This window comes from Leucoraja erinacea, chromosome 5 (genome assembly GCF_028641065.1).
Source record: "Leucoraja erinacea ecotype New England chromosome 5, Leri_hhj_1, whole genome shotgun sequence".
Lineage (NCBI taxonomy): Eukaryota > Metazoa > Chordata > Chondrichthyes > Rajiformes > Rajidae > Leucoraja > Leucoraja erinaceus.
In genome coordinates, this window is record NC_073381.1 from 71,113,816 (window position 1) to 71,401,993 (window position 288,178).

Below are 288,178 nucleotides of genomic sequence, written 5' to 3' on the forward strand. Positions count from 1 at the left end.
ATAACTAGACCATTTGTTGAACATTTACATTCTTTATTTACATTAGAAATTCCAAAAATAGGTAATGTAGCCTTTTAATTCTGCTCTACTATTTTCTGAGATCTTAACACAAACACTGAGCAAACCATCTTGACCTTTGTAAACTTTTCATCGAGATCATGGCTGATCTTATACCCCACCTCCATGGTGCAAAAGTATTTTCCTGGGCTGATGAATCCGGAACAAGGATAAAATTCAGAATAAGACATTGGCCATTAATGACTGAGATGAGGAGAAAGTTCTTCATGCATCGTATGATGATTTTTTTCAGAATTCTCTACCTAGGAAGTCTGTGAAGATTCCATCACTGAATTAATTCAAAGCCGAGATCAATCACTTTTTTTTTGTTAATGGAATCAAGGGATATAAGGAAAGAGCAGTAAAATGGTTTTGAGGTGAAAACCAGACATGATGTTTCTGAATGGTGGAGAAGGACCAGAATGACAAATGGTCTACTCCTACACCTATATCCTATGTTCTTAGGTTTTTGTGTAAATCTACATATACGGATTCTGATTAAGTATGCAGACATCTCAGAGAGTCCACTCGACTGAGATTGTGATAGTTTGCCAAGTTCCTTATAATTAAGAATTATAGAATTGATCTATTATAACATTTTAGACACAGATTGAAGAACGTGAAAGTGAAATGCAGCTGCCTATTTGCAGATATTTATGATGTTGATGTACTGAAGCATCTAAGTTTATTTCTTGCTATTTATATTTATTTAATGTGAATACATGGTTTTACTTTTGATAAACGTACCTTGTCAATCATATCTCTGGCAGAGTGATGTTTTGTTTTGAGTCTCTTTGGAACAGGAATTTTAAAATTTGCAATATTGTACATGGTTTGGATGTCGTTTCCAGAACGATAGTAAAGGATGCATTAATAAATAACCTAATCGCTTTATATAAATTGCCAGATGCTTGGATATACCAGTTTATCCAATTTATGCAAGTACCCGGCATACCTAAAGTCCAATTTTTCTTTTGGCTTCCTGGCAGCTCCAACTCTAAAGCAAAGTTGTCTCTTTTGCAACCATGACAACTGCTGTCATTTGGCAAAGGTTTTTTATACGGGCAGCTTGTGAAGTTTTTATAATGAATGAATTTGCATTAATAGACCAGTAAAGGAGATATACTGCCTTGAATTATTTGAGTTCAGATCTCTCACAGTGTCTTTGTACTTGGCACGTAATTACAACAATGTACGCAGAAACCTCCACATCTATAGAGCTGTTTACTGATCATAAATAATGTTATGTTTATAGTATTCTAATATGGCACATACATAAATTAACAGATGAAGCATTATACTTGACTGGCACTCTGCTCATGGCATAGCTGATGCTTAGCTCATTGTAGAAAACTCATATTTCTTCCAATATGAATAGCCATGTGTCCAAAATAAAAAAATATATACATTACTGTTAAGGTCAGCAGAATAATGTTTGCACATTGAACTGATACTTGCTAATTAAATACACAATGAAGTTGTTCTAAATCATAGTTGAGGCAATTACGATTTGAAAAAAATATCGTAAATCAAAATCCAAAAATTATTTTTTGCTAACTGTAGCAGGTCAGGCAGCATCTGGTGAGGAAAATATTCAGTCAACATTTTAGGTCAAGGCGTTTCATTGAGAAGAATAGAGAGGAAGTAACCAGTGTAAAGTGGTGGGGATGGGAGTGGGGGGGGGGGGGGGGGGGGGGGGGGGATGAGGATGAGGTGGGGCAAGAGCTAGCGAGTGATAGGTGGATACAGGTGAAAAAGGGTTCATTGGGTGGGGAGGGTGGTTATAGCAGCAGAGGCTGGGGGATGATAAGTGTCGACCAGATGCAGACATGAGCAAGCTGATTTCTTTAAACAATGATATTTTAAATTAAATCAATGAGATGTGAGCTATGAATAGAGTTAATTGAGCTCAAAATGATATTCCAATCTGATGAATGAGATTAGGGAATACTAAATAATAATTCAGTTGCCAACGTGTGCTGGTCAGGTAGCAGATGAAATGCTGCAACAGTTCAATGGTGCTTTCTTGTCACATGTACAAAACACAGACAAATTATTTTTCGGAGTCGCCAGATTTTGTGCCAATTCTAAAGTGTAGTCGGAATTGGTAGTTTGATTTGTGTAAGAAGGAACTGCAGATGCAGGTTTAAACCAAAGATAGACACAAAAAGCTGGAGTAACTCATCGGGACAGGCAGCATCTCTGGAGAGAAGGAATGGGTGACGTTTTGGGTCGAGACCCTTCCTCAGTCTGAAGAATGGTCTTGACCAGAAACATCACCCATTCCTTCTCTCCAGAGATGCTGCCTGTGCCGCTGAGTTACGCCAGCTTTTTGTGTCTATCACTGGTAGTTTGATTCGATGAATTAAGAATTAATTCAATAAAGTCCAAGAACCATAATATTCAAGATTGTGATGTAATCCCCTGAGCAAGGTTTAGCACTGGTAATTTAAGCATCAGTATTAATCTAGTCTTTGGACTTTACTTTAGGCTTTAGAGATGCAGCGTGGATACATGCCCTTCAGCCCATTGAGTCAGCGGCGGCCATCGATCACTGACACTGACACAATCCTAAACACTAGGGACAATTTATAATTTTCACAGAAGCCAATTAACCTACAAAGCTGCATGTCTTTGGAGTGTGGGACGAAACTGGAGCACCCAGAAGAAATCCCAGGCGGTCACAGGGAGAACGTACAAACTCTGCACAGATGCTATCCGTAGTTAGGATTGAACCCATGTCTCTGGTGCTGTAAGGCAGCAACTCTACCATTGTGCCTCCATACCACCTTATGCCTACGAGCGCAAGTCTGTGGAAACCATTGGTGTTTCCAGTCAATAATTTTAACATGAACTGAAAACTCTCCACCATTAATGCAGGCATCAGACTGCGATAAGGATTCCTCACCCTCTGTTCAGTCAAGTTGATCTGCATTCAAATATCGCTCTCCAAGGTGTCACGAACAATGGGATGATCCAGTTCATGATAACAAAGCTGTTCAGAAGCACTTTGCCTTGTTCACACAAAAATGTTGTTCACAGGGGCATTTAACTTCTGCATGGTAGCAACTAATATTGTTGCATGGTAGAAAAATGATCTAGGAAAATCTGTCAGACATAATCTCACCAGCTCTATAAGCACAGCATCAAGCACCCACTCTGCCACATACATCCTTCTGGATTAATGAGATAACAAATAATATGAGGCATGTGTTGGAAGGAACTGCAGATGCTGGTTTGCACCAAAGATAGACACAAAATACTGGAGTAACTCAGTAGGACAGGCAGCATCTCTGGAGTGAAGGAATGGGTGCCGTTTCGGGTTGAGAGTGGAGATATGGAGCAGTTGTCATCTGCTACTCCAGGCCCAGCTTATTTTGCTGCTGTCAGCAAATATGATGATTTCCCCAGTTAAGCCATATGACACCTTTCCTCAATCTCCTCCACCTCATGCCCTTCTCACTGTACTACCCATTGTTTTTAATCTCAGGGTGGTAAAGAAGGTGTATGGAGCCACAAGGACCTGCAGATGGTGGAATCTGGTGTTGAAACCCAGAGTACTAGAGTGATTCAGTGGGTGAGGCAACATCTCTGGAAGTCATGGATAGGTGAAATTTCTGGTCAGGACCATTCTTCAGTGATGGAAGGGTTGATCAGTCCATGTACTCCCAGGAAGGTGTATGGTATGTTTGCTTGCCTTCATTGGTTGAGGCATTGAGCACAAGAGTCAGGAAGTTATGTTTCAGCTTTATAAGAGTTTGGTTAGGCTGCATTTAAAATATTGCAGTCTGTTCTGGTCGCCCCATTACAGGGAGGAAGGGAAGCTTTGGAGATTGTGCAGTAGAGGTTTACCAGAATGCTTCCTCGATGAGTGGGTACTGGCTAGAAGGAGAGGTTGGACAAATTTAGTTGAGTCTGGTTTAGAGACACAGTGCAGAAACGGGTCCTTCCGCTTACCGTCTCCATGCCAACCAGCGATCCCCGCACACTAGCACTATCCTACACACCAGGGACAATTTACAATTATACAAACCCAATTAACCTACAGAACTGTACATCCTTGGAGTGTGGGAGGAAACTGGAGGCCCTTGCAAAAACCCAAGCAGTTCACGGGGAGAACATACAAACTCCATACGGGTGGTCAGGATCAAACCTTGGTCTCTGGCGCTGTAAGCAGCAACTCTACCGCTGCTCCAACGTGCCACCAATGTAGATTTTTTCCCCTGAAACATCGGAGGCTGAAATATACAAAATTATGCAAGTCATAGACAGATAGAGTAAATGGAGTAACGGGAGACGGGAATAAATTAAACACATTTCAAAATTCATTTTTAAATTATGGGTTAATAATACAGTAGCAATAAGACTCCAGGGTGAAAATGTCAAAGACTGGAGGACATTGTTTTAATTTAGTTTAGAGATACAATGTAGAAACAGGCCCTTTGGCCTAAGCAGTCTGCACTGACCAGCGATCCCTGTACACCAGCACTATCCTACACAATAGAGACATTTTACCATTTTTACTGAAACCAATCAACCTACAAACCTCTATGTCTTTGGAGTGTAGGAGGAATCTGGAGCACTTGGAGAAAACCCATGCGGTCACAGGGAGTACCTCCAAACTCCGTACAGACAGCACCAGTAGTCAGGATTGAACCCAGGTCTCTGTAACACAGCAACTCTACCGCTGCGCCACCGTGCTGTGCTGTGCTTTAAGGAAAGAAGACAAAAGTGTAAAGGAAATGTGCATAACAAGTTGTTTTACACAGAGAGTGGTGGGTGCCTAGACAATTTTGCCAGGGTGCAGTGGTGGTGGGGGCAGATATGATAGTTGCATTTTGTTTTTTCATTTTTTTAAAATTTATTAGAAGTAAGTACAATACCGTAGTACCTTTTTTTTAGGTGCCAAATATATGTTGGCAAGTTACATTCTATGTACAACCATTTTTTTTAATAGAAATGAGAGAGAGAAAAAGAGACTAGATAATAGTAGAAAAATGCATAGTGTGTGTAAAGCAAGACAAAAAAAACGAAGAGAAAGAGAGTGAGGGAGAAAAGTAAAAAAGAAAAAAGAAAGAAAGAAAAAGTAGAAATTAGAAAATAGTAGAAAATAGGAGATAGGAAATGAGTATATGTATTCTTGACCATCTTTCACCCAGACCTGAAACAGTTGGTTTTCACGACTTTGTTGCACCACATGCATCCAAGAAGTCAATAAATGGGGACCAACTCATTAAGAATTAGTCTGGTTTATCTATTAGGAGGAATCGCATTTCTTCAAGATGTGCTGTGTCCAACATATTTATAATCCACATTTTAAGCGTTGGTATGTGTCTATTTTTCCAAAATTTGAGTATGTTTTTTTGCTACTGTATTATTAACCCATAATTTTAAAATGAATTTTGAAATGTGTTTAATTTATTCCCGTCTCCCGTTACTCCAAGTATAATCATTTCAGTGTTAGGCTCCATTTTTATCTTGAATAATTTTGTAAATATATCAAAAATATCACACCAGAATTTATGCAGTTTTAAGCAGGAAACAAAATAATGTGTTATATTACCATTTTGAGATAGACATTTGTCGCAAATGGGAGAAATATTTGGATAGCATTTATTCAGTCTAGTTTTTGAATAATATAATCTATGTAGAATTTTGAATTGAATTAAGTTGCGTCTTACATTAATCGAACATATATGTATATATATCAAATACTTTTCCCATGTTTCTTTTGTGATTTTTATCATTAGTTCTCGTTCCCAATCTTCGCTAAGTGCCTCTGTTGATGGTAGTTCTCTATTTAAGATACTATTATATAGATATGATATTAATTTCTGTGTCAGCCTTAATATTCATTGCTTCTTCCAGTGGGTCTAAAATTATAGTTTGATGTCTTTGTATATATTTCTTCATAAAATCGCAGATCTGGAGATATTTAAAGTATTGGTTGTCATTCAGCTTAAATTTTAATTTTAATTGTTGGAATGATAACAGATTTCCCATTTCATACATGTCGCCTATCCTTTTAATTCCCATTCTTTCCCATTGGTTGTATGTTTTATCAATAAGAGATGGTTTAAATGAAGGATTATTCACTATTGGCGTTAACACTGATAAGTTTCTTAATTTTAAAGTTAATTTTATTTCCAAATTCTTATTGTATTATGGATAATTGGGTTATTCTTGTATATTGTGTTATTCATGATAGTTGCAATTGAGAGGCATTTAGATAGGCGCATGGATATGAACGGAATGGAGGGATATTGATCACGTGCAGGCAGAGGGGACTAGTTTAATCCGGCATCGTGTTCAGCACAGACATTGAGAGCTGACGGACCTGTTCCAGTGCTGTAATATTCTATATTTGATTTTTCCATGCAGGTGCCTTGCTCTTTGATCTGGGGAGAGTGTTCACAATCAATTTCAACAATTTTGTTGTGGGGATTGACTATAATCGAAGTTTACTAATAATAGAAAGATGTATGGGAATGTGAGGTTGTGAGGCAGAGAGACTTCTAGGGGATATTAAGAGATTAAATAAATGGGAAGCAAAAGGGCCTGACAGGTGGAATATAATGTGACAAAATGTGAGGCCACCCACCTTCGTAGAGAAGAAATAAAAAATATTTTAAAATGGTGACAAGTTCAGAGGATCTTGGGAGAATTTGTACAGGTACCACGGAAAGTTCATTTGCAGCCTGAACAAGCAATTATGAAAGTAAATTGTACACTGGCCTTTATTGCAAGAGGATTTGATTGCTTCAATTAGTTACAGACTCCATGATACAGCAGCTGGAATATTGGTTTCCCTATCTATGAAGGGTATACTTGCAATGAAAGGGGTGCAGTGAGAGTTTACTAGATTATTCCTGGGACAGAATGCTTGTTGCATAAGAAGAGGTTATTATTTTGTTTGAAAGAATGAGTAAACATTGTAATCATGTGTCAGAGGAAGTACTGACACTTTTGAAAAATATAAAAGTGGATAAGTCTCCAGGTCCTGACAGGATATTTCCTAGGACATTGAGGGATGTTAGTGTAGAAATAGCAGGGGCTATGACAGAAATATTTCAAATGTCATTAGAAACGGGAATGGTGCCAGAGGATTGGTGTACTGCGCATGTTGTTCCATTGTTTAAAAAGGATTCTAAGAGTAAACCTAGCAAATATAGACCTTTTAGTTTGACGTTTGAGATGGGCAAATTAATGGAAATGATACTTAGAGATAATATATATAATCATCTGGATAAATAGGGTCTGATTAGGAACAGTGAACATGGATTTGTGCCTGGAAGGTCATGTTTGACTAATCTTCTTGAATTTTTTGAAGAGGTTACTAGGGAAATTGAAGAGGGTAAAGCAATGGATGTTGTCTATATGGACTTCAATAAGGCAAGGTTCCACATGGAAGGTTGGTTAAGAAGGTTCAATTGTTGGGTATTAATGGTGGAGTAGCAAGATGGATTCAACAGTGGCTGAATGGGAGATGCCAGAGAGTAATGGTGGATGGCTGTTTGTCAGGTTGCAGGCCGGTGACTAGTGGGGTGCCTCAGGGATCTGTGTTGGGTCCACTGTTGTTTGTCATATACATCAATGATCTGGATGATTGTGTGGTAAATTGGATTAGTAAGTATGCAGATGATACTAAGGTGGTGTTGTGGATAATGAAGTAGATTTTCAAAGTCTACAGAGAGATTTAGGCCATTTGGAAGAGTGGGCTGAAAGATGGTAGATGGAGTTTAATGCTGATAAGTGTGAGGTGCTACATCTTGGCAGGACAAATCAAAATAGGACGTACATGGTAAATGGTAGTGAATTGAGGAATGCAGTTGAACAGAGGGATCTAGGAATAACTGTGCATAGTTCCCTGAAGGTGGAATCTCATGTAGATAGGGTGGTAAAGAAAGCTTTTGGTGTGCTGGCCTTTATAAATCAGAGTATTGAATATAGAAGTTGGAATGTAATGTTAAAATTGTACAAGGCTTTGGTGAGGCCAATTCTGGAATATGGTGTACAATTCTGGTCGCCAAATTATTGGAAAGATGTCAACAAAATAGAGAGAGTACGGAGGAGATTTACTAGAATGTTAGATAGATATAGATATGCCATTTATTGTCACTATACATGTACAATGAAATTAAAAGCTGCTCGTACTCAGTGCATACATATAATTTAGTACAAAAAACAAGAAACAGAAAACAAAAACAAAAGGGAGAAGGGGAGGGATAGGTTCACAATTCTGCGGCGCTATATACATATATACAGATGTTGCCTGGGTTTCAGCACCTAAGTTACAAAGAAAGGTTGAACAAGTTCGGTCTTTATTCTTTGGAGTGCAGACGGTTAAGGGGGGACTTGATAGAGGTCTTTAAAATGATGAGAGGGATAGACAGAGTTGACGTGGATAAGCATTTTCCATTGAGAGTAGGGAAGATTCAAACACGAGGACATGATTTGAGAATTAAGGGACAAAAGTTTAGGGGCAACATGAGGGGGATCTTCTTTACTCAGAGAGTGGTAGCTGTGTGGAATGAGCTTCCAGTGAAAGTGGTGAAGGCAGGTTCATTTTTATCATTTAAAAATAAATTGGATATGTATATGGATGGGAAAGGAATGGAGGGTTATGGTCTGAGTGCAGGTAGATGGGACTAGGTGAGAGTAAGTGTTCGGCAGGGACTAGAAGGGCCGAGATGGCCTGTTTCTGTGCTGTAATTGTTATATGGTTATATGGTTATATGTTTAATCTTTGCGCTGACTAGATAGCACGCAACCAAAAATCTTTTCACTGTACCTCGGTACACTTAACAATAAACTAAACTAACAGGTGAATGGATTAAAATGGACACAATTCTTAATGTTGTTGTTACCCTTGGCTGGACTATTTAGAATCAGTCTCTAGAATAAGATGTAGGCTACTTAGAACTAGAATAAGAAGAAATGTCTTCACCCTATATGCAATAAATCTTTGAAGGTACAAGAGACTGCAGATGCAAGAATTTAGAGCAAAAAAAAACTAAGTGCTGGAAGAATCCACCAAACCAAACAAACCAATCAGAAAAATGAATGATCAATATTTCAGGTCCTGGTGCAGTAAATCTTTGAAATTCTCTACCCAAGAGGTTTAAATAAAAGTCAAGCATATTTCAGCAATAACCTTCTCTTTTATTAAATCACTTTGCTGTGAAAATAGTTGGCAGTCTCTCTGCTAACATCCTCACTAGTTTCCAGTTTTTTGTAAAAGGTTAAAGCAATAACATCATAGTGCTTAATAACATAGGAGGCTGCAGATGCTGGAATCTTGCGTAGAACTCACAGTGCTGGAGTAACTCAGCGGAAGCTGCCCGACCAGCTGAGTTACTCCCGGACTTTGTGTTCTAAACATCATAGAGCTCGAATACAAGTCAAATCTGAATTATTCAGTTATTGTCAGTACAATGCCATCGAAGGCCAGTGCTCTGCTGAGAAGATAAGGACATTATGAAATCATTGGTCAGCTGGAGGTGACCTTCAGAAGCTATCGCAGGGTGGTTGCACCATTATTTTCCAACAAAACGGCAAAGAACAGTCTATAAAGCACCTGCTTGAAAACGAATTGTGAAAAAAAAAATTGTTATTTCACCCAAGGACTGAGGGCAGCAACTCACCTTCAGCCAGAGTTTAGTTTAGTATAAGTTTAATACTGCGAGTGCTCTATCCCAGTATTATTTTTCTGTAGTAGCTGCAATTATCAGGAGACAAGTCCAATGGTGCAGCACAGTAGCAGTCATTCATAATTTACAGACAACTTTCAATTTCTGCCCATTACGGATTTGTTTATATTGACACCTCCTAAAAAAATGTTCAATTTCTGCTTTAAAGAAAAATGGTGAAGATCATTTTACAATATCTTCCACTGCAGTAGCAATGTTACAAAATTTTGAGATTTAAAAAATCAAGTCTGCTCCCCAGATAAAGCATTAGTTTAATTTTCTTTCATAGTAGCTGAAATTAGCATCTTGTTCCTATTGATTTTATCAGGAGACAAGTCCAATGGTAGATCTTGGATAATCAAACGCCCACGGTAGCAGCCCATTTAAATCGGCTTTCTAGTTCATAATTTTGACAGCGACTGGAACTTTCAATACTTATAAAAAGCCCAGCTATTCGTTATAGATAATTTGTAGGGTTATATATATGCCCCCCATACCTTTAAAAAAACCCTGGGGCTTGCGAGATGAAAATTTTAAAAACTATTAGAACTTTATAAAAAGAAAATACCTTTTGGTCTTGCAATTTTTTCGATCACTAGGCTGAACATGTATTAGTACAGCCTAGTCGTTTTTCCAAACAGCGCCAAAATCGCGGGCCTGGCTGAGGGCAGATTCCTAATGACGATTCAGGTAGGTTTTGTAACATACCTAACTGCAGTGCTTTAGTTTATGAATAAACTACTTTAAATTACTGAAGTAATTTAACTCTGTTCCATGATGTTTATTATTTATTTGGCTTTGTATTGCTATGCTGTGTTTCTTAATGAATAGTTTTTGGATGGTGTTGCCCACAATTTTTCATCAAACCACTTGAAGTTCCAGAAATATTTGTATTACCACCAGGGGGCGCTGCACAATGGTTGCCTTTAACATCGTGAAGCTCGCGACCGGTCCCTGGTTGGGGACCGATTTCGGGAACTCTAAGCCCCAGGAGTTTCGACCGCCCCGATGCGGGAGCTTAAACTGCACCAATGTGGGAGCTCGATCGCCAGCTATGGATGGTTCAACTCCCCCAACCACAGGAGAAAAGTAGGAAAGAAGATAAGACTTTATTGCCTTCCATCACAGTGGGGAATGTGGAGCAACCGCTGTGGTGGACATTTATGTCAAATGTTTATGTAGTTGTGTGTCGTGTTGCTTTTTTGGTGTGACTGTATGGCAAACCAAATTCCTCGTATGTTGCAAAACATACTTGGCTAATAAATTACGATGATGATTATGTTGATTATGATTCACCCTGGAAGTGCCAATAAGATCATTCTCAGTACTGACTTTTCAATAATCAGTCTCCAATTGAAGTTTCTTCCACTAATTCCTCCCTCTTGCTTGCAAACTTTCCTTTTCTTGTTCAGCGGCTTCTCATCAGCACTGATTATGATTCATTAATTGCCCTCATTAGTGTTCCTTCTTTGTGATGAATTCTATTGCCTCTGATGGTTTCTTACTGTCAGACCTGTAGATGAACCATACTTCATTAAACATCGAAATCACCAAGGGGACCTATAGAGGGTGGCTTCCTTGTGCTTCTGATGCAGATTCCCCACACTGGAAGTCCCCTTTGTACTTAAGTAATAGAGCTGCATTCCATCATGGTGTGGGCATAATGGACTGAACACAATGTATACATTTTGACTGATTAAAAGAAAGAAACTGCCCCAAACTCTACAGAAAAATGCTGTCCTTTTCATTTTTAAACTGCATCTGTAATGAATGTCAAACATGCAGAATTTACAGTTTTGCTTATTTTTCTTTAAGGGTTGCTGCACATAGCTTTCAAATTGTTCATGTCCATCACTAATCATTCACAATTGTGCAAGTCAGTGGCATCATGAGTGTGAGAAAGGTCTGCAAAGTGTGTGTAAAAATGGAGTGAAAGAAAAGGTGTTTCCCAAAACTTTAAAGAATTTGCCAAGTAAATAATCATGGTAAAACCTGAACCGGAATGTAATTGCTATTACCAATTCAGATTTAGTTGCACTTTATTGGGATTGAGAGATGAGGCAACCCTCAATCTAAAAATAAATTGCAATATAATTGATTTTACTGAATATTAATAAAACCATTAGAAAGCTAAAGCTGAATCAAATGCAAAACCTGTAAAGTTCAAATCCGACATACGAAATAGAAATCCCCCATCTCCAGGTTCACACGCCCATCATCACCACCACCAACCTGACTAGCGGTATGAGGAGATGGTTTCAGGAGGATACTCTACTGTTGACTCTGGGATGACCCATTAATTACCAGCTTCAAACATGGTGCTGTTAGTGTGTGGAAATGAAAGTTTAAATGCACAATCTTCCCTTTCTAGAATCAATTAAAGGCAATAAAACCAATGGACAACACACAAGTCAATGCAAAGGAGTAAAAGCACCAGTTAGGTGCCTAACAATGTAAGAAATAAAATAAATAACAAAATAGAAGCAGTTTTACCAGTCAATCCCATGAAGGCTGATATTTTACCTCAATACCACTTTCTGCGCTGACCACATATCTCTTTGTTTCCTTACTATCTAAAAAGCTACCAATCTAAACACAGGTTATTTGACAACAAGAAGATGGAATTATAAAACAAACAAACTTCATTAGAGCATTTTCTCTTAGATTAGTGGATACTAAACGGAATCCCACAAAATGCAGTTGCTTTATACTTCCTTGAAAAATTAACATTTACCCATTTCTGTCAGAGGGATCATGGCGCCCAGGCGACTATTTGTGTGCCTGTCACAGAAGCGGATCTGCACACACGTTACAATCGCTCCACCCTTTTAAAACTCTACTCCTACAGCATTATTTCTTACTTTAACTATGATTCCATTATCTTGTATCTGTACACTGCGAACGGCTTAATTGTAATCATGTATTGCCTTTCCGCTGACTGGATAGCACGCAACAAAAGCTTTTGACTGTACCTCGGTACACGTGACAATAAACTAAACTGAACTGAATTGAGTACAGCAAAGTAGTGTAAGACCTTTGCATTTCTGCAACATCATCCCTTTGGATGCAGGGATATTAAAAAGTTGATGTAGGTGAAGTGTTTCAATCAAATTCTCTGTTTCAAATTATTCTATTTCATTTTGTACTTCTCCATAAGAGAATCAGCAAAGTGTGCAGCTAGAAATCAGGTAATGAGAAACACCAGTCAATGCACTTAAACTGCGAAACAAGTGGTTCATAAAGTAATTACTTCTTCTGAAAACCATGGAAGAATCCAGGAAGAATCCAGGAAGAGTCAAGAAAGTTAAGAGTGTTTTATTGTCATATGTCCCAGATAGAACAATGAAAGTCTTACTTGCTGCAGCACAACAGAATATGTAAGCATAGTACACTGTAAACAATATGATCACAATCAAAACATTAGATTTCGTAGGAATCTTTTCGCTTTTTTATAAATATCATTCAGTCTTTTTACTTGTATCAAGTATTTTGATACATTACTTTTTTTCAAAGTGATTTTATGCCCCTGTCCCACTTAGGCGATTTTTTAGGTGACTACAGGCAACTAGGCTGTCGCCACATGGTTGCCGGGGTGTCGCCTGTATGTTGTGAGTAGTCTCCTCAGTCGCCCAAAGAATCGTAGCATTTTTCTGGTCACTGCTAGATTTTGAAATGTTCAAAACGTTTCGGGGACTGCTGGCGAAAGTTGGCTTGACGCCAATAAGTGTAGCTTGACTTGTCCTGACGTAGGTGTTGGGCAGGTTGTCACCAGGATAACGTAGGTTGTCGCCAGGATTATGTAGGTTGTCACCGGTGCTGACTTTGGTGAATTCTATTGGTGTCCACCTATGTCAACCTACGTCAACCAGCGACAGGTACCAGCGACTGAACTCTTACCTTGTTGTAGCTTGTCACGGGTGGACGTAGTAGTTGTCATAGGTGTGATCGTAGGTGAACGTCCTAATGGGTCGCCGGTTGTCGGTACATTGTCATAGCTTGATGTCGACTAGGTGGTAGGTTGTTGTAGACATTGTTGCAGATATTGTCATAGGGGGGTCCAGTTGCCGGTTTTTCAGCAACCTGCTCCCACTATGTCAGTCACCAGCAGTCGGCGAAAAAATCGCCTAAAGGGCCTGTCCCACTTTCACGACCTAATTCACGACCTCTTTTACTCGTGGACATTTTTCATCATGTTGAAAAAACGTCCCGAACTACTTGATGCCACAAGTACCTATGACTAGCATCACAACCTACCTACGACCTACTGGCAAGACAACTGAATTAATGAGCAGGAAAAAACATAACAGCATGTGGAAGGACTAAAGTAGAGCCCTATAGCAATGAAAAGAGAGCCATCAATGGAGAAGAAAGAGAAAGATCACGGTAGGCGGCGCGACTCTGGTCAGCAGCGGCCTCTGCAGCCTGTCCGCGTTTTTATTATTTTTTGTCTGTGTTTTAATGTAGTTTTTGTTACTTTATGTTGGGGTGTGCCCTGGGAAGGGGGGGGTGAAACTTTTGGCACTGGAGGCCCATTTCTCGTCGGGTCTCGGGTTTCGTTGAGGAGGAGCGGCCTCCAACAGGAAGAAGCCGGGGACTCAGGTGCCGACTGAAAGTCACCGTCGCGGGGCTGGCCGAGACCGGAGCGGGTGTATGGAGGAGCGCTTGCATGCTGCTGCTGGGGATTAGCTGCTGCTGGAGAATATTCATTGATTCGGTGCTCACGGCGACTTTATTGCGGGGTTGAAAGCTCCTGGAGCGGGGCCTAGCACCACTGCCCCGCGCGGCTGGAATGGCCGCGGGACTTTGCGAGCGCACGCCGGGGTCTCTAACACCAAGACCCGGTGTGCGACCTCGCACCACCCGCGTGGCTTCAATGGCCGCCGGACAATCGCCATCGCCAGCCGGGGGCTTTGACTTTGACTCTGACATCGGGGGGGGGGAAGAGAGTGCAGTGGAGAGATAAGAGCCTTCCATCACAGCTATGTGATGGAATGAAAATGTAATTGTGTTGTGCCATTTGTGTGTAATGTATGGCAGAACGGCATTTCAACCTCCAGGGGTCCAAATGACAAATAAATAGACTATGACATTGACTATTGACTATCACCAAACAATCTGATGGAGGGACTCAATGTCGAATAACATCTATAGAAGGGAAATAAATTGTTGTAAAGGTCCAGCAAATTCTCTTTGATTCCTTGAGCATCTGCAGCCTCTTGTGTCTCCAAGATCATGTAAGAATGGTCAAGAGACAACATTTGGGAGAGTGGGTGAAAAGAGTGCCTATGACGAGGAGAAGAGAGAGGCTGTGATATGGAAGGGGCTTTGTTACATCTGTGGCTAATACAATATTGCATTCCATCACTGCAAGTTTACCAGATGAATAAATGAAATGATTCAGGGATTTTCTTCAAGTCCTCTTAAAAAAATGTAACATCCTATTAATTCTGTGTATTCTAGACCCATGACCAAAGACAATGGAGAAGGATTATTGAGGATTGCATCAAGAACCTCAACACGATTTGTAAGAAGCACACAGAAGCCCAGCATAACAGGAAAGATGAATGCACCATCTTCCAAACTAACTAAAGTTGTCCACCTCCACAATGTGGATGAATCTCCAGGTCACTGTCCTCAGCACCTACCTCAGAATCCACAGAATTCGAGTAGAATTATTTTAATCTCTAATCATTAAACAGAAGAAATTGTAGCATGTGACCAACTATTCTTTTGTTTGCTTGCTATCTGTCAAAGAAAAGATGATACAGAAACACAATCGAGCCAACCATAGATCACAAGTAATTGATAATGGGTACAGCATTCTGTGCAAGATATAACAATGAAATCCGATAAAGCCCAATTAGAGATAGTTGGAATGAGGGAGAGGGGAGGTCAGGACCACCCTCTAGCTGATGAGGGAATTGTTCAATTGCCTGATTACAGGTGGGAAAAAACTGTTCCTGAATCTACAGTGAAAGCATTGACAGAAAGGCTAAAGATGAGTGCATGTCAAAACTTTTGATATGAACCTTTTAGAGAAATATCTCTTACTATTTGGAAGTGTTTTGGAAATGTACGACAATGAATTTTCCTTCAGTTAACTTCAAAGTTAAAAAAGTGATACCTTTTTTATCACTGCATATTCGCATGGAAATTACATAAGGCAAAATGTAAAAGTGCAAATATTGATTAATAAAATATTTAAACTGTATCATGTATCCATATATGGACATTTATTTTCCTTTGATTTAAGTTACTGTTCAAAATAGAAGAGAAAATAATAAGGTATGTGATGGCCTGTTATTAAACGTCACTTCCAGTGGAAAACAGATGCAAGGATTATTACAATTATTACCATCTAGGTCAGGCATCACTTCATAATTACAACTTGCGGCTGTGTAGGAGTAAATCCCCTCTTTGTGAAACAAATCTGATGGGACCAATGAATTTTCTGCAAGCTGAAATGTAACATTTCCCACTCTAATTTCTTGAGGCTTTGAATGGACTGATGTGCAGGTGGGTTGTTATTAAAGGATTATCTGAATTGCAGCTGGTTTGCTCTTTATTTGACTTTAGACTTTAAATATATAGCGCAGAAACAGGACCTTCGGCCCACAGCTGGCATGGTTAGCAAGAGTGGTTACAGTTTAATGTGCCTTCGTAGATGCAGATGTTTTTTTTAGTCCCATTGATGCCTCAAGCGAGAGGCAGAAAATAGCAGGTTGGCCACAAAATATTAAATTTCACACTAGTCATGAGTAGATTTGTTGATTACCACTGATGGCCATGCAAACCAACTATGAACTATGTTGTAATCTTTTTTTCATATTTTATGGTCCGCTTTAAAGTCTTGTGCCTGGATCAATGGTTCAGAACTCTGATTGCTATCCCAGTAATTTAGCCTTTATGCTACATCTTGCTAGACTAAGCAAATTCCCAATTAATCCCGTCCCTTTGAAGTTGATTGGCAAAATGGGCATAATACAATAAAATAGAATAGTGTTTGATTTGCAGGACAAAAATTATAACTAAAGCCGTAATGTACTTCAAACCAATCGAGTACAGTGAGCAAATTTGGGCCCACTATCTGAGGAAGGATGTGCTGGTTCTGCAGATTGTCCAGATACGTTTTACAAGAATGATTCCAGGATTGAGTGGATGAGCGTTTAACAGCACTGGGCTTCTACTCACTGGAGTTTAGAAGGATGAGGGGGTACCTCATTGAAATGTACAGAATAATGAAAGGCATAGATTGAGTGGATGAGGAAAGGATGTTTCCACTGGCGGGAGAGTCTAGGACCAGAGGTTATAGCCTCAGAATTAAAGGCTATAGAAAGGCTTTTAGAAAGGAGGTAAGGAAGTCAGAGGGCAGTTAAGCTGTGAAATTCTGCTACTGAGGGCTGTGGAGGCCAAGTCAGTGGATATTGTTTAGGCAGAGATAGACAAATTCTTGATCAGAATGGGTGTCAAGGGGTTATAGGGGGAATGCAGTAAAATGGGATTAGATCAGCCATGATTGAATGGCGAAGCAGACTAATTCGATTCTTATAACTTGTGAATTTTTGACACCCGTGACTCAACAGATCAGACAGCATCTCTGGAGAACACGGATAGGTAACGTTTCGGGTCAGGTCTCTTCTGCAGACTGATTGTGGTGGGGAGAGGGGGTTAAGAAAGCTGGAAGAGAGGAGCAGCAGGACAATGCCTGACAGGTAATATGTGATGTGGCATCAGGGGCAACGCTGGGTTCGACAGTCATCATACCGACACTTACAGTAGGGTGGACTCGCGTGATATATTTTATTTACAATGGTGATAAAGTATAGGACTGCCCTGGACGGGAGTGCTGTCCCTCACCGTCAAGGTACATGTGCAGTGTTGCTTTCAATCTCAGCGTTGTCCCAGCAGCTAAGTGCTGGTCTTAAAGGAGGAGGCGTGCCAATCTCAGGCATTTTTCTGCAGTTTACACTTGCCTCAAGAGGAGGTGCTGACGGTACAAGATTTCTTCCTGGCGGCTCAGCTTTTCTTTGGAGGCAACGCTGATTATCCTGGCAGCCCGTCTCTGCCTCTCTCTCTCTCTCTCTGTGGGCACAGCCCCTCTCTGTGGGGATGTTCTAGCATCTCAGGCTTGCCCCGTTCACTCAGTAGCCTAAGCAGGTAGCTAGGGTTTCTTTTCGGCAGTCCAGTCTTGACCACATAGCGACGCCGGTGGTGTCTGGTCCGTCCCAGTGGCTCAGTCTTCCTAACCCCCCCCTCCCCACCCACACCCCCACCCCAACACCCCCTTCCATCTCCGCTTTAAAAATGCCCATTGACTTGGCCCTCACAACCGTCTGCGGCAATTAATTTCACAGATTCACCACCCTGTGACTAGAGAAACGCCTCATCTCCGTTCATCCCTACTACTAACTTACAATGTGCATCATGAGCCCAAGTTTGAAACCTGAACAAATGACTGAATGTGGTTCCTTAAACAAGGCGATAGCGAAACGCTGCAATTTAAAAAAAAATCATAATTCATTTTCAATGGCTGTAAATGGCATGTACAAGGGGGTGCACAGGGAGAGCAAACTGTTTCAGATCGATCTCGCCGCTCGCTGCACTTCACTGACGTCTCCAAGCTCGTTGTGCATAAGGGGCAAGGTGTCAGTTGATCTCTCCCATTGCTGGCGCCGTGCCCTCAATCCCACCCCCAAGCGCCCCCCTCCACCCCCCAACAATAAAGTCAGGATGAAGCCCAATTCGCTCTCCTCAACCTCCCAACTCTTCAGGTGACGAGCGGGGAGGCAAGGTTGCAGAGACCTTTGTCACACTCTGGGCTCTGAAGGGCAGCAGTCGTGTGCTCTTCCTGCTGCAAACCACCTCTGCCCATCTCCACATATCAAACCGACATGAAAGCCGAGAGGGAAAAAAACAGCTGAGTGAGGGGAACGAGCTTCTTTAAATTCCCATTGGGCATCAAAAAGGTAACGAGTTAATTAAGACCATATCGTCGATTGAGTACAAAACATATGTTATTCTGTAATTACAGTCTTCGTGAGACCTTGCTATGATATATAACTACCGATAGATGCGCGAGTGTTTCTCTGAGGATGTTTTTGCTTATTTTATTTAAATGATTTTACTTGCTCTGAACACTTTACTTGTTCTGAACCTGAAATCTCTTAGCGGTCATAGAATTTAGCACCGTTTATCCTGTAGCACCAGCAATTCAACCTCGCTTACTGACCAACAGGTAGTACACGCGAGGCAGATACTCATTCAGGCATTTGATAATATGTTGTGCTTACAAGGAAACATGAGTCGTCCAGAGTATCAATAGACTGTCATAATTCTCTGTCAGTGACCGCTAGTCAACATTTGTAGGAAGGAACTGCAGATGCTGCTTTAAACCGAAGATAGACACAAAAAGCTGGAGTAACTCCGCGGGACAGGCAGCATCTGTGGAGTAAAGGAATAGGCGACTCTGTCTGAAGGAGGGTCTCGACCCGAAACGTCATCTATTCCTTTTCTCCAGAGATGCTGTCTGACCCACTGAGTTACTCCAGATTTTTGTGTCTATCTGCGGGTCAATTATTTTTTTGTTTCAAAGAATGAGCCACCGATTGATTGATTACATATTCGCGCCGCTGTTATGCCACTGAGAATCGCAAATTTCATAACATGAATTTCATAAACATCAGTCAGGAGCCGACCCAGTGGGATAATTTTCTGTATTAGACATGTCTAATTTCGGCGGTATTCATCAGAATAATATTTTCTCTTTAAAATTAAAAAAACAAAAGTGGACAGGAAGAAAATGACCGGGGAATTCAGTTGAGTAAATGAGCTAAAAACGAAATGGTGGAGCAACTCAGCGGGACAGACAGACGATGGAGTAACTTAGCAGGACTGGCAGCATCTCTGGAGAGAAGGAATGGATAGATAATCTGAAGAAGGGTTTCGGCCCGAAACGTCGCCTATTTCCTTCGCTCCATAGATGCTGCTGCAGCCGCTGAGTTTCTCCAGCATTTTTGTGTACCTTCGATCTTCCAGCATCTGCAGTTCCTTCTTGAACACATGGATAGATAGCCTTCCGGGTCGAGGCCTTTCTTCTGACTAATGGAGGATATCTGTAGAGGAAAATGATGCATAGGCGACGTTTCGGGTCGCGACCCTTCCTCCTTCAGTCTGAAGAAGGGCCCCGACTTGAAACATTGTCTGTCCATCTCCCTTCACAGGCACAGAAACATAGAACATAAGTGCAGGAGTAGGCTATTCGGCCCTTCGAGCCAGCATCGCAATTCAGTATGATCATGGCTGATCAGAATCCAAAATCAGTACTTCGTTCCTGCTTTCTCCCCATATCCCTTGATACCGTTAGCCCTAAGAGCCATATCTACCTGTAAAACTCTTGAAAACATTGAGGACGCCGCCTGACCCGTTGGGTTGGTTTCCCCCGGCACTTTGTTTTTAGCTCAATATTGTAGCATCTTCAGTTTCATGTATTCATTTATAACTCTGTTATAATGTTTTGGAGGATTTAAAAACAAACCCGACTGTAATAGAGAATTGAATAAAAAGTTGTTGTTTTTTGCAGACCCGCCGAATGTCGCCGAAGTCCAGTGTCAGCCTAGTTCCATTGTAACCCGCATCACTCCCGATTCTCCTGCTGGTTTGGGGTATTGATCGAGGGACCACACCGACCTTCGAGTACAATACGGAGCGGGTAGCCTTTCTGACTGAATGACCCCGTCTTCAATTCATGTATTTCAGTTTGGGAAAAGCACTCAGCTAGAGCAGGAACCTATTTTCACCCAACACCCACATTCGTACAGGAAAAACACAAAATGCTGGAGTAGTTTAATGGGTCGGGCAGCATCTCTGGAGATAAAGGGTGGGAGACATTTCTTGTTGAGACCAGTTGTTGCTGATATTTATATCTGGGAACTTGAAGGTCTCAGCTATCTGCACTTTGGCAGCATTGATGCTCATTCGAGAGTGCACTCCACCTCCCTTCCAGAAGTCAATAACTAGCTCCTTCAGAAAGACACAAAAAACTGGAGTAATTCAGCGGGACAGCTGCAGCATCTCTGGAGAGAAGGAATGAGTGATGTTTTTGGTCGAGACACTTCTTCAGACTTCTGTCAACTCAGCAAGCTGAAATGAACCAATGATTTTTTTTATGATCCAGTTTGCAAATCTCTCGTTTCCTTTATCTCTAACCAGTCTGAAGAAGGGTCTCGACCCGAAACGTCACCCATTCCTTCTCCCCAGAGATGGTGCCGGTCCCACTGAGTTACTACAGCTTTTTGTGTCTATCATCGGTTTAAACCAGCACCTGTAGTTCCTTCCTGCACAACCAACTCCTTCATCTGCTGACATTGAGGGATAGACTGTTGTCTTACCATCATGTTACCTAGCTCTCTATCTCCTTCCTGTACTCTGTCTTGTCATTTTTCAAGATCTGTCCCACTACAGTGTTGTTATCAGCAAACTTGTTAATGTAGTTAAAGCAAAATTTGGTTACACATTTCTGTGAGCGTAGGGAGTATAGTAAGGGGCTGAGAATGCATCCCTTTATGGCACAGTTATTGAGAATTATCAGAGAGGATATATTGTCACCTCTTCTTGCTGATGGTAGTCTATGGGTGAGGAAGTCAAGTAACCAGTGGCAGAGGGGGCTGTTGATGGGTTCAGGGGATTCGAAACTTGGTCACTGCCAAACGCGTGGCAAATCAGTCTACTGCCCAGATAAAGTCTTCTGTATTATTTCACCAAATTGTATGCAAAAACAAAGAATTTCATGGTACCTAGGTACACGAGACAATAAAGTTACATTGCATCAGTGAATTTGGTTGGAATTATAGCGTAGAAGGCGAAGCAGTTAATTAATTACTGGGGGTCAACATTGTGTGTTACATTGGGTTATTTCACATTTGCATGAAACCGAAGAAGATACAGTTGTTATGCAGGTCACGTTTTCAACATATTCATAGCTTAATCTAAATTTATTAGCTTCAATCTTTATGAGTTTCTATCTTAATCTCAAGCAAATCTATTAATTAAAGCTAATTGGAAATTGCAGGCAATCGTATTAACAAGAACTGATTGGCAAAAGTACATTTAGTATTTACCCGGGTAAAATGCATTTGGGTGTGAAACACTACAGAAGATTTTAAAGTTTTAATCTGCAATTTGAGAAGGAGAACGTTAAATCGGAAGTGTCTGTGATGCAGTTGAACAAAGGGGACTATGAAGGCATGAGAGGGGAGCTGGCCAAGGTAGACTGGAAAGGGTCCCTAGCAAGAATGACGGTGGAACAGCAATGGCAGGAATTTCTGGGCATAATCCGGGAGACGCAGGATCATTTCATTCCATAAAGGAAGAAAGATTCTAAGGGGAGTAAGAGGCAACTGTGGCTGACAAGAGAAGTTAGGGATAGAATAAAACTAAAAGAAAAGATGTATAACATAACAAAGAGTAGCCGGAAGCCAGAGAATTGGGAAACTTTCATAGGACAACAGAAGGAAACAAAACGGGCAATACAGGCTGAAAAGATGAAGTACGAGGGGAAGCTGGCCAGGAATATAAAGAAGGACAGTAAAAGCTTCTTTAGATATGTTAAGGGAAAAAGAATAGCAAAGTCAAATGGGGGTCCCTTGAAGGCAGACACGGGTGAAATTATTATGGGGAACAAGGAAATGGCAGAAGAGTTGAATAGGTACTTCGGATCTGTCTTCACTATGGAAGACACAAACAATCTTCCAGATGTGCTGGAGGAAAGAGGACCTAAGGGGTTGGAGGAACTGAAAGAAATGTTCATTAGGCACGAAATATTATTGGGTAGGCTAATGAGACTGAAGGATGATAAATCCCCTGGACCTGATGGTCTGCATCCCAGGGTCATCAGGGAGGTGACTCTAGAAATAGTGGATGTATTGGTGATAATTTTCCAATGTTCAATAGATTCAGGATCAGTTCCTGTGGATTGGAGGATAGCTAATGTTATCGCACTTTTCGAGAAAGGAGCGAGAGAGAAAACGGGGAATTACAGACCAGTTAGCCTGACCTCGGTGGTGGGAAAGATGCTGGAGTCAATTATTAAAGAGGTAATAATGGGGTATTTGGATAGCAGTAAAAGGATTAGTCCAAGTCAACATGGATTTATGAAAGGGAAATCATGCTTGACTAATCTTCTGGAATTTTTTGAGGATGTGACAAGTAAAATGGATGAAGGGGTGCCAGTGGATGTAGTGTAACTAGACTTTCAGAAAGCCTTTGATAAGGTCCCGCACAGGAGACTGGTGACTAAAATTAGAGTACATGGTATTGGGGGTAGGGTGTTGCCATGGATAGAAAATTGGTTGGCAGACTGGAGGCAAAGAGTAGGAGTGAACGGGTCCTTTTCAGAATGGCAGGCAGTGGCGAGTGGAGTGCCGCAAGGCTCGGTGTTGGGGCCACAACTGTTTACCATATATAATAATGATTTGGAAGAGGGAATTAGGAGCAACACTAACAAGTTTGCGGATGACAGAAAGCTGGGTGGCAGTGTGAACTGTGAAGAGGATGTTAGGAGGTTGCAGGGTGACCTGGGCAGGTTGAGTGAGTGGGCAGATGCATGGCAGATGCAGTATAATATAGATAAATGTGAGTTTATCCACTTTGGCGACAAAAACAAGGGGGCAGATTATTATCTCAATGGGGTTAGGTTAGGTAAGGGGGAGGTGCAGCAAGACCTGGGCGTCCTTGTACACAGGTCACTGAAAGTTGGTTTACAGGTACAGCAGGCAGTGAAGAAAGCTAATGGAATGTTGGCCTTCATAACAAGAGGATTTCAGTATAAGAGTAAAGAGGTTCTTCTGCAGTTGTATAGGGCTCTGGTAAGACCATATCAGGAGTATTGTGTACAGTTTTGGTCTCCTAATTTGAGGAAGGACATCCTTGTGATTGAGGCAGTGCAGCGTAGGTTCACAAGATTGATCCCTGGGATGGCGGGACTGTCATATGAGGAAAGATTGAAAAGACTAGGCTTGTATTCACTGGAGTTTAGAAGGATGAGGGGTTCTCTTATAGAAACATATAAAATTATAAAAGGATTGGACAAGCTAGATGCAGGAAAGATGTTCCCAATGTTAGGCGAGTCCAGAACCAGGGGCCACAGTCTTAGAATAAAGGGGAGGTCATTTAAGACTAAGGTGAGAAAAAACGTTTTCACCCAGAGAGTTGGGAATTTATGGAATTCCCTGCCACAGAGGGCAGTGGAGGCCAAGTCACTGGATGGATTTAAGAGAGAGTTAGATAGAGCTCTAGGGGCTAGTGGAGTCAAAGGATACGGGGAGAAGGCAGGCATGGGTTATTGATAGGGGACAATCAGTCATGATCACAATGAATGGCGGTGCTGGCTCGAAGAGCCGAATGGCCTCCTCCTGCACCTATTTTCCATGTTTCTATGTTTTCTATGTCCACGGGTGGTGAACTATATTGACTTTTCTTCGAATAAAATTGTAATCAACATGACCAAGCTTTGTTTTTTTTAAAAATTTTGACAAATTGTAGCCACTGGAAATCTTATTTTTTGACCACTCAAAGCTTTAGCAAGGCTTTGTATTTACTAAATCATTTTGGCTGATTACATTTTCCAGATTGGACCTTATAAGGTTTCACTGTGGATCATATTATTTGGCAACTTAATCTAATTTTGCTTTTTGAATTTGTTATGCCATTACTTTATATTTTATCTATATGATCCATACGTCACTTAAATGTATTTTGGCAACAAGTTATCTTCAATTAATTAGTAAAGCATGGTAAATTAGTTATCTCATGCTTATTCCCAGGACTCAGGTGTCATTCTGGAAACATCTCAGCAATAACAGTCCCATTGATTGATTCAACAAAATAAGAAATGCTGCAATGAGAACAAGCTCTGATGTAAATATCCATGTTTTAGTAACATAAATCTTTTTCAGTTCAGTTTAGTTTATTGTCACATGTACCGAGGTACAGTGTAAAGCTTTTGTTGTGTGCTATCCAGTCAGCAGAGAGATAATACATGATTTCAATCTAGCCATTTAACATTTTTACATGATAAAGGAATAACATTTAGTACCAGATGAAGCCAACAAAGTCAGATCAAGAATAGTCCGAGGGTCACCAAAGAGGTAGTTCAGTAGTTCAGCACTGCTCTCTGGTTGTGGTAGGATGATTCAGTGGCCTGATAACAGCTGGGAAGAAATTATCCCTGAATTTGGAGACGTGCGTTTTCACACTTCTATACCTTTTGCCTGATGGGGGAGGGGAGAGAAGAGAGTGGCCGAGTTGTGACTCGTCCTTGATTATGTTGCTGGCTTTACTGAGGCAGCGTGAAGTATAAATGGAGTCAATAGAAGGGAGGTTGATTTGTGTGATGGTCTGTGCTGAGTCCAGAATTCGCTGCAATACCTTGCGGTCTTGGATGGAGCTGTTCCAAACCAAGCTATGATGCATCCTGGGGTATGTGTACCACTTCGCTTCCTGAAGTCGATCACTATCTCCTTTGTCTTGCTGACATTGAGAGAAGGTTGTTGCCTCGACACCAGGGCACAAGGTTCTTGGTCTCCTTCCTGTACTCCGTCTCATCATTATTTGATATCCCGCCCACATTGGCGTAGTCTGCAAATTTGAAAATTGAATTAGATATGTACATAGCTGCGCATCCGTGGGTGTACAAGGAGTAAAGAACGGGGCTGGGAAGTAAACTTAATACCACCATTCATTATCAGATAGCACCTTCAATTAAGTGAAAACTTCTTAAATACAGAAGTGAAAATGGAAGATGTATTGAGCTAAACAACCCTATATGAGTGAGTGATGTTTTAAAGAAGATCCAAAATGACGTGCAAATTGAACAGTTTGGGAGTGGATTGGAGGGCGAATCTGAAAATGGGAAGAATTTGGACACCATCATCTGTTAATCAGAGTGCGAAGGTGGAAGAGAATTAAGGAAGGATTGGTAAATTTGGGAAACAAGAGGTGACAGAGGCAGGAAGCAGTGAGATAATAGAAGGATATGAATACAAAATAAAACAATTTAATTGGGAGACATTGGTTAACTGGGTCAATGTGGATGAACAAGAATACCATAATCAGTGAGCAATATTTATTGCAATATCACCTGACAATGTAGGGGTTGGCTGAACTCACTATTCCTATGTGGGATGTCTAATATCCTTCATTGGATCAAGCAGTAATACCATTTAATACTTCTTACAGAACGAAGAATTTGAGCAATGAATCGAACGCAAACATTGTGCTGGGCTTGGTATAATGGATCTGAATGGTTAAACAAGTCTACAGACATCGTTTATGATAATCAAATGATAGACATATTGGAAACCATCCTTCTTCCTTCTTGCGTTGGCATTATTTGTTCAACAGGATTGGTTGGAAATATTTTGATCTTGTTTACTATCATCAGGTAAGAAAACAAAACTGAAAGCAATTGAAGATTAATTGATGTAATTTTAAGGAAACATAAAAAATGTTAAATGGATGAAAGTTTAAGTTTAGATGTTATTTTGAGCTTGGTAGTATCTTATCTTTGCACATGCCAGGTCAACATGTGGGCAGGCATCAACAGGGTGGCACAGTGGTGCAGCAGTAGAGTTGTTGCCTTGCAGAGCCATAGACCCAGGCTCGATCCTGACTACGGGTTCTGTCTGTATGGAGTTTGTATGTTCTCCCTGTGACCACGTGGGTTTTCCGTGGGTGCTCCAGTTTCCTCCAAAGACGTGCAGGTTTGTAGGTTAATTGGCTTCTGTAAATTGTCCCTAGTGTGCAAGACAGACCTAGTCCACGGGTGATCACTGGTCAGCATGCTCTCGGTGGACTAAAGGGCCTCTTTCCACACAGTATCTCTAAACTAAACTATAATAAACACAAAAGTCTGGTGTTGATGTAATTTTTTTAATATTACTGACATGCATTATTCTGCTGTAAATTAATACAATGGAGTTAATATGGCTGTAAAACATGATTTATCGAAAAGTTTGGTGAATCAAAAACCCTTTTTCTCTCTCTTCACAGATGCTGCCTGACTGGCTTGGTATCTGCAGAATTTTCTGTGTTTTTTTTCAAAATCAGGTGTACGTTCAGCCTTTAAAAGGATAAGAAACGTAAAACCAAAGTAATCAGGCACAGGAGTAAGCCATTTGGTCCTTAGGAACCTGCCTTCATTCAGCACCATTGTAGCTATTGATCTACTTAGTAAACAATTCCCATCTTCTCCCAATCAAGAAACCTTTCTCCTTGAATATATTGAATGACTTGGCCTTCACTGCCTGGTTCCTGTATCATCATTACTTTTTTGCATATGTTTCATTCATTTGTACTATATCTCTCTACATCACCACCTGTATCTCACATTTCCCCTTCCCCTGACTCTCAGTAGCAATGTTATAAAATTTTGAGATTTAAAAAATCAAGTCTGCAATTTATCCCATCAGATAAAGCATAACAATAAGTTTAATTTGACACCTAATTCACTTTCATATCTCAAGTAATAAAACAGTTATGGCCATTTTCATACTCGGAAATTAGCATCTTGTTCCCTATTGATTTTCTATGATTTTCTATTGACATAACAAAAAAGCTGTGATCATGGACAGTCAAAAGCCCATAACCTTCTTAAAAATTAAGAGAACTGAATGAAATTTTCAGTTATCATAGATTGAACCATTCTGAAACAAATATAAAATAATCTTACTTGGATGACCTGAAATTAAAGCATATAATTAGTTAGTTACCCAATTGTAGCTAATTTCAAACTTCAATTACTAGATCTAAACTTCTATCCATTTCTTAATAAATGATTAACATTTTTAAATAGCCTAAGTGTCCAAATAATATTCACAAATAATTCACAATAAAACATGATTTTTAAATCTCATTTACATCAATTTAGAGGCCAAATGGAAGGAATTTAGTGTCCAATTGCTGTAAATTAAAGTCCATTTTAAATCGGCTTTCTAGTGGGATCCTGTGAACGCGCTGGTTTAGAACGTTCACATTGCAGTGGATTTGTGCCCTCAAATGCCCAGAAAAATACTGCGGGATATAAAGAGCCCAAAATGAGCTACTCGCTATAGTAAACTTTATATACAGGGTTCTTAAGAAGCCCCTTTTAATGTAAAAATAAGGTACATACCTTTAATTGTTTGCTTTATAAAACCCTGGGGCTGCGAGAGGTCGCGGGTTTAGAGAGTGATTTTTAAACTACTATAACTATAATATTTGGCCATAAAAACTAATATTACCTTTTGCGACGGGGTCTTTCAGCGATTTTCCGTTAATGATTTACTAGGCTGAACATTTTCGATTGCCACAGCCTAGTAAAAATCGCGTTTTAAACCCACCCCCTCTAAACAGCGCCAAAATCACACACACGGGGCTGGGACAGATTCTCAATGACGATTCAGGTAGGTTTTGTAACATACCTACTCTCAGTCTGAAGAAGGGTCTCAACCCAAAACGTCACCTATTCCTTCTCTCCAGAGATGCTGCCGGTTCCGCTGAATGACTCCAGCATTTTGTGTCATATCATTTTCCTTTCTCACTAACTATTGCTGCACCTGAGCACAATTGGTATAAAAAGACATCCTGGTCTTTATCCCTGATCTATCACCATTCAGATAATCATCCGTTTTCCTGTTTTTAGTACCTCACATCTATATATGTTAAACTGCGGTAGTTGGGCACTTGAGCAAAAAACAAAGTGCTGGAGAAACTCAGCGGCTCAGGCAGCATCTGTGGAGGGAAATGGACAGACGACATTCTGGATCGGGACCCTTCCTCAGCCTGATGACAGATTATGACCCAACTGATGAACACAAGGCCACTATCTCCCACTTCTACTGGTCTGTCATGCACTTGCTCACTATAGATGTATTACACATCTACCATTTCCGTCAGAAACAATGCCACTTGTTTGGCCTATTTTGTTTTGCACATTATGAGCAACTGCACTGAAATGTCTTGTGTCGGAAAGCCTAATATAGGTTATTAATTTCCTATCATATTTCACTATCTTTCCATTTTTAGATCCATTAATAAAATATAATGTAAATCTTGGCTAATGTAGTCTTCTGCCTATCTACAAAGTGAAAAGTAGTTTCCAAATTTCTAAAGGAAGTGAAGTTACAAGCAAATATCCTCAACCATATGAATTCTATGTTTAAAAGCTTTATTACCAATTTAATGGCAACAACGGCATGCAACTACTGCAAATTTTGCAATCTTTCAATTTTGCCCTCATGTACATCCCCATTTACTTCACCATAAACAATGACAATAACCTAAAGCTTTTTACTGTACCTCGGTACGAGTGACAAAAAAATAAAGTTTTTCATTGTACCGTGGTATACATGAGAATAAACTAAACAAGATAACATTTGGTATTCATACATACACTCATTTTAAATGAACTGTTGCGATTCCTTGCCTTGTCAGCCAGTTCTTCCCCAGATGATCTTTCTTAAAACCTAATCACTTGAGAATATTTTTAATCAAATTTTTAATATTTCCCATTGAAACCTAATCAGTTTTGTATTTAATTACACTTCTCTAAGTATGTTGGGATAATTTATTGTTTTCTGATATTAAAGTCACCCTTGCACTGCCTCAGACGCTGGGTATGGAACAGCCAACCATTGGAACATAGAACATAGAACAGTACAACACAAGAACAGGCCCTTCGGCCCACAATATCTGTGCCGAACATGATGCCAAGACCATGCACATAATCCATATCCTTCTGTATCCCTGCATATCCATTTGCCAATCTGACTCTTAAATGTCACTATCACATTTGCCTCATCCACCAACACTGGAAGCACATTCCAATCACTCCAAATAAATATGCTTTATAAATGAACAAAACTGGTGCTAGACCAATTCATCTCCTCAAAAATGTGGATGTGGAGAGGATGGTTCCAATAGTGGGAGAGTCTAGGACCATAGGTCAGAGCCTCAGAATAAGATTCTTGATTAGTACTGGTGTCAACTATGGGGAGAGGGCAGGAGAATTGGGGTTGAGAAGGAGAGATAGATCAGCCATGATTGAATGGCAGATAGGACTTGATGGGCCGAATGGCTGAATTCTGCTCCAATCACTTTTGAACTTGTGAACATAAATAGCGTTGGAAAGTTACTACCCATACTTTACAATTAACTCTAGATGTAAGGAACTGATATCCAAGTAAACATCAGACAGAGATTGTTGGTTACACAAAAAAGCTGGAGAAACTCAGCGGGTGCAGCAGCATCTATGGAGCGAAGGAAATAGGCAATGTTTCGGGCCGAAACCCTGCCTATTTCCTTCGCTCCATAGATGCTGCTGCACCCGCTGAGTTTCTCCAGCTTTTTTGTGTAACCTTCGATTCTCCAGCATCTGCAGTTCCTTCTTAAAGACAGAGATTGTTAACTGGTTAACTGAATATATACTGTAATTAAAAAAAAGGTGATATTATGGTCCAATTATTTGACCTGAACAACAATTCCTCTGCTGAGACAAAAAAGCAATGTAATAGTTATGATACAATGCAGGATAAATTTGTCGAACTTTCTTTCAGGTCTGTGAGGAGGACAATTCCCGATATTTATATTTGTAACTTGGCAATGGCAGATTTGGTTCATGTTCTTGGAATGCCATTCCTAATCCATCAGTGGGCACGAGGTGGAGAATGGGTGCTTGGCAGTACTCTCTGTACTATTACCACATCACTGGACAGTTGCAACCAGTTTGCTTGTTGTGCAATTATGGCAGCTATGAGCTTGGACAGGTAAGCATGAGCAGAATATTGTTAGTGTAACAAATGTTAAAAATGATTTAAAGGAGTACCCGGCCTGTATCTATATTTATTCCCACACAACATGTTTCCCAGTCACACACAAATGTACGCTGGGTTGGTTTGTATTCTTGGAGGCTTTTCAAAGAGGGATGTAAATAACTTCCAAGAATGAAAATGCCACTTTCTTTTATAACTGTCTTCAATTTATAACTGTCATAGAAAATTATCACTAATTTTCCCGTTATTTAAGTTAAAGGATTGAGAAAGACAGATATATTTACAGGTCCATCAGTGATTGTGAATACAGAAATAAAATGAACTTTTTGAGTTGATAACCTAAAGATTGGTGAATTGAAATGTTATAACTTTTTCTCTCTACAAATTTTGCCTAACCGACAGAGTATTTTCAGCATTTTTTTTTTAGATATCCAAATTCAGCAATATATTACATTTTATCAGTTAATATTGTAGCTCTCACAATACAAATACAATACTAATCTACCAAGACTCAAGGCCTTGAACTATTGGGAGAGAATGGGCAAACTAGGAGGTGTATAAAGTAAGGAGGGGAATTGATAGGGTGAATGCACAGTCTTTCACTCAGAGTAAATATATCAAGAACCAGAGGACATAGACTTAAGGTTAGAGGAGAAAGATTTAATAGGAACCCAAGGAACAACATTTTCACTCAGTTATATTGAATGAGCTGCCAGGGAGATAGTTCAGGCAGGTACAACAACCACATTTAAAAGACACTTGGACATGAACATGGATGGGAAAAGTTTAGAGGGATATGGCCAAATGTGGGAAATGGAACTACTTAGATGAGGCATCATGGTTTGCATGGATAAGTTATGCCAAATGACCTGTTTCCATAAAGAACATCCTAAGAAATGCAAAATTCAAGGTTTAAGAAAGATTGGTTTAATTCAGAATTCCTGCTTCAAGATACAATGGTTCAATAATCCATTTATGCCATTACTTCCTGGTTATTGCCAAATATAAATTTTACTTTATAATTTTTGTTGTTTTCTATAATTTCTTCCTATCATAACATCATAATTTTCCTAAAATTGCTTTAATGTAAGAGGCAAATAATGAGATGTTTTAAGATGCTTACAATACAGCTTGGAGGAGGCACACCTGATTTGCAGAGTGGGTAGATTACTGTCACATGCGGCATCAAACAAAATAAAATAGACCATTCAAGCATCTCATCTTTAATAGAGTGCAAAAATATTGAGTCATAATAAATCTACAAATGTATTTCCATTCTCCGTTAAAGCCAGCAGCATGTCAGTTCAACACATATAAGTTGTTATGGGGTTATGACTAATTCGTCAACCTTTTTCTCCAAATCATAAGCCCTATGTCAATAATTATTATCATGACATAAGTGTCAGTGTGAGGCAGTAAAAAATCTCCGAGGCAGATACTTAAAATGCATTTTGTATGCTGCCATATGTGTACAGACACAATATGTTGTGTCTGTCTTCCATTGAAATCACCTTCCTTCCCTCCACGTTGTATATCTCTCGTTTCCCTTCTCCCTAACCAATCTGATGAAGGGTCTCAACTCAAAACGTCACACATTCTTTCTCTCCAGAGATGCTGCCTGTTCCGCTGAGTTACTCCAGCTTTTTTGTGTCTATCTTCTCTGTACCTAATTGAAATCCCTCATCACTGGCATCGTAAATCTCCTCTGAAGTCACCATTCTGCTTTCACTCTTCCTTTACAGGCATATGCATGTCTCTGTGTTCATTTTTATAAGAAGGGAGATGGAGCCATTAATTAATGTGAGTTATGGGATCCACCAAGCATGTATGCATAGTTCCATCAACAAAACAAAAGCCTGGTCCTGATAGAAATGGCAGATTTAAAATTGTGCACTCCCTGCTGACTTCCCATTTGGTTTATTTTAGGAAGATTACCTGCATTTTCTTGTTTTATATTAGAGTCAAAGAGTCATACAGCATCATACAGGCCCTTTGGCCCAACTTATTTAATGCCAAGTCATAGACATACCCAACTTTGGCCCAACTTGCCCATATTTACAAGAATGATCTGCCAGGAATGAGCATTAGGCCCATATTCTCAACCTATCCAAGGAAAGATGCTGAGCGTTTGTTGGCAGCATTTGGGCCTGTACTTTTTGGGAGTTTAGAAGAAGGATTTGCTGGGGGGACCAGAGGAGGTTTACAAGAATGAATGTACAGTTGGCACTGGGCCTGTACTCGCTGGAGTTTAGAATAGTGATGTACAGAATAGTGAAGAGGCTTGGATGGAGTGGGTGGAGAGGATGTTTCCACTAGTAGGAGAGTCTAGGACTAGAGGTCATAGACTCAGAATTAAAGGACATTCTTTTAGGAAGGAGATGAAGAGAAATTTCTTTAGTCAGAGGGTGGTGAATCTGTGGAATTCTTTGCCACAGAAGGTTGTGGTGGCCAAGTCAGTGGGTATTTCTAAAGCAAAGATAGATAGATTATTGATGAGTACAGGTGTCAGAGGTTATGGGGAGAAGGCAGAAGAATGGGGTTAGGAGGGAGAGATAGATCAGCCATGATTGAATGGCGTAGACTTGATGGGCCGAATGGCCTAATTCTACTATCACTTATGACCTTATGACCTGCCCAAATATATTGTAAATGTTGCTATAGTACCTGCATCAACTACTTCCTCTGGCAGCACATTCCATATACTGACCACTCTCTTTACTTCTTTTAATAAAGTTAAATATCCCATACACTTAAGTTTTCTCACTAATTTAAAAGCTTAGTGATTCATGGTATTTATCTGCTCTTAAAGCCTCTCTAAAACGGTCACATTTAGTCTTCAATGTTTTTCCTCATTCTTCATAAAATGCAACAGTTTGCTCTTCACATTAAATTGAACTGCTAGATATGCCAGACCGCCCATTTCAATTTCCTTGTCTTCCTAAATCTTGCCACTATTGAAAAATCTAAATATTGGAGATTCTGGAAACTTAGACTCAGCAGATCAGACAACTACTGGTGATCTGAAAGATGACATATGAATCTATGACTCCCTATCGTTGCCCTGAAGAATTAATCTGTTTCTCTCTGCACATATGCTGCATGACCTAGTCAGTCTTTCCAGCATTTTCCATGTTTACATTTATTGTCATCCTCCCTGCATAAATACTATATCAGTCCCTGTCCAGTGATTCACCCCAACATCCTTTTTTGGATGTTGTAGAGGCTGCTACAACGACAACATTTAAAAGGCATTTAGGCAGGTACATGGATAAGAAAGGTCGAGGGGGATGTTGGTCAACATAAACAAATTATACCAGCTTACATGAAGTATCTTGGTTGGCATGGACAAGTTGGGCCGAAGGGCCTGTTCCCATGCTACATAACTATATAACTGTAAAGGCAGTGATGCTATGCTTGCTAAAGCTGATGACATAAAACAGGTAGTAAAGTAAATTGTAACAAATACATTCAATCAGCATAAAGATAAATAGATAGTTTAAGTGAGTGGGCAAATATCTGGAATGTACTATAGGAAAATGTGAAATTGGTGAGAGGCTGGGAGGAGCTGTGATATGCAAGGTGTCCTTGTGCATGGCCCGATGAAGGCAAGATACAGGTAGGACAGCAAACAGAATGTCATTTATAACTGAATGAATGGAATACAGATGTAGGGAACTTAAGCCAGTGTTACGGTTTGTTGGCAAGACCATATCTGGAGTATTGTGCCTGCTTATTTACTAGTGTGAGGGAACTTAACTGAAATATATAAGGTCTTGAGTGGTCTTGGCAGGATGGATTTGGAGAAAGTTTCCTCAGATCAGTTCAGTTTAGTTTATTGTCACTTGTGAAATGCTTTTGTTGCGTGCAAACCAATCAGCGGAAAGACAATACATGATTAAAATCAAGCTATTCACAGTGTACAGATACATGACAAGGGAATAATGTTTATTGCAAGATAAAGCCAGTAAAGTCTGATCAAAGATAGGCCGAGGGTCATTAATAAGGTAGATAGTAGTTCACGACTGCTCTCTAGTTATGGTGGGATGATTCAGTTGCCTGATAACTGCTGGGAAGAAACTGTCCCTGAATCCAGAGCTGTGCGTTTTCACACTCCTCGTGTTGGAGATTCTAGAATTAGTGTCATTGTTTAAAAATAATACTTGGTCTATTTAGGATAAAGAAGGGGCTTTAAAAATAAATCCTAGACACGGCCTTTGAGGTTTAGAATTGTCTTTATTGGAGGTTGGTGAAAGCAGAGCCTTTTAATGTTTATAAAGCACACTAGATAGAAATTTGTTAAGCCTGGGGGATCAAAGATTATCACGGTGAGCCAATAATGCAAAGTCACAATCAGATCAGCCATGTTATTACTAGAAAAGCAGAATGGACTGTGGGGCCAAATGGCCACTTTCATTCTTGATTTGCATGTTTTAAATGTTATGTTTTAATAGAACTGAGGACGAGGGAGACTAATCGAGGTGTACATTTAAAAGGCCTTTAGACAAGTACATGGATAGAAAAGATTGAGCGGGGTTTCTGCTAAACACGGGCAAATGGTACTTACTTAGATGGGGCATCTTGGTTGGCACTGAGTCTCTACATTGGCACCATCAATGTATACTGGAGTATGTGTACCACATCTCTTCCTGAAGTTGATCACAATCTCCTTTGTCTTGCTGACATTGAGGGAAATGTGGTTGTCTTGGCACCAGGTTACAAGGTTCTCAATCTCCTTCCTGTAGTGCATTACAACAAAATCACTCTCCAATGTGAAAGTTAACACCACATTTCTGATCCTGTGTAAACTGCAGCCATAAAGAATGCAGAAAACTATCTATGAAGGTGTAGAGCAGCATTGGCAGCAGCTTCTGAATTTCCACATTTTAACTACATATGTACTTACTCCAGTGTTGTCGAGCAGTGGAGGCAAACAGCTTCAACTGCAAATCCTGAACTATCATTAAAGACCACAGATGTACATACAGATTCCACTGTTCCACTTATAGACAATTTATTCATGGTCTGGTAATCTGTTTCAATGATATATTCAGTTCACAAACTATTGATTTGCTCTTCAATTGATTAAAATTTAAAATGTCAGCTTCTTGAAAATGTGGCTTTCTGGCATTGACCTAAGATGAGTGGTCTAATGAAGATAATTAATACAGGATCAGACTGCTATGTACATATTTTTTTTAAAGGTTTGTGCTTGCCAATAGCTTTGTGGTGAAAAAAGTAGAAGTGCACATACAATGGTGCTGTTTGATAAATTGGCGAAAAATCTTAACAGGTTCCATTCAATATTTACAGAGTGAAAGCAATCCTGGAGTTTGAAAATCTAATGTAAGAGCACAATGTGCTACAGTGCACCACAGTTCAATGAGCAATTGAAGGACAGAGAAAGGCTCAAAGTATACACTTACACAGGGAGCCTATTTTCAATGTTTCCACTTCCTGCAGAGGTCAATGTCATCTGATAAAATAATATCAGAAATCCAAGCAATATGCTTTGAAAAAAACCATACATAACATTTGCCAAGATTTCCCACAAATACTCTCAGAGGGATCGGTCCTATTTTATATTGTATTTAGCGAGTTAGATGATTGCTTACACTTTAACCAGTTTTCTCTTTTGGATATCAGCTATCCAATCTGAACAAACGTTCAGACCTTTTTGTGGGCAGGAGGAGTTGGGTGGGGGTAGGGGGGTTTCTCTGCTGACATGTCACTTTTCCCTGCACATCAAAAATAAAAATACCAATAGATAATAGACAATTGACAATAGACATTAGGTGCAGGAGTAGGCCACTCAGCCATTCGAGCCAGTACCGCCATTCAATGTGATCATGGTTGATCATCCCCAATCAGTACCACGTTCCTGCCTTCTCCCCATATCCCCTGACTCCGCTATTTAGCTCTCCCTTGAAAGTATCCAGAGAACTGGCCTCCACCGCCATCTGAGGCAGGGAATTCCACAGACTCACAACTCTCTGTGAGAAAATGTGTTTCCTTGTAACCGCTCTAAATGGCTTACCCCTTAATCTTAAACTGCGGCCCCTGTTTCTGGACTCCCCCAACATCAGGAACATGTTTCCTGCTTCTTGCGTGTCCAAACCCTTAATATCTTCAAGGTTTACCAGCTCAAGGGTTAACCCTTACCAGCTCCTCTTATTATTTTATTATTAACACTATGGTCACTAAGATTTTTTCATCACTGTTAATATTGATTATTATCAAGTATATGTGATGAGCTGCAAGAAACAAAAGAGAATTCCACATCTGAAGTAAGTTTAAACAACAAAATTCCAAATTTTTGATTTTGATTAAACTGGGTTTTCACTGTTCAGAATCCTACATTCTCCTTTCAGAATTCTATTCAGCTTTTTCATCAACTCGAAAACTGGCGTTGAACTCAACATCTGCACAAATTGCACATCCTTTATTTCTCTCTGGAATACTGTAACTGTTCCAGTCGACTTTACCAACACCTTCACAGTCTGTTATTAATTCTTAATTATGCTGCATTGTTTGAGCTGGCTTATTTCAGATGCAAGGTCCAGGAAAGCAGACTGTACAATATTCAGACCTATATTTAATAATGAGCCATCATAACTAAAATGCATTGCTTAATCATTATTTAATGCCTTAATTAGTACCTTGCTGTGTATGATTTGCCTGCCAATTTGTCCTCCGTGCTACACTTTACTTTGGAATATCCTGAAATTGTGAACGGTATCATATAAATCTATTTATAATATGTGTGTGATTCCGGTAATGAGTGTATGTTGTAATGTGAGATACATTACAAAGTTTCTTAGATTATTAATATCTCACAGCAATATTGAGTCCTTCCACTAATCTAACAGAGGCTGAGCCCCTCATGGTTATAATTGACAAGGTTAAGTGATTCCTGGAGATAAAATGGTGAATTTATTAAGATTGACGGTATAATGATAAACCAGGGTGAAGGTAAGGCCTCGTTTTTTATAACCGCTGAGACTATCCGAATTGCAGTGTGTGAATGAATAGTGAAACAGATTTAATGGTGACATTCAAAAGGGAACTGGTAAATATTTCATTGGGCAAGATTGCAGGACCATGGAGAAGGAGGGGGTGAATAGATCTACTTGAATAGATATTTCAAAAAACCAGTCCAGCCACTGCACAAAAAAGCATACAATTGCCCTGTGATTTTTTTATCCTAATCCCATTCCATTTAACTGTGACTTTGCTATAATCTTTATCCAGCGTTTACCAGCACCACAACTTCTATAGAGTCATGAGGAAATATCTAAACATTGAGATTGTATATGAATCACACTCAGATTCAGAGTAAATCAATAGATATTACTGTGTTAATAAATTGATTTTTGAAAGTCTACTCAAAATCTCATCCATAGGTACCTGGCTCTTGTTCATCCATTTCATCTGACAAGTTTCAGAACCAGGTCAAAAACCATTAAAATCAATCTATGCCTTTGGGCTATTTCACTTGTCTTGGTTCTGCCAGTCTGGATGCATGCAAAAGTCATTACATTTAAGGATGGCTTGGAAAGCTGTGCTTTCGATCTGACTTCACCCCGGGACATACTTTGGTAAGTGTATTTTAAAATAAGGTGCCTGAGTGGTTTGCTCAAAATGGTTGATGTGCAATTTTTTCAATCAATGTAGAAATTTCACTTGGGTCTAATAACACTCCATCCAGAAGTATCTGTTATTAATTTTGAGGGTGAGGGTGGTAGGAACCAAGTCAATCAGAGCTTTCAAAAGGGAAGTGGATAGGCATTTGAGGGGAAATAATTATAGAATAGAGGGTGACTAGGGTGAGATTTTTCCTTGATTATGCTGGTTGCATTACCGAGGCAGTGTGAAGTGTAAATAGAGTCAATGGAAGGGAGGTTGGTTTGCATGATGGTCTTGGTTACGTCCACAACATTCTGCAATCTCTTGCAGTCTTGGGTGAAGCTGTTCCCAAACCATGCCGTGATGCATCCTGATACAATGCTTTCTATGGCACATCTGTAGGTTGGTGAGGATTTGCCAAATTTCCTAAAGGGTCTGTCCCACTTCGGCGACATTTGGGCGACTGCAGATAGTCAGTGACTGACGCCCGTAATATTGTCAAGTTGCACGACATACACGCTGACGTATGCTGTCATGCGGGTGAATCCCGGTTAGGGTTGAGGCTGTAAAATATTCTTCCTTCAATGCATGGATTTTAAACATTAATATATTAAATTTAATACAATAAAATCAATTGTGCAAATGAAAAGATGCCTGAGTCGTTCAGTTTTATTTATAGATGTATTGGTCTGCTTCCAAATCCGATCACCGTCTCCATAACTTTTCACAGGGATTGATTCAGTGAGTGCAGACTGAACTCACCTCCCCCCTCTTCCCCCCTCCCACCATCCATCCCTCCCCTTCTCCCAACACCGCTCCCCTTACATCCCCTTCTCCCCTCTCCATCCCATCCCATTCTTCAGCCCCCCCCCCCACTTTCCCCGACGCCCCCCCCCCAATTTGTGGACCCAGCCTGCGACCAGCGATCCCCCCGCACACTATCCCACACAATCTAGGGACAACTTATACAAACCTGTTCACCTTTGGAGTGCGGGAGGAAACCCAAACCTTACACCTAACCCTAGCCCTAGCCCTAGCCCTAGCCCTAGCCCTAGCCCTAGCCCTAGCCCTAACCCTAGCCCTAACCCTAACCCTAACCCTAGCCCTCGCCCTAACCCTAACCCTAACCCTAACCCTAACCCTAACCCTAACTGCAACCGTAACCCAAACCCTAGGTGGGGGGGGGGGGGGGGGGGGGGGGGGGGGGGGGGTAGGTGCGGGGTGTTATTCCCAAAGTCTGCATTTATCCCATTGTCAATGCTACTAAAACAGATGATGTGGCCTTTGTACTATTAGTGGGATCTAGCTGTCACAGGCTGGGTTCACAAATGGAGGGAGAGGGGGAGAAGGGATGAGAGGGGGACGCCCCCATTTGTGGACCCAGCCTGTAACAGCTAGATCCCACTACAACTCGTGGCCAACAGTTTAGTTCCCATGAGGAGCAGGCAGAACCTAAGGTTAGGGCGAAGGTTACGGTCAGGGTTAGGGCTTGGGCTTGGGCTAAGGTTAGGTGTAGGGTTTGGGTTTCCTCCCGCACTCCAAAGGCGCACAGATTTGTATAAATTGTCCGCAGCGTGTGTGGGATAGTGTGCGGCGGATCACTGGTCACAGGCTGGGTCCACAAATGGGGGGGGGGGGCTGTGGGGAAAGTGGGGGGGGGGGGGGGGGGGAGAATGGGAGAAGAGAGGGAGAAGGACATGTGAGGGGAGGGGGTAGTGGATAATGGGGAGAAGAGTCGAGCGGGGAGAAGGGAGGAAGAGGGGGGAAAGGAAAGAAGGGGGAGAGGGGACAGGAGAAGGGTAGGTGGGAATGGAGAAGGAGGGATGAGGGTGGGAGGGGGAAGAGGGGAGTTCAGTCTACACTCACTGAATCCATCCCTGTGAAAAGTTATAGAGACGGTGATCGGATCTGGAAGTGGACCTATACATCTATATAATTAAAAGTGTCATCTTGACCAATCCTGTTTGCACTGTGCTTTGATTTTAGAAAAAGCACTATCACATATGGTTGTGATTTTTTGGCCATCTTACTCAGAGTGCTCCTCAGCTGCGCAGGCCCCGAGGATTTTTCCCATCGGTGAAAAATAAAAGACTTATTAGTGTTTAAAAAATCTTGAGATTCTCTCTCCTGTCAATCACCGCCATAAAGGCCACACCCCTTCTGGTGGGAGGGGGGAGGGACTATAAAATCCGGAAGTGTGAGGGTGGCTCAGTGTGTCTGCAAGATGGTAAGAGAGATGTCATGACTCTCTGTCTGAGCTGGGAAACTACAGAACACTGTGAGTATGCAATGTACTTGAATAAATGATTTGTTAGCCCTTAATGAAAATGAAATGAGTTGTTTTACCTGCCCTGTGCTTGAAAGTGCAATGGCATTGGAAATGAAGTGAAAATGCAATGAGCTGTTTGGCTTGGCCTGCCCTGTGCTTGAAACTGCAATAGCAATGGAAGTGAAATGAAAATGCAATGAGCTGTTTGGCTTGGCCTGCCCTGTGCTTGAAACTGCAATGCAATTGGAAATGAAATGAAATGAGTTGTTTGGCCTGCCTGAAACCACTAATTTTGGCCCGCTATGCCCCTCTTAGCCGTGAAACCAGTCCCTTTTAGCCGAAAAGGCCCGTGCAAGACCAGGAAAAGTCCAGAAAAAGTGGCTTTCATTGCAATTTCACAGATTATTTTTAAAGAGCCCCTTCGGCCCATCAGGTCTATACTAGCCCAGGTCCCAATGGCCCATCAGATCTGTACTAGCCCAGGAGACCCTATGGCCCATCAGGAAGTATTGCCCCTGCAAGTATTAAACCTCACCCATGTATTTTTCTCCCTCCCTTCATTTGCTCCCTGTGAGATCCAGGCCAGGAAATACTTTCCTCCTTCATTGCTGTGATCTGCAGAAAAATATGAAAAATGTCTAAAATTGATTCTCCACCCTCTTCCCCTTCTCTCTCACAGAGTCTCTGACCTGTTTTGGGCAGAATTTCTGGCAGTTTCTGAGCTGCCAGCCCACCAGGCCTGAATAACTGAGCTGCCAGCCCACCAGGCCTGAGTGACTGAGCTGCCAGCCCACCAGGCCTGAGTGACTGAGCTGCCAGCCACCAGGCCTGAGTGACTGACCTGCCAGCCCAAGAAGACACCCAAATGTCGCCTGGAGGATTTTGAACATTCTTGGGTGACAGGGAAGCACCGCACGTCACCACGTGTCACTGCATGCGTCACCACGCCTCACCATGAGTCACGCCCATGGCACAACAACCACAATGGCCATACTAACCCTCTGGAAACCAGTCCCTTCGGCCCACATACTAGCCATACTAGCGCTCCAGAAACCGCCCCCTCCCCCCCCCACTGGCCAGCCAACTTGGAATTGGTGTAGAGGTGGAATATTGCATTGGGGAACCAGCCCTCCCATGTGAACATGGGACCCAACGTGTCACACTTAATCTAGTCTATAAATAAAACTGAACAACTCAGACATCTTTTCATTTGCACAATTGATTTTATTGTATTTATTTTAATACATTAATGTTTAAAATCCGTGCATTGAAGCAAGAATATTTTACAGCCCGTCTGTGGTCCCTAACCCCAACCCTACCCCTAACCCTAACTGGGCGTCACCCACAGGACAGCATACGTCAGCATGTCACAGGGCGCACGACATGATGAGAAACCCAAATGTCGCCTGGAGGATTTTGAACATTCCAAAACCTGTTTTGGGCAGAATTTCTGGCAGTTTCTGAGCTGCCAGCCCACCAGGCCTGAATGACTGAGCTGCCAGCCGACCAGGCCTGAGTGACTGAGCTGCCAGCCCAAGAAGACACCCAAATGTCGCCTGGAGGATTTTGAACATTCTTGGGTGACAGGGAAGCACCGCACGTCACCACGTGTCACTGCATGCGTCACCACGCCTCACCATGAGTCACGCCCATGGCACGACAACCACTTTTTAAGCTATCGCCTAAATGTCGCCCAAATGTCACCCAAGTGGGACAGGCCCTTAAGCCTTCTAAGGAAGTAGAGATGATGTTCTTTCACCAATGAAGGAAGGAAGGAAGGAATGAAGAGAAGGGGGTTGGTGGAAGGGATCAGGGTTTGGGATGGAAGGAAAGTGGGTGACCTGGAAAGTAGGGAGGGGTGTGAGAAAATCAGATGGAGAAAAGGAAAATAACTGAGTGACAATGGGAATGGAAAGAAAGGTGTGTACAGGGGAGCGTGAGGGGGAATTGGGTGGACTGAGAAGATGAAATGGGGAGTAGTTACCTGAACTGCACTTTATTTAAGAAATCTCACCCTCTAGTCTCTCTGAGCAAAGAAGGTAATGCATATTCTTAATTTATTCAGTAAGAAATATTTGCAGGGTTTCAATGTGAATATATTAATTGAAGAAATAACTTGATCTCTATCAAAAAGTCTTGTCCTTAAAGTATTAAGTAATCTTTGAACTGAGCGCTCACTATTTCAGTTTGATAATCTTCAGAAGTCATATTTGCAGCCTGCTATTAATTTATATTTTATGTTCAATCAAATTTGTCCAATGCATTCTGTTAAAGTGTAAATTCATTTTTAAATGTGATCAGTGTGTTCCTGGTTTACCAACATCTTTGCAGCCAGAACAACATGCCAAATAGTGATGAAGTTGGGTTAACACTAGATCCTATTTAAACCCAGAGAATTTTATTTTATTTTCGAAGAGGGGAGTTAGAATTTGTTGAAAAAAATATAAATAAATGACTGCAAATTTTAGTTAGAGATTGTTTACTTTAGTTTAGAGATACAGCACGGAAACAGGCCCTTCGGCCCACTGAGTCCACGCTGACCAGCGATCCCCGCACACTAACCCTATCCTACACACACATGGGACAGTATACAATTTCACTGAACTCAATTAACCTACACATCTGTATATCTTTGGAGTATGTGTGGAAGCCAGAGCACCCGGAGAGAATGCACGCAGGTCACAGGTGAATGTATAAACTATGTACGGACGGTACCTGTGGTCAGGATCGAACCCGGGTCTCTAGCTCTGTAAGGCAGCAACTTTACTGCTGCGCCACCGTGCCATCCTTACTCCAGGTGCTCTCCCTAATGGGTGTGATGAGTCGGGCATGAAAATAAATTTCAGTGCCTTCCTGGCAGTGGAATGGGCACACTGCACCCAACACATACCAGTTCTCCCTGTTGGAGGAGGTTTTTAATAGCATTCCCAGCCTTGCTCACTCCAATTACACTCCATTTTGAACATCTCAGCATTGTTGTTTCCACTTCCTGGCAAACCAAATGTTGAATGCAATCTCACAAAAACGATCAAATTCCCCCCACAGAAATTAGATAGTTTACAACTTAATATCATTAGCACAATCTTCAAGTTCCAATACCAATTCTTTCTAAGTCAGTGAGCCAATTTTGGTAAAACTGTACCAAGAGACTGTACATTAGTAAACGTTATTTCTTGTGTTCTTAAACATGCAGCGCCATTCTATGTAAATATATAGGTACAGACACTTATCTTGGGGCAGTTTTTGATAGTTTTTCTGCCAAAGCTAGATGTTGGATCAAAGAGTAAAATAAAATTAATGTTTGGTTAATTCATTAACATGCCACTGATTTGACTCGTCACCAAATATATAAAGCCATTTTGGTCATTGGTTAAAAAATGGATGTTAAAAATATGGGTTGACTATTTAAGAGAGAAGTGATTTATTTTTTTTCTCTCTGGTTCATAAATCTTTTAGCATAAGCAACAAAAGCTTTTCACTGTACCTCGGTACACCTGACAATAAACTAAACTGAACTGAACTTAATTTTTTTGAATTTGATGGAAGTAGAGTTTTGCAATATTTTAAAGACAGAGGTAGATAGATTGTATAAGAGGACATGAAAGGTTAAGTTAGTCAGGAATGTGGAGTTGAGATTCCAATCGAATCATCCATGATCTTGCTCAATGACAGGATAGGCCTGTTGGCAGATGGACCTGTTCCTGTTACTAAATCCTATCTTCATATATCATCTTTCATTAGACACAGTTGCCAACAAACGAAGCAACTTCAAAGTAAAACAATGATATTAGCAACCTCTGAAAACTTTATATAGGCACTAATTAATAACTAAGCAAAACTAATATGTTATCTCTCTGGTTTTATCACAGGTATACATTGTACCACACCATAACTTCTTTCTTTGTTCCTTTACCGCTGATACTGATTTTCTACATACTGATTCTATGTTACACATGGGGCATCCACCAGGAAAACAAGAAAAATGGAAGGTAAGAGACAGAACAAGTAAAATGATCAACGGGGATTACTTTCTTTAACATCTTTTGTATCTTTGTTGATGCGCTAAGTTTTTATTTTGCTCAAAGAATTATGGTATTGTTGGCATCTAATGCCAGTTGTTCTTGGACTATGTGGCCTGTTATGCCACTTCAGAGGCCAGTTATGAGTGAACCAGTTTTCTGCTCGACTGCAGTCATATGTAGGCGGAACTGAGAAGAGACAGATTTCCATGGTTATTATTTTTATGACAGTCCAGTAATTTTCATGATCACTATTAAATATACTAATTTTGTTTAAATTGTAGATTCATGTAACTAATTTAAAGCTCTGTGGTTGCAGCAGAGTGATTTGAATCTACAAACCAATGGACCAGACCTCTTGGTCATCTTGGCATCTTGTTTGGCATGCATGAGTTGGGCCGAAGGGCTCCTTTAAATGCAGTATGACTTTATGACTAATAGCTAAGGAGGAGCAGAAGTTTCTGTGAATAGAGGGCACAGATTTAAGATGGTCAATAAAAGTGTCAGGGACTACATAAGGATTTATTAGTTCAGTTTAGTTTATTGTCACGTGTACCGAGGTGCAGTGAAAAGCTTTTTCTTGTGTGCTAACCAGTCAGCAGAAAGCCAATACATGATTACAATCAATCCATTTACAGTGTATAGATACATGATAAGGGAATAACGTTTAGTGCAAGGTAAAGCCAGCAAAGTCCACTCAAGGATAGTCTGAGGGTCATCAAAGAGGTAGATAGTAGTTCAGTAGTTTAGGAAAAAACACTGAAGATACTGGAAATTGGAAATTAAAATAGAAATACTGGAAGCACCCAGCTAGCCTGACGGGAATCTGTGGAAAGTAAAATAGAATTAGGGTTTCAAGTCAGAAATGGGAAAGAGAGAAAAGAAGTTAATACTGAGTTGGGGATGGGATAACATTAGGAGAATATTGGTGACAGGGAGAAGCCAGGATTGCTGTGGGGATAAGTTGTGGACGATCTCTGGTAAAGTTGGTTAATGCAGTGAATTGTTCTATCAGCTGAGAAGGTTGTTGGCTGTAACCTTCCCCCCCATTGACGAACTGTACACTGCAAGGGCCAGGAAGCGAGCAGGTAAGATAATCTCTGACCCCTCTCACCCTGGCCACAAATGCTTTGAAGCCTTCCCTCTGGAAGGCAACTCCAGACTGTCAAAGCTGCCACTGCCAGACAAAAAAACAGCTTTTTTCCATGAGCAGCAGCTCTACTCAATAACCAAAAGTCTGTAGCCTCCTTTTGCTCTGACATTTTATTTCATTTACATGTTTAAACTATAATGTTTTATTCTTAATGTTTTAATGTTTTATGTTTTATTCTTGTTTAAGAAGGAACTGCAGATGCTGGAAAATCAAACGTAATGTCTTATGTTTTATTCTTAATTGTTTATTGTATGTCGTGTTATTACTTGAGAGTGGAGCACCAAGGCAAATACCTTGTATGTGTACATACTTGGCCAATAAACTTATTCATTCATTAATCAATTAATTAATTAATTAATTCATTCATTCATTCATGCATTCAAACATACATTAATTCATTCAGTTAGACAATGACAATACAGAATAAGACATGTAATGTACCACAAATGGCAGGGTAGTAGGAGCATGCCCAGCAGGATAAAATTTGTTCATGGAGAAAAAAGAACAGAGCCAATATTACAGATGGATAGTTTACAGCAGAAATATTATGTGCTGATACAGACAGAGAAAGTGAATTGCTTGCAGTTAGAAAATTTAGTGCTGAGACTAAATGTGCCCAGACGTTGGTCCTCAATCAAGCATGTTGTCTCCTTGTTACAGTTCAGGAAACCAAAGGAAAATTGGTCTGAGTTTTAGAATGGGTGAGAGAAGTGGAAAAGTGGAACAAGGATTTATTATTAAACCACAGTGGTTTATTGTGATCAAGAAGGAACTGCAGATGTTGGAAGATCGAAGGTACACAAAATTGCTGGAGAAACTCAGCGGGTGCAGCAGCATCTAAGGAGCGAAGAAAATAGGCAATGTTTCGGGCCAAAACCCTTCTTCAGACTGATGGGGGGGTGGGAGGGGAGAAGGAAGGAAAAGGGGAGGAGGAGGAGCCCGAGGGCGGGGGGATGGGAGGAGACAGCTCGAGGGTTTAAGGAAGGGGAGGAGACAACAAGGGCTAGCAAAATTGGGAGAATTCAACATTCATGCCATCAGGATGCAAGCTGCTCAGGCGGAATATGAGGTGCTATTCCTCCAATTTCCGGTGTTGCTCACTCTGGCAATGGAGGAGACCCAGGACAGAGAGGTTGGATTGGGAATGGGAGGGGGAGTTGAAGTGCTGAGCCACCGGGAGTTCTGGTAGGTTATTGCGGACTGAGCGGAGGTGTTCGGCGAAACGATCTCCCAACCGTCGCTTAGTCTCCCCGATGTAAATCAGCTGACATCTAGAGCAGCGGATGCTGCTTTATTGTGATCTTGCATGAACCATCTGAAAAGGAAAAAAAAAAATTAGCAATAATATACTGTATCTTTTTCACAACATCATTAGCTGCTGACGTGTTTTATAGCCAACTTCAGTATGAACAAGAGGATATAGGGTGTCAGCAACAGTACTGCCAAACAGACCTATTCACTAATAACCTGATCACTGATACGGCAACAGGATACAGTGATACCAATGCTCACATTTCACAGGGAAAAGCGTATCTCTGAAATGTAGCAACTAGTGCATAGATTGGAATAGTATCTGTGCCAGAGAAACCAGTGTTGATTGGATAGAAATGGCATGAGTAGAATATTAACCAAATTGCACATAGATCCCAGAGAAACAGTTTATAAAATATTGGTCTTTTTTGGCTTGATTTGTGTGGACTGTGATATAGTTATTTCTGTCTTCCAGCTACCCTAAATTGGTGTAAGTATTCATGTGACACCCACATTTTGTTATTGCATTTTAATCTGAATAATTTCCAGTGCTGTTCACTCTTGGAGGGACCCACTTTTTAACAAAGCTGAAGCCCCAGCTGAATATTATTTAAATGACTTAACACATTTCTCTTAAAGCCACAAATACAAGGCCACACAACCCTCTAATACACAAGCCTCCGGTAGATTGACCCCACATCTAGAACTATTTTGACCTGACCCCCTCCCCCTCAGATTCTTCCATAAACTCTACAGCTTTAAATAAAAACATTGTTGAAAAGAGGTATCATGCATTGGAGTGCTCTCTGTGCGATGACTGTTTACCTTGTTATTGAGTATAGTTTGGCAAAGGCCAGGTGCCTTATTATGCTGCGATTGGCACTGGGAGATGAGGGGAGTGTGGGTCAGACAGTAGAGAATTACATTTGATGCCCAAGAATTATTAATCTTGCAAGACTTCTTCCCTTCTTTTCTTTCCCCGTCTCGTACCCCAACCATTTCTAGTTAAATAACAATAATTTAATGAATTTTGTACAAGGAAATGAACAGATCAAGAACAGATTGGTAGATTAAATTGAAAGAAAGCACAAGGGAAAATGCATCCAACTAAACATTTACAGGAAAGCATAATACTACTGAAGTAGCAAATAAATTCAACAGACTGATGAACCCTCCTGATATAGGAGTAATGCTCTATCGAACTGTAACCTAACCCTGAATTAGCCGGCAATGTAACACAGCCTTGATCGATCATGATCACACAATATTGAATTATTCAGTCATGGTGCTGGCTCTGGAATTGATTGAACTTCTTCAAGAGGATCATGTCCAGATGGGGTGACTGAGACAGCACGATATGACCAATCTCACCATTAGAAATAACCTTAATAACCTTGGGTAAACAAAAGTGCTGGAGAAACTCAGCAAGTGCGGCAGCATCTATGGAGCGAAGGAAATAGGCAACGTTTCAGTCTGAAGAAGGGTTTCGGCCCAAAACGTTGCCTATTTCCTTCGCTCCATAGGTGCTGCCGCACCCGCTGAGTTTCTTCAGTACTTTTGTCTACCTTCGATTTTCCAGCATCTGCAGTTCCTTCTTGAACAACAATAACCTTGCCCTGACACAGGTATAGGAAGTAAAATTGGTGCACGTCAATACATTTATTTTATCTCTTTACCATTTAGATATGATGTAACCATCCCCAGCGCACGGCTCAAACGACTAACCAAAATGGTCCTGGTTTTGGTGGGTGTTTTTGTGGTTAGTTCAACGCCGTACCAGGTGATTCAACTGGTGAATCTCAATGTCACTCAGCCGACCACAACATATTTCATTGTCTATTATATCTCCATCTGCCTCAGCTATGCCAGCAGCAGCATTAATCCATTTCTCTACATGTTACTGAGTGGCAACTTCCGGAGGAGGCTGACTCACTGCGCAAAGATTCAAATGAAAGTAACTGAACGAAAAATGATTAACATAGAAAGCACAGTAAAGTCAAGTGATTAAGTATACATGTTATTAACTTGAGTCATTAAATATATTCAAGGCTGGCACAAATCATGTTTGGCTTGTAAATTAATTGAGGATTATGGGGATCAGACAGGAGGGGAAAAGTCCAAGCCAGGATCAGATCAGATTGGGTTATTTTAATGGTGCAGGCTGCTGAAGCCAAAAGCTCAATTCCTGCTCCTGTTTCTTATGTTCTTACTGGGACATATTGTCTCTATGTAAGCAAAATAAGACTGTTATGAAGTATTACCATTGAGTACTACCAAGTATCCTATCGTTATTTTCTGATTATAAATATACAATTCTGCATTGAATTTTAACGTTGACTGTACCACCTACTTCCGATAAGCAGGGCAAAAGCAGTCAGGTGTAAAGTGTGTTCTGAATCAATGGAATTGAACTGAGTAGTTGTGTATTGTCATCTCTGCACCATTAGTCTCAAGTCAACTAAGAGAGAATCATCTCTCTCTCAAAATATAGCAAGAGCTACTATTTCAAGGAAATTTGAATCTAAAATTATAAATCGGATCTCGTCCCAAAAAGCAATAAAGATTGTATCCCTACAATTGATACTTCTGTGGTGCAGGTCAATATCCACTGCCTGAACAATAACAGTCAGAGCCCTGTAGTGCAACTCTTCCACGGCATCAGAAGGAAAATGTTTTTGATCTTCATCATCCTTGTCATCCTTGTGTCTAAAAATATAGCATTGTTAAAATAACATTTGTTCTTGTTGTTTCAAAATAGATATAACTCTAAACTCTTGCTGCATATTTCACCATATATCTATCCATTCATTTTAGCCCTTTCTAATGTAAATTGCAACAAATTCTTCTACAAGTTCTGGATGAGAAGGGAATGGAGGGTTATGGTATGAGTGCAGGCAGGTGGGACTAAGGGAAAAAAGTTGTTCGGCACAGGCTTGTAGGGCCGAGATGGCCTGTTTCCGTGCTGTAATTGTTATATGGTTATATGGTTATATGGTTATATGGTTAAGTATTACTGTACCTGTGATAAACGGCTTCAAATAGTTGATATTATGTGCAGTTAAAGGCATATTGTTTAAATGCATAGTTTCAAGAGTCAAGAGTGGTTTATTGTCATATGTCCAGATAGAGCAATGAAATTCTTACTTTCAGCAGCACAACAATTTCAAATTTATCACTGGTTTTGAAAAAAGTGACACCATTTCTACAGTCTTTGTACAATATGCTTCCCAATGGGCCTGTTCCTTAGCCGATTTTTCAGGCGACTGCCGGCGACTATCAAGTTGCCGGCAGTCGCCTGAAAAACTGGCAACTGGAACGGCCACTGTCAGAGTGGAACACACACACAAACACATCGCAAAGGCAGGGGCCAGGGCAAACGGTGGGAGCGCTGTCTGAAATTCACACGGTGCAAAGTTAAGGTGATACAGACACACACTGCGATGAACAGGAAGGTTGGCGCTGTAATTAAGATGGCTAGCACAGTGTACGGTAAGTCCTTTAAAAGAGGGGGTGATGCGGGGTGAGGGGGGGAGAAGAGGGGAGAGAAGAGGGGAGAGAAGAGGGGAGAGAAGAGGGGAGAGAAGAGGGGGGAAGAGAAGAGGGGGGAGGAGAGGGGGAAGGGGGGGGAGGAGTGGAGACAACTTTTAAGAAGCCAGACAACTTTTAATAAGCCAGAGATACACAGCTGAGAAGTTCGGCGAACATTTAACATTACCGGTCGGTTATCCTTGGTTCTGAAAACTATTGCTTATGTTTTTTTTCCCCAATGAGCCAATGAAATTCACCGGTCAGCACCGGCTACAATCCACAACACCGTAAGAAAACCTTTGACCTCCTGGCAACCCATTAGGACCTTCTTGCGACCCACATGTGGCTTGAGAATTTTCGCTACTCTCTATGGCGGCTTCATTCTAGTCACCGCAAATTTTTTAACATGGTGAAAAATTCTTGGTGACCATAATGAGGTCGCGACTAGTTCCCAGAATGTGGGAACTCCTCACGACCATGAAGACAACTCCCCGGCAACTACCCGCGAACATGTGGCGAGCACGTGGCGACTCTCTTGACTTGACTGCATAGTCTCCTGCAGTCGCCTAAAAAGTCACCTAAGTGGGACAGGCCCATTAACAAGTACTTCACTTTTCTCTTTTACCATTTTTGCAACTAATTGAATCGAAGTATTAGATAAATAATTTAATGGAAGTATATGAGATAATTAGGGTGCAATAGTTTGGCAAAAATCTGATGTGAATTATTATAATAACTTGTATATTGTCTGGTGTTCTAAAATGTTATAAATTGCACCTATTAATTGTATGTATAAAAAAATGTTCATAAATACGCTGTTTGTCGTTCCTGCCTTTAGTTCAAAGTGAACATTATGTTAATCATTTAACATTATTTTATCCTGTTAATTGAAGTCCTATAACGTTTGCATATGAGCAAAACAAAAATTAATATTTTGGATGTTTGTTTTTTTAACCTGCTTCATGAATGTGTTGCTTTTGCCACACTTCCTCATTCTAATTAAATTGTGTTTATGTTTTGCCATTCGGTTTGGCCCATTATTTCCACCCCTGTCATTCTCTAATCACATGATTCTCAGACTGCTTATTCTGCAATTATGGTGGTGTTTTTCCAGCTACGAGGTGTTTTCACTGATAATCCTTGTTTTCAGTCTCTCATCATTTCCTCCCATATGATTTTCATTCCTTTCATATGGCAGACTTCATAACTGCCACCACTTCTTTCAAACAGAGTCCTTATTTTGTGGGACTTTAAACTCAGGCATGCATTGGTACATATGGTGAAAGGCATTGCATTCATTGGGCACCGATTATGTCAATTTCTTCCAAGGCCGCAGAAGAGAGATTGTCTTATTCACATGGTCTACAGTATATGCTTCTGATTAATATTGTATCATGATGGTACAACATCTATTTCAGACAGCCATGCAATCACTGTAGTGCACAAGGAGGCCATTTGGCTATTCAAGTTGTGTTGGTTCTTCATAGAACAATCCAATCAGTACGGTTGTCAAACCTTTCCCCATATTGCTGCAATTTCTTTTAATTCATTTTTTAAAGTTACAGTTGAATCTGCATCCACGATACATTCAGGCAGTGTACTTAGGTTACGACTATTTCCTCATGGAAATATATTTCCATTTGTTATCCTTTCACCTTTCACTAATCACTTTAAATCTGTACCCTTGGATCTTTGCCCTCTCTGCTAATGGAACTGAACACAATACTCTAAATGCGGCCTTGGTGACATCTTATACAACTGCAACATGATCTCCCAACTGTGTGTAAGAAAGAATTGCAGATGCTGGTTCACCCGCTGAATTACTCCAACATTTTGTGTCTACCTTTGATGACCTCCCAACTTCTATGCTCCATGCTCTGACTGATGAAGGCCAATGTGGCCAAAAGCCTTTTTGACCACCCAATCTACCTGCAACTCCACCTTCAGGAGACCCTGCACCTGCACTCCTAGATCCGTCTGCTGTACAAAACTCTCCAGAGCCCTACCATTCACTGCCTAGGTCCTGTCCATGTTAGACTTCCCAAAATGCAGCACATCACATTTTTCTGCATTAAATTCCATCAACCATTCCTCAGCCCACCTGACCAATCGATCAAGATCCTGCTGCAATTTGTCACACCCATCTTCACCATCTGCAAAACCACCCACCTTTGTATCATCTGCAAACCTGCGAATCTTGCCTTGTATGTTCTCATCCAAATCATTGATATCATAATTATAATTACTTTATTAGCCAAGTGTGTTTTGCAACATATGAGGAATTTGATTTGCCGTAGTCATACCAATAAAAAGCAACAAAACACACAAAATACATTTTGACATAAACATGTGACACCGCAGTGACTACTCCACATTCCTCACTGTGATGGAAGGTGAAAAAAAGTAAAATCTCGTCCCTTCTTTGTTCTCTCGCAGTCAGGGGCCTCGAGCCTTCCGTTGACGGGATGATCTTGATTCCCATAGCCGCCGGCAAGCCCTCCGTGTCGGGGCGATCAAGCTCCTGCATTTGGGGCGGGGGGTGGAATCTCAGCTTCCCCGCACCGGGCGATCTACCCCGGGACGAGGCTGATCAAAACCTTATGCGACTGGAGCTTCCCGACATCAGTCTCTACCCAAGACTGCGAGCTCCTTGATGTTGGAATCCGCAGGCCGCGGTTGGAGCGTGGATCCCAGGAAAGGGATCGCAGGCTCCAATGGCAAGTCCCCGTGGAGATGCTCAAAGTCAGTCTCAAGCAAGGCCTCCAGCTCCATGATGTTTGGCCACAGAGTGACCGGAGATACGATCCGGAAAATAAATGTATCTTCGTCAAGGTAAGAGATTGATAAAAAGTTTCCCCCGACCCCCTCCCCCACCTTCCCCATAAAACAAACCAGAGAACATTAACACATACTTTTAAAACACACAAAAAATAATTTAAAATAGTCAAAAAAACAGTAACAGTAAGTTGCCATAGATGACAAACAGTAACGGGCCCAGCACTGAGTCACACCACTAGTCACAGGCCTACAGTCCGAGAAGCAACTTTCCACCATCACCCTTTGCTTCCTTCCATGAAGCCAATTTTCTATCCATTCAGCTTTCTCTCCTTTGATCCCATGCGATCTAACCTTCCAGAGTAGCCTACCATGTCAAATGTTTTGCTGAAGTCCATATATACAAATCTGCAGCTCTGCTCTCATCGACCTTTTTGGTCATGTCTTCAACAAACTATAATGTGCTCACCTCATGTGTTGTGATTTTGTAGCATTATCTGCAACATCCAAGCTAAATATTCAAGAGGAAAGCTATCAGCTGATGGCATTCTGCCACAGAATCAATTGTTCATCTCATGGAGATGCAATAGTGCAAATGGTGGTGACGACAATATGTTTGTTGAAGTAACAATTCTAGTTGTCAGTGGTCAGTGAAATGTTTGCAATACTTGCCTGCAAGTGTTTCAATGACCATTGTTGAATGCTAAAGATAACGCCACTTTGCACCTGAACTTGGCTTTGACACCAGCTATGATCAGGATGAATATGGTGAATGCAGTTGACTTAGGTGAGGATAAACTGCTGAGTTGCCACACGACACTGGATGACAAGGAAGTAGCAATGAACAGGGTGGCAAGGAAGTAATTAGTGGGAGATGCCTTTGGCTGCTAATGAGCCACAAGAACAGGGTGCACAATAGTTGCAGATATATAACTTGTGGCTGCCAGAAGATAAAATTAATATGTTTTTCTCATAATGAAAATCAGAATTTTTACTAACTAAGGAAATGTTTAATGTTTCATACATCAAATCCTTGAACTGTTGTTTAGCTATTTTTTTAGAACATTTATAACAAACTGATCGTCTTAAAAATGTAAACAATCATTAGTAAATGGGGCTGAATAGAGTGGGAGGCAGTCACATTCCTAAACAAACATCTCTACATCCACTTACAGTGATGGCTTTGGTCTGTGGTGCTTACTCTGTTTCTGTGTGGTTAGTAAGCTTGGCCGGCACATCTATCACAACTGGAGTGTGTGTATTGACCTTGGGCAGCAGGGAGTTGAAGATCTTTGCAATTTCACACTCACTGGAGGCACAAACCATTTCAATAAGGCCAAACGCACTTTGGTACAGTTGTCCATCAAGCCACTTGCCATCTGCTCATGCTTCGCCATCTTGGTACCTTGGTCTCATTTTGATCACCAATAACCCGATGGATTTTATCATGTTCGATTCTGCCCTGCTCTGGTCCTTTCTCTGCAGGTGCCTGCCATGCTGTTGACACCTACCAGCTCTTAAACATGGTGGTTAGAGTCACAATGGTATTACAATGTCCGTCTCTGTATTGTGGCTTCCCCACCACACTAGCTCTACTGGGCTGTGCACTCAAGAACATTTCTGTCCATTTATAGCACCCTCCCTCAAAGACAACAGTAAATCTGTGGATTGACTGTAGCATGGTTGTCCGAAGGGAAACCACTTTAACCAAATCCCTGGCCTCAGTCAACCTTTCAAGTCCCCTTGTCAATTGCATAATGAATGGATCAGCTGCAGGAGAATGAAAATTTGAACTACGATCTTAGTTTCTAATGAGGTTTCTCTTTCAGGTTGAGTATATAAATGCAAAATCGGGTTAATCAATGCTAAATCTAAATATGCATGGAGGATATAACTACAAAGTAAAATTCAACTCTGGACTTCCATTTCCAGAAAACGTGCTTTTAAAAGTGAGGGCCCAAGCAAAAATGCATGTAAAAAGCTAATCACAATCTTAACATTTGGAATAAAACCACTACTGTGTCAGTGGCTCCATGACTTTCAACATTACGCATCTTTTGGATACATGAATTAGAAGATATTGGTGGAGCGGGATTATGGTGCAGCAGGATAGATCCATAGATTTGTTGTTATACAGTACAGAAATAGGCCTTCATTGTCCATGTTAGCCAACATGTTTATCTAAGCTAATCTTACTTGCTTGCATTTGGCCCATATTCCTCCAAATATTTTTGATCATGTACCTGTGCGAATGTTTCTTTTAAACATTGTAATTGCACCTGCCTCCACCACCTCCTCTGGCAGCGAAATGTGGAAACAAGGAACTGAAGATGCTGGTTTACAAAAGAAGACATGGAGTGCTGAAGTAGCTCAGCATGTCAGGAAGCATCTCATGAGAACATGAATAGGTGATGTTTCGAGTCGGGACCCTTCTTCAGATCCAGTCTAATGAAGGGTCCCCACCCGAAATGTTGTCTATACACGTTCTTCTTAGATGCTGCCTGACCTGCTCAGCTGCTCTGGCTCGCTATCGCCTTGTCTGGCAGCTCATTTCGTATACCCACACCCTCTATGTTTTAAATCTTTCCCCTCTCACCTTAAATCTATGCCCGCTAGTCTTAGACTGGAAATATTACTGTGACTATTTATCTTATCCATGCCTATCATCATTTTATAAACATCCATAAAGTTACAACTTAGCCTACTTTGTTCCATGGAAAAGAGTCCCAGCCTAAAGGGCCTGTCCCACTGCGACGACCTAATTGGCGAGTTTAGAAGAGTTTGCCCTCGACTCATACTCGCAGCATCATCGACACGAGGTCCTAGGAGGTCTTTGTAACTCTCCTTCATGCTCGAGAGTAGTCCCCGCGTACTCGAGGCCTCAGCTAGGTCGCACCATATTTTTCAACATGCTGAGAAATGCCCGCGAGTAAAAAAAGGTTGCCATGGAAAAAATCTATATTTTTTTACTCGTAGGTTTAGTCAAGGTAGGTCATAGTAGGTCGTAATGCCATCGTAGGTAATCAAAGGCAATCAAAGGTAATCGAAGGTAAAGCTCGTTGAGAAAAAAAAGGTAAGTAAACCGAACGGTAATGTTAAATGCCCGCTAAACTTTATCAAAAGTTGTCTGGCTTCTTAACAGTGTCTCCACTCATTCTCCCCCCTTCTCCCGCCTTCTCCCGCCTTGTCTCCCCTTCTCTCCCCTTCTCTCCCCCCACCCCTAAAGGACTTACCGTAACTGTGCCAGCCGTGTTTTACATTCCTGTTCACCGCGGGTGTGAATTTGAGACAGCGCTCTCCCGCTTTCCCTGGCCCCCACCTTTGCGATGTGTTTGTTTGTGTGTGTGTGTGTGTGCAGACGGACGATCCAGCTCGCGGTTTCATCGCTGACGGTCCATCCAGCTCGAGGTTTTTCAGGCGAGTGTCCTCGAGCTTGAAAGACGAAGACAGTCGCTGAAAAGTCGCGCTAGTGGGACAGGCCCAACTCCAGTACTCAATGCCAGGGCCAATGAAGGCAAGTGTGCCATATCTCAGAGATCAGCAAAGAGTGGAAGTTAATCAAAACTCTATGTTGCTCACTAGCAGTGCTGAAAATAAAAATAACACTGAGGCACTGATGTGTAGTATCCTCTAGTGGTGACACATTTCATTTCAGTTAAGGCACAATGAAAGCATAAGCAAGATGATTTATTTTGGACGATCTTTGTATTAATATTAAAAATACTTCAAAAGTGAATAGCAGAATTCATGGAAGACTACATTTAATGAAATATATATTTTGGGTGTCTTAAACAGAGATTAATTTGTCTGAATTAATGGGAAATCTGTTCGAAGCACAAAGATGCACAAAATAGTTAATTCTATGTCAGACTGTCAGACTTACTGGAGCCATGTATTCCCCATGTATTCCCCATGTATTCCCCATGTATTCCCCATGTATTCCCCAACCTACATGTTTATGGATTCTCCATGCAATATTGAGGAATACATCTCAAGCAGGTGACAGAAAACCATGGCATTGGAAACGTTTGGGGTGATGCCTTATGCCGGCCAAGCTGATGATTAAAAAAATGTGCTTTATCTAAATATATACTTACTTCATAAAATATTAGAGCATACACGCGGGAGATGACTTTGCCCTCATTCATGGGACCTAGCACAGAAATAGGCCTTCAGCCCAACTCGCCCATGCGGACCATGTTGCCGAACTGTGATAGTCCCATTCACAAGCATTTAAACATTTTATAAACGTTTCAATAGTACCTTCCTCTATTGTTTCCTTTAGCAGCTTGTTTCATGTAGCTACACCCTTTGTGTGTAATGCTCGCACTGCCTAATCTCCTTTAAAATCCTTAATCCTATGCCCTCTAGTTTTACACTCCCCTACCCTGGGAAAATGACTGTGACTATCTGCAGTAATGACGCCTATCATGATTTTATAAACCCCTGTAAGGTTACCCCTCAGTCCACTTTGCTCCCGGGAAATCAGTCACAATGTATCCAATCTCCCCTTGTAACAAGTCTGCCAGTTAGATCATATACTTGTTCATCTTTTCTGCACCCTTTCTGGCTTAATCACATCCCTCCAATAGCGTGGTGACCAGAACTGCACACCATTCTCCAAGTATGCTCTAACCAAAGATATATTTTCCTATGATGTTTACAATATGGAAAATGTCATCATTTTTGCAGTCCCCATCTGTTGGTCATAAGAGTACACGGCCCAGAGTTGCTCAATATCCAGTGGAGACAACACCCATTACAGTTGTTCTTCTCCACAAAGCCTTTGCAATGGATGCATCAAGCTTAGAGCATCACTCAGCATGTGTTCCTGCACCTTGGAATGTGTTTATTGCCATCATTTGGTTTCAGACCACTCCTTGCACTAGAAGAACAATAAGGTTTGGGCAGACCAAAGTGTGCCAGATCTTTGCCCTTGTATGTGTCCCGAATGCGTTATTCCTCTTATCATGTATCTGTACACTGTGGGATGGCTCGATTGTAATCCTGTATTGTCTTTCCGCTGACTGGTTATCACGCAACAAAGGCTGTACTTCGGTACGCATGACAATAAACTGAACTCTCCCCATATCCATCCTTTTAAGACCACTCAATATCTTATCTTATATATTTTAGAAAATGATGTATAATGCTATGCAGCTGCATTGGATGAACATGAACAAAGACTCTATCTATCTCTTTCCAGACGTTCTTGACAAACAAGGGGTCCACAAAGAGGTGGATGATTAATAACTCTGAGAATAATAAAATTCTCAGAGGTGATGACTTACCAGCTAACTTACATCGAACATAGAAAATAGAATTTTTGTCGACCTTCGATTTTTCCAGCATTTGCAGTTCTTTCTTAAAGAGAACATAGAACGGTATAGCACAAGAACAGGCCTTTCAGCCCACAGTGTCTGTTCATGTCATAGGAGGCTATTCAGCCTATCGTGTCTACTCTGCCATTCACTCATGACTGATCTATCTTTCCCTCTCAACAACATTTCTTCCCCTTAACCTTTGACACCTTGATGCCAAGACCAATTCATATATGCTTGCACACAATCCATATCCCTCCATTCCCTATGCCTATCCACAAGTCTCTTTAATGCCTCTATTGTAGCTGCTCTGGCAGTGTGCTCCTGGCACTCACCAGTGTCTGTAAAATACTTGCTCCACATTTCTCCTTTAAACTTTGCCCCTCTCACCTTAAAAGTATGCCATCTAGTATTTGATTTTTCCATCCTGGGGAAAAAATGTTTTGAATGTCCAACCTATCTATGCCACTCATCATTTTATATACTTCTATCAGGTTTCCACACAACCTCTGGCATTCCAGAGAAAACAATCCAAGTCTGATTAGCCTCTCCCTGTAGCTTATACCCTAGAATAGACAATATATAACAGACAATAGACAATAGGTGCAGGAGTAGGCCATTCGGCTCTTCGAGCCAGCACCGCCATTCAATATGATCATGGCTGATCATCCCCATTCAGTACCCCGTTCCTGCCTTTTCCCCATATCCCCTGACTCCGCTATCTTTAAGAGCTCTATCTAACTCTCTCTTGAAAACATCCAGAGAAGTGGCCTCGAATCCAGAGAATTGGCCTCCCTTTCCACAGCCTTCACATTCTTCCTGTAATGGGGAGACCAGAAATGACTCTGAGTGATTTGATACGCTGTGGAATAGTGAGGGAGAAGCATGGTCCCATTTAACTTTTAACTGAATATCTCACACAAATATGATGAGCATGTCCTGCAAAATGAATTTCAAGTTCAAGTTCACATGTATTGTCACATGCACCAATTGGTACAGTGAATTTGAGTTACCATATAGCCATTCAAATAAAAATAACACAATATGGAATATTGATACAACACTGATACAACATTGATATATGAAATAACACAATATGAATGGCGGTGCTGGCTTGAAGGGCCAAATGGCCTGCTCCTGCACCTATTGTCTATTGTTTATTGTCTATAATACACAATAAAGTTCAACATAAACATCCACCACAGCGGAATTTCCCACTGTGATGGAAAGCAATAAAGTTCAGTCATCTTCCTCTTTGTTCACCCCTGGTTGGGGCCTTTGAACCCTCCGCAGTCGCCGCTACTGACGGCCCGATGTTCAGGCCCTCTTGTCAGGATGATCGAAACTCCGGCGTCGAAACGGGACAGAACACTTTGAGGAGGATATTAAAACTGGATACTACAAGGGCCCGGATAGCTCAGTTGGTAGAGCATCAGACTTTTAATCTGAGGGTCCAGGGTTCAAGTCCCTGTTCGGGTGTTGACTTTTTGTACATCAAACACACATCATAGATGTACAGAGGGATCTTGGGATCTGTCCATAGATCTCTGAAAGTGGCAACTCAAGTCGATAGATTGATTAAAAAAAAGGCCTATAGTATGTTTGCCTTCATCAGCCAGGGTACTGAGTGTAAGAGGCAGTCGGTTTGCAGCTTTATATGACCTTGGTTAGGCTACATTTGGATTATTGGTTGCCTCATGACGGAAAGGATGTAGAGTCTTTGGCGAGGTTGCGGCAGATGTTTACATGAAAGCTGCCTGGATTAGATGGTATTAGCACGAAGGAGAGGTAGGACAAACTTGGATTGGATTTTTTCTCAGGAGTGTAGGGGGCTGAGGGGAGATTTGATAGGTATATAAAATTATGAGAGGTATAGATAGGGTAGACAGTCAGAACCTTTTTCCCAGGATGGAAATATTAAAGATTAGATGGCATAACGTTAAGGTAAAAAGGGCAAAGTTTAAAGGAGATGTGTGGGACATGTATTTTTTGCATAGAGAGTGGTGGGTGCCTGGAAAGCGCTGTCAGGGATAGTGGTGGAGGAAGACATGACAATGGCATGCAAGTGGCCTTTGGACAGGCTTGTGCATATTTATCTTTGAAGAAAGAATACAGAAAAACATTCTGCTGTGCTTGAAATTATGCCTAAATGAGTCCCTGACAATCTCCTTACTGTATCTTTTCATTTCATTTAATGATAGATCCTGGCATGAAACCAGAGTTGACCTGTTTAGCATTTACAATATCAAAAGTTCTGCAATGTATTCTTTGCTGTGGATGTTAGCTTTGTACTTCAGCCTATGAGTCAACCCTCACTTGCACCGTAGAGTCAGTGGGTGGCAGTGCTGTGATATATAAGGAGAAGCACATGGATACACAGGGAATGGAGGAACATGGATTATGACCAGGCAGCGGAGATTAGTTTAACTTGGCATCATATTTGGCATCATATTTGGCATGGAGTTTGTGGGCCGAAGGGCCTGCTCCTGTGCTGTACTGTTCTATGTGTAAGAAAGACTGCAGATGCTGGTTTAAATTGAAGGTAGACAAAAAATGCTGGAGTAACTCAGCGGGTGAGATCTCTGGAGAGAAGGAATGGGCGACGTTTCTTGTCGAGACCCTCCTTCAGACTGATATCAGGGGAGGGGGCGGGACAAAGATAGAAAGTAGTCGGAGACGGTAAGACTAGTGGGAGAACTGGAAAGGGGAAAGGGATGGAGAGAGAAAACAAGGGCTTTCTGAAGATAGAGAAGTCAATGTTCATACCGCTGGGATGTAAATTACCCAAGCGAAATATGAGGTGCTGTTCCTCCTATTTGCGCTGGGCCTCACTCTGACAGTGGAGGAGGCCCAGTATATAAAGGGAATGAGAGGGGGAGTTGAAGAGCTGAGCCACCAGGAGATCACGTAGGTTAAGACTGACTGAGAGGAGGTGTTCAGTGTAACGATAGCCGAGCCTGCGCTCAGTCTCGCCAATGTAGAGAAGTTGACACCTGGAACAGCGGATACAATGGGTAAGGTTGAAAGAGGTGCAAGTGAACCTCTGCCTCACCTGGATAGACTGTTTGGGTCCTTGGATGGAGTTGAGGGGGGTGGTAAAGGGACAGGTGTTGCGTCTCCTGGGGAGGGGGTGGTTTGGGTGGGAAGGGCCGTGTTGACCAGGGAGTTTTGGATGGAACGGTCTCTGTGGAAAGCAGAAAGGGGTGGAGATGGGAAGATATGGCCAGTCGTGGTATCTCGTTGGAGGTGGCTAAAAGGTTGGAGGATTATATGCTGTTTGCGAATGCTGATGGGGTGAAATGTAAGGACAAGGGGGACTTGTTACGAATGGGGGAAGGGTAGTAAGAGCTGCGGGATATCGAGGAGACCCTAGTGAGAACCTCATCTATAATGGAAGAGGGGAACCCCCGTTTCCTAAAGAATGAGGACATCTCCGATGCCCTGGTATGGAACACCTCATCCCAGGCACAGATGCGGTGTAGACAGAGGAATTGGGAGTAGGAGATAGAGTCTTTACAGGAAGCAGGGGGGGAAGAAGTGTAATCAAGATAGCTATGGGAGTCAGTGGGTTTGTAGTAGATGTTGGTCAATAGTCTGTTTCCTGTGATGGAGACGGTGAGATCTAGAATCGGTAGGGAGATGTCGGAGATGGTCCAAGTGAATTTGATTGCAGGATGGAAATTAGTGGTGAAGTTGATGAAGTCGATGAGTTCTGCATGGGTGCAGGAGGAAGTACCAATACAGTCATCAATGTAGTGGGGGTAGAGTTCGGGGATAGGGCCAGTGGAACAGGGATTGTTCGACGTGCCCTACAAAGAGGCAGGCATAGCTAGGGCCCATAGGAGTGCCCATAGCTTCGTCTTGGATTTGAATTCAGGGGTAGGGCCAATGTATGCCTGTACTGTTCTATGTTATGTGTCAGAAATGCTGTGGATTAAGTGCCAGTCTTTACTGAATTATTGCTGTACCACCTGAATTAATTTTAGTGTACAGAAATGCTAAGTTCAATTCTTAATTTATAAAAAACATTGTTAATCTTTGAACAGACATCTTTTGTGGGGGGGGAGGGGGGAGGGGGGAAACTACCTTTCAGGGTCCCTACCTGGTCGGAGAGGCAGCTTTTCTCCGGCTGCAGCTTCGACACGTCCTCGTGGCCTACCAACGGGCCTGGAGCGGCGTTTCCTGTCAGGGACCGCCCAGAACCACGGCTTTCGGCGGCGGCACAGCGCTGGAGCGCTATCGCGGAGTGGGTGATGCCTTGCCTGGGTCGCCGCGCTGGAGCTCCGGTGAGCTGAGACCGCTGGGAACAACATCGCGGATCTGCGGGTCTGAGGAGCAGCCAGCTGCGGGCGGCGGCGCTGACTTTACACCGGGAGCCTGGGATCTCGCGACGAGATCACCAGTTGTGGAGCTCCAACCAGCGCGGCCTTGTTGGCTTTGGAAGCCGCGGCCTCCAGTGCGGAAGCGGCCGTTCCAGGGTTCCCAGGCCGCAGGGAGGACTCTCTCGACGCCGGAGCAACATCACCCGGCGAGAACGGCCTGGAACATCGGGCCTCCGTAGAGGCAACTGTGGAGGCCTCAATGGGCCCGACTACGGGTGAACTGGGGTAGGGGACTGGACTTTGTGCCTTCCCTCATGGTTGGAGCCATTGTGGGGGGATGTTCTATGTGTTTAAGACTCTCATTGGTGTTATGTCTGTATTTTTTTTTGTGTGCTGCAAAATGGCAAAAAGCATTTCACTTCACTACACCTGGGTGTATGTGAATGTGACTAATAAAATACCTTTGATACCTTTTAGTAACCTCTAATTAATTGATTTTTTTAGATTTTGGCTGCAATTAATGGTATTTGAAATATACATTTGAAATGGTATTTAAATATTTTTTCAGCATTTTAAAGTGTTTTTGCTCTTTTGTTTTTGAAATCTTTCAATTGAATTAAGTTCTTTATTTTTGTTTTTGAATCGTATTTTTTAAATTTCTGAATATCTCAGATGCATTGTTGGTGTTTGACAGTTTGAGCTAAGTTAGAGGCCATGACTGAGCTAGGTGCCAATGTCTTTTCTCTCCAATTTGCAAGTAGAACTTGCTGTTCCATGCAACCTCCCACAGTGCAGAAGGCCTATTACTGCACAGATGCTTCCTGCCAAGGATTTCTCCCTGCAGATTTCACAATTTTTTTCAAAGGATCATCTCAAAATGAGTGACGTTTCAGGTCAAGGCCCTTCTTCAGAAGCTTGGACCTTAATGTCTCTGGAGGTACACATTTTGAAGAGGTGAGCAAAAAGGTTGACGAGGGCAGAGCTGTAGATGTTGAGTACATGGACTTTAGTAAGGTGTTCGACAAGGTGCCACATGGTAGGCTGCTCTGGAAGGTTAGATATCATGGGATTCAAGGAGAGGTAGCTGAATGGATAGTAAATTGGCTCCATGGAAAGAAGCAGAGGGCGATGGTGGAAGGTTGCTTCTCAGAATGGAGGCCTGTGACTAGTGGTGTGCCACAGGATTCGGTGCTGGGCCCGTTACTGTTTGTCATCTACATCAATGATTTGGATGAGAACATACAGGGCAAGATTAGTAAGTTTGCTGATGATACAAAAGTTAGTGGTTTAGCAGATAGGTTGTGAAAGATTGCAGCAGGATTTGGATCGATTGGCCAGGTGGGCGGAGGAATGGTTGATGGAATTTAATACAGAGAAGTGTGAGGTGTTGCATTTTGGGACGTCAAACAAGGACAGGACATCCACAGTAAATGGAAGGCCTCTGGTTAGTGTTGTAGAGTAGAGGGATCTAGGAGTGCAAGTGCATGGTTCCATGAAGGTCGGGTCGCAGGTAGATAAGGTGATCAAAAAGGCTTTTGGCACTTTGGCCTTCATCAGTCAGCATATTGAGTATAGAAGTTGGGAGGTCATATTGCAGTTGTATAAGACGTTGGTGAGACCGCATTTAAAATATTGTGTTCAGTTCTGGGCACCATTTTATAGGAAAGATATTGTCAAGCTTGAAAGGGTTCGGAAAAGATTTACGAGGATGTTGCTAGGACTGGAGGGTGTGAGCTATAGGGAGAGGTTGAGTAGGCTGGTTCTCTATTCCATGTAGGGTAGGGTGGATGAGGGGATATCTTATAGAAGTATACAAAATCATGAGAGGAATAGATTGGGTAGATGCACAGTCTTTTGCCCAGAGTTAGGGAATTGAGGACCAGAGGACATAGGTTCAAGGTGACAGGGAAAAGATTTAACAGGTATTGTCACACAGAGGGTGGTGTGTGGGTGGAACCAGAGGAGGTAGTTGAGGCTGGGACTATCCCATCATTTAAGAATCAGTTGGACAGGGACATGGATAGGACAGGTTTGGAGGGTTATGGACCAAGCGCAGGGGTAGCTGGGACATTATTGGCCGGTGTGAGCGAGTTGGGCCGAAGGGCCTGTTTCCCCACTGTATCACTCTATGACTCTATATGAGTAAAAGTGGGTGTGAAAGTTACATTTTCCCTGCAGCCCTTCTTGAAAAGAGGCACACCATTTGCCACCCTCCAGTCTTCCAGCACCTCTCCTGTACTTAAGGGCGACTCGTAAATTTCAACCAGGGCTCCCGCAATTTCCTCTCTAGTTTCCCACAAAGCCCTTGGATATATTTGATTAGGCCGTGGAGATTTGTCTACCTTCATACACGCTAGAGTTTAGAAGATTGAGGGGGGATCTTATAGAAACTTACAACATTCTTCAGGGGTTGGACAGGCTAGATGCAGGAACATTGTTCCCAATGTTGGGGAAGTCCGGAACAAGGGGTCACAGTTTAAGGATAAGGGGGAAATCTTTTAGGACCGAGATGAGGAAAACATTTTTCACACAGAGAGTAGTGAATCTCTGGAATTCTCCGCCACAGAATGTAGTTGAGGTCAGTTCATTGGCTATATTTAAGAGGGAGTTAGATGTGGCCCTTGTGGCTAAAGGGATCAGGGGGTATGGAGAGAAGGCAGGTAAAGGATACTGAGTTGGATGATCAGCCATGATCATATTGAATGGCAGTGCAGGCTCGAAGGGCCGAATGGCCTACTCCTGCACCTATTTTCTATGTTTCTATAATACCTTCAGCACTTCTTCAATGGTAACCCTGAATGCTCTCAAGACACTTCCATTGACTTCCAGTTCCCCCGTCCTACTGTCTTTCTCCACGGTAAATACAGAGGAGAAATACTCATTTAGGACTTTGCTCATCTCCTGTGGCTCAACACAGCGGTGACGGCTTTTATTCCTGAGAGGTCCCACTCTCTCTCTAGTTACCCTTTTCTCCCTTATGTATTTATAAAATCTTTTGGGATTGTCCTTAATACTACCGGACAGAACTATCTCCTGGCCCCTTTTTGCCCTTCTGATCTCCTTTTTCAGTTCTCCTTAGTTCCCGAAACTCCTCCAGGGATGCACTTGATCCCAGCTGCCAATAATTGTCCCATGCACCCTTCGTATTTTTGACCAATGCCTCCATTTCCCTCATCAGCCAAGCTTCCTTGTGTTTGCCTGCTGTGTACATATCCTGAGCTTTAGTCAGCCCACGTTTAAAAACATCCTACATACGTAAGAATAAGTTGTTTTAGCATGACATAGTCACAAAATAGCAAAAATGCAACTGAGTTCAACTCTGGTTTCAACAATGACCATTCAGATGCCTAAAAGTTATCTACTTGATAAGATCAGGGCTTTGACAATAGACAATAGGTGCAGGAGTAGGCCATTTGGCCCTTCGAGCCAGCACCGCCATTCAATGTGATCATGGCTGATCACCCCCAATCAGTACCCCATTCCTGCCTTCTCCCCATATCCCCTGACTCCACTATCTTTAAGAGCCCTATCAAGCTCTCTCCTGAAAGTATCCAGAGAAAGTGTTTCCTCATCTCTGTTCTAAATGGCTTACCCCTTATTCTTAAACAGTGGCCCCTGGTACTGGACTCCCCCAACATCAGAAACATGTTTCCTGTCTCTTGCGTGTCCAAACCCTTAATAATCTTATATGTTTCAATAAGATCCCCTCTCATCCTTCTAAATTCCAGAGTATATAAGCCCAGCCGCTCCATTCTCTCAGCATATGACAGTCCCGGGAATTAACTTTGTGAACCGACACTGCACTCCCTCAATAGAAAGAACATCCTAAGGGACCAAAACTGCACACAATACTCCAGGTGTGGTCTCACTAGTGCCCTGTACAACTGCAGAAGGACCTCTTTGCTCCTATACTCAACCGCTCTGTTATGAAGGCCAGCATGCCATTCGCTTTCTTCACTGCCTGCTGTACCTGCATGCTTACTTTCATTGACTGATGAACAAGGACCCCCCCAGATCCCATTGTACTTCCCCTTTTCCCAACTTGACACCATTTATATAATAATCTGCCTTCCTGTTTTTGCCACCAAAGTACCAGGGCAAGAATGTTTTGAAACAATTAATACGTTCAGGTGACATTAACGAAGAATTTCTATAATTAATTTAGTTTCAAATTTAACTTGTCCAATTTCAAGCTCAGGAAAATGAAAAGCAAATTGACGGCAAAATTAAACAGTGATTAGGATGGCTATTTAAACATCACTGCCCCATTTACATAAAGCCTTGCAGCTGCTGGATCTGGCATTTTTGCTTTTTTGTTTGCCAAAGACTCTTTGCTGCATATATTCTTTCAGCTAAACTTTTAAAGGATGCTAGAGTCAGTTATTAAAGATGGGATAGCAGCACATTTGGAAAGTGGTGAAATCATTGGACAAAGTCAGCATGGATTTACGAAAGGTAAATCATGTCTGACGAATCTTATAGAATTTTCCGAGGATGTAACTAGTAGCGTGGATAGGGGAGATCCAGTGGATGTGGTGTATCTAGACTTCCAGAAGGCTTTCGACAAGGTCCCACGTAAGAGATTAGTATACAAACTTAAAGCACACGGCATTGGGGGTTCAGTATTGATGTGGATAGAGAACTGGCTGGCAAACAGGAAGCAAAGACTAGGAGTAAACGGGTCCTTTTCACAATGGCGGGCAGTGACTAGTGGGGTACCGCGAGGCTCAGTGCTGGGACCCCAGCTATTTACAATATATATTAATGATCTGGATGAGGGAATTGAAGGCAATATCTCCAAGTTTGCGGATGACACTAAGCTGGGGGGCAGTGTTAGCTGTGAGGAGGATGCTAGGAGACTGCAAGGTGACTTGGATAGGCTGGGTGAGTGGGCAAATGTTTGGCAGATGCAGTATAATGTGGATAATTTTATTAGCTTTATTTGCCGCTGAGGAGGGAAGACGCCTTTTCTGTAAAATCACTTCTGTCTTGTCTTGATGACATTAAGTCCTGGATGGATCTAAATTTTCTTGGATTTAAAGAAAAGAAGACAGGGGTGATTTTATTTGATCCCAATGGCTGCCGTGAACCTCCATTTGTTGATTTAGGTCCATTGTCATGGTACGTGAAGCCAACAGTTGTGAACCTGGGTTTTAGGATGGACAGTGACTTTAAATTAGATCGCCAAATATGCGCGGTGGTTAAGTCCAGCTTCTTTCACCTAAGGAAGCTGGCGAAGGTGAAGCCCATTCTCGAGCGGCAGCATTTTGAGACAGTAATCCATGCCTTTATTACATCTAGGCTGGATTACTGTAACGCGCTCTATTTTGGAGTTGCTCGTTCTTCACTGGCTCGTCTCCAGTTGGTTCAGAATGCTGCTGCTCGCCTTTTAACTGGGACTCGAAAGAGGGAGCACATATCGCCAATTCTGGCCTCCCTACACTGGCTCCCGGTGCACTTTCGAGTTCATTTTAAGATACTGTTATTTGTTTTTAAATCTCTGAATGGGCTCGCCCCGCCTTACCTCTCTGAGCTGCTCCACCCATATGCTCCTGCCCGGTCCCTCAGGTCAGCTGGTCAGCTGCTCCTGGAGGTACCGAGGTCTAATCGGAGGCTCAGAGGGGATAGAGCCTTCTCTGTTGCTGCTCCGGCACTCTGGAACACCCTGCCGTTGCACATCAGACAGGCCCCCTCACTGTCCATCTTCAAGTCCAGTGTTAAAACACATTTGTACTCCTTGGCTTTTGACCATGCCTGAGACTTTGCTTCTGTTTTTGGTGTTTTTAATGTTTCTTTATTTTACGTCTTTTCCTACTATTTCTTTTGATTGTTATTTTTGGTGTGTATTAACTTTTTTGTCAATGATTAGTGATGTACAGCACTTTGTTGCAACTATGATTGTTTTTAAAGTGCTCTATATAAATAAAATTATTATTATTATTATTATTATTATTATTATTATTAAATGTGAGGTTATCCATTTTGGTGGCAAAAACAGGAAAGTAGACTATTATCTGAATTGTGTCCGATTAGGAAAAGGGGAGATGCAGTGAGACCTGGGTGTCATGGTACACCAGTCATTGAAAGTAAACATGCAGGTGCAGCAGGCAGTGAAGAAAGCAAATGGTATGTTAGCTTTCATAGCAAAAGGATTTGAGTATAGGAGCAGGGAGGTTCTACTGCAGTTGTACAGGGTCTTGGTGAGACCACACCTGGAGTATTGCGTACAGGTTTGGTCTCCAAATCTGAGGAAGGACATTATTGACATAGAGGGAGTGCAGAGACGGTTCACCAGACTGATTCCTGGGATGTCAGGACTGTCTTATGAAGAAAGACTGGATAGACTTGGTTTATACTCTCTAGAATTTAGGAGATTGAGAGGGGATCTTATAGAAACTTACAAAATTCTTAAGGGGTTGGACAGGCTAGATGCAGGAAGATTGTTCCCGATGTTAGGGAAGTCCAGGACAAGGGGTCACAGCTTAAGGATAAGAGGGAAATCCTTTAAAACCGAGATGAGAAAAACTTTTTTTTTTCACACAGAGTGGTGAATCTCTGGAACTCTCTGCCACAGAGGGTAGTTGAGGGCAGTTCATTGGCTATATTTAAGAGGGAGTTAGATGTGGCCCTTGTGGCTAAGGGGATCAGAGGGTATGGAGAGAAGGCAGGTACAGGATACTGAGTTGGATGATCAGCCATGATCATATTGAATGGCGGTGCAGGCTCGAAGGGCCGAATGGCCTACTCCTGCACCTAATTTCTATGTTTCTATTATAAACTGTCAAGATCAGAATGTTAGAGATGCTGTGTTGAGAACATCACATGTACAAGAGAGAAAGTAGAGTAGGGGACATGCAGAGAGAAGTGTTGTCCTGAATGGTGCTCATAGTAGGAAGATTCACAGGGCAGAAAGTTAGTTGAACAACCATGAACCCATGGACATCCATGAACTTGACACCATGCACCACTGTTTACTTCCTCAACTATCTTTTTTTGGAGACATTCAAACATCAAACTACATCCTTCAGGTTCCTGGCAAAGTATACCAATCATTTAATTGCTACCTCATTGAATCTGAGTACTATCCATGTTTTATATCCAGCATCTTTCATGAGCTGCTGTTTGGTGCACAGTGGCGCAGCTGGTATAGCTGCAGCCTCACAGCACCAGAGACCCAGGTTCAATCCTGACCTTGTGTGGCTTGTATGTGGAGCTTGCACATTCTCCCTATGGCCATGTGGGTTTCCTCCAGGTATTCTGGTTACTTCCCACACCCCAAAAACTGCCAAGTTTGTAAATTAATTGGGCTCTATAAATTGTCCCTCGTGTGTTGGGAAGGGATGCGGAAGTTGGATAACATAGCACTAATCTGAATGGATTATCAACAATCAGTGTGGACCAGGTGGGCTAAAAGGCCTATTTCCATGCTATCGTTCAATCAATCAGTCAGTCAAGGACCTCCAATTTCCATTGACCTGTTATAGCCAAGGAATGTGGGTGCATATTAATCTTGTAACTAAGTTGGAGGTTTGCAAACTGGAACACAAAAAAATGTTGGTCATTTCTGCTGTGCTTCCAGTTTCCATCTTGCTGAGTTGACTGAAGTCTGAAGTCTCGACCCGAAACCTCACCAATTCCTTCTCTCCAGAGACGCTGCCTGCGCCCACTGAGTTACTCCAGCATTTTACATAGAAACATAGAAACATAGAAACATAGAAATTAGGTGCAGGAGTAGGCCATTCGGCCCTTCGAGCCTGCACCGCCATTTAATATGATCATGGCTGATCATCCAACTCAGTATCCCGTACCTGCCTTCTCTCCATACCCTCTGATCCCCTTGGCCACAAGGGCCACATCTAACTCCCTCTTAAATATAGCCAATGAACTGGCCTCAACTACCCTCTGTGGCAGAGAGTTCCAGAGATTCACCACTCTCTGTGTGAAAAAAGTTCTCCTCATCTCGGTTTTAAAGGATTTCCCCCTTATCCTTAAGCTGTGACCCCTTGTCCTGGATAGACATTTTGTGTCTATCTTCAGTTTAAACCAGCATCTGCAGCTCCTTCCTACACACTTGCTGAGTTGACTTCCGGGTTTCGCTAACTCGCTTCAGCCCCTCCAATCAGAAGATGAATTCAGATTAATATCGGATTCAAGTCTCCCTTTACACATTCCCTACTCTTCCGTGCTCTGCCTCCTTTGCTGAAATATTAGAAAAACACCAGTTGGATTTGGCATCCTGTTTATTGTGCAGACAAAACTTGGCTATGTTCTCATTGCATTCCTTACCTGTTATGCTGCCAAAGGAAACAAAAAGGAAAGAAAAACAAACTTTATTTAAAAACAGCCACTGTAACTGTGAAAATCTAAATAAAAATCAAGAACAAAATCCTTCTTCTCATCGAGATTTTCTTTCCAAATTGAGCTTTCCGCTTCCTCTATCCACTTGTCCATGCTCAGTTGATAGAGAAAATAAATCATGTATTTTGACATCATGCCTTAAAGTTCCTCATCATCTTGTGTGAAATTCATTTTATCTGTCCTAATGGGAAATTCCACAACCATCATGTAAGATTCCATGTTAGGGGTTTTCTGTCCAGAATCACAGTCCTCAAAGTGCATCTTCCACTACAAAACTGCAATCCAACAAGCTGCAAGAAATGCCCTATGGCAGCGATGCCCTGTGGTAGAAAGGAGATTGAGAACCTCGTAACCTGGTGCCGAGACAACAAGGGCTGCATGGTGGCACACTGGTACAGTTGCTGCCCTACAGAGCTTGCAGCACCGGAGACCTGGGTTCAATCCTGACTACAGGTGCTGTCTGTATGGAGTTTGTACATTCTCCATGTGACCGTATGGATCTTCTCTGAGAGCTTCGGTTTCCTCCCACACTCCAAAGACATAAAGCTACAGCATGTAAGTAAATTGGCTTGGTATAAGTGTAAATTGTCCGTAGTGTGTGTAGGATAGTGTTAATGTGCAGGGATCGCTGTTTGGAGTTTACTGGGTGAGCTGAAGAGCCTGTTTCCACGGTGTATATCTAAACTAATCTAAACTAAAACTCTCCCTCAGTGTTAGTAAGTCAAAGGAGATTGTGATGGACTTCAGGAAGAGAAGCAGTACACACACCCCTCTATAAATTGATGGAAATAGAGATGGTCGAAACCTTAAAGTTCCTTGGAATAAATGTCACCAGCAATTTGTCCCTGGATCAACCACATTGAAGCTATAGCCATGAATACACACCAACGGCTCTACTTCCTTAGAAGGCCTAGAGAGTTTGGCATATCCTCAAGACCAATCCCCAACTTCTACAGATGTGCCATAGAAAGCATTTTATTGGGACGCATCACAGCCTGGTTTGACAATAGCTCCCATCCAAGACAGGAAGAAATTGCAAAGAGTTGTGGAAGTAACTCAGACCATCATGCAAGCCAACCTCTCTTCCATTGACTCCATCTATACTTCACGCTGCCTCGGCAAGGCCACCAGCATTATCAAAGTTCAGTCTAACCCCTGTCACTCCCGCTTTTCCCCTCTCCCATCAGGCAGGAGATACAGAAGTTTGAAAACGCATACCTCCAGATTCAGGGACAGTTTTTTTCCCATTGGTAATCAAGCAACTGATCGGTCCTCTCATCAGCTCGAGTGCAGTCTGTCATTCCCATCTACCTAATTGAAGATCTTTAAACTATCTTTAATTGGACTTTATCAGACTTTACCTTGCACTAAATGTTGTACCCTTTATCATTTATCTATACACTGTGGACAGCTTGATGTAGTCACGTGGTCTTTTTTTTATTGGATAGCACGCAAGCAAAAGCTTTTCACTGTATCTTGATTCACGTGACAAAACCAAGCTAAATTAAACTAAAAAAAGCTAAACTCTCCCCTTCACAGCAAGGCAAGACTTGTACACATTGCTGCAATTTCAGACTTGGGTGATAACCTGTTAACTGCACTAGGCTTGTTCAAATGGAAGCTTTGCCAAATGACAAATCCAGGTGGTGCTGCAGATCTATGAAGGACTTCTGTGAATGCTTTTGTAACTACTTACCCGAGCCAAGATTGAGATGCCTGGCAGATTATGTATTAAACAGAAAAGGGTGGAGAGGAAGCAGATACAAGAATTTAATCTCCATTGAGAATTTCAGTCCGTTCAAAGAGACTGCATCTTCACCTAACAATCCAGTGTGAATGATGTCAGGAGAGGCTGATTGGAGGAAGTAAACCACAAAGATCTCAGAACAGGACCATAAAGAAAAATTAGATGCTTGGGCGGTGCATTGGCGCAGCGATAAAGTTGCTGCCTTACGGTGCCAGAAACCCGGGTTTGATCCTGACTACGGGTGCTGTCTGTGCGTAGTTTGTATGTTCTCCCTGTGACCACGTGGGTTTTCTCCGGGTGCTCTGGTTTCCTCCCACACTCCAAAGACGTACTGGTTTGTAGTTAATTGCCTTTGGTAAAATTGTAAATTGTCCCTGGTGTGTAGGTTAGTGCGAGTGTATGGGGTGATCACTTGTTTGCGCAGACTCTGTGGATCAAAGGGCCTGTTTCCGTGCAATCTCTAAAAGACCCACAGCTTTTGTGCAACCACAGGACTCTCTTTTTCTATGATCTAATCCATGCACCATTCAGCTATTTCCGAATTGATCAGTGAAAAGTGATAATCTAAAAATAAAAGTAGAAAACGTTAGATATACTCAGCAGGCCAGTCAGCTTGTGTACATTAAAGAAACAGAATTCTGGCTTCATGGTAATTATATTTCATCATTAACTTTGTTTCTCTCTCAGCAGATATTCCCTGAACTGCTGAGCATTTCCCACATTTTCTATTTCCATTTCACAGTTCCAGCACCTGCAGTTTTTTTTGCTTTATGATGCAAAGTGCAAAGTTGTTGTTTTTCTTTAATCATCTCCTATTGATTTCTCCTCCCCTGCCCTGGATGATGCTCATTAAGAATGAGGTAATATTCTGCTGTGCTTCCTAATCCTCCCAGGCACTAACCTGACACAACTCATCATCCATGTTTACATATTCTGTTGTGCTGCAGCAAGTAAGAATTTCATTGCTCTATCTGGAACATATGACAATAAAACACTCTTGACTCTTCTCCTTGAGTCGCAGTGAATGTCAGTCAGTGAACAGGATATCTGACACCATAGGACATCTGACACGCATTTTGCAGAAATTGCTATAAAGCAGGAATCGTGCACTGATTTCATTCACCTGCCAACCATAGCCAGGGGGACTGCAGCACATTCTATTGCTGGCCCAAATGCACTCTACTCAGCAAAAAACTGAGAATTGATCTTTGCACTGTTATGCTCTGTGTGGCTCAGTTCCATAATATGCTGCTTATTTACCAAATCAACTCATGTGCTGTTATATAGAAGCAGATGCTGGACAAAGGGCCCAGTGAAAAGAACCGGGTGGGGTTTACCTTACTCATCCTCGAGGTTAGCTACGGTAGGCGATCCTCCCCCCCACCATCCCAGGAAACAAGGTCTGAAGAGGGCCAGGCGTGGAGAGCAACATTAGATGGAGGGACGACCAAAATGCAGGCGACGGCTGCCTCTTGCATGTGGACTCTGCGGGCTGCTTGCTGCATATTGTACTAATTAGGGTGATTGTGCTTATGTACAGGGTTAGTCTTGCTGAGCTGTATGCTAAAAATGTATCTTGCTGTACCTGGTACACGTGACAATAAAGAAACCATTGAACCATCGAAGTTGGGAATTTAAGGAGCAAATAGAGAAGCTGAAATGAAAGCAACGTGGGAATGAGCAAAGAAAAGGAAAAAAATGTGAATGGTGGCACAGTGGTGCAGCTGGTAGAACCGCTGCCTTGCAGCACGAGGCGTTGGTTCGATCCTGACCTTCGGTGCTGTCTATACGGTGTTTGCCCAGTGAGCGTTTAGGTTTCCTCTGGATGCTTCCATTTCCTCCGACGTCCCAAAGACGTGCAGGATGTGATTTTTAATTGGCCTCTGCCAGGGGTAATAGAGGGTCAGCATGGACTCGGTGGGCTGAAGGGTGGTTCCATGCTGTATCTTTCAATCAATTAAATTTGGGAAACAGATGGGGAAAAGACTTAGGTCAAATGGGCAAGAAAATCTTAACCATCCCATGCCCTGTTCATTGGACCGCTGGGGTATAATTTAGTTTGCAATGAGTAATTGCTCCCTTATATTACTTCTCTCACCTCCACATATTCCTTCCATATTCCCTTTATTTCTGCTCTCATTTCCTTTATTCTCTGTTCATGTTGCTATTTTGGTATCATTGAACCAAAATTCCAGATGGCAACTGCTCGTGCAATGATTGCTGGCATTAATAGCTTGCTTTCTCCAGCAGATGCACCAATGAGAAATGCTTTCCGTTTTTCTTACATGCAATCATTTAAGCAGAGCTTATTAGAAGGAAATCTGATTCAACAATTGAAAGGGAGAAAGTTACGCTGAAGTGCTGCTGTCACATATTTAATTACATCACCAAAGGTTTCAAGGCTAAGTCAATACAGCAGACGACATTTGGAATAGAAACTGATGAATCTGATACACAGTGGACGAAAAACCTGTACAAAGAGAACCATTTGGTTTCATGTACTGTTTGCTCTTTTCTTTAGTACTATAAAGCAATTTATATTTTGCATAATTATATAATTTATATTTTATAAATAATTTATTTCCAAACAAGTTGGTACTTAAAAAATAGTCCCGCACTCCCTTAGCACTTTGAGATGTCCTGCAAATATAAATGATCTTTTTCAATGTGAACACATTAGACTTGTCTTGTTCAACAATAATATTTTTACTTCATGAATTCAGACATTTCATCATTGGTTTTCTCTATGGACCTCTGGCTTGGCTCATCCATCCATGTCTGTGTCTAAATTTCTGAGATATTTTAATTTGCTAAAAAAACAGAAGTTGGGGAAAAAAGGCTGGTATTCAAATGTCAAAAGATGGAGTATAAAGGCAGAGCATCAGATGATTCAAGAGAAAGGCCCTGCATTGATACAGCACCTCTTATGGCGTTAGGGCCTGCCAAATTACTTTGCAGTCAATTGATAATTTTTAATAAGCAGTCTCAGTAGTTGTCAACAAGTGCGTAGCCATAATTCACACTGGAAGGCACATCCCTTCCCTCCCGTCATTGGCAGCAATTAGGCATGTAGATATTTTTACTTGCATAGGTAGGATTTATTGTCTAACTAATTGTCCCCGAGAGAGAACCAATACTGTAACTTAACCAATGGTTATTTATTCTTGAATAATGAACTAACTTGTTTTCATAATGCTAATTGCTATATAAATGTTTGCAAGATCAGTTGCAGAATATTTTTTATTATTTAAGGAGAACAAAATTTGAGTCAAAATTACAAGATAGCAACTCATAAATCTAGTATGGATTTCACTTCTTTGCACAGAATGGTAGCGATAAAAGTAAGAATTACCTGTGAATAGTTCTTTGGGTGCCTGTCAGGCTATCTCAATGCATTTTACAACCAATTAGGCATTTGACTTTTTTGGAATGTTTTCATTAGGATCATATGGCATATGCAAAAGTCACTTTATATACACGATGCTCTCATATGTGCAGAATTGCAAAGGAATATAAAATCTGTTCTTTCATAATGTGGAATGTGGAACGCACTACCACCAAGATTGTTAATGTGAATGCATTTCAGAGAGGGCATGAGGATGAAGGAAAAACTCAGCAGGAGTTAGACAACGAAGAGTAGAAGGAGTCAAGAGGAACTGCAGATGCTGGAATCTTGCGTAGAACTCAAAGTGCTGGAGTGACTCATCGGACCAGGCAGCAGGCTCTGGAGGACATGCATAAGCGATGTTCAGGTTGGCACAGTGAAATGTGTGGTCACCATACAGCCATAAAAACAAAAAAGAACACAACACACGATAGACTCCAACATAAAACATCCCCACAGCAGAATCAAAGTTTCCCACTGTGAGGGAAGGCACCAAAGTCAGTCCTGTTCCTCTGATGTTCTCGATGTTCACCCGTGGCCGGGGCCTCCCGAGCCCTCCGCAGTCGCCGCTATGGGCGGCCCGCTGCTCAGGCCCACTCACCGGGGTGATGGAACTCCGACGTCAGAACGGGAGGACAACTTCGCAGCTTGGACTTCCGAATCAGCCACTTCCTACCGGAGACTGCGGCTCCCGAAGTCCACAGGCCGCGCTGGGCGGAGATTCACGCTGGCGGCCCTCGGCAAAGGGATCCCAGGACTCCGCAATGTTGAAGTCAGCGCCGCACGCGCTGGGAGGTCTACGAACCACAACTCCGCGATGTTGATGCTGTAGGCCCAACACTCCGGAACTTCAAACGGCGATCCAGGTAGGCATCACCCCGCTCTGCAGTGATCCAGCGCTGCACCGCCGCTGCTTAAGCACTGGTCCGGTCCCCGGTCCCCAGCAGGGAAGGCCACGCCAATCCAGTTGGTAGGCCGCGAGGAGGACGGCGAGGACGCGACTCGGAGAATAGTTGCATCCTCGCCAGGAAGTGACTGGGAAATGGTTTCCCCCTTACCCAACCTCCCTCCCACACATAGAAAAACTAAAGAACCCTCCAAAACATACTGTTAAGATAAACTAAAATTAAAAAAAAGATAGAAAAAACGATCAGACTGTAGGCAGAGGCTGCCATCAATGCGGCACCCCTAGTGGAACTGGTATATATCATGCCATGTTTATTCTCTCAGCTTCAATATCCTTAACATCTCTTGTATCTTGGAAATAGGCTGGATAAGTGTATCAACTGCATGCACATGCACAATACAGAATCTTCATGTTGTATGCTTATATTCTTAACACCATTCCCTGAAACTCTCTGAAAATGTTATAGAAAAGCTTAACAACAACAGAACCTCTTTACACCCAGCTTTGCACTTTTCTTTGCTTTACTGAGATCTGACAAAGTATCTTCTATCACCTTCATTGTGCAATGATTCTCACTCACGAAATCCATTAAATTCTCCACCAACTAGGTAATTTAGGTAAAAGAGTCTGAAGAAGGTCGCTACCCGAAATGTCACCCATTCCTTCTCTTCAGAGATGCTGCCTGTCCCACTGAGTTACTCAAACATTTTGTGTCTACCTTTCCTTTAGGTAATTTTTCAGCCTGCCACTTGGTCTCTCAACACACATCCAGGTGGAAACAGGTTAGACAAGGATGTATTACTTCTGCCTCGTCAGTTTAAAATGTTTCTTTAATGACTGCTGGAATATGTTACCAGATATATCCACTTACCGAAGACTAGAAAATAAAAGACAGGCAAATGTGATATTTTCCTTCTAGTATCCTTGTTCAGTGAAAAGTGGCTGTATATTCATCTCTGAGTTGTGTAGCTGAAGTGATTGCTTGTGTTGAAGCAGTCTGCACAATCTTATTGTGATACACCATTATCACTATCATTCACTGAACTGAAGTGATTCCAACTATTTGTAACATATTTCTGGTCTACAAAGGTAAAATCTACATCATGCACACTCTTTCCCTTTAGCAACACATTTCTTTCAACCACTCATTTTAATGTCTCCAATATTGTAACATCTTAGCAACCTTGGCAGTGCTTTCTCTATCTTAACTGCTGTTTCACTCTCCATGGCATTAGCTTCCATCTGTTAGCAATCCAACATTTCTTGGCTGACTTTGCATGCCTAAAAGCTTTTCCTTTGGAATTAACTCTGTTTTACTGAGTTGCTGTTCGTTTGGGATGGAGTCCTGGATTCCATATATAATTTAAATCTCCAATGAGGAAGTTCTTCAAATATCCCCACTAAGAAACTTTCAAAGAATTCTGCCTCTTGCATGATGCATGTTAAGGATCAGTAATGATTTGCAATCTCAATTCTGGACAGATTGCCATGTGCTTGTTATGTATTCTCCAGGTTCTCCTTTGGGGCTTTCTGCCACTTGGGTCGACACAGTGGCACAGCGATAAAGTTGCTGCCTTACAGCAGCAAAGACTCGGATTCAATCCTGACAATGGATGCTGTCTGTATGGAATGTGTATGTTCTCCTCATGACTACATGGTTTTTTTCCAGTGTTCCAGTTTCCTCCCACACTCCAAAGATGTAGAGGTTTGTAGGTTAATTGGCCTGTTTATCGTCTCTAGTTTGTAGGAGAGTGCTAGTGTACGGGGAGATTGCTGGTCGGCACAGACTCAGTGGCCCAAAAGGTCTGTTTCCATGCTGTATCTCTAAAGTCTAAAGTCTATAGTCAAAGAAGCTCCACATCCAAACTGCTGGAAGTAACTTTGACAGACAGACTGGCTTCACTGCCTATCAAACTAGTCAAAAATATGGTATGTTTCTCAACCTCCTAGACATCCAACGTGTTCAAAAAAACAATTAAAACTCAGCCAATTAAAAGATTTAAAAATGAGCAGCCATTTTTTAAACTGGATAGTAAAGCTGAAAAATATTTCAGAACACATTAAAATATACAGCTAAAACATTTTATTTAAATATAATGTTGATAACCAAATACTCCACTTCTCCCTTACAAGTCATTCCTCACCATTTAGGTTCAGCAGGCAAACTCATATACGGTGTTTGGGCTCCATAAAGAACACATTGAGGAAATCCACGCTGAGATAATTCTGACCTATACTCATGCCATAATCCTGAACGATGGATTTTACTTGGAGGAATTCTGGCAATTCTGAGCGCAATGGTTAGCATTTCCCTAAAGCTGCAGTTCCTTCCTAAAGAATAAGGATGAAGCGTACATTCTGAAAATTTATTGTTTGCCACTTTCACCACATGCATATTCTTGACGATATAGACTGACGAATCGCCTGCTGAAGAACCACGACATGGACTGGAACCTGCCCGGTAGGCCGGACTCGCACTCACAGGCCTCCAGGGGAGGGCACGGTGGCAGACGCCTCCCGAGAGGCTGTGGAGAAGACGGGCGGCAAAGCCTGCCTGCGCCAATGGAGCCTCGCCGCGGTGGTGGCTGAAGCCTCATGGGCCTCCTTTACATTTCTAGCCTTTGTCGATGAGAGCACAGGGGAACCACCATGAGGGGGGGGAGGAAGAAGGAACAACGGGACCCAGTGGGGGGGGGGGGGGGGGGGGGGGGGGGGAGGAACAGGTTACATTTTAGGTCGAAATCCTTCATCAGACCTGCGGATGATGGTTTATTTACAAAAGGATACAAAGTGCTAGAGTAACTCAGCAGGTCAGGCAGCAGCTCTGGAGAACATGGATAGGTGACATCAGGACCCTTCTTCAGATTGATTCAGTCTGCTGAGTTACTCCAGAACTTTGTGTTGTTTTACCTTAAAACTAGGCGCTAATGTAGCCGGTCTACACCAGTAAGCCCTTCTCCACTAGCTACCATGTGGTCCAATGACACGGCTTTTGTTGCAGCTCACGTTGTGGCCCCTGGCCGGCAGTGCTTTCTTCAGGACACTGCCAATGACAAGATGCACTCGGTCACTGTAGGTGCTCGCTCCCTTCTCCCCAGCTGCAGCTTTGTCCGCTCCTAACTTCCAGGGTGGAGTATGTCAGCAGGTCCCATGGAGAAGGAGGTGGTGTGGTTGGGGGTGAGACAACAAGCGTTTACTATCACCAGCCACCCAACAGTGTCACCTATCGATGATGACACTAAATGCTGGACTAAATCAGCGGGACTGGCAGCATCTCTGGAGAGAAGGAATGGGTGACGTTGCAGGGTGAGACCCTTCTTCAGACTAGTTTGGGGAAAGAAAAACGAGAGATATAGACAGTGATGTAGCGAGATCTAGAACAAATGAATTAAAGATATGCAAAAAAGTAACAATGATAAAGGAAACAGGCCCTTGTTAACTGGTTGTTGGGTGAGAACGAGAACCTGATGCGACTTGGGTGGGGGCGGGATGGAGAGACATGCAGGGAATGCAGGAGTTATTTGAGGTTGGAGGAATCAATATTCATACCTCTGGCATATAAGCTGCCCAAGCAAAATATGAGACGCCGTTCCTCCAATTTGTGTTTAGCCTCACTCTGACAATAGAGGAGGCTGAGGACAGAAAGGAATGTGTGGGAATGGGAATGGGAATTAAAGTGTTTGGCTACCTAGAGATCATGTAGGTCCAGGCAGACTGAGCGAAGGTGTTCAGCGAAACGATTGGCCAGTCTGCGTTTTGTGTCGCCGATGTATACGAGTCCACATCTTGAACAATGGATACTGTAGATGAGGTTGGAAGAGGTGCAAGTAAACGTCTGCCTAACAAGGATTGTCGGGGTCCTTGGACAGAGTCGAGGGAGGAGGTATAGGGACAGGTGTTGTATCTCTTGTGGTTGCAGGGGAAGGCACCTATGGAGGGGGTGGTTTAGGTGCGAAGGGATGAGTTAACCAGGGAGTTGCGGAGGGAACGGTCTCTGCGGAAGACGGAATGGGGTGGAGATGGGAAGATGCGACATGTGGTGGGATCCCGTTGGAGGTGGCGAAAATGTCAGATGATTATGTGTTGCCTGCGATGGCTGAAGTGGTAAAAGGTAAAGACTAGGGGGACTAGGTCCCTGTTGCGACTTGGGGGAGAGGGAGTAATGGTGGAGTTGTGGCATTTTGAGGAGACACGGTTGAGGGCCTCATCTTTGACGGGAACCCCCGTTCCCTAAAGAATGAGGACATCTCGGATGTCCTGGTATGGAACTCCTCATGTTGGGCGTAGATAAGGCATAGACGAAGGAACTGGGAGTAGGGAATAGAGTAATTGCAGGAAGCAGGGTAGGAAGAACTGTAGTCGAGATAGTCAGTAAGTTTGTAATATACGTCAGTCGATAGTCTATCTCCTGTGATGGAGACGGTGAAATCAAGGAAGTGGAGGGAGGTACAAGAGCAAGTGAATCTGAGTGCAGGATGGAAATTGGTGGTGAATTTATCAAGTCCATGAGGTTTGCATGGGTGCAGGAGGTAACACTGATGCAGTTGTTAATGTAACGGAGATAGAGTTCAGGGATAGGGCCAGTGTATGCTTGGAACAGGGATTGTCTAACGTACCCTACAAAGAGGCAGGCACAGCTGGAGTCTATGCAAGTGCCCATAGCTACGCCTTTGATTTGGAGGGAGGAGTCGAAGGAGCAGTTGTTAAGGGTGAGGACCAGCTCTGCTAGGCAGAGTAGAGTGTTAGTAGATGGAAATTGGCTGGTTCTGCAGTCAAGGAAGAAACGGAGGGCTTTAAGGCCTTCCTGGTGGGGGGTGGTATCGTAGCTGAACGTCCATAGTAAAGATGAAAGAGTGGGGGCTTGGAAAGCGGAGGAGAGATGAGGGTCAGCAGAGTTGCTGGTGGAGGCCCATGTGGGGCTGGAGTAAAGATATGGGTCGGCTGCAGCAGCATCAGTGGCTCAGGGGAGACAGTGAAGGTCGGTGGGAGCGGTAGCGGTTTCAGCTATCATTAGCTCCAAAAAGTTTTTTAATAGTTCAAGTTCAAGTGAGTTTATTGTCATGTGTCCCTGTATAGGACAATTAAATTCTTGCTTTGCTTCAGCACAATATTCAGCACAGCTAAATACAAATTAGCTTCATATTAATAATTGTTACTGAACTAAAGTTCAAAAATACATCTGCAGCAAAGGTTTTGTATGCTCTGGTGCACTTTGTGAAATATGCTAGCAGACATTTCCAGATAATTTACTGTTAATAGCCCAAGCTTGATGTATAATTTCCTTAAAACGTGAACTGGAAAACAACAAAAAAAGGCTTTTATTTTTTCAACTTCCGAATGAGTTGACACTGATTACATTGATTCTATAAACAAAAATGCTGAGCATTCTTTAATGGAATAAGACCTGTGATAAGTAAATACTTGCCCTATAATAACATCCTGTTGATCACATGTTGTTTTTTAAAGGAGAGAAAACTGCATGGCAGCATATTACGAGGAACCAATAAAGAAAATAGCCAACTTATTTTTAATATTAATTTTCAGTGGGTAACTTAATCTTAAATCTTTTATCATTCCTGACCTTTGATTGCTGGATTAAATAAGTGTGAAGGGGAGCTATATATTGAACCGTGTTAGGAAACGTGTACAATTTTTATTTGTTTACAGATGTCCATAGTTATAACACTGAAGTCCAAATGAGTTTTGCGGCTATGGAATATGAACAAGGATCTGGGTCCAAAGAGACTCTGTCCATTTTCCTCTATAATGAACGTCTGACATACTGCAGACAGCACACCATAAGGATTTCACACAAAGTGTGGAGTTATGGAGTAGTTCCACCTCAATTGACCCCGCAATACTAACAACGCCTGCATGGAACAATTTGACTAGTATGCCCAAAACTAAACGAGGCAGATGTGGGATTTACCAAAAAACTTTGAGGCGGATTTATAGAATGCTCAGCTTTGGAGATGCTTTAGATCTGAATATTGTCGCCTCAATAAAGACAGCAGACTGGCATTTTGTGAAGTGCAGCATCAAGATTTAAGTCTAGTTTAAATCATGATATTTTTAGATTTAGTTTAGTTTAGTTTATTACTGTCACGTGTACTGAGGTACAGTGAAAACCTTTTGTTTGTGTACTATCCAGTCAAAGAAAAGACTATACATGATTACAATCCACAGTGCACAGATAAAGTGTACAACATTTAGTGCAAGTCTGGTAAAGTCAGATTAAAGGTGGTTCAACGGTCTCCAAATGTCTTCAATACAGTATTATGCAATGCAAAATGATTATTTGTAGTGAGGGGAGCCTTTAGTGTAGCTCAATCATAGTATAATGTAATTGTATATTAATTGGTGCACGTGACAATAAAATACCTTTGAACCTTTATTACAAGTAGATTATTCTAAAACCAGGGTCTTGCAGAAAAACAGCAAAATATCAAGATAAGAAGCATGTGTTGGTTACAATAGATTGGGAGACTATATTAAAATGCATGACAGCAAGCAAGCAGTGGCCAACATTTAAAGAATAAATACATAGTTTAGAAGAGATTTGATCTTAAAATACAGATGCTCAAAAGTGAAAGACTTCAAACTGTAGCTCACAAGAAAAGCTAACGGTAGTATTAGATCAAAAAAGGCTTATAACATTGTCAAAAAGGCAGCCCGGGGAATATGAAAACTTCAGAGAGGACCCCAAGAAGTAAATTACAAAAAGATAAATATACTTCAAGGATAGGCTTGTGGGAAATGTGCTTCCTGATATATTTAAAAAGAAAAATATTAGCATGTTACTGTGGGTCCATTATAGATAGACAAGGGTAGAATTATGTTGGGAAATAGGAAATAATTTGCACAAGTATTCTGAGTATGCCATCATGGAAGAAGACACAGAAAACGTTCCAGGGAGGACTACAGATTGAGAGATAATAAAGAGCTGAAAGAAATTAACATGTTTTAAAAAATATCATTAAAAAATCATGATACTGTAAGGAATCACCAAAATGGCCTGCAGTTCAAGGTTCAGAAAGAAGTAATAATAGATGCCATGGTTGTCAATCTTTCACAATTTTATTGATTCTGGAATGGTCTCCACATAATGGAAAGTAGCAAATGTAATCCCACCATTTAAGAAAGGAGGGAGAGAAAACATGGGGAACTGCAGAGCAGATTTCAGTTGTAGGGAAATTGATGGAATTTATTTGTAAGGAAGTGATATTCTGACACTTAGAAAATAGATAGATATCAATAGGCATTTCTTATTAAAGAGAGAACATGTTTAATTAGTGTATTAGAACTTTATTAAGAAGGTACTCATGGATGTGGGTTTGTGACTTTCAAAAACCTTTTCTTCTTCCTCTTGCGAATGAAACATAAATAAGCCAAAGGTATAGTTAAATCTCAAGCCGGGTGTTGAGCAGCCAGGTTGTTGTCTCTGTGTCAATGTCTGCCAGGCCCTGAGCTCCATTTGGTGGGTGGTAGAGTGGGCAATCAGAGATGACATGGTTGGCTGTCTGTTGTTCTGCTCCGCATTCACAGGCTGGGCTCTGGCGGAGCCCCCATCTCCACATGCTGGCATTGAAACGTCCAACTCCAAAAACCCGTTGAAAATGTGCCATGCAAAAAAGAAAACAAAACGATAGCTGGTGCCATTGAGGATAAAATACTGTGTGGCTTAAAAATTGGTTAATGACAGATAAACAGCTCAGGAATAAATGGGTCCTTTTTGATTTGAGAAGCTGTGATTGGTGGAATGCCACAGGGGTTAATGTTGGGACCCCAGCTGTTCACAAACTATGCCATTGATTTGGATGAGAGAACCAAATGTACTATAACCATATTTATGATGTGGCTTGCCCCATCAAGTATTCCAATTGCAGTTCCAATTAGTATTAACTCCTATGTCAACTGTCCATGTACCAAAGCTATTCATTCACTTTCTTCAATTAATCCTAAGATGCTCATAAAAAATTACCCTTTAATTAAATATGCAAATGTCACTGGGCGGATGGAACTTTGGGTTGGGACAAAGATGCAGAGGGCTACATTGGAATATATGGGCAGGCTAAGTGATCGACCAAGATATGGTGAATAGAATGTAATGTGGAAAAAAAATCTCATGTCAGTCCACTTTTGCAGAAATAAAATAGCAGAAAAGTAGAGGTATTCTTACACAGTCATAGATTGATAGATATTGATGTTGAGAGGGACCTGACCTTGTACATGTATTAATTAAATTTAACATGCCGCTGCATCAAGCAATTAGGAAAGTATGCTGGTCTTTATTGCGAGAGAATTTGTGCACGAGAAAAAAACCAGTCAGCTGCAATTATATAGGGGGCTAACAAAATCACAGTTGGAATATTATTTACAGGTCTGGTCCACCTATTGGATATTCTTGCAGTAGAGGGAATGTAAAGAAGGTTCACCAGATTGATTCTTAGAATAGTGATTATATCTGATGAGGAGAAACCTAACCATGCACTTTCTGTTGAGTTCAGAAAAATGAGAGGTGATTTTATTAAAAAGCACAAAATTATTTGGGAGTTTGACAATACATTCAAGGGTGATATTTTGCTTCGATTGGAGGACCAGAACCAGTGATCACAGTTTTTTAAAATAATGGGTTGGCTATTCAAGACCTCAGAACCAAATCCTTCATTCTTTGATGTTGTCTATCCAAAGGGGACTGTGAAGAGTCACTTACTATGTCTATTCAAAACAGGGATAGTACATTTTTGGTTAGCAAGAGCATGAAAGGTTATACTTAGTCCACGAAAGCAAAGATGAGATACAGACCAGTCCTGATCTTATTAAATGGAGTATGTGCAAGGGACCGAATGGTCGACTCTTGTTTCCATTTCTTACGTTATAATGTTCTTAAAATGTCTCTCCATCGTGCGGAGGTATGTACTCCAGCAGCACTATTGAAACCGGTTTTGCACATAAAAGTAGCTAATTGCATTCAATTTTTACAATGCATAACAATATTCTCCCACACAATCAAATGTATATGTAATGGATAATTTGGTAGATGCACATTAAAGATTCCTTTTATGTGTAAGCACAATATAATAGCATAACCTGCCACAAACAATATTCAATTAGATAGCATGAATAAATGTGACACAAACTGCCTCTTGACATTGACATTTATGGCTGTAGGAGACACAGTATATTTATGTTTTCAAGTCTCGGTGAATTGAAATCATTTTGTTTGTCATCAAATAGCTTCTAATTTCCTCTCTGCAATGTACTAAATATAACAAGATAGAATTAAGCTTACAAGATTTAGAAAAAAACATGGACAAATGATCTAAAAAACATCAGTTTCAAAATGTAATTAATGATTAATTAAAAGAACGTTATAAGTATTTTATGAAGAAAATGAAATTTTAACAGCATGTATAATTTCAGTTGATTCAGGGCAGTTGATATCGGCATTAATACCAATTTGATTATAATTGGAATACTTGATGGGGCACGCTGCATCATTAATCAGTAAAGTATGTCAATATGCTATTAACAGAGTAGCAGAAGAAAATGGGGGAACAGGGATCTTCTTCTTGACTGCCGTTTGTTGCACACAAGCCATTTATCTGCGAGTCTTGTTTGCATTTCCTTGAACTATTCCCAAAGGCTGGCCTCTGGAATAACTTGGTCGACAGGAGAAGGAAATGACATGGATGTTCAATGCCACTGAGAATCCAAGAGAATATACCCTGGCACTACAAGTGGTGAAGAAGTGATCGGGGTCATGGTCAAAAAACATTTCAGAAATCCACTGGATCAGTTGTGTGCATCTTTTCATTGATTGATTATTAATTGAATAACAGCAGCAGAGTTTCTGAACATATGGAACAGTGAAAGCAAGTTATAGTGTGTCAATACAGATTTGTGATTCATGAATCAAATCCTGTCCAAACCCAGGTTAATAATTTGGAGAGCTTATGAACATGGTGGCAGGGATACTCTATGAACGTTAAAAAAAAACAGATGCTTACACCTTTGCCTTTCCAAAGATGTGGAGCTTTGTAGGTTAATTGTCTTCTGTAAATGCGTGCAGAATGTGAAAGTGGGATAACATAGAACTAATTCCCTACATTAGTGTAGGGTGGTCGGCATGGACTCGTTAGGCGGAAGGGCTTGTTTCCAAGCTGTATCTCTAAAATCAAAACTAAAACTAAGATGCTGATTGATCCATTGAGTTATTTCAGTGTTATGTTATTTTGATAGTCTATAAATATCCCTTCTAAAGTTCTAAAGCCATTGTAAACTAAAAGTTGTATGCATGAGATCACTACTGAAAATAAAAATTAATGTAGGGAATTAGAGATATCCTCATGAAATGGATTCGTAATAGTTTAGCTAATTGAAATCTGAACAGTGTTGAAGAATTCTCATTGTGCTGAATGCTTCCCAATTCAAAATACAGTGGCCTCAACTCTTCAGTTGTGTATGAATGTTTGAGTAAAGGAACCATCTGTGTTTGCAGACGGTGCCAAACACAGTAAGTTATGCAGGAGAGCTTTGACTTAGTTTCGGTAGCCTTGTCTTTAAGTTGTAGGCGTATAGTCCCAATCCCAGAATCTACTAACAAAAACAATAGGAGCAAGGAAAAGGTCATTCAGCTGCTTAAACCTGTTCTGCCATAAGATCACAGCTGGTCTTCTAGCTCAAACATCAATTTGCCCTAAAATCATATCCCTTGAATCCTTGCATATATCTTGATTACTGAGCTGGATGATCAGCCATGATCATATTGAATGGTGGTGCTGGCTTGAAGGGCCAAATGGCCTACACCTGCACCTATTTTCTATGTTTCTATGTTGATTTCCAATCTGAAAGAAACCAATGACTGAGCCTTGATGGGCCTCCATGACAGGGAATTCCAAAGCAACATTAATGTCTAAAATGTGTAGGAACGAACTGCAGATGCTGGTTTAAATCGAAGATAGACACAAAATGCTGGAGTAACTCAGCGGGACAGGCAGCATCTCTGGAGAGGAATGGGTGATGTTTTAGGTCGAGACCCTTCTTCAGACTGATGTCAGGAGAGTGGGCGGTACACAGATAAAATGTAGTCGGAGACAGTTAGACTGGTAGGAGAACTGGGAAGAGGGGATGTAGAGATAAGGAAAGCAAGGGCTACTTGAAGTTAAAGAAGTCAATGTTCATACCGCTGGGGTCTAAGCTACCCAAGCAAAATATGAGATGCAGTTCTTTCAATTTGCACTGGGCCTCACTCTGACAATGGTGGATGCCCCAGGACAGAAAGGTCAGTGGGGGAATGGGAGGGGGAGTTAAAATGTTGAGCAACCGGGAGATCAGGTAGGTTTAGGCGGACTGAGCGGAGGTGTTCAGTGAAACGATCGCCGAGCCTGCGCTTGGTCTCGCCGATATACAATAATCCACACCAGGAATAGCGGATACGGTAGATGAGGTTGGATGAGGTGCAAGTGAACCTCTGCCTCACCTGAAAAGACTGTTGAGGTCCTTGGACAGAGTCGAGGGGGTAGGTATAGGGACAGGTGTTACATCTCCTGCGGTTGCAGGGGAAAGTACCTGGGGAAGGGGTGGTTTCGTTGGGAAGGGATGAGGTGACCAGGGAGTTTTGGAGGGAATGGTCTCTATGGAAAGCAGATAGGGGTGGAGATGAGAAGATGTGGCTAGTAGTGGGGTCACGTTGGACGTGGCAAAAATGTCAGAGTATTATGTGCTGTGTTCTGAAATGTTTACTTATTTAATCCATTATTGCATACAGTACATTCTCAAAGAATTCCAAGACATTTGGCTCATATGAGTTTCCTTCCATAAATCCATTCAATTTTGCCGAGTCATATTAATATTGTTCAAGTGTCTTGATATCACATCCTTTATTATTGATTCCAGCATCTTTCCTCCCAATAGATCAGTAGTTTCCTGTTTTTCTCCCCCTGATATCCAGATATCCAATCCTGTCCAGTTGACCAGATATCCTAAATAGTGTGATCCCATTTGCAGCCCTCCAATCTTCAAGAACAATACCAGAATGTATATAATTTTTAAAGATCATTATCAGAACATCTATTATCTTTGTAGATACCACTTTTTAAACGCTAGGTTGTGAATCGTAGTTTCCTTGAGATTCATCAGTTTCCCATTGCATTTTTTGATAATACATTTATTTTATTTTCTCTTACATACTGGACCTTTGATTCTCCAATATTTTAGGGTAGATTTTTGAGGCGAAAATCCTCTGTTAATTCCTCTGTTATTTCCTTTATCCCTGGGTGGTAGCACCTCTCCCTTGGATATCGCTCTGATCCCTATAACTGGCCGACAGGCCAGGACAGGCCAATCTTCAGCATTATTGGTAATAGCTGGGTCCAATTAGTTGATATTGGTTTGGCCACTTGAACCTTGTCGGCCTATTCCCTATAAAACCCAGGCATTCTATCCAGAGAAAGAAGTTGAAAGAGGAAGCAGCAGAGAAAGTGTAGTGAATAAAGAAGAGAGTAAGGAATGGAGACAAAGTGGCGTTCTCCCTGCTAGCTGTGTTCCTGCCACAGGTTTGAGGAAGACTGAGCCACTGTGTGGTCCAGACTGAGTTGTCGGGAATAAGTTTGAGGAAGAACATTCTTGCTATGTAGGGAGTGCAGCGTAGGTTCACCAGGATAGTGGGACTGACACGATGAAAGAATGGATCAACTGGGCTTATATTCACTTGAATTTAGAAGGACATATAAAATTCTTAAGGGATTGAACAGGCTAGATCCAGGAAAAATGGTCCTGATGTTGGGGGAGTCCCTAACCAGGGGTCACAGTTTAAGAAAATGGGGTAGGCCATTTAGGACTGAGATGAGCAAAAAACTTTTCACCCAGTGAGTTGTGAATATGTGAAATTCTCTGCCACAGACAACAGTGCAGGCCAATTCACTAGATGTTTTTAAGAGAGGGTTAGATTTAGCTCTTGGGGCTAATGGAATCAAGTGATATGGGGAGAAAGCAGGAACGGGGTACTGATTTAGGATAATCAGCCATGTTCATAATGAATAATGGTGCTGGCTTGAAAGGCCAAATGGCCCTATTCCTGCACCTACTTTCTATGTTTCTAAACATTAGACTCCCAGTGCCTCTACTGAGGCAAAGACTGATTGGTTGGGGCAAGCCTGAGATGCCAGAACCTCTTCCTGTTTACAGACAATGAGGGACCACATACGCGTACACAAAAACAGTCTGCCAGGATAATCCAGAGACCACAAGTGTCACATCTTCAAACCCGAAGCTGAGCTGGCAGGAATAAATCTGCACTATCAGTATCTTCACTATCGGCAAGGGTGAACTACAGGAAGAAGCCTAAGATTACCACGCCTTTGCCTTCGAAGAAAAGGTCACTGGAATTCTTTGCAACAGAAGACTGTGGAGGCCAAGTCAGTGGATATATTTAAGGCAGATAGATAGATTCTTGATTAGGACGGGTGTCAGAGGTTATAGGGAGAAGGCAGGAGAATGGGATTAGGAGGGAGAGATAAGTTTGCCATGATTGAATTGCGAATCAGACTTGATGGGCCGAATAGCCTAATTCTACTATTACTTATGATCTTATGGCTGAGCTGCGGGGACAAGTCTGAGATCGCCAGCATCATCACACATGCTTTCTGTTGGTGAGGGTCAATGCCCTGAATTTACTTACCACTGTAAATAAAATATATCACGTGAGTTCACCCTACTGTGTGTAAGTGTGGTCACTACCGAACTTGGTATCCTCCCTGATGCCATACATGTGGAGAATGTGGGCAAGACTACAATGCCTAATCACAAGATGGGAGAAGAATTCCAAATGGAGGATTGCTACTATTTCCAAAGTTTTCCTGCTGTTGATTGGGCTTCTTTTCCTGGATGTTCCACACCGTATATCTGGCCCCATCTTGTAGCTGGAGTTTCATTCAAAGGGACTTCTATTGAAAAGGAAAACTGGCCATTGAATCACATTGAGACTGAATGATGCTGCAGTCTTTTCTACTGAGCAAAAGTACACCATGCACTTTTGGAAGGAACTGCAGATGCTTGTTTGCACTGAAGATAGCCACAAGAAGACTCTTCTTTAGATTGCATTAGGGTTCTGAAGAAGGGTCTCCACTCAAAACGTCACCCATTCCTTCTATCCAGAAATGCTGCCTGTACTGCTGATATGTCCAAGTATTTTTTCTTGCTTTTAGCGGTATTTAATTAACTAACTAGACAATTGCTGCTAAAATTGTGAACAGAAAATGGTGAGAAACTGACAAAAGAAGAACTCTCTCAAATATTGGGATTGCTGCTAAAGGAGGGGTAAAGGGTATGTCACAGCACCCTCTCCCTAGAATGTCATTCTGATCCCTTTAATTGACTGACGGACCAGGAGAGGCCAATCCTCACCATTATTGGTAATAGCTGGGTCTAATTAGCTGATATTGGTTTGGCCACTTAAAACTTGTCAGCCTACTCCGTAGAAAACACAGACATTCTAGCTAGAGAAACAGAAGAGGAGGAACATAGAAACTCGATGTAGGAGTTGGCCAGTCGGTCCTTTGTGCCAGCACTGCCATTCAATATGATCATGGCTGATCATCCAGAATCAGTACCCCATTCCTGCTTTCTCCCCATATCTCTTGATTCCATTATCCCTAAGACTTATATCTAACTCTCTCTTAAACATCCAATGAATTGGCCTCCACTGGCTTCTGTGGCAGATAATTCCACAGATTCACAACTCTCTGGGTGAAAAACATTTTTCCTAATTTCAGTCCTAAATGGCCTACCCCTTATTCTAAAACTGTGAGCCCTGGTTCTGGACTGCTGCAATTTTTATTTTTTCCGGCATCTAGCATGTCCAATCCCAAAGAATTTGATGTTTCTATACGATTCCCTCTCATCTTTCTAAATTCCAGTGACTTTAAACAAAATGTAGTGTCTCTTTGCTGCAGATTTGAGGAAGACTGAGCCACTGGGACAATCCTGAGACAGCCAGTGCAACTGTGTGTTCAAGACTGAGATACTGGAAGAAACCCTAGACACCCAACATTGTTTCTGAGGTGAACTGAGTGGCAGGGGCAAGCTTGAGATGCCAGGGCCTCTTCTACTCGTAGACAATGAGCCCCCACAAACACGGAGGCAAAGACTAGCCGCCAGGGTAATGCAGAGACCGGCAGCGCTGCTTCTTCAAACCCAAAGACTAGCCATCAGGAGGAAACCTGTACCGTCAGCACCTCCTCTTAGGCAAGGGTGAACTGCAGGAAAAAGCCTGAGATTGCCACATTGCCTCCTTTGGAGACCAGGACTAAGCTGCTGGGACAAATCCAAGATCGGCAGCGCCAGCACACGTGCTGTGATGGGGAGACGCTCAGTCCATGTGGTCCTGGACTTTCATACAACTGTAAATAAAATGTAACATGTGAGTTCACCCTGTTGTGAGTGTTGGTGTAGTCACTGCTGAACCTGGCGTTGTCCCCGATGTTACACCTGGCACATTTCAACCGCTGTCCCTAAGGGACATATGGCCATTTTTTTTACCTTTTACATAACTATAGAAAGGTTTGTAGTCAGCTTGAATATTTATCGCTGAGGTGTTTAGCTGTCCATACAAAAATAAATGGAAGCTACAAATGCCTGGAAAAAAGGCATGAACTTTAAGGTAAATTTGGTCACTCACTTAAGAGAGTGGTGGAGAATGAACCTTGGTTAGAGGTTACACAAAAAAGCTGGAGAAACTCAGCGGGTGCAGCAGCATCTATGGAGCGAAGGAAATAGGCAACGTTTCGGGCCGAAACCATTCTTCAGACGGGTTAGATCTTCATCTGGAGCATTGTACTCATATTTAAGCAGCAGATGGATAGAACAACCATCTATGAGAATGGTAAGAAAAATGGAGGATGCCCTTTCATGTTAAAAGTATTGTTCCATGTACACAGCAAATAAATAGAATGATAGATGAATTCAAGGAGTTATGTATGGGCAATGACAGATGCCTTTATTATTAATTATTCTCCTATAATGGTATAATAATGCATTCCTTAAACTAATTCACCATTTACACATTTTTAACTTTTGTAAAACATTACTGGAGTTCCAACTATTGAATTATTTTTGTTTGTAATGGCAAAAACCATTTATGTACAACTCTTCATATAACAGAATTTTCTTCCGTATTTTTTGGCTGTCAATGTTTTTCAGTTTAATATAAATAATTTTCTGCTCTATTTATTTTTAGGAAAGAAACAGCCAATATACACCTTAGAGTCCTCAAGAAAATGAGAGAAAAATTATGTGTGGTTAAACTAAGTCTAGAGGGAGAAAAAGAAAGATTTTATACAAATGTATAAAAATATGTACAAGCAGATTAAAGAACATACTGGAGGTGGAAAATAACCCTTGAGATCAATGTAGCAATGATTGGTTGAGCATAGGCCTACATCAGATAACCATGATTAATTAGGAAAGGAAAACATGGAAGCAAAAGCATGAGTGAAACTAAAAGGGAAACATTCAAAATAATGAACATTGAAAACAATCTAAAGATATTTTTCCATTGTTATTTATGTCAACTAAATTGAGTTGTTGCCAGTTTACAGAATATGATTTTAGAATCCATTACATTGTTGTGCAAATGCAGACAATTGGAAAACTAGCTATTTGACCCTCTTCTATTGAGTCAAGGCAGTAACACTAAGCCAAATCAGTCAGCTTGGATCCTCATGTGGACACTTGACACAAATCTGACCCTAACAAAACATTTTCCAGCTAAATCAAAGAGGCCATGTCAGACCCACAACATCATGAAAATTCAACAAAATAAACATATTCTTTGGTATCAATGAGGTTCTAAAGGTCCTGTGTGCCAGTGGTCATTAAACTAGCAACACTGTTCTCTAAAAGAACGAGCCTCTACACAAATTTTTAAAAGAAACTAACAGTAATTTATTTTTTCATTTTCCAGGATAATGAAAGTCAGACTCCAATCCTATCCCCAATTATGTACGAATACAAACCAGTAACACTAGACGTACGCCTGAGCTTAATGGTAGTGCAGGAAGGAACTGCAGATGGTGGTTTACACTGAAGATAGACACAAAAAGCTGGAGTAACTCATTAGGTCAGGCAGCATCTGTAGAGAGAAGGAATGGGTGACATTAAGGGTCAAGACCTTATTTCAGACTCAAGAAATCTGAAGAAGGCTCTTGAGCCCGAAACATCACCAACTCCTTTTCTCCAGAGATGCTGCCTGACCCGCTGAGTTACTCCCGCAATTTGTGTCTATCTTTAATGCTAGTGCACATGAGTGTCTGTTAATGGGTGCACAGGTCTGATTCACCATGGTTAGCTGAAAGATGTCTATCTATATTACTAAAAGTCTGATCTTGACCACTTCCTGTTGTTCTGTATATTGATTTTAGAAAACACACTGCTACCTACAGCTGTGATTTTTGGCCATCTTACTCAAAGTCCCCCTCCGCTGCGCAGGACAAGAGGATTTTTCCCATCGATGAAAGATAAGAGTTATTCGTGTTTAAAAATGTTGAGATTCTCTCTCCTGAAGGCCACGCCCCTTCCGGAGGTACTATAAAACCCGGAGGTGTTGAGTACCTCAGTCAGTCTCTGCTAGATGGGGGAAGCAAGAGGGTCATGTCTCTCAGTCTGAGCTGTGAATAACACTGAACACACGTCTACAAACTGTGAGTGTGGTTTTACTGACCTTGAGTGCCCTTAATATGGTTTGGAAATGAAAATGTGGTTGGTTTGAAATAAAGCTCAGCAAATGGTTGGTGGTGGTTGGTTTGAAATAAAGCTCAGCAAATGGTTGGTGGTGGTTGGTTTGAAATAATGCACAGCAAATGGTTGGTGGTGGTTGGTTTGAAATAAAGCACAGCAAATGGTTGGTGGTGGTTGGTTTGAAATAATGCACAGCAAATGGTTGGTGGTGGTTGGTTTGAAATAAAGCACAGCAAATGGTTGGTGGTCTAAATTTGACAACTTCCTGTTTGCACTGTATATTGATTTTAGATAAAACGCTACCACTTATGGCTGTGATTTTTGGCCATCTAACTCAGTCCCCCTCCGCTCATCAGGTCCAAAGGATTCTTCCCATCAATGAAACATAAAAGTGTTATTAGTGTTTAAAAATGTTGAGAATCTCTCTCCTGTCAATCACGCCATGAGTGGAAGGGGGGAGGGATTATAAAACCCGGAAGTGTGGGTGTGGCTCAGCCTCTGCAAGTTGGGGGAGGGAGAGGTCACGACTCTGTCTGAGGTGTGAATCAACTGAACACACTGAATGTCTACTGAACTGTGAGCGTGGTGTTTTGTGTGGTTTTATGGTATTTCACCCAGCTTGAAATGGTATGAAACTGCATTTGAATGTGGTGGCCTTGCACCCTGCATGAAATGGTATGAAACTGCACTTGAATTTGGTGGCCTTGCACCCTGCCTGCATTTGAATTTGGTGGCCTTGAAGTGGTATGAAACTGCACTTGAGTTTGGTGGCCTTGCACCCTGCTTGAAGTGGTATGAAACTGCACTTGAGTTTGGTGGCCTTGCACCCTGCTTGAAGTGGTATGAAACTGCACTTGAGTTTGGTGGCCTTGCACCCTGCATGAAGTGGTCGGAAACTGCATTTGGATTCAGTGGCCTTGCACCCTGCATGAAGTGGTCGGAAACTGCACTTGGATTCAGTGGCCTTGCACCCTGCTTGAAGTGGTAGGAAACTGCACTTGAATTTGGTGGCCTTGCACCCTGCTTGGAATTTCAAGGAATAGCCATGAGTTAACTGCCAGCCCACCGGCCGTGAGTGAGCTGCCAGCACATCAGGCTTGAGTGACTGAGCTGCCACCGCAAGAATCCATTTGGCCCACAATGTCCATTCTAGCCCTCTGGAAACCAGTCCCATCAGCCCACAACACACATACTAGTGCTCCAGAAAGCCCCCCTCCCCCACTGGCCACCAATATCGGAATTGGTGGAGAGATGGAATATTACGTTGGGGGAACAGCCCTCCCGGGTCCCACTTAGTCTAGTTAATTCATTATTAACATCGTCTTTCGTGTGAGATGTTAAAATTAAATCATTTTTACCTGTTCAGGTTGATTTTCAAGATTTATTGGTGCCTTGGCCAATATTCCTGCAGAATAATAATGTACTCGCTTATCTAATTGAGAAGAGAGTCCTTCACTGAGGTTGAACTGTACTTGCCAGGCTGACCATCTGCTTTACATCTAAGTCAACCTAAAGAATAAATGTGCAAAACTACAGCTTGCCCTTCTTCATGTGTGCAGTCATAATATAAACATGGTCAATCCTCAGATAGAATAATGTCCATTTCATTCAAATCAGTGATATATTTAATCTCAGAGTGACTCTGAACTGTAAACACGCTACAAGATCCATATTGTGTATAAACTCAAGAGATGAATAGATTGTGCAGATGCACAGAGTCTCTTGTCCAGAGTAGGTGAATTGAGGACCAGAGGACATAGGTTTAAGGTGAAGGGGAAAGTATTTAATGGGCATCTGAGAGGTAGCTTTTTCCACACAAAGGGTGGTGGATGTGTGGAACAAGCTGCCAGAGGAGGTAGTTGAGGCAGGGACTGTCCCAACATTGAAGAAGCAGTTAGACAGGTACATGGAAATTACAGGTTTGGAGGGATATGGACCAAACGCGGGCAGGTGGGACTAGTCCAGCTGGGACATGTTGGCCGGTGCGGGCAAGTTGGGCCGAAGGGCTTGTTACCACACTGTATCACTCTATGACAGGATAATTATGTTAGTGTCTGAAGCAACATAATCAAATCAAACCGTAACATATTAGTCCTGATGCAGGGTTTTGAAGTAAAACATCAACCATTCCTTTCCTCCCATAGATGCTTTTTGAAGCGCTCATTTCCTCCAGCAAACTGCTTGCTGCTCCATTGTACCCTAATTGATTGTCAAGAGGCAATATGATGAAATGAGATAGTACCACACTGCCTAAAGCCTGTGGCTACATCAAAAAACAGACCTCACGGAGGCATTTACTCTGTTTGGGAATATTAGCCAAGACAGTTCAGCATATTCCTGAATCCAATATGCAGACTATGCATTTACCAGTTTATAATAGAAGTATCTATATATCTTGGTGGATATGAAAATATCTCACTGATATTTATGGGACATAGGTTCATGAGTGCTTTCATACCATGTTCATTTTTGCTCATCATGGCACAAGAATGCACGTTTGATGAGAAGGTGTCTCGCCAATAAGTCAGAAATTCTGCTATTACAAGTGAAAGAGGACACGAGGAACCACGTAATAAAGAAATGATTCATATCTTCCGTTTTGGCTTGCAATTTTATCTCATAAAGCTAATTATTACAAACACAGGCAGAAAATTAGTTAAATATTGAAGGATCATGCATTTCCTTTGATTTTTCCCATATTGGGATTTCTATGCCTGTGTAGCAATAGTACATTTTCTTAACATTGCTTTTTCAAAAGTGTACATTGGTATCATAGTTAAACATATTGGAGTAGGCGTAGGACCGAGCGGATAATCAGATGTTGGTACTTATCTTTCGTATAAACATCACTAAAACACACAGCTGGGTTTGTAAATTCAGCAGTTTGTGTGATATATCAAACCGACAATCTGAGTGCATTGACAGGACGTGATAATATTTTATCCTATTGTTTTGTCATTCTAAACATTAATTTCCTCTGTCATGTGGTAGTTCAGTCTGTACCAACTATAAAATGCACTGCTGTTACTCACTAATCCAACAGCACTTTGCTGCGACCTCCACCTTGAAGAAGGAGCATGGAAACACCACTGAGAATGTTACCGGGACTGGAGAGCTTGAATCATAAGGTGAGGCAGGATAGGCTTGGACAATTTACCAAGGAAAATTGTCCAAGCATATCTTGCCTCACCTTATGAGGCAGGATAACCCCCTAGGTTAAGGTTACCCCCTAGGTTAAGGTTATGGTTAACATAGGACTCTATAGAGGTATACAAAATCATGAGGGGGCATAGATAAGGTCAATGGTTACAGTCTTCTTTCCTTGGGCAGATGAGTCTAAAACTAGAAGGCAGAGATTCAAGATGAGGGAGAAAAGATTTCAAGGGGACCTGAGGAACTTTTTTACACAGAGGATGGTGGGTATATGGAGTGAGCTACCAAAGAAAGCTGTAGAGGTTGGTACAATTATAATTAAAAGACATTGCGATAAGTACAAGAATATGAAAGGTTTTGAAGGATGGGTGCCAACAGCAAGGAAATGGGACGAGGTCAGATAGACATCTTGTTCGATGATGATCGGCGTGGACTCGGTGGGCTGATGGGCCTACTTCCACGCTGTATCTTTCAATCAATGTTCCAAGAAAGCACTTCATCGCCAGCTTATGACAGATATAGACATGTTGTGGATAAATATTCCAAACATAAACAAAAAAAAGAAACAGCATGTAAACCATGCTTTCATCAATCTCAATTGTTTACATAACCACTTTGAAACCATGCTGTATCACAATGACTGAAAACGTAAATAAATAATCAGTAGCTACAAAAAATTAGCCAGAACCCAATCATTTCGGGTTTGAAGTGTAAACATACAGTTGAAAAAGGAACTGAACAGGACAGAGCAACCTTCAATCCCTGAACAGCGTCTGCTTTGATCTGTTGTTTTCACATCTTACCTTTCCATATCTTTCGTTTCCCTCTCCCCTGACTCTCAGTCTGAAGATGGGTTTCGGCCCAAAACATCACCTCTGCCTGATCCGCTGAGTTACTCCAGCATTTTGTGTCTACCTTCAATTAACATAGTGGTCTTTGGAGACATGGAAACGCTTTTTAACGAAAGGTGCAGAGTTTAATGATGGGAAAAGCGAATGAATGGGTCAATGTCAACGCAGTACCAACACCACCCTCTCATCCCAACTCCTTCACCTCACAGGTGTAATTTATGTCGACAAACGGCTGACTGGGTGGAGGGGCTCCCTCCCGCCCTCCCCTTTAATCCGGGGTGAGTAGGGGGTTAGTGACGTGTGGGCCGAGCGAGGGGAGAAATCACATTAAACCCCCCGAACCCACCGCCATTTTATTCAAAACCCTCCTCCGAGGACAGGAGCGACCGGGAGCGGTTCACTCACTCACTCACTCACACACCCGGCGGTGGCGGGAGGAGGTGAGGGCTCCGTCTTTACCGCGGCGGCGGCGGGGCCGGGGCGGGAGGACACACAGCGCCGTTACCGGCGGCTCCACCCAGTCCCTCCGGCCGTTAGATCCGCCAGGGAGGTGGGAGGAGCAGGCGGAGAGGGAATAACAACCGGTTATAAACATCTACGGCGCCACCTTCCCTCTGACTAATTAATCCCCCTCATCCCGGACTGTCCCCTGCTCTAGCCCCCCCTCGTCACCCGACTCTTGCCGCTCGCCTTTTCAGCCACAGTCACAGTGGGCCGTATCCCCTCCCTGACCCCCATCACCCCCGTTCCATGCACTCCCCGCCTCCCCCCACACCATCCCTGCTCCCCACCACCATCCCTGCCTCCCCACGCCATCACCCCATCCATGCCCACCCCCACAGCCCATCCATGCCCACCCCCTGCCTGACCCCCACACCATCCCCCTGATCCCCATCTATGCCCACCCCATCCCTCCCTCTCTCCACCACCCCCCCCCTCGTCATCCCCCCCAAACCTGCACATCCCCCCCCACCCCCCCCCCTAATCCCTGCACCATCCATGCCCACACCCATGCCTCCTCCACCCCTACTTCCCCCACCCTATCCCACCCACACCTGCCCCCCCCACCCCTATCTCTGCCCCCCTAATCTCTCTCCCCTCTAATCTCTCACCCCATCTCTCTCTCTCTCCCCCATCTCTCTCTTCCCACCCCACCCTCCCTAACCCCCCACATGTCCCCACGCACCCCTAAATCCCCCCGCCCGCCTCCCAGGTGTGTGCGGCAATGCCCCGCCCGTCCAACGACACGCCGCCGCCACTCTCCCTCCCTCCCTCCCTTTCTCCAGGACTGGGCTGGGCTTTCTTTTTTTGACAGGCGACGAGCGGCTGATTTTTTTTTAAATTCTGTCTTCTCTCTCTTTCTCTCTAGGGTTTTTTTTGTTTCCGCTTTCTCTCTACATTTTCTCCTTCAGTGGCATTCACCACTCTTTATTTTACATACATACCATAAATTATTAATTGCTCGGTGAGAGGAGGGGGGAGGAAGAAGGAGATTAAAATCGAGAGAAAATGTCGGGCCAGACCATCACGGACCGTATCGCGGCGGCCCAGTACAGTGTGACCGGCTCGGCCGTGGCCAGAGCTGTCTGCAAAGCCACAACCCACGAGGTGATGGGACCCAAGAAGAAGCACCTGGACTGTAAGAGACTTCACCTTCTTATCTTGTTCTGACATCCCCCCCCCCCCCCCCCCCCCCCCCCCTGTTTTGCCGAGCCCTTCATTCTATATCCATGTTACTCGCAAGCGATGTATTTCCATGCATTCACCTTATTTAAAAAAAAACTGATCCAGTTAATAATATGCATTTAAAAAATACCAGAATGTGGTTGTTGTTTCTAGATTTGTGCAATTAATTCCGTTAACATGTTTCTCTATTTCGCACCTATTCCTGGCATTCATGAATGCCGTTTGATGGTGCTGTTATTTATCCCATTATTGCACTAGTATTCTGGCTTATTTCTCCATTCTCTCATCGTTCCTCCTTCCCTCACCGTGAGATTGCTGCTGGTTGCAATGGAGTCTCTTGCTTGGGGAGGGGGGGGAAAGGGGTTGTATTCACTGCTCTCGAAACAAGGCAACGGCAGCGATAATGTAGCACCGCTGCCAGAAGTATAATAAATATTTTACTAGCAGAATTGTTCAGAGACTCTTGTTTAATGTTTTAAACATTGTAAATAAAAAAGAATGCGGTGTTTTTAATTTGATATGCTGAGCAAAGGGTGATATTGCAGGTAAATGTGTCCGTCATCTGAAAGAAAGCAGAATTTGGCCTGCAGTCCTTCAGTTTACTCGAGTATTTTGTGAGCGCATACCTATTTAAGATACTTGCATTTTCTCTAGTATTGAAAATAGCATTGAAAAAAAAGCATAAATGCTGGATCCTAATATTGGTTGTAGGATAAAGAACTGTGAATATTTTGACGTATCGGCACTTTTCTGAGGGAAGGATTAAGGGCGGATTCAAAATGATTTCTTAAAACCTACATATAGGCTGGGTCTGAATGGTGCAGTTTACTGAACATCAATGATTCTGATGTGGCAGTGATCCTACCCCGCCCCCACTCCCCCTCTTTTTGCATTGTTAATCCTTCTGGACATAGCTATTAAATGCTTTTTGACTTCAAAATCAGTGTTAAATTATGCCACTGACTAATATTATGAAGCTTCTTAAAAGAACAAACGATATATAATAGTTCTGTAACATTACAATTTTCTAATGCTACATAAGACTACTTCAGCAGCTACACTTGACTGGAGGAAGAAGTGATTATGAATTTCAAACAATTTTATTGTTTGCATTGAACTGAAATAATGCAATGTCAACATTCAGCAGTACTGTACATTGGGAAACTTCCTTCAGGACTCAATGCTGTCACATAAAGTGAAAACTAAATTTTCCCAGTTTATTATTATTTAATAATGACATTGAATTCTCATTATTAAAAATTACAGTCTAAAAAAAAATCAGTCAGGTGTTTTAACTTAATTTTATCATCAGCCAATTTTTAAATGCTGACTTTTGAATTTGTTATTTACATTAAGGTTGGAGAGTCCATAAATATCCTAATTTTTTGTAAATTTAATATGATTCTAGGGCCACTATCTGCTCTCTCAATTTGGAAAAGGAAGCTTAGCAGGCATTTAAGAATGTGTAACTTAAGTATGCACGAGGACAGGGTATTAACCATTAGAAGTCAGACAGACTTGGATAATTTTCTCTTGAACACTAGGGGCTCAGGGGAGATGTGATGATAAAAGTATATAAAATTGTGAGAGGCATAGATATGGTAGATAGTTAAAACCTTTTCCCAAGGGTGGGAATGTCAAAGACTAAAGGGCATAGCTTTAAGGTGACAAGGGCAAAGTTTATAAAAGATGCGTTGGGCAATTTTACTTTACACAGAAGGTAGTGGTTGCCTGGAACATGCTGCCAAGGGTGGCGGTGGCGGCATGTATGACAGTGGTATTTGAGGCTTTTAGATCGGCATGTGGATTTGGGACAACGGATCATGCGCAGGCAGATGAAATTAGTTTATCTGGCATCATATTTGGCACAGCCATTGTGAGCTTAAGGGCCTGTTCTTGTGCTGTGCTTTTCTCTATTCTATGAGATGGCTGAGTAGTCACCCAGTCCGCATTGCTATCAAAGATATGGTTGATACTTGATCACAACCTTTTTTTTTTGTCTAGCTCCTTTTAATCTAGAAATATGGCAGAATGAGCTGAAGGGAGGCAATGAACTATGTCTGATTCTATGTCACATTCCTAGAGTTCCATACTGTGAAATCATTGATCACAATTTGTGACATGAATGTTTTCAGCAAGTTCTCTCATTTGAATGTGTAGTTTTTTTTTCATTTTTGAAACGAGAGACTGCAGATGCTGGATTTTGGACCAAAAACCAAACTACTGGCAGAGCTCAGTAGGTCAGATGGCATCACTGGAGGAAAATGAATGATGCATTACTGATGCAGGATGTTGATTGAAAACATTGTTCACCTCTTTGCCCACCAAGTGTGCTACTTAACCCACTCAATTCTTCCAGCGATTTGTATTTTTGGTCCAGCTTTTCATTTGGCTTTATTGTTGTGTGGAGGCAAGAAGCCGCTCGGGTCACTGAGTCTATGTTGGCACAGACATATTCCAACATTTATTTCCCTTTAAACTGTTATCACTTGCATATCCATCAACACTCTCTTGATTCCCCTATATCCTATCTAGAATTTTTCAGTAATGAATCACTACTAATACATAATGGGATGTGGAAGGAAATTCACACACCAAGAAAAGCTTTGCAGTCACGAGGAAAACATGCAAAAAGAAAATTGGAGCTGGTTGTCAGAAATGTTGACTATCATTTCTTTGTGCATGGGTGATCTTGTCTCAAATTATATTTTTTTTTGAGGAAGCCGCTAAGAAGTTAGATGAGGGCAGGGTGGTAGATGTTGTCTAAAGGGACTTCAGCAAGGCCTTTGGGAACCTGGGAGAGCTAGCTATTTGGATACATAATTGACTTGATTTTAGGATACAGTGTGATGGTTAAATGTTATTTATTGAATTGAAGCCTATGACTAGTAATGTGCCTCTAATGGGTGCTGGGCTCCTTGTCATCATAAGTTCAAAGGAGCAGAATTTGGCTATTTGGCCCATCAAGTCTCTTCCACCAGTCACTCATGGCTGAGCTATCTTTCCTTCTTAACTCCATTCTCCTGCCTTTTCGCAATCACCCCATAAATACGTACTAATCAAGAATCTATTTCTCTCTGTCTTAAAAATATCCATTGACTTGACCTCCACAATGTTCTGTGGCAATGAATTGACACAGAATCACCATCCTCTGACTAAAGAAATTCCTCCTCGTCTCTTTCCTAAAGGAACGACCTTTAATTCTGAGCATATGACCTCTGGCCCCAGGCTCTCCCACTAGTGGAAATATCCTCTCCACATCCACTCTTTCCGGGCCTTTCACTGTTCGGTAATGTTCAATGAGACTCCCCTCATCCTTCTAAACTCCAACAAGTAGAGCCCCAGTGCCATCAAACGCTCTTCATATGTTAACCCACTCATTCCTGGGATAATTCTCATAAACCTCCTCTGGACCCACTCCAGTGTCAGCACATCCTTCCTCAGATATGGGGCCCAAAATTGCTCACAATACCTCAAATGCAGTCTGACCAGAACCTTATAAAGCCTCAGCATTACATCCTTGTTTTTGTATTCGCGGCCTCTCGAAATAAATGCTAGTGTTTGCCTTCACTTCTACTGATTTGACATGTAAATAAACGTTTTAGGAATCCTGCACCAGCACCCCCAGTTCCTTTGCACCTCCAATTTTGAATTCTCTCCCCATTTAGGAAATAGTCTACACCTTTATTCCTAGTACCAAAATGCATGACTCCACACTTTGCTACGGATTTGTCATTGAATTTAGTTGAAAGTTGATTGATTGAAAGATGTAGGGTGGAAACAAGCCCTTCTGCCCACGGAGATTGCACGCATTGATCGCCCGTTCATCCTATGATATGCTGCTTTCGTATCCACTCCCCACACACTCAGCAATTTACAGAAGTCAATTAATCTACAAACCTGCACATCTTTGAGTAATAGGAGGAAAACGGAGGACACCCAACAGAGAGAACGTGCAATCTTCACACAGACAGCACCCGAGGTCGGGTTAAAATCTGGGTCACTGATGATGTGAGGTAGTGGCTCTGCCATCTGTGCCACTGTGCCACCCTGTACAAGGCACAGTTGTTAGGTTTGCAGATGGCAATAAAAATGCATTCTGAATTTCGATTTTGCAGGTTCAGAGAAGTTGTTCAAGTCACTGTTATTTAACATGTTAAAAAATGACGGATTAATAATATTTAACTTTTCAAATAATTGCCAACTGCAAAGATTTGAAGTTCCAAACAAATTAATTTGTTAATATTATTTGCAAAGACAGCAGCAGCTATAGTCATAGAATCATAGAACATGGAAAGAGGCCCTTCAGCCCCACTGGTCCATGCCAATCTAGATGTCCAGCTAAGCTTGTCCCACTTGTCCACATTTGATCCATGTCCCTCATAAATCTTTCCTATCCATGTAGTTGTTGAAATGTCTATTAAATGTTATTATTGTACCTGCCTCAACTACTTTGTCTGGCAGCTCTTTCCACATACGTATCAATCACCCTCTGTGAACAAGTTGCCCCTTGGTTTCCTATTAAATCTTTTTCCCCTCCCCACTAGTTCCCCTCGGCCCCTCAAGATTTTACACAACTCTATAATATCACTCTCAGTCTCCTCAGCACCAAGGAATCAAGTTCTACCCTGCCCACCTCTCTCTATAAATGCAGCTCCTCGATACCTGGCAACACACTCATAAATCTCTTCTACACTTTTTCGAGATTAAAGGGATTTTTTCCTAGAGTCGGGTGACCAAAACTGAATGCAGTATTCCAAGTTAGCTTCACCAATGTCATGTACAACTACAACATAACATCCCAACTTCTATACATGCCTTGTTATAGAAATATTCTGCAATGTTTTAATAGAACGTTTGCATTGAGTTTCCAGGGGACACATGCAATTTCATAGCCTATACTGGGTAACGTTAAGATAAAATGCAACCAACAGCTTTGTGGGTTTGTAAGCAGATTTCTTTAAAATTATCAGAGATTTATGATTTTTTAATTTGAATTTAAAGTTTTGCTTGGACAAGTTTTACTAGCCAAAAAATCATGTTGTGAACTGTTGTGTTTAAGTATCATCTCAAAATAAATGCTGTTGTTCATATTTTAAAGATTATTATGACTGTTTGTTATTATGACTATAACCACCATTATGATTGTGTTATTTGTGCTTCTGGTTATTCCATAGCATTTAAAAAATAAAAAAGTAGGAATGAATAATCAAGTGGTCACAACAATTGTCCTCTTTACTCATTCTCCAATAAATATTATTTTTGCAGAGCAAAAATTGTGTAAAGTCTGCAAACATTAGAAATGGCTAGTTTAATAGTAATGCAGAATGTAGCATAAAAAATAATATGAAGACAATCTGTGTGAAAAGCTAACTTGAATTCAAATTGTGCATGGATTGAGAAGAACTGTAGTTAGTTTCAACCTTTTTTCAATGGTAAAAATTGATAAAAGTTAGTCGTAGAACTGTACAGCACAGAAACAGGCCCTTCAGCCCAACTCGCTCATGCGACCAAAACTCCCCATCTACACTAGTCCTACCTGCCTGCATTTAGCCCATATCCCTCTAAAGCGTTCCTATCCATGTAGCTGTCCAAATGTCTTTTAAATGTTGATATAGTACCTGCCTCAACCACCTCCTCTGGCAGCTCGATCCATACTTCCACCACATTCTGTGTGGGGGAACAGATCGCTCCTCTGGTTCCTATTAAATCTTTTGGGTCTCACTTTAAACCTATGTCAACATGGTTCTTGATTTTGCTCCTCTGGATAAAAGACTGTGCGTTTATTGTATCTATTCCCCAATCATCTCAAAATCACCCTTCCATCCTACCTGAATGGGTTCCTTAATAAGGTCATAAGTGACAGGAGCAAAATTAGGCCGTTCAGCCCATTAAGTCTACTCTGCCATTCAATCATGGCTGATCTATCTCTCCTTCCTAACCCCATTCTTCTGCCTCTCCTCCATAACCCCTGACACCCGAACTAATCACGAATCAATCTATCACTACCTTAAAAACATCAATTGATGGCCTCCACAGCCTGCTGTGGCAAAGAATTCCACAGGTTCACCACCCACTGACTATAGAAATTCATCCTCATCTCGTTCTTAAAGGAACGTTCTTTAATTCTGAGGTTATGACCTCTAGTCCTAGACTCTCCCACCAGTGGAAACATCCATTCCACATCTACTATATCCAAGCCTTTCGCTATTCGGTACGTTTCAATGATGTCCCCCCACTCATTGTTCTAAACTCAATCGAGTACAGGCCCGGTGCTGTCAACTGCTCATCATATTCACTCATTCGTGGGATTATTCTTGTAAACCTCCTCTGAACCCTCTCCAGAGCCAGCACATCCTTCCTCAGATATGTTGCCCAAAATTGCTCATAGTACTCCTAATGTGGCCTGACCAGCACCTTATAGAGCCTCAGCATTACATCCCTGTTTTTGTATTCTAGCCCTCTTGAAATAAATATTAATAAGCATTGAGTAATTATTGATTCCGTAAACCTCTAGTTTAGAGATACAGCACGGAAACAAGCTCTTATGCCCGCCGAGTTCTACTGACCAGCGATCCCTGCACATCAACACTATCCTACACATACTAGGGACAATTTACACTAATATCAAGCCAATAAACCTACAAACCTCTACGTCTTTGGAGTGTGTGAGGAAACTGAAGATCTTGGAGAAAACCCTTGTGGTCATGGGGAGAACGTACAAACCCTGTACAGATAGCATCCGTAGTCAGGATCGAACCCGGGTCTCCAGCGCTGTAAGGCAACAACCCTACCGCTGTGCCAACGTACTGTTTATATAAAAAAAAGTATTCCAAAATTAATGTCATCTTCCTCCCTCCCTCATTTTCCATTTTAATTTTGCTTCTTGTAACATCAAATTTCAATGTGTGTTTAGCCTTCTGTTTTGGTTTTGCACTTGGTTGCTGAATCGTTACTTGGACAGTACTCTTTGGAGATCACAAGAATGAGAGGTGACCCTTTTCAAAAAAGATCGTAAGGGATTTTGTCTGGGTAGATGTTGAGATGTTTAGTGGAAATATCACAAACAAGGTGACATAGTTGTAAAATAAAGGGTTGCTCATTTAAAAACTGAGGTATGTGGACATTTTGTCTCTGAGGGTAGTGAAACTATAGAATCTTATGCCCTGGACATTATTGGAGACCAGATCATCAAATGTATTTTAAGTGCGGTCAGATAACGTTTGAAAGATTCAGGAATTCGGGGCCATGAGGAACTGGCACAAAAGAGGAACTGAGGCTAGCATACGTCAGCCATGAAATTAAATGGTGGAGCAGTCTTGAGTGGCCTGTTGATCTACTACTGCTTCTATTTTCTTGTATTTCTGTGGTCATGTCAACATTTCCAGGGCATTAATTTTAGTGTCATGGCACTGATGTTTGCACATGCAGATCATTATTTGTTCATGTACCAATCTGTAATCTGAAATATTTCTCCAGGATGAATCAACTTTGCTGTTACTTTAATGGCATTCAAATGAGTTTGACCTAGGTCAAAACATAAAACCTACAGAAAACTATTGTGACAAATGTTTTAATTTATTTCTTTGTGATGCAGAGAGATTGAAGCATCTTGACATGTACAGTGGCATTTAATTCTAGGAATAACTAATATGCTACTGTGCATGATTTGGTTATTTCCTGATCTTGCATCTGGTATCTTCCTCTCTTGGAACACCAGCATCGCTTAATTGATTTTTACAAGGTCACACTACTATAGGAGTAGAATTAAGCCAGATTAACTACCCTCTGACTAAAGAAGTTCCTCCTCACATCCTTTCCAAAAGAGCACCCTTTAATTCTGAGGCTATGACCTCTAGTCCTAGACTCTCCCACCAATGGAAACATCCTTTCCACATCCACTCATTATTCTGTAGCTTTCAATGAGGTTCTCCCTCAACCTTCTAAACTCCAGCGAGTATAAACCCAATGCTGTCAAATGTTCATCATATGCTAACCTCATTCATGGAATCAATCTTGTAAACCTCCTCTGGACTCTCCCCAGAGCCAGCACATCCTTCCTCAGATATGAGGCCCAAATTTGCACTCTGTACTCTAAATGTGGCCTGACCTGCGCCTTATAGAGAGCCTCCATTAACAATTATTGTTGACATCCAGATGGGTCACCCCTCTGCAAATACTCAATGACCATGCTGTAGTTAAGTAACCTCTCCACCACCAACTTTTGTCACAAGTGGTTTTTTTTTCTACCATCAACAGCTTGTAACCAATCTTGCTGTCTCCACTGGAAAGCTCAGGAAGGAAATTTGGTTGGCATGGACAAGTTGCACTGATGCATGATTCAATTACACTAATTTACTGCATTTAACCCCTAATGTCGAGAGTTTTTAAATAAATTTGGAGCATTTATGATTGTGGGTCATTTATTAGTGTGGACTATTAGGGTAGCACAGTAGTGTCTGACGAAGGGTGTTGTCTGTACTGAGTTTGGATGTTCTCCCTGTGACCGCGTAGGCTTTCTCCCATATTCCAAAGACGTGCAGGCTTGTAGGTTAACTGGCTTCTGTAAATTGTCCCTAGGGTGTAGGATAGAACTAGTGTATGGGTGATCAATGGTCAACGTGGACTCGGTGGGCCGATGGGCCTGTTTCCACACTGTATCTCTGAAACTAAAGACCATAAGACGGTAGTGGAATTAGGCCATTCGGCCCATTGAGTCTATTCCACCTTTTTTCTTCCCCCTCTCAACCCTATTCTCCTTCCTTCCCCTCGTAACATTATACTCCTTTTCAACATTTGACTGGGGATTAGATAACAGATTGAACATAGTAGGAAAAAATGAGTCATTTGGCTTTGGGAGCTTGTGACTAGTGTTGGGGTCCCAGGTGTTCATGTTCAGATGCCTTGTAATATATTCTGTTTGACTGACGCAGAGTTGAGAGGCATTGTGAGTTGATATGGAGGCCACTTTGCTTGTCCAATGGCTATGAAACAGCAAAGTGAATGGATGAGAACATGGGAATGATTTGTGAATCTCAGGAAAGCAGTTTTTCAGGTATAGATTATTTTATTGGGACTTGAGATTGCTTGTTCATGGATAACTGTAAGCTAACATACTGGCACATCAGACAAGTAGGGAGGCAAAACACTATGGCTTTGTTAAAAGCATTTAAGAATAAAGACCTCATGCTATGATTACAAAGGCCTCTGGTGAGACCATGTCTGGATTATTGTCCTCGGTCCAGGTCTCTATATCTATGCAATGAAGAACTTCCATTGCTTTCCATTTAAACTTTCCCCAGAAAATGTTCTCAACAAAGAATGTTTATTATAGACAATAGAGTAAGAGGAGTAGACCATTCAGCCAGCACCGCCATACAATGTGATCATGGCTGATCATCCACAATCAGTACCCCGTTCCTGCTTCTCCCCATATCCCCTGACTCCGCTATCTTTAAGAGCCCTATTTAGCTCTCTCTTGTAAGTATCCAGAGAAATGGCCTCCGCCGCCCTCTGAGGCAGAGAATGCCACAGATTCACAGCTCGCTGTGTGGAAAAAGTGTTTCCTCATGTCCGTTCTAAATGGCTTACTCCTTATTCTTAAACTGTGGCCCAAAGTTCTGAACTCTCCAACATAGGGAACATGTTTCCTGCCTCTAGTGTGTCCAAACCCTTAATAATCTTATGTTTCAATAAGATATCCTCTCATCCTTCTAAATTCCAGAGTATACGAGCCCAGCCACTCCATTCTCTCAGCATATGACAGACACGCCATCCCGGGAATTAACCTTGTGAACCTACGCTGCACGCCCTCAATAGCAAGAATGTCCTTCCTCAAATTTGGAGACCAAAACTGCACACAATACCCGAGGTGTGGTCTCACCAGGGCCCTGTACAACTGTAGCAGGATCTCTTTGCTCCTATACTCAACTCCTCTTGTTATGAAGGACAACATGCCATTCGCTTTCTTCAATGCCTGCTGCACCTGTGTCATTAAGATTTCCAGTAATTACTACACTGAAACACTTCAAACTGAAAAGTTTCCGAGCAGTAAGAGTATTTTAGAAGTCTAGGCCATAATTCATGCTTAACAAAACAAACTCTGACTTCAAAATGCAATTTTTTTAATACTATTGAAATTAAGATTTTTAATTTATTATCTTCTCTGTTTAATCATGTGTATGTTCTGGTATGACATGCTCTATAAAATATTTTAATTTGTTTGACTTTTATTCCATGGATTATTGTATTGCATCGAAATTGAATGTTTGAAGTATATTTAACATTATTGATGACCTACATAAGTAGTCTGAAATTACTATTGCTGAACACCAGGTAATCCGTTCAATTGATGCTTGGAAGAAGCTGCAATCTCGGAAGTTTATGTTAAATAGATTGCAACATCTTTGGCAGTTGTCTCCAGTCAGTGCACATGCAGTCTTTTTTTCATCTTCAATTGCAAATTCAAGATCATAGTCTATGCGTGCTATTAAACCTTCTGTACCTCGGGATGACTTTCACAATGTTTAAAAAAAAAAAATGTGGACAGGTGCATGGGTAGGATAGGTTTAGAAGGATATGGCCCAAATGCAGACAGATGAGACTGGTGTAGATGTGCCATGTTGGTTACCATGGTCAAGTTGGGCCAAAGGGCCAGCTACCACGCTGTATGACTCGATTACCACCCTGTGGAATATATAGCTTGATTTCTTTGTGGACAGGATTTTGGCTAGATAATGATTTTTTTTTTTGGACATACATTGACTTCCTCAATGTCCTTAAACACGGGAGTATACTTGGGTCCAGAAGACTAACAACCTGTTTGAAATGCATCGCTTATAACATTATACATTTATCTAGTATTGCAAGTCAGGTGAGAACATTTTGTTTGAGAATGATAAAACCGGTATACTTTGCACAATTCTGACATAATATAACATTGGCAAAACTGGAATAGACATATGAAACATAGCTTTGGTAGGCTGGAGCTGGCAGCTTTTGACTTTTATCAAGGACAACTCTATCCATTGCATCACAGAGCCAGCTACATTTGGTGACTGTTTTGTCCAACGACTCTCCATGCTTCCATTTTCACCCTTTTCTGAATGAATATAATGTGTAAATTAACAGATTTAAGTGTTAAAACAAATTCACTTCATACCTATAGTGTAAGATGAATTCAATATTTTCAATGCATTTGTTTTAGTTTTCAAATTGAAGATAATTTGCTCAGCTTAATAACAGACTGTTAGCCAAAATGGGAGGTATCTGGCTATAGTTAACCTGAGTATATTTAAAATAAAACTCATGAACACAATTAAGAGATGGCCAAATTTGTGTATATTTATTAATTTTCAACGTCAAGATATTCCAGCCAGTCTGTTTGTGAGTTATATCTGTACTTGAAATATGCAGATAATGGCATAATAGATAATTACCTCCCAAGATGTACAGGTTTGTAGGTTAACTGGCTTCGGTAAAATAGTAAATTGACCCTAGTGTGTAGGGTAGCATTAGTGTACGGGAATCGCTGGTTGGCGCTGACGCGGTGCGTGGAAAGGCCTGTTTTGGTACGTTTCAGTGAGTGTTTGATGGCACTGGGCCTGTACCTGCTGGAGTTTAGAAGAATAAGGGGAGACCTAATTGAAACGTACTGAATAGTGAAAGGCTTGGAGAGAGTGGATGTGGAGAGGATGTCTTCACTGGTGGGAGTGTCTAGGACTAGAGGTCATACCCTCAGAATTAAAGGCTGTACCTGTAGGAAGGAGATGAGGAGGAATTTATTTTGTCGGAGGGTGGTGAATCTGTGGAATTATTTGCCACAGAAAGCTGTGGAGGCTGTCAATGGATATTTTTAAGGCAGAGATAGATAGATTCTTGATTTGTACAGGTGTAGGGTTATGGGGAGAAGGCAGGAGAATGGGGTTAGGAGGGAGAGATAGATCAGCTATGATTGAATGGCGGTATTGATGATGGGCCGTACAGCCTAATTCTGCTCCTATCACATATGACATGACCTCAATAAGAACATTTAAAAAATGTGTATCTTTTTAGTATCATTATGGTATTTGATGGTACGGATTCTTTGATCAGAAACCACATTTGCCTGTTTATGGTAGGCAGGAAGATGTCCTTGGTATGAGGTGGTGAATGCAATCGCTGTTTAAATCAAGCATCATATAGATCAAAAAAGGTGTAATTATACCATGCCGCTCGTGAAGTTGTGCTTATTTAAAATTATTGCGGAAAGAGGCTGTTACGGCGCATATGGAAGTGTGAAGAAGTGTCTCGACCCTAAACATCACCCATTCCTTCTCTCCAGAGATGCTGCCTGTCCCACTGAGTTACTCCAGCATTTTGTGTCAATCTTCGGTGTAAACCAGCATCGGCAGTTGTTTCCTTCACATGAATCAAATGTTGAAAAGGAGGTATATCGGTTTTAAAAAGAGGCTCTTGGAATGCCACACAGCGGACGAAGGCTCTTGTGATGCAGTCCATCCAGGAACCTGCCCAGGAGACCCAGTGGCTAGACAAAGAAAGACCTAGCGGGCAGCTGCCTGTAGGAGGAAGTTGCTGAGGCAAGCCTAGATCGCCGCCATGAAGGAAGAAAGACCCGTTGGGCCAAGGAATGCATGGGGGGAAGCTCGGGAGCCACTGACTTTGGCTCCGAAGACCAGAGAACCGAGGGGGGAGCCGCAGGTGACGACCGGCAAAAGGAGTGGGCGAGTGGTAGAAGAGGGACCAGGGTATTGCGTCCAGTGTCTTCAAGGTCAGCTGCAGGAGGCACTCCGCGACCCGGCGGGCGAGGAGACGGACGTTGATTCTCGTGCTGAGGCAATCGAGGGCGATGGAGGAGGCCCTGCAGTAGTCTGGCGCCTACCTAGATCAGGAGCTGCTCCAGTACATTGATCATGTGGAATGGACTTTGGACTTTTTCGAAATGGCGGCAAAATATAGCAACTTGTGCACCTGTGATCTATGTAAAAAGAATTTCACTGTGCAGTGCACACATGAAAATAAAGTGCCATTGAACCTTTGATTAATTACGAGGAGTAACGGAATGTTGGCCTTTATTGCAAAGCATCTGGAGTATAAACTTGGAAATTGTGAAGCAACTTTATAATTTGCCTTCATATTTCAGGAAATATGTAGTTTGGAGAGAGTGCAAAGAAGGTTTAATTGAGTCATGCAGCACAGAAACAGGTCCTTTGGCCCAACTGGTCTGTGCCAATCAAGATGCCCCGTCAATACTAGTCCTACCTTCCCATGTTTGGCCCATATTCCTCTAAACCTTTTGTATCCATGTACCTATCCAAATGTCTTTTAAATGTTATACCTGCCTCAACTACCTTCTCTGGCAGCTCCACAATCCCATCACAATCTGTACAGAAAATGTTGCTTCTCAGAAACCCCTCTCCTTAAACCTATGTTCTCTGGTTCTTGATTCCCCTATTATGGGTAAAAGACTGTGCATTCATCCTATCTATTCCCCTCATGATTTTGTACACCTTCTTAAGAACAACCCTCAGCCTCTGATTCCAAGGAATACAGTCCTAACCTGCCCGACTCCTCCCAATGGTAACTCAAATCTCACTGTACTAATTGGTGCATGTGACAATAAATGGAACTTGAACTTGAATTTAGTTCAAGCTCTCTAGTCCTGGTAACTTCCTAGTAAATTTTCACTGCACTCTTTCCAGCTTATCGACATCCCTCCTATAGCAGGGTGACCAAAATTGAACACAATACTGCCAATGCAGCCTCGCCAACATGTTGGACAACACTCTATACTCAATATCCTGACTGATCAAGGCCAATATACTGAAAGCCTCATTGGCCACCCCATCAACCTGTGTTGCCACTTTCAGGGAACAAAATACTAGTACTCTGCTCTTCAACATCTTCCAGGGCTATTTTTATTTCAAAGTTCCAAATCTACTGTGTTCAATTCACATCTCAAAGTATTCCAGGTGAAATCTGACGAGAGATAAGGAAGCATGGGGACCATTTGCTTGAGACAACAGACATTGACTTCTATTATGGATTTCATAAGGAAACATCTTGATTAATACACCAGGCATGCTCTGAAGAATGTTATAAAAGTGAATCTTGAGAATTCTGATAGTGATATAAATCATTCAAGAGAGCTCGGTTCTGCTTAAATCTATATATTTTTTTCATTTGCAGTCTTTCGTCCGTCCGATAATTACTTTTTTGGATTTGTTATTGACTTACAGAAGAGAGGATCCGAATAGTAATTCTATTTTCTTTTTAATCGTATTGCATTGTAGATTGTGGGAACTTGGGTAAATCCCACAGGACAGCCTAGAGATTGAAATGCCAACCAGGATTATTCCTTGTCAGTAAAGTTTAAATCTGAATGATTACATTTTTCCAGAATGAACCCCTTGTTTTGTTAGTCTGGTGCTTGGCTCAGTATAATGCTCAACACATAAATCTTGATATATGGGGACATTGACAGAGGACTTTTGTGATACACTACCTTTTCTGCATTAAATACATTCCTCTCCTGTTTAAAATGCAGCCCTCCCCCAGAAATGCTCTGACAGCTGGTTAAACCATGCCTTTGTAATTGATGACAAACTGTCAATGTTTTGAATGTGACTGATACTCAAAGCTTTGACTTGGACTATTAAAAAGTGGTCACATAATTTAAAAGGAAATCAAAATACCGAACAGTTTGAAATAGCTCATTGCAAAACTGTCAACTTTCAAGAAATGTATGCATCAACCTCTGAAACTATTATCTTAGGTTAATGTATGGATTTTTTATATCTGTCCTAGATTGCATGCCATTTTTTCCTCAATGTGAATACTTCGTAATTGCAGGAAGTTGCCTTTGCTTGACTTTGGTATCCCAATATTGGAGCTAGGTCAGAATGAGTAGGTGAAGATTTTGCTCTTTAAATTCTGCAGGTTGTACACAAAAGTAATGGAGAATTGTAATCTGGCTCTCCTTGGGAGGGAAATAAAAGTGTGTACAAGACTGTTTCTGGTCTACAAAATTGAGTCATGATTGATCATAGATATCTAAGCCAACGGGAGGTGATTCTTCCAACATCACATTCTTGACCAAAGTTGACTCGGCATAGATGTACCAAAAGATTAAATGGAAATGTCTTCAGCTGAAAAATGGCCCCACGTGATTATTTTCAAATTCTATATTACGGAGAGCAATATTCAGTCTTTATGTGGCATTAAATGCTCGGCTCAGAATTCTGATAGCATCCTGGGTGATGCTGCCATTCATCTGTAGCAGAATATATGAATGTATGAATTAGGAATAGGCAACACAGCTGCTCAAATGTGATCTGCTATTCAGTGAGATCATGACTGACCTGAGTGCAACTTGGATTTGGCACTTGTCTCCATCTTTGGTAATCTTTCTAATTCTTGCTTATCAAGAATCTATCCACTCAGCATTAGATATCTAATCTCTGCTTCACCACCCTTTTGAGGTAGGGAGTTCCAAGACTTGCATTGCTTAGGAAATTTTATGTTATCTCTATCTGAAATAGGTACCCTTGTTCTAAATTCTTCTGCAACGGAGAGCATTCTTGGTTCATCCATTTGTCAGATCCTCAAGACTTTGTATTTTTTTTATCAGACCCTCCCAATCTTCTAAACTTTCCTTAAGATAATCTGCCATTTCTTGTATTGATCTAGTTAAACACCTCGGACTATCTGGATTCGTGATTGTATTATTCCAGTACAGGTATAATACTGGCTCCTTTCGCATAACGTGGATTATTGCTTAAGCGTCTCTTAAACCTTGCATCATCTAACATGTGCATAATGATCTTTTAGAACAGTAGCAGAAGGAATCATTAATAGTGCACGTATAATAACTACACAATAATATGCTCAGTATGGACTCTCCCAGAATAGTTGAGCTCCAAATCTCTTATCCTTGATCAAGGTAAAAACATGAAATTGCTTTTGTACAACCAGATCTTTCAAAAGATTGGTGAAATAAAAGCCATGCCAATCATAACAGATGGGCCTTGCGTAGGTAAATCCGTCTCGCTTGTATTTTAAGACAGTGCATCTCAAAGTAAAGACAAGTTACCTTGGACAGCAAAGCAACATTTAACAATATGATACTAACTTTAAACTCTGCATATTTACCACTGAATGAAAAATGCAAGCTCTGTGCTTTCTCCATGCACATTGACCTGTGTTTTCAGCATTTTCTAATGTCAGATTTCAAGAATCGTCAGCAATTCTTTAGTAAGAACAGCATTGTGTGTCGTAGACCACTGAAGACTGAAGATCTCTGAACATGTTTTACGTGTACTTAATCTGTGATTTTCACTGAATATTAAAAAATTTAATTTGGATGCTGAAGTATAAATTAAACTCCTGAATAAATTAAACTCAGTCTGAAGAAGAGTTTCGGCCCAAAAAGTTGCCTATTTCCTTTGCTCCATAGATAGATATGCCATTTATTGTCACTATACATGTACAGTGAAACTGAAAGCTGCTCGTACTCAGTGCATACATACAATTTTACACAAAAAACAAGAAACAGAAAAACAAAACAGAAGGGAGATGGGGGGGGGGGGAATAGGTGCACAAATTCTACGGCGCTACATACATATATACATATATACAGATGGAAGTCCGTGTTGGGCGGTGTAGTCAGTGCATGTGTGGATTTGAATTTATGGTAGATATAATTCTCGGGAAGCAGCTATTCCTGAGTCTGTTTGTCCTGGATTTGATGCACCTATAGCGCCTTCCAGAGGGCAGCAGGTCGAACAGTCCAAACGCAGGATGGGAGCTGTCTTTGGTGATCTTCTTTGCCCTGCTAAGGCAGCGGGAGGTGTAGATGTCCATGCTGCACCCGCTGAGTTTCTCCAGCATTTTTGTGTACCTTCGATTTTCCAGCATCTGCAGTTCCTTCTTAAACATATAAATTAAACTCTGCCTTTCTGGTTTGAAGGCAAAAGAAGAACAGTGCGCAATTTAAATTGTAGTCCCTCAAACTTCTGTTTTTCCACCTTTCAGTTATACATCATTTTAATATCTATAACTTTTTTGTCTGTTCATGTTCAAGTTCACATTTATTGTCACATGCGCCAATTGGTGCAGTGAAATTTGAGTTACCATACAGTCATACGAATAAAAAGAACACAATACACAACAAGGTTTAACATAAACATCCACCACAGCGGAATCAACGTTTCACACTGTGATGGAAGGCAATAAAGTTCAGTCATCTTCCTCTTTGTTCACCCGTGGTAGCCTTTCATTTTGGATGGACTACTTGAAATCCAATATTACAAGCTCATCTCTGAAAAGGCAAGTGAGACTGATTTATTTAAGTGATATGTTGCAGTTATGATTGACATGGCCATGTCACCAATTTTCTGGAAGATCCGATTATATAGAGTAATACAGTGTGGAAACAGGCCCTTCAGCTCAACTTGCTCACACAGGCCAACTTGTCCCAGCTGCACTAGTCCCTCCTGCCCACGTTTAGTCCATATCCTTCCAATCCTGTACTATCCATGTACGCAAAATGACTAATCTGGATTGATGGATTTGAACGTAGTGACCCAGTACATAATTTGTCCATGTTACAGTCTTTGAATTCCTTAAGGAAAAAGATGTTTGACAAGATCAACATTAAACAGGGTACAAAACTCAAGGTCTATACACACCAATGATGCCTGCATTGCTTTTAGAGATAGTGCGAAAACAGGCCCTTCGGCTCGCCGAGTCTGCGCAATTTTTTCACCGAAGCCAATTAACCTACAGACCTATAAGTCTTTGGAGTGTGGGAGGAAACCAGACCACTACCCGGTCACATGGAGAAAATACGAACTCCGTACTGACAGCACCTGTAGTCAGGATCGAACCCGGGTCTCTGGCACTATAAGGCAGCAATTCTCCCACTGTGCCATCCTTTCAGATTTGTTTTGGATTGGGACTACCTCAAGACACACCTAAAAGCTCTGCAATCTTGCCAAAATTCAACTAATTTACTGGAAGAATAAGTAAAGCACATCAATCACTTCCAGACCAATATCCCCAGCAGCAAACCTCAAAAAGCTCTTTACCAGCCGGACAAAAGAAAATATTTCATGGATGTACACAAGCTTTCTAATTTTGAGCGTCGGGGGGCGGGGGTGAACTTCTGGGAATACCTGCCCCATGAATATCAAAGTGGAAAAGAATTGGAGAACCTTAAGTTAATGTATCAGGAACACACAGACATCTGTGTGTAAATGATTGAAGAAGTGCCAACAACCCAACATTTGGTTGATCAGCCACCACAACCCACAATGTGGAGTGGAAGCAAGTCATTTTCTATCCTAAGGGACTGCCAAATATGGTTTTTTTTAGCAGAGGTGGATTTTGTGTAGGTATATAAACTACTTGTAAATGATGTAGCATGGAAACAGAGTCTACACTGACCATCGATCATCCTTTAATGTGCAACGGATAATCAACAAGATGTATGTATTCTTACAACTTGGTTATCTATATTACTAAAAGTCTGATCTTGACCGCTTTTGGCCCACTGTGCTGCGATTTCCGAGAGAACGCCGCCACCAACGGACGTCATTTTTGGCACCTTGCTCAGAGCCCCCCTCCGCCTTCCGGGATCGGAGGATTTTTCCCATCGATGAAAAATCAGAGACATATTAATGTTTTTAAAAAATTCCTCATTCTCTCTGCTGCCCCCGCTGGCGGCAGGGGGAGGGACTATTTAACCCGGAAGTGTATTGACTCACTCAGTCTCTGCCAGACCCTGCCACAGTCTCTGCCAAGGGTCACGGCTCTCTGAGCTGCAAATAACACTGAACTCCCGTCTACTCCATGGTGAGCCCCCTCGATGCGGCTGTAAAGTGGCTGCAGCCCAATTGTTTGCCTCGCCTTTTTAACAAGTTTGTGTTCACAAAATGAAGCTGCCCTGGAGAAGGCTCTGTCCCCAAAACTGCGGAGGTTGGACTTGTGGATGGAGAGGAGAAGGCTGATGTGGATCTGAGGGACCGTGAGGGTTGGTAGGGGGAGAGGAGGTCAGTGAGATATGGGGGGGCCAGATGGTGGAGGGCTTTGTAGGTGAGGATCAGGATTTTGTGTAGGTGGGAGATGGGAAGCCAGTGAAGTTGTTTGAGGACTGGAGTGATGTGATGCCAGGATTATAAGAATAGTATAAACAAACAAACTACATACATATATACATATAGGGAGGTTTCATGGCAATCGGGTCACGACCCATGACCCGTACTGTTGCTACGCTACTTCAAATGGATTACATGCTATGTACTGCAGGTAGGCACTTACCATTGTTTCCAATGTAGCGGGACGGTTAAAACCCTCCGAAAATGTCAATTTTTGCACTGCAAATAATTATGGAAATCGGGATAAGCGTGTGAGACATTTAGCCTACTTCAGAATTCCATAAGTGAGGAGAAATGACGGTAGATAGAATTGAGAACTGAAGGGACAACAACAGACAGAGTGCTTAGCGAACATTGGCCATTTCATCAACTAAGGTATTATTTGTGTTTTTTCTTGATTTCTTTGGCATCTAAAAAGTTTCAGAAGTGATAAATCTGGCTGTAATTAAAAAAAATCATGGTTCTCAAGTGGGTTTTTACGTACAAAATGAAAACGCATCTGATGAAAAATTTACAGCCCGATTGATCACTTCTGAGACTTTTTAGATACCGAAGGAATCAAGAAAAAACACAAATAATGCCTTACTGTTGATGAAATGCAGTGAGCAAACGCGATAATTCAGATATTTTCAATTACGATATCTGCACAGCCAATGTTTACCAAGCACTTAAGCTGCTGTTGTCCCTTCAGCTCTCGCTTCTCTTTACCTTCATTTCGCTTCACGTTTGGAATTCTAAAGTTGGGTACATGTCTCTCACACTTACCCTGACTTCCACAATTTTGTTCAGCGCAAAAATTCAACATTTTGGCGGTTTTTAACAGGCAGGAAAGTACGCGTTTCTTGCAATAATAACATATGTCTTGACGGATGTCTTCTAGATGGATTGAGCGGCTCCGTGCGTCAAGCCCTGCGACCCAGTGACCTTACGTGCAACCCCCCTATAGCCTTCGCTCAGTGGATGTCAGGAAAGGCTTGGGAGTATAGATAAGATTTTAGTCTTGACTTAAAGGAGTCGATGGAGTGGGCAGTTCTGTATTCTCACCCCCTTTAACTCCATCCTTATACTCCAAAAATTGTCAATCCCCCCCCCCGCCACTGTTTAGTTTACACCCACCCATGTAGCAGTAGCAAACCTGCCTGCCAGCATGTTGGTCCCCTTGTTAAGGTGTAACCCGTCCCTTTTGTACAGGACACCCCTACCACAGAAGAGATCCCAGTGATCTATAAATCTAAAACCCTGTTCCCTGCACCAGCCCCTCAGCCACACATTCAGATGCGTAATCTCCTGTTCCTGCCCTCACCAGCACGCGGGACTAGAAGTAATCCAGAGATAACCACCCTAGAAGTCCTGCTTTTCAGCCTTCTCCCTAACTCTCTAAACTCATGTCGCAGAACCTCTTTCCTCGTCTTCCCGATGTAGTATGTGCCCACATGCACAACCACTTCCGACTGCTCACCTTCCCTCTCGAGGATGTTCTGAAGTCTGGTCGAGACATCTTGAACCCTGGCAACAGGGAGGCAACAGACCATCCTCGGGTTTCGTGTGCCGGCACAAAATCTCCTGTCCGCCACTCGGACAATGGAGTCACCCACCACTATGACTGACACCTGACGTCAGTCTTGCCTGTCACATCTCATCGCTAGGATTGGAGCCAGCGACTTGTCCGCAGCTCGGACTGGAAGCGTCGTCTGTCTCGACAGCTCCCAAGAGGGTGTACCTGTTTTCATAAGGGACAGACACCGGGGACTCCTGCACTCCAAGTTTCCTCCTCTTTCTCACAGTCACCCACCTTCGCTCTTCCGGTATCTTTGGTGTAACAACCTCACTGTAGGTCCTGTCCAGGAAACATTTGTTTTCCTGGATGGCCCTGAGGTCATCTAACTGCTGCTCCTGTTACCCAACATGTTAATTCAGGAGCTGCATCTGGACACAATTTCTGCAGGTGTACTTGTCAGAAGCACCAGTGGTGTCCCTGACTTCCCACATCCTGCAGGAATTTTGAAGGTGGGTGTGTGGAGCTATTAGGTAGCTGGTCAGGACCAAGGTGAGCAAAATGGTTTAAATTTTCTCCTGTGCACTGATTCTGATACAATATGCACCAGTTGTTAATGATTATACATAGCTACCTGGAACTTGTGCACATTTCCTTTACAGCAAAATTCTGGAAAATATTCTTTTTTTTAATCTGTAAGATGACTTCAGATTTCCAAATGAATTCTACAAAGTACACCTCTGTAACTTGTGCATCACTTGTTATTCCACTTACTGAATTAACAACTATAATTCAAGCATTGACACATGATGTAAAGCTGAAGCCCCAGTACCAATCCTTGTGATATTTTAGACTACATTCACTTCAACTGTAGTTGTTGCTCAGGTTAACAAATGAGTAACAATTTCAAAATATCCCAAAACTGCTGTAGTAACAAGTTGTTTAACTGAAATTTAAAGGAACCAATGTTGGTCACTGAGTATGGAAGTGAAAAGTGGCATCGCATTTCACTTTTTTCCTTTTGATTCAATGGATATTAAAAGGGAAAAGTTAATACTCCAATTAAATTTTTGAATCCAAGAACCTTTTGTAGTCGACAGTTATGCCTGATTACTAAGTTTAAAAAAAATTGTTTGGTGCGTTGCTTTAAGTCATAATAAATTCCTACTATAAATAGATGGTTAGTCTACTACAATTCTTGCCAGCCAGCTTTTGAAAAGATACCTTTAGAAATTCTAATGTTAGAAATATCCGTGAGGATGTGAGCATTTTGCAGAAAATTTTCTTAATCAGCAGTTGGATTCCCTGTATGCAGGCATCATTATTTTGTTCACCTTGGCTTGCGTCAGCACTGGGAATGAGCTGTTCAATGACATTGATATTGTTGTGAGACGATAGTTACATTTGGGTTGTTTGAATGAGAACAGCAGGCTTCTATGAGGATCTGTGAACCTTTTGGGTTTGTATATGAAGACATTTTCATCACTTCTGTAGATCCCTGCTGTTTCCAAATTATTGTCTTAATCTTTAGACCAAGTACTTATTTGTTAAGTGTTAATTACTCATCCAATAGCAAAGCCAGTGATGTGGGCAAGTCAATGTTGGGCCTTGTTGTTCATGATATTTAACCTTATGTAATTTGGGCAGAACTTGTTGTGTACATAGAAAAGAGACTTCATTCGGTGCTTGAATTAGTAAATATCGGATGACATATGAAGAGAATTTGCCCTTTCGGTCCATCAAGACTATGCTGCTATTCAATCATGGCTGATTCTTTTTCCCTTTTAACTCAATTTTCCTGCCCTCCCCATAACCATTGATGCCCTTACTAAACCTATCAAATCCGTTTAAAACTATCCAATGACTTGGCCTTCATAGTCATCTGTGGTAATAAATTCCACAAATTCACCACCCTCTGGCTAAAGAAATTCTTCCTCGTCCCCTTTCTAAAGGCACGTCCTTTTATTCTGAGGCTGTACCCTCTGGTTCTAGACTTTCCCACTGGAAACATCCTGTCCGCATCTACTCTCCTATCATTCATTATTTGGTAGGTTTCAATGAGAACCCTCCCCCTTCATCCCTCTAAACTCCAGCTAGCACAGACCCAGAGCTAACAAACGCTCCTCATACATTCAGCCGATCATCCCGAGGATCATTCTCGTAAACCACCTCTGGACTACCTCAGATGTGGGGCCCAAAACTGCTCACAATATTACGAATGTGGTCTAACCAGCGCCATAAAAAGCCTCAGCATTGATTGCATCCTCGCTTTTATAATCTGGTCCTTTGGAAATGAATGCTAACATTGCACTTGCCTTCCATACTACTGACTCAACCTGCAAATTAATCTTTTGGAAATTCACCATGAGCACTCCCAAGTCCATTTGCACCTCTGATTTCTGAATCCTGTCCCCATTTAGAAAATAGTCTATGCTCTTATTCCTTCTACTAAAGTGCATGATTGCACACTTTGCTACTTTGTATTCCATTTGCCCACTCTCCCAACCTGTCCAAGATCTACTGCAGACTCCTTCTTCCACAACACTACCTGGCCCTCAACCTATTTTCATATAATTTGCAAACCTGGCCACAAAGCCATCAATTCCATTATCCAGATCATTAACATATAACATGAAAAATATCAGATCACCTACCCTTATGAACACCACTTGTCACTGGCAGCCAACCAGAAAAGACCCCCTTTATTCCCACTCTTTGCCTTCTGCCAGTCAGCCTATCCTCTATCTATGGGCTTCTATCGTGTTTAGCATCCTCTGATGCGGCACCTTATGAAAAGTCTTCTGAAAATCTAAGTAAACAACGTCCACAACCTCTTTAATCTATGCTGCTTGTCATTTCCTTAAAGAATTCGAACAGATTTGTTGGGCAAGATCTTCCCTTAAGAAAACCATGCTATTTTATCATGTGCTTCTAAGTACCCCGAAGCCTGCGGCCGTTAGAGCGACACACACACACACACACACACACACACACACACACACACACACACACACACACACACACACACACACACACACACACACACACACACACACACACACACACACACACACACACACACACAGCGATGAACAGGAATGTTTAAGAAAGAACTGCAGATGCTGGAAAAATCGAAGTAGACAAAAATGCTGGGGAAACTCAGTGGGTGTGGCAGCATCTATGGAGCAAAGGAATAAGTGACGTTTCAGCTCGAGACTGAAGAAGGGTCTCGACCCGAAACGTCACCTATTCATTCGCTCCATAGATGCTGCGTCACCCACTAAGCTTCTCCAGCAATTTTGTCTACCTGCGATGAACAGGAAGGTTGGCACTGTAATTAAGACGGCTACAGTGTACGGTAAGTCCTTTAAAAAAAAGGGGTGTAAGAGGGGGAAGAAGGAGTGGAGACAACTTTTAAGAAGCCACAGATACATGGCTGTGAAGGTCGGCAGACATTTAACGTTACTGGTCAGTTATCCTTGGTTCTGAAAACTACTGCTGACCTTTTTTTTTTCTCATTGAGCTAATGAAATTCACCAGTCAGCACCAGCTACAACCTACGAGAACCTCTGAGAATCTTCGACCTCCTGGCAACCCATTAGGACCTCCTGGCGACCCACCTACGGCACGCGAATTATTGCTACTCTCCATGGCGGCTTCATTCAAGTCGCCGCTAGTTTTTCAACATGTCGAAAAATTTGCGATCACCATGATGAGGCCGCGACTAGTTCCCAGAATGCGGGAACTCCTCGCGACCATGAAGGCGACTCCCTGACAACCACCCGCGAACATGTGACGACCATGTGGCGACTGCAGAGTCTCCTGTAGTCACCTAAAAAGTCGCCTAAGTGGGTCAGGCCCATAAGGGTCATCCTATCTTCCACTTATGGTCTTATACGCCTCCATAAGATCACTCTGCCTCCTGCACTCTAAGGAATAAAGTCCTTGCCTACCCAACCTCTCTCAATAGCTTGGGCCCTTTCCCATAACAGGATTACTAAAACAGAACACAATACTCAAAATGTGACCTCAACAACATCTTGTACAACTGTAACATAACATCCCAACTTCTACACTCAATATCCTAACTGATGAAGCTGCCTTGAACACCATATCTACCTGTGATGCCACTTTCAAGGAACTATGTTCCTGAACTTCTAGAGCCCTCTGCATCCCAAGGTCCACACATTAACTGTGAAGATTCTGCCCTAGTTTGACTTTCCAAAATGCAACACCTCTCACTTATCTGTATTAAACTTCATTAACCATTCCTCAGCACACTGCCCAACTGATCAAGATCTCGGTGTAATTTTTGACAATTAATTCACTTGAAGTGAATTGAGGTGCAACTACAAAATTTTAAGAGGACTAAAATATGAAAACGGGGAAGTAATGCTGAGATAGACACAAAATGCTGGAGTAACTCAGCGGGACAGGCAGCATCTCTGGAGAGAAGGAATGGGTGATGTTTCGGGTCGAGACCCTTCTTCAGACTGATGTCAGGGAAGAGGGAGATACATAGATAAGGCAGTATTAGGTGTGAAACCAGGACAAAGAGGATGGCCATCAAGGAAAATGCTGAGGCTTTATCATACGGCATTTGAAATATTGTGAGCAGATTTGCGCCCAATATCTGAGGAAGGATGTTGCTGGTATTCTAGGGGGTCCAGAGGAGGTTTACAAAACCCAGGGTTACCAGATGAGCATATGATGGCACGGAGTCTGTACTCACTAGAGTTTAGGAGGATGATGGGGATCTCATTGAAACTTACCAAATAGTGAAAGGCCTGGATAGAGTGAATGTGGATAGGATGTTTCCACTAGTGGGAGTCCAGGACCAGAGGCCATAGCCTCAAATTAAAAGGCTGTACCTTTAGAAAGGAGTTGAGGAATTTCTTTAGTCAGAGGGTGGTGAATCTGTGGAATTTGTTGTCACAGATGGCTGTGGAGGCCAAGTCAATGGATATTTTTAAGGTGCATATTGACAGATTCTTGATTAGTAATGATGTCAGGAGTTATGGGGATAAGGCAGGAGAATGGTGTTGAGCGGGAATAATAGATCAGCCATGATTGAAAGGCAAAGTAGACTTAATAGACCAAATGGGCTAATTCTGCTCCTATAACTTGTGAACATGAAAATACCCAGCAAATCTTGAGCCTCAAACAAATTAATAGTTTTTAATGCACACTTTTAGCCACAATAATTTACCAAACTCGCTGACCCTTAAAGGAAATCTGAATTGTAGATCCCTTACAGATATTTCATATACAGGTGCACAACCTTTTATCCGAAAGCCTTGGGACCAGACACTTTTCGTAATTCGGAAATTTTCGGCTTTCGGAATGGAAGATTTTTAGCGTAGATTTTAACGGCTGGCCCAGTGTTCGGCTCATATCCGCAAGGTCGCGAGTTTGCGCCTTGATCCCGGCAGTTACTCGATCGCGAGTTTGAGTCTTCAATGTAGTTTTTTCTTGCAGAATAGGGAGGGTTAGGCTGGGATCATTCTCTGCGAGATAATCTTAGTGCGGGAGACAAGTGTAGGAGAGGTGTACTGACTGTGTGGGCAGAACTTTGGAAGTGATTGCCCACCATTCTCAAAAGCCGCTGTGTTACCCTGTCCCTCCAACTCCAGAGGAATCCACTCCCCGATGGGCCGCTACGGCGACAAGTGGCAGTTCGCCCACAGCCCGAGCTGCGCCACCCCAAGAACAAGACGTACCTTGCACACCATCAGCTTCTGACCCTACGGGGAGCGTGTTCCTCTGGAGTTGGAGCGGGGCTGGGCTGGAGTTGCTGATCTGGGATCTCCGTGCTTGCAGTGGGCCTGGGGGTCGGTGTCCCGATGAGGGGGCGCAGCTCGGGCTGTTGGCGAACTGCCACTTGTCGCCGTAGCGGCCCATCGGGGAGCGGCTTCTGGTGGGCCTGACGTCTCTCAGCTTCTGTCCAGGGGGGTGACGGTAGACGTCAGGAACAACAGGAACCCGCTCCCCGATGGGCCGCTACAGCGACAAGTGGCAGTTCGCCCACTGCCCGAGCTGCGCTGCAACCCGGGTTCCTCTGGAGTTGCAGCGGGGCTGGGCTAGAGTTGCTGCTGGCTGTGAGTCTCTGGGATCTCCGTGCTTGCAGTCGGTGTCCCGTTGGTCCTGACGTCTCCGGCCACCCCCCTGGACAGGAGCTGAGACTGGGAACTGTACCGCCCTTGCCCCCTCCCTCTGCAACTGCAAACAACCCCACTCTCCTGCTCACCTGCAAGGGCGGTACAGTTCCCAGTCTCAGCTCCTGTACAGGGGGGTGGCCGGAGATGTCACAGCCCGAGCTGCGCCCCCTCATCCGCAACCCCAAGAACACGATGTACCTTGCACACCAAGCTTCTGTCGCTACGGGGAGCGTGTTCCTCTGGAGTTGGAACGGGGCTGGGCTCCTGCTGGCTGTGGGTCTCTGGGATCTCCGTGCTTGCAGTGGGCCTGGGGGTCGGTGTCCCGTTGGTCCTGACATCTCTGGTGACTGGCACTGACCTGCTGGCTTCGCCGACGTGAAGACAGTGCAAAGCCCCTGCGCCGGTGCAATGGGCGGGGAGCTGGAGAGGGGAGGGAAGGGGTCACACACATGGCCGGGAAACAGAGGGGTGTAGGTGGGGTGAAACTGAAGGGAGCGACAATCTGCTGCTGCCTGCCTGCTGAGTTAAAAGGTTCCCACGCAAGACTCGCGATACATTGTGTATCGTGAGTCTAGCGTGGGAACTTTTTAACTCAGCGGGCAGGCAGCAGCAGATTGTCAATTATTAACCCTCCCGCGCAATATACCCTCACCTTCTCTTTTATGAATGGGGATTTAGTTCCCCTTTCTTCGAGGACCGACCGGAGGTTCCGCTGTCACCTCTGCGAGCCGCCCTCGGTGAACGTCTTCAAGGACTTTTCTTCAAGGACCGAAAAAATGTGTGCTATTTGGAGCTTTTTGTTATTTGGAATTTCGGATAAAAGGTTGTGCACCTGTATCAGCAACACTGCATCAGCATTTGTTTGGAGAGGTAGGACATGCATCTTGCACAACTGGATACCATTGTTCTCCTTGAAAATTGCTTTTTGACAAAAAACTGGAAGCACTCATCGCAGTTCGTTGTTTGTCCAGAAATTTATTTTGAAGTCTGAATATTATTGCTTTGCCACTTCCTTTGCATTATCCCAACATGTGGGAGGATTAAAGCTAATTTGGCTGAGGAATGGGGCACAATAGGAGTGTAATGAGCAGCAAGAAACAGCAAAACCAAACCAATTCAATGGACAGCATACTTAGACTTGATAAGGCAGGAATACGTCTGGATTTCATCTATTTTAACGCAAGGAGTCTGACAAATTAAATTGGTGTACCGAGGGCATTGATTAGCATGGAGGAATAACTGCTGTTATCTTAGAAACATGTTTGAAAGATGGGTAGAGCCAGCAACTTGCAATTACTGGGTAGAGATTCTTCAGGCATCATTGATTATAGGTGGTGGGAGGGGGGTGGTAGAATGTTAAAGGAGATGGCACTTTAATATTAATCGTTAATTACTAAGATAAAGAGTGAAGATATCTTTAAATGTTCTTCAAATAGACCATATGAGTGAAACTTGGAAATAGAGGAAATCACTTTGCTGTGGGTGTACTACCAGCGTCCTTGTAATCAACTTCCGATAGAGGATCAAATCACAGAAGTGTGAAAGTAATAAATGATAGTAGCAACGATTTCAACTTCCCCAATATTAAAGTGGCATCACCTCTAAAAGAGAAAGGGTTGAATTTTAAAGGGAATCCAGGAAAACATTTAAAGCCTGTGCATGGACGGTCCAAATAAAGGAGGTCTGCACTGGGCCTTTGTGAATGTAGCCAGGAATAGTGGGAGAATTGGTGAGAGAGTATTTTACAGCTGGTGCTCATAACCTGCGATTTTAAGGTAGTTTTGGAGAAGGAAAGAGTAGGACACATTGGAATTAAAGCAGCAAGTGGGAGGTTTGAGGTGTGGACTTGAATGAATACTTATAATCTGCATTTACTATGTAGAACATCGGTTAATTTGATGGGGCAGTTGATTCTAAAAGAATTTACCATTCAAATGGGTTGTTAGATGTCATTTGGGGACTCCACAACAATCCTTCCAGGTGAGACAGAGGTCCACATGCAATTCCTCGAACCTCGTCTGCATCCGGTGTTCCCAATGTGGCCCCGTACATTGGCGATACCATGTATAGACACAACAACAGTTTCGCCAAACACTTGCGTTCAGTCTGCCAATGTCCACTGGTTCTCCCGGTTGCTAATCATTTTATCTCCTCTTGCCATTCCCAAACTAACCTTTCACTATCCATGCTCTCCAAGAAATGCTGACTGATCTGCTGAGTTATTCCAACCTTGTCATGTTTTGTTAGATATTGGCAGGCTTAAAGGTGGATAAATTCCCTGGGCATGATGAGATGTAGCCTAGGCTTGCTTCTGTGTATTTGTCAATGTCCACAGCTGCAGACCACGACAATCCTTACCCACAATGAATTGAGGGAATCTCCAACTTACTGTTTTCCCACAGCCTCTATATATGTTAACTGCAGTTTGGGGTGGGTATGGGGGAGGGTGAAAACTATTTAATATATGTTTCGAAATGAGGTGTCTTCAGGCTTATTGTCTTGAATTCAAATTCTTCAGTTGCGCTCCTGTATTTTTTCTCACACTAAATTATTTGCTACTTTTAAGTTGCAAATTCTAACTGAAGAACATATTTCTTATGACCTGAATTGTCTGAATTGAATTTGATGTTTTTGCTTTTCAGATCTTATACAAGCTACGAATGAGACCAATGTTAACATTCCTCAGATGGCTGATACTCTTTTCGAGCGAGCAACGAACAGTAGCTGGGTAGTAGTGTTTAAGGCTTTGGTTACCACGCATCATTTGATGGTCCATGGCAATGAGGTAATTTAATGCCACTGAGAACAGAGATATGTCAGTATTGTTTGTGCATGGAGCAATTCTGAGATTGGAATTTATGTTCTATAATTTTCCATTGAAAATGAATATACCAAAACTCCACGTTAATGTTGGTTAAATTTTACGTGCATAAATTAAATTCTGAAGTTGAGCCATGCTTGATAGATGATTAGTACGGCCTTGAATGTAGAGATTGCATTTGATTTTGTGATCATGTAGCACTTTTGCATGGTGGAAATTTGACAATGGCACTGATTGAATGAGCTGGCTATTACACTAGACTTACAAGTTTGTGCTCCGAAAAATGAGATATTAATACTAATAACTTCCCAACTCTCAGGATTTGTAATTGATTAATTTGTGGTGTTGATCCTACAACTATAATGCGTGAGCCCATCTTGTTTTCTGTCGGTACAATCAATATTGCTTAGTCAAGCGAGTAAATCTGGATTTGGAAGAGTGTGATATACTAGCTTTGAAACTGAAAATGTAAGTCCTGTTTTTGTACCTAAAATGTCTCATGATTTTATTTGCCTCATTTCCATCTTAAAAACGTAACACCTCCAACTTAACAAACTTGTGTATTTGAATCAAAGGAGTGGAATGTATGTTATTGTTGTCTATAGATTTTGGAGTAATGCATATCATCCTGGTTTTATCCAAAAAAAATATTGTCTTTGATTGGAGATGTATGTGTGTGTGTGTGTATCATGTAGGAGAAAAGCTGTTAGTGGAGGTGCAGTGTTGAGGAAGTATATCATTTAAAGTTTAGAGTACTTTCTGTAACCTGATTTGCTTTAAATAAACAATTTTGGAATTACAGGAAGAGCAAGCTTATTCAAGAATGCAATGAATGAAAATTCCAATCATAGAGAGGGTAAAAAAACAAACTGTTGGAGGATCTCAATGGGTTAAGCAACATTTGTGGAATTGATGGGATGGTTTATATTGTGGGTCAAGGTTCATTGAGCGAAGATAGTCTGTGTAAATAGGGAGGTGTGAAATGGGCTGATGGTTCATGTACAGAATCAGGTGAGCAGGGGGATAATGTGCCAGAGAGAGGTCGAGTGTTTTATTGTCATATGTCCCAGATAGGACAATGAACTTCTTACTTGCTGCAGCACAACAGAGTACATAACGGAAGTAGAAAAAAAGTTCAGTGTGTATACACATGCACACATACACAATAAATAACAAATATAGTGCAATAATAATAATAGTCTGTTGCAGTTCAGAGCTTATTTGTTGTCGTGTTTAATAGCCTGATGGCTGTAAGGAAGAAACTGTTCCTGAACCTGGTTAATTCAGATTATCATCTGAATCTGAATCTTCAGGCTCCTGCACCTTCTTCCTGATGGCAATTGTGAAATGAGTGTGTGGCCAAGATGGTGTGGGTCTTTGATGATGTTGGCTGCCTTGTTGAGGCAGCGACTTCGATAGATCCCTTCGATGGCAAGTCAGAGGCTGTACGATTCCTTCGATGGCAAGGTCAAGGCAGAGGCTGTAATGGGTGATTGGTGTTAATGGGAGAGACGAGGAGCAGGTGGAACAAGATGGGAAGGAGATCTAATAAATGAATTGTGAGTGAATGGATCTGAGCTCATGGGTAGAAAAATGGGGGCTAAAGGGTCAGGGGTATGGGAAAGGGAACAAATAATGGAGGCCCCAAAGTTATCTGAAATTGAATAGATGAATATTCATACCATTGGGTTGTCGACATATGGATTATAGTCCATGGCAGAATGAGGTGTAGTTCTTGTCTGTGTTGGGGCTCCCCCTGAACACCAGTAGGAGTGGGGATGGGAGTTAAATGGCATGTATCTTGGAGCTCGGATGACCATTGTGATTAGAGCTCAGGTCAGGTGTTCTGCAAACTGGACGCCTGCACTGCGTTTGGTCACACCAAAGTGTGAGAGCACCGATTAACTTCTTTGCATCCAGAATTTTTAAGTTAACATCAGAGCCTCCAATATATAGCCAGGTTCACTTGCCTACAGGCAAATAATTATTTAAAGTTGATTACACCCACTTGATACTAGTTTGAAAATTTAAAAATTGACATTGAGAAGATGCAAGTATGTTTGACCATAATACATACACTCATAAAACTATGTAAATTATATATTTTTTCTTCAAGTTGCATTGTCAGACACATGAAGATCAATACTGGATTCTTTATTGGTAATATGGATTGATTGAGTTTCAACACTTGGGTATCTTGTTCTCGGGATCTTTTGTATTTGTTACTTTTTCCTAATTAAACTTTATATACTCTGTACAATAGAATTGTAAAGTTGTGAACTAAATTGAACTGTGTAGTCCTCACTGAATAGCCCGGTCTCTGGGTCTTCTGATGGATGGAAGGACACTCTATTTGTGTTCCGAGCACTGATCTGATGCACTTGTACTGATGTCCTGGGACTGAGGTTGATCTCCTATAACAATAGGGTCATAAGGATTATAAGGCATGGAAACTGGTCCAACTCGCCCATGCTGACCAAATTGCCTACTTGAACTAGTCTCAGTTACCTGCATGCAGACCATATCTCTTTAAACATTTTCTATCCTTGTACTTATCTAAACATCTTTTAAACACAAAGGTAGACACAAAATGCTGGAGTAACTCAGCAGGACAGGCAACATCTCTGGAGAAAAGGAATGGGTGACATTTTGGGTCGATACCCTTATTCAGACTGATATCAGGGAAGTGGGCGGGACAGATATAGAATGTAGTTGGAGACAATCGAGAGCACATTAACCTACGGCATCACTTCCTGGTTCGGGAGCTGCAAGGCGTACGAACGGCACCAACTAGACAGGATTGTGAAGACCGCCAGCAGGATTATTGGTGCTCCACTCCCTTTCCTGCTGGACATATACAGGAAGAGATGTATCAGCAGAGCCATCTCCATCATCAAAGACCCCTACCACCCATCGCATCACATATTCTCCATCCTGCCATCTGGGAAGAGGTACAGGAGCATTAGCTGCAAAAGCAGCAGGATGCTCCTCAGCTTCTTCCCGCAGGTTATAAGACTGATAAACGGACTTTGCCACCTGCCAAAGTATCGCGCACCAACCACCAACCTGGACACACTGCAGCAGAGCCACTGTCGTGCTGCTGCCGATCGGAACGCCTGTTGATGTTTAGTAGAGAGTAGAGTGTTTAATTGTTCATGATGATATATGTATTTTTATTTCTATTTATTTTTTACTGCACACTGAATGGACACTGGTTGAGCAACGTTTTTTTGTTTTCTCTGGGTATGTGAGTACTCAGGAAAATGACAATAAAGATATACTTGATACTTGAATAAGACTGGTGGGAGGGGGAGGGGTTGGAGAGTGAGGAAAAACAAGGGCTACTTGAAGCCATAAGTCAATGTTCATACCCAAGCAAAATATGAGGTGCTGTTCTTCCAATTTGTGCTCAGCATCGCTCTGACAATGGAGGAGGCCCAGGACGGGAAAATACAATGTGGGAATGGTAGGGGGAGTTAAATTGCTGAGCTACCGGGAGATCAGGTAGGTTAAGGCAGACTGTGCAGAGGTGTTCAGCGAAACGATAGCCAAGCTAATCTACCTAATCTACCTGACCTCCCGGTAGCTCAGCACTTTAACTACCCCTCCCATTCCCACACTGACCTTTCTGTCCTGGGCCTCCTACATTGTCAGAGTGAGGCCCAGCGCAAATCAGAGCAGCGTAGAAACGTGGAAAATAAGTGCAGAAGGAGGCCATTTAGCCCTTCGAGCCTGCACCGCCATTCATTGTGACCATGGCTGATCATCCACAATCAGAAACCCATACCTGCCTTCTCCCCATATCCCTTGATTCTTGCTAGCCCCTTAGAGCTCTATCTAATTCTCCATCCAGTGAATTGACCTCTACTGCATTCTGTGGCAAATAATTCCACAAATTCACAACCTCTGGGTGAAAACGTTTTTTCGCATCTCAGTTTTAAATGCCCTCCCCTTTATTCTTAGACTATGGCCCCTGGTTCTGGACTCGCCCATCATTGGGAAATTTTTTCCTGCATCTAGCTTGTCCAGTCCTTTTATAATTTATACGTTTCTATAAGAACCCCCTCATCCTTCTAAATTCCAGTGAATACAATAGACAATGGGTGCAGGAGCGGGCCATTTGGCCCTTTGAGCCAGCTCCACCATTCAATGTGATCATGGCTGATCATACACAATCAGTACCCCGTTCCTGCCTTCTCCCCATATCCCTTGAATCCACTATCTTTAAGAGCTCTATCTAACTCTTGAAAGCATCGAGTGAACCGGCCTCCACCGCTGAGGCAGAGGATTCCACAGACTCACAACTATCTGTGTGAAAAAATATTTCCTCATCTTTGTTCTAAATGGTTTACCCCTCATTCTTAAACTGTGGTCCTTGGTTCTGGACTACCCCAACATTGGGAACATGTTTCCTGCCTGTAGCGTGTCCAAACCCTTAATAATCTTATATGTTTCAATAAGATCCTCTCATCCTTCTAAATTCCAGAGTAGCCCAGTCTTTCCAATCTTTCCTCATATGACAGTCCCGCCATCCCGGGGATTAACCTTGTGAACCTACTCTGCACAGCCTCAATAGCATGGATATCCTTCCTCAAATTAGGAGACCAAAACTGCACACTATACTCCAGAAGTGGTCTCACCAGGGCCCTGTACAATTACAGAAGGACCTCTTTACTCCTATACTCAAATCCTCGCGTTATGGATTTGGATTCAGGAAGACTGTTTGGATTGTTGACTGTTTTAAGTCTAATTGTTTGTTTATTGTTAACAATATTTAACTAATGTTCAGGGATATAACCAAAGATATAACCACCATTTTCTATTATTTTGCCTTTTGAATGTTGTTAGCTAAATATAATACATTTCAAGTGAGAAATAATACAAAGTGATTTTGATTCTTGTTAGTTAAGTGTTGAAAATATATGTGCCTCTTGAGGTTCAAAAACATACAGGTGCACAATTTAAACTATTGTAAAACACAATCATGTCGTCTGCGCACCAAACATACCCACGGTCAAAGTACACTGTAGGCAGATATATCTGTAAATTTGCTTAAAATTTTGATTTGGAAGGCTTTTATTTTTTTAACTTTAATTTTATACCTGGTTTCATTGTCTTGACTGTAGTTTTTCCTTTGCCTGTTTTTTAACAGAAATGGCTGGGATACCAGCGGGAAATTAAACCGGGTCGCCGTTGTGCCACTGAATGCTGGTTATGTAGTTTCGGAGCTAGAATGATATAGCATGGACCAAACAGAATTAAAGTCCTTACTCCACCACCACCACATAAAATCCCTCCAAACAACTGACTAACATTTATGCAATGATTCTGTCTGAGCTGGTTTCATTACGCTAAAAATCTTGCATTTGTCCCCTACCTCTGATATCATTTTTCTATGTACCTGTCCAAATATATTTTAAACATTGTAATCTCTGGGAATAATCCTTAAGATGCAGGATCTTTTTCATTCCAAAGAGGAAGAAATGTTCTAGGGGGGAAAAGAGGTGACTGTGGTTGACAAGGAAAGTCAAGAACAGTATAAAACTAAAAGAAAAGGTGTATAATATAGAAAAGATTAGAGTGAAGCCTGAGGATTGGGAAGATTTTAAAGAACAACAGATGGTAACTAAAAAGACAATATGGGGAGAAAAGATGAAATACGAAGGTAAGCTAGTCAATAATATAAAAGAGGATAACACGAGGTTCTTAAGTTATATAAAGGGCAAGAGTGGACGCTGGACTGCTGGAGAATGATGCAGGAGAAGTGATAATGGGGAATAAAGAAATGGCAGAGGAGTTGAATAACCTTTTTGCGTCAGTCTTCACAGTGGAGGACAACAGCAACGTGCCTGAAATTCAAGAGAGTCAGGGGGTGGAAGTTAGTGGAGTGGCTATAACTAGGGAGAAGTTGCGTGGGAAGCTGGAAGGGCTGAAGAATGGATAAGTCACCTGGGCCGGATGGACTGCAACCATAGTTCATCTAGATCCTCGTGAAATCTTGGATAATAGCCTACATTGGCAATTTTCGTGTTGCTTAGATGTGAAAAGTGAATAGATCATTGAGAGGGAAATGGCAAGAGGGATTTTTATACTAGCTATGCTGGGGTAGGTAGATTCTAAAATATGAAATAGAGTTGAAACAGAAGGGACGATGATGAGACATAGCAGTTTTGAATATTGTGAATGTTGCAGAAAAACAAGTTACTGTTAAAGAATGCTATACTTGATTTGTATGCATGAAAGAAGTTAAATTAACTAAAATGCTGGAAAAAAAAAATCATCTGATGGAGCCAATGTGGGGAGAGAAATAGAACAAGCATTTCAAATGACCTTTAATCTGAAATAGGAACGTACGGCGAATAATTAAGTTTGAAGATAATGGGAAGGGGCAAAGATGAAGCAGCTGTGGAGAGAAACAGTTAGTGATACAATCTTTGGTCTGGAAATTGTAGCCATCTACTGGTGGACTATTGTTTCTTCTAGCATTATTCAGACGCAGATTTTGGCCAGCGCCTTGGATATCAGCTCATTGGTGTAGCACACAACTGGGTATCTCCCAATGTGAGCATCCAGCTCTGCTGACAGAATGATTTTGTTAGATAATGAGGTCTTGCTATCACTCTCACCCTGTCAAAGCCATTGCTGATAGTGAATGTTTATGGGTGTCTTGCCAGATATATTTCTCAACCTGAGAACTGAGAATTCTGTAAGTTGTTTCTGCACTAGTGAATGTTAGGTATTATCAATCAGAAGATCCAAGCAGACCTAGAATGTAGATCTGTCCCTCTTTTTGAGTGATGATTGTTCAGATGAGCAATCGTTGACTGAAACATCAGCTGTTTCTTCTTCCACAAATGTTTTTTGAGCGCTTCCATAAAATGCATTTGTTGTGACGCCTGATTTCCATTAACTATCATCTGTACATTACAAGAAACCTCTACAGCTGTCCTTATCAAGGTTTTCCGTAATGCAGAATAGTGTCATTTGCCCATGTGTTCAGAACCATGGGTTCAGGAAAAAAAAGGATTTACTATTTTTTCTTCTCCAATTCTGACTGAATTTTATTTAGTATCTCATCTTGGGCAGTAGTTTGAACTCCATAAGGGCACATTTTTGTAACAACTGAACTTAAAAAAAATCATGAAATGAAGCTATGATTGAAGATAAAACCCAGAGGGTGTTGAATATAATGAATGAGCTAACAGAGGAGGTGGTTGATGCAAGTATTGTAAAAGCATGTAAATGGCACTTAAACAGATGCATTGATAGGAGAGGTTTCAAGGCATATGGGCCAAATGCTGGCAAATGGGATTAGTTTCAATGGGGCATCTTGGCTGGCATCGTGAGTTGCCGAGCATCCTGTTTCCGTGCTGTATGACTCTGACTCCAAAAGATAACTCCTTTCAAATCTTGATCAAATGTCTGTCAGTATTACGGTCAAAGAGGTGCTGAAGGTAGACAAATCTGGCCTGGATCAGATATATCTGAGAACGCTGTGGAAATCTAAAGGGCCAGAATCTTAGTCTGTTTGTTCTGCCATTCCACAACTGAACCCTAAGAAAGCCTTTTCCAGCTTGCTGATATAGCTGCTTTCCTCTTGGTAATCTTTCCCATTCTCTTGGCCTTGAGGGAAAGAAAAGAGCATTTTCATAATTATTGAGCTAATTACTAATTCTTTAAAACACTTAATGGGTTTGAAACGATTTAAGAACTTTAAACTGATTCCTGGGTCATAGCCAAGAATGCAGCTCTGCTACTTATAGTAACATGCTTTCCAACATTGACTGAGAAAATATGCTTGATTCTTAAAGTGCATTATGGAAAAAAGCAAAGAAGGCTTGTATACAATTGGATCAACAAAAATTTGTACGAAAGATGTTGGCCAAGGCTAATGATTAAAAAAACCTTCAGATCAAGGTGAAGTATATCAACTGTAGGAAGGCACATTCAATGAAAAATCTGAAGGTACAAAAAGTTGGGAAAGATCAAAATACTAAGCACAATGGATTCAATGTGTGCAGTCGCTTGGAAATGTTTGATATAGTAAATCACTGACAAAGTGAATTTAATAAATTAATTTGAAGAAATTAAAAATGTAAGTTGCACCAAACATCTGATATCGGACATCTACAGCAAATATAATATATACACTTTTATGTTTTGCAGAGATTTATTCAGTATCTGGCCTCTAGAAATACTTTGTTCAACCTCAGCAATTTTTTGGACAAAAGTGGAACACATGGTAAGATATCATATTTGACCAGGGGTTGTTGCCTTGACTTCAATATTTAGAATTCATTTTAATTATCCAGAAGCAAATTATTTTTCTCTCAATGTTGATATTTTGGATGTATAATTATTTTTATGGGCACAAATTTGAATTTTTGTTCAGTTGAATTTAGTGATATGATATTTGGGAAAAAAAGGATTCTTGAAGACTTTTTTTTCATTTCTATCGATGGATACAGTGAACAGAATGTTGTACTCTTATACTAAATTAATTATAAGCAATATCAGGTGTTTGGCTCATCAGTTTATTTCCTCTCACGTGGTCTTTATAGCACAGATTAAGCACTCAAAACATTGGAAAGGTACTACTAATGCTTTCTGTAAAAGGCATCAAGGAATCCCTATGTACTAGCGGCTAGAGGATCTGGGGTGATGGAGGAACTGAAGGAAATCCACATTAGGCAGGAAATGGTGTTGGGCAGACTGATGGGATTGAAGGCTGTTAAATCCCCATGGCCTGATAGTCTGCATCTCGGGGTCCGTAAGGAAGTGGCTCTAGTAATCGTGGACGCATTAGTGATCATTTTACAATGTTGTATAGATTCAGGATCAGTTCCTGGGGATTGGAAAGTAGAAAATGTTATCCCACTTTTTAGGAAAGGTGGGAGAGAGAAAACGGAGAATTATAGACCAGTTAGCTTGACATCGGTGGTGGGGAAGATGCTGGAGTCAATCATAAACGATGAAATAGCAGCACATTTGGATAGCAGTAACAGGATCGGTCCGAGTCAGCATGGATTTATGAAGGGGAAATCATGCTTGACTAATCTTCTGGAATTTTATGAGGATGTAACTGGGAAAATGGACAAGGGAGAGCCAGTGGATGTAGTGTACCTGAACTTTCAGAAAGCATTTGATAATGTCCCACATAGAAGATTAGTGGGCAAAATTAGGGCACATGGTATTGGGAGTAGAATGCTGACGTGGATAGAAAATTGGTTGGCAGACAGGAAACAAAGAGTAGGGATTAACGGGTCCCTTTCAGAATGGCAGGCAGTGTCGAGTGGGGTACCTCAAGGCTCGGTGCTGGGACCGCAGCTATTTACAATATATATTAATGATTTAGATGAAGGGATGACAAGTAACATTAGCAAATTTGCAGATGACACAAAGCTGGGTGGCAGTGTGAACTGTGAAGAGGATGCTATGAGAATGCAGGGTGACTTGTACAGGTTGGGTGAGTGGGCAGATGCGTGGTAGATGCAGTTTAATGTGGATAAGTGTGAGGTTATGTGTGCTACTTTGGTAGCAAAAACAGGAAGGCAGATTATTTAAATGGTGTCAATTTGGGAAAAGGGGAAGTACAACAGGATCTGGGGGTCCTTGTTCATCAGTCAATGAAAGTAAGCTTGGCAATCGTTTCGCCGAACACCTCCGCTCGGTCCGTATTAACCAACCTGACCTCCCAGTGACTCAGCACTTCAACTCCCCTTCCCATTCCGTATCCTACCACTCTGTCCTGGGTCTCCTCCATGACCAGAGTGAGCACCACCGTAAATTGGAGGAACAGCACCTCATATTCCGCTTGGGCAGTCTGCACCCTGGTGGTATAAACATTGAATTCTCCCAATTCCGTTAGCCCTTGCTGTGTCCTCCCCTTCCCAGCTCTCCCTCAGCCCTCGGGCTCCTCCTCCTTTTTCCTTTTTTTCTACCCGCCCACCCCCCCCCACCCTCCATCAGTCTGAGGAAGGGTTCTCGGCCCGAAACGTTGTCTATTTCCTTCGCTCCATGGATGCTGCTGCGCCTGCTGAGTTTCTCCAGCACTTTTGTCTATCAATGAAAGTAAGCATGCAGGTACAGCAGGCAGTGAAGAAAGTGAATGGCATGTTGGTCTTCATAACAAGAGGAGTTGAGTATAGGAGCAAAAAGGTCCTTCTGCAGTTGTACAGGGCCCTAGTGAGACAACGCCTGGAGTATTGTGTGCAGTTTTGTCCTCCAATTTTTTTAATTTTTTTAATTTAATTTATTAGAAGCAGTGTACAAAAATATAACCAGCGGCATATGACATAATAGAGTTATTGTACAGCTTCAATTTTAATTTTTAGCGATAGTTAAGAGAAACGAAGAGAGAAAAAGCAAGAGAGAAAATGTGGATGTGCAAGGATAGAATCCCTAGACTACCAAATTGGAGTAGCCAAGTAAGTAAAAGAAATAAGGAAGACGTAGAGAAATAAAAAGACAAAAACAGAAAGAAAAACAAAAGATGATGATATACCTGCCTCGCGTCCCTCCCCGCCGATCACCCAACCCGTAATTAGATTTAACTCCTAAATTGTGTTGCACCATACTATCCTTGTAATAAATCAATGAATGGTGTCCATGTCTTCGAAAAATGCTCTGGTTTTTCTGCTAAGACAAGTCTAATATTTTCAAGATGTAGCGTCTCAGACATGTTTGTAATCCACATTTTAAGAATAGGGACAGATGTATGTTTCCAAAATTTGAGTATTAGTTTTATCGCCGTTTCAGACCATAATTGAGGAAACGTCTTTTAAATATTGATAGCTTGGAGCAGGCTTCTTACGTTCCTAGAATAATCAATTCCGTATCGAGGCCCAATTTTGTTTTTAATGTTTTTGAGAGAATTTCAAAAATTTCTCTCCAAAAGTTATGTAATTTTATGCAAGAGGCGAAGGAATGTGTTATAGTTGCTTCTTGAAGGAGACATTTGTCACAAATAGGAGATACGTTTGGAAAGATTTTATTCAGTTTAGACTTTGAATAGTAGAGTCTATGCAGTATTTTTAATTAAATTAACGTATGTCTAACGTTAATCGAACAATAGTGTATATATAAAAGGTTTTCTTCCCATATGTCTTAGAATTTTTAGGCCTAGTTCCTCTTCCCAGTCTCTTCCAATTGCTTCTGATGATGGGATTTCTATATTTAGAAAGGTATTATACAAATATGATGTTAAGTTGTTTGACTCTGAATTTCTATTCATACATTCGTCTATTATATCTGGTAGCAAAGTTTGATAGTCTTGGGTATATGTTTTCAGATAGTCTCGAATTTGAAGATATCTAAAATATTGATTACCTTTCAGGTGGTATTTCGACTGTAATTCCTGAAATGAGAGAAGAGTTCACATCTCGTAAAGATCTCCTTGGTCTCCAAATTTGAGGAAGGACTTTATTGCTATTGAGGGAGTGTAGCGTAGGTTCACAAAGTTAATTCCCGGAATGGCGGGACTGTCATATGCTGAGAGAATGGAGCAGCTGGGCTTGTATACTCTAGAATTTAGAAGGATGAAAGTGGATCTTATTGAAACATATAAGATTATTAAAGGTTTGGACAAGCTAGAGGCAGGAAACATGTTACCGATGTTAGGGGAGTCCAGAACCCGGGGTTACAGTTTAAGAATAAGGGGTAAGCCATTTGGAACGGAGATGTGGAAACACTTTTTCACACAGAGTTGTGAGTCTGTGGAATTCTCTGCCTCAGAGGGCAAAGGAGGCTGGTTCTTTGTATACTTTCAAAAGAGAGCTAGATAAGGCTCTTAAAAATAGCAGAGTCGGGGGGATATGGGGAGAAGGCAGGAATGGGGTACTGATCGTGGATGATCAGCCATGATCACATTGAATGGCGGTGCTCGCTCTAAGGGCCAAATGGCCTACTCCTGCACCTATTGTCTATTGTCTATGATATATCTTATTTGGGTATGAGATGTGGGTTCACTAATGTTCTTGCCACGTATTCAGTACAAAATGGTTCATAAATGTGTATTTATGCTGCAGATGCACTTGTCGCACTTCAAAACAGGAACTATTTAGCTTAGTTGCCACTTGACTTTCCACCCACTCCATTGCTTCTCAAACAGACAATTGTTTAGCCATCTGTTTGTTTTAATGACCTATGGGTTTTCACTTGTCCCCGTTATCTCAAGCATGTGTAATTAAAGGCTAAAAACTCTAACCTGGAAATCTGAAATGAAAACAAAATACTGGAACTAGCAGGTCAGTTAACATCTGTGGAGAAAGTGAAAGATAGCTTTTTGCAAGAAATTTATGAAATGATTTTTGGAAGAGTAAAACAATACTCTCCAAAAAGTGCTTTTAATTGTGTCCTGCATCTCTGGCCAGTCTATAAGGTGGACAATTTAGAGTTATCAAAAAAATCTCGACACATCCTGGTATCAAATATTCTGATCTTTTACTTCCTCAGGAAATTGACTCGTCAGTACTGAATTGACGAGCTAGACATTTGTGTATATCAGGTATTTTATGATGCTTGTTGACTTGAGGCCCAGAATATCAGTGACAGATGTCGAGTTTGGTTGATACTGAATATTTCAACAAATCTGCTGTCGCTGTTTTCGTCAGCATGGTGGTGATATTTACTATTTTGCTGATGTGGAATACATAGATTACTTAACTGCAACTTTGTATAGTCACAGTAACTATTTAATATTTGGTTCCTGTCTGTATCCACAACTTGCCTACCACAAAAATGGTCATTTTGCAAGTTACTTAATGGTCAAAATCAATGTCAAATTGAAATAACATGCGTGTCTCATGGATTTAGAGCCAAAGCTAGGTCTTGGTGGCTGTAGGTTTCTGGAATTTGTGTAGATAAATATTCAAACACCTCAATTAAATGGTTGGCTCGAACTGGTAAACTGTGCGGATGAAAGAACACTGAATGTTAAAGCAGCAAATGACTAATAAACAAAAGAAAATTCAAAGTGATGCAAAAAAAATGTTGCCTATGAGTTATTTTGAGACTATTATAGCTAACTTTTAAGTGAGACCTTCAGATCTGTTCTTGTAGGTCAGTGTTGTCTGCCTCTTTACAAGATCTTTGTTCTTGTATATATTTTATCAGTTCAAACATCATATCTTTAGTACTTTAATGCAGGTCTATTCATCCTGTTTCGATCCAGACTTGAAACTTGAGCATACCACTTGAGTTTACTTACTTGGTATGTTTTATCTAATTAAGCACCATAAAATACTCTTTCCTAAATATGATGTAATTAAAAAAGAGCTGCAGACATAGTTCTGACATGGTGTACGCAATATCAAATTTATACAGTTGATCTATACATAGCACCACCTTAAGTTTTAAGAGTAAAGTTGAAATGTACTTGCTCTACGTAGTTAATGTTTAATGCTTTGGTTGTGCGTGTTGGGGGAGAATAAATAAAAAGCAATATTTTGCCTTGAACATGCAAGTTATCGGGATGTGCTTGTAGAGCTATATTTACTTCTTGCCTAATTTGAGCAATTTGGATTGCAAGGTGAGGGAGAGCCGTTGTAATGTTTGGGCTCTTAAAATTAACATGTTGGAAGAAAGATGCATGGATGCTATCCCCATATCACCAGAATTGCCTCAAATTCTCTTTGGATTCATTAAACATTTTGTACCAGACCATATTTGAGTTTGAAATTAAATATATTTGATGTTCCTTTTTGTATGAGTTGATGAATGTTAAACTTGAATATGTCCACTGGGATTAATTGGAAATATTTCAAGGAGATAGCAGTGGTAATTGGTACATGCTAGAGATGGAAATGTCAGAAGGTGCTGACATTTGTCAAAAACCATGGCACTGTTACTTGGGGGATGGAAAATGTGATCTACTGATCATTGTCTGCAAGATTTCTAATGTACACGTGGTTATTTGAAGCACTAACAGGCAAGCATGTTTTTGCATGGCCTCTTGGCTTTGAAGCTAAGAATGAAGCTCATGAAACTGCAGAATAAATGCGCCAATATGGAAATATGGATTAAAACAGAACTACTACCAGTTATTTAAACAACGTATTCTGCAGGATAAGTTTTCAGATTTGGATATATTTATCTGTAAATTCAACGTGGATGTAATTAACGAAGCAGAAAGTACTGGAATTTTGTATATATTGTTCAAAAATATTCTTTAATTCTTGCAGGTTATGATATGTCTACATTTATTAGGCGATACAGCAGATATTTAAATGAAAAGGCATATTCCTATAGACAGATGGCATTTGACTTTGCAAGAGTGAAGAAAGGGTAAGTTTGAATTTTTTAATGTCAATTACACCATATGTATCCAACAAACGTCTTCTCAATTTTTCAGTTATTTTCTTAGATTTTTGTGAAAAATTTGCAGCAATTCAGTACTTGATTGAAACATTATACTGTGTACTCACAGATTTAATAATTTGAGTAATTTTTGGTTTAATTTAAAGCCATATCCTAAAATATTTTTGAAATGATTGATAAGAGCAAAATAGAGTGAGCCTGATATATACTTGAATGGTTAGTTATGAATTAGCTTCTGTTTAGAGGAGGTTTTTATCATTGGCTATTGAACTAGTTATAGTAGAGAAATCTCTGGGCCTGAGAGCTGTACATCCGAACATAAACGGGTAGTATTTTCCATCAAAGTCCGCAGGAGTTGATGAGAAACACCATTGAATTTTGATGGTCTGTCAAAACTGGGCCAGATGCAGACAGTCCTCAGACCATTGCTCCTCTGTGCCATCCAAGGTACTGGAGAACTATAGGTACTGGATGACAAAACTATAGGCACTGGATGACAAAATGCTCAAAATGCTGGACAAGTTGGGCCGCATCGATGGGGAGAAAAACAGTTTTGCTTTCAGTTCAAAGACCCTTGGTCAAAACTGGAAAAGTGAGAAGGCGAGCTGTTTTTAAATTGTTGAGACTGAGCGAATGTCTGTGACAGGATGCAGATTAATGTCGTCAAGGTAAAAGTTACTTTAAAAATGTGGTTGGAGATGAATATGAGAAATGAAACAAATTTAATTGAATGTAGCCACATCCATAAATATGGGATATGATGGAAGAAAAAAGATTACTTGTTGACTAAAAATTTACCTAGATAACAGATAAAGCACTGTTCTTAGAATGTGTTTACTCGTGTTGTAACCTTACTGTTTTTAAACTTTTTATTTCTGTATAGCACATGTTTAAATAAGATTGATACAAGACAAAATGTAATAGGTGACAGAATTTTGGGGCTCCACAACTCAAATTATAGAGCACTGTGACTGATGTATTTGAAATTATTGAAGGAGGAAATGGTAAATGGAAGCAAATTATTTCCTTAACAACAGACATAGCAGGGTTAGACCATTTTGCAGGCGAGGTTAGTTAGCCTGGCATCATGTTTGGCAAAGACATAGTGAACGAAGTGCCTGTTCGTGTACTGTACTATTCTATGCTATACTCAATTTGAGCCCTCAAATCTCCATATTTAAAACCTTGTGCTAAATGTTATCCCCTTATCATGTATTTATACATTGTAAATGGATTGATTGTAATCATGTATTGTCTTTTTGCTGACTGGTTAGCATGCCATAAAAAGCTTTTCTCTGTACATCGGTACATGTGACAATAAACTCAACTGAAAAAAACAATGAATTGTTCCTGAACAACTCCATTAATGAAAGGATGAATTGATTTTTTTTTTATTTCCTTTACTTAAGTTAGGTTTATGGATTCACATAATTCAATAGCAAAGTCATAAATCATTTTGATAATTGCTTGTGGTAGCTCTGTCTTCTTTTCTTTTAAGATGTTAGATTTTTCACCCAAAGGATATCTAAAAGGGTCATCAATATCCAAAAAACCTGTCATAAATATTCCTCCAAATGTTGTTTGTGTTGCTTTAATTTTAAACTCTCTTAACAACATGTGACCAGGTGAAAAATAATCAAAATTATATCGTGGGTGCCATTTGCCCCAGTAGTGTTTCCTTGGGTTTATCTTTCATCTCTAATTTGAACAGCCCCAAGAAAAATTTGGTAAAACATCTTATCATACATATCTTACCTTGTACTTTATGTACAGATGATACAAGGTCAAATTGGACAACTGCAGCAGTCAGAAGTAGTGTCCAAAACTGTGATTTCTGTTTCAGGGCCGATGGTGTCATGAGAACTATGCCATCAGATAAATTGTTGAAAAGCATGCAGATATTTCAAGGACATCTGGATGCTTTGTTGGAATTTGATGTAAGTAGCTAAATGCAAGGAAAATAAATGTATTTAGCTCTCGTGTTGTTTCTTTAAACAGGGCTGATGGTGCAATGCGAACTATGGCTCCAGAAAAATTGTTGAAAGGCATGCCAATACTGCAAGGGCAGTTGGATGCATTGCTGGAGTTCGATGTGAGTAGTTCGACAGCATGACGGCATATTTTGTGAGTCATTGCTGGAACTGACCAATTAATTGCTGTGATGAATGAGCATCGACTTATATCTGTCTGCACATTTAAAAATTATTATGCATGTGATTGTATACATTAAACATTTTGCTGATGCATGGGCATTTTGTGTTTGTAGAAATCCATGGTCTTTCCATTCTGTATACTTGCATGTTTGTTCACAATACCTATCATTTCTGTCTTCCCATACATTTACATTTTGCATCTTTGTGGTACAACGCTATATCATCATGCAAGCCACATTGCTCTCCTTGAAAGAATGGAGTTTAATATTGTCCCCAATATACGGCAATTTCATTGTTGACTTTAATGTTTCAATTTTTAAAGTAAAACTTTATTTTGAAAGCACTTGATATGGGAGCAGTGGATGTGCAAACCTTGTATGAACACATTTGCACTCTCCCAGCTGGCTGGTTTATTTGCAATACACGTGCTACACAGTTTCAAAGTGTGCTGTCCACCTTGCTTCAGGAAATGACCCATCTTTTATCAGGTTAGAAATTGAAGCTGTTTAATGATTATAATGTTTGGGTCCATTTGCCATTTCTCAGTGAATGAAGAGTGAAAAGCTTGCATGCAGAATGAGCTTGACAATTGTACTGATAAGTGGTAAGTGCCATTCATTTTGCGCATGGAAGCAATGATGATCTCAAGAAAACCCGACCATCTTCATTGCATTTTAGCACAGCTTCGGACAAGGTTGCAGATGGCAAAATATTTAAGACAAAACTCATACCTATTTTGTAATATGGCCCATGGGATCCAAAAGTGGCAAATTTGTTTCACGGCACAAAGTAATGATGTTTTTGAGATTTAGATGATTGTTGCCAGTTGAGTTTCCAAAGGGCTTCATGTTCGGTCCCATGCAGATGCAGTGCATAGATTTTCGCCAGTTTATGAAAGCCTAGCCTATGTTCTGTACGTACAATCAAATTAGTATTTGGGAACTGGCCTAGATAGATGTTCCAGTTGGTGCAGGTCTGCAGACATCAATTGCTGTATGGTGAAAAAAGACAAAGTGCTGGAGTAACTCAGCAGGTCAGGCAGTATCTCTGGAGAACATGGATAGGTGAAGTTTCACTCTGGCAATGAAGTTGGCTCAGTTATGCAACCCAATGCTATGAACATTGAATTCTCCAATTTTGGGTACTTTCTGTCCAAGGCTGCCTCCATTGCCAGTGAGGTCACATGCAAACTAATGGATCAACACCTTATATTCTGCTTGGGTAGCTTGCAACCCAACAGTATGAGCTTTGAATTATCCAATTTTAGATAACAACAACCCACCCTCCTCCCCCTCTGGTCTTTGTCCAACCATCTGCCTATCAACCCCCTATCCCCCAGTCAACGGTGTCCACCCATTACCTGCCAGGCTTTGCCCTGCCCCTCCTCTCTTCCAGCTTTCTTTCCTCCCCTTTTCCAATCAGTCTAAAGAAATGTCCCACTCGGAACGTTACTTATCCATGTTCTCCAGAGATCCTGTCTCGCATGCTCAGCACGTTATCTTTATTTGTAAACCAGCATCTGCAGTTCCTTGTTTCCTCATTTTAATTGCCATATGGGAACTTGATTTGTGGCTGCATTTCCAACTTGCAAATTGTTTGGGTTATGAACAGTTCACCTGGGAACAACCTCTATATTAATGGATTAGACAGTTAAAAATGTGAACATTGGTAGTGTAATTTATAGAGATGAGGAAGGTTTAGACTGCACGATAGTGTGATTACATGAGCAGTAAGTGGCAAATGGAATTCAATCTGGAGGAATAAGATATTGCATTTGTGTTGGGGAAATGAGGCAAAGAAATACCTGAACAAATAGGAGAATATAAAGTGATATAGAGGATGTTCACAGATTCTTAAAGTAAGACAGGGAGTAAGATGATTCAAGGCATACAGGATGATTGGCAATATTAGCCAAGACATAGAAGATGAAAACAGGCAGGTTATGCCAGTGGAACATTATTTAGACCACAACTTGACTACCAATTAAATTTATGGTCATCATTTTATAGAAGGATGCAAATTTCTTCTGCACCTTCTCCAGTTGAATTACAAGGGTATTGTCAGGACTTGGAAAATCTTGGAAATTGATCCTGTTTGTTCAGATGTGAAAGGAAAGATTCACATCATAAAGAGACAAATGCACAAATTGAAATCTATTTTATTTAAAATTTCCACCAGCAAAACATGAAAAGATGTTTGAAATTTGAAATAAATTAAAATATTAGAAACACACAGTAACTGTGGAGAAAGAAGTTCTTATGTTTCAACGATTTATAGCGTGAAGTCTGTTCCTCTCCAAGTGCTACCTGAACTGTTGAACAATTCCAGCACTATATATTTCCACCTCCTGGATTTCTTATCTGTGGACATAGTTTTGAATAGTCGGTGATTAATAAATGTTGCCTTTATGTAACATAGATACTTTGATAATGCATGTGAAATACACTATATTCTCTAATTGGTAACTTTGGGTTTTGTCATGACCTTTCTGTAATCTGCATGGAGACAGTGCATACATCATATTCTGTGTTTGAATTTGCTAGGAACTGACCAAACACACATTAAAAACTCTTCAACCACACTGTTAAATGTTTTAATATTATATTACAGGTGAGCCCTGGTGAATTGTCAAATGGAGTAATAAATGCTGGTTTCTTACTACTTTTCAAAGATCTAATCAAATTATTTGCATGTTACAATGATGGAATCATTAATTTGTTAGGTGAGTAGACGTTATCATAAACCATCTTACTGCAGTGTTAATTATCCTTGTGATGACCTACAGCATAGTTGCTTCAGTTTGATCACTCTTCCTTGTGTATTCTCATGAATTTTCAAAAAGTAATCTACTGTATCACCTGGGAACAAGATATTCTGTTTGAAGTTTTGAACAAGCAGATATGCAAAAAGTCTTTTTTTATTCTAGAGTTTAATTTTGTGTCCAAAGCCTTAATGTTCCCGAGAATTAAGATTCTGTAAAATAGGTCCATTCTTACGTTTAATCTTGCAATGATCAGTATTTCTTTGTCAACAGATACTGTAATTAATATGCTGAAGTAATTGTTTCTAAGGTGAAGGATTTCAAGTTCAAATATAATTCCAGATATACAATCATGAATTTTCTAAGTATTCTTCTAAATTATGAAGGCAGGAGAAATTGCAGGATCTCAATGTTCTTGCCCCACACTTTGGCTGATTTTGGCCAAAAAGATTCCATAGTCTTTTCCCAAAATGACACGAATAGTTGGAACCTAAGAACCAAATTCACATAAAATTACAATTTAGCATTCAAGATGACACCAAATTCTTGCTGTCTATTTGTGCAGCATTGTGTGACTGAATCTTTGGATGCTATTTATGAGATGATGTCATACTTTATAGTATTTAATATTTTTGTGATTTGTTCTTGATTTTTAGAAAAATACTTTGAAATGAAGAAAGGACACTGTAAAGAAGCACTAGACATTTACAAAAAATTCCTCACTAGAATGACAAGAGTTTCAGAATTTCTTAAAGTTGCTGAAGTAAGTAATTAACATTAATGACAGTCATAGACTTTTGGAGCATCTTTAACTTTCTATAAAGTTTTCTGACTACTGATTTTCTTTTTAAATTGGTCGGCATACGAGAAACAACATAACTTTTACCTGTCCTAATATCTGTGAGGTTTTTCTATTCTGACCTTAATTTCTTTCTATGTTACAGCACAAGCATGAACTATGTTCATAATCCCATGGCGTCAAATCATAATCATAAAAGTACTTTATTAGCCATGTCTGTTTTGCAACAAATGCTGGGTGTTGTGCTATGTGCACTTAAAGTGCTAGCTTCAGTTCTCAATTCCAATTCTGTGCTTGTACCATGTCTTGTTTAGACCATTGCAGAGCAAGTTTAATACTTTGAATCAACACCTTGTGGTTACAATTTTATGACTGGATATATTGTGCACGACTTCTGTTGTAGTTTGATATTGGGAAGAGAAACGGGTGAACAGATACTTGAAAGTTTAGATCCAAAAACCTACGACTTGTAGTTCAAAAGAGTAGGTGGTGAAGTTACTCTGATCATGATATTTGTGGGATTTTCGACAGCTATGGCACAAATAATCATGGAAGCATCCTATAAAGTCGAGGGTGGAGATGAACTTGCAGAGCTTGTGGTGGTTGGCAGCAGGGCATGTAATTGAGCCCATGTACTCTAAAGTATTGTCCTTTATTCTATTCCACTGCAAACTATTGTGTTCAGCTATGCTTCCAACTCCAGTCTCCCAGTGACAAAGGTTTAGGTATATTATTGTTTTGTGGACTAACATACAGTGAAAAGCTTTGATTTACGTACTCTCCAAACAGATCAGATATATCATGCATAAATACAATAAAGTCAAACTCGAGTAGAATACATAGAGCAAAGGGAAAAATACAGTTCAGAATATAGTTCTCACCATTGTAGCACATCAGTTCCAAAGGTGGTGTGCGTGCAATCGTAATTAATTCAATTGATATTGAGTCTTAAAAGTTAACAATGTGCCTAAATTGAAGATGAGATGCCATTCCTCAAACTTTGAACCATTAGAACAAGCAGATTCTAGTGCAATTGGACAGTCGCAACTGATCCTTGTGGACCAAGAGGTGTTAAAATGATCAACCAATCTATGCTTGGTTTCTCCATTGCAGAGGATGTATATTGTGGGAACTGTTATGATGGCACTGCTTATATTTAGAACATAGGAAAACCTGTCTATATTTCTTGGAATTTGAATCCTTTCAAATTCTGTAATCTGAATTACTTTCCCCCTTTGTTCATTTACCATGTGCTTCTAACCCCTCACTGTGCTTCACTAATTGTAAAGGTGACCCGTGCAAGACCCACAGCTACTCTAATTCCGAAGGAAACAATGAACAACTGTGATTATTTTATTTTCAATACATCACAAAGGATGAAGAGGATTCTTTGGGATTGTATTTCCTTCCATTTGGAAAATAATGGATAATTAGGGATAGTCAGCATGGCTTTGTATATGGCAGGTCATGTCTTACTAACTTGATTGAGTTTTTTTGGAGGTGACGAAGGTGATCGATAAGGGTAGGACGGCGGATTTTGTCTGTGGATTTTAGTAATGCATTTGATTAAAAATACTGATCAAAAAGACGAAAATGCATGGGATTCAGTATGGATTCATAACTGGCAAAGACGAGAGAGGGTTGTAGTGGAAGGATAATATTCAGATTGGAGGTCTGTGACCAGTGAAGTTCCACTGGGATCCGTGCTGGGTCTTCGGTTTGTGCGATTTATATAATTGACCTGGACTTAAATGTTGATGGGTTGGTTACTAAGTTTGCAGATGACACCAAGATTGCAGGAGTCGCAGTCTGTGAGTAGAGCTGTTAAAGTGTACAGCTGCATATAGATTGGCTGCCGAAAGGGACGGAGAAATTACAAATGAAGTTCAATCTCAGCAAGTGTGAGGTGTTGACCTTTGGGAGGTCATATGTAGAGGAAAATATACAATTAATGGCGAGACCTTTAACAACATTGATGTACAAAGGGATCTTGACGTCGAAATCAAAAACTCCCTGAAAGTAGCAATACAAGTAAATGGTGGTAAAGAAGGCATATGATATGCTTGTCTTCATTGGTCAGGGTATTGAGTACGACACAAGAAGTCATGTTGCAGCTTTATAGGACTTTGGTTAGGCTGCATTTGGAATTTTGAGTGCAATTTTGGTTGGCCCAATACAGAAGGATGTGGAGGCTTTGGAAAGGGTACAGAAGAGGCTTATCTAAATAATGCCTGGATTAGGGTGTATTGGCTGCAGGGAGAGGTTGGACAAACTCTTGAATGTTGGAGGTTGAGGGGAGATCTGATTGATGGAAATACAATTATGAGAGATGTAGATAGGGTAGACAGTAAAAATCTTTATCCCAGGAATGAAATATCAAATACCAGAAAGAATAGCTTTATGTGAGAGAGTCAAAGATTAAAGGGGATGTTCTGGGCAAGTAATTTTTAAAAGAGTGCGGTAGTTGCTTGGAACTGCCATGCTGGGGTGATGGTAGAGGCAAATAAGACAGTTGCATTTCATTTTTTCATTTATGCAGGGAATGGTGGGATATGGATTGTGTGCAGGCAGATAAGAGTTTGCCTTGTGCCTGTTCGACACAGATGTTGTGGGCTGTAGGACCTGTTCCTGTGCTCTACTGCTATATGTTCTGAATAAAAATTGTGCTTAGAAATTTTGCAGTGTTATTCATTGAAGTCATGACACACTAATCTATTTTTGTTTCCTTTACAGCAAGTAGGTATTGATAAAGGTGACATTCCTGATCTTTCTCAGGTAGGTTATTTTCCTTTTCATTCTAGATAGAACAATTTTCATAAATCCTAACATAAATATATACTAATCTAGCAAGATTGGCTTCATACCTTAATTGAACATCTGTTCATTGTCTGGCTCTGCTGGGAACTCATGATGTCTTAAAATGGCATAATGTATGTGTCAATTTTACCTGGAGATGTGAATTTCAATCCCACCATGGTATCAGGAAAATTTAAGCAAATAATTTTGGAATGAATGACTACTACTATCGCTAATGGTGACCTTAGAACTCATCTGGCTCATTACTGTCCTTCATGGAGGAAGTTCTGCTTTCCGTACCAGGTGTGATTAGTGTATGCCTCCAGATACACCCATTTGGCTGATTAGTTCTCCTGTGAAGTAGCTAGGCAAACTATTGGAGGTAGGAATGAATCATACATGCCACATCCTGTGAACAAATGTTTATTATGGGGGTGGGGGAAGTTTTTTTTTTAACCATTTACCAGTGTTTCTTGTGATGTGGGATGACGTGCAGACTTCCGATCACCCAAAGAGGCTTTGTACTTTAACCTTGAAGAATAGAACTGGAATTTACAAGCGGTTATAGTAGACACTCTCCTTCTCTTGCATCTGATTTTAAGATACTAATGTTTTCCAAGATGGAGAACACAAAAATGCTTTGTGGTTTCAAGGGTTTTATTGGCATCAAAGGAACAACATAAATCCCAATACAAATATTTTTTTCAGGATTTGCTGTTAATTGCACATTAAGAAAAAGGTCCTTAAAATGTGACTTCTGTTGTATATAACATTTCCGTTTCTTGTAGAATCAACACAGTATTTTGCAGCAATAATACAACTGTGGAAAAATAGGACAACCAGCGCATTAAATATGTCTACTTCTTCATGCGCATAAGCTGCAATGTAGACAATATGTTTTAGTCAGGAAATTACAGAAATGTGGCAGGCTTGGAGATACCCTCATTCAGAAATGTTTTCCCTGCAGCGTGACAGTTCTTTAATGAATTGTGCATCAACTATAAATCAGTTTGTATTATAAAATCCCAAAGCAAGTGTCTGAAAACTTCAAGAAATGAAATTGAATGTCTTTACAATTTCAGAAATTGTATTCCATGTTTCAGTTCTTCATGCATATTGTGGGTAATCTTGCAAAATTGACATCTATATAAATTGATTCTGGATCAAAATTGCTGCTTAATTTTAGAAACTTCCAATAATATTAAAGTCTCCTTGAATCTTGCTCTTGGTATTTGAGAAAGTATGATTGTAATCAAGTAAATCTTCAATAATTGTACTGATTTTAAGACTTCGAGTTCTACAACTAATGTGTTTATGCTTATGAACTGCATACAATTCCCACGATCCGATTGAAATGGGCAATAAATCGTGTTAAACCAATATCAAATGTTAATTGTTTTGATACATAAAGAAATGTAGAATGCTTATTAACTTTGATAGCACATTTGCTTGGTTTAGATTTGTCCTTGTTAACTGTAACCGCGAGTTTTGTAATTTATTGCATGATTATGGAATGATGTGCCAAATGAACGGGACGGTTTTGAGATTAAAATGTTTAGAAATGGATTACTGAACTAAATATACCATTTGGTGTAATATTGAGCCATTTGGGCTAGAGCTTAAAATTGCCAGTCTCATTGATGCATCAACCAATTTTAAATTTGGTTTTGTTAAGTAAATAAACACTATCACTTGCTCTCAGTATTCAGTGACCCCTCAAGACTTGGACTTTTTTTATAAATGCCAACAATCAACTATGTTGGTCCAATTGGCATATGTTACATGGTTCGTTTTTGAGTTCCTATCCAGCTAAATATTACTGCTGTGGATGTTAAATCAGTATAAATTTCACCTCAAAGGCATTGCAGGAGGGGCATTTATTTGGTTTGCCATGGTAAATTTCATTGTATTCATAAAATTTAATTGATGACTTTGTTTTGACTGAAATAGTATTTCTGTAGTTTTTGTGTATAAACAAATAATTTAAGTACAGTTGAACTTGAAATGCATTGGATAAATATATTTACATTTTTATAGAAAGGCTCAATGCTGCTATGTTAACTTGATGGTAATATTAATTGAAGACTGACAGTTTCTTGGATTTCCCATTATTATGAAATATTTGTTTGTTTGTTTTTAAACGTGATTAATCTTGACCGCAGCCTGACTATCAACAGTGGTAATTGAGATAAATGTGTAAGATTGTACATTTTTTATAATAATAAACTCTTTGAAAATGCAGGTAATACATCGGAGAATTCTTGCTGACCTTAAAAATTCTGACACTGAAAATGCACCATTAAAAGATTGTACCATTGATAATCCGGTAACCCTCCATATGTTATCTACTATACCTCTGGTGTGCTGGCCTTTCTATTAATATTATCTAAGTTTACAGGATTAAACTGGTGAATTGTTTACTTCAATACCAAGAATATTTAGAATCGGTAGCCAATCTTGTGCAGATATTCCTTTCAAAATTCAAGTTGATTATGTTAGGAGCATCTGGTAAATAACTGATACTGGTGTTTCAGTTTACTAGTCACTGCAAATCATTTAAATTGTACCTTTCCAAAAGTGTGAGGGGGGGAGGGGGGAATTGGTCTCTTCACAATCTAGGTTTTTCTGTGAGAAACATTCAACCGAGAATTCTAAAATGAGGTATCCAATTTGCAATTAAAAGTATATGGTCTACACCTGGATCTTTATTTATCATGGTATAGATACCAATTTCATTTAGAGTGGATAATTCAAAACCAACGGTTAAATGCATTAATATTGATTTTAACAGACGTTGTTAGAGGTTTAAGTTAAGCAATGAGGAATGCTTCATACCAGTAAACTTCCAACAGAACTGGGAAATGTTGCTGATATTTGAGCCAAGTACAAAAGTAAGGGGAATATGACCATTATATGACGGGAGATGTTTGGTAAAGCAAACTGCAGCAATTGCTGAAAATCTTGAGAGAAATCTGTAAATGCTGTAAATGTTTAGCTTGGGTAGGATCTGTGGAGAGACAAATCGGCTAACACTTCAATTTGTTGGCATGTGTGACTCAGCAGATTGGGTATGAAAGTGTTTGAAGATAATTTTAAAGGCCATGAACCTAAATGTCGTCCAAAGATACTACCTGATTTAAGTAATTCTACATTTTATTTATTTTAGATCTATGATGATGGGATGAAAGGCAGAATGCTGGGGTTTTACTTGCCATCCTGTGTGTTTTTGAAAAAAAAGTACTTGCCTGTATATTTTCTTCACATTTTGCCCATCACCATACATCTATATCCTCTGGTCTTTGACATTTCGGCCTAGCAAAAAAGATTCTCACTGTCCAAACTATCTATACCTCATAATTTTATAATACTTCTATCCGGTCTCTCCTCAGCCTCTGCACTCCAGATAAAACAATTTTATCTACAAATTCTGCTTAATCTGTTTTGGCTGCTATATATTTTTTGTTTTTTGTGTAAAAGCAGTTTATTTATTTCCGAAGTCTGCTGGCAGCTTAGCCCAAAAGAGTTCTGCTATCGATATTATGACAAAGGAGGTGTTGACTATCTAGAGGTGCATAAAGGTGGATAAATCCATGGGGCTTGACCAAGTGTATTCAAGGAAGTTGTGGTAAGCAAGGGAAGAAATTGCTTGGGTTTTGCAGAGGGACTGGAAGACAGGAGGGTAGCTAATACTGCACCTTTATTTAAGAAGGGCTACAAGGACAAGCCCGGAGTGGTGGAAAAATTATTGGAGACGTTTCTGAGCCAAGATCCATCTGCATTTACAGAGACTTTCTGCATGGGAAATCACATGTAAATTTAATTTTGATGAAGTGACCAAAAGGCTTAAGGGCTGGGCTGTACATATTGTTTATGTGGCAAGGCAGTAAATAGCAGGAACCTTGGGAGCATTTATGCACAGAATGAGCATGGGACACAAGCCCATACTCCTTGAAAATGTCAGCACGAGTAGAAAGACTACAAGGAAGGCATACAGGACGCTTGCTTTCATTGGTCAAGTCATTGGGCATTACAAATGGTAAGTTGTGTTGCAACTGCATAAAAAAATTTGGTCAGGCTACATTAGGAGTAGTGTGTGTAGTTCTGGTCGCCACTTCAGAAAGGATGTAGAGGTTTTGGTGAGTGCAAAATAGGGTCACCAGGATGTGGCCTAGATTAGAGAATATTGCGTATAAGGAGAGGTTTGACAAACGGATTGTTTTGTCTGGTTCGTCAGAAACCGATGGGTGATGTGATTGATAGATAGATAGATAGATGTACATAAAATGGTGTGTCGGTACAGTTAGGTAGATAGGCAGCTTTATTTTCCCAGAGTGGAAATGTCAAATACTGGAGATCCTAGGTTTAAGGTGAGAGAGGGAAAGTCTTGGTGTTTTTTAATAGAATGGTAGATGCCTGGAATATGCTGCCAGGATATGTGGTAGAAGAGGATACAAGAGCAACATTTAAAAGGCTTTTTGACAGACACAGGAACAGGCAACGAATGCAGACCATTTGCCAGCAGATGGGATTATTTTAGCTTGGCTTCACTATTCATGTGGACATCGTGGGCCGAAACGCCTGTTCCTGTATTCTGCTACATTACTTGACTAATAATATAAAGAAATATGGATGAACAATCCTGGCAGCTACAAAATGTTACATTTGGATGTTAATCTGAAAGCTGAATGGAAATATGAACAAATTGTTAGGAATAATTACCCCCAAACTACTGGATGATTGTAAAAGCCAAATGGTTCAGTGATGTCCAGGAAATTGCCATTCTCACTTGGTCTGACCTATAAATAACTTCAACCATATCAGTAGTTGACTGCGATGGCTGACAAACCTTTAGGTTCAAGGGCAGTTGGGGATAGGCAATAAATGCTGGCCTTATTCAGATCGGCATCTGAATAATGTTAAAAAATGTGTTTTCATTTTTTTAAAACCCAATATGACAGCTGATATGCCTAACCACAGTCATTTTTTTTGCTTGAAGCATCTGTGATTAAACTTGGGACTAGTAAGTTTTGTGAAACTGCGAGGTGATGAAGTACATTTTTACCATTTAATAATGAATTATCGTTGAGCAGTATAACTTAAGGAATCCTGCCTGCTGCTCTAATCACATCAAAAAAGATAATGATTAGAATGTATATTTAGTTAAAGATGACCTTAGCTGGATATGGAATTCCTGAAAACCAACATTTTTCTACATCAAATTGGTCAGGGATCAATGATGTAGGATATTGATAGAGGAGTATTGCATATAATTCTGGTGTCCTTTAAAAAAAGATGCACTTGCAATTATGGGTGTGTAGCAATGATTCAGCAGTCTAGATCATGGGAGGATAGACTACCATGTGAGACTGAGTCAGCCGGCTCTTTTTTTACTACAGTCTGGACAAATGCAAGATGACCTTGAAATGTACAAAATTATCAAGACTTTACAGAGTAAACACAGCAAGGATGTATCCCTTTGCTGGAGTGTAAAACTAATGATGCAGCTCAGAATAAATCTTAAATCATTTAAGTCTAAATTGAGTTTTTTCATTCAAGGGAGTAGTTAATCTGTCGAAAGATGCAAAATGCTGGAGTAACTCAGCAAGTCGGGCAACATCTCTGGAGAACATGGATAAGTGACTTTTTGGTTCAGGACCCTTCTTCCTGACTCGCTGAGTTACTCCAGCATTTTGTATCTGTCTTTGGTATAAACCAGCATCTGCAGTTCATTGTTATAACAGTAAATCGTTGGAATTATTTTTCCATGTGGGTTGCCGTAGGCTCAATAATTGAGATTTGATACTGATTTCAAACAAAAGCATGATGTCCGGCAGTGTTTTCATCTTGATCTGAAGCATATGAGTATTAGGAAGAAGATTGAAGTTCTGCCAACAATTTTCTCACTCCATTGACCACTGCTGTGAAAAAGGATAGCAAAAAAAGAAATAGCCCATAGTATCAACCTTTTCTGCTTCTCCATCTTCAGTTTGCCAAGCATAATTTCTGGATTTAATTTCTCTCTTTAAATGGCTGTTTCTGTCCTTTTGTTCTTTAAATAGCCAGTGTAACATCAACAATCTTATTTTAAAATGCTCAGGAGTCCTAAAAATATTAATGGCTTGTAAATTCTCATTTGATTTGCAGTTAGGATGTGACTGCAAAGGGTCAAAGGATCAATGAAGCAGAAGATGCTCTAAAAGCATGTCAGGTTCACTGCCTTTTGAAAAGAAAATTTGCGATTGGCCCATAAATAGTATGTTGTCTTATTTTTTTTACAAGGGGATTACAATTGGAGACGGAAATATTGTTGCGGTTGAACAGAGTTTTGAATACAGATTTGGAATACTTGTGCTCCATATGTGCAGAAGGACATATTTGCCCCAGAGGCAGAACAGAATAGTTGTATAAAATAGGTTATTGGGATGAGGTGATTCTTGTGTATGGAAAGTACACGTAATATGATAATGAGAGAAGGCCTCATTAAAACATTTAGTCTGTGACTAATTAGTGTTGAAAATACCTAGTAGGTAAGGCAGTATTATGTCAAGAGAGAGATGTAGAAACAAGGAACAGCATATGGCAGTTTACAAAAAAAGACAATGCTGGAGTAACTCAGTAATCTCAGCACGGATTGATAACATTTTGGGTCGGGACCCTTTTCCCAGGAATCGACCTGAAGGGTCTGTGGGTCTTTTCCCAGGAATCGACCCAAGCTTCTGTGCCTTCTGCTGGGCGGGGTCAGGGAGGAGAAGGAATGACTGGGAGGGGGACATATCTTTGATTTTACTGGCTGCTTTTCAGAGGCAGCCTGAAGTATCAATTGAGTCAATGCTGGGAGGTCTGCTCTACATCTATTACTCTCTGCAATTTCTTGAAGTCTTGGCAGAGCTGTTCTCAAACCAAGTTGTTATGCAACCCTCATGCTATGCTTTCTATGGTGCATCAGCAGAAGTTTGAAAGAGTCATTTGAGACGTGCCACATTTTTTGAGTCTCCTCAGGAAGTAGAGGCATTGTGCCACCTTGGCTGTCCCATCAATGTGGCTTGTCCATTACAGACCATCACTAAATATTAACATTACGGAACTTGAAGCGCTCTACCATTTTTACTTTGGCATCATTGATGCTGATTGGGGCATATACTTCATCATGTTTCCTGAAGTTGATAACTTGCTCATTTATCTTGCTGACATTGAGGGAGATGTTATTGTCCTGATGCCATGTGTTACCAAGTTATTTAGGGACACAAGAAGTTGACCACCTTTTAGTAAGATGAAATTTCCTAATTCTGCTTTGAATCTTATGAATTATACCTCATAGGATTTTAAGCTTGGATCAAAATCAAAAGGTTATTGGATGTGCAAGGAATTTTAAATATGGAAAGAAGTATGATTTGGCTGTTAAGTAGAATTAAGGTTGAGGATTAATGTTGATCTTAATTTTAGAGCAGAATCAAAAAACCATTTGGCCTATTTACGATATCAAAATCAAAATCATTTTTTCCAGCCTAGAAAATGCACTCATAATTAATGCCTTGTGAATAGAATGCTCGCACATTTGTCAAATGCTGTTGCTATAAATCTATTTAATGTTTGGTTCATTGAAAGTATGCTGACAAAAACAAATTCATGAGAAATTGGTTCCAGAAGAATGTTGTGCATGGTGTTTATGCTTGAGTATGTTAACTTGTTTTTTTCATTTTTAAAGAAAACAAGAACTTAAATGAGATGCTCTGTAAAATGTGAATTTTTACCTTTTTTTAATTCTAGGATATTTTGAGAGAACTAATCAACACCTCTGTGTTCTGCTGAAAAATGTCCATGACTAGATAATGTGAAAGTTGTCTTGTTGCTTTTATAAGGACTATAAAAGCACAATTGTAGCATGTTGTTGTTTTCCTTGCAAGTGTTTGTGGAAGGAAATTTGTGTGTTTAATTGAATGCTTTTTAAAGTTGGCTGGTGAATTACCAACAAACATACAGCTGTATTGTATTGTCACATTTTTAGGCTCCGAGCAGTCTTCTGGAAGCACTTGAGCAGCATTTGAATACACTGGAAGGGAAGAAAAATGCAACTGGAGGTAGTAGGTAAGGTTGAAACTATTTGGGTCACATTTTTATGAAATAAAAAGGCTTATTGAACTTGTCAATTTATACTTGTGATGCTTCCAGCTAACATGAACATTATGAAATCATGAAGCTTTGAAGCAATAATTTGCAGATGTGCACGTGATGCTCAATTATGGTACCACATTGACACTTTAAGTGCAATGTCCTGTTGCTATAAATTGAAGTTTGTAAAATTTTATGACAACACTATGCTAAAATCACTTTAATATTCAAACAGTATTGAAAGGGAAAACTCATGTATTTATGAAATGCTCCTTATAGTGGTTTAACATTGCACAATTAACTGGCGAAGTTACATCAAATATAATCAAGTACTGCTCTAGCACTATGTTGTCACAAAACTTTACAAACTTCACAAATGTATAGCAACAGGGAAATAAGTCCACTTAAAGTGTCAATGTGGTACCATAATTGAGCATCACGTGCTCATCTGCAAATTATTGCTTCAAAGCAGGCTTCTTGATTTCGTAAGGTCTTTGTTAGCTGGAATCGGAGACTTGCCCTAAATCTCCAATATGTTTCTGTGAAAGTCTCATCATAGATTTTTCAAGGGAATGTGCTTACTCGGATATTTAACTTTTCAATTGTGTTCATTTTGGGGGTGATTTTGTATCCAGAAAGATTTGGTGGCATTTTAAAGAGTTCTTGTAGAAAAAATGGACATCATTGTGTACAAGGGTTAGGCAAATATTTTGTGCAGGACGATAAAACCAGTTGAATATTATGGCTGTCCTAAGCTCAAAAATCGGCTAATATCCATTCAGATTGCGTATCTACTCTTAATAATAGATTGGTATATTGGGCAGATTTATTTTGGTTTCCCTGTGGTTTTGTGGCATTGTTGAGCTAAGATATTGTGCATTGCAGCACCTTGACATTTGCTCCATATAGTTAATTTGCAAGAACAAACCAGGCAAATGTATTTTACAAGGTTTATGCACATTTTTTAGTATTATTTTGAAGGTGCAGAAGAGATTATTTGGAAGGATTACTTCCATTAGATGGAGGAAAGGGCAAAGCTAGCACTGTTCTTAGAACGGAGAAGCCTAAGAGGAGATTTAATGGAGGTTTAGAGAGCAAAAAAGAAACTGCTTCCAATTATGAGACCAGTAACCAGATGGAACAATTTTAAACAGCTGCTAAAAGAACAAATAATTAAAAACACATATGTCACATGACATTGTTTGAAAGAATAATGGAAGCTGATTAAACAGTAAGATTCGGAAAATAATTAAGTAAATAGACAATAGACAATAGGTGCAGTGGGCCATTCGGCCTTTCAAGCCAGCACCACCATTCACTGTGATCATGGCTGATCATCCACAATCTGTACCCCGTTCCTGCCTTCTCCCCATATCCCTGGACTCCACTATCTTTAAGAGCTCTATCTAACTCTCTCTTGAAAGCATCCAGAGAATTGGCCTCCACTGCCTTCTGAGGCAAAGAATTCCACAGATTGCCAACTCTCTGGGAGAAAACGTTTTTCCTCAAATCCGTTCTAAATGGCCTACCCCTTATTCTTAAACTGTGGCCCCTGGTTCTGGACTCCCCCAACATTGGGAACACGTTTCCTACCTCCAGCGTGTCCTATCCCTTAAAAATCTTATATGTTCAATGATCTCCTCTCATCCTTCTAAATTCCAGTGTACACGAGCCCAGTTGCTCCATTCTTTCAACATATGACAGTCCCGCCATCCCTTGTTAACCTACGCTGCACTCCCTCAATAGCAAGAATGTCCATCCTCAAATTTGGAGACCAAAACTGCACACAATACTCCAGGTGTGGTCTCACTAGGGTCCTGTACAACTGTAGAAGGACCTCTTTGCTCCTACACTCATCTCCTCTTGTTATGATGGCCAACATGCCATTAGCTGTCTTCACTACCTGCTGTACCTGCATGCTTACTTTCAGTGACTGATGAACAAGGACACCCAGATCACATTGTATTTCCCCTTTTCCTAACATGACACCATTTGGATAATAATCTGCCTTCCTGTTCTTGCCACCAAAGTGGATAACCTCACATTTATCCACATTAAACTGCATCTGCCATGCATCTGCCCACTCACTCAAGCTGTCCAAGTCACCCTGCATCCTCATAGTATCCTCCTCACAGTTCACACTGCCACCCAGCTTTGTGTCATCTGCAAATTTGCTAATGTTACTCTTAATCCCTTCATCTAAATCATGAATGTATATTGTCTATAGCTGCGGTCTCAGCACCGAGCCTTGCGGTACCCCACTGCCTGCCATTCTGAAAAGGACCCGTTAATCCCTACTCTTTGTTTCCTGTCTGCCAACCAATTTTATATCCGTGTCAGTACCGTGTCAAAACATTCCAAAAGATTAGTCAAGCATGATTTCCCTTTCGTAAATCCATGCCGACTTGGACTGATCCTGTTACTGCTATCCAAATGTGCCGCTATTTCCTCTTTTAGAAAATAGCTCCAGCATCTTCCCCACCACCGATGTGAGGTTAACTGGTCTATAATACCCTGTTTTTTTTCTCTACCTCCTTTTTTAAAAAGTGGGATAACATTAGCTACCCCCCAATCCATAGGAACTGATCCTGAATCTATAGAACATTGGAAAATGATCACCAATGCAACCATGATTTCTGGAGTCACTTTCATAAGTACCCTGGGATGCAGACCATCAGGCCCTGGGGATTTATCACTTCAGTCCCATCAGTCTACCCAACAACATTTCCTGCCTAATGTGAATTTCCTTCACTTCCTCCGTCACCCGAGGTCGTCTGGCCACTAGTACATCTGGGAGATTGTTTGTGTCTTTCTTAGTGAAGACAGATCCAGTTGGGGGAGTCCAGAACCAGGGGCCACAGTTTAAGAAAAAGGAGTAAGCCATTTAGAACGGAGACGAGGAAACGCTTTTTCTCACAGAGTGGTAAGTCTGTGGAATTCTTTGCCTCAGAGGGCAGTGGTGGCAGGTTCTCTATATGCTTTCAAGAGAGAGCTAGATAGGGCTCTTAAAAATAGCGGAGTCTGGGGATCTGGGGAGAAGGCAGAAACGGGGTACTGATTAGGGATGATAATCCATGATCACATTGAATGGCGGTGCTGGCTCGAAGGGCCGAATGCCCTACTCCTACTCCTGCACCTATTGTCTACCTGTTGAACTCGTCTGCCATTTCCTTGTTCCCCTGTAAATTCACCTGGTTCTGTCTTCAAGGGACCCACATTTATCTTAAATATTTTTTTCCTCTTCACATCCCTAAAGAAGCTTTTACTACCCTCCTTTATATTCTTGGCTAGCTTACCTTCGTACCTCATCTTTTCTCCCTTTATTGCCTTTTTAGTTATCTTCTGTTGCTCTTTAAAGGTTTTCCAATCCTCTGGCTTCCCACTCATCTTTGCTATGTTATACTTCTCTTTTATTTTTATACTGTCTTTGACTTCCCTTGTCAGCCACGGTCGCCTCTTACTCCTCTTAGAATCTTTCTTCCTCTTTGGAATTAACTGATCCTGCCCCGTAATACCTTCCATTGTTGTTCCACTGTCACCAGGGTCTCTTTCCAGTCAACTATGGCCAGCTCCTCCCTCTAATTCCCACAACATCACACTTACCAATTTCTAACTGAGCCTCAAGCTCATCTACTTTATTTCTTAACTTCGTGCATTCATAAACAACACTTTAACTTTGGTATTCACCTCCCCTCTCTCACTGGTCACTATTGGACCTGACCTTGCTCTCTTATCTCCTCTCGAACTTTCCTTCCCATTAATTTGGGAGTCTTTTGTAACTTTTCCTTTACTCACTTCCCCCTTAACTCCATCTTTATACTCCCAATTTGTCAACCCCTCCCCACCACTATTTAGTTTGAAAGGGAGAACTACATCAAAGAATCTCACAGTCATGGCAGGCTAAATGATAGCTATATGACACTTGTATACAAGTAAGAATTCCATTGTTCCAATTTGGTACATATGACATTTAAACACTCTTGATTCTTGACGGGAAATAGCAAATATGACCACTTTGAAACAATTGTAGTGTGGGTTGGGGTAACAAAACATAAAAGCACTTTCGTTTTTCAGAGTTGGTCAGAATTTTGATAATGTCTTGTGAAGACAATGTATTTTAGTTAAAGTGTCAAATTGTAATGTTAAAAATTGAAAGCATGGGTCAATTTACCCGTTTTACATAGTTTCCCCATCTAATGCATTAGGTTAGCGCTCAGCTGGAGAGGACATGGAAAATAGGGGTGTTTATCTTGCTTGGGTCAAAGCCGCACAACTTGGGTTTTGAATGAGAACAGATTTTAGATTTACAATAAAGCTGAATTTTAAAGATATAGATGTCTAATTAAATACAAGGAGCTCTGCTTTTCTTGATTTGCCAGATATACAGGGAAAGCAGTACATTGTTGACAAATGGTATTAGTCACAAAGCCAAAATATATTTGAATTTAAGATATCAAATCGATATGTGAAATTACATACGCAAGATTAAAGATTTAGGGGCCCAGAAATCCTTGAATGTCTGAACCGACATCCCAATCCAAATAAACTAATATCTTATATTTATAATACCCTTTTAGATACTGACATTCCGTCATCAGTCATATAGACGAGTATGGGAGGATGAATTGGCTCAACCCATAATGAAAGATATATGGGATGAAAGTTTACAATATATACATCATTGCTCGTTAAACACTAGACATTCCTTAATACAGTTTAAAATATTACATAGATTACACTATTCGAAGACAAAATTAAATAGGATCTTCCCAAGTACTTCCCCTCTCTGTGATAAATGTCAATTTCAAGAAGCCAATTTAACTTACACTCTTGTAACGTATAAAAATGTAAAATTTTTGGACGGGCATTTTAAAAATTATCTCTAAAGTTATCAAAAATCAACTGGACCCAGATCCAAAATTAATAATATTAGGATTATCGGAACATACCACAAACTTTACGATAAGCCAGAGACACTTTCTTGATTACAGTTTAATAACTGCAAAAAAATTAATACTTACATTTTAGAAAAAATCAGCAACCCCCACAATTAAAATGTGGATTACGGAAATGACCGAGACCTTGCATTTGAAAAAAATAAGGTTTGTCTTAATTGACAAACCAGAACTATTTTTTAAAATATGGTCGTCAATTATTGAATTTTTAATAAAGTAAACTGGTTTAACACCAAATTAAAGTCACAACTTGAGTTTAGGGTTGGATGAACAACTATACTCAACATCTCCCGGATCTATCTCCTTTCTTTCTTGATTTCTTTTCTTTCTATTAGTTTACGATTTCTCTTATCTCTCTCTTTCTCTATTTTCTTTTAAAAAAAACCATTAAAAATTGAAGCTATGTAAGAACTCTATAACCAGTTTGTCTTTTATTATCATTTGTACATATGCTTTTAATAAAAATTTAAAAAAGATATCGAATTGATTTTAAAATGGTGAGCCAAGAGCTGTTATAGTTTAGAATGTATAATTAACTAAATTTCAGTAATTGAACAAACTATACAGTAACTGTTGGAAGAATACAACTTTTAAAAGACATTTGGACAGATATATGGATAGGAAGAGGGATATAGACTAAATTGGACGAGTCCCATATGTCAACTTGGTCGTCATGGACAAGGTGGGCTGAAGAGAAGGGCTTGTTTTCGTGCTGTACAGCTCTATCACTCTAAAAGAACAACTTTAAATTAATGCCACCAGGAAATGATTATTTGCTCTTAAATTTGAAAATGTGCTTTTCTTTTTTGAAAGTGAATTTTAAAACTTTGTTTCTTTTTCTGCTGTCTCGGAATATTAGCGATGGGTAAGTTTTAACAATTGCATTGATGTCAAAAGCAGAGCTTCAAAAGTAATTACTTTGGATATTGACACTAATGAGGACAAGGTGGTCATTAAACCAATGGGCAATATACATAATATAACAGTTTTTGAATGTACTCTATTTTTCCACAGCAAAAAAGCAGAAGGAATAATTGTTTAAATTTACTCTAGCCTGTTAGTTTTTTTTTAAAAATGCAGCAATTTTGAAAGGGGGAAATATTAAACATCTGAATAAAATAATTTTGCTCAGTGAGCCAAGATAATTCAGTGAAGGAATAATTGGAGCTTGCAATATGATGGTTGACTATTATCATTGAGAAGGGCACACCAGAGATTGAAGACAGCAGAGGACTGTGCATCTATTTTTAGTGACCTGATTTCTCCATAGTTCACACACTTTGTAAGTATTGTACCCAGGAACATAGTACACTGAGGTCTAAACTATTGAAAAGCATCAATGACTATTTAATTCTCTTGATAAAATTGAAAACGTCACAGTTTAATTGATACTGAACAAAAATGAAGGGTCTAGTTGTAAAAGAGCTGATGCAAAACTATAAAAATGTGTAATGTAAACCATAGATTCAAACAATATGCAAAATTTAAGATTTAATTTCTAACTTTTGATTGACCCCAAATGTTGATTGCCTTTCAGGATTGGTTACTATCCTTAATTATAATGTGCTCTATTTGCTGAGTTTGGAGGCAGGTAACTGACAATGCAGATGCATCATTGCAGGCAAATCCTAATTTGGCTTGTTTACTCCATGTAAATCGAACAAAAGCTAGAATTGTCAAGCTTTTTGTCTAGCAATTAAAATTATAAAGTAAAGCGTAAACTTTCAGATTGCTTGAAACCTGAAATTTGCTTTCTCTGACATGGGGAATATTCCAAGTTGCCCAAGTGAATATGTACTTATTTAAGTATGACTCCTATTTCTTAAGTCCTACTCTTCCCCGTTTGCAGGTGTCAGTTAAAATATCAGCTTCTCCCAGGCTGGGTCGTCTCAGTTATTTCTCTCAATAGCTCACTGCACCTTCCCGTGTACTGCCAGGTTCTTGCTGCAGCTTGGCAACCAGAAATCCATGCAGTATCCGAATTTTGGCCTAACTAATGTTTCGTAAACATAGCGTGAGCATCCCATTCTTTCGGACAATTTAAAGGCAAATATCCAGACAGACATTAGGAATTTGCAGACATGCATTCCAAGACCCGTTTCCTGCAACATTCTACTTTGTCATTCTCTGTGGCCTTTTCAGTGATAGCAAAATTATTTAAAATCTGAGGGACAGCATGTCTCAGTTTTCAGGGAGGCACAATTAATAAAGGATTGTTCGAATGGATCTGTTGACAAAAAATATCCAAATAACAGCTGATTTTTTGATGAAATAAGTGTTAATTACAGTAGTATGTTTAATGTCCTACACACAGATGGTAAGATTTCTGACAAAATTTCACAAGGCAGATTAAGCAAAAAGTAAAATTCCTTGTGATCCATGCTGTGGTCCTTAAATAATTTTTCTGGGAAATGTAGAGTGATAAACAAGGTGACTGGAAGGTTGCGTGTAATGGGATCCCTCCCAAATGTGTCTTAATGACTTGGATTTAAATAATTAACAAGTGTCTATGCTAAAATTGCTAATGTGGCTGATTGTGATGAAGATGATTCTTGGCTGCAACAGGATATAAATGCTTAGTTACGTGGGAGCAAATGGCATTTAATGCAGAAAAGTGCAAAGTTGTTCCACTTAACCAATAGTTAATCAGTCAGAGGTTTTAAAACTATGATCCCACTTAAAGTTCTTTACACCATACTGGTATCAGCAAACCGAAACATTTGTACAGTGATAACTCGCGCTTGGTGTATTCCCTGTGCTTTAACAGGATGTGATTTAAATGTTATCTGGTCTATGTATTGATACACTTAATGTAGAAAAGATGATCTGAAGAACAAAATGACTCAATTTGAAAATAAATGTTGCAAATTATATGATGTGAGCATAAGTGTGTGTGTGTGTGTGTGTGTGGGTGTGTGTGGTCACTGCCCATGTGCTCAGGTAATTAAATGTCATATATTTGATGCATTTAATGATTTTCATAAAAAGCAGCATTTAAAATCTAAGGCAGTTACAGTATACTAGCTTAAATATTGTGCTAGTTTACTTAGAAATAAGAACATTTTATTAGTTTAAGCAATTTTATTGCAATATTTCAGAATTATCTGTATTAGCCTTTCCTTACCATGTGTCTACTTTGAGTAATCTTGGAAAACAAACCAATGAAACAATGATTGTCATTACTTTTTGTAGCTACTTTGAATTCATGAATGTTTCTGGGTCATAAGTACATGCCTAATTTTGCATTGTGACATTTTGCTGCTTAAGTGGGTTGTGTTATAAATTTGCTTTACAAATCTTATTTCTTCAGAGAATTATGTACCATACTCTTGAGCTTTTGCTCACAGGCAAATATGCTTTCAGGGTTTAATTGGTTAATAACCGTTATGAGCTGTGTGTTGGAGATTTATTTTCATTTGCACCTTATTTTCTTTTAGGACCGCTGGAGCACCTTTACAGGGGAATACGGTAATTATTTGTTAATTTTTCTCGCAACCATACCCTCCACTAAAGTACAGAATAAGATTCTCTATGTATGCCTTGAGTATAATTATTTTTTGCTGCCTTATTATGTCTGTGTTTGCAAGAAACCTATTTGATACATAATGCAAAAGCCAATTTGTATCCATGAAAATTGAAAAGTGGATAATCTTACATCGAGCATGAAAATAATATTTCCCACCTCATTATCCCTAGTGTTTCCCTGTTAACTATTTGACACTTGACAGCATTGTATACCCAAGTTTATTTTAGGAAAATTTAGCTTTTTTCCATTTGTTAAAATCCATTGTTTTGTTTGGGTCTCTTGTAAAAGCTATCTTTATTTCGAAAAACTTTTTTTAAATACCAACACTTTATTACTGACCATTTTAGAATATTTTATTAGCAAAATCGCACATCACTGGTCAATAGCCAGAATGAATGGTCTGTTGTTAGACAAGGGTGCCACTGAAATTGATAGAGTGATACAATGTGGAAACAGGCCCTTCAGCCCAACTTGCCCACACCGGCCAACATGTCCCAGCCACACGAGTCCCACCTGCCTGCGCTTGGCCCATATCCTTCCAAGCCTGTCCTATCCATGTACCAAGTGAAATAAGTGAAAAGAGGATGAATTCCTGGAAATTTAATATTAGTGTCCAAAAAAGCACCAATCGGTTGAGACAAACACCACCTGAATAAGAGATGTTATAGAGATGCTGCTAAAGTTTTGAAGAAACCCAGCACATCTATAAAGGGCCTAGGCCTTCTAAAGTGATGGTATGTAATCATTAATTGGATGAGCTTGGATGGAAGGAACTTGGAAATTTTTATATACTTAAATCATACCCATTGCCCTTCGATACAAATTGACAGTTTCAGTAAATTTTCCAAAAGGTGTAACTTGAGGCAGTTATGGGCTGAATCTGCTCCTCTGATTGGGAATGAGGTTAGATTCCAACATGAATGATGAAATAATTTACTTTTTATTCCAGATTTAACAATTTTTTATCACAAATCGAGAACATTAAATTATCAGATATTTTGTTTCGAAAACAACAATTCTGAAGTGAAAGAATTATGCTAGCATCTGTGATGGGCAGAAACATGGTTGACTTTAAATGCCTTTTAAATTGCCTTGTAAAGTGCAAGCTAGGGATTCCAGAGGATCAAGATGGCTTAAAATTGGTTATAAATGCTTGCCTTGCCAGCAATGTCTACATCCTATAAATGAATGAAATAAAAGTCTACTTTAGACTTCACTGTTTGCAATTTTTAATTTGTAATTGCCCAAATGGTCTAACTGTATAATGGTCTAACTGAATTTTATTAGAACAAGAAATATAATTTTTTTTTTAAAAAAGGTGCTGAAAATCTCCCTTGAGTATCCCAAACAATTTTGATTTCATTTTTCTGAGTGCTTCTAATATTTGTCGTTTTTTTAATGTTTGGTAGGTTATTTCAGATATCATCACTCTTAATTTATTTTTCAGGAATTGCTTCTGTTAAAATTATGTTACGAGGAAATTGAGAAAGTTCAAATAAGGCTGGTTTCAGTGTTTAGCATAGAACAGAATATTCTAAGTGCAAATAAATTGCACTAAATTGTTTTAAACCATTTGTTTAAATCTTTCCAGGGCTCTCCAGAACACGCAGGATCATCCCCCACCTCCAGTCCCGCGAAGATGGCTGATACTGCTGCAGTAGTTGATCTCTTCTCTTCTCCACCCTGTGTTGCAGCTCCAACAAAGTAAGTCGTTCTTGAGCTTGAAAGATTTTGGTAGAAGATTATTAGGTATTTTTAAGCACAAAGTTACCTTCGCTGTGGATTTTTTAATTTAGTTTTAGTTTTGGTTAGAGATACAGCATGGAAACAGGCCATTCGACCCACCAAGCCCGAGCCGACCAGCGATCCCCGCGCACTTACACTATCCTACACACACTAGGGACAATTTATAATTATACCAAGCCGATTAGCCTACAAACCTGTACGTCTTTGGAGTGAGGGAGGAAACGAGATCCCGGGGAAACCCCCACGCAGGTCACGGGGAGAATGAACAAACTCCATACAGACGGCACCCGTAGTCAGGATCAAACCCGGGTCACTTGCACTGGGCAGCAACTGTGCCACCTGACATTTTATTTAATGTAAAATTGTTTATCATATAAAGCATACAGATATGCGTCTAATCTTTATATGCATAAACAAACGTACTCATTCTGAAGCTTTTCCTCATTTTCCACCCAAGTGATATTTATTGGTAGGCGAATTGAAATGTTTTTGAAGATCTGGGTAAAGGTTAAAATTTATCTTAAATGGTGGAAAGGAAGATTATGAAAAGAGTAAGTTTAAATAATAGGTCCACTTTATTTGCAGTTCATTCTAAATGCATGCCTTTGTCATTGGACGATTTGAGTAGATGACCCATAGGTCAGGAGATCAGATCACTCTAGTGGTTGTAATTTGAATAGTTCTTCAAAAAATGTCATAACAATTACCTGGATGTAAAAAGTATCAAAATGGTGTTTTGATATTGCAGCCAAAAGAGATTACAATCTACTTTCTCACATCATCCTTGATTTTAACAGCCATTCTTCTCTTTATAATGCTTTACGTTTATACTTTTTTAAAACTCATTTCCCATACTTTAGACCACTAGTGCTGTTTGCCCAACTTATAATCACACATTCTCCTGATTCCTATACCAAGCCATTGGGTACAGTTTACAAATGGAATCAATTTTCATTGTATTAAATTCATGGGAATCTGTATGTATAGCTTGGAAACAGGCCCTAAGGCCCAACATGCCCATGCCAACCAAGATATACCATCTATGCCAGTCCCACCTGCCTGCATTCCCGCCAAATGTTTCCTATCCATGTACCTGTCCAAATGCCTTTTAAATGTTATTATAGTACCTGCCTCAACTATTCTCTGGCAGCTCGTTCTATAAACCCAGTACCCTCTGTGGAAAAGGTTGCCCCTCAAGTTCCGATTAATTCTATGCATTCACCCTACCTATTCCCCTCATGATTTTATACACCTCAATAAGATCAAGGATTGTACTTGGTGCAGCCTGATATTAAATAATGACGAGACAAAGTACAGGAAGGAGATTCAGAAACTCGTGTCCTGCAGTCAAGACAACAACCTCTCTCTCAATGTCAGCAAGACAAAGGAGATAGTGATCAACTTCAGGAAGCGAAGCAGGGCACATACCCATTGACAGCACTGAAGTGGAGATGGTTGAAAGCTTCAAGTTCCTAAGAGCAATGTGGATATCTAATTGTAAGAATCTGCAGATGTCCCATTCTTTCTCTGCAACTCTTATCTCGGCCACAGACAAACTGGCACCATTCAGCAGCTTGGCCTAGTTCTGCAGAAGACACATTTAAATTGACCAAATGGCCTAGCAGCACAGAAGCCTTTACTCAATTTTAGTGTCCTGGCAGCTCCAATTTGGCCAGAATTAACATTAGTAGCTTGTACTGCAAATTCTGGGTACAAACATTTTTATTCTTCAATGTATATGTTGGTTTTCTATGGCTGCAAATCTAAATTACAAACTTTAATTACAGTGCATCCAAATTGTCCAATGATCTCCTTGATCTACAGCCAGATTATACATCTGCAGTTCAGTCAACAGCAGCAGCGAACCCACCAGCCAGTGCCTGGGGAGGTGAGAATATTTTGTTATAAAAATATTCATAGTCCACAGATTAAAATATCCTGCAATGCATCTTCTATGGTTTCTGCAGCATTGTGAAATGGAATAGAATTTTATTACCAAAGTACAATGAGCATATCAAACGCTTGACCAAAGATGAAATTGAGCCAATTCTGCATGGAATTCAAGGTCAAATCCATGGATGATACCGAATGCTGTGGTTTTTGCTTTCCTTTTGATGTTATGTAGTTGATGTTTGGAGAATTATTTTACATTGGATTATTGGGCAAACCTTTTAAAAATGCTCTTGATACAGTTAAAAAATCTATTGCAAACTGAGGGAGTAGAATTTTCATTTTGTCATGATAAAATTGACCATCAGAAAAAACATTTGCATGAATGTTTTCTTCTGATCCATGTATTTATTTCAATAGTTGCTAGGGATCAAATTTGAGTACCTTCAGGTTGTGTGAAATGAAGTAGAAAACATGATGAATCAAGGTTTTTAATTAATTCATTTGGCAATTTAACTGTTGGATGAGGGAGGGAATAAGAAAACAAATTCTTTATGGCTCTCAATGCATCAAGACCATTTTGTCAACTTCGGGAGCATTTTGATTTAGAAGCAGCAAATGAGTTTTGGAACAACAGTAAATCCTCATTATAACGGACCTCTTTATACTGGATTTCTGTTATAGCGGACAGTGTGGCGCAACAATAATAGGACACCACTGTCTCTTTATGAACAGAACACTGCACTGGCCATGGAAATTAACTCAGTCACCACTTGTGCAATAATAAAGGACAAAGTGCTGTAGTAACTCAACAAGTCAGGCAGCAATTCTGGAGATAGGTGACGTTTCGAGTCGAGACCCACCATTAGATCGTGCCGCCCACCCGACCGCCATGAGGCTGAAACCTGCAGCTGTGCCGGGAGATGCAGCACCAATGTTCACCGCCTCTGAGGCCGCCGCCAACCCACTCCACCACGCCAGTCGCTTCCAGACCAGTCCTGCCAACTTTCACTGCCAGGCCAAGCTGGGCTGCTAACGCCTTCCAGGCGTCATGCCAACCCAGGCGGCTGACACCACCCCATGGCCTGCACTGTCTCACCGGCTACTTTCAGGCCAGATCAGCTTCCAGGCTGGATCAACTGCCAGCCCACACAGCTTTCTCTGCGGCTTCCAGGCCGGGCCTGCCACCACCACCGCTGACCTTTACCTGCATTCTGACTGCCCGCAGGCCATGACCAGTGACTTTGCTCTTCTTCTTGCGTATGGCGTGCACAGCCTATAGTTGTAGGACAACTTGTTCTATTTGATCTTATTTGATTGTGCACGCCAGGTTGATTGCATTCGTTGAAACGGGGTGGACCACGTGAAGGTTACAATCTCCCATCCCAGTGACTCTGCTGATCCTCTCCTGACCGGGGCTGTCATCTCATCTGGATTCCAGGCCTGGTTCCAGACCGAGAGAATGAAGAAGGTTTGCGACCAAAACATCACATTTCCATGTTTTTCAGTGATGCTGCCTGACCTGTTGAGTCACTGAAGCACATTGTGGCCTTTTATGTATTAACCAGCATCTGCAATTCTTATTTCTACTACTTGTGCAATGATATTCTACTATTGGAAATCCCTTACTCTGTTGTCGCAGACAATCAGCAATAACGGACACGTTTCTCTCCTCCCTCTCCTCCTATGAGGTTTGTTATAATGAGGGGGTTTACTGTATTATTTTGTCTTGAGTTATCTTACTCCATATTGCAATCACCTATATTGAGTGTTTCATTTGATGTAGCAAGAGAAGACATAAAAATATTCTGGTGGCAAAGAACTGTATTTTGAGGAATCAAACACCAGCTCAAATTACCAGGCTCATTTCATACCAGCTACACTACCGGGTTCATTCTTTGCCATTTCATAACTGGCGTACTGATCCTCACCAACAGCACGTTTAATCTCTTGGATAGTACTTCATACCATGATCAAGGGAAAGCTGTTTATTTTGACTTTCACGTGACTTAAGCACGATGGTTTTGGCAATATTTGTTGATGTTTCCTAAGGAAGGATATGAATTGTTAATATGTTGGCTTCGAATTAGGCTAAAAGATGGAATGCCAATTAATGTTTTATCAAGTAAATGTGTTGTATGGTTTGCACTACTTCAAGCTATTTTTTCCAATTTATAATGTGAAAATATTTGAAATTCATGAAAAAGCAGACATTTCTTTGGTAAGTAATGTGGAACATCATTTTGGTGAAAACCCGTGTTTGAATTGATTTCTGAAATGTTGCAACTTGCCCTGCCTTGCAGAAATACTGTATTGCCATTTTTGCTATATATTGCCATTGCAATCAGACTTTCAAATAGATGATTTATTGAGGTTTTCCATTTTTACAATTTGAAATGGCACAAGTGGAATTTTTATATTGAGCTGTTCTTCATAAACTGCCAGAGAAGCAGAATCGTTTAAGGGAAAAAACAATGTAGTTCTAAAGGTTGCATATTTCATTTTTAAATGAGAACTTCCAGATATTCAGTGTGCAATTAGATTAGTTTGTTATAACATACTCTCTATTGAATTGTTTATTTTTGTCTTTAAACACTGCATCTTTGCAATGGATAAAACAGATCTTTTAGGTGAAGGTGAGTAGTTTTAGAACTCATCTAAAAATGTAAAACATTTATCTCAAAATGTCATTGCACATTATTCTCAACAATGGCTTCGAGAGGGTTTTACATATTTTTCTTCCCCTTCCATCACCTTTCCTTGATGCTTGCAATGCAGATTCTTTGGCTTCTCCAGCCCTTCCAAATGCCCCTGAGGCACAACCACCTGACCCATTTGCAGCAGAGACTTCCTTGAAAACTTCTTCTCCTACAACAGTAGATGCTGCCACCCCTACTGCTGCTGCCTCAGCAACAACCACTGATATGGATCTTTTTGGAGGTTAGTTTAGGTGTTCTAGCACCTATCGGCACCAAAACTGGTGCCTGCAAGAACGGATAGATAATATTTTCACCATTTTGTCTATGCTTGACTATAGCTGAGAGGTGGGTGGTGGGCGTGCAGGGATATTATCTTCCTTTATACAGATAGGCCAAGGAAACTGGAGAATTGGGTTGCGTTGATCTTGGTATTTGTTAACATTTACTTGATGCAAAGTGATAATATATTAAATCAATGTAATGACTATAGATTTTTGATACCAGTCAGCATTTTGATCCATATATTGGTTGCCAAATGGAAGATGTATTTCAAAAGATTATAGTTTATGACTTGTAGACACAAAATGCTGGAGTAACTCGGGGTCAGGCAGCATCTCTGGAGAGAAGGAATGGGTTTACAGCTTGATCTTGATACATGCACTGAAAGAGCATTGAGGGAAATCTAATTGGCAGAGTGACAGCCTAATCATTTTAGTACATAATACAATATCCAAATAGTGAAATAAGAGCACTGAACTAATCTCGCAGCACAAGTGAAGATGAAAACTGAGTTGATGCTTCGTGTTCACTGGGAGTAAACACACATCTTGTTGGTTATTGTGTGAGGTAGCACAACCAAGCCTAGACGTCTCAGGTATTTTCACATGTACACTTCCTGTAAAAATTTCAAAGAAATAAGTGACGTTGGTTCTTGTTCCCTTACACAGGTACTTTGAGGTCATACAGCCCTAATCACAGATTCTTCTGAATTTCCAAGCTTGTGTAAGCTTATAATGCAAGTTAATTCCAATTGGCACATTAAAGAGTCTTCCTATAAGCTTGCCAATATGTAAGGTGTCATTTTAATAGACTGGATTATAAGAGTGTAAAGAGATCTTACTGTAATTAAAGGTACACAAAATTGCTGGAGAAACTCAGCGGGTGCAGCAGCATCTATGGAGCGAAGGAAATAGGCGACGTTTTGGGCCGAAACCCTTCTTCAGACTGATGGGGGATGGGGGGGAGAAGGAATGGAAAAGGGGAGGGGGAGGAGCTCGAGGGAGGGTGGGAGGAGACAGCTAGAGGGTAAAGGAAGGGGAGGAGACAGCAAGGGCTAGTAAAATTGGGAGAATTCAATGTTAATGCCATCCGGACGCAAGGTCCCCAGGCGGAATATGAGGTGCTGTTCCTCCAATTTCCGCTGTTGCTCACTCTGGCAATCTTACTCTTACTGTAATTATATTGGTGTTGGCAAGTTGATATCGGAGCTTAGTTTGGTTTTTGGTCTTGTTTTCTAAGACAGAATACATTTACCATGGAGAGAGTGGTATGAAACTTCACTAAAATGATTCTAGTGAAAAAGGACTTGTTGCACTAGAAGAAATTGGGTAGACCAACCTTGTTGTCTAGACTTTTAAAGAATAATGATGAGTAAAATATTAAGGACTGTAACAAAGTACATATATGAACAGTATTTCCTCAAGAGCATAGCAATGTAATCTAAAATGACTGAGAAATAAGTCTGAGAAATATCTTCATGTAGACTTTCTGAAACTTTAAAATTCCCTTTTCATAGAGCTGTCAATGATTGTATTCTGAACATATTGGCAGTTTTTAATCGGCTGTATCATATTGAATGGACAATGAAGTGAATAGCCAATTCATTTTTGTTGACTGAATTTTCTAACTTGTATCATGCTAGAATTATTAGTATATATGTAGATCAGGCTACATTTTGAATAGTGTGAGCAATTTTGAGCACCATATCTGAGGAAGGATGTGCTGGCTCTGAAGAGGGTCCAGAGGAGGTTTACAAGAATGATTCCAGGAATGAGTAGGTTAACATATGATGAGTGTTTAATGGCACTGGGCCTATATTTGCTGGAGTTTAGAATGGGAGGGAGAAACTGAAGGGAATCCACATAGGTCAGGAAATAGTGTTAGGTAAACTGTTGGAACTGAAGGCAGATAAATCCCCAGAGCCAGATGGTCTGCATCCAAGAGTACTCCAGGAGGTGGCCCTAGAAATTGTGGATGCATTGGTGATCATTTTCCAATGTTCTATAGACTCTGGATCAGTTCCAGTGGCCTGGAGGGTAGAGAACGTAACTCCACTTTTTAAGAAAGGAGCGAGAGAGAAAAGGGGGAATTATAGACCAGTTAGCCTTACATCGATATTGGGGGAAGATGCTTGAGTCGCTTATTAAAGATGAAATGACAGCGTATTTGAAAAGCAGTGACAGGATCAGTCAAAGTCAGCATGGATTTATGAAGGGGAAATTATGCTTGATTAATCTACTGGAATTTATTGTGGATGTAACAAGTAGAATGGATAAGGGAGAGCCAGTGGATGTGGTGTATCTAGACATTCAAAAAACCTTTGACAAGGTTCTACATGGGAGATTAGTGGGCAAAATTAGAGCACATGCTGTTGTGGGTAGGGTATTGACATGGATAGAGAACTAGATGGCAGACAGGAAGCAAAGAGTAGCAATTAACGGGTCCTTAGAATGGCAGGCAGTGACTAGTGGGGTGCCGCAAGGCACGGTGCTGGGATCTCAGTTATTTATAATAGTAAGATTAAATGAGAACTTACCAGTTTGAAGTTTGATCTGTATTTTATGAGCAGTTATGAGGGATTACGTGAAGAAGACCCCGTCCAGGCGCACGTGCGTCAATCTTCAAAGAAGCGGTGTGAAATCACAGATGATAATTTACCAAAGCATAATAGTAAGCTATGTGAGACAAACATAACTTGCAGCTGATCTTTATGAGGGTGGGAGCGGAGGGCACGTAGTCCCTCATCGTAACTCCTCATAAAATAAAGATCAAACTTCAAACTGGTAAGTTCTCGTTTAATCTTACTATTTTACTTCGGAGTCACGTGAGTGACTACGTGAAGATTTCAAAGCTCTGTGATTTCATGCCGTAGATTCAAATCCAGGCGTCTCACTGCATTGATTGACTCTAAATGAGTGAAAACAATCAATAATATACAACCATAACATTAATGTAATCAGTTAATTTTTTATTTATCATAACAAAAATAATTTTTTATTTATCATAACAAAAATTTCTGTCCCCTTTATATCGCAGAGGAACATTTAATACTGAATCCAAAACAGCACCACCAAATGCCCCAGGGTCTGCTATTTCTTTATGTTAATACTTGTGATACTTGGCCATCCTGCGGCCACGAGGATATGGTCTATTGGAACGTCCAAATCCTTGGCCGCCGATGTTGCTGCTGCCCTGGTGGAATGAGATTTAAATTTGTCAGTATCAATCCCTGCATTAACCAGCACCTGCTTCAGCCACCTCAAGATAGTCTGTACTGACACTTTCTAATGTGGATTTTTATGGCTGATAAACAATGCTGATTCTGCACCTCTTAAGTGGTCTCAATGTAACATCTTAAATGTGCCACTATGTCTTGGATCCGTAGGATATGCTGCAAAGACCAATTTACACCCCGTGACTCCTGGTCTGCTCTGTTTGAGTAAATCATAGACATAGAATGTAATTGCATCTGCTGTCATTACCATTCTATCTATACGTAATTTATGTAATGTCTGTACTCTTTGTGCTGAAACTAATGCCATTAGCATGACTACCTTCATGGTAATTTTGTCTAAAGACAAAGCTGAAACGGGACTCCATTCCCAAAGTAACATCAGCACATCCCTCACATTCCAGATTTCTGTATATCTGGGTCTAGGAGGCTTGGAATTGAAAATTCCCTTCATGTACCTACAGACCAAAGGGTGTGATCCTAGAATCTGTTGTTCTGATGCTCTCCATAAGTATGCAGAGAGGGCACTCCTTGCAGTATTGATCGCACTATAACTTAAATTGAAATCAAAATAGAGTGTTGACAGAAACTCTAAAACATCTGAGATGCCTGCAGTGTGGTATGAAATATTCTGCCTTGAGCAAAACACCTCCCATTTCTTTATGTAAGAAATGTACTGCTTCTGGGTACTATCCCTCCCGGCTGCTGCAATTACATCCATAGTGCGATCTGATAGTCCTCTTCTGAGATAGAGCCTTTTTAGAATCTGCAAATCAATAAATCAATACGATCATGTAAAGGATGAAAATCACCAGATACAGGGTGCACAAGTAGGTTTTCTTGTCTTGGAATACCCATAAGAGGTTTTGTGACCATTTTTAGCACTAGTGGGTACCATGGTTGTGTAGGCCAATCTGGGACCACCAACACTCCTGAAGCAGAATCCTGCTTGATCTTTTGTAGACACCTACTAATGAGACAAAAGGGAGGAAATGCATATAAAAACATTCCACCCCAATTTAGCGAGAATGCATCCACCGCTGTTGCACCTGGATCTGGCTGCCATGAAACATATTTAGGCAATTGGTGGTTCAGTCTAGATGCAAACAAGTCAATTTCTGGCATTCCAAATTTTGCAACCATTTTATTAAAAATGTCACGATTTAACATCCATTCCGTATTGTCATTAAATTTTCGTGACCTGGTATCTGCAATTATATTGAATCTACCTGGTAGGTGGGTTGCCGAAAGCCAAATGTTTCGAATAATACACCATTGCCAGATAACGTTTGCCAATCTATCACAAGATTCGGACTTGATTCCACCCATGTGATTGACATATGCTACAGCCGTAGTGTTGTCAATCTGAATCTGCACATGCAGATTTTGCACATTAGAGCAATAAGCTTTAAGACCATAAAATGTACCTAACAATTCTAGGTAATTGATTCCATGTGCTTCGAGCAAAGGTACCTCTTCCACATTCCATCTACCTCCACAGCTGGTAATGGTATCAGTAGCGCCCCAACCTAGCGTACTTGCATCAGTCTGTAGAATGATAGCAGGTGTTTCAACCAGAATTTTCCTGGAAGCATATGAGACACTCTTAATCTACCATTGTATATCCGCAATTGTTGCTACTGGTAATTGCATGGGCCTATCAAAATGCCCCGAATGTCTCTTCAATGCCTGTACCTTTGCTCGCTGCAGTTGCTGATAATGCAGTGGACCGAACTGCACAGCTGGAAATGAAGCGATTAGTTTGCCAAGTAAGCTCGCCACTTGCCTAATTGATGGTTGATGCTCTGTAATGAGTTTGCTACAACCCTCAATTAACTGCAGCTTTTTATCCTTGGGTAAAGTCACTATCATGTGTTCTGAATTAATAGTGAACCCCAAGTAATCAATTGTTTTATTTGGAGACAACATAGATTTATCTGGATGTATTACAAAACCCAGCCTCTCAAATGTGAGCTTGACTTCTGACACTGATGCTTCTGTTGTAGCTCGAGTTTCACCCACAATTAAAATATCATCCAAATAATAATAATAATAATAATACATTTTATTTATGGGCGCCTTTCAAGAGTCTCAAGGACACCTTACAAAAATTTAGCAGGTAGAGGAAAAACATGTAAGGGGAATGAAATAAATAGTAGAAACATGAATAGTACACAAAGTAAAGATAGAATTCAATACAAAACACAATATGAGGCAATTAATGCACAGATGAAAATAGAGTGGGACGTGGGCTAAGGATACGCAGAGGTGAAGAGATGGGTCTTGAGGCGGGACTGGAAGATGGTGAGGGACACAGAATTGCGGATCAGTTGGGGGAGGGAGTTCCAGAGCCTGGGAGCTGCCCTGGAGAAGGCTCTGTCCCCAAAACTGCGGAGATTGGACTTGTGGATGGAGAGGAGACCAGCTGATGTGGATCTGAGGGACCGTGAGGGTTGGTAGGGGGAGAGGAGGTCAGTGAGATATGGGGGGGCCAGATGGTGGAGGGCTTTGTAGGTGAGGATCAGGTTTTTGTAGTTGATCCGGTGGGAGATGGGAAGCCAGTGAAGTTGTTTGAGGACTGGAGTGATGTGATGCCAGGATTTGGTGTGTGTAATGAGTCGGTCGGCTGCGTTCTGGACCAGTTGGAATCGGTTGATGTAGGTGGAGCTGATGCCAAGGAGAAGTGAGTTGCAGTAGTCCAGTCGGGAGGAGATGAAGGCATGGATGAGTCTTTCAGCAGCGGGAGGTGTGAGAGAGGGTCTGAGTTTGGCGATGTTGCGGAGATGAAAGAAGGAGGTTTTAATGACATGGCGGATGTGAGGCTCAAGGGAGAGGGTGGAATCAAAGATACAATACAATACAACGGTTTATTTGTCACATTGCACAAAAAGTGCAAGTGAAATGATACGTCAGCAGCGATACAATGATAAAGGGCACACACAAAAACACAATACATTTTTAACATAAACATCCACCACAGCATTCATCACTGTGGTGGAAGGCACACAATTTGGCCAGTCCTCCTCCATTTCCCCCCGTGGTCGGGACCTCAACCCTCCGCAGCCGTTGCTGCGGGCGTCCAGATGGTAAAAGGACAAGGTACAAGTCCAGGTAAGTCCAGAGTCGGCTCCTCCCCACCGGAGACCACGGCTTTTAGTTGGTGTAGGCCGCAGGCCGGCGGCCGAAGATTTAAAGTTCCCTCCACGTCGCAGCCGTAAGCACCGCAGTCTGCAGGGCCGGCGGTCGAAGCTCCCCTCCGGGGTGATGTTAAGTCCATACCGGACCCGCGGTAGAAGATGGCCGCGGGCCGGCGGTGGAAGCTTCTTCTTCCCCCCGGGTCCCCCACGAGGGATCCCGGGCTGTAGACGCCGCGCCAGCTGGAGCTGTGCAGACCGCGGCTTCAGGCTGCCGTCTGCTGCGGGCCAACGGAACGGAGCGCTCCCCTCCAGCGAGCCCCAGCTCCGTGCTGACAGTCCACGCTGCACCCGCCGCCGGAGCCCCGAGCCCCGGGCGCGTCTCTGGGAAAGGCCGCGCCGATCCTCGCTGTTAGGCCACGGGGGAGGCGACCTGGAAAAAGTTGCCTCTCCATGGAGGAGGCGGCCGAAACGGTTTCCCCCTTACCCCCCCACACCACCCCCCCCCCCCCCCACACAAAACACACTAAGAAACACTAAAAACAGACTTTAAGACATACTAAAAAAATAAAAAAAGTTGAAAAAGACTAACACGCTGCTGACAGGGCTGCTGCCAGTGCAGCGCCCCCACCGGTATGATCACGCCAAGGTTGCGGAGATGAGGAGACGGTGGTGCAGTCGATGGTGAGAGTGGGGTTATTGATTTTGCTGAGTGTGGCTTTGGAGCCTATGAGGAGGAATTCTGTCTTATCGCTGTTGGCTGTGGAGGCAAAGTCAGTGGATATATTTAAGGCAAAGATGGATACTGTTGTTTCTTGATTAGTATGGATGTCAGAGGTTATGGGGGAGAAGGCAGGTGGATTTGGAAAGATTGGGCTTATCCTTCTAGATTCCAGAGTATACAGGAAGGGATCTTATAGAAACATGTAAAATTATAAAAGGACTGGACAAACTAGATGCAGGAAAAATGTTCACAATGTTGGGGGAGTCCAGAACCAGGGGCCACAGTCTAAGAATAAAGGGGAGGCCATTTAAAATTGAGATGAGAGAAAACTTCTTCACCCAGATAATTGTGAATTTATGGAGTTCTCTGCCACAGAAGGCAGTGGAGGCCAATTCACTGGATGGATTTAAAAGAGAGCCTTCTGTGACAGAGAGCTATTGGGGCTAGCGGAATCAAGGGGTATGGGGAGAAGGCAGGCACGGGTTACTGATTGTGGATGATCAACCATGATCACACTGAAAGGTGGTGCTGGCTCGAAGGACCGAATGGCCTCCTCCTGCACCTATTTCCTGTGTTTCTATGTTTTTAATGGGGTTAGGAGAGATAGATCAGCCATGATTGAATGGCGAAGTAGACTTGATAAGCCGAATGGTCTAATTCTACTCTTCTCACTTATGATCTTTTGATTAACATTAGTACATTTATAAAACTAGAACTCTGTTGTAGTTTGATAATTGCAGTTGATTCTTTCCCAAGTAAGTCCAGATTCCTATTGAGTTCAATAGCTTGCCCAAAAGAATGATTATATTTGTGCTTAATGACATTTCATTCCATTCTTGTACAGACTAAATATCTGGAAATGTCATCCAATGATAACCAATGCAAGTGGGACCAAATTTTTCTCAACATGTCAATATCATGCCACATTTTATGATGGCTTAATTAAGTGCTTTTTGTGGAAAAAATACATGCAGTGAAATACATACTATAAAAATGGATTGTCAATCTTTACAGCAGTCCTGACCTAGGTTAAAACCAACGTATTTGCAGTTTTATTCTTAAATCTGCAAAGCTATCACTACATCAAAAATAAAACCATGGCTCAAATTGAATTGTAAGCTGAAAAAGTAAGAAATTCTCGTGTTCTGTCAATGGTGTTGCAATAATATTACTCTTAATACATAGCATACCAATTATTGCCATACAAGTACGTGGCAAATGAAACTTACTCTGTGCTTTACTGAATATGCATGTGCATGGGATTATGTGCTACAGTTTGAGCACACGCTAATCATAATTTGGCTCTATCCATTCAATTAACACTCTTGATCAGCTGGTGCGGTCAGGTTCTACATCCCAACATGCTGAATGGAACTCTTGAGGAACAGCTTCTTTCCGGCGGCTGTCACTCTACTAAACAACGTACCTCGGTGACTGCCAATCACCACCCCCCCCGGACACTTATTATTTTTTTTATTCAAATCGTTTGCTATGTCGCTCTTCAAGGGAGATGCTAAATGCATTTTGTTGTCTCTGTACTGTACACTGACAATGACAATTAAAATTGAATCTGAATCTGAATCTGAATCTTGAGATCAAAATTGACACAGGGCCAAAGGTGATGAAAGCATGATTCTTGAGATTTCTTATATGCATCTTTGCTTGATAAGAGACCACAGTATCAAACCAGAAACTTAGAGCTAGCTGATACCATGATTGTCAGTAATGGAATGCAGTGAGTTTAGGAAACCAATTGGCCAGAAATGGAATTATGCAGTTGTCAGTGTGTGGGTATGGTTGTAACATTTGAACGGATTACAAAGATGAGGAACACCAAGGACGTGGAGGGATTTGAATGTGTTCACTGCCTTAAGATAAAGCCATTGGTGGGTTCGGAGCCAATCTAGTCATGGTTGAAGGCTTGGTACAAGTTTAGGTAATGGTGTGACGTGGCGATAAGCCTGATATGAAGGTGAGGAGCCGGGTATTTCGGGAGGAATTTTATTAGTTGTTCTCTTGTCCAGTCGGGTCTGCAAGAGAGCGATTGCACCTAAACCCTTGCCCTTTATATTTGTAGCTAAGGGCTGCCCCCAGATTAGTCCATTCCCATGCCAAGGGGTTCGATGGAATGGCCCGACCCTTGGGAGCCGCCACAGGACACCCCCCCCCCCCCCAGAACAGGAGGCACAAAAAACATCAGTGGGCGTACAATCCGACCGCACCAGCTGGTCAATGTCTAAATGAGCCGACGTTAACCGGTCAATCGACACGGCCTCCAGGGCGCAGCTGTCACTCCCTCCACAGCTGCCCTGCCCAACCGGAGGAAATCGGGCGCTGCCCGAGTGATGGCCAGCGCGCGGAAGTCATCCACAGCGCCATTCACAGCGAGCCTGCCGAGTGCCCGGGGGTCGGCAAACGAGGCGTCGGTGAGCTGCAGGCGGATGTCAGCCGGCAGCAGATGCAGGTAAATATACTCAAACATGAGGCATGGCATGTGCCCATCCAGGAGCACGACCATCTTATTAAGGTGGCTTGATGGCCGCCGGTCGCCAAGGCCTTCTATATGAAGGAGCCTGGCAGCCCATTCCATCCGGCTGAGCCCATAAACCTGGAGCAGGAGCTCCTTAAGGCCGAGGTATTTCTTGGCGTCCGGGGAGTCTTCGAGGAACTGAGTGACTTCTCCGGCCGTGTCCCCTCTGGCTTTTGACTCCATTATGACACCAACGGAGCGTCAGGGGCACCAATGTGGTGCGGCGATAAGCCCGAAATGAATACGAGGAATATATGGTAGATGTCATGAGTCTCAGGGGTACTTTCAAAGAAACAGCAAGTTGCTGCAGTTTATGTTGCAAATACAGTGCCCTCCATAATGTTTAGGAAAAAGACCCATCATTTATTTATTTGCTTCTGTACTCCACAAATTGAGATTTGTAATAGAAAAAAATTATATGTGGTTAAAGTGCACATTGTCAGATTTTAATAAAGGCCAATTTTATACATTTGGTTTCACCATGGAGAAATTACAGCATGTCGTCGTCCCCATTTCAGGGCACCATAATGTTTGGGACACAGCAATGCCATGTAAATGAAAGTAGTCATATTTAGTATTTTGTTGCATATCCTTTGCATGCAATGACTGCTTGAAGTCTGCGATTCATGGACATCACAAATTGCTGGATGTCTTCGGTGATGCTCTGCCAGGCCTGTATTGCAGCCATCTTTAGCTTATGCTTTTTTGGGGGGAGAGTCCCCTTCAGTTTTTTCTTCTGCACATAAAAGGCATGCTCAATTGGGTTCAGATCGGATGATTGACGGCCACTCAAGATTTAACCATTTTTTAGCTTTGAAAAACTCCTTTGTTGCTTTAGCAGTATGTTTGCGATCGTTGTCTTGCTATGGAATGAACCGCCGTTCAATGAGTTTTGAGGCATTTGTTTGGGCTTGTGCAGACAGGATGTGTCTATACACTTCAGAATTCATTATGCTACTACCATCAGCAGTTGTATCATCAATGAAGATAAGTGAGCCAGTACCTTCAGCAGCCATACATGCCCAGGCCGTAACACCCCCACCACCGTGTTTCACAGATGAGGTGGTATGCTTTGGATCTTGGCCAGTTCCTTCTCTCCTCCATACTTTGCTCTTGCCATCACGCTGATATAAGTTAATCTTTGTCTTATCTGTCCACAAGAACTTTTTCCAGAACTGTGGTTGCTCTTTTAAGTACATCTTAGCAAACTGTAACCTGGCCATCCTATTTTTGCGGCTAACCAGTGGTTTGTATCTTGCACTGTAGCCTCTGTATTTCTGTTCATGAAATCTTCTGCGGACAGTGGTCATTGACAAATCCACACCTGACTCCTGAAGAGTGTTTTTGATCTGTGAGACAAGTGTTTAGGGGTTTTTCTTTATTATAGAGAGAATACTTCTGTCATCAGCTGTGGATGTCTTCCTTGGCCTGTCAGTCCCTTTGTGATTAGTAAGCTCACCAGTGCTCTCTTTCTTCTTAATGACGTTTCAAACAGTTGATTTTGGTAAGCCTAAAGTTTGGCTGATGTCTCTAACAGTTTTATTCTTCTTTCTCAGCCTCATAATGGCTTCTTTGACTCATTGGCACGACTTTGGTCCTCATGTTGATAAACAGCAATAAAAGTTTCCAAAGGTGATGGAGAGACTGGAGGAAAGAATAGATGCTGAGAGCTCTCTTGTACCTGCATTAAGGAGGCTGTGAAGCCATGTGTCCCAAACATTCTGGTGCCCTGAAATGGGGGGACTATCTATAAACACACTGACATTTTTACGTGTATAAAATGTATAAAAATGACAATGTGCACTTTAACTACATGTTTTTTTTTCTATTACAAATCTCAAATTGTGGAATACAGAGGCAAATAAATAAATGATGGGTCTTTGCCCCAAACATTATGGAGGACAGTGTAGGAGAAAGAGTTGGGGGAATCAGAACATGAGTTATTCTATGCAGGAGACCCAGATTTTATTTTATATCCGTAACTAGTATTTGTAGTTCAACACAGTGGTGACACGCACTGAATATTGATGGTGTAAGATTTTACAATAGTATTAATATTAGTTATCAATAAATGGTTGTTAAACACTCCTCAATGTTTATTATATGGAACCTGTGTGGCACAAATGTGTACCACTTGTTTAATTGTGTCTTTATTGTTGTGGTGTTTAATTTAGCTACCAATTCCTTAATTGAGAAGTTATGAATGAAACAATCCCGGAAGGAAGATGTTTGAGCCTTGAATGCTACCCGATCTATAAATGCAGTTATATTCTGGGGCTGACGAGATTTGATTCAATTAACCACTACCAAGACAACTCCAGGCTATGGAAAGATTTTCCCCTCTATTCCCAGTGACCAGTTTTACCAAAGCTCCTTGCTGCCACATTGGATCAAGTGTTTCCTTGATCTCTAGGATACTTAGCCTGCCTTGCCTCGTGGAATTTGGCTCTTGTTGCAATGTGGTCTGAAACTTTAATTGCGTACATTTTCACCTGTTATTTTTTAATATCACAAAATTGGCTGAAGATTGTTGTTGATGTTGGTACTTGCACTTGCGTCCACGTGCACTTGCGACCAAATAAGTGTTCAGATTTTATTTTGATCATTGTTTGCAACTGCCACTTTGCCATTGTTCATGGTGGGAAATTTATTGATTTTTATGGTTAAATCGTTCACACCTTACAAATGGATATGCTAAGTCTACAGAGCTTTGATTTGATGTGGTGTTGGGATCACTTAGTTCAGTACAACATGACTTTTCAATAGATGTCGTATAATGATGAACTAAAGTTGATATTTGATGTTGATATTAGTTTAAATGGTAGTCGTGGTGGGATTGATTTGGTGAGGTTCAAGCAGATAGTTGTGGAGGAAACGGGTAAGGATTTAAAAGCTGCTGCTTGACACCTTTGGAGAGAGGATAATTGGATTTTGTTTGGTAATTTGCAATCACATGGCCATAAGAACTGCAGATGCTGGAATCATGCATAAACACGGTGCTGGATAACTCAGCGGGTCAGGGAGCATCTCTGAAGGACGTGGATAGGTGCTGTTTCGGGATGAGACCCTTCCAACTGTTGTAGTGGTGACAGAAAGCTGGAAAAGAGAAGGGGGAGGGGTGGAGACGATGCTTAGCAAGTGATAGTTTGTAGATCTGCTCTACTTATATATTAACCAATACTAACACACAAATGGTACACACCACTATTATCTATAATCTAGTCCGGGTTTTTATCATACCGGCACCATTCACAATAACGGCTCCTGACAAGCTGCCAGTCGTGATGCAGACACAGTGATGCCAACATGCTGTGTAACTTTATTATATGCCAATAAACCTGTTGGATCTTTACTTTGAGTATGTGTCAGTTGCTCTACATGGTGTCAGAGTTTCCGGACCCATTCCATGCCTAGTTTATCGGGTTTTATTTTGTTTTATTTCCCCAGTAATTTTTTCTCCCACTTTCATTATGGCTCACACGTTTAAGAAGCCCGACTCCCTGGTTTTCGATGCCGACCTTAGTGAACGTTGGCGAATTTTTGAAAGAGGTTTTAACGTCTATATTCGGGCTGCCCATCGTGGAGCGCCTCACGATCATATAGCTGCTGTGTTTCTCAATGTCGCGGGCTCAGAAGCTATTCAACGAGCTGAACGGTTCAACTATGCCCCGGCTGTATTGGATGACAACACTGTGGAGATCACCCCTGCAGAGTCTATGGACGATCCGGTTTGTTTAATCAACAAGTTCAGACAACTGTGTGAACTTCGGACTAATATGGTGATGGAACGCAACAAGTGTTTTCAAAGAAACCAGCTCCCTGGTGAGCCAGTCGAGGCTTACATAAGTACCATAAAGCACATTGTCAGTCGGTGCCGTTTCGGGGATCTGCACGACGAGCTTGTCCGCGACAGATTCTTGAGTGGCATCCAGAACGATAAAGTGAGAGTGAACTGTACGGGATGCTGATCTAACTCTCATCGGGGGAGAGAATGTCTGCCGTATTGCTGAAGTTACTGACTACTATTACTATTGCAGGGCCGGGTCCATATTCCTCGTACCATGTGAATGTTGCCAACCCGTTCTACCATGCTCAACGCCTGCCACCAGAAATGAAGCAGCCTGGCAGTTTTCTCGATAAATGTAATAATTGTGGTGTTCACACTCCATTGTCCGTGAGCAGTGCCCTGCCTACGGGGAAGTTTGCCACTACTGTAAACGAAAAAATCACTTTATTTGATGCTGTCGTGCCCGCAGAGATCGTACAGAACCCAAGCAGCAGTCAGTGCCCCAGCAAGATGGTTCCCACAGCATAATCGATCGAGACCAAGCTGTGTCGTCTCCCTGTGGGAAAGCTTCTGAACCTGACATTTCCAGTCTAAACATACATTCTCTGTCTGAAACTTCATGTAAACTTCACGATCCCGAGTTCATCTTTCGGATCAACAGCACTACTGCTGTGGCAAAAATTGACACTGGAGCTCGTTGTAATGTCATGTCCTTATCTGAGTTCTCCAAGGCCAGGGATGCAGAAGCTATTGTAAACACCAAAGCTTTGTTAATTCCCTTCGGAGGGGGAGAGGTTCACCCAGTTGGAAGGGTTGACCTGCAGTGCCACCTAGCAACACATGTGCACAAGCTGAATTTGTTCATTGTCCCAGGAAAAGTGACAACTTTACTTGGCATCAATGCCTGCCAGGACTTGGTAAGCTTTGGAGAAGAGGTGCACCAACTTTCCCCTGCCCAAGATACTACCGAACAGTTTCTCGCTCAGTACAAGGAACATTTTGACAGCAAACTACCCCACAAGTATTCTATTGTAACTGGCCCCAACGTACTGCCCGTTGTTCGAGCCCCTCATAGAATTCCGCCTGCCATGAGCGAAGGCATACAGAACGAACTTCAAAGAATGGAATCGCTGGGCATCATCGCTGCAGTTACCGACCCGTCGGACTGGGTCTCAACCATGGTAGTGGCTTCCAAGAAAAACATAGACAAAATACAAATCTGTATTAACCCCAGAGATTTGAATACTGCAATCAAGCGTCCGTATTGACCGATGCGCACAGTGGAAGAGGTTGCAGCACACTTGGGCAAAGCGACTGTGTTCTCCATTTTAGATGCCAAAAGCTCATTCTGGCAAATCCTGTTAGATCACAAATCGTCTGAACTGATCACATTTGGCACACCTTTTGGCCGCTACAAGTTTAGGTGAATGCCCTTCGTCATCAACTCTGCTAGTGAAGTTTTCCAGCGCACGATGGAACAGCTGTTTGCAGGTTACCCTTGTACTATTATTGTCGATGATATCCTCGTTACTGGCCGTGATATGTCCGAGCACGACGCCAATTTAAAGAAAGTACTGGATCGTGTCAACTACAGGCAGTGGTTTTCGCCTGTGAGAAATTCAAAGACTTTATTTTTGGAAAGACTGTGAATGTTGAAACGGACCACCAGCCCCTAATCGGCATATAGAACAAGCCGATCCATGCTGCTTCTGCCCAACTGCAGCGGATGATGATGCAGCTTCAAAGGTACGATGTTAAACTTGTTTACAAACCAGGCAAAGACATGCACCTAGCCAACACTTTATCCAGAGCCCCACGCAAGACCTGCGAGCAACAACTGTCAGACAACGACACGTACATTGTGATGTTGGTGTCCTACCTTCCCACTGAATGGCTGGACGACTTGGCTGCGCAGACAGCAGTCGATAACACCCTACAGTCCCTGTCCTCGATCATCCGGCATGGCTGGCCGGATAAGCAACACAGGGTACCAGTTGCTATTCGCCCGCTCTTCCTGCTCCGCGATGAGCTTGTGCTCCAGGACGGTGTGATTGTCAAGGGACACAAGCCCGTCATTCCAACTGCCTTACGGGACAAATACTTTGAGTCTGTCCACGGGGGACATCCCGGTATCGAGGCAACCATTCTTCGAGTTAAGAGCTTGTTTTTCTGGCCCGGAATGATCAAGTTCGTACAGGAGAAGGTGGAAACTTGCGCGATTTGCAACAACCTGGTGCCCCATCAACCCAAGCAGCCGCATCTTTCCCACCCAGTTCCTGCCTTGCCATGGTCCACATTGGCAACTGACATTTTCGAATGGCCTGGTAAGCAATACCTGGTTCTTGTTGGCTCGTACTCGGGCTGGTTTGAGATTGACCTGCTTCCCAGCTCCACTTCAGCGATAGTGGTTCAAAAGCTAGCGCGCCACTTTTCGGTTCACGGGGCACCCTCGAAACTCCTGCCTGACAACGGAAGCCAGTCCACCAGCCAGTGTTTCAAGAATTTTGCCCAACGATGGGATTTTCGTCACATTACCAGCAGTCCCGAGTTCCCTCAATCAAACGGGCTGGCCGAGCGGGCGGTCTGGAGCGCCAAACAGGTGATGGCAAGGTCACATTTGACAAAATCTGATGTTTTCTTGGACTTGCTCAACTTAAGAAACATTGCCCGCGACCCAGTGCTTGGGTCTTCTGCCCAACGTCACATGTCAAGGTAGACCTGTACTACGCTGCCCGTACCCAAGCAACAACTGCAGCCACAAGTTCACAAGCCATCGGTAATTAACGCATAGCTTCAGCACAAGCACGAGAAGGGGGTGCCATTGAGTATGGCAGCCTTGCCTGCAGCTGTTCGTCCTTTCATTCTTTTTTAAATTTTTTAGTCTGTCAAAGTTTTGTTGTGGAGATCTTTTAGACATTTAATGTGGGGGAAAGGGGGAAACAGTTTTTCCCAGTCACTACCTGGTCGAGGATGCCTCTGTCCTCCAAGCTGTATCCTCGCGTCCTACCATCTGGATTGGCGCAGCCTTTCCTGCTGGAGACCGGCCAGAGCTTCAGCTTCAGCAGCGGCGCAGCACTGAAGTACCATTGCGGAGCGGGCGATGCCTTACTAAGGTCGCCGTGTTGGAGCTCCGGAGTGCTGGGACTGCCGACTCTAACATTGTGGAGCTGTGGTTTGCGGAGCTTCCACCCGCGGGCGGCGCTGACTTTAACACCGCGGAGCCTGGGATCTTTCGTCGCGGATTTACGGGTAGAGCTCCACCCAGCTCGGCCTGTGGACTTCAGGAGCTGCGGTCTCCGGTAGGAAGCGGCCGATTCGGAACCAAACCGCTGAGAGTGTTCTTCCAACACCGGAGTTCCATCATCCGGGCGAGAGGGCCTGAACATCGGGCCACAGTAACAGCGACTGCTGAGACCTCAATAGGCTCTGACCACGAGTGAACAAATAAGATGACTGAAATTTCATTGCCTTCCCTCACAGTGGGAAACGTTGATTCTGCCATGTGGGGATGTTCATGTTAAATTCTATCGTGTGTTGTGTTCTTTTTTATTTGTATGGCTGTATGGCAACCCAAATCTCACTGTACCAATTGGTACAATGACAATAAATGTAAACTTGAACTTGAGATCCAGAAACAATCTTATGACAAAACATGCAGGCCACTCAAGCCTCTGGCGAGTGGTCAGGTTATACGACTTCAGGGCCACGGTTGCCTCGGTTTAGTCCGCAGCGCTGCACCGGAACCACTTTCGTACATGGTCGATTCAAATGGAGGGACCCACTTGCAAAACCGTCAGCACCTTCTACAAGTGAAGGAACCACAACCCATGATCCCATATCCAGATGTTCCAGGACTGTTTCACCGAATGACTGATACACTTTCTTCCCGGCCCGACGTCCGTCCATGGAGTCTGCGCCCATCATGTATCCTGCCTTCTCGTCACCACGTTCGATGCCCAGCTCCACCTCGCCCGTCTCACGGATCTCCGGTGTTCCAACAGCCCCCAGTCTCTCAGTTTTCGCCGGTGAAGGATGGAGATGCGAGTTTATACTGTACATGTGCAGGTCGTATTTGTAAACCTACCCCTAGATACGGGGTCTATGTTTAACCTGCTCCAGCGCTGAAGTAACTTTTTTTTACACACGCCAGTTAAACTTGATTAGTTGTACTTGCATATATATTCATAGTTACGTTATTTTCTTGAGGAAAGATGTAGATCTGCTCTCCTTATATGTTAATCAATACTAGCACACAAATGCTACACACCACTATTATCTATAAACCATTCCGTGATTTACATACCATGGATACTAACGGCTCCTGACACAAGCTGCCAGTCGTAATGCAGACACAGTGATGCCAACATGCTGTCTAACTTTATTATATGCCAATAAACCTGTTGGATCTTTACTTTGAGTATGTGTCAGTTGCTCTACATAGTTGTATACAGGTGAGTGGGGGGTTTTGATTGGCAGATGGGTCGACAAAGGCCAGAGTTGGCCAGGTGGACAGAGTTGGTTCATCTGTAAATTAGTGAGACAATGGTTGAGAACAAGCATGGTCAAGCATTTTGTGTCTACCTTCGATTTAAACCAGCATCTGCAGTTCTTTCCTACTGGTGGACTTTGGATATGTGTGGAAAAGAGAAACATCAGAGTTTATGACTTGGAGGTGGGAAATGTTGGTTTGCTGAGCTATGGATCTGCTTTGGCCTTGACAGCAGAGCAGGGAACCTTAATCTTAAAAACTGAAGTCACTGGGTTCCATGACAATAGTATACCATCCAATGCATAGCGTGCTTTAAGTTGTGTTTTGTCCTTTGCCAATGTCTAGATTGCAGCACTAAACATTGGCCAAAATTAGACACCATTCTGGAATGTAACCTTAAATTGTTACAACCACTGGAATTGTCCTAAATTTTGGATGCTTAGGAAACTAAAAAAAAAAAATTTATGGAGGTGATTGGGGTTTATTGTAGACCTTGGGGAGCTAAGAGCTGGAGAGGAAATACCTTAGAGATTTGTAACAATAGATGAGAACACTGGAGGTGATACTAGATTGAGTGCCAATATGTGTCAGTGAATCTGTTGGCAGTGGGTTAGTGCAACCTGTTGCACATTGGAATATGAACTGCGTAGATTGAAGTGAGTCTAGGCTAATAGGCACAGAACAGCCAAGAGAACATTGAAATAGTTAAACCTAAAGATAACAATGGTATGATTGAGGATTCCAACTGCAAATGAACCACTGAATTATTTGAAGAATGAGGAGAAAGATGCGATGGAGAGTACTGGGTGGAAAACTCAACACGGGGTCATAACATCAATTGCAATCGAAATCAGCTGCTAAAAATGGAGCTGATAGCAAATAGTGAAGTTGATAGATTTGATTTACCCTATGTTTAAGTGAAAAACCATTTTGCTTATTTGATCAGTGAAATAAACTGGTGAGTAAAATGGTCAAAATAGTTGGTGGTATGGTGGAGCTTAAATCTTCTCACGTTCCCATTGATCCTGGTAATTTGAATTATGTCTCAGAGGGCCAGTATGTCATGGTGAAATAGAGATTGAGTCAGGGAAAAAACCTTGAAGAACTTTGGGGACAATAATGCATGAGCAGGATGAGAAGCTACTAAGCTGTTGTCGCTATGACTCGCCAGATGTGCAGCTGATGTGGGTAGTGTGGTCAAATGTTGGAATTAATGATCATAGTATGTAGGATGCCATTTGCTTAGGATTCTTTCAGTACTTGGGACATTACTGCACTGAAACTTCCATGTTGGAAATTAACTTGAGTAATTTGGTGTCCATTCTCATTGGTTTTTTTATTTGAGAGTTAGGACATTTTCTAGAGCAATATGGCACTTTTGGTTATCACCTTTTGAATGTCTACAACTGCATAGTTGCACATAATTGTCATCCTTTTTTAAGTAAGCACGAATATAAAGTGGAATGTTTGGATTATTATTACTAGTTCCATCAACTAACCTACTTGAAGTTACTGGATTTCAAGGCTCTTAATCAAGGATCTTAATTGTATAAGCACCATCTAAAGGATAGCTCCATTCCCTGTTAGTTATTTTGATGTAATGTTATATCGATCTACGGATCTAAGTCACAAGCAAGCATAAGGATCCATTACATAAAATACGCATAATGGGGTATTTTTTTCTGTTTATCCTAATTGTCTTAAAGATAATGCCAAACCTTTCCAGGTGATTTCTTGTGTGATTTCTAAAAAAGGATCTCTAGTTTTTAATGTGTATGTACTGTAATGGGGATCTTTGATATGCCTTTAGCTTACAGACTTGTGACTTGTTTCTTGCTCTACATATCCCTGTCTTTTTTTTGCTTTTCCTTTCTTTTTCTGTTGTGAATGGTGTTGGTAATGCATCTTAGATGCATTTGCAGCTTCTCCTACTGAAGAGTCAACAACATCTGAAGGGGCAGGAGCAGCAGCAGCCCCTGTAACAACAGCAGCAGCAGCAGCAGCAGCGCTTGATGCATGTGCTGGAACTGGTGGGTCTCATTAGTTTACTTGCGGTTGTCAGTGAACTTGTGTAGGACTTTTTTTAAACGGCAAAGTTCTAAGACTTGTCAAAATTTTAGTTACTTCTTTTTCAATTAGTAAAAGCTATGTTGTGTTGTGCACTTCCTTAAAACATTTTCTTTAGTCTTTAGATCTAAAGATGCTTCCCTGAACTGTTTTCAGAAGTTCTTACGATGTTATTTTATCACATAAATTCATAAAACTATTTCACTTCACAGGTTTAAGAATAATATGAAATGTTTTTATATTCAAGACGCTATTATTTCCTGGACTGCTTTTTTCCCCCCAATTTCTCCTCTTTCCTCCCAATACATCAATATCCCCCCCCCACATCTCTAAAACTCCATTCACTTGTTTCCTGTCATGCATCCTCTTACAGCTAACTGGGAACTTAGTACAGTTTGAATACATACAATTTGGCAAGTGATCCACTAACTTGTTCTAACTGGTGAAAGCAACTCCTTTCAAATTTGAAGTGCACATTTCTATCAATGAACACAATCTTTGGGCATGCCACCATATTTAGTAAAAAGCTAAAAGTATATTAAGTTATGCATGTAGCCCTGAATTTTCGAGCTTCTAGTTTGCATCACTTTGACATGATGTTGACAAAACAGGAATGGCATAAATGTTCTTTTTTTTGGTCATAACAACATAACAACACAACACCATAAATGGTCATTTATGCCATCTCTGCAAGAAGTTCCTTGTTCTCAAGTTTAAGAGAACCGGTATAAATTAAGGCACCTTGCTTTCATCCCCTCTTTCCCACACTACCCATGCCATCCCATGAGTTTTAACAAGACTGCAGATTAGGATTATGAATCTCTCTATATCTAGTTAGGATACCTTGCACAATATAACTACTTGCTCTTTTCTGTGAGGTTGCTGAATTATTAGAGATGGAAATGTTCCCAGGTTTTCTTTCTCTCATTCAAACTTAAATCTAATTGTAATGACAATTAATTTGATTTAAAAAGACACAAAGTGCTGGAGTAACTCAGTGGGTCAGGTAACATCTCGGGAGAACATAGGTGACATTTTGGGTCGGGTCCCTACTTCGGTTAACTTGACTTGATAGTCAATTAAACCTAGACAGTTACCTAGCATTTCCTTATATGTTTATTGAATATATTCAACAACATTTCAGTTCCATTACTCATGTTGCATGAATTAAGAAGTGATATTTTACTTCCAGGTCCCAGTGTTGAGTCATTGCTCAGATAAACTTCTCACCATCTTAGGTATTTAAACACCGGAATAGTGATCTGGGGTAGGCTATTATTGGATGCAAAGTTCATTGGCAATTTGCCCAACCAGTTAAAGAAATGTCCTCTGAGATTAATTTACATTTATAAAGCATAGTTTACATTGGCATTGAATTTGCATTTGGTGTTATAGCATAGGAGATTCCTGATGATCTTGAAGCTCTCCATTCTGATTTAGCCATTGTTAGTGAGAACTTGCTGGTGTAAAATCTGGTTCAAAAGAAATTGTTAGCATCAGGTAGCTGAGGTTTCATCAGCTGATTGAGCAGCCAGTAATGTTAAAATTTGCTGCCATATAAATATTTAAGTAATATTATGCAGTGCTGAATATTGGTGTGCATATTTACAGTCCCTTTATTTCCATATAATATTTATCAAGGAATTATACTTGAATTTTAACACCAGGAATTACCCGAGTAGTAATTATGTCTTCAACACAAAGTCTTGCAATTTGTGCAACAATTATAAATTTTTTTAGATTTTTGCAGTAACAAAATGGGTGTGAATTTAAAACAATTCATTTCCTTTTACCATTTAAAAAAAAGCTGCAAACAATGGCCTTCTCTTTGGAAAAGGAAAATTAATCGCTACTTAATCACTCATAACTTGGAATTTACATATTGAATTGTGTGTTACTTTGTGTGTTAATTGTGTGCAAAGACTTGCAGTTCAGCAACTTTTTACCATTTGTTTTAAATTATGCTTTATTTTGTCATCCAACACTAGAGGGAGTTAATTAATAGGATCATAATTCATACTTGGTAACCAAGATATCACAAGGTTTTGGTTGCTGTAATTTACAGGCTATTTATGACATAATTTCCAATTTTAAATCAATAACTGTACTTACAAATTGGCTGCAAAACACAAATGACATGGTCATGAAAGCAACAAACCGTTTTAATATGCAGGGTTTTAGGTCAACTTTGCAAAGGTTACAGACGGTAAAAAGTCTGACATCAGTGATGACATAGTATTTTTTACAAAGGTAATTTATGTGATTTAAAAAAAACATGTAATTCCAAGGTTACACAAGAAGGGGTTAGTTAATGGGATATACAGGGGCTAGGAGTGTGGCCAGAAAGTAATTGGAAGGTGTCACATTGAGTCGGTTGGAATGCATGTGACAAGCAAGTTCAGGATTAATGCGATCATTTTGACTAAATTTAAGTTTTTGGGAAATGGCAGGGTACTGGGAAACACCTTAGAATAATCATGTCTGAAGATGATGGCCTTTTGGATAGCGGAAACTCAGGTGGATGTAAAGAAACTATGTTTAAATTGTTAATGGCCTTTGTGATAAGAAGATACTTGTTATTCACTGTTGGCAAACTGTTTCCTATTTGAAAAAGATGTAATCAATGAAGGAATATTTGGCAGATACCTTTGTCATGTATCCAGCTTGCTCTTCTTTAGGGTAGGTTTTTCCCCCCTCAGAAATCGTGCCTAAAATGGTTGAATTCAATCTATTTAATTTCCATCCAATGCAAGCAAATGTCCTATGTTCACATTAATATGCAAGTGATTGTAACGTGCACTTATAATTTATAATCCTAAAATACTTAATGTTTTCATGAACACCCACCCCAGGTGGATTCCCCCCCCCCCCCCCCATAAAATTCTCTAACCAACTGCTATCATTGTACATTCTAACCCACTTTTTACAGTTTGCCGCTGGCCTCCCCCTTTTTCCCTTTACACTGAAACCTACTCGTTCAAAATGCATTATTTCAGCTTAATGGTGTTCAACTTGTCCATCAGCATTTCTGTTATTGTCCCAAATTGAATTGAATTGGCCCATAATTAAATACATTTGATTAGCCAAGTATGTATGCATACAAGGAATTTGCCTTGGTGCTGTGCTTGCAAGTAACAACACATAGAAACATAGACATAGAAACATAGAAAATAGGTGCAGGCCATTCGGCCCTTCGAGCCTGCACCGCCATTCAATATGATCATGGCTGATCATCCAACTCAGCATCCTGTACCTTCCTTCTCTCCATAACCTCTGATCCCTTTAGCCACAAGTTTCACATCTAACTCCCTCTTAAATATAACCAATGAACTGGCCTCAACTACCTTCTGTGGCAGAGAGTTCCAGAGATTCACCACTCTCTGTGTGAAAAATGTTTTTCTCATCTCGGTCCTAAAGGATTTCCCCTTTATGCTTAAACTGTGACCCCTTGTCCTGGACTTCCCCAACATCGAGAACAATCTTCCTGCATCTAGCCTGTCCAACCCCTTAAGAATTTTGTAAGTTTCTATAAGATCCCCCCTCAATCTTCTAAATTCTAATGAGTACAAGCCAAGTCTATCCAGTCTTTCTTCATATGATAGTCCTGACATCCCAGGAATCAGTCTTGTGAACCTTCTCTGTACTTCCTCTATGGCAAGAATGTCTTTCTTCAGATTTGGAGACCAAAACTGTACACAATACTCCAGGTGTGGTCTCACCAATACCCTGTACAACTGCAGTAGAACCTCCCTGCTCCTATACTCAAATCCTTTTGCTATGAATGCTAACATACTATTCACTTTCTTCACTGCCTGCTGCACCTGCATGCCTACTTTCAATGACTGGTGTACCATGACACCCAGGTCTCGTTGCATCTCCCCTTTTCCTAATTGGCTAATAGAATCTAAATCCCTGCCCCGTGCACCAGTTCCTCGGCCACACATTGTTCCCGTATCTCCCTGTTCATGCTCTCGCCAGCACGAGGAACTGGAAGCAAACCGGAGATAACAACCTTGGAGGTCCTGCTTTTCAGCATTTTTCCGAGCTCTCTAAAGTCACGCTGCAGAATATTCATCCCCTTCTTTCTGACATCATTTGTGCCGATATGCACTACCACTTCCTTCGCCCTTGAGGATTTTCTGATATACAGTAGACAATTAAAAAAGTAATATAATGTAAACATGTGAAGAATTAACTGAAATAGCAGAGCAAAAGGAGGCTACAGACTTTTGGCTGTTGAGGACAGCTATTGCTCGTGGAAAATAGCTGTTTTTATGTCTGTGGCGGCTTTGACAGTCCGAGGTCGCCTTCCAGAGGGAAGTGCTTCAAAGAATTGTGGCCTGCATGAGAGGGGTCAGAGATGATCTTACCTGCTCGCTTCCTGGCCCTAGCAGTGTACAGTTTGTCGATGGGGGGAAGGTTGCAGCCAACAACCTTCTCTGCTGATCGAACGATGTGCTGCAGCCTTCGGATGTCATGCTTGGTGGCTGAGCCAAACCAGACCATGATGGAGAAGGTGAGGCCAGACTCTATGATGGCAGTATAAAACTGGATCATCATTGCCTGTGGCAGATTGTGTTTTTTAAGCTGCTGCAGGAAGTACATCCTCTGTTGGGCCTTTTTAGCGGTGGAGTCCCTATAGACCTTAAACGTACGAGCAGCTTTCAGTACGTATAGTACGAGCAGCTTTCAGTTTCACTGTACATGTATAGTGACAATAAATGGCATATCTATCTATCTAAATGGTAGCCTCTCATTTAAGGTTCCTGATGATGGTTCCAAGGAACTTAAATGACTCCGCAGATGTGACAGTGGTGTCGTTGATGGTGAATGGGGGGAGGGGTGGGGGGCGGCTCTCCTAAAGTCTACAATCAATTCCACTGTTTTAAGGGCATTGAGCTCCAGGTTGTTGCAATGGCACCAGGATGCCAACTGTGTCACTTACTGCTACAACACCTTAAGTTTGCATATAAGCCAGCTTCTTTTGTTACATATTTCTGAACTGAAAGAGTACCTATTTGGCACTTGAAATTTGGATGATAGAAATCAGATGAGGCCCATGTGTAAAGGTTTCCATCCATGATGTGCAAATGCCACATTTTAGACTGGTAAACTTTGAGCAGTCAAATTCCTCACCACTACACCATTACTTCTGCATGCAAGTGAAGTCTAAAGTTTAAATGTTAGTAAACAGGAGACCTACTCGCAATTCATACAATCTTTCCTTTAACAGTATCTTGCTAAAATTATCCTTTCATCTATTACATTGATAAGCTCATAACCGCTGAACCTGTTGCCGTCAATCATCTTTCAGACATTTGCAAATTTATATTTTAAAACTGAAAATGTAATTTCTTTTATAAAATGAGAAATTGCTTTGAACCTTTGTAAATTATAAAAAATTGTGTTCAAAGCTATTTAATCAGTAGTTTGTTGTGCACTTTTCTAATTTGCAATGGTGGTAGCATTTGTAATGGGATCATCTAGTTGGCTGTTAGGAGAATGTAAACAAATTTTTCTTTCTGTCAACTAACCCTTCCATAAATGCAACTTTTGGAATGATACAAAAGTATGTGACCAGGGTTAATGAAAATGTAAAAAGAAATGGTTTTATGGAGAAATAAACCAATCTACTGATGTGTAGATGTTAACCCTAGCATCTTGATTGTAAGCCCTAATTTTCCATCCTCTGACCCTCTTTCTTCCCACCTCTGTCCATTTCCAAAGACCCTTTTGCACCATCTGAAGGTAGTGCAGAGGCTGCTGCTGAACTGGACCTTTTTGCTATGAAGCCGTCTGAGGCCAGCGTTCCAACAACTACCCCCACCACTACCAGTGCAACTGCCAGTACAACTACCAGTGCCATTACCAGCACAACTGCTAGTGTGACTACGACTGAGACTGTTACTGTTACTGCGACTGCTACTGTTACTGCGACTGCTACTACTGCTACTACCACAACTACAGATACTCCTGTCACCACCACCACTGCACCTGTCCTTGATATTTTTGGTGGTAACTTTATTCTTTATCTTGGGATTTGTGAACTATGTCTGTGATAATTGAGCTAAATAAATTTTAATATTGAGTAACTAACTTTTTTTTTAAATAGTTTAACTTGTTGTCAGTGGTTAGCTTTAGTAATTGTTTTGTTTGATATTTTTTCAAGAAACAATTTAACTACATCAACTTTACATTGGGGGAGAGGGCATTAATGTATCTTGTCTTTATTCTTAGATTTTTTTGATTCTGGTCCTGAACTAAATGCATCCACAACTAAACCAGAAGCAGGTCCTAGTATAGACCTATTTGCATCAGGTACAAAACAGGAGAATATCCATTTCCCACCTGAAATTTCCAAGCTAAAAAAAAAAAAGATATTTTGTAATCTTTTGGAGCCTATTAAATTTACAAGTTATGTATTTTGGACGAGGGAATAGTTTGTTGTTTAATTGTTTACTTGCTTTCACTTTCCCTTTTTAAAGATGCTTTTTCAACCCCTTCACGTGGGGCTTCCCCTTTGCCAGAAAGTAATCTTACTGCTGATCTGTTATCTGGTGAGTCTTCCTATTCTCTCTAAGCATAAAAATGGCAACTGTGAAAGCTAAATTGGATTGTGACATTTGTATGAACAATGCAGTTCATTTTTAAATCTTGCACGACAGATGGAGTTCTGCCAAGAGATGATCAAATGTTAATTCAATGAACCAGATGGACTATTCAGACTTAATTCCAAACAAAGCATAGAAAACCAGTATCATTATTACAGGGCAAGTTTAGTAGTAATTTATCATCTAGCCCTGCGGAATTGATATGGTGGTCTGAGAACTGGTGTTTCTGCTTGTGAAGAGATGTTGAGAGTACCTCAAAAGATTCTGGCTGTCATGGAGGAAAGTTGTAGCCTTGGACATAAACAAGTCTGGCGTGACATCAAGACAGTGGAAATTATGGGCCCAAAATTATCAGTGAAAGGAAATGGGGCAAAGATTAGAGTAATTGTAAGTCTCGTCAACTGGTGGCGTGGCTAAAGAAAGAAAGGCAAAAGTAGAACTTATGGTTCCAGGATCAGAAAGACAAAAACCTATAATGAAGCTCGATCTCCAAGGTTGGTTGCAAGAGTGTAATCGGCCATCATTTGGCACTAATCGTTATTAGGAGGGACAACCACGTCTTGAAATGCAACTTTCAAGTTGGAAAATGGGTTAGAGACCTGGATAACTATGTGGGGGCTCAATAAATGGTGGTGTGATCTAGCAGGAATCCCAGTGCATCTGAATGAAATGGTGGGCGTTAAATATGAAAAGGGGGCAAGGACATGGCGGGCCATGATGATGCTTTTAACCAATGAGGATCAAGAATTCACAAGCTACATTTAACTGGATTTTGTGTAGTTTAAGACATTGAGGTTGAATTGAGGGTAGCATAGGAGAGGGAAGCCTTAATGGACTATACTGGAATTAACAATCATATTGATAACATGATAAATGAGTGTTGCAGCAACAGCTATCAAGGATAGCTTTGGCCAATATCATGAAGGTAGTGCCAGAAGGTTTTGACGATTGCCAGGAAGATGCATGGATATGTGTGCAGTGGTAGTTTGGTAAAAAAAAATGTGAATAATCTGGTTCATTTTCAGTGGCAGGCAGAGCATTGGAATTGGTAGTTGAGGGCAGAGTTTGTGAGCAGCCAAAATGGAAATGGCAGGGAAACACAAGGTGAAATGGGTCAAGGTGATAGCTGGGCTTTCAAGAACTTGAAAGTAGTGAATAGAACTTGGAAAATAAGTGGCTGGTCACCTGGGAGTGCATTTGGGAAAACACTATTAAACCCCCTGCTATTCTATTCCCTTTCTATTCTATCTAATGCTTTCAGATCCTTCACATCTCTTTGGTATTTTCACTTGAGCTTCCACATCTTGCATGTGTTTACTTTGACTATTACAAACTATCATCTTTAACAAAATTTGGGTAGCAGCTGTACTTAGAAAATGTGATTGAAAAATTGGGTGTAGTGGGTCTATGTTGGACCAGTTACATTTGGATACATTTGAAAAATAACTATTTCTCTATCTTTATCATGCCACATAATTTTCAAGCTGTTTCTTTTATTGCCCATTACATGCTGTAATGGGATCTTTAATTATAATGGTCTAGATATTTCCTTTCCAATTAACTGGGGCCCTGGTTGGACATTCTGCTCTGACTGCTGGGGGTACTCATGAAATTGAACATGTTTTTTGCATCAGACTACCTTCCATTTCCCACCTCGGCCATTTTTTAAAAATATCTTTAAAAGTGGCAACCTTATGCTGCTGTTTTCCATTTTGGCTTAAAGTTGAAATGCACAAAATTTATCATATACTCAGATGTTAAATCTTTTTGAGCAGTTTCCAATCTTTTGATTTAATTTTAACTTCCATACATAATTAATTTTATTACAACATTTTAGAATATCTGTACAATAAACTTCAGATTTACATTTAAGTGGAGAATCTAAAATGGAGATTAAAAGGCCATCTTTAAACTTATTCATATTCTTAACTATCCTGTTTTATAAAAAGTCTTAAATTTTAAAAGCTAAAGGAATGATGCAATATTCAAGCATTGCACATTGGTTGAAAATCATAAACCCTGCATAGATATATTAATGGGAAGAGTAAATCAAGATGCAAAATCTAACAGAGCTTGATATTCTGCTATTGGGATTTCTCTACAAATCGGCCAATAACAAGAAATATCTTTCTTTTAAACTTCGAGGCTCATGCAATTTAAGCAGTGTACCAGCCAATCAGTAAAAGAAGTGGAGACTATGTTGCAGGTACAGGCAGCTCAGATCAAGTGTATCCCTGGATAACTATGGGGATTGAGGAGCATTCTGAAGGAATTCCAAAGGACAAAAAAAGGGGCATGAGAGCTTTGAATGGAATGGAATACTTTATTGCCACATGTGACTAGGCACAGTGAAATTCTTTGCTTGCATACTCAATGTATACAAATAGCAGCCACCTACGGCACTGACAAAGTTCCACAGCCCGCTGGCTCCTCCTTTTGTTCTTCCCCCCTCCCACAGTGGCAGAAAAGATTAAAGAGAATCCAGAGATTAATGGATAAAAGATAACTAAAAAGAGAATAAGGACCCTCAGAAACCAAAGTGGTCATCTATGTGTGGAATCGCAGGAGATGGTGAGGTCCTTAATAAATATTTCTCCTCTGTTTTTACTGTGGAGAAAAGCTTCAAGACCTGAGAATTTGGGAAAGTTAATGGACTGTATGTATTAAAGCAGAGGAGGTACTGGATGTTATAAAATGAATGAAGATAGAGAAATCTCTGGGTCCTGATCAGATGTATCCAAAGGCACCTGGAAGCAGAAAAAGAAATTGCAGAAGCCCTGGCTGAGATACGAAACATCATTAAAGATGTGAGGTGCCAGAAGACTGGATGGTGGCTAATGTTGTGCCCCTATTTGAGAAGGGCTGAAAAAACATGGATACTATAATTCACTGTCTAACATCGATGTAGGCAAGTTACCTGAGAGGACATTTAGAGATAAGATGTACATAAAGTGCATTCAGAAAGTATTCAGACCCCTTCACTTTTTCTACATTTTGTTACGTTACAGCCTTATTTTAAAATGGATAAAATTCTTTTTTGTATCATCAATCTACACACAATACACCAGAATGAAGAAGTGAAAACAGGTGTTTACAAATGTTTGCAAAGTAATTAAAAAGAAATAACAGAAATATCACATTTACATAAGTATTCAGACCCATTGCTATGACACTCAAAATTGACCTTGGGTTCATCCTGTACCATTGATTATCCTTGAGATGTTTCTACAACTTGATTGGAGTCCACCAGTGGTAAATTAAATTGATTGGACATGATTTGGAAAGGCACACACTGTCTATATAAGGTCCCACAGTTGACAGTGCATGTCAGAGCAAAAACCAAGACATGAAGACAAAGAAATTGTCAGTAGACCTCCGATACAGGATTGTGTTGAGACACAGATTTGGGGAAGGGTATAAAACAATTTCTGCAGCATTGCAGGTCCTGAAGAGCACAGTGGCCTCCGTCGTTCTTAAATGGAAAAACTTTGAAACCACCAGGACTCTTCATAGAACAGGCCGCCCGGCCAAACTGAGCAATTGGGGGAAAAGGGCCTTGGTCAGGGAGGTGACCAAGAACCCGATGGTCACTCTGACAGAGCTCCAGAGTTCCTCTGTGGAGGTGGGAGAACCTTCCAGAAGGACAACTATATCTGCAGCACTCCATCAATCAGGCCTTAATGGTAGAGTGACCAGATGGAAGCCACTCCTCAGTAAAAGGCACATGACAGCCCGCTTGGAGTTTGCCAAAAGGCACCTAAACAAAATTCTCTGGTCTGATGAAACCAAGATTGAACTCTTTGGCCTGAATGGCAAGTGTCACGTCTGGAGGAAACCAGGAACGGCTCATCAACTGGCCAATACCATAGCTACGGTGAAGCATGGTGGTGGCAGCATCATGCTGTGTGGATGTTTTTCAGCGGCAGGAACTGGGAGACTAGTCAGGATCGAGAGAAAGATGAATGGAGCAAAGTACAGAGAGATCCTTGATGAAAACCTGCTACAGAGCGTTCAGGACCTCAGACTGGGGCAGAGGTTCACCTTCCAACAGGACAACGACCCTAAGCACACAGCCAAGCCAACGCAGGAGTGGCTTTGTGACAAGTCTGTTAATGTCCTTGAGTGGCCCAGCCAGAGCCCGGACTTGAAGCCGATCGAACTTCTCTGGAGGGACCTGAAAATAGCTGTGCATCGACGCTCTCCTCCCAACCTGACGGAACTTGAGAGGATCTGCAGAGAAGAATGGGAGAAATTATCCAAATGCAGGTGAGCCAAGCTTGTAGCATCATACCCAAGAAGACTTGAGGCTGTAATCGCTGCCAAAGGTGCCTCAACAAAGTACTGAGTGAAGGGTCTGAATACTTATGTAAATGTGATATTTCAGTTATTTCTTTTCAATTACTTTGCAAAAATTTCTAAACACCTATTTTCACTTTTATATTATGGGGTATTGTGTGTAGATTGATCATTTAAAAAATGAATTTAATCTATTTTAGATTAAGGCTGTAACGCAACAAAATGTGAAAAAAGTGAAGGGGTCTGAATACTTTCTGAATGCACTGTATATTTGGAAAGACAGGGTTAATTAGGACTAGTGAATATTGTTTTGTATATGAAAATCCCGTCTCTCAAATTGAACTGAGTTTTTTTCAGAAGTAACCAAAAAGGTTGACACGGTCAGGGTCTATATTGACTTTAGCAAGGCCTTTTGTGCAGGTGACACTAAAATAGGTGGCATAGTTGACTGAAGATGGTTATCAAGAATTACAGTGGGTTCTTTATCAGCTGGGCAAGTGGACCAAGAATTGGCAGATGGAGTTTCATTCAGATAAGTATGAGGTGTTGCATTTTGGGAAGTCAAACCTAAGCAGGACTCTCACAGTGATCAGTCGGGTGCTGGGGAGTTCTGCAGAGCAGTGGAATCTAGGAATAAAGTTGTAGTTCTTTAAAAGTAGTGTCACAGGTAGATAAGGTAGTGAAGGTGGCTTTTGGCACACTGGCCTTTATCAGTCAGGGAAGTAGATATTGAAGTTAGGATATAATATTGCAGTTGCATAAAGTCTCATTTGTAGATCAGTTTTGGTTAGCCTGCCACATAAAATATCCCATTAAGCTTAAAAGCATGCAGAGAAGATTTACAAATATGATATAAGATTTGAGGGCTTGAGCTGAACGAGAGGTTGGGCAAGCTAGGACCTTATTCCTGGGAGCACTGGAAACTGAGGGTTGATCTGTTAGTATATAAAATCATGAGAGGGATAAGGTGATGCACAGTCTTTTTCCCAGGGCCTGGGAATCAGCAATTGGAGGGCATGGATTTAAGGTGAGATGGGAAAGATTGGAACTTGGGGGGAATTTTTTCACACAGAGGGTGGTGGTATATGTAATGAGCTGTTGGAGGAAATAGTTAAGGAAGGTACAATAACATTTAAACGATATTTGTAAAGATACATGGATAAGTAATGTTTAGAGGGCGATGGGTCAAACGCAGACAAATGGTACTAGCTTACATGGGGCGTCTTGGTTGGCATGAACGTAGGGCTTGTTTCTGTGCTCTCACATTAAATTGTACAGACTTGTTGGTGCTGTTATTCCTCTGGAATTACCAGAATGTTGAGACTGAGAATTTGTATTGAAAATTGTTCTTGTTGTTGCAATTATTTTGAAATGATCTGACATCTTTTGAGTTATGGTGTGTGAACAACTATAGATTTTTAAGAAATGTATCATTCTTCTATTGTTAATTATATTATTTTCCTTTATTTACTGCAACAGTCGATGCATTTGTAGCACCACCACCCACAATCAGTGCCTCTCCTGCTAAATCTGAGCCTTCAGCAGTACTTGATCTGTTTGGTGGTGGGTATACTTTTCAGATTTCTTCCCATGTTGAGGAATTGTTAAGTATTCTCCTTCGCACTGATGTTTAAAAACTGAAGTGACAGCATTACGAAGAAATGTGAAGTGTAGCAGTGTTGCTTAGAATACTCATTAAACAGAACAAAATCTTCCTACATTTTTGCAAATAGTACAGCATTTTAACAAATGTTATTCAACATCAATATTTTAACCTGTAACTTTACATACATCTAATTTATCTGGTGTCGAGGAAGCATGAGAGATAAGAAAGTTTGTCATGATTCTAAGCATGTTACATTCATTGCAAAACAGTTAGAAATTTGAACTCTATTCCCTTGTACTTAAGTGGGTAAATGTTTCTGATGGTTGCAGTAATCAGTTAAACTAAGTTTGGTGCTTTTGTTTCCATTTTGTTTTGTGCTGCACTTCTGGATTACAATATCAGATGCCTTTGTCAGTAGTGCTCCTGAGTCTCATCCTGCCACTCAGGCTCTTTCCAGTTCATCTGCATCATCGGACTTGCTAGCTGGTAACTGATTTTAATTGTGGTGGGGAGGGCAGAGGAGGTGCTCATACAAAGTAATAACGTTTGACAAATTTGTATTCATTATTCTTCAAAAGATTATTTTGTAATCTGTTTTGTACCTCAGACGTGCTGTTGTTAAACTAAACTGTTAAAATGTATTGATTCTCTGCAGTTGAGAAATGAGTGCAATGTGCAATTGTTTTGATATAATATGATTCCATATCCACGCCACTGCTTTTAATATTACCTGGAATTGCAATCTACTTAACCATTTTCAAGAGTTTTCCAAGAAGAGGCAAAGTCCCCTTGACTTTATCCATGGTCCAAAGAAACGTGACCATTGTGGCATTGTTTTTTTAAATATACTTTTTGTTTTTTCAAGGATTTGGAAATGCATTTATGACTACAACAGCTGCGACAGTGCCTCCGGTTTCGAATAATATTTTACAACCTGACTTTGAAGCAGCTTTTGGTATGACAACTACAAGTAATGCACTTGATTCTTCAGGTAAAAATAGTAAAATATATTGTGTTCAAAATATTGGAAAATAAATTGCTTGAGCTTTCACCACTGGAATAAATCTGTTGCCTTCTTTCAGAATTTGAATGGTAGTTAAATATGTCCGGGTGCACTCAGCACCTTCAATAATCATTTCTTGTGCTTTCTAGTGAAGACTTTGTTGGCTGTGAATTAATTTTTTTTTAAATAAATTGCAAATGCTGGCTATCCAATAAGAAGGTATGTAGAAGGGTCTCAACCCGAAATGTCACCTATTCCTTCTCTCCAGAGATGCTGCCTCACCCGCTGAGTTACTCCAGCATTTTGTGTCTACCTTCGATTTAAACCAGCATCTGCAGTTCATTCTTACACAAGTAGCCAACACTCACTGGGAGGATCTTTAGAAAACAACTGATAACATTTGAGACCAAAAATCCTTTGTCAAAACTGAGAAAGAAAACAAATTAGTTTTAACGCAGTCCAGACCATCACACAAACCAACCTTCCTTCTATTAACTCTATTAACATCATGTACTGCCTGGGCAAGGCCACCAGCATAATAAGGTTGAGTTGCACCCTGGCCATTCCTCCTTCTCCCTCTCCCATCGGGGAAAAAGGTACAAAAGTGTGATAACAACGTCTAGATTCAGGGACAGTTTATTCCCAGCTGTTATCAGGCAACTGAACCATTCTACCTGCAACTAGAGAGCAGTCCTGAGCTACTATCTACCTCATTGGTGACCCTCAGACTATCTTTGATTGGAATTTATTGGACCTTATTTTGCACTAAACATTATTCACGTTATTCCCTTTATCACAAATTTATGCACTGTAGATGGCTCAATTGTAATCACGAATCGTCTTTCCGCTGACACAACAAAAGCTTTTCCCTGTATCTCGGTACACGTGACAATAAACAACTAAAGTTGCAGAGAGATGAAGAATGAATAAATCTAAAGTATTTCTCTGATGCCTTAAAATTGGTGGAGCTGTAGATGAAATACTCTTATTGATAAATTAATCAGGGAGGTTAGAGAGAATACAAAGAAATGTATAATAATGTGTTTTATTTGTAAATTCCCTCATTCATAGCTTTTGTATTATTTGCTTTGGTTCTCTGTCTCCATCTTGCATTTTATCTGTCTCCATCAAGCCTTTTATAAAATGATGAGAGGGATAGACAGAGTTGACGTGGATAAGCTTTTTCCACTGAGAGTAGGGAAGATTCAAACAAGAGGACATGACTTGAGAATTAAGGGACAGAAGTTTAGGGGTAACATGAGGGGTAACTTCTTTACTCAGAGATTGGTAGCTGTGTGGAATGAGCTTCCAGTGAAGGTGGTGGAGGCAGGTTCGATTTTATCATTTAAAAATAAATTAGATAGTTATATGGACGGGAAAGGAATGGAGAGTTATGGTCTGAGTGCAGGTAGATGGGACTAGAGGAGAATACGTGTTCGGCATGGACTAGAAGGGCCTAGATGGCCTGTTTCTGTGCTGTAATTGTTATATGGTTAAGTGGATGACTCTGCAGCTTATCCCCATAACAACCTTGGCCTCACCGTATCAGCAATAAAACAGTTGCCACATGCATCCTTCCCCCACATTATTTACAACTTCAAACTAAGCTGTTTCCAATCTTTGTAGGAAGGGACTGCAGATGCTGGTTTTCACCGAAGATAGATACCAAGTGCTGGAGTAACCCAACAGGACAGACAGCATCTCTGGATAGAAAGAATGGGTGACGTTTCGGGTCGAGACCCTTCTTCAGATTGAGCGTCAAGAGAGGGAGTTACAGAGATAAGGAAGTGAAAGTGATCAAAAGATATGCAGATCCAGGAAAATGTAGAATAAACCATTGTTAGCTAGGAGAGGGTGACAACAAAGCAAACATATACAATGTGATCAGAGGGACAGTCAGACTGGTCAGAGAACTGGGAAGGGGAGGGATGGAGAGAAAAGGAAAGCAAGAGTTACTTGACCTCTAACTTCAAGTAACCCTTGCTTTTCCCACTCTCTCCATCCCTCCCCCTTCCCAATTATCCGATCTGTCTGACTGTCCCACTGCAGACATTATATCTCTGTCTGCTTTGTTGTCACATTCCTCTAACTAACAGTGGTCAACATTTTCCTCGATCTGGATCTCTTTTGATCTCTTACACTTCCTTATCTCTAACTCCCTCTCCCCTGACGCGTCTGTAGAATGGTCTCGAACAGACACTTCGACCATTCTTTCTATCCAGAGATGCTGCCTGTCCTGCTGAGTTGCTGGAGTAACTCAGCAGGACAGGCAGCATCTCTGGATAGAAATGCTGATTTTGTCTGTTTCCATTTTTTTGCAGTTCTGACAGTCTTCAATCTAGAATGTCAACAGTTTATTTTGCCATAGACACTGGCTGAGTGTTTACTAGATTTCTGTTTCAAATTTAGTTGGCAGTGGGTAAACTCAAATGCACAAGGGAGTGTTTTACACCACAGTGCAGAATTTCAGCATTAGTTCAAAATGATTGCAATTACTGTACATGTAATATTAAGGTCAGAAAAAAAATAGACCTGGTGAAACTAGCCATTATTGCATTGTATTTAATCTTTTTATCACTATCATTTTTAAATCAACCTTTTTAAAGCCATGATAATTTAAAAGATAACGACGACTTTGGATCCTTGCAATTAATATAATTTTATGTTTAATGTGATAATTGTCTCGTGAAATCGTGTCTTTGAATGCAAAGCTCTGAATGTTTGGGTAGCCTCTTGCAGATCCTATACTGGCATTAGTTACATATTGAAAGCTTGTTTTATTATGCAGTATTTGTTAGGCACCACTGTTGTATAACTAGCATTAAATTCTGCATGGCTAGCTTCTGCTGTGAATAAATGGAAATGCTCCTACTGCTGTTGAATATTGTGCCAAGGCTTTCAGTTCTTAACTGTGTTATCATATTTTATTTCTCTTCCATTTCATGCCATCAACGTTGGATCCTTGTTTGATGCAATTGCATTATTGGTGAGTTTCAGCCTTAATTGCGACTTGGCTTCAGTTGTACAATTATATATGCTTGTTGCTGTGTGCATATCTTTTCTAATTGACTGACAAATAAGAAATGCTATTCTTGAGATGTTTTTAAAATTAAATTACATTTACCTCAGACTACATTATTGCACTATTATCAAATGGCATGAAAGGTTTTTTTCCACAGTTCTAATTAGTCATCATAATTTGTCTTTCAGTGGAGATGCTTTGATTGATGTGTTTGTGTTTTGTGTTTAGATGTAGTCTTGTGTTTAGATGTAGTATGCAATGAAAACATATTTCAGAGTCTAATTTTTAACAAATCTAAAATGAGATTAGATTGCATGTTTTTATGGATAAAGGGTGAGGCAAGAGAGCAAATATATTTATGTGTTGGGGGCTGCAATCACCATTCCTGTTTTTAATCATTTTCATTTTGTCAGTTTTTGATGGACCAGGTGATCTTCTAATGCCGACAGTGGCGTCACAAAATCAAGCAACACTTGCAGGAATGCCAACAACAAGTGGAACGCAGCAGCCGACAAAAGGCCTGGGGAGTGACCTCGATTCTTCCCTTGCAAATCTTGTAGGAAGTACGTTTAGCAATTTTTTAAATAAGTGATTGCAAAATTGTTAGAGCTTTTGTTTTGGATCATTTCTAAAATAAGAAACATTAATCTATATACTTTTAAAACTGTGTGGGTGTCATTTTGCCTTTGAAACGTATCTCCTCGAAAACTAGACACCAAAACGGGGACATTTTTACACATTTCAGTAGAGATTTTCCTTGTGATTTTAGAAATCCACTCTTCTGTACATTTGGTACATAATTTTCCGGACCAATCTGACCTTTTTTTTAAAATCTGACCGCTGCCCAGCAGCTGACATTACAATAACAGTGAATTTTTTACATCTTCTGGTAGAAATTTTCCTTATGATTTCAAAAATCCAATCCTCTATACATTTGGTCAATTATTTGCCGAGATATTTGCTAAAAATTATCATCAAACTGATATTTAAAAAAATATAAAGACTGCCCAGCTGCTGACCTCACAATGCCTTTCCTCGTGCCCCCCCCCCCGCTCTGAATAAATGCAGCTGCTGTCAACACGCATGCGCAGTTTTCCACGAGGGACTAGCCCACCCACCCCCACCCCCCCGTTCTTCAAAAGCCGCAGAAAGATCGAGAAAGTTCTGCAGACCAAAGATTCTACAGCTCAGTTCCGCTAGAGGATCTTTGTTCTGCAGATATCGAGCTCAGAGGCGCCTCACGCGCTGAAGCTTCTCCACACTGCCCGTGCAGCTCGTGAAGCCCCACCCCTCCCCCGCCCGCCCGCTCATTCCAGCTGTGGGTTTCCAGAGAGTCAGAGGCCGGTTCCGTCTCTCTCCGCATTTCACAGCCCACTCACTCGCCCGGCTCCCCTACCAGCCCCTCTCCCCCCCCCCCCCCCATCCTCCTCACCTTCTTCCCTCTCCGCCCTCCCTCTCTCGCCTCTCTCTCTCCCCTTCCCCTCCCCTAAAACCCCTTTCCCCCTCCCCTAAAACCCCCCCCCCCCCCCCCTCCACACCCTCCCCTACCCCCTCCCTTCCCCCACATCTCCTCCTCCCTTCCCCCTCTCAGCACCCCCCTCTCTCCTCCCCTCTCTCTCCTCCCATCTCCCTCTCCCCTCCTCCCCCACCCTCCCCCCTCGCCCATCCTCCCTCTCCTCTTCCTCTCCACCCCCTCTCCCTCTGTCTCTTGCCCTCCTGTCTCTGCCTCTTTCTCCAATCTCTCCCCTTCTCCATCTCCCTCTGTCTCTTGCCCTCCTCTCTCTGCCCTCACTCTCTGCCCCCCCTCCCTCCCCCCCCCCCTCTTGACGTGCCTGCGAGCTGGGGCTATCCGTCAGTGGATAGGGCGGTTATGGGGTAAAAGGAGCAAATTAATAAAAACATATTAATATAATATCAAGGGGGGTAGTTAGTGTGTGGAGGTGGTTAGTGTGTGTGACGCCGCATGCCGCCCCCCCCCCCCCCCGGCAAACACGCGTTGGGGGAACAGACCCAACGGGTCTGCATTTGGTCTCGTAATATCTAAAATTGTACAAAGTTGTATGATTTTGTCTACAGCCAACTGTAACTTTACTACCAGTGGTATCAAAATTTCAAGCAACTGGATATGGTTGAGCTCCTCCATATGGCTAAATGTTTTACAAATATTCATTACACTGCTTTTGGATGACTAAAAGCAGCCAAGATGAGATCTGACAGAAAACGATAGAAAATGCAAAAATTGATTTACCAGACGTTATCCAATTGAATGTAAGTTTATTAAGTGGAGTATGAAAAAACTCTGGCTAGATTGTTAGGTAGAACAGTGAAACTGTGACAGATGAGTTAGAATTGAGTTTTCAAAACTCGATCAGAAATGTGACAAAGTGCCATTTAATTTTGGCTATATTGGAACTCTTATAATTGGGATAAAGGTGATAACAGGGATAGTAAATCTAACAGGATGAAAAGCAGAGACTAGGCAAGCACTTACCTCTGACTGGGAAGAAATAAAATAGCGTCTCCCAGATGTCAGTGCAGGTACCACATTTTGTTTGAATTATATTGATGGCCTGATCTTGGATATAGAAGGCTTACTTTGTATAAGACACAAAAAGAAAATATGTTAATAAGATGGATAGCAGCAGACCAATTGAAATAGACGAGGATAAATGGAGAAAGCACTTGAAAAATTACGTGCGTTTAATTATTTTTTACCACTGACACATTAGCACTAACAATGTACGATTGGAAAACACTGTTAAAACTAAACTTTAGAATAACCCAAAGCCTTTTGGACACGTTACTCACCGATCCAGCGTGGCCGTCAGAGATCACAAGAGCTCTGGCAAGAACAATGGGAGCGCGGCTCCGGGAAAAAGTCGGAGAAAACATTGAGGTAATCGAGGGGGGGATTCGGAATAGGCTGAGAGCCCAAGCCTTCCGTTCACCTCTGCCCAGCATTCTTCTGGCTAATGTCCAGTCACTGGAGAACAAGTTGGATGACCTCAGGGCGAGGATCAGATTCCAGCAGGACATAAGAGACTGCAACATCTTCTGTCTGACCGAGACATGGCTGACTTCGCTGGTGCTGGATCAAGTAATCTGCCCAACCGAGTCCTTCACTGTTTTCCGTGCGGACAGACCGGAAGAATCCGGGAAATCAAAGGGTGGTGGAGTTTGCTTCTTGACCAACAATAACTGGTGCAACCCTAAGAATATTAAGACGCTTTCTCATTCCTGCTCGCCGGACCTGGAGCATCTGAATATCTCATGCCATCCATTCTACCTTCCTCGGGAGTTCAGTTCAGTGATCATCACAGCCGTCTACTTACCACCGCATGCGGACACTGACGTGGCACTATTGGCCCTACATGATGTGTTATGTCGACACCAAAACAAGAACCCTGGTGCGGCTATGGTGGGGGCTGGAGATTTTAATAAGGCAAATCTCAAAAAGGTCATGCCTAATTTCTGCCAACATATCACGTGTGTCACCATGGGGGAAAGAACTTTGTACCACTGTACCACTGTAGTTCAGGAAAGGCTACAAGACCGCTTCTCTCCCTCCTTTTGGAAAATCTGACCACAATGCCATTTTCCTGCTGCCAGAGTATAAACAACGGGTAGTACGGGAAGCGGCAGTGACGAGGGACTAAAGCAGTGGTCTGACCATTCAGAGGCCATTCAGAGAAGATGCACTGAGTGATGTCGACTGGAATATGTACCAAGCAAGTTCCAGAGACATGAGTAAGTTTGCGGAAGCAGTCATGGACTTCATTGCAACAATAGCCGATAACATCGTCCCCACGGTAAGGGTTAGCATCCCTAATCAAAAACCCAGGGTGGACAGGTCCATTCGCGTTGCCTTGAATGCTCGCACTGCTGCTTACATCTCCGGCCTGGCATCTGGCAATATGGACGACTACAAGGCAGAGTCCTACAGACTGCGAAGAGAGGTGAAGGACGCAAAAAGGAGGTACAGGGACAGGATGGAGCCGCAGATGGAGCAGCGGGACACCAGACGCCTTTGGCAGGGACTACAGACTATAACTAACTACCAGAGCAGCCCCTCCTAACCGGGAGTGCCGGCACCTCCCTAGCTGATGACCTGAACTCTTTTTACGCACGATTCAAGACGTGCAACATCACCCCTAGCTCGCCGGTTAACAACAACACCGTCGGCTAGCGAGGCTGGAGGGACGACCACCGCTGGGGATGTGCACACATTCTCCGTGTCCGAGCACGACATGAGGAGGGCTCTGATGCGTGTGAACATGAGGAAAGCTGTAGGCCCAGATGGTATATCTGGGCGAGTACTAAAGTCTTGTCCTACTCGGCTTGCTCCAGTGCTCACCACAATATTCAACCTCTCCCTGGCCAAGTCCATGGTCTCTGCCTGCTTCAAAAGATCCACCATTGTAGCACTGCTAAAGAATGCCTCTCCAGCTTGCTTGAATGACTAGCAACCAGTGGCACTCACCTCGGTAGACATGAAATGCTTCAGGAGGCTGGTCAAGAACCAGATCTGCGCCTTCCTCCCTCGCACCATGGACCCGTACAGAATGCCATACATAAATGATTTGTTTATGTTAGCACTAATGAATACTAAGATAAAAAGGTCACAGAGCAAATTGATAACCTTGTAGAATTTTCGAGAGATACAGAATGTAAGCAGGCTCTAGCTTATTTTTTATTAGGCCCCTTTTTAGAAAGTATCTTGGTTCCTAGGCTTAAAAGTAGAACACAAAACCAATAGTGTTTTGCTCAATCTTGTACAAATCATCTGAGAAATTCTGAGCTAGAATATTTTGTCCAGTTGGACAAAAATACCCTAACTTTTGGAAGGACCATTCAGAAACCTGATAAGAAGGGAAGAAGCTGTACCTGAGTTTGGTGGAGCTTGCTTTCAAGCTTCTGTACCTTCTGCTGGACAGAATCGGGGAGAAGAAGGAATGACTGGGGTGGGACAAGTCTTTGATTATGTTGGCTGCTTTTCTGAGGCAGTGTGAAGTGTAGATGGAGTTAATGATATGAAGTCTGGTCTGTGTCATGGATTGCGCTAAGTCTACAACTCTCTGCAATATCTATGATACATCTGTAGAAGTTTGTAGGAGTCATTGGAAACATACTGAATTTCTTCAGTTTCCTCTGCAAGTAAAGGTATTGGTGTGCCGGCTTTCTCATCAATATGTTTGGTGTATGACAGATGGTTAGTGATATTTATGCCAAGGAACTTGATGCGCTCACCCATTTTCACTTTGGCACTTTTGTTGCTGATTGGAGCATATACTCCACCATGCCTCCTAAGGACATCAAGACCTTGGAGACGAATGCCTAGGATCAAGACCTTGGGTTCCATGAAGAAAAGTGAAACTCTTTTCCGGATTGAATAAAGGGAGGATTTGATAATGTTATTGAATGGCTTAAATTGTCTATTTAGAACGTAAATTTCCTCGAGCAAGAGAATTGATTTCCAGTGGAAATGGCAGGAAAGCAGAAAAATGGAAAGGGAAAGATAGATCAGCCATGATTGAATGGCAGAGTAGACTTGATGGGCCGAATGGACTAATTCTTTACCTTGAACATTATGTTTTTGAATTGGGGAAAATTTTGCAGTTATAATGATCTAAATGTTTTAAAAATTAAAAATCAGTCAAACCATCCAATTGGAGAGAAGTCTCATTAATTAACAATTTCAAAGACTCAAACGAGCATGAGCCATGCCTTTATGCTGTAGAATTGCATGTTTTTAATAAAAATAAATTTAATTGAGTATTTATTTAATTAAATCTATCGAGGAAACTTTTGTTCAAGGACAAATGATGTAGAGGTATTTGGCAGCAGATCAGTTACTCCAGTGCATTAGCTGAGTAGTGATCAAATGTCAAGTCTGAAGTTACCATATAATGACAACCACCTTACAGACAGAAGTTTGACTTAAAACATTACAATGTAACATCATTATGGCTAATTAGCTCAATGCAAAACCTTCTGTAAGACGTACTTAAGCACGTTGGTTAAAAGACCAGGACTCGCTTATTTCCAATTGGTGTAGATAAGCATACCAAAGTTGTGCGGGGCTGGTCCCGACATCGCTCGGGGCTCCGAAATTCTTGTAGTGGCAGAAATCTTTGCGCGCCAATGGCCTGTCGGCACGCAGGCGCATTGCGGTCGTACGCAGCTTCTTGACGTTGTACGCAGCGTCTTGATGGTGTACGCAGTGTCTTGATGGCGTACACCTAGAGCGTTGGGTTGCGTGATGACGTCACCGCCCGTTGAGGCGTTGCGTGATGACGTCACCGCCCGACGTCATGCGGCGCCCAAATTCTGTCGGCCCGCCTCCTGCCCAGCTGATTGGTAAGCATGACGTCATGCACGAACTTAGCGTGAACTCCACTTCCGGTTGGTCACGCCAAACGCATGCAATCGCATGCAAGATGGAGCTGTACCGCAGGAAATGAGAGATGCCACGATCATGCCGACAACGCTGCAGTTGTGTCCTACACCCAGCAGGAACTACAGTCACTGATGGACCCCTTTTATCGGGCATGCAAGGACTTCGGGCTGACCATCAGCCTGAAGAAGATGAACATCTTGGGGCAGGATACAGAGGCGCGGCCTGTCATCACCATCGACGCTACGAACTTGATGTCATCCATCAGTTCATGTACCTCGGCTCCACCATCACCGACAACCTCTCCTTGGACACAGAGATTGATATGAGGATCGGGAAGGCATCTACAACTTTCGCTCGCCTCCCAACTCGAGTGTGGACCAACCCAAAGCTGACAGTGAAGACAAGGATAGCAGTCTACAATGCCTGTGTCAACAGCACGCTGCAGCACGGCAGTGAGACATGGACTACATATGCCAGGCAGGAGAGAAGACTCAACACCTTCCACCTGAGAAGCATCCGAGATCCTGTCTCGTGCTGGCCTTCCCAGTATGTACACTCTACTCAGGCAGCGCAGACTGCGGTGACTGGTCCATGTCCACCGCATGGAGGATGGCAGTATTCCAAAAGACATCCTCTATGGGGAGCTGACATCTGGGAGGAGAACCATCGGCCGCCCCCTGCTACGTTATAAGGATGTCTGCATGAGGGATATGAAGGCATGGAGTCCTGGGAGAGCCTTGCAGCTAACCACACGAGGTGGAAAGGTACCCTGAACCAACATCTCAAAACGAGGGAAGAGAAGCTGTTGAACGCAGCGGCAGACAAGCGGGCACGCAGAAAGGAGCGCAGCAACTTCAACAAACCAGAGACCACACACAAATGTGACATTTGCGACAGAGACTGTCATTCCCGCATTGGTCTCTTCAGCCACGCGATGCTGCTCTAGCCGAGGTTTGGAGCAAGCAGCCAACAACTAGGATGCATCACCCATGGTCAGTCATGACCGAGGGGGGCCTACGAGCACGACCTGTTGGTAATCTAAACCAGTACTCGTGAAAAGGGAACTACCGGTAGATGAAAAATTAAAGAGATAGGAAAACATTAGACTAAATGTTATGAACATTAATCGGGAATTAATTATTTGAAGCAGCTAACACAAATTTGATGGGCAGTTTAATCTGTTTCTGTGCTATGTATTTTTCATCCCAAGAATCTTTAAATTGGGAATTTGTGGGGATAGCAAAGGGATGGGTGCTGTAACTTGGGAAACCACAAGTGATAACCATATTCTTCCACTTGATAAATTAATTCTATATGGAGATAACTGTATCCAAAGGCAATTAATTTATGTTTGTATTGAGTTGCATTACATAAAATGAAGGTGGTGTATAGTCTAATTTGTTTTTAAATTGACATTTCTTTCTGATTGTAGACCTTGGCATTTCTCCAACTCCAGGAAAGAAGTAAGTAAAGATCTATTCAGAACATTATTTTTATGTAGAGAGATAGCACGCTCTGGAAAAAAAATGCCTTGACGTTTAACAAGCTTGTAAAGGTTCTGAGAGTTACAACGCTCAGAGTAACAGAGAAGGAGACGTATAGATGAAGGGATTTGTACAGAAAAAGATGGTTTCAGTTCAGTTTCAGTTTAGTTTATTGTCATGTGTACTGAGGTACAGTGAAAAACATTTGTTGCTTGCTAACTAGTCAGCGGAAAGGCAATACATGATTACAATCGAGGCATTCGCAGTGTCTTGGAGGTATAGGGAAAAATAAGTTAACAGCTTCAGTCCAAGATGATCATATCGTCATAGGATCATAAGTAATAGGAGTAGAATTAGTCCAGTCTGGCCATCAAGTTTACTCTGCTGTTCGATCATGGCTGATCTATCTCTCCGTCCTAACCCCATTCTCCTGCTTCTCCCCATAACCTCTGATACCTGTACTAATCAAAAATCTATCTGTCTGCCTTAAAAATATCCACTGACTTGGCCTCCACAGCCTTCTGTGGCAAAGAATTCCACAGATTCACCACCCTCTGACTAAAGAAATTTCTTCTCAACTCTTTCCTAAAAGAACATCCTTTAATTCTGAGGCAGAAGAACATTCTTAATTCTGGAAACATCCTCTCCACATCCACTCTATCCAAGCCTTTCACTATTCTGTATGTTTCAATGAGGTTCCCCCCTCATTCTTTAACTCCAGTGAGTACAGGCCCATCATAGGTTAACCTACTCATTCCTGGGATCATTCTTATATACCTCCTCTGGACCCTCTCCAAAGCCAGCACACCCTTTCTCAGATATGCTGCTCAAAATGCTCACAAGGTTGCTCAATGATAGCAGGAAGACTGACTAATGAAATCTACAGATTGGGTGCAGTGTTTGCAGAATAGATCATGTTTTTCTCATTGTTCAAACTTGTGTTCTAAATGTTCACATGACAACCCGCAGCAAAGCTTTGTCTTGCTGATATTTCGTGGCATTTGAACTGGTAAAATAACACAAGGATCCAGCGGCAGGATGGAGCTAATAGAGGATCTGTAAATCCATTAATTTCAATAGGAGTTGTAAGACAGTGGATGTAAATTGAAGAAATTAAGTAATTATTGAATTTGTCAGATCTCGTTTACTGTTTGCAATGCATGTTTTCCATATTTTGACAAATTTTATTTTGCACTTTTGCTGGGTATTTAAATGTCACTAAATATCCATGATATTTAAATGATCAAATTACCCCATTCGGATCATGCTTATGAAATTAGGAATAATTTAGTAAACGTTCCCTCATGCAGACTGAGAACAAACAAGGACCTTGATCTAGTAAAGTATGATCATTTTAATTTTAGTCATTCTAATGGCTAGCTGGAGGAAATATTATTTTGGTGTATAAGATTCCTGACAACACAGGTGGGTTGGGGTTCAAGAGGAGATATCTTTACTGTATGTCTGACCTGATTCAACTTAAAATGGTACTGGAAAGCAAAAGTCTGAAAAAAGAATGGGAAATAGCCAAATATTTTTTAAGGGGTTTCTAGATGTAATGGTGCATTCTAGTTATTGTACTCAAATGCATGATGAAATGTGGGGTGTGGGGGGGGGCTTTACTGTCTAAACAAGTGAAAAATGAATTATTTGATGTGTTGAGAGAAATGGAACCATTGGAACTGGCTGGGTAGCAACTTGTATCCTGCGAAATACCATTTCTCAAGGGGGAAAAGACTTCAGTGAGTGGCCAGGCTTTTTTTTTTTTAAAGATATGCTATCAGTGAAGGGATGAGGAGCTATTCTGATCCGATCTGATCATCCAAATTGAAAATCTAAGTCAATGAAGTGGGCTTTTGCATTTGTACAACTTAATATGATTTGGAGTATTTCTAATGCAGTGTTTTAGTTTAGTTTGTTTTAGTGATGGAATTAATCACAATTGGCATTGAATGTTAATATATATTTTGTCACATGGATGCATATATAGTTCGATAGTCTGAAGAAGGGTCTCAACTCGAAACATCACCCATGCCTTCCCTTCAGAGATGCTGCCTGTCCCGCTGAGTTACTCCAGCATTTTGTATCTGCCATATATAGTTCTAAATTGGTCTCTGATCGTAAAGCAAAATGTAAATCATTGGATGTGATTAAGATATCATCAAACCCATTTTCATTGTAAATCTACTATAATTATAGGAGTGATCTTCAATGGAATGCTTCAGAAAAGAAGTTGACAGGAGGAGCAAATTGGCAACCAAAGGTTGCTCCAACAACAGCTTGGTCAGCAGGTGCTCCACCCAACAATCAAATGGTATATTCTCTTTTTTAATATCTTGGTATACTTCCTAAAACTTGCCTAAAATTCTCTGTCTCTCCTCAATAACCAGTTTCCAGACAATGCACAACTTACACAACCAGCAACATCACACCCTGATTGCATTCTCAGAATTAGTTTATTTTCTTGAGCATGGTAAATGAAGGTGGTTATTCTGTTGTAGAAAATACTGATTTCAGAAGTGAGTGAGTGATGCCGTTTTTACACATTGTTCAGCATGCACATGCTGACTGTTTTCTCCTGGAAGGAATGCTCTACATAACTGTCTGAAGTGACTATGAGGCAAGCTAGCAAACATATCAACTTGATAGAAACCTTCTAAAATATATAATTTAATGGGATATGGGAATTAACATCTTTCCATAAAATAGAGAATTTATTACAATTCTTAATTTAGGCCACTACATTGTTGGAATCCGAGCTGGAGCCTCAGGTCTCGCACAAGCAGGCTGAGGAACAGCTTTTTCAATAACACCATTACACTGCTGAACTCACAGTCCCGACGCTAGCTATCTTTTATACTCTCCCATCTGTATACATTTATTTGCCTATGTACCAGTTTAATTCATCCACATTGCACATATTGTTTAACCAGTATTTTTATTTCTACTATCTTGCATTCTGATCAGATGCTAAACTGTATTTTGTTGTACCTGTACTCATATTTGTGCAATGACAATGAATCAAATCAAATCAAATCAAATCGAATAGACACAATAAGCTTTACATTAATTGAAGAGAATTGTGGCTTATTATTTTTATAACTGTGCTTGAGTTTTGCAGCTTCTCTGTTAGTAGAGTGTTTACTTGTCTTGTCCAGGAGGTGTTGCAGTACTCTGCAATTTAACAAGAATTGTATTGTTCATCAATCAAGTAATGAAAGTAAACATGCAGGTAAACAGGCATGTTTACAGAGGAGTTGAGTATAGGAGTAAAGAGGTCCTTCTGCAGTTGTACAGGGCCCTGGTGAGACCACATCTGGAGTATTGTGTGCAGTTTATGGTCTACTAATTTAAGGAAGTGCAGCGTAAATTCACGAGGTTAATCCCCGGGATTGCGGGTGTCATATGAGGAAAGATTAGAAAGACTGGGCTTGTATTCACTGGAATTTAGAAGGATGAGGGGGTATCTTAAAGAAACAAATACAATTATGAAAGAACTGGACAAACTAGATGCAGGAAAAAATTTCCCAGTGTTGGGGGAGTCCAGAACCAGGGGCCACAGTCTTAAGAATAATGGGGAGGCCATTTAAAACTGTGATGAGATAAGACTTTTTCAGCCAGAGAGTTGTGAATTTGTGGAATTCTCTGCCATGGAAGTGGAGGCCAATTCACTGGATGGATTTTAAAGAGAGTTGGCTCCTAGAGCTTTATCTAACGGAATCAAGGGGTATGGGGAGAAGGCAGGCACGGGTTACTGATTATGGGTGATCAGCCGTGATCACGATGAATGGCGGTGCTGGCTTGAAGGGCCGAATGGCCTCCTCCTGCACCTATTTTCTATGTTTCTAAGTGTAGCTTTGATACATTTATATTGCCTTTTAGTTATTAGAAACATACTTGAAAAGCATTTAACTAGCTTTTCTTGAGTTCAACTTATACCAATCTTTAGAGCATATTGCCCATCACTTTTTGATCAGCATTAATTACAAATGTGGAATTATGAATTGCATATAAAAGCCTGAAAGTTGAAGGGAATCCCATTCCTACACGGGTATGTTACAACAAAGAGAAAATGCGGAAACACAGTAGCAGAAAATATAAGGAGACCAAGTATGCGAGTCTGGGATCACATTTCCCTGCAGTGAAAATTTTCTTTCCAGTCTAATAGTGCTGTGTACGTTTAATAAGGCACTTCGATAATTCAAAAAAATCTAATTAGTTAGATAGCTTTCTAAGATTTTAAACACCCATCTGATCATTTTCTATTTCCTCAACCTTACTCGGTTAGCTAAATGAAATATTGATTTACCTGTTATGCTGGTGAAGTAAACTTTAATACTTTTGTTTTTCCAAACTTTTTATTGAAAATGATCTACTGGCAGATAAAAGCAGCACCCACTTCTTGTATCCATAAAAAAGATAAATATTTAGAATGTTGCATGAGCTCACTCTGCTTGCTAGCTGTACTTGGAGATTGTTTCACATTGTGCATCTTTATGTAAAACTTCATTGTTTTGAAGACGCCTGCTATTTAAATAGTTTACGAGTGGTGTTATGGGATGTGTATCGTATTCAGGTTGTTTTATTGTTATAAACCCAAGGGAGCAGTGACATTAATTGTTTACATGTAACTCACAGATTAAACAATATACATTAATATGTGGCACAGTGGCGCAGCGATAGAGCTGCTGCCTCGCAACGCCAGAGACCAGAGTTTGATCCAGCCTACAGATGCTGTCTGTGCAGGGTTTATACATTTTTAAAAGTTAATTGTAGGTTAATTGGCTTCTTTAAATTGCCCAGAGTGTATAGGATGAAAAAGTGGGATAACATGAAACTAGTTTATGGGTGATCGATGATCGGCGTGGACTTGGTGCGCCGAAGTGCCTGTTTCTACACTGTATCTCTAAAATAAACGAATGGCAATACAACAATAAGTACCCAAGGTTTCCGTGCGGTTCCCAGAGATTTTTGTCAGTCTCCCTAATGGTCGAAAGTGGTTTCCGCTTCTTCTATGTTCCGGCGATTATTTCAAAAAATTCAAAACCGGCCGCGACTAAAAATAGGTTGCCGTTTTAAAAATCGGTAATTTTTTTAGTCGAAGCCGGTTGCGATGCTAGTTGAAGGTAAAACCTTCCACTACCTGCAACCTCCGGCAACCACCTTCAACTAGCATCGGTTTTGAATTTTTTGAAATAATTGCCGGAACATAGAAGAAGCGGAAACCACTTTTGACATTAGGGAGACCGACAAAAACCTCCGGGAACCGCACGGAAACCTTGGGTGGGGCGCAAAGTCTCCAGAGGTTTCCGTTCAGGTTTCCTAAGTGGGACAGGGGCTTTAGTTATCAGAATGGTGCAAAATTGTAGTGCAATTTGAAATGGTGCACAAAAAAATTAAAGTATAATAATGTAATAATCGATTAATGTACAGTTAAGGATAAGTTTAGAGTAGGACTACATGGCAGCATCTCTGGGAAGGTTGTGTGAAAAAATAGATTGGTTCTGGAGTCTAATAACAAAGTCAAAGCCAAAGTCAATTTTATGCGTCACATACACCCGAAGGTGTAGTGAAATAAATTTGCAAGATTGTGGATAACAGTGTGGAAGAAGCTGTTCTTAAGTTTGGTATCCAAGTTTTCAAGCTCCTGTATCTTCTCTCAGATGGTGGAAGAGAGAAAAGGGAATGGTCAGGATGGCAGATATCGTTGACGATACTTTCAACTTTTGTAATTCATCGCACCATGAAGATGTACTGGGTGAAAGGAAGTGAAGAGCCTGTGATGGACCGAACTGCATTTACCATTCTTTCCAGGTTCCAATGATTACGAAAAGAGCAGTTGTCATACTAGGCTGAGATGCATCCCATGAGGATTCTTTCTCTGGGGCATCTGAGAAGTTCGAGAGAATTCTCTTGGATATGGCAAATCTTTTCAGATACCAAGCAAAGTAATTTAACAAAGAAAGCGTAGGCAGAGCAAAATACTTTGCAATCCACCAGAATTCTCTTAAACTTCCACAGATGCTCTGCCAAAAGTATTCTGGTGGTATGCATCTCAGCCTGGTATGGCAACTGATCTGCTCTTTATCACCTGAACATGCAGAGAGTGAACACAGCCCAATCCATCACAAGCTCGTCACTTTCATCCAGTCCATCATCATGGTATGTTGCATCCAAAAGGCTTGAAGTATTATCAAGGATGCCTGTCATCCTGGTTGTTCAATTTTCTCTATTTCAACTTCTGAGAAAAGATACAGGAGCTTGAAGCCCAGACTTGAGAACAGCTTTGTAGACTCGGCATTCAGACCAATGAACTAATCATACTCTTCCCTGTACTGCTACTACGTATTCTTAATCTTAACTTTGCACCATATGGCTATTTCATTATTGCACTTTAGTATTTATGTGCACCAAAGTCTTTGCACCATCCTGTTCTTGCATTTGCTGTTATTTTAATAGTATACTTATTGTAATTACTGTTTACTCTGGAGCTTTGAACTGGAATTCATTGCACCCTAGTGTATAATACAATCAACTAATGTAAATCTAAATTAGATTCTTCCGTGTTAAAACTGAAAAATACTGTTGAAGAAACATGAATTTCCTGAAAGTAGGTGTAGAATTTATATAAATTGCGTGAATTACAAAGCAGAAGTATGATGAGGGAAATGGAATATGAGGAGTAGATGCAAGCATACAATGGAAGATGATGTCTTATTCTTTGATCAGAGACATTTTAGGAGACCTATCTATTATTTACCAGCAATATTTCCTGCATATGTATGTCTCTGTACAGTAGGCAGCACAGTAACATTACCAGTCTGTTGTGTGACCTTTTCCTGAGTAGAAAGAATGTTGGTGATGTCAGGTTGTCATGGTTCAATACCTGAATTTTACAATTCCTGATAGTTAGTTTTGTTTATTATCACGTGCACCGAGGTACATTTGCTTGTGAAAAGCGTTTGTTGCGTGCTAACCCGTCAGTGGAAAGACTATACATGATTACAATTGAGCCATCCACAATGTACAGATGCATGATAAAGGAAATAATATTTATTGCAAGATAAAGTCTAGTAGAGTCTGATTAAAGATAGTTTGAGGGTCTCCAATGAGGTAGATATTAGCTCTGAACAACTCTAATTGTTGATAGGATGATTCAGTTGCCTGATAATAGCTGGGAAGAAACTACCCTGAATCTGGAGGTGTGCATTTTCACACTTCTGTGCTGGAGTGAGACTCGTGCATGATTATGCTGGTGGCCCTGCCATGGCAGCGTGAATGTAAGAGTGGGTTTTGTTGCTCTTTGAACTGTTCTGGGTTTTTGACTCTTAAGGGCCTGTCCCAGTGTACGAGGTAATGCAAGAGTTCTCCCGAGTTTCCCCTGATTTGAACTCGGAGAATTATGGTAATAGCCGTTCGTAGGTACTCGGGGCTCTCGTGGACAATTTTCACACTGTTGAAAAAACTTCACGAGCTTACCGCATTTTCCGAGTACCTGCCGTTAGCGATACGAGCCGCTAAGAGACTTCCCGAACGCCGACGTACCTGCTACGTACATTCTACATACTTACCACGAGTTTGATTTTTTTTTAAACTCGGGAGAGCTCTTGGGTAAACTCGTATAGTGGGACAGGCCCTTGACCATTAATCTTTAGCTTGGACTTCCAGGAGGAAGTGGACAGTATCGTTGTTCATGAAACAGAGGATTTGCTCGTACAGTCACAATTGTTTTCAATGGATCTAAACCTGTGGCATTGAGCAATGGTTGATCTAATACCCTGCCTTTTAAAAGGTGCATGAATTAGCACTGGTTGGTTTCAGTGATGCATTGGACACCAAAAATACTCTTGCTTACCTGCACTGAAAATGAAAGCATTGTAATTAATATCTTTTGAACTGCTCATATCTTCGACAAGGTACCTTGATGGATCAGAATAAAATGACATGTCCTCTCCAAGTTAGCACATTTTTTTGAATTACTATATTTCTCGGCTTTTCGTTGGTGTAAGAAATTCCATCCTTTAAAAGTGCATCGTCATATCAATGGAACACACTTTTCCCTTTTCAACTCAGTTGTAATGTCATGTCTGGAATAGAAACTAAGTTAGAAACCAAATTGAAAGCAAGTTAGAACATTAGTTATTCACTAAGGCATTTACGGAAGGCAATGGATATGTGCTGACAGTTGTTTGCTTTGACTGGATCATCAAGGGAATCATTTGTTCCGTGCTATAGTAATCTTATGTAAATCTCAAAGTAAGGGACAATGCCAGAGATCTGCAATAACTTGTAAAATAAAATAAAATAACCATTTTTTTCAACACAATTTTGCTTAAATCAAATGTACCGATACCAGTATTTTCACATCTGCTCTTCCATATATATTGTTCATAGGGAGTTGCCCCACCAGTTGGACCTGCACCTAATGCTCAGCCAGTACCTGGGGGATTTGGGACGGTAAGTAGAAGAAACTTCATGGCATCTGTTTAATTGTTTGTGATCTAAAATTTACTTTATTTCAGTATGTATTTTTCTGACTTAATTTATATTGGTATTATCAAATACTGTCTGGGGAAAAAAATTAATACAGCAATGTAGTTATTTGCTAAATCCTATCTAAATTAAATATGTAACATTCTTTCCATCTTAGCCACCTGCAAGTACAAATGTACCCATGATGCCTCCGCAGCCAATGATGTATCCTCAGCCCATGATGAGACCAGCATTTGGTGCTGGACCACCGGTAAGCTTTTATCAATATGTTGGTCAACAAAGGCATTGTTTCTATCCAAGATAGAAACGTTTTTTTTGGATATCTGCTAGCTTGGTAACATAGAAAGTAGAGATTTTGGTATTACAAATATGATTTGTTGTGTTGCCAGAGAGTTAAGCGGATCACTGTTGGTATTGTTTTCATCCTAAACCCAGAGCAAGATAATCCTGCTGAGTTAAGACAAACTGCCTATTTTGTTACTGAATAAACAGGTAAAGCATTTACCCTAAACTTGGTTGTAGGCAAAATACATTTTGGCCATTTGTATGCAAGAAACTCAAGGAAGTTGAACTTCCGATTATTTTTCAATCCCAAGATGGTACTGGGTGTGCATTAAATTTTCAACAGATCACATGTAGCCCAAGATTCAGAACATGAAATAACCATCTTTGTGCTTTTATTTTGGATTGAATTAGTAATTAAAGCTCCATTCCAGGCATTTAAGTGCACAATTAGGCTGAATCTTTGCAGTTCTGTAAGAGCCTTTGGTTAGTGGTTTCCATTGCCACCTTAAATGTTATCATGTTGTTGTCACTACCCTAAAGTTGCTTATCTAATTTTCTCAACTACTGATCTGTTTCATCTGTTACAAGGCGCACGGTAATATTTCAACGTAAAATCTACCAACATTCACCTTGAGATATTTTGCTTGCTTCTATCCACTAAATCAGCGAAAGAGATCGTTTTACTCTATTAAATTCACTTTGAACAGAAGAGAGGCAATTGTATTGTTCAATTAGACATTTTTTAAATATCTTATTTAGCTCACTTATCACTATAATCTCCTGTAACAATTGTAATGGATCCTTTTGTGCAGTCACTTAAATTATTGAAGAGTTTTGTGTAGTTCAATTATTCTGTATGGTTTTCAAGAATAGTATACAGAATAGCTTTATAACAGGGTGTGGTCACCAAAGCTATTTGTAAGAGCAGGGGATGAAATATGCAAGAGATCCAGATCAGATCCAGAGAAGGCAGTCGGGGCAGGCACTATGACAACATTTAAAAGACATTTGGACAGATCCATGGATAGGAAAGGTTTAGAGGGATACGGGCCAAACGCAGGCAGGTGGGACGAATGTAGATGGGGTGTCTTGGTTGCCATAAACAAGTTGGACTGAAGGGCCTGTTGCCTTGCTGTATGACTGTGACACTCTGACTCTAAATATTTTTTCCTACTTTCATTTTTAAATACCTGATGTGGGAACAAAGGAAGGCTGTCGGCTAGAGTGCAAAATATGTTATTTATAACTTTGAGATTGTCATTTGCATTCAGAACCTGTTATTTGCCAATTAAGGAGAGTTATTCAATATCTGCAAAAAATGTTGCAACATTTAGTACTAAAAGGCAATATGATGGGGAAAAAGCACAAATATTTTGTGAATAAGCATCTGCTGTTCCTTGTGTCTAATAGTTGGAGGTTAGCATTAATTGGGATAAAACAGCTCCTTGCTAATAAATTGTTTAAGCACACCATGAAAGTGTGAGATATGATTTTATCCCAGATTACAGACTATCTCAAGATCTGATTATCTGAATATAGGTAAAATTCCTAGTGTATACCTGGGAACTATTTGTGAGAAATATATAGCGGCTGCTGTTTCTTGGCAAAGTCTGTGCTTAATACTGCTGGCTCTTTCAAATTTCTTGTCTTCATGAATATGTGTTTAAAACAAAAATGCATGTAGTATATTATGTTTGAGCAGTCTATGCATGTGAAGTATAATACCCTTTCTAATCTCTCAGCCTCACTGTGTTGCTGCTTTTTCTGCCTCCTTTGGTCTCTGATTTGTTAGCTTTCCCCAAGTCCAACGCCTGCTACTCAGAGCCCCAAGAAACCTGCAACAAAGGATCCTCTAGCAGATCTAAACATCAAGGATTTCTTGTAAACAAAGGTACACTCCAGGTTCTATCTGGATATCATTTTGTGTGCTAAAAGTTAGAATGTGTGAGTGAGTGTTTTTTTTTATTTGAAGTACATTGTGTATTTTCCTACTGATATCATTATCTAATTTATTAAAAATGGCATAAACAGATTGTAATGTATTTGAAGTTTAAGCCCTCGCTGCTTTGTTGAATATTGGATCATTGTTTCAAAACATGCAGCTAAATGATGTTATTTACTTTTAATTTCTCTCCAATTTCTCCATCCCCCTTGCATGTATGTTCATAGAAGTGCTAGTGGTCTTGTGGTCTAGCAAGAATAATTGTATTTGACCTAAGGCACTGGGCATAAAGAAGCAATTCTGCTGAAAGTGTTTTAGTCAAGCCAGATTTGCTCCTGCTATTTCCCAACACTGCATTTGCTATGATGAATTAACTGTCTGTCCCTTCACATGTGAGGCCACTTTTGAGATCCACATAATATAAACTGGAAAACTGAATCTGTTATTTCCTTAGTCTTTTGAATGGAAACAACATTTTCCTTTTTTTGAGTCTCTTACAAAGATGTTACTTGACATGTAAACTGCAAGGTATATTATAGTTTCGGTAGAAATTTATGCAACCCCACTAACTTTGATAAACATTTATGCTCCGAATTTTGACAACCCCCAATTTTTTGATAAAATTATAGACATAATATCAGTTTAATTACCAAAATGTGATAATTTTAACTGTGTTTTAATTTTAACACTTTAACTGTGTTTTAGATTCATATCTAGATAAATCAGCAAAACAAAGGAAGAGTAATTTAAAATCTAAGACTAGCGAACTTCTAAATACATATATAAAAAATACTAATATAATAGATGGATGGAGATCTGCTAATCCAGTTGGAAGGGAATACTCGTTTTACTCTTCGGTACATAAAACTTATTCAAGAATTTATTATTTTTTAGTGGATATGAAATTAATGCCATATACAAACAACCCAACATACCACATTAGTAGTATCTCAGATCACTCTCCGTTGACGTTTTCAGTAAAATTTGAGGGAATGCCAGGTAAAAAAAATTTTTGGAGGTTTAATATTCATATTTTAAATGACGTGCAAGGCTATCAATATTTCAAACAACAAATGAAACTTTTTTTTCGATACAAATGATATACCAGGTACTTTGCCTTCTTTATTATGGGAAACTTTTACGGAATTTATGAGAGGAATTATAATTCCATATCAAAGTTTTCAAAATAAAAAGAATAAGACAGAACAAATGTTGTTAGAACAAGAAATCAGGGAGTTAGAGTTAGATAATGCTAAAGATTCCACGACAGATAAACACAATAAGATAATATTACTGAAATTTAAACTTAATCGAATTTTATCGGCAAGAGTAATAAGTCTATTCCAAATTACAAAACAGGAACATTTTGAGTTTGGTGACAAACCACATAAGCTTTTAGCTCGCCAATTGAAAAAACAAGAAAAGGAAAATGCTATAACCAAAATTAAATCAGAGAAAGGTGAATTACTAATACTACCTAAAGATATTAATAATAGATTTGCTCAATTTTACCAAAACGTATATACATCTAAAATTAAAATAGAAGATAGTAAAATAAAAAAAATTCTAGATAACTAATCTTCCAATACTGGACCTTTTGGAACAAGAGGAACTAGGAGCTCAAATTACAATCAAAGAAATAGGTGAAACAATAAAATCGCTGCAAAATGGTAAGACACCGGCACCAGATGGTTTTAATAATGAATTTTATAAAAAAAAATCATGAGATAACGACCCCTTATTTATTTAATTTATACTCCCTTGCTTTTAAAGAAAACAACCTACCTGAAACACTAACAGAATCCACTATAACGCTATTTCCAAAAAAAGGTAAAGATTTAGAAGATCCGGGCTCATACAGAGCTATATCACTTTTAGATACAGATCAGAAAATTTTAGCAAAGATTTTAGCACGAAGATTAAGCAAATATATTAGTAAATTGATAAACCCTGATCAAACGGGGTTTATACCTAAAGATACTAATTTAATAGTCTGAGACGTCTGTTTAATATAATGTACTCACATAAAGTAGAGGAAGAAGATATATCAATTATTTCTTTGGATGCAGAGAAAGCATTTGATCAGGTAGAGTGGCAATACTTATCTAAAGTACAGGTGCACAACCTTTTATCCGAAAGCCTTGGGACCAGACACTTTTCGGAATTCGGAATTTTTCGGCTTTAGGAATGGAAGATTTTTAGCGTAGATTTTAATGGCTGGCCCAGTGGTAGAGTGCTCGGCTCATATCCGCAAGGTCGCGAGTTTGCGCCTCGATCCCGGGAGTTACTCGATCGCGAGTTTTAGTCTTCAATGTAGTTTTTTCTTGCAGAATAGGAGAGAATAGGGAGGATTAGGCTGGGATCATTCTCTGCAAGATGATCTTAGTGCGGGAGACAAGTGTAGGAGAGGTGTACTGACTGTGTGGGCAGAATTTTGGAAGTGATTGCCCACCATTCTCAAAAGCCGCTCTCCCTGTCCCTGGGATAGCAGGGGGCGATTAAACAGCACAATACCCCCCTCCCCCTCCAACTCCAGAGGAATCCCCTCCCCGATGGGCTGCTACGGCGACAAGTGGCAGTTCGCCCACAGCCCGTGCTGCGCCACACCAAGAACAAGACGTACTTTGCACACGATCAGCTTCTGCCCCAACGGGGAGCGTGTTCCTCTGGAGTTGGAGCGGGGCTGGGCTGGAGTTGCTGATCTGGGATCTCCGTGCTTGCAGTGGGCCTGGGGGTCGGTGTCCCGTTGGTTCTGACGTCTCCGGTGACTGGCACTGACCTGCTGGCATCGCCGACGTGAAGACAGTGCAAAGCCCCCGCGCCGGTGCAATGGGCGGGGAGCTGGAGAGGGGAGGGAAGGGGTCACACACATGGCCGGGAAGCAGAGGGGTGTAGGTGGGGTGAAACTGAATGGAGCGACAATCTGCTGCTGCCTGCCCGCTGTTAAAAAGTTCCCACGCCAGACTCACGATACACTGTGTATCGTGTCTACCGTGGGAACTTTTTAACTTAGCAGGCAGGCAGCAGCAGATTGTCAATTATTAACCCTCCCGCGCAATATACCCTCACCTTCTCTTTTATGAATGGGGACTTAGTTCCCCTTTCTTCGAGGACCGACCGGAGGTTCCGCTGTCACCTCTGTGGGCCGCCCTCGGTGAACGTCTTCAAGGCCCTTTCTTCAAGGACCAGTTAGAGTAGTAGTCGACCAGGACTAGATAGTGTTTACCGTGCCATTCGAAAATGTCTGCTGCTACCGACGTCCAAGGTGGGGGTTGTTGTAGCGGAGGCTGTTTCTGTTGGTATGGTGCCAAACTTTTGCAGATGGGACAGGAGGCTGTCCTGTCCCGTATGTACTTGGCCATGCCAGGCCAGTAGAACATGCCCTGTGCGTGGGCCAACGTGGCAACCTGGATGACCTCTTTGTAGTATTCGTCTTGTAAGGATGAAGGGAACACGACTTTGTGGCCCTTAACTATGACACCATCCTGTATTACCAGCTCATCGCGGAACAGGAAGAACGGCTGCACCTCCGGTGGTGTGCTGGATTGCCTGTCCGGCCAGCCTCTTTTGATTATGGATGAGAGTAGCTGAAGAGTGCTATCGGCGGCTGTGTGTTCAGCCAGATGGCGCAAGTGTTCCGTGGGAATGAAGTCGATCTTAAGAACCGTAAACTCGTCCCGTTCATAGGGGTGTCGTTCACTGGATGCACGTGATGCACGAGAAAGAGTGTCAGCAACGAGCATATCTTTTCCTTTTTTGTAAACAATTTTTGAAGTCGAACCGCTGGAACAGCATCATCATACGCTGCAGCCGTGCAGGTGCTGCGTGAATAGGATTATTAAGGATGGTTACAAGTGGTTGGTGGTCTGTTTTGACTGTAAAGGTGTTCCCGAAGATCAAGTCCTTGAATTTTGAACAAGCGAAGACCACGGCTAGCAGCCCTTTCTCGATCTGTGCATAGCGCCGTTCGGTGTCCGTCATGGTGCGGGAGGCGTAAGATACAGGTAGTACAGTCCCATCCGCAGATTTTGAAGGCAGGCTGCGCCCAGCCCGTATTGTGAGGCATCGCAGGTTACCGTGACAGGACAGGACTGGTGTGGCAAATGTGGTGAGGTTTGATGACTCGTCATCTAGTGGTATCTGCCAAAATGAGCTTTTTTGTGTCAAGGACGGAAAATACTGTTGCGCGCCCGATTTGTGCAGCGACGTCCTGGGCAGTTCTCATTGGATAGTGCGGGCGCTTGATGGCAGTGTTTAAATCTTTTGGATTAATGCACACGCTGAACTCGTTTTTGTCTTTCTTAAAGGTGACAACCATGGTGGAGACCCAGTCAGTGGGTTGGCTGGTTTTCGGCTAGTACGTCCATGGAGACCATGTTTTTCAGTTCATTCTCAATTATGTCTCGCATGGCATTTGGCACACGGTGGGGGCACGGACGGCTGGGTGATTTTGGGGTCAATAGCGATCTTATAGGTCACAGGCAGCTTGCCTAGCTTGCCATCGAATAGATCAGGGTATCTTTTACATGGTGTCGGAAAGCTTGAAGTAACCCACTGCGTCCGTATATCGGGTTTATTTCTGTTTATCAGTTTAATTTGTATCACCATGGCTCACTCGTGTCGAAAGCCAGCGCAGCTTATCTTCGATTCTGACATAGGAGAACGATGGAGGCATGGGTTCAAATCCCACTTCTCACACCATGTAAATAAGTATGTTACACAGCCTGGAGTTTAAAGTCATCTTTAATTGTTACACATAATATAGCGGTACAGCAGGTTGTTAGTTGCTAGTTCATCATCGCCAGGACCACACAGTGTAGGAAGTGGGTGTTAATATAAAGTATACAGTAAGGTGGGGTTAGTCATGCTACTCTACTATGATTGGTTCACATGCAATAACCAATCTACAGCGACCTTCTCTCCGTCTCCCGGTGCACCACCATGAGCTTGCGGCCGGCCACCGGCCTTCTGTATCCGTCGCCTTTCGGCTGCGCTTCATAGTCAGCGGCGGCGCCTGCGTTGTGGCGGTAAGTGAAGGCCTTGTCTGTCGCTTTTCTGCAGCCGGCCGGCCGCTCCTCTCCCACAAGTGGGGGTAGCCCGGCCCTCTGAACGGGGCTTTTGGACCTGCTGGGTGTTTGTGAGAATCGTGAGGCTGATCGGCTCTGGGCCCTCCGGTGCTTTCAAGGGGAGGCGAGGCCGTGTGCTTACTCTTCGGGCTGCCACCCCTGTGTTTCTTGCTCTTCTTCTTGCTTCTTTCTTCTTTCACTTGGGCTGTTACCTGCTTTTTTTTTCCGAACATTTGTTTTCTCTGTTTCCTTTGACCGAGCATCGGGACTGGTTAACTGTCCTCGGCTCCGTGTTTTCTTTTTCTTTTTCGGCTCACAGTCTCTCAAGCTTCCCCTTGCCTGGAGAGTGGGCCCGATAGCTTAAGGCTCTCCATTTTTTTTTTTACTCTGACACCATGTAATGTCTTCTGTAAGACCTTGTTGTGACTAGCACAATGAATACACGTCCGACATCTTGTAGGAAAGGTTTAATCTGCAATCAACTGAAACTTCCAGAAGGTCACTTAACCTCAATCACAAGGCACAGGTACATTTGCCAACTTCTGCATTTGGCCTCAAGGGGCACTGGCATTTGCATTACATATTACATTACATGTACATCACACAGGCCACCACATTCAATTTCATAGCATTTCAAGCAGAGTGCAGGCCACCAAATTGCCAAATAACTCATTGCATTGTCATTAAGAGCTAACAAATCATTATTGCAAATACACTGCAGACTCACAGTTCAGTTGATTCACAGCTTAGAATGACAGTTGTGGACTCTCCCTCGCGATCTTCCAGAGTGACTGACTCGCGTCCAGGCACCTGGGGTTTTATAGTCCTGCCCCGTCCCCCCGGGATGGGGTGTTACCTTCATCGTGGTGATTGGCAGGCAAGGAGACCAATCAGCTGATCTCAAGATTTTTTAAACACTCATAACTTTTTTAATTTTCATCAATCGGAAAAATCCTCGGGGCTGCCTCAGCTGAGGAAGACTGTGTAAGATAGCCAAAAACCATAGCGATATATGGTCGAGTTTTTTCTAAATTCAATATACAGCGCAGACAGGAAGTGGTCAAGATGAGACTTTTTGTTATATAGATGTCAGAAGCTGAAAATGAATGCATTGCTCAGAATGTATAAACCTTATTGAAACATGCAAATGCCTCAAACATTAATTCTTAAATTAACCCAAAGGATTCTTGAAAATAATGGTTTAGAATTTCTTTTTGGAGAATAGAGAATAGCATATATGCACACTTAAGTTACATTTTTGTGTTTGGCATGTTGTCGCTAATGCAAGCTACTAATGTCTTAGCAAGAGAAAGTGGGCATCTGGGTTCCTGAGTGAATCAGGCAAGCATCTGGGCATCTCCTTAGCTGTTGGATTGTAAGGCTGTAAAATTACATGCAAGTACTGAAAACAAAGTGTGAATATAAAAGTGATCAGCCATCAGTCTGAAGAAAGGTTTCGGCCTAAAACGTTGCCTATTTCCTTCGCTCCATAGATGCTGCTGCACCCGCTGAGTTTCTCCAGCATTTTTGTGTACCTGTGAATATAAAAAAAAGACATGAATGAGTAAAGTAACAGCTTCTTGAGCCTGCTCTGCCATCCAGTCAGATCAGTGATTATTTGTCTCACGATTTCATTAAAATGTATGTTCATTTGCTCAGTGACAAATAAGATAAAGAGAGTAATTGGGAAATATTGGATTTGCAGGTCAAAAAAGGATAAGGGAAAAGAAGGGGTAGAAATTATCTTAAAATGTCCAATATCAAAACATGAAGGATTTTTTATACTTGGGGGACAGAGATATTACTTGGTAGTAGTTAGTAGCCATGTCAATGAGAAAACTTGGCCTGACGTTAGTAAAATTTATCTGTGTGCCAAGTTATGTTTGTATCTACCGTGCAGGGACAGCAACTTTAAAACATTCAGTGCATGAGAGTGAGTCATGCAATGAAATCGTATTTTTTTTAAATAAGTGATTCAACTCATAGCAAATTCTGAATTTTCAAGTTCAACGAGATCTGTTCATACAGTACCTTTTGCACGCAAATAATGGAAGACGGAATATATTGTTTTGACAATTGTGCACTATTATCTTGCATGCTTTTATCTAATACATCTAATACTTTGTTAGCCTTGACATAGTGTTAACGTTATAGCCTCCGAAGCTTATTGAAACTCTACTTAAGGATGACTATATAATCAAGGCAGACGTTTTTGCATTTTTGGAAGGATCAGCTTTCATGCAAGATATTTGACTTCCAGTTTGTTCAGGGGTATAAAATAATCTAGCTATCAAATAAAAAGCATTTGTTCGCTCAATATTCTGGTCATCATTTCTCTCTCAAATACCATTCCCTGTCAAAATAGTGGATCTTGCCTTAACAAATTGGATATTGTATTTCCCTATGATACAATTCTTGAGTGCTGTATTGGCTCTGAAGCACTTTAGGACAAGTTGCATTTGTAAAAGATGCTATATATTTCATCTCTAAATTTGACAACTAAACCAGAGCAAGCTTGAAGAAAAGTGTATATTATTTTTATTCTCTGAACTTCAAAAGCAATGTACATAGTACTTGGTGAATTTTAAGTAGCATGTATCCTAGTAATGCAATCAAATGATTAATAATGGAGCTGTTTTTGCATTCAGAGTATAGAGGTGCATGTGCTTGAAATGTGGGAAGTATTAATCCTACACTATGGCAACAATGTTCTAGCTCCAGACCTGGGTCAGAACTCATGAAAACAACTTTCATTTGAAATAGTGAGTCACAAATTTTAATATTGTTTGCTTTGCAGCTACAGTTCATGCAATGATGGGAATGCTGAAGATGACAACAGTTGATATTCACTACTCCAAGCAAATCACCAGTCATGTTTCAATGCTTATTCAGACTTTCATATTGTAAAAGGTGTAGCACAACTGTGAAAGTAACCCTTAGGAATGTACTTCTTGATGTTATGCCCTAATTTATCTGAAATTGTCCATTTTGGATTGTGTTTTGCAACTTGAAAGATGGGTGTATGTTCCTGATGCCTTTTAGTGCGTCTCTGCACCTAACGATAACTTGGGTTGCAGATTTGCAGCTGTTGTGTATGAGCCACTTGAAGTAATGTATTTGTATTCTTGAAAGTGCAAATGTATATAATTTCATTGCAGAGCTTAGGATGTCATGTCCGTTCTGTATACCTATTAGCTTATAGTCATGATTCTGGTAGCAATTTGCATATAAATGAATGTGCTTACACCCCTCAAATCTTCCAAGTCTGATGTTTTGTCTGAAACAATTCACAACTGCAAAAAATGAATTGAACATACAAACAGTTTTTTAAATAAGCATTATTTTCAAATTATTTATAATTCATTTAAAAGTAATATAAAATTTGACGTTAACTTCCATGGTCTGCACTGATCTTGGCATAAAAGTGTTACTTGGCAAAAATATGCTGCATACCAAGACAGAAAATGTTATCTAAATGTCATATTTATATCTTATCAGTATGTAAAATTGTTCTATTTAATTTCTTTTAAGTTGCATTATGTATTCTTTGTTTAATGGACCAGTAGTAAAATATCAGACAGTGGGAATGTTTATTTTGAAAAAGACAATAATGGATTGATGTTCTCGGATGTCTTTCAGTAAGGGATCACAACTGTTTAAATGCACTTTTTTTCCTGCCATCACCAGCTTTCATATCTTTTTTTTCATCAACAGATATTTGAAGTTTTTTTGGATGTTTTTTTGTCATTAAACTGTTGTCTTTAAATTTTTGTATGTACGTGAGTAATCCCAAACATTACCCATAATCTCTTCAACACACCTGCACCTTTTAAAGAAATTTTATGTACTGTGTGTATCCCAGGGAAATGTCAAACTGTTTGCGCAAACTGCTTGGCAAAAGGTGTAGCCACCAAATAAGGAGGTCACTGTTGATCAGTGGAATTAGTGTTCTCAGGCATGACAGTTATTTTGTAAAAATGCTATGCAGTTTGAAAGTGTTTCATTTATGTCTCTTTAGATCTGTCAATATCTATATAGTATACCATTCCAAGTAACTGTATCTGGAATTAATGTGGGGAAAATACATATATTTAAAATATTACTCTTTTAATTTAAATTTGTTTGATTTTCTCTCTTTGATCCATTGCATGTATTCCCATTGAGATGCAATAAATGCGTTGAACAAAGTAAATTTGGTAAAGTTTGTTTTGCTGAAATAATTGTCTGATGAATAACTTAAATGTGAATTCTCAAGCTGTTTAAAAAATGTAATTTAGAAGCAAGTTGAAATACAATTTCACATGGGTTACATCAGATCCACATTCCTACTGCATAAATATGCGATTTCATGAGCTTTGAGTAATATATTTGTATTCTTGAAAGTGCAATTGTATATAATTTCATTGCAGAGCTAAAGATGTCATGACTGTTCTTTAAAAATACTAGTTTATAGTCAAGATTCTAGTAGCGATTTGCATATAAACCAGCATTTTCGGAGGTGTTTGCCTGTGGAAGTGTTATTCAAATTGAGCACTGTGTAGCATTTGGCTCTTTCTCGTTGCACTGGTCGGTATACAGGTGCACAACCTTTTATCCGAAAGCCTTGGGACCAGACACCTTTCGTAATTCAGAATTTGTCGGTCTTCGGAATGGAAATTTTTTTGCGTAGATTTTAATGGCTGGCTCAGTGGTAGAGTGCTCGGCTCATATCCGCAAGGTCGCGAGTTTGCGCCTTGATCCCGGCAGAAGAAGTTGGAGCGGGGCTGGGCTGGGCTGCTGCTGGCTGTGGGTCTCTACGATCTCTGTGCTTGCAGTGGGCCTGGTGGTCGACGTCCAATTGGTCCTGACGTCTCCGGTGACTACACTGACCTGCAGCCATCGCCGTCGTGAAGACAGTACAAAGCCCCCACGCCGGTGCAATGAGCGGGGAGCTGGAGAGGGGAGGGAAGGGGTCACACACATGGCCGGGAAGCAGAGGGGTGTAGGTGGGGTGAAACTGAAGGGAGCTACAATCTGCTGCTGCCTGCATGCTGAGTTTAAAAGTTCCCACGCAAGACTCACGATACACTGTGTATCGTGTCTACCGTGAGAACTTTTTAACTCAGCGGGCAGGTAGCAGCAGATTGTCAATTATTAACCCTCCCGTGCAATATACTCTCACCTTCTCTTTTATGAATGGGGACTTAGTTCCCTTTTCTTAGAGGACCGACCGGAGGTTCCACTGTCACCTCTGCGGGCTGCCCTCGGTGAACGTCCTGTCTCCCTGTCCCTGGGATAGTAGGGGGCGATCAAACAGCACAATATCCCACTCCCCCTCCAACTCCAGAGGAATCCGCTCCCCGATGGGCCGCTACGGCGACAAGTGGCAGTTCGCCCACAGCCCGAGCTGCGCGACCCCAAGAACAAGAAGTACCTTCCACACTATCAGCTTCTGCCCATACACTGCGTGTTCATCTGGAGTTGGAACGGGGCTGGGCTGGAGTTGCTGATCTGGGATCTCCGTGCTTGCAGTGGGCCTGGGGGTCGGTGTCCCGATGAGAGGGCGCAGCTCGGGCTGTGGGCGAACTGCCACTTGTCGCCGTAGCGGCCCATCGGGGAGCGGCTTCTGGTGGTCCTGACGTCTCCGGCCAGTTTGCAGTTTTCCTCTGGAGTTGGAACGGGGCTGGGCTGCTGCTGGCTGTGGGTCTCTGGGGTCTCCGTGCTTGCGGTGGGCCTGGGGGTCGGTGTCCCGTTGGTCCTGACGTCTCCGGTGACTGCACTGCGCTGCTAGAATCGCCGACGTGAAGACAGTGCAAGACAGTGAAGACGGGTCGCCCTCGGTGAACGTTTTCAAGGACCTTTCTTCAAGGACCTAAAAAATGTCGCTATTCGGAGGTTTTCGTTATTTGGATCGTCGGATAAAAGGTTGTGCACCTGTACTACTGAAGGACTTGTTGAAAGCTAAAATGAGTTGTGTATCAACAGGGATCCTGCAAGGGCCCAGGATATGGGTGGAAGAATTTGCAAACAAATGGAGATTATCTTGGCTTCCATTTTTTTTTATTGTAACCACTGACTTCTGTTGCAGCTGTAGAACGAGTAATACTAATGTCAAAACACTGTTGCAGCTGCGGGCCTCTCTCACCCAGAAGCTCTTCGATCTTGTAAATTATTTAGTTGACTGTCTCCAGGATATTCAGTGCAGTTTATTTAAATGTCGCTCTGCTTTCTAATCTAAAATCATTCTAATCTAAAATCCTAAACAATTACCACTGTACCATGTTGTGTGAAATAACCTCTCCCTTTTAAGGGAAAATCTCCAAAAATGTGGTATTCAAGCAGACTACCTTAAAAATATTGCTGAAGGAACAAATCCATCCTTTGTGTGTTTAGGGAAGTTCAATTTCAGCATCCTATTGCTCAAGAAATGTACCAATCGATAAGGATTGATGAATGCCCTAAGATTGTTATAGAATAGATTATATAATCACTTGGTGTTTTTGCAAGTCGAGAAAAAAATTGAAGGCTGTTTTCTTTGGGAAATAAAGCTTAAAGTTTAAACATTTAGTTTGTTTGCCTATTTTATCACCAAGGAACATCTTGTATATTCTGATTTGTATTTCCCCAATGTTGTTGTAACCCAAATAGTCTACATTAATGGAAACCTTTAGAAAAAAATTGCAGTGCTGATCATGCCGAGGGTTGAGATAAACGTTCCAGAATCAAGATAACAGTGAGGTTCATTTAATTTTATTTGTTCTGTGGATGTAACACAAGGGATCAGCATTAACTTTGAGTATGATAAAATCAACATGATGTTGCAACATTTAAACAGGCGACAATGTAATCTTCCTCGAAGGTCTGGGATGTTTGTGGGAGAGTCCAAAGCCTACAGGTTCATCTGTATGAAATAAGGTAGCAGATACACTTCATCCCACTGCATTCCTCCACTAATTGTATATTAAATTGAGTTTGTCATATGTACAAACATATGTATTGTGAACAATTTTGGGCCCCATATCTGAATTGTGAGCAGTTTTGGGCCCCATATCTGAGCAAGGATGTGTTGGCATTGGAGAGGGTCCTGAGGAGGTTTACGAGAATAATCCCAGGATTGATTGGGTTAACACATGATGAGAGTTTGACAGCACTGGGCCTATACTCGCTGGAGTTTTGAAGGATGAGGGGGTACCTCATTGAAGAGTGAATAGTGAAAGGCCTGGTAGAATGGATGTTGAGAGTATGTTTCCACTAGTGGGAGCGTCTAAGACCAGAGGCCTTAGCTGCAGAATAAAAAGATAGTTTTGTTTATTTAGTTTAGATACTTCTGGTAAAAAGATAGTACCTGTAGCAAGGAGATGAGGAGGAATTTCTTTAGCCACAGGGTGGTAAATCTGGAATTCATTGCCACAGCTGTGAAGGCCAAGAGATATTTTTAAGGTGCTGATTGACAGATTACTGATCAGGGTGTTGGGGTTTTGCAGAGAAGGCAGGAGAACAGGATTGAGGGAAAGATAGATCAGCCATAATTGAATGGTGGAGTAGACTTGATGGGCCGAATGGACTAATTCTGCTCTTATAAACTTATGAATGAGTATGCTGAGGTACAGGTAAGAGGAAAATCTTGCTTGCAGATGCTTCACCGGCTTATAGAGTCAGACACCACACAAAAACATAAAATATAAGTAACTCAGCGGGACAGGCAGCATTTTTGGAGAGAAGGATGTTATTTGTGCATATATTACACACATTCTGCAAGACAGTAAAAAAAACAAACCTAAATAGACAAGACATTAGTGCAAAACACAATTCAGTATTAAAAATCAGCCCGTTGCAGAGCATGTGGCAAAAATGGCTTGTTTTGTGAGTATTTCTGGATATGCTGCATTCAGCCCAGATGGAATAATAAATATTAGCTTTGCTTAATTAAAGCCAAGTTGAGTATATTATATGCACAGATGTCGTGGGATACAGGCACAATGAAAATCTTGCTTGCAGCAGCATCACTGACACATAAGAGTCAAAATAAATTGCATAATGTCCAAAGGACTGTTTCAGAAAAACAGGCAAATTGCAATTACAAAAAATATCCATAAGAGGTGCAAAGGAAGGTCTGTAGTGTTCGGTTGCTGAGACAGGATACAGTTTGTTCAAGAACCTCTAAGACAGCAGCTGTTGCTGAACCCAGTGGTGTGGTACTTAAGTCTTCTGCACCTCTTGTCCCCTAAAATGGTTACAAAGGAATTGCCAACATGAACTATCAAGTCAGAGTTCTTTTAATATTTCAAATATGCAATGTAATGGTAATATTAATTGCAGCACTGTGATACCTAACCAAATCTCTTGATCACAAAAGTTTCCAAAATGTTGGTTTTAAAAACAAATGAGCGTTCACGTTTGATGCCAATACAACAGAAACATATTATTGAACTGCATGTTCATTTATCAATGACATTGATTGCTTTTTGACTATCTTTTATTTTTGTGCGATTGCTGCAAGGATTTTCCTTTCAAAAGTAGCATGGCTGGCTTATAAAAGCTTTTCTGTATATCTGTTGGCACTGTATGCATATGACACTGGGATATTGACATTGAGGCGATTATTTGGTATGGTACTTTGTGAGTGAAGTTTGACTGCTAATGCACTGTTGTAAAAGAAACTACTTATTTGAAAAGGTGCTGGTCGTGATTGTCTTAAAAGTTTGTGGTAGTTCAGTTTCCATCACTGGCAGAGACTGATATCTCAATGAATACTGAGGGCATCGTTCATTGACTTTGATGCCAACTTGGATGAAACTAATTGATAGGCCCTGTTTGACTTCAAATGTTGTAAAATATATTATGGCATCAAGCAAGGCAATTCTAATAATCTGACATTAAACATTTATTCCTTGGCCAAGTCACAAACTGATTATCTGATTATTTATCTTATTGTTTTTGTTGCCTTGTGTACAAAATTAGTTGATGTATCTTCTATTACAGCAGTGTTCATGGTGTCATCGACTTTAATTTACTGAATAACATTTTGGAATTCTGGAAGCCATAGGAGATACTATGGAGATGGCAGCTATTCTCACATTTTAATGTTTCATAGAAATAGTGAAAATCTGCCATATTTGGTAAAAGCATTGTCTTATACTATGAATTTGAGATTTTGAATTACAATAAATTGCCCCATATAGAATAAACCAACTGAGCCCTACTCTGCAACTCAACTGATGGCAGAAGGCAAAGAATGGCAATTAGGGGGCACTTTCTGATGGGCTGCCAGTGACTAGCGGAGTTCCGCAGGGCTCGGTGCTGGGGCCACTGCTCTTCACGTTGTTTGGAGGGATATGGGCCACATGCAGGCAAGTGAGACTAGTGTAGATGGGACATGTTGGGCTGTAGGGCCTGTTTCCACGCTATATGACTGTGGATTGACAAAATATTAACAGTTGACAGAACTCAAGAATAGAACACTACAGGCAACTTGAGTAAGGATGTCCTGAAGAGATGAATATAGAACATTGAAAGGTACAGTGAAATCACATTGGCATGGTGACAAAAGTAGGTCAAATTTCAAAATATATACATTCTGACAGAACAGAGGGTGTGTAAGAAACTATGTTTACCTTATGGTTTCTTGGAACCTATAGGTATTTAATAGCTTACTTAAAAAGTAATCTTGGGTGTAATTACATAGAATATGGAACCCCATTGCCCAACAAATAAACTTCTTTCCTCTCCCTCATTTTTAATCTAAGTTCTCTTTAAATGCAGGGCTGGTGTTTGAAATCACTCAAGTAGTTGGGGTGGCCAAAAGCTACAAAGTAGAAACCAATGTATGATTGGTTTGAGCTGTCTACTTTCAGAAATGTACAGCAATTTATCATGATTTACATTGCACTGGCACTTTAGTACCATAATACCTCATTCAGCAAGTATAGAGAGTATATTGTTGGCAATTACCATAAAAACTACAAATCAACAGAGGCCAACCACGCACACACACGCACAGCTCAGCATATGTTGGATTACACACACTTCAGTGTGCACACAAAATAAAGAGCAGTTTAGTAGTGGTCTTGACGATTCTTGGCATGTTATTTTGTCACAAATGTAGACAAAATATGCAATGATGCCATAATGGAAGTTTGGTATTAGAAAAAATAAATTGGCGCTGTCTTCAAAAAAGCCACAATTGAACAGTTTAAGCTGCCCTAATTATTTTCTTTCCAGTGTGACAGCAGCAGCTGTTGTAAAAAACCAGTCCATCCAGGACTGAGATAATATTGCTTGATTATGGGCAAAATTAAGTAACATTTTTATCACAATGGAGACTGAATAACTCACTGACAGAGTTGTGGAGGTCCTGACCTACTATCTATCTCATTGGAGACCCTTGGACTATCATTGATCGCACTTTGCTGGCTTATTTTGCACTAAATGTTATTCCCGTTATTGCCATTATTCTATATCCGCTCACTGGACGGCTCGATTGAAATCATGTATTGTCTGTCCGCTGACTGGTTAGCACGCAAGAAATGCGTTTCACTGTACCTTGGTACACCTGACAATAAACTAAACTCAAACTCTTCTGTTACATTAAGTGTGAAGGTAACAATTAAAAAATAAACTGAATGGTTAAGAAATATAGCGATTTGAATTTCTGTTTGCACTGCTTGCAGGTGAGAAACTTAACTGGTGGTGCAGCTTAATAAATTGACACCCTGCCCACATCCCACTGTAGCTCATGAGTCTTACTCATATTCTATTTATAACAAAGGAAGTTTTTCAGTTTAAATGAAACCCAGACTGATTTGTGGATTGAATATTTGCTCGAATATCACTTTGCCGTGTCTTCTTGTGGGACCATCTGTTCACACAATGGTTGAGTCACCTTTCTGAAAGGTCCGACTGTTTTCTGGAAGCATCACATTTCTTTAGATCCATGCTTCTGTTGGTTTTAAAGGAATGAATAATGCACAAGGTCATCAAAGAAGCTGTTTCAGCAGCAGCACACACATTTGGAATTGGCAAGCTACTGTGAAGAGGCAGCATCGTCACTCTTTATTACAATCCTGGTTTGTTGCTTGCTTCACCCCATTTTATATCTGCATTTTACAAATGATCAAGTGATCTATTCTGTGATGGTTGCTTCATCAGTCTTGAACAAAGATTACCTCAACACAAGTTAATGTGGATTTGAGTACTGTAATCTAATTTTCCATGTGAAGGAATTGCTTTTAAGGTTCTTACAGTAAATACTTGCTAAAATGTTGAATACATTTTTTATTTTGAAACGTTGAAGAGAAGGCTCTTAAAAATTAAATGGTGGCTTTGATCTTCAAATTATACACTCATTTAGTTTTGGATTAAATAGAAAGCCCCTTATCAAATGAAGGAGAAATGTTAGAACATCTATCCTTTAGCAATAAAAAAAAATGTTTTTTATATGAACAACTTACAAGTTTCTGCTTTGACTGTTTCAAGGCATGGTTTATTAATCAGAGTAAATAAACAAACGTGTAAATCCTGGACAGACATAAAATACTGTAGTAACTCAGTGGCACAGGCAGCATCTCTGGTCGACCCAAAACGGCACCCATTCCTTCTCACCAAATATGCTGCCTGTCCCGCTGCTCCAGAATTTTGTGTCTATCTTTGGTTTAAAAAAGCATCTGCAAATCCTTCCAATGCATGTAAATCCTGGAGTTGTGCATGAACTAAAGATAACATTGCAAATAAGAAGTTTCTGCATAACTAAGTTGTAATAACTGTTCAGCTTACGATGGATTGAGTATTTGTTCCTGAGATATCAGAAGCCATCATTATATCACCTATTGTTTATTGTTGTCAACCAAGTACAACTAATTACCATAAGACGATACGGCATTGGGGCAGAATTAGGCCATTCGGCCCATCGAGTCTGTTGTTTCCACTCAACATGTTAATTTATGCAAAGAACCAAAAGGGAGAAGACACGACAGCGCAGCCACCTGCGCACAACATAAAGTAAAAGCGCACAGCAAACCGAGCTCAGCTGCTGTTCAGAGACTGCAGTGCTGCGCTCTCTGTCCCTGAGCCGGACCCACTCACTTGATCTTGAATCGGGCAACTTGCACCCCTAAGGCTCATGCACACTCCCAATCCGATTTTTTTTTAAAACATGAACTCCTTATCCCATTCTATTGACACCTTACAACACCGTGTTTAAATCAAACTGCCAGCCTTGCAACACCACAATAACATTCTCTCTTCCTCCGCCAGATGGCGCAAAGATGAACATTTACTTTGACCCACCTTCCTCCTGCACATCCTCTACTTCCCTCACTCCCCTTCCTATCCCTTCTCCTCTTCCATCATTCGTCTCCTCATTGGTAAGAATTCTTCTGATATCTCCCAGCACCTTTGCCACCTGTACCTGGTCATGTTCCCAACCCTTGTCCCTTCCCTTTTCGGCATTCAGAAGGCACTGTTTCATCCGTCTCCTGTTCCGCTCTTCCTTTCTCGTGGAATTTGGCGCTCTGCACCTGCTGGAGTTGACATGCCACCCTATCCCATCATCTAAGTATCCAAGCGGTCTTTGCAGATGAAATAGTAATTTACTTTAACTTCATCATATATGGGTCTTGTACGCCGTCTGAAGAAGGGTCTCGACCAGAAATGTCGCTTATTTCCTTCGCTCCATGGATGCTGCTGAACCCGCTGAGTTTCTCCAGCATTTTTGTCTACCTTCGATTTTCCAGCATCTGCAGTTCCTTCTTAAACAGGGTACACGGTGCTCATATTAAGGTCAGCCACCTCTTACTTTGGAGAAGTCTAACGTGGTTTGGGTGAACACTGCAGAACATAACCCTACAGTCCACAGTCGATATCTTGAACTTCCAGTCACCTGTCACTTTCATTGGTATTGGTGTCCATTTATTATTGTCACTGATATAGCAAATATTGTTTTGTGTGTTATCCAGTCAAATCAGATCAAATGTGAGAAAAATCAAACTATTCAGAAATGCAATAGGTAGTACAATAGGTTGTCTCTGTACTGTACAATGACAATAAATTGAATCATTTCAAAGGGGAAAAATAGTAGTGCAGAATAGTATTACAGCAATGGAGAAAGGGCAGGTAAAAGAAAACTGCAATGATTTAGGTCAGGAGATTGCGACTAATCTTAGCTTATTCCATTCAACATCTGATAACGGAGAAGAAGCTATTCCTGAATCTGATGGTACGTGGTTTCAAGCCTGACTGATAGGAGAGAAATGGGAATGGCTGGGGTGTAAGTGGTCCTTGATTATGTTGGCTGATTTCCCAAGGCTGCGTGAACTGCAGATAGGGACAGAGGAGGGAGGGAGAAGCGGCAGGTTTGCATGATGGGCAGGGCCAGGTCCATCCAATTATCTAGCCAATTCAACATCCTACATGGTTCTCAATGTCCTCACCCCCAATATAAGCTTGAGAACAGCATCTCATCTATCACTGGGATAAGCTGCAGCCTTTGGAATATACTAAATTGAACAAATTCAGGAAATCCCTTATTTCCCCCCTCCTTGGATGTGTGTCTCTCTCTCTCTGATTTAATCTGTTCCTTTTTTTTCTTGTCTTTCACCGGTCCCAGTTTTAAAGCAGTTGTCACCTTGACAACGTTGCTCTGCGACCTATCTCAGACTTTCCCAATACCCTCCATCATTTTGCAACTTAAAGCAAGAGTTGAGTGTTTTATTGTCATATGCCCCAGAGAGCAATGGCATTCTTACTTGCAGCAGCACAACAGAATATGTAAACATAGTACACTGTAACAATTGTATAGGCTGGTTCATGTCTAGTGATCCCACATTGTTGTAAACTGGAACTGGTTAACCAACATTTAGTGGAGGAAGGGCGGGAAGAGGATAGGGAGGGTGGAGGGGATTGTTCATTGAAGTTACCTAAAATTAGAGAATTCAATGATTATACTGCTGGGTTGTAAGTTGCCCAAGTGAAATATGAGGTGCTGTTCCAATTTGCTTTACTCTGGCAATGGGGGAGGAGGCCCAGGCCAGAAAGGTCAGTGTGGGAATGGGAAGGGAAAATACAAGATGAAGTCTTTAGTAGTTCCTCTGGATGTCTTGCTCCTTTTAATTACCGCAGATAGCATCTGAGTGCCATCTGGGCAGTGTATAAATTCATCATTACCTTGTACAAAAAAGAAAGCTCAGAAACATTGACTTGATTGTACAATGACATTACTAGGAAAGTAAAGATTTGGCACAACACCCACAGTTCAAAGCAAATCAAAATAATTATGGCTCTGAACCTGAATGATCACCATCTCGTGTTCATAAACATTAAACTCAATTTGCATATGTTATGGTTATTCTACATTTAGATGCCAATTCCAATTCAAAATTTATATTAATATTAAGTGTATCCTTGGTTTTGGCCGTCAGTATGTTCATAAACACTTGTTATCATAGGTTTTGGACTTTAAATAGCTACACAGACATTCTCTGTATTCATGGGGCACTGTTATGGTGCAGTTAGTTTAGAGATACAACGTGCAAACAGGCACTTTGTCCCACCAAGTCCACGTCGAGCAGCGATCACCCGTACATGAGTGCTATATAATCCCAGTTTTGCATCCTGCACACTAGGGACAATTTTACAAAAGTCAATTAACCTACAAACCTGCCTTACAATTCAATAGACAATAGGTGCAGGAGTAGGCCATTCGGCCCTTCGAGCCAGTCCTGTCTATGGAATGTGGGACAGCACCTGGAGAAAACCCACATGGTAACAGGAAGAATGTGTCAACTCCATACAGATCAATTTTCCTCCTGGGATAAATAACGTTCTGTAGTTTCGTATCATATCGATAGCACCTATTGTCAGGATTGAACCAGGTCTCTGGTGTTGTAAGGCAGCAACTCTGCCATTGTGACACCCTTAAATACTTTCATACTTATTTAATACTTTCACAACTTGAAACCAACATGCTAATCCAATGTGGTAAACATTCCTCATATTTAAAATAAAATCTCTCTGGCTATGTGGTCAACATTGGTGAGGCCAGCACACATGGCTGACACCCAGTTGGCCTTGGGATAATGGTGACAGGGCTTCTTCAAAGGGTTCTGTTATGCAGAACTTTTGATTCTCATCATAAGTTTGAAATAGATGCAATTGTGTTTCAGTGCTGCGAAATATCTTTACTCTAAAGTATATACTTAAATATTATGCTCTGGAACTCCAAACGACGCGTGGAGACCTGATAGAAATATATAAAATTACGAGGCATAGATAGGATGGAAAAATCAAATACTAGAGGGCATTGCTTTAAGGTGAGAGAGGCAAAGTATAAGGAGATGCATGGAGCAAGTGTTTTACACAGAGTGCGATGAATGCCTGAACATGCTGCCAGAGTGGTTTTTGTAGCAGGTACATTAGTGACATTTAAAACAGTTTTGGATCGGCACATAGATATACAGGGAATGGTGGGATATGAGCTATATACAGGTAGATAAGTGATGATCTTGGCTTCAAGTTCAGCATAGACATTGGGGCCCAAAGGGACCTGTTCTTGTTCTATGTTCTAAACTATATTTTAATGACTTGGATATAAATGTTGGAGGTACAATTAGTATGTTTATGAATGACATGAAAGTTGGCGGTTAGCAAGGTTGATGGTAACAAGGTTGTCTAAGGCCATTGCAGCATATGGAACTAATGGAAAGCGAATAGTCGAAATGTGTAGGAAGGAACTGCAGATGCTGGTTTAAACCCTCTGTTTTAAACTTCAACAGTCTGAAGAAGGGTCTCGGACCAAAGCATCACCCATTTCTTCTCTCCAGAGATGCTGCCTGGCCCACTGAATTACTCCAGCTTTTTGTATCAATTTAATGGAAGGTTAGGTAGAGGTATTTAATTCTGACAAGTTCAAGGTGAGTGGAAAGTCAAACAGGGTAGTATATTTACAGTAAATGCGAGGCCATGGGTGATTGTTGATGAACAGAGACACCTTGCAATTTGAGAAGATAGTTCCCTGAAAGTGGAAACACAGGTCAGATGGATTCTTATTTGTACCAATGGTTCCTACATTACCTTTATAATCTCTGACCAAGCCTAACATGGACATGGGCACACACTTATTTTGGTTTGTGTGGATTTCCCCCATAATGTTAATGATGCTCTTGTATGGACAGCTGGATGAAGAGGAGAGTTCAGGTGTTGATTAATCCATGGTGCATGGATTTTAGTAGAGTTACTCATTCTACTAATGAGACTAGAATTATGCAGAATATTCCAGGTAAGTTCATTTCACTGCACCTTATTATGCACGTGACAAATACATTTGAACCTTGAACCTTTGAACCTTGAACCTCCTTGCTTTTCGGCATTTCAAGGAGGCCATACCCTTCATGTACTCCCATCTCACTCACCCTTATTGCACTATCCCGTGCAAAGCCTGTTATTTTGCATGGTCCTTTATCACCATTCAGGATCTCAAACAATCTTTCCAGATGAAGCTGCTGATATCTCTTCTAATCTTTTTTTTAAGTTAGTTGTCTCCAATCTTTATTGGAGAAACCAAATACAGATTGAAGGTAACCATTTTGCAGAACACCTTTGTCCAATTTGTAAGTGTGACCCCCCGTTTCCAATTATCTATCCTATAAATTTTCCATCTCATTCCTCTTTTCAGTTCGCAAGGTTTGATTTCTTTATCGTTCCAATGAAAACTCAGGGAACAGCGTCTCACCGTCGGTCCTGGCACATTGCAATCCTCAGGATTTCATTCTGAATTCAACAATTTCAGATAACTTGACTTTCCAGCTTGTGACAGATTGGGCCAGCTCTAATAAAAGGTAATTAGTTGGAATTGTTAATTGTGTTTCTCCCTTCACAAATGCTGCCTAACCTGTTCATCACTTTCTGTTTGAATTAAAGGAAGTAATCATCGTAATATCCAGTTTTTCTTGTAATGTTATTTAATAAATATTGAATTTGTTAATCTCCACTAAATAATTGAACGCATGGCTGAGCTCAAAGAATGATCGTTAATGATATGTACATATAACGTATAACCATTCCCAGTAATAAGAAAAACACAACAGACAACAGAGAAGATCTGTATTTTACTGCTCAATATACAGTGAGATTCATAGATCATGTCTTACAATATACACCAACACAGTGAATCTATGAAAAATGTCATTTTCCAACCATGCATTTTATTTTTTTTCAAATGACATTTAAAAGAAAATATGCAAAGCAACCTATATTTTTTTTAAAGCAAAAAAAAAACTAAATGACTGGAACTCAAATTTTCTCCTGATCTGAATTTTCTTTGATGGCTATCAATGGCCCTTTTACCCAACCTAGATCATTCTTCCTAAAGTATTTGATTCTTAATTATGTTAGGTAAAGGCATCCTATTTTTACATTACAAATCAATAAAAATACATGTGATTTTATTGGATTTTTACCAAATTTTAGTCAACGGCCTACAAATAAGAGAATGATCGCAGAGAATGATCATTTACAAGAATGATCCCAGGAATGATTGGGTTAACATATGATGAGCTTTTGATGACACTGGGTCTGTACATGCTGGAATTTAGAAGAATGAGGGGGGACCTCATTGAAACTTACCAAATAATGAAAGGCTTGGATAGAGTGGATGTGGAGAGGATGGTTCCACTCGTGGGAGAGTCTAGGACCAGAGGTCATAGCCTCAGAATAAAAGGACGCACTTTTAGAAAGGAGATTAGGAGGAATTTTTTTAGTCAGAGGGTGGTGAATCTGTGGAATTATTTGCCACAGACGGCTGTGGAGGTCAACTCAATAGATATTTTTAAGGCTGAGATTGACAGATTCTTGCTTAGTACATGTGCTAGCGGTTATGGGGAGAAGGCAGGAGAGTGGGGTTGCGAGAGAAAGATAGATCAGCTGTGATTGAATGGTGGAGTAGATTTGATGGGTCGAATGGCATAATTCTGCTCCTAGAACTTATGAACATGAATAAATGACATCAATTTCTACTTGTGAAGGATCATCGTCATTTAAATATTTAATTGCTTAGATATTCATTGTTGCCGTTGAGCTTTAAAGAGTGAAAGATCTGGCTACCCAGGGTGAGCCATTTTACACTTTTTAGCTAACTATTTTGTTTCTATTCTATCTTTACAGTTATAATATAAGAAAGTCACTGAACATGCAATGGCATTGAGTGTAATAGACAGTATAGCACCAGTGCATTTAAAGTGGTAGAATTTTCCTAAAACATTGTTCTCTGCTTCACTCGATATAATTGCACTTCTGGTTATTTTACTGTATTGGGAGTAGTAAATATTAATTGAATTTTTTGCTTAGGAAATTACTCTAAATGCATTTTAAAGAACTAAGTTTTCCATGAAGTGTTTAGGTCTTTACCCCTCTGCCTTAGATATTGATTCTGAAACGCAATCATTTTATGTAAATTATTTATTAAAGCAAACCTACACATCTCATAATCATTCTCCATATAAATAAGAATTGTGTGTTGTTAACAAACAAATGATTAGGTTGATACTTTAAGCATTAGTTTCTAATCTACTCAGATGGTTAGACGCAATTGAAAAATATAAGCTTCTAACAAACACATTTTTAAAAAGGTTGTTCAGTTTTACCATAAAGATTACTCCCATTGAAGCATAATTTTCCCACGGTGCTGGAGTGATGTGATTCCATTAATATTTTTTTACCTATCACTAACTCTTAATAGACAGGGTATAGAGAAACGGGTTCACGGAAAGAATGAAGTGATGGTTGAAATTTGCACCCGAATCACCATTTACTTTTTAATTCACAACATCGATTCGATGACACCTTGATGATTATATTGGGCCGTTTTTGTGTTGGAATTCGATTTCTGTTACCAAAGCAACAGATTGCAGTTTTCTCTTAAACTTTACTAAACTTTGTCACTAATTTATTTATGCTAGCGGGTTGGAGAGTTCCATTTTGGCAGTTCATTTACAAAGTGTTGGATTTCTGTTGAAGTCATCAAAAAATTGGCATATCCGCAATTCCTTTCAATGGAAATAAACAATGAAGAACATCAATTATGAATCTTCAATTCCAAACTATACAATGCACGATCAATACAACAATGGTAAATGGTAAGAATCATCTTCCCTTAGGTTAAGGGCCTGCCCCACTTTCACGACCTCTGCCAAGTTTGCCCTTGACTCATACTCGCAGCATGGTCGGCACGAGGTCGTAGGAGGTTGTATGTAGGTTGTAGTAGGCCGTGATGCTAGTCGTAGGTACTCGTGACATCAAGTACGTCAGAGCGTTTTTCTAGCATGATGAAAAATGTCCACAAGTAAAAAAGGTCGTGAATTAGGTTGTGAAAGTTAGACGGGCCCTTTACAAAGCACTTTAAATTTGATACAAATGACACATTCACATCTCTGTATATTTATTTTTGATCAGAACTGTTGTACCTTAACACGTGAAATTGCTTAAAAAATTGTGTTTTTGTTTCAAAGACAAAAAATAAGTTTCCGGAGATTGCATCAATGTATTTGTCAATACTTTAAAAAAATTACATAAGCAACGAGAAGAAAAATTCCCTATTTTAACGCGTGTATCTTTTACATCATTTAAGAATTACTTATTGGGGTTAGTAATTGACCTTGAATATTTTAATCTTGCAGATTACTAGTTAAAGTAAATTAAATATTGAACAGCTAGATATTTTGACAGCAATGCTACCCAATCATCAATTTGCTCTGAAAGGCTCCTGTTAATTTTACAATTTATATTCTTAAATTAGAGCACCCTGAACAGATTATTTTAGTCGAGATGAAATTGCACATATCTTTTCAATGAGCCTCAACAGGATACCATCATCCACTCAGTCTGCAAATTGACTGATGCCTGCACAGGAAGTACACAGATGCAAAAGCGAGTAGCAGCAGTTTTGAATTCCATCAACCATCTCTGCAATCAGCATAGTTCCCATGTATCCAGAAACAAATCTGTGCATATTTAAGTGGAGTAATGCGCACGGCCACATTGTAGTCCTGTTGTGCTCCACTGACATCCACCCACTGATGGCCAGAAAAGACTCCGATGATCTTGCGTTTCCAAGCGCGTTGCTCTGGCTCCTTAAGACGAATGTAAATACCTGAGCCACTCGCTCCGGGCTGGGCATCGCAGTACTGGTACAACAAATCACTGGATTCATCAGAGACAGTGCAGAAACGATAAACCAAATTCCCGGGCTTGTCATTATCGAAGCCTGAGAAATGAATCCGATTGCTTGGCATATTCTGCACCGGAGGGCTAATCCCTATCTCCATATACTTGGTCTTCTGAGGTCTTTTTAATTCCAGAACAGCATAATCATAATCCACAGCAATATCATTTGCCACACCTTTGAACCAGCCCTTCGGTACTTGGGTGCGCACTACTCTTGACCACTGAAATCTTGGCTTGCCCTTTGCTGATCGTTTATTCCTTTTGGATCCTCTCCTTTTTCCACCTCCTTTGGTTCTCATCTTTAAAAATCCGACCCGGAGCCTTTTGGCACCTTTTACATAGTCTTTTCCATCATGGATGCAGTGAGCCGCTGTCAGCACGTGTTTTCGAGACACTAAAACCCCAGTACATCCTGTGGAGATTTTCACTGCGGTGTTAAAGGGGTAGCTAGTTATGAAATGCTTGTCACTGATGCTAAACCTACTGTCCAAACCAAAGACCTGCCTCCTTCTCCTCCTCCTAGAACGGCCTTCACTTTTAGCAAACTCAAATTCGTTTTTCAGGTCAGATTCTTTGATGTTCACCTCAGTCATTGTACGTGTCCCATTACTGTACACTGTTTCATATGAAAGGTAACTCTGAAGGTCGGACACAGTTGGCAGTGGTAGCTTCTTTTGACACTCAATCCCACAGGTTGAATTAAGCAGGAATTTGCTTTTAGCTTCAAATCTTGGCGCTTCTATTGTTATAGTTCTTCTGTTCAACAGTTGTGGTGCTTGTTGTAAGTGCCACGTGTAATTTCCCACATTGTCAATCCCAAATGCAAGTAAGAATGTGTTCATGGAAAATAATAACATAAGTTGTATAGTTCCCATCGTGAAACCAGATTTTCTGTGAAGAAAGTTAAAGAAAAGATTTAATATACAAAGTACAATGGTACTTTATTTGTTAAATGTACTGAGGTACTGTGAGATTCATTTTTGTATACAGTTCAGTACAAGTATCAAATGCATCTTAGATAAGCTTCTCAGATACAGCACAAGTGTATAGCAGTAGTACACTGAGATAGTATAGTCGCCAGTTTTTGCGCCATTTTCAAGCCCCTGCTTGTAAGTGCAAGCTTTATATGTAAATATAAAAATATCTTCTGATCCAGTACTTACAAGCTAACACATTCTCACTTATGCAATATAACATAACATTTCTGGCTAACACATTTTCTATAAGGAAGATCATTCATCTACTATGTAGCATCAGAATTTTACAGCAAATTAGGTTACTTAACCCACTGGTGTACCATGATGAGCCATCTGCAAGACCTGCCTATCAATTTCCATACAGCTGCTCTCCTGAAATGCTTCTATTTATTTGTCAAAATGGAATGACTGAATTATATTATTGTTTTTGGAATTATCTGCAGATCTTCAGAGTTTCCGAAGAAATTGTAATAGTAATCCACCTTTTCCATAAATAACAGCAGAATTCAAATCACCTAGTAAATTAATTGGATAAATTCCACCAGTTCCTTCACCATTTTCAAACTTTCACCTGGTGTGGTTCAGATCATGCACTTTCCCCACCAATGGGAGCTATGTTGATAATGTATAGCAGAGGATAGGAATAAGGGCAGCACATCTTAAGCTTATTCTGTATTTCTGTGAGAAATTTAGCCATGATCACAGTGAATGGTGGACCTTGCTCAACGGGCTAAATGGCATACTCCTGCACCTATTGTCTATTGTCTAACATGCCCAATATATATTTTGTTGATTTTGGTTAACTAAAGTCTATAAAACGGAAATTTAAAATAATCTTACATCAATTGGCATAATTGGTATTTACAAGAAGGTGTTCAAAACCTCTATAACATTGAGGTAATTTCAACCCTGAAAGGCCTGGGTTTAATTTTTAATTTATACCTCCTTGTCTTAGATTTTCCCAACAGATGGATATTTAATCTATCCGTTCCTTTTAATTATGTCAAAAGTGCAATTAAACCAACATTACAATTCGAACAAACTCAGTATCTTGTAACAATTTAACCTATTAAATCCACTCACCACTTCAATAATCTTACAATTCGAACAAACTCAGTATCTTGTAACAATTTAACCTATTAAATCCACTCACCACTTCAATAATTCTTTACTAAATTCCCTGATTTATATCCTTCCCATGAAGTACCTAGAATTGCTCATAAAAATCAAATTGCAAAATAACTTTCTCTGCTGCAAACTAATATTCTGGGTATAACAAACAGTATTCCATTATCCTGCTGGATTATATTTCTGTGTCTGTGCATGAAATTTAATAAATCTTACTATATAAGTCACTAATTCCCTGAGGACCTTCAATACTTCTGGTAAACTATCTTGCAAAATAATTGTCAGGCTAGCTCTGCAGTTCATCAAAGAAATCTCACCATTAAATGCAAGGTCACTAGCTGCTCTTGTTCCCTTTATAGAAATTGATTAATTCCAGAATGTTTATCGTAATTGAAATATGACCAGGTATTGACTGTGTTTTATATCAAAAATGGATTTTGCCTGTTTATGGTGCATTAAGACATTTCTATATAAAGCATCAACAGTGCTTTATGGATGGCAGAGTGATGCAGTCAATAGAACCTGTGGCTTTGATTCTATCCTGCCCTCCAGTGCTGTCTGTGGAGGTTACATGTTCTACCTCTGACCAAATTGATTTCCCCCAGGTGTTAGTTGTAGGGTATCTGATATATGGTCTCACTGGAGGCAGGAGATGTTTCGAGATTGGATGTATCTTCACTGCCTCAGGGGAGTGGGATGCTATTGTAACAAGGTTATGGCATTGGGTGCTATTTCAGCCTTGGTATGGCAATTGCTCTGACCGAAACTGTAAGAAATTGCAGAGACTTATGAATGCAGCCCAGTCCATTCCATACACCACCCTCCCCCAATACTCCCTCCACCAACTTCACCTATATTATGAAGAAAATAGACACAAAAAGCTGGAGTAACGTAGTAGGTCAGGCAGCATCTCTGGAGAAAAGGTATAGGTGACATTTTGGGTTAAGACCCTCAGATCTTCGGACTGAGAGTCAGGAGAGAGGGAAACAAAATATATGAAAATGTACATAAAATAAATGATTGAAAGATATGCAAAAAGACAGATCAAAGCCAGCAGCGATGATCAAGGAAAGTTGGAGCCCACAATGGTCCATCGGTGGCTGTGGAGAAGGTGATAACGAATGATACAAACAGTGAAACTCAGCAGCACGACAGTGAAACTAGTACGAAGACTAAAGTGGGGAGAGACGGAGGGAGAGGGGATGCAAGTGCTACTTGAAGTTAGAGAAAGAAATATTAATATTCTATATTATACTCTACCTCAAGTAAGCAGCCAACATAATCAATAACCACTCAGGTGCCAGTTATTCTTTCTTCTCCCCTGTCCCAATGGGATGATGCTTGAGCAAAGGGGAAGACACAGAGGGCAGAATATGCTTTGCATTGTAGCACATCAGTTCCATAGACAGAGTCCAATGGCCTCAATGGGGTCGAGGTGAATCGGACAATACCCTAGCTTATGGAAGGACTGTTCTGGAGCCTGTTATCATGGGGGAAGAAGCAGTTCCTGAGTCGGGTGGTAAGTGCTTTTGAGCTTCTGTATCTTCTGCTGGATGGGAGCAGAGCGAAGAAAGAATGGAACACTAGTACATGGAACTTAATGCTTTAGGCAGCACCTGCTTTGTAGGCACCAATGGAAACCACCCAATGCTGTCCTGTCTCCACGGAGGTTCACCATGATCCATCCACCTCTACATTTGGCCTCTCCCACACTTGGGCAGCAGGAAGCTCTTCAGGAAAAGCAGTGCACCTAGAGGGTGCACACCATTACTGATGTCCTCAGTGACAGTGAGAGCAGATCCACATCCATTGAAGAGGAAGATGCAACATATTGGAGGAGATTTACAGAGGAGATTTACTAGAATGTTGCCTGGGTTTCAGCAACTAAGTTACAGAGAAAGGTTGAACAAGTTAGGGCTTTATTCTTTGGAGCGCAGATGGTTAAGGGGGGACTTGATAGAGGTTTTTAAAATGATGAGAGGGATAGACAGAGTTGACGTGGAAAAGCTTTTCCCACTGAGAGTAGGGAAGATTCAAACAAGGGGACATGACATGAGAATTAAGGGACTGAAGTTTAGGGGTAACATGAGGGGGAACTTCTTTACTCAGAGAGGGGTAGCTGTGTGGAATGAGCTTCCAGTGAAGGTGGTGGAGGCAGGTTCGTTTTTATCATTTAAAAATAAATTGGGTAGTTATATGGATGGGAAGGGAATGGAGGGTTATGGTCTGAGCGCAGGTATATGGGACTAGGGGAGATTATGTGTTTGGCACGGACTAGAAGGGTCGAGATGATGGCCTGTTTCCGTGCTGTAATTGTTATATGGTTATATTGTTTACTGTATATTTGGTGCCACATTTGCCACCACATATCAAAAATACTTCTTTGACCTGTGATCATAAGAATTGCGGTATAAATGTAAGCCCCTACTTATTTGTTTATGGCTGTATCATCCACCTGCAGTTAAACTAATACGAATATTTTATTTAACATTATATTGTCAAGAAGTATTATGTCATTTCCAAATATAATTATTACCATAGTGCATGTTATACCACAAAGTACTGGAGTAACTCAGCGGGTCAGGCAGCATCTCTGGAGAACATATAAGGGTGACGTTTCGAGTCAGGTTAGAGAACAATGTCTCCTCTCATCTCTCATCGGGATCAATAGAAATGATTTCCACCAATTGCTTTGAACAAGAGTTGAAAATGTCAGCCGTCCAACGACTTACATCACTTACAACATAGAAAATAGGTGAAGGAGTAGACCATTCGTCCCTTCAAGCCAGCATCAGCATTCAATATGAGCGTGGCTGATCTCCAGAATCTACCCTGTTCCTGCTTCTTGCATATCCCTTGATTCTGTTAGCCCGAAGAGCTGTATCTAACTCTCCCTTGAATACATCCTTGCTACTTGGACATCTTGGTATGATAGATTGACGTCACTCACAGGATTTATGCCTGCGTAACGCACTGAACAGAACCAGATAGTCAGATTATTTTGGCTGAAGATGAAAGTCAGGCATATCACCAGCTGTTATTGTGGCATTTTTAACATGCTGTTGAAATCAATGCATGAGACAGACTGTGCAGAATATTATTGAGGTTCTGTGTGCTCCAACCTGCATTTAAAACTGCAATGAGTACAATAAACCGATCCAACTCAACGTTTGCTTATTTAGAAACACACCAGGTGTATGATCATTATTTTGGATTTTACTGCATTTAATAAGGGGTTGTTTGCCTTTGAAGTTGCTCAATGTTGTCTTCAGTGGTAAAATTCAAAGACCACAAATTTATAATAGGGAAAATTACAACGTGAAATTAGTTGCTTTATAATTAACATAAAGCAAATAACTGTACTTTTAAACATTCCACCTACTTTGAGCTAAAAATTGTTTCCATCCTCTTAAAATGGTTCATATTTTTAGGATAATACAAAAACAGGTTTCTTCAAAATGGAAATGGATATGCCCATATCATATTACTCACAGAAAATAGAACAGGAACAGGTCCTTTGGTCCATAATCCATAGGTCCATGCCATAGAGGGAGTACAGAGAAGGTTCACCAGACTGATTCCTGGGATGTCAGGACTTTCATATGAAGAAAGACTGGATAGACTCGGTTTGTACTCGCTAGAATTTAGAAGATTGAGGGGGGATCTTATAGAAACTTACAAAATTCTTAAGGGGTTGGACAGGCTACATGCAGGAAGATTGTTCCCGATGTTGGGGAAGTCGAGAACAAGGGGTCACAGTTTAAGGATAAGGGGGAAATATTTTAGGACCGAGATGAGAAAAACATTTTTCACACAGAGAGTGGTGAATCTCTGGAATTCTCTGCCACAGAAGGTAGTTGAGGCCAGTTCATTGGCTATATTTAAGAGGGAGTTAGATGTGGCCCTTGTGGCTAAAGGGATCAGGGGGTATGGAGAGAAGGCAGGTACATGATACTGAGTTAGATGATCAGCCATGATCATATTGAATGGCGGTGCAGGCTCGAAGGGCCGAATGGCCTACTCCTGCATCTATTTCTATGTTTCTATGATGACTACTGAACATGAGACTTCCTTAAACTGATCTCTTCTGCCTGCACGTGCTCCATGTCCATTCATTCCCTGCATATTCATATGACCATCCAAAGGCCTCCCAAATGCCACTATTGCATCTGCTTCCAACACCCCACTGCCAACATGTTCAATGCACCCATCACTCTGTGTAAAACAAAACACCCCACACACTTTCACTAAACTTTGGCCCTTTCATACTAAAGCTCTGCCCTCTAGTGTTTGACATTTCCACCACGGGGAGAAAATTCTGGCTATCTTCCCTGTTCATGCCTCTCATAATTATATACATTTCTATCATGCATCCCATCAGTCTATTATGCTCCTCTGACCTCAAGAGGTTGACCATAAGTGGGGGTAAAACCATAAAGGAAATTATTCACTTTGGTAGCAGGGTCCTGAATAAAGAGATATAGAATTAAGGCAATAGAATGAAAAGTGATCTGAGGAATACAATTCCTACAGGGCTGATCGGCACTGCTGGTTTAGTTTGGTTTAGTTTATTGTCACGTGTGCCAATGTACAGTGAAAAGCTTTTTGTCATGTGCTATGAAGTCAGCAGAAAGACTATACGTGATTGCAATCGAGATGTCCACAGTGTACAGGGAAAGGATAAAGGGAATAATGTATAGTGCAAGATAAAGTCCACTAAAGTCCAAATAAAGATAGTCCGAGTGTCTCCAGTGAGTAGATGGTGGATCAAGACCGTTCTCTAGTTGTTGATAGGATGGTTCACTTCTCTGATGAAGGGTGGGAAGATACTGTCCCTGAATCTGAGGGTGTGCATTTTCAAATTTCTGTACCTCTTGCCTGATGGGAGTGGGGAGAAGAGAGAGTGACTGTGGTGAGACTCGACCTTGATTATGCAGGTGGCCTTGCCATGTGAAATGTCGTTGGAGTCAATGGATGTTGGTTTTTGTGATGGTCTGGGCTGCATCCACAATTCTTTGCAATTTCTTGCAGTCTTGGATGGAGCTGTTCCCAAACCATGCTAAGATGCATCACGATAAGGGTTACTAGGATAAGAAGTGGAGGCAGGTTCCATTGTGGTGTTCAGAAAGATACTGCAGGTTTGTGGGGGAGAGCAGGGGTTTTGGACTTGATTGGATTGCCCTTGCATACAACCTGTACAGACCTGAGGAGCTAAATTACCTCCTTCTATGCTGTCCCCATTCTGTGATTGTAAAGTGAAATGTTAAGATGTTTTAATTAAAATGTTCATTATCTTCTGAATTACTTCTAGAGGAATTTTTAAACTACTACCTGGAGAAATAGGTAAAAACAGGACTTCTAAATAGTCTATAACATAATTTTACACTTTTTAATGAAAATGTTGTTGTGTAACTAACTGGGAAACAAAGAGAATGTGGGAGTGATTTACTTGCCGCCTGCTCAGCACACGGAGCCTAAAGATGTGGGAAAAATCAAAATAAATGTTATTGTAAGGCAACAACAGCACATCTAGGGTTCTTGAAAATAAGCAACTCAAGCGGCTTATCATCAAGGTTTTTACAAAATCTCAGCTGGACAGCTGAAGGAAGCATATGTTAGGTATAGGAAATTTGTATCAGATAAGTCCTTTGAGGTTTACAGCATTTAGGATACGGCAGTGAATTTAAGACAGAAGTAAAGAGGCAAATTGGATTACGGAAACTCCAAACAAATGTTATAAATTATATTGTGTATGGGGAGCCAGGGTGATATATAACCAAGATCCCAAATGACAACTTCTCATTGGTACTCATTGGGAAAGCTATGCTAATATTCAGAAGCATATCTGCAACAGGAAGGAGGTCACATTAGAAGTGTAGGAAAGAACTGCAGATGCAGGTTGAAATTGTAGACACAAAATGCTGCAGTAACTCAGCGGGACAGGCAGCATCTCTGGAGAGAAGGAATGGGTGATGTTCCGGGTCGAGACCTTTCTTCAAGCATGGTCATTCTGTCACATGGATGCAAAGGGTTTATAGAGTCAAAGACTCATTGTTTTACAAGTGTGGGAACAGGTCCTTTGGCCCACTTGCCCACATCGGCCAACATGTCCCATCTACACGTGTCCCATCTACCTGTGTTTGGCCCATATCCCTCTAAACCTATACTATCCATGTCTGTCTAAATCTGTAGGAAGGAACTGCAGATGCTGGTTTAAACCAAAGATAGACACAAAATGTTGGAGTAACTCAGTGGGACAGGCAGCATCTCTGGATAAAAGGAATGGGTGATGTTTCAGGTCAAGACCCTTATTTCAGCCTGGAAGGAATTGCAGATGCTGGTTTACGCCAAAGATAGCCTCAAGACCCTTCTTCAGACTGCATTAGGATTCTGAAGAAGAGTCTCGACCCAAAATGTTACCCATTCCTCTATCTAGAGATGCTGCCTGTCCTGCTGAGTTACTCCAGCATTTTGTGTCTACCTATCTAAATGTTTCATGAATGTTGTGAGAGTTTAGTTGATAAACTGGTACAGGTTGGTATTTGAAGAAGAATATGATATTTGAAGAAGAATATGACAGTTCTCTGTGATTCAAGCCAATTTTATTCTTCAGCCAGCTGGACAGGTTATATGATGATTGATCAACTTCCAGATCTGGCTGCGTAGAGTCTGTGCCATTTTTCTCTTCATTGCAGCAGCATCTGAATATCATAGCTGCTGTGCTGGATGCAGAGGATTGTGGCCGTCCTGTGGAGTGCTACACCATTTAAAAAATAAAAAATAAAATGTTTTCAAAGTTTCTCCCAGGTAAGAGCCAAGTCAAGAACCAAGGGTCACAGTTTAAGAATAAGGGGAGGCCATTTGGGACTGAGATGAGGAAAAGCTTTTTCACCCATAGAGTTGTGAATCTATGGAATACTCTGCCACAGAAGGCAGTGGAGGCCAATTCACTGGATGTATTCAAGAGAGAGTATTAGATAGAGCTCTTAGGGCCAACTGAATCGAGCGATATGTGGAGAAAGCAGGAACGGGGTACTGATTTTGGATGATCAGCCATGATCATATTGAACGTTGGTTCTGGCTCGAAGGGCTGAATGACCTACTCCTGCACCTATTGTCTATGTTTCTATGTCTATGTTTCTATGTATCTATGTTTATGTTTCTGTTTCTATGTGTCTATGTTTCTACATTTCTACGTTTCTATGTAAACATAGAAGCATGGAAAATAGGTGCAGGAGGAGGCTATTCGGCCCTTCGAGCCAGCACCGCCATTCATTGCGATCATGGCTGATCGTCCCCAATCAATATCCCATGCCTGCCTTCTCCCCATATCCCTTGATTCCATTAGCCCCTGGAGCTCTATCTAACTCTCTCTTAAATCCATCCAGCGAATTGGCCTCCACTGTCCTCTGTGACAGGGAATTCCACAAATTCACAACTCTGGGTGAAAAAGATTTTTCTCACCTCATTCTTAAATGGCCTCCCCTTTATTCTAAAACTGTGGCCCCTGGTTCTGGACTCACCCAACATTGGGAACATTTTTCCTGCATCTAGCTTGTCCAGCCCTTTTATAAGTTTCTATAAGGTGGCCCCTCATCCTTCTAAACTCCAGTAAATACAAGCCAAGTCTTTTCAATCTTTCCTCATATGACAGTCCCGCCATCCCAGGGATCAATCTTGTGAACATACGCTGCAATGCCTCAATCACAAGGATGTCCTTCCTCAAATTAGGAGACCTAAACTGTACACAATACTCAAGATGTGGTCTTACCAGAGCCCTATACAACTGCAGAAGAACCTCTTTACTCCTATACTGAAATCCTCTCGTTATGAAGGCCAACATTCCATTAGCTTTCTTCACTGACTGCTGTACCTGCATGCCAACTTTCAGTGACCGGTGTACAAGGACACCCAGGTCTCGCTGTACCTCCCCCTTTCCTAACCTAACCCCAACGTCGTTGTTACAATACAAATAAAAGTAAGCAAAATACAACTGCATTGTAACAGCCCTTTGCAAGTATAACCTATATCTTTCTGTTTTTTGACCTTTGAAATTAACCAACCATTACTGCTGATTACTAATAAGTTAAATGAGTGAGCTACAAGGAGCTGCAGATGTTGGAATCTTGGGCAAAACACAAAGTGCTGGAAGAACTCAACTGGTCCAGCAGCATCTGGGGAGAGAATGGATAGGTGACTTTTTGGGTTGAGACCCTTCTTCAAAGCGAGACGGGAGAAAGCTGGAAAAGAGAGACCGGGCAAGACAAAGCCTGACAAGTGATAGGTGGATACAGGTGAGGAGCTGAAGGTTTGATTGGCACATGTATAGATCAACTGACAAAAGCTACAGGTGAAAAGGAGACAAAAGGGGGTCAGATAAGGAGGGAAGAAGAGGAGTGAAATATCAAGCCATGGAACAGATGTAGGTAGAAGGGGATGGGGAAGGGGAAAGAGTGGTGGATGGAAGATATGAAGGATTAGGGATGAGGGATAAGAGTACTGCTGTGGTATTGTTGACCCGCCACTAGGTGGCAGAACATGACAGGAGAGCAACTACAAGTTCTTCATTACTTCAAAAAGTTTAAAGTTTTTACATTGAACGTTGTTTCCTCAATATGTAATACTTATTGGTGTGGTCACTGTTTAACGGTGAGACGGTTGCCCTGATATTGGGCACTTTTTGTACATACTTACCGTTCAATTTGCTTATAAGTGACCCATGTTCCACTATTAGATCGTATATCATCTCATCATTTCATCATGTTATTTGCGACACAGTTGTTGCACATTATTCACGTAGAATTGGTGTCACAGATCAGAGAAACTTTTTTCAGCATTGACTTTCACAACGCTGTTTAATGAATCTACCCGCAGATTCCCCCACGACTTCAAATGAATGACAGGTTACAATGGGGATTGCGAGTCAACATCCAACTGTATCCAATACAACACCTTTCCGCTGTGACACGGGTTCGGTGCGGTGAGGAGTTGGCTGTGCGTGGACATGAGGTCTGGGTAGATCGCACTTTCCTCACTGGATCTCTCCCCCCCACACCCCACACACACACACACACACTCACGAATGAACAGCCCTTAATGATAATGACGAGAGACACGAAATGCTGCAGTAACTCAGCGGGTCAGGCAGCATCTCTGGAGAAAAGGAATAGATGACGTTTCGTGTCGAGACCTTTCTTCTGACTGATAGTCAGGGAAAGGGCAACTATAGTTATGAAAAGGTACAGAACAATTCAGAGACGGCTGTCAGCCCGAAGACGGGTCTCGATCCGAAACGTCTGCTATTCCAATTCTCCAGGGATGCTGTCTGACCCGCTGAGTTACTCCAGCATTTGTCTACCTTCGGTGTAAACCAGCGTCTGTAGTTACACCCAACACACTTAATGATAAACGACTACTGGGTGTTGTAAATGTGCACCTCGTTCGTTCTTGCGTCCCCTTGTGCAAAGTGCTTGAACTGACATCAGTGCACAGAGACTTGAAACATTGAAGACAGACACAGGAAACTGGAGTAACTCAGCGGGACAGGCAGAGAAGGAAAGACTGAAACACAGCCTGATTGCCGAACCCGCTGTATGTCACCTTCATTCCGTTTTATTCAGGCAAGAGGGAATGAAGCGGGGTAGTGGTTCCCAGACATTATGTAAAAGCTTGATTTTGTGATGTAGAATCAGTTTGGACTGAAATCACGGAGAACAAAAGAGTGGACACGGGTGAAAGTTGTCTATGGACCCCAAAACGGGACCTCTCGACAATAAATTAGGACAATCCACCAGGGATTTCGTTTGCAGGGAACTGCAGTTGTCATGGGAGATTTTAATCTAGATGTTGATTGGACAAACCAAATGGCAAGAGTATAATGAAAAGAGAATTTGTGGAGTATTTCGGGGATTGCTTCTTAGAGCACAGGCTCGTTAACCTCAATAGACACAAAATGCTGACCTCAGCAGAACATGTAGCATCTCTGGAGAGAAGGAATAGGCGACGTTTCGGGTCGAGGTCCTTCTTCAGACGGAGCTAATCCCAATATGCTTTCTACAGTGCATCTTCAGAAGTTGGTAAGAGTCGTTGAAGTCAGAAGCCGCTAAGTAGCATGTAAAGGAACTTACCCGGGAACAGGCTGTTTTAGATCTGGCCGTGAGCAATGAAGCGGTGTGAGGGGGCGAACATTGTCTAAGTACTGTACTATCTCCACCCATCCGCTAGTCACCCTTCCTCACTTGTATCCACCTATCACTTGCCAGGCGTTGCTCTACCCCACCTCTATTGGTCAACTGTCTCCCCAACTCCTCCAGTCACCCGACCCCCACGGGTACATGGATAGGACGGATTTGGAGAGATATAGACCAAACGCAGGCAGGTGGGACTAGTGCAGCTGGGACATGTTGGCCGGTGTGGGCAAGTTGGGCCGAATGTTCTGTTTCCACACTATATCACTCTATGACTCGAAACGTTGGCTGTCCATTTCCCTCCAACTTGTTGAGTTCAACCAGCCCTTTGGTCTTTATGTTTGCAGCGGCGCTACCAGCTGGATCGCCCTGCCCTCCGAGTTAATTTGTCGCCGCTCTTGTAGCCGGTATTCTCAAATCTCCACAGTGTATCTGTACACGGCGGGTGGTTCGATCGTGATCATGTACAGTATTTCCGCTGAATGGTTAACACACAACAAAAACTGTTCACTGTATCTCGGTACACGTGACAAAACACTAAACTAAACATTAACATGTTATAATCTTGCTTTAGTAAAAAGGTATCTTGAATTGGATTTCAAACTGATTATATGAATCCCCAACAGTCCTTGAAAACCCTCCACATAATATTAAATAATTTGACTGGCCATTGCTCAATGGTCCATATATTTATACAACAAAAGCAATGGAAATAATAATTCAGGACCGGGCTGCATTCACCTTTGAAAGTGAAAGTTGCAAGAAGCCAACGGAACTCCCCAACTCTACTGGGAGCCGAAATACATCGCGAAATTAACATTAAAGCAGGGAATCCCGAGGAGCAGTGTTTATATGGGAGATGATGGAAACAAATCACGTCTTTGCTTGGCGGCTTTAAGACACCCCGGGGAAATGTGGTGCGTTTAAAGGCTTGTGTTCAGTCTGAGTAACTCAGTTCGCGGAGGTTCTCACAACTGAACGACAGACGGCGAGGAAGAGGGTCGCGACCCGAAACGTCACCCATTCCTTCTCTCCAGAGATGCTGTCTCATCTCGCTGAGTGATTCCAGCATTGTGTGTCTATCTGTAAATGTTGCCGGTCCGATAAGGCAGCGGACATAGGGCAAGAGGGAGAGAGAGAGAGTGACTTGGGGAACATTCTGTTGACTCCCCAATAGATAGTGCAGCGTCTCGGGCACACACACACATACACACACACACACACACACACACACACACATACACACACATACACACACACACACATACACATACACACACACACACACACACACACACACACACACACACACACACACACACACACACACATACACACACACACACACACACACACACACACACACACACACACACACACACACACACACACACACACACACACACACACACACACACACACACACACACACACACACACACACACACACATACACACACACACACACACACACACACACACACACACACACACACACACATACACACACACACACACACACACACACACACACACACACACACACACACACACACACACACACACACACACACACACACACACACACACACACACACACACACACACACACACACACACACACACACACACACACATCAGCTCATCGGCACCTACATCCCCACCTACACTACAGCAACCCCGACAAATACCAGATGGAATCCACCTCATCACTTCATTCTACTGATCTTGCTCATCATGGATGATATATTTCCTGGATAATTCAATGAATATTAAATACGGGGATTTAAAAAAAAAATCAATATCCTTTAAAATAACTCCCGCTTCCATTAAATAACCAATTTACGAAGTTAAAGCAATGTTTTAATAGATTGGTTTTTGATCAGAATTGGAAAACAAAAATCGCATAGCAACGGTGTATTGTGGAACTCGCGAGTTCTCGAGTTTTAAAAAAACTGTAGGTCGAAGAAGTCGCTGGAAACCGCCGGGGGTTGGCCCATTGTATAAGGCATTTGATGAGATTGTACATGAAGATTGAACGAGTTATCGTGTTGTTTGTTGTGTTCTTTTATGTGGTTGTGGTCCCAGTTTCGCGCGGAATAGTTAGGCGAGCCACCTGTATCCAGCACTCGCTCCCTGACCCAGCTGGTTGGCTTGTCTTTCCAACAAAGAGACTCTGCAAAGGTCTGTGCAGGATCTGCCCTCCCGCCTTCCAGGTTCACCCGCTCCCCGTGGACCCAGACTGACTCGAACCTGTGACTGGGGATAATCTATCCTTACCTGTTACCGTCTGATGCCGCACGACCCTCTCTCCCAAGGTACTGTCCCTTGTCCTTCGCGTTTCATGAGGGGGGCTGATTGCCCCTGTAAACGCACAGACCGTCCCGGCTCTCACATTCAACACTGAGTCCCAGCGCAGTGCTGCCGAGCTGGTCCCGTCTGCACAGCCCACTTGATGCCCGTGCAAGGAGTAAAGAAAGGTCCAAGCCTTCTCGTTTATTCCCAGCCCAAGGGGGCTGTAAGGGGTGTGTCCAATGGGCTCACGTTCGCCTGCCTCCGCAGCGGTTTCTCTGCTTTTGGCAGCCAAGACACTGTTTTGTTTCCAACCTACTGTTTATAAACCCATTTCCACGTTTTTGTTCCGCGATACGGACATGACTGGAAACAAAAAGCTGTTATGAATCACCAAGAATGTCCTCCTCCACATCACCCCCCTCCCCCCTCCCTTCCTCACCCACTTGACTATCTATCTGCCTGTTATTGCTGGAGAGAAAGTTTGCGATAGTTTGCGGAGCGGTCGGATGGGAGCGGGAGCGAGTGATTTCGAGTGTGAAGGACTGTTTCAAATGGCAGACGCACCTGCAACCTACAATGTCTGAGTTCACACGGAAATTATAATCACAATACGATTACGCTTTTGCTGTGGGTTTGGGAACCAAACGAGCGCCACCATATCAGTCTTTGCATACAATCATTTGTATTGTAAACTAGGTACCAACGTGCCTATTTTCAGCTATCAGCACAAAATGTTGGAGTTACTCGTCACGTCAGGCAGCATCTCCGGAGAGTCTGAAGAAGGGTCTCGACCCGAAACATCACCTATTCCTTTTCTCCAGAGATGCTGCCTGACCCGCTGAGTTACTCCAGAATTTTGTGTCGATCTTCGGTGTAAACCGGCATTTGCAGTTCCTTCCTACACATCCCCGGAGAACATGGATAGGCGACATTTCAGGTCGGGACCTTTCTTCAGACCCGAAACATCGGCTATCCAAGATCTCCAGAAATGCTGCTCCACCCACGTGATTACTCCAACACTTTGTGTTTTTTCTTGTTTAAGATTCCAACATCTGCAATTCCTTGTCTCTACTGTGCCTATCTTCATGTATGTCTGTAAATAAATTAGTATGTCTGACCATGCCGTCAGCTGGTGTGGAAACAATGTTATTACACTAACATATCGTTATTTTATGCTTGTAGACGTTGTTGGTAATTGAATATAGACACAAAATGTTGGGGTTTAACTCAGCCGGACAGACAGCATCTCTAGAGAGAAGGAATGGGTGACGTTTCGAGTCAAAACCCTTCTTCAAACTTCAAACTAGTTAATTGAATTTATCTGTAAGAAGTTTCATAAAGCCCACCGCAATAATACAGGCAGCAACGTTTCCGCTGAGCAAGTGCTCTGTGCGAACTAATATGAGCGTTAACCACTGAACGAAAAGGTTAATTGCGAGAATTATTGGCACAGAACTGTGCCAGGAGAGCGAATCATGAACCGAGAGGAATTATAGCGTCTGTAAACCTGTAACCATCCATAAAAACCCTGCGGGCACTTTGCAGATCAGAATGCAGGTACGGCACGCACACACCGACCTTGGGAAGTGCACCTTAGAAACAACAACACTCTGTCCCTCGAGTCCGCTGTAATTTATGAAAAATAATACAGGATTTCCATTAAATGAAAAAAAAAAACAGAATGATTAACAGAAATAAGGGAAACAAAACAGAGTAGGATTAAGAATGTGTTTAAGGAGGAACTGCAGTAGGATTAGACAGGCACAAGGAATTTGAGCAAAACACAAACTGCTGGGACAACTCAGCGGATAAGATGGTCAAGTCTGCGAGCTTGTAAAGGATATGAGTCATGAGCCCACCTCCTGAGATGGAGATAGTGATGTGAAGGCAGGGTAAAGCTGAGTCTGACATGGATAAATATGAACTTGAGAGGAAAGTTGACATTGGTGAGAAAGGTAACACATTCTTGGACACTCACAAAGTGCTGGAGTAACTCAGCGGGTTGGATAGCATCTCTGGAGAAAAAGGACGTGAAGTTTCAGGTCGAGACCCTTCTTCTCTTGACCAGAAATGTTCACCCATTCCTTCTCTCCAGATACTGCCTGTTCTGCTGAGTTGCTCCAGCATTATGTGTTCATCTTTGGTGTAAACCAGCATCTGCGGTTTCTTCCTACACATTTTGTCTTACCTCATGGAACAGGATAATGTCATATTTGATCACTGGAAAGTCATCAGGACAGGTCTTTGAATCCTCCAGTGCCAACAGTCCCAGTCATCCTCACACACAACTTTCCTATCAGCAAGATATGAATGGTATTTAAAGGACTGGTGCCCTTAACGAAAGAAGGACTGTCACATAAGGCAAAAGAAAACTGATAGGATAGAATTAGAAGAAAACAAAGTTTTCAGCTTTTATTTCATTCTCAATGTGGTAGTTCTGGGAGGTGGTCTGGATGGGGGTTGAGGAGGCAGGTTAGTTCATTGAGCAAGTATAATGCCGCAGAGATTGACACCACAAGAAAGTTTCGACAGGATTTGCACCTGAAGAAATTGAAGATTCAATGATGCTGGCATCAACATAATGTGAAAGGCTTAGAGGGGAAAGCTTTTGAATCCATTCATAGATAGTCATGGGGAGAAGCTGTGATGCTGGACGTCATCTTCGGGAATGTGGTCGGCCGAGCGAAGGGATTGTAAATGGAAGAACTGTTGGTGAGCATAATTCTGTAAACGTTAAAGCTACTTATGGAGATGTACAAGAATAGACTGGAAATTGAGGTCCTGAATTGGAGAAAAGTTGATTTAAAAATGGTAAATCAACATCGGACGAGTGTAGACACAATGAATTGCAAATGGTGGTTTGCAAAATAAGATACGCAAGGTATCTCAATGGGTCACGCAACATCTCTGGACAACATGGATCCATGTGTTGTTTTTGGTCAGGACCCTTCTGTTCTGACTGGAAATTACTCCTGCCTTCTTATGGAGAGAAGGCAGGACAATGGGGTAAGGAGGGAGAGATAGATCAGCCTTGATTGAATGTCAGAGTAGACTTTTTATTTAGACTTAATGGGCCAAATGGCCTAATTCTGCTCCTATCGCTTATGACCTTATGGCCTATCCATGTTCTCCAGAAATGCTGTTTGACTCGTTGAATTACTCCAACACTTTGTGACTTTTCCTGGCAAGAGTAGACAGGGAGTAGCTACTTAAAGGTGAATCTACAGGGGACCAGTGGGATTCATTGAAGGATGGAATATTGAAAGATCGGGACCAATATGTTTGTAATGGTGAAGGTCGAGGCCAATAATTCCAAGGAACCTTTGATGTAAAGGGATAGGGTCTTGACCCGAAACATCACCCATTCCTTCTCTCCATGGATGCTACCTGTCCCGCTGATTTTCTCCAGCATTTTGTGTCCATCTTCGGTTTAAACCAGCTTCTGCAGTTCGTTCCTACACAAGGGATATCGAGAGTTGGATGAAGAAAAGAACGGGGTTTCTGGTAGGTTAGAGAGCTGTAAATAAGCCAGGCCCGACAGGTGTATAGAATGTGCAAGAGTGCATAACAATCAGCCAAAATATAATCAACAATAATCTGAAAAATAATCAGGAAGGTGAAGATAAGGCATGACAAGATTAAGGAAAATCTCAAAGCATGTTTTAAGTTATGCAAAGGACTAGAGAGTAATCAGGAAAGGAAAGCAGCTGATCTGGGACGAAAGGGCCTGTCCCACTTGGCCGTCAATTGCGCCTCATTTACGCGTCATATGTAAAATAGATCGACGCGTGGGGTGCGTGTGGGTGACACACGCATTGCGCATGGTGAGGCGTAGAATCACATGCGGTGGCGCTTGGTATCGCGTGGCGTTCCAGGATTTCGTAGTGTAACGAAATCCTCGCTCGCCATCTGTGTGACGTATCGCGTATGCACGCTGACGCATTGGCGTCGCACGCTGGCATCCCGACGTCTCACCTGTATCACGTGGTGACGTGTGGTTTCATCACCGTGCGTCGACGTCCATAACCATGCATCGCCGCGCGCCGCATGGAACTCTAATGACGTCACGCGCACCAGACGGCTGTGCTGACGCGTGATTTACGCGCAACGTCGCGCGTCACGACGCTTCGACCTATTTTACATAAGATGCGTAAATGAGGCGCAAATGACTGTCAAGTGGGACAGGCCCTTTATGTGGCTATCCATACATAGATGTCAGGGGATGTATGTGGGGTGTTAAATAAGTACTTGCCAATGTATTCACTATGAAAATTACCATTACAGATGGAGAATTCAGGAAGGGGGCTCTAGAACAAATCACCTTTGAAGAGAAAACAGGTATTTGATGTTTTAGAAGGCCTAAGACTGCATAAATTCCCTGCAGCGGATGCAATTTATCGCAGGCTGCTACAGGAGGCAGAGAAGACATTACTGTGTTTAGAGCCAGTGTCATAAAGCATGAAGACAGGCCCTTCGGACCAACTTGCCACTGCCGACTAAAATATCCCATCTACACTAGTCCCACCTGCCTGCATTTGCCCCATATCCCTCCAAACCTGTCCTATCCATATACCTGTTTTAACATTTCTTAAACATTGTGATTGTACCAGCTTCAACTACCTTCACTGACAGCTTGTTCCATACACCCACCAGCCTTTGCATGAAAAAGTTATCCCTCAGGTTCCTAATAAATCTTTCCCCCCTCACCTTAAACATATGTCATCCGGTCCTCGATTCCCCTCGTCTGGGCAAGAAACTGTGCATCTACCTGATCTATTCCTCTCATAATTTTGTACTTCTTTATTTACTGACATTTTCAAAGCTTCTCTGACCACAATTGAGGTGCCAGATGACTGAAGGTGAGCAAATCTAGTAATTGTAAGGTGATTATAGGCCGGTGAAGGTTGTGAGTAGAGAGGAACTTAAGGTAAATCTACAGGGGACCAGTGGAAAATATTGAAAGATTGAATAGCGAGAGATCGGAACACCAGTAGTTGCAAAGTTATTGTGTAAAACATTTCCGAAGGACAGAATGTATCTGCATTTGGAGAGGCAGGGTTTGATCAGGGAAGATTGGCATGGTTTTGTTAAAGGCAAGAGGGCCCTGTCTGACTAAAGTGACTATATTTTTCAGGAAGGTGATGAACTGTATCAATGAAGATGGTGTACTCTTCATTGATTTCAGTAGAGTCTTTGATAATGTGTCCAAAAAGATAGGAACCTATAGTGTCCAGGACAATTGGATCCAGACTTGGCTTGGAGATGAGAGGCAGAGGGTGATGGAAACGAGTTTCTATTTGATTAGATGTTGTTCTCAACAACAGATTGATTAAATTGATGTTGTCAAGCTGGAAAGGGTGCAGAGAAGATTTACGAGGATCTTGTCAAGGCTCGAGGGCCTGAGCTATAGGCAGAGGTTGGGCAGGCTAGGACTCTATTCCTCAGAGCGCAGGAGGATGAGGGGTGATCTTATAGAAGTGTACAAAATCGTGAGAGGAATAGATCGGGTAAATGCACAGTCTCTAACCCAGAGCAGGGGAATCGAAACCCAGAAGACATAGGTTTAAGGTGAGGGGGAGAGATTTAATAGGATCATGAGGGTTAACATTTTTCCACAAAGGGTGGTGGGTGTATGGAATGAGCTGCCAGAGGAGGCAGTTGAGGCAGGTACTATCGCAATGTTTAAGAAATATTTAGACAGGTACATGGATCGCATAAGTTTAAAGGGACATGGGCCAAATGCAGGCAGGTGCCACGAGTGTAGATGGGACATATTGGTCGGTGTGGACAAGTTGGGCTGATGGGCCTGATTCCACACTGTATGGATATATGACTAGAAGGGAGCTTGTAACCAGTGGTGTACTGCAGAGGTTGGCTCCAGGTTGCTGCTTGTTAAATACATAAATGATCTGGATGTGTGATTGGTAAGTTTGTAAAGGAAATGAATCAAAGGAAATGAAGATTGGTGTTACTGTGGATAACGAGGAGGGGGTTTTCTAGGCTGCTGAACAATGCTGATTGATTGGGCAGAGTAATTGCAGATGTAATATAAAAACTAATAAGGAAAGTATATAAACAGTGAATGGCAGGACACTACCATTCTGAGGAACACAGGAACCTTGGTGTATCTGCGTAAACATCAATGATGACCACAGTAGTGGTCGATGTCGTGGTTACAAAAACATACTTAATATCTGCCACAATTGGCTGCAGTATAGAATATAAAAGCAAGAAGGTGATTGTACAATTATATTACACATTAGATAGACACAAAAAGCTGGAGTAACTCAGCGGGACAGGCAGCATCTTTGGGGAGAAGGAATGGAGTCTTGACCCGAAACGTCACCCATTGCTTCTCCCCAGAGATGCTGCCTGTCCCGCTGAGTTACTCCAGCTTTTTGTGTCTATCTTCGATTTATACCAGCATCTGCAGTTCCTTCTTACACATCTTATTTATTACACATTAGGTTGACCACAGCTGGAATAGGGCGTGCATTTCTGGTTATCATGCTATAAGAAGGATGTTATGAAACGGGAGAGAGTGCAGGATAGATTCGCCAGGATGTTGCCTGGGATAGAGCGATTCAGTTTTGTGAAAGATTGGATAGTTTTCTTTGGAAAAGAGAAAGATGAAGGGGTGAGCAGAGAGAGATGTACAAAAGTAAATGTGCGTAGATGGGGTAGTCAGTGGAAACCTGGCAGAAGTGTGTATAACCAGATAGCTTACATTTACGGTACAGGGTAGGAGATTTCCTTAAATCTGTGCCCTTTGAGGAAGATTCTCTTTTTGCCCGGGGGATGCTTGAATCCAGAGGGTTGGGTTGAAGTACATACATTTAAGAAGTATTTAGGCTACAGGCTAATTCAAGGAAATGGAATTAAAATATACTTGGTGGCCAAAATTAATATGGTGGGCTGAAGGGCTATTCACCACACTGTGTGGTTCTATTATTCTGTCAACATGCCTCAGGGCACAGTCGTCTGTGTCCTTCATTCCAAAAACTGTTGGTTTGCTTCAGCTTTGAGGTAGCCCTGGATGAGCTGCTTATTTGCTGCAATTTGTACAACCAACATTTTCAAGGGAATGATACGTTAATTTTGCCTGTACAACCATGCATGTTAACGGCAATTACTTAACAGCTCTCAAAATCTTGCTGAGATATTTGTAATCAAAATAAAATCAAGTGAACAAAGCACACTTTGTGTTCTGTGTGGTAATAGAAATTGATGTTTTTAAACGTAAGAAACATTTGTCTCTTGGTTAACTGTGCAGTTAGTATTCAGATTCAGATTAGTTACTCTATTGTCATGTGCACCAGGGTGCAACTACATTCCATGTTCACATTAGGGTTGGTGATTAACTCCTGATTTTGTTTTAATTCTACAATTAATCACAATATATTTAACCACTTGGCAGCTCTACTTGCAATATCATTCATTTATCAACTTTCTGAGCTTTTTATATTTTAATTTGTCCGGCATTATGTCCGGCAGGTGTTTGGGTTTTGTGTGTAGCACGGATATCCAATAATCGGCTCATTAATTTGTTCTGAAGTCTTTGTGCCACTTGTTCGTTTGCATGCAAGGTCAGAAATGTGGTCAATGAGTCTTCCAATAAATGCCTTCTGGAGGAAGACAGGGCGAAGTGGATAATTGAGGATTCACCGATGGAAACGTGGTTATTGCTGCTACCTGCTACAGTAAGCAAAAGAGGATCTATCAGTCTAAGGAACATATGTGCCAAGGCTTTGATTTTTTATGGAGACTGTGATATGAAGGTACGACCCCTTTATATGGCAGCGTTTTACCCAATGGAGCCGACAGAAAACCAGGCCATTCATTGTTTTAGAGATGCAGCATGGAAACAGCCCCCTAACTGCTCACCAAGCCCGTGCAGACCAACAATCACCCATACACGAGTTTTATTCTACACACTAGCGGCAATTTACAGAAGCCAATTAATCTACAAGCGTGCATGTCTTCGGAGTGTGGGAGGAAACCAGAGCACCCGAAGAAAACCCACGCTGCCACAAGGAGAATGTACAAATTCCGTACAGACAGCACCCGTAGTAAAGATCAAACCTGGGTCTCCAGCGCTGTAAGGCAGCAACTTTACCACTACTCCACTGTTTTAGTTTTAGTTTTAGAGATACAGCGTGGAAATAGGCACTTCGACCCACCGACCGGTGATCCCTGTACATTAGCACTATCTTATACACTAGGGACAATTTACATTATTTACCAAAGCCAATGAACCTACAAACCTGCAAGTCTTTGGAATGTGGGAGGAAACCAGAGCCCGCGGGGAAAGTCCCACGTGGTCATAGGGAAACATACACATTTCGTACAGACTGACAGACAGCACTCATAGTCAGACCCGGGTCTCTGGTGCTGAAAGGCAGCAACTCTACTACTGCACCGCCCATAGATAACCTCCTGGTTCCCATTTGCACCACATCAATTTCTTAATGTTGACAGTGAGTGATAAAACTATTAAAAACTTGTTCAACACCCGGGTCCTTGATAGGCCAAAATAAAAAATTATCTTTCAAAGATAAGGAAGAAAATATCCCAGTAAATTTAATGGGTGACACATTCTTCTTTGAAGGTTACTGGCATTGCTTATCACCGTTCTGCTGCAAGACAGTGTCTATATGGCTGGGGTTGTGTTCTTCTGCAGTCGGACTCCTGCCTGATCTACCATAACACAGATAACAGTAAGGAGTTGAGACTTGATCTAAAGTGCAGACCAGATAGCTGTCCTAATCAGTGAATGCCCATTTCAGTCAGACAGACCACTGCAAATCAAAAGCAAAAATAGAATTCCACTGGATGAAAAATGTTTCCCGTTAATTCTTAATGGATGAACATTTAGCTTCAGGGATTTTTATGTGCTTTTCCCGCTGAGTTGCTCCAGCATTTTGTGTTTACCTTCGATTTAAACCAGCATCTGCAGTTCTTTCCTACACATTCTAAAGTGGGTCATGGGATCTTTATAAAAAAACATTGAACGCAGAGCCACTTATAACATTATTAGGATGCTTGATACACAATAACCTGGCTCTCAACACCAGCAAAACCAAGGAAGTGATTGTGGACTTTGGAAGGGGTAGGATAGGGACCCACAATTCCGTTTACATTAAACGGAACTTCAAATTCCTGGGCGTGCACATTTCCGAAGATCTTTCCTGGTCCCAGCGCACTGATGCAATTATAAAGAAAGCACATCAGCCCGTTTACTTCCTGAGAAGACTACGGAGAGTCGGTATGTCAAAGTGGACTCTCTCAAACTTCTACAGGTGCACAGTAGAGAGTATGCTGACTGGTTGCATCGTGGCTTGGTTCGGCAACCTGAGCGTCCAGGAGCGGAAAAGGATGAAGAAAGTTGTAAACACTGCCCAGTCCATCATAGGCTCTGACCTCCCCACCATCGAAGGGATCTATCGCAAAAAGGCAGCCAACATCATCAAGGACCCACACCATCCTGGCCATGCACTCATCTCTCCGCCATTGGGCATAAGGTACAGGAACCTGAAATTTGTTACCTCCAGGTTCATGAACTGCTTCTTCCCCACAGCCATCAGGCTATTAAACTCGCCAACAAACAGACTCTGAACTGCAACAGCCTATTGCACGTTATCTGCTTATTTATGTGTATATTGAACTGTACTGTTCTGTATTTTTGCTTACAATATTCTGTTGTGCTGCAGCAAGCAAGAATTTCATTGTCCTATCTGGGACACATTGACAATAAACTCTCTTGACTCTTGACTTGACTCTTGACATGTTCAGACAAAGAGATAGTTATTAATCAGCATCTTAAATAAAGAAGGAGAGGCGATAAAGAGTTAATGGAATGAATTATGGAGTTTAGGGCCTTAGGTATTGAATTAGTTAGATTTGGTAATACTGAGAAGCCCAAAATTAATGGGCAAGAACAGAAGGAAAGTACAAAAAGTTGAAAATGCTATGCAATGAGATAGGACATAAGTAGCAGAATTTTGAATGATATCAGGGTTATGGAGGTTAGAGAGCAGAATGTGCTGCAATAGTGTTTTAGATCAAGGTGAAGACACAAAAGACTGCAGATGCTGGAATCTTGAGCAATCTTGAGCAAAATATAAAGATATGTTTGTCATAGAGATACAACCCAGATACAAGATCTTAAGCCTACTGAGTTTGTGGCGACTATCATGCAGCTATTTTTACAATAATCTTACTTTAAACCATTTTATTCTCTTCACATTCTGATAACACACACCCCAAGATTCTATCAAATTACTTACACACTTCTAAAGATCAATGAATCTATTAACCCATTTAGTCTGTGGAAACCGAAGCAGTTAGAGCAGACCCACATTGACACAGGGAAAACGCACTCACTCCACACAGGCAGCATTGTAAGGTATCCACAGATAGACAGTGGTGAAGAAGGCTTATGGTACACTGACCTTAGTCAGTCGGAGTATTGAGTATAGAATTTGAGATGTTATGTTACGGTTGTACAAGACGTTGGTGAGGCCACATTTCGAGTATTGTGTTCGGTCTGGGTCACCCTGCTATAGGAAAGATGTTGTTAAACTGGAAGGAGTGCAGAGAAGATTTACGGCGATATTGCCAGAGCTTTTGGGAGAGGTTGAGCAAGGTAGGACTGTATTCCTTGGAGCGCCGGAGGATGAGGGGTGATCATACAGAGGCTGGGCGGCACGTTGGCGCAGCGGTAGAGTTACTGCCTTCCCGCGTTTGCAGCGCTGTAGTCTGTACGTTCTCCCCATGACCGCGTGGGTTTTCTCCGAGATCTTTGGTATCCTCCCACATTTCAAAGACGCACAGATATGAGGGTTAATTGGCTTGGTGTTTGTGTAAATTGTCCCTAGTAGTAGGATAGTGTTAATGTGCGGGGATCGCTGGTCGGTGCGGTCTGACCCGAACCTGTACGTCTTTGTAGTGTGGGAGGAAACCAGAGATCCTGGAGAAAACCCATGCATGTCACGGGGAGAAGGTACAAACTCTGTACAGACTGGACCTGTAGTCAGGATCGAACCTAGGTCTCTGGTGCTGTAGGACAGCAACTCTACTGCTGCACAACTGTGCAATCCTAAATGTGGAATGAGCTGCCAGAGGAGGTAGTCGAGGCAGGTACTATAACGACATTTAAAAGACATTTGGGCAGATACATGATTAGGAAAGTTTTAGAGGGATGTGGACCAAATGTAGGCAAATAGGACTATTGTAGATGGGGCAGCTCGGTTGGCATGGGCAAGTTGAGATGAAAGGCCTGTTGCCATGCTGTATGACTGTATGATTGAACATGTGCCACTGTAGCTGGCAACAGCTATATAGCCACACATATACACTGCCTGGCTGTGCCAATGTACTACCCACAATAGTTCACTATCCCAATGCACATCTCATGTCACAGTATATATTTGGCAAACTAATGAGAAAACCAACGTGATACTTCATGTGATGTTCATGTATTATATTAATTTCTTGTATATATTGGTGCAATAACTTGATACAAGTTGTGAGTTTGTCATTAGATATGAACACATAGAATCATAAAATCTGAATGTATATTCGTATATCCTATTGCACAACACTAGAATAATAGTCACATTAATACATTGATCTGAGACTTAGTCATAGATAGGGTCATAGAATCAGACAGCATAGAAACAGGCCCTTCGGCTCATCTTGCCCACACCAGCCAACATGTCCCAGCTACACTAGTCCCACCTGCCTGCCCTTGACCCATATCCCTCCAAACCTGTCTTATCCATGTATCTGTCCAACTGTTTCTTAAACGTTGCGATAGTCCCTGCCTCAACTATCTTGTCTGGCAGCTTGTTCCATACACCCACCATCCTTTGTGTGAAAAGGTTATCCCTCAGATTCCTATCAAATCTTTTCCTCTTCGCCTTAAACCTATATCCTCTGCTCGTTGATCCCCCTGCTGTGAGCAAGAGACTCTGTGTATCTACTAGATCTATTCCTTTGGTGATTTTGTACACCTCTACAAGATCGCCCCTCATCCTCTTGCATTCCAAGGAATAGAGTCCCAGCCTACTCAACCTCTGCCTATACCTCAGACCCGCTAGTCCCGGCAACATCCTCGTAAATCTTCTCTGTACCGATTCCAACTTGACAACATCTTTCGTTTGGTATGGTGCTCAGAGCTTCTGGGCTTCCTGACACATGTCACTAAACCATCAGAAAGTGCCAGGAGACTTTGGTATTCGCATGGAAGAAGGAAATATTGATTTTTTTTATCCACGTGGCATGTCTATCTCTGTACTTTTTGATCGCTTCCAATTATGGGCTGGTCTCCGTTCAAAAGAGTGAAATATTTCTCTAACTTTAGATTTTGCTGTCAAATGAATAATTAATAGTTTGAAAATTACATATAGAAATCTGGTCTATTCATTGACTATAAAAAAATATTTTTGGAATAAGGACACAGCTGGAGTAGGGCGGGAGATGATTTTGGTTGGGCAAACCCAGTCAATGATCAAACAGGATAGATCAATGGATGCTCAACATTATTACTGCTCTTTACATTTTAGTTTGATTTCAGTCACCCAACCCAACCCAACCCTGATCACTAAACTTAGTCTCGTCTTTACACGGACCACTTTCTTTTGTTTTTACAGCAGCACCATTTACTGCGTTTGTTTGTTTAGGTGGTTGGAACATGATATTCTAGTTTCATTAACCTTCTTTGGCACAGTCATATGGAATACCCTCTGACCCCACTCTACTATTGCACTGCCTCATACAGATACACATGTCCACACACACTATTGTGCAAATGCACATGTTGGGAAAAGCATGGCAAAATGACTTTCATCGTTTGATTCAGAAAGAGCGCTGTGTGGAACAGTCTATTTTACAAAAAATGCTAGTGCATGCAATACAGGTATATTGATAGAAAAAAAATGTGTAAAATAATCTGATAACAGATTTCAATGCATATTTGACTAAATCACAAAAAAATAACTCTTGCCCTGGTTAAACTCAGATGATCTTTGAAATTCTATGGTATACTCGACTTACTGAAGCCTAGGTTTGAAAGTATTATTAGCCAGAGAAGTGCAATTTAGTGACACCAAATTGCAGGGTGGTGGGGAATTAAACGTTTTAAATCAGGAACAGCTATGGGAAATTTATTTCACATATTTATTTTGTCTGTCCTCTATTCAGATGGGCCAAATATATTTTATGTGGAAAACCAAGGTGCGCGAGAAATTTAAGAGATCCTATTTTGATTCTTGCCCCATCTGCAGTGAGAATCCTGGATCATGATCAGAGCATTCTTGCACTTGGCCTTGCTGAATAGTGAGAAAAGCAGGAGCACTGTTTGGCTGACACAATAGTACATAATGTAGAGGCGCTTTTTCACTGGTCCCAACAATTTCTATGTGTACATCTTATTTAGTGTATTATATATCAAACCATCACAGAGCAATAAGGTAGACTTCTTCAGACTGGGAAAGTTCCATCCCGACCTACTCCTTTTCTGCAGATGCAGCCTGACCCGCTGAGTTATTCCAGCATTTTGTGTCTATCTTCAGTGTAAACCAGCATCTGCAGTTCCTTCCTACATATTTTCTCACAGAGCAACAAACACCATTACGTAGGCAAATGGGGGAAGCCATTCTAAGGCAGCAATTCCTAGACACAGCAAGAAATAAGCTACTGATATATTTTCATGGTGACACAAGCTTTAATCAATCTTTTCTGAAGACCCCTTCCAACCTAAAAGAAGATGGGCGGCATGGTGGTGCAGTGGTAGAGTTGCTGCCTTACAGCGCTTGCAGCGTCAGTGACCCTGGTTCGATCCTGACTATGGGTGCTATCTTTACGGAGTTTGTACGTTCTCCCAGTGACGGTGTCGGTTTTCTCCGAGATCTTTGGTTTCCTCCCACACCCCAAAGACGTACAGGTATGCAGGTAAATCGGCTTGGTAAATGTAAAAATTGTCCCTAGTGTGTGTAGGATAGTGTTAATGTGCGGGGATTGCTGGTCGGCGCGGAGCCGGTGAGCAGAAGGGCTTGTTTCCGCGCTGTATCTCTAAACTAAACGGCATGGGCTTCCTCTAGATGCTTCAATTTCCTCCCACATCCTAAAGACGTGTGGGTTTCGGTTTAATTTGCCCTCCGTACATTGCCCATAGTGTTTAGGAAGGGAATGGGAAATTGGGATGACATAAAACTAATGTGAATATGTGATCAATGGACAGTATGGACTTGGTGGGCCAAAGGGCCTGTTTCCATGCTTTATCTCAAAACTAATATGGGATTTTGAGAACCTAGAATCTACAAGCTTTAAATCCCACAGAGATCACATTACTTTTGGAACTATTCATTCACAATGGAGGTTTCAGCAAACATATATCATTAATGTTACTCTGTGCCATGTAATGAGTTTATTAAAATATTCTCCAACACATGACATTTTTATTTCTGACTGAAATCAGTGGGGTATTCCTGTTCGGGTTATATGCATGTTGTTATAAATCTCCTGCCTTGAAGCCTGAGACAGTTCTGAGATCAAGCAATTGAAAGTTTTTCTCCAAAGCTTAATCAGAGTAAATAATACCAGGGTCTGTTGTCAGCCACATCTTTGAGCTGGTGACCTACATCACTCTGAACCCAGCGGAGAGCATTGACATTTTGATTTATTAGTCGTAATGGCTGCTGTGGCGGGCAGCTGGAGTTCTCTTTTTGCTCAGAACACAAATCTTCAATGGGATTTACTTTTCTATAATCAATTTTTGCTAATTCCAATTAATCCTACATTTTTACGGAATTGTTTCTTCTGACATTATTTGTTACTGCTCAGCCTCACATCGTGAAAGGGACAGATTGGAAATTGGTTCATATGGCATCCCTTTTCCAGGTAGAAACCTTAGGAGAAAAACAGGCAGAACACTATGGGCTGTCATAAGTGTGAGCTATGGAAGGAAAATATTGGATCAAAGTCAAGATCTATGGAAGAGACAGTTATTGAAAGTTTTAAAAGCCATGTCAAATCAAGGCAGATTTATTCATCACATGCACATAAAGTGCTGTGAAATGAATTTGTCAGCAGCGGTACAATAATAAAAGAACACACAATATACAATAAAAATTTAACACAAACATCCACCACAGCATTCATCGCTGTGGTGGAAGGCACAAAATGTAGTCAGTTCTCCTCCATTTCCCCCCGTGGTCAGGACCACAACCTTCTGCAGTCGCCGCTGCGGGCGGCCAGGTGAGCAGACAAGGTAAGTCTTGAATCGGTGCTTCCCCACCAGAGATCGCGGCTTCATGATGGTGTAGGTCGCCGGCCGGCGGTCGAAGATCTAAAGTCCCGGCCGTGCCGCAGCAAGAAGCACTGCAGACCGCAGGGCCGGCGATCGGAGCTCCTCTCCAGGGATCCCCGGCGAGCGATCCCGCTCCAGATGGTAAGTCCCCGCTGCGCCCGCGGTTAGAAGTAGGCTGCGGGCCGGCGGTCAGAGCTCTTCTCCACCGGGGTCCCCAACGAGGGATCCCAGGCTCCGGACGCCGCGCCAGCTGAAGCTCCGCAGACTGCGGCTTCAGGCTGCCGCGGACCAGCCAACGGAGCGCTCCCCTCCGGCGACCCCCAGCAAGGGCTCGTCCGCACCGCGATGAAAGAGTATGATTAATGAAACTAATATAAAAACAAAATACGGGAAACACTCTGCAAATCAGGCGGCATCTGTGGAAAGTGAAACAGGGTTAATGTTTTAGATGGAATATTCTGCAACCAGTTCTGATAATGGGTCTTTGAGCTGAATAAATAATTCTCTCTTTCCGTAGATGCTGCCTGACACGCCGACTATTTCCAGCATTTTTTGTTTTCCATATTTTCTGATGACATAGAAAGAGGCCATTTGGTTGATCAAGTCCATGTCCATCACAAAGCAATTCCATGATCCACCAAATTTCCCCTATATCCCATCCCCCCTGTGTTCCCATTATGCTGCCTGACCCAATGAGTTACTCCAGCGGTACACAAAATTGCTGGAGAAACTCAGTGGATGCAGCAGCATCTATGGAGCGAATGAAATAGGTAACGTTTTGGGTCAAAACCCTTCTTCAGACTGATAGGGGGTGGCGGGGAGAAGGAAAGAAAAAGGAGGAGGAGGAGCCCGAGGGCTGGGGGATGGGAGGAGACAGCTCGAGGGCTAAGGAAGGGGAGGAGACAGCAAGGGCTAATACAATTGGGAGAATTCAATGTTCATGTCCTCCGGATGCAGGCTCCCCAAGCGGAATATGAGGTGCGGTTCCTCCAATTTCCGATGTTGCTCACTCTGGCCATGGAGGAGACCCAGGACAGAGAGGTCAGATTGGGAATGGAAGGGGGAGTTGAAGAGCTGAGCCACCGGGAGGTCAGGTATGTTCTTGCGGACCGAGCGGAGGTGTTCAGCAAAAACGATCGCCCAACCTCCGCTTAGTCTCACTGATGTAGATCAGCTGACATCTAGAGCAGCGGATGCAGTAGATGAGGTTGGAGGAGATACAGATGAACCTCTGTCACACCTGGAACGACTGCTTGGGTCCTTGAATGGAGTCGAGGGGGGAGGTAAAGGGACAGGTGTTGCATCTCTTGTGGTTGCAACGGAAAGTGCCCGGGGAGGGGGTGGTACGGGAGGGAAGGGAAGAATTGACAAGGGAGTTGCGGAGGGTGCGGTCTTTGCGGAAGGCAGACATAGGGGGAGATGGGAAGATGTGGCGAGTGGTGGGGTCACGTTGGAGGTGGCGAAACTGACGGAGGATTATTTGTTGTATGTGACGGCTGGTGTGGTGAAAGGTGAGGACTAGGGGGACTCTCCCCTTGTTGCGAGTGCGGGGATGGGGAGAGAGAGCAGTGTTGCGAGTGTGGCGGTGGGGAGAGAGAGCAGTGTTGCGGGCGCGGGGGTGGAGAGAGAGCA

General features: G+C 41.3%; 3 protein-coding genes, 1 long non-coding RNA gene and 1 other non-coding gene across 19 annotated transcripts; 3 read left to right on the forward strand and 2 right to left on the reverse strand.

Moving 5' to 3' along the window:
* Positions 1-24,085: 24,085 nt before the first annotated feature.
* Positions 24,086-49,089, forward strand: mchr2a (melanin concentrating hormone receptor 2a). Its single transcript, XM_055635884.1, has 5 exons — positions 24,086-26,184; positions 30,335-30,544; positions 37,951-38,145; positions 44,312-44,431; positions 48,549-49,089. The coding sequence occupies exons 1-5, from the start codon at positions 25,997-25,999 to the stop codon at positions 48,871-48,873; spliced, it is 1,038 nt and encodes a 345-aa protein (XP_055491859.1). The 5' UTR covers positions 24,086-25,996; the 3' UTR covers positions 48,874-49,089.
* Positions 49,090-59,895: 10,806 nt separating this feature from the next.
* On the forward strand, positions 59,896-59,968 carry trnak-uuu (transfer RNA lysine (anticodon UUU)). Its single transcript has one exon. It is a non-coding gene; the product is annotated as a tRNA-Lys (tRNA).
* A 36,540-nt stretch (positions 59,969-96,508) lies between these two features.
* Positions 96,509-99,573, reverse strand: LOC129697390 (uncharacterized). Of its 2 annotated transcripts, none has more exons than XR_008723513.1 (3): positions 98,901-99,573; positions 98,153-98,603; positions 96,509-98,087 (listed from the first exon to the last, which is right to left on the reverse strand). It is a non-coding gene; the product is annotated as an uncharacterized LOC129697390 (long non-coding RNA). The 2 variants fall into 2 exon arrangements; XR_008723512.1 differs by having other exon boundaries at positions 98,171-98,603; positions 98,901-99,570.
* A 648-nt stretch (positions 99,574-100,221) lies between these two features.
* Positions 100,222-240,651, forward strand: snap91a (synaptosome associated protein 91a). 14 transcript variants are annotated; one of them, XM_055635886.1, is made up of 29 exons: positions 100,222-100,587; positions 130,084-130,226; positions 138,429-138,504; positions 144,443-144,545; positions 146,577-146,670; positions 149,342-149,453; positions 150,149-150,255; positions 153,025-153,066; positions 155,330-155,413; positions 161,093-161,172; positions 169,589-169,619; positions 171,269-171,381; positions 173,211-173,311; positions 175,935-175,949; positions 176,092-176,253; positions 196,098-196,217; positions 201,982-202,266; positions 202,492-202,572; positions 202,740-202,811; positions 208,641-208,724; positions 209,170-209,253; positions 209,633-209,758; positions 213,221-213,355; positions 220,622-220,652; positions 222,873-222,987; positions 229,068-229,130; positions 229,324-229,416; positions 231,244-231,342; positions 239,257-240,651. In XM_055635886.1, exons 1-28 carry the CDS (start codon positions 100,458-100,460, stop codon positions 231,334-231,336), a joined length of 2,775 nt encoding a protein of 924 aa, XP_055491861.1. In that variant the 5' UTR covers positions 100,222-100,457; the 3' UTR covers positions 231,337-231,342; positions 239,257-240,651. The 14 variants fall into 14 exon arrangements, with proteins under 14 accessions (XP_055491861.1, XP_055491862.1, XP_055491863.1 ...); XM_055635887.1 differs by having other exon boundaries at positions 196,110-196,217; positions 201,982-202,269; XM_055635885.1 differs by having other exon boundaries at positions 100,223-100,587; positions 201,982-202,269.
* A 12,867-nt stretch (positions 240,652-253,518) lies between these two features.
* prss35 (serine protease 35) lies at positions 253,519-271,558 on the reverse strand. Its single transcript, XM_055635900.1, has 2 exons — positions 271,222-271,558; positions 253,519-257,540 (listed from the first exon to the last, which is right to left on the reverse strand). Exon 2 carries the CDS (start codon positions 257,522-257,524, stop codon positions 256,379-256,381), a length of 1,146 nt encoding a protein of 381 aa, XP_055491875.1. The 5' UTR covers positions 257,525-257,540; positions 271,222-271,558; the 3' UTR covers positions 253,519-256,378.
* Positions 271,559-288,178: the final 16,620 nt, after the last annotated feature.

Bases quoted from the DNA above. Each gene is read 5' to 3' on its own strand.
- mchr2a (XM_055635884.1), top strand. From the start codon at position 25,997: ATGAATCGAACGCAAACATTGTGCTGGGCTTGGTATAATGGATCTGAA. The intron at 26,185-30,334 runs GTAAGAAAACAA...ACTTTCTTTCAG, and splicing joins ATCTTGTTTACTATCATCAG to GTCTGTGAGGAGGACAATTC. The intron at 30,545-37,950 runs GTAAGCATGAGC...TCTCATCCATAG, and splicing joins GCAGCTATGAGCTTGGACAG to GTACCTGGCTCTTGTTCATC.
- snap91a (XM_055635885.1), top strand. From the start codon at position 100,458: ATGTCGGGCCAGACCATCACGGACCGTATCGCGGCGGCCCAGTACAGT. The intron at 100,588-130,083 runs GTAAGAGACTTC...TTTGCTTTTCAG, and splicing joins CAAGAAGAAGCACCTGGACT to ATCTTATACAAGCTACGAAT. The intron at 202,573-202,739 runs GTACAAAACAGG...CCCTTTTTAAAG, and splicing joins TATAGACCTATTTGCATCAG to ATGCTTTTTCAACCCCTTCA.
- prss35 (XM_055635900.1), bottom strand. From the start codon at position 257,524: ATGGGAACTATACAACTTATGTTATTATTTTCCATGAACACATTCTTA.